The sequence below is a fragment of the Panthera onca genome, chromosome A2 (genome assembly GCF_046562875.1).
Source record: "Panthera onca isolate mPanOnc1 chromosome A2, mPanOnc1 haplotype 2, whole genome shotgun sequence".
NCBI classification, from domain to species: domain Eukaryota; kingdom Metazoa; phylum Chordata; class Mammalia; order Carnivora; family Felidae; genus Panthera; species Panthera onca.
In genome coordinates, this window is record NC_138340.1 from 135,734,184 (window position 1) to 136,022,541 (window position 288,358).

Sequence of the window (288,358 nt, forward strand, 5' to 3'; positions counted from 1 at the left end):
AAGATGTTCAGTGAACACCTTATTCTTAGAGCTCCACTTAAATGTTTTATTTTTATTTAACACTTTCTGACAAGAGTGGGCCTTTCTGTGAACAGCTACTGAAAAGCCAATGTGGAGAACACATTCGGTAAGTGAACACAAAGAGCTATATAGATAGAAACTCTACTGCAAAAGCATTTCACCAATTCAGTATTTTATTGGTGTCAAAGCATTTTAACTCTGAATTGTATATGTAATTTCATTAGTAATTTTCAAAGAAACACTTCCAGAAAATATTGTCAACTTTATCAGTTGTGCTACTAGAATTAAATAGAAGAGGGAGTTAACTCTAAATTAATTTATTGAAGCATTTGCAGTTATATCCACTTAGGTACAAAACTTTTGTAAGAAAGATAACACTTTTATTGCATTATATAATTTCATATTTTGCAGGAGTCATAATGCAAACTTATATGCATAAATATACATAATGCAACCAATCAGCAATTTACCATGAAAAGATTTAAAATGTAAAACTAGAATTTAACAGGCAAAATACTTAATATGGCTTTTAATGGAAATTAACTGTTTAGAAATGGTTTGTTATTGCCCCTTTCTAGTCAACATAAAATTATGATTGCTATTTAAAAGCCAATGTTGTACATTTTATAACGTGTATGCAATATGGTTCATGGACTTTTTAAAATATACATATATACATATATATAGATATACAGTACACTGACAGTTCTAATACCCCTGAACATGTTGATTAAAACTATTACAATATTTCTATTATAAAACTACTTGAAAAGTTGGCATCACTTCCTGGTATTGAAGTTCAATCCTACAGAATTGGAAAAAAAAAAAGTGACAAAATGTTGGTTATAAATACATTCTTTACAAAAGAATTGAATAGTGGTCCCGCACTCATACTTTATATTACAGTGAAAACATTTCCTCCGTTTAAAGGTATTTACATCTTGTTGTCCTTGGTTTCTGTGTGAAATATACAGAAGTTAAGAATGAGACAATTGTAGGCAGGCCTATTGGTTAGGTTTTTCTACTTGTTCATTTTGGTGGAAGTTCCAAATGTCTTCTTTTGTGTTGTTGTTTATTTCTATTTGCCTTGTATTACTGCTGCTGCTGCTTCTTTTGGTGTTCTGGGAACACTGGGTGACTTTACTTCGAGGAACAGGAAGGAAAGATTTAACTCTTGAAACACCCAACTCAATCTTTGATTGACTGTTGCTGCATTCTGTAGTTTCATGGCTGCTGAGAGGACTGACCTCCTGTAAGACAAGAGAAACAGAACAAGTTTGTCACATTTCTGACATGGTTACTAACTGCTAACAGTGGTCCTCACTCTTCCTCCTCCGTGTGTCTGTGCAAGTATGTAGGAGTTTCCCCCTAAATATGGTTCTCTTGAAAAACCAAATAGCAGACTGAGTGACTAACTTCCTAAAGACCCACCGCCTGATTTTCCTTCAGGCCCTTCGTGTGTCACAAGACTGTGAATCACGAGTCTGGGACCTCCTCACGAACGGGAGCTTCTTGAAGGCCTGGCCCCAAAGGAATCATCAAATTGGAGTGGTCAAAGCAACTGTTTGTAGGCAGCTCTACAAAAATCAACTATATCAACCTTGGGTAAGTCCCCTAACTTTTCTGCTTTCCTGTAAACTAAAAAGTAAATGCTCAAAAAACTGCATTGATTAACAGTTTAACTACAAAGCATAGGCACTATTCTAGGTGCTTGTCCTAAAGCAGAGAGCATAGTGGTTTAAGCCTAGTGGAAGAACGGGACAGGTAAAATGATTTGCCCCCAGTCTCAGTGATTAAGAACAAGATGTCAGGCTCCCAACTCTCACTCAAGGTGTTTTCCCCTAGAGCGTCTAAAATTCCACAACCAATGAACATGGAGCCCCCTAAGGGAGTTCCTAAAGCATTTCCAAATGCCTCTCAAGCAGTTGACATTACTTTCTCTCTTTTAATGCAGCCAAATAATAATGTAGCCATTAAAAGATTTAAAATGTAAAAACTGTGTGGCCTTAGCTGGCAGTTGAATTCTCTTGGGAATCTTTGTAAATCTGTAAAATGGGACTTAGCCATGGGCCTAGTAAAGACCAATCCCAATTTGTGATTTGATCTGAAGAAATGGCATGTTGTAATAAAAGTAACGGCCAGTTGGCAGATAGAGTCTCTGAGTGAGGGGAAGGAAACCTGTAAATAATTTTGCCTTGATTAGTGCCAGGTCCCAGAGAGAGGAAAGGTGATATGTGGTGTTCTTTGCTCCTCTGTGCAGTCATCTACATCATGGTGGCAAGGAGGATGGGGGGCAGGGGGAATGGTGTGTGTGCGTCTTTGTGGTCTGAGATGGGAAATGCTAATGTGAAATGAAGTAACAAGAAGCCTCCACCACAGCTAACCATGTGCTTGGAGTGTTAAGGTGTGAGGATGGAACAGGTGTGTTAGGACCACAGACCTTCAAGGCTGGGAGTGTGAGAACGGGCAAGTGACTGACTGGCACCCTGGCCACTAAACACAGGTTTTGAGGTGTTTTCCCTAAAGCTAAGAGGTACAAGAGCCTGGGACTGGGAGAGTTCAGGGTGTTTAGTGTTTTCTGGGCTAAAACTCCAAAGTTCTGTTAACCATATTAAGTTTACTGATGCTCAACATTGATACTAGGCTCAAAAAAAGACCCTGTGAGTTTGTACAGAAAGGTGTTGCATATAAAGTTTCAATTTTTTAAAAAAAATATTATAAATCAGAGCAATTCATATTGACTAGCTGCTGCCAGCTAGGAGAGTACTAGTAATCCCTGTTCCCTAGCTGGGGAAGCTGGGGAGGAGAAAGTAAAGGAAAACAGTGTTTTCCACTAGAGAGCCATCTTTTTTTTTTTTTTTTTTTTTTTTTAATATTTGGTGTATTTTTGAGAGAGAGGGAGACACAGATCCGAAGCAGGCTCTGAGCTGTCACCACAGAGAGCGATGTGGGGCTTGAATTCACAAACCATGAGATCATGACCTGAGCTGAAGTCAGACACTTAACTGACTGAGCCACCCAGGCACCCCTATTGGAGATGGATCTTTAAGGATGTATAGGGCTGTGAAAGGTGAAGAGGAGACATACAAAGGTGTAGAGTGTGGTACAGAAATGGTGGATTACATGTAAAAGTAAGTTACATAAAGATACATTTAGAAACAAGAAGTGGCGTGGACAAGAAAGAGGACCACAGACCAAAGCTGTCTTAGACCAGTGGGTCTAAGCACTGGCTGCAATTCAAAAACCCCAAAGTCCAGGTTGCACCTCAGACCGATTACATCAGGACCTCTGGGGAATGTGATCTGGGCGCTGGGGGGTTTAAAAAGAAATCATCAAGTGGATTTCACTCTGCAAAGATGAGAACTTTTGTTTGTGGGAGATTAATTTGATTTTCAGGAGAAGACAATATATTAGTGTCTGTTGTATCAGTGATTTAAATATATGTATTTGTTTTTATTAATCCCACTACATTCCCTTACTGTTGGAGCAGTAAGGAGTTCTGTTATGGCAAATGATGATTGTTGAAAGTGATTTCAACTAACCCAGAGAGCTCTTCCTTTAAGAATTACTTCCTGATAACAGAAGAAACTGGGCATCTAGCCAAGAAATGCTAGCTGAGTTCATCAGAAATCCAGAAAAGCAATGAGCCTGCCAAGCTTTCAGAAAGCTGTCAAATGTGTTACTTTGCCCTCTGCTGGCAGGTTCTGAGAAAAACACCTCCTAGCCATGGCAGACCAGGCCCTTCCCATGTGTTCATTAGGCAGTTGTCCTAATACCCACCTCAAATCACAGATTCAAACCACCCTATGGTTCTTTTATAACAGCCCAGAAGGCATAAAAGGAAACTTATTCTTTTATAAAAAATCTGCCCTGAGCATATCTTTCTTTCAGTACTAGTTTTTGTGGACAGTACCTTACTGTAGCAACCAGTCAGTCCTGTGACAGAGAAATAGGGGTACAAAACCTGGTCTCCAATCATTAAACCGTGGCAGCTGGTTACTACCAGCCAATATTTTTACAGAGGAAAGTGACTTCACCCTGTGGAGAAATAATGGTTCACTGTTCTTCCTCACAGACTTTCATGGCCTTTCCATGGACTGTTCCACAAGGAACCTTATAAAGAGTGGTCCCAAGAGATCCAAGAAATGTGCTTTGAACCAAAAGCTGAAGGACAGCTCCTGAACAAAATATCTTCCAGCCTAAATTCGCAACAGAGACTCCAAGTCACCTCCTTAGGGCAATGTCCCTTACATGCTCTCCAAATTATGCTTTTGCTGGGCTTTCAAAACTGTTCCCTATTGGGGAGGAGAGGCAGACATTATGATAGGAGTGAGACAGAAGGTCATGCTTTTCCTTTATAGATCATCATGTTATATATTTTTTACTTAGGACCTCAGCCTTGCCAATACCTCCCACCTTCTTCCCCCAAAACATACAGCTCCCATATAACTAATTGGGACTGAGACCTAATAGAACAGTGGGAGAGCAGGGGCTGTGGTGAGCAGATAAGGATTAATAATTCAATACTCTCAGCATGCTTACTTTATAATCCTGCACTGTGCAAACCCCCCACAAGTCTTGGTAAGCCACCCTGGGAACGGATGGGAACAGGATGTGAACCACACTCGACATGGCTTGGTGAACAAAACAACTATTACTCAATGCCTCTGTGAAACCTACATCCTCACAGAGTAACTACTGGGTAAGAAGCAGTTTTATTGTTTCTGTTCACCCACGAGTACCATGCTGGGCCATCTGGCATTTATTAACCAACCACAGAAGTTATTTTGAGAGGTTAATGAAATCTATTGGAATCCTGGCTCTTCTATTTACCATTCTGACGTGTTTTTTAAAGGAAAGTATCTCACGGAAACCACTGTGTGTCATGGCAAAACTAAAAAGGAGATTTTTTTTCCACATGTAATAGACATTTACATTATTTAGCCCTTTGGAATTCCAAAATACAGGAAATCTTAAAGGTTCTCGAATATATTTTAAAATGGAACCACCAAGACAGAAGTTACAGTATATTTAATTTTAGCATACATGAATGAAAATAAATGGAGACCTTCTCAAAAGACCTTCAAAATTTTGGAGTCTTCCACATTTCTTTCTAACATTTTGTTAGAACATTGCTTGTTCTTACCTTTGGTGACACTGGCATTCTTGGATTAACAGTTGAAAATGCAGGGTTGTTTCTTGAACCATCAAACCTCCTTAAATCATCCCTGGAATCAGCAATCTGGAAAATGCACAAGTTATCAAAGCACAACTTAAAGTCACTACAGGAAACCCACAGAAGTGTTACCATTCTTCTCTGACCCTTAGGAGCTCTATGAACACGCACTCAAGGACTGTACTGTTTACGACAAAAGACTTGAAGTCTTTAAGTGAAACTACCAGAAAATGCATGAGAAATAATCTCTATGGGAAGAGAGTCTGTTTTTGTTTTTAATAATCAAAAGAAGATGGGCAGATGAGCCCTATAGAAAAAAAAAATCTTTCTTGGCAAGAAAGGCTAAAATTGTAAGATTTCAGTCATTACCTTAATTTTCCAGTAGGTAAGTATTTCATCTCCTTTCCAGCAAGGTTAAATAAGACAGCCAATTCTACTCTGTCCTAGAGACTAGGACTGTGCAGATGTAAGAGCTGAGTCTTGCAGTGGAACCTGCACATTATAACCACCTGCTTATCCTCCCTTTCACGTAAAGGGCATTCATAATGGAAGTCTGGTTAGATTTGCTGCAGCTCGAAGAGTCCCAAAACAGGTTGAGCTTGATGCTGGTGAAATCACCTTTGTGAATCTGGGTCACTGATTTCTATATTTGGATCTCAATTTTCACAGCTTAAAGACTATGACTACATGGATTATACAGGCCCAATTTTCTTATTTGTAAGGAAAGTTGTGGCTGTTCCTGTGTCTATAACATGAGTCTGCTGTGATGTTCTCTTACGGACAGATGACTTATATGCCAACCTTAGGAAAAAGGGAAAAAAAAGCCTGGGTAACCTAATGCTGCCTGAATGCGCTGCAATTTTAACCTCAGGTATTTCAGAAGAGTTTGGAAAACAGGCTGTACTAAAGAGAACTCCATTATTTTAGAAAAGATATTTTGGAAGAAAAAGCTTTTTTGAAGCCAGGTAAGGATGGTTTGATTTGGAGCATTAACCATACTATTCAATAAGGAATTTCTTTCAGAGAATGAGTGTTGGTTCTAAGAATTCTCTTCTCTGGGGTGGCCTGGGTGGCTCAGTCGCTTAAGCGTCCAACTTTGGTTCAGGTCATGATCTCACTGCTTGTGAGTTCAAGCCCTGTGTCAGGTTGCGTGCTCAGAGCCTGGAGCCTGCTTCGCATTCTGTCTCGCTTCTCTGCCCCTCCCCCGCTAGCATTCTTTCTCTCTTTCTCTCAATAATAAACACTAAAAAAAAAAAAAAAAGCAATCTCTCTTCTGTTGGGCAAGCCATTCAATGTCCTCCCCCATTTGTACTGCTTACCTTGCTTATATCAGATTCAGATCTGCTGGAGCACATACTCTGAAGTTCCTTGACAAGGTCTGCTTCATCATCTGAACCCAGAGAGAGTCTCTGATCCAAATTCAATGTCAATGATAGATCATTCTCTAAAGACCTAATACAAAGTTCAGAAAAGAGTTTTTCAAAGTGGGAACCACAATCCAGTTTTGGGGGTTTGGTGTGGGGTAAGAAAAGAGTTTTTAAATATCCTTTTAAAAGGATTTTAAAATGTCATTTGATGGCACAACTCACTCTCCTACAATTTTGGTAACTCCCACTCAAAATACTTCTCAATAAGATAAAATTTTATTCACTGAGAAATCCACTTGGTTTACAATATTCCGGTCTCCTTACTGTTCCCTTTTCTTCCCTTTCTCCAAGCCTAAATGAAACTGAGACACTAAATACTGTGGAAGAAGGGGGCAGTGTGGTACACTCAAACAAATCTGAATTTCAAACTTGGCTCTACCACTTACTAGCAGCATGGCCATGGGTCACATTTTTTTTCTGCCTCCTGAACAGTTTAGTTTCTGGGTTCCCTTTGCTGTAATGGATTCCTTGTATCTGTATTATAGAGTTACTGGGGAACTCACATGGGCTGCTATATATAATGGAGTTAGCAGTGTGTCTGGCAGAAAGAAGCATCTGGTATGGTTTCCCTTATCAATCTTCTCTCTCTTTACACCCCATTTCTGTAATTCTGTGAACCAGTGTTCTAAATGTTACCTGTCAAGTGACAGGGCACACAATTTATTGGGTTACAACGGAGAGCTATTTACAGACTGCCCTAACATTTCTATTCTATGATTAACCAAGCGTTTGTACCTCAAAATCTGTAAGCTGAACCAATCAATTCCGTACAAGCAACCTAAGAAAATAAAATGATCACTTTAAACATTTAGCACCTAAAAGCAAGTTTCTATAAATCTAGTATTTAAAAAAAATCACTCCTCTAAAGCCTGTTTAAAAGTTCACAAATGTAGGGTTTTATCAGATCTTTATGTCAAATGCATTAATGATGATCAAATTAGATGAAAAATGAAGCCAATAATGATTCTGACCTTTTCAACAAACTAAAACCAAAAAAGGGTTTATGTTGAGCTTAAAGAACATGTTTTTTTAAATTTCATCTGAAGGGGAGAATATGCCATCCCAAAATGTGTCACTCTGGCATGTGGGTTATTTTGATGTGAAGTCAATCAAGACCCAGCTGACTCAAGAAAAACTTTTACCTCTCCCTTAAGTACCTAAAAGAATTTAGATCGGGGGCTGGTCCAGAAAGCTATTACCAGAGATAACTTTTATCTGAAATACCTATCTGTCTGGCAGGCAAGCATCTGCTCTTGGCGTCCTGTGAAGCACCCCAGGCCCCTATCCCATTCCTTAGCTCAGGATAGCATATAAGCCTCAACAGCCCGACTTGCTGAGTCTCCTATCTTTGGGGCTCCCCTACATAGGAAATTAATTTTTCTTCTGGTAATCTGTTTTATGTCAATTTGATTATTAGGCCAAAGAACTTACAAGGGAAAATTGTCCCACCATTACACATTCATTTAGATTTCAGTTTAATGAATGACCTCCATTTTTTAAAAAAATTATTTTAACGCTATTATAGCTGCACAAATAATGGGAACACGTATCATTTGCTCCAAGTTAAAGGGAAACTTACTTTTGTTTTGACAGGGAAGCATTCCTGTTACAATTCTGCTGAGACACAGCTTTAATTCTGATACCTGTTCAAAGAAAAATACAGTAAAATTACCAATAGAATGAACCATTGTCCCTGTGCATCTTGAATCTGTATTAAAAAGAAACAGACTATGGATTTTGCACTTTGGTATAGTTTTTGGATTAAATCCATCTCTTGAGGCATTTTTCCTCAGGGCAGTAGCTCTGGATGTAGCTTCCTGCCCAGGCACTGCTGTTACAAATGAACGGTCCCTCTTCCAAAATTGTACGAATGCTGCCAGCACAAATGATCTTTAAAGAATGATTTGAGAAGTTGAATTGAATATATCCTCATGAAGAGCAGATCATCAGAGATAATCTCCACACTAGTTTTTTCCCCATACTTTTGTTGTCATTGTCAGAGAGGTGGACTAGCGGCTTTCCCTTATTACCATATAGGCACCTGGGCTTGGCTCCTGCCTCCAGAAGCTGGTGACCTATTTTAGGTCTGGAGAAAAAAAGGTTGTGTCTTTATCAAACGTTATGATCATCCCTACTTATCTGTACAGAATGCAAAAGGGTTTCTATTTTGATAAACAACGGCATCAAAAAAACTATCAACCCAAAGACTGCAATAATCCTTTATCAAATGGAGTTACTGGGAAAAAACTTTACCATTATAAAAAATGAAATAACCAGAGAGGTATGTTTGGTACTTAACCAGTTAGTGGTTTATTCTCCTAACCACTGACCCATGAATTCTACTTTGCAGAATTAGTTCTTGGATTCTATAAATCTCTGTTGATGTCCGTGTATGCTGTGGTTGCACACAATTTTATTAATCTTTCAAATAAGGTTTCATGTTCCAAAGAGTATAATTATTGAATATAAACATCAAATCATTTATAATTTTTTTAACTTTTAAATATTTTATGTAACAGTTTTCTGAGTTTATTTCCATAATGTTGCTCTATATTCATATTCATTTTATTGATTTTGTCAGCTCTATAAAGTATATATTGACAATGCTTATTATTTAGATAATTATTTGGCTCAAGCAAGAAGCTGGTTTTAAACCCTATAGAAACTGTAACAAACTTGGAAATAATAGTGAAGAGCCTGGATGACTCCTATCTAGAGTGTTTATGAATTATTCCATGTACCATGGGATTAAAGTGACATGGATGGAGGAAAACAGCACTGGACTTGCAAGAAACAAAAACATGGACTGCAGATCCCCATGTTTCCAGAAGAGGTGATCTGGACACACAGCCAAGGGTTTCTGAACCTCAGTTTTGTTACCTGGAAATGGAGAGGATAATACTCATTTTAGAGCTCTTTTGCAATATACATAGGGATAAACAAGAGGGAGGTATAGTCCTTACTGCAGAAGGTGGCCTTGGGAGTCTCCAGGCCATATTAGGGGCTGGAGTCTAATGACTTTACTCCCTGAATCAAACACTGTAACTTTGGGAAATAATGGCAACATTTACCTTAAAAAAGTGTAAGTAGACTCTCAATTTATTCAGTGAGTTTCTATTCAATCATTAAAAAAAAAAAAATTCCTCATTTCCTCACGTTTACGGACACACAACTTGTTGTTTATAATTACCTCATGTATTAATATTAAAAATCAACAAAATACGAGCTTAAGTATGAAAATACATTAATGAACAAAAGCAATTTTTCTTGTTTCAAGATGTTAGGCATAATATTCTCTTTTGTAGCAACTCTACTGCTATAACATTGCCATTAAATTATACACAACAGGATATGTTGGGGGTAGGGGTGGGGCTCCTGAAGACCTACAGTTAATTACATATATCAGAAATCCACAGTGCATAGAGGTTGGAACATCTTTTCTATCTTACTCAAGTAAGGATTTCCTTTAGAGAAGACATTTATAATTTGTATAATTGTTGACTACCCTATTATCAAAGCCAAAATGAATAGGTCTAACACCAGAAGTAAATGCGTTATATCTTGTCAGAATGAGAACTGATATCTTTTTTTATAGATGATCTTCCATTATACTGAATCTCTTTGATGATTTATTAGAATGTAAACTCTAAGAGGGTAGGGATTTTTGTGTTTTCTCTGCTCTATTTCCAGTGTATAGAATAGAACCTGGCACATGGTACAATATATGAAAAAGAAATAGTTAAAACTGATTCACTCACAAAGGCCTTAAACTGGTATCAAATATGTCTATTCACATACTTCAAGAAATATATGTGGCTTTTAGACACATAAAAGAAGAAAACTATATAGATTTAGTTGTGGATGCCACAAAAAACAAACGAGTATTTCTCCCAAATAGTTTTGGAAATGTACCTACTACTCCCTGTTCGTTCTATGAAAATATGCATTGAAAAACTCAAAAGCACATTTGCAATCAGAAACCCGATCACTAGTGCCCACGCTCCTCCAGGCAGCACAGATGCCTCCCTCACCTTCCTCACTCAGGCCTGGCTTATTCCAGGAGGGTGGAGAGAAGCGGCCAGACTTCTTGCGAGGACTGGTGCTCACTTTTCTCCAGGCACCGCTCTCTCCTTTCTTCTTGCTGTAACTGTGGTAACTTGAAACTATAGAGAGAGGGAATCTTCCTCCTCTGAAATCAGCCGCATGCTGGTCCAGCTCTGAAACAACACAAATCACGTTTTGCCAAAAGGAAGGCAGTGATAATGCAGTTTCAGTCAAGCAAAACAGAACAATTGCAATTCTCCAAGAAATTACTCTTCAGAATCATGGCTGTGCTTAATACCCAAGCAGGGATGCTGTGAACCAACAAAATTCACTTGGAGATCTGGAATTTAAACATGAGCCAGTAATTTAGAGAGAGTGAGTTCTGAAACAATGGTATGAAATATACATTGAGTCGACATAATTTCTTTACTTACAAAGAAGGAAAAATCGCTCCCTAATAACAAATGCAAACCAGTATTATATAAGAGTCAGTTTCCTCCCCTTCCCTCCCCTCCCAGCACCAACCCTGTACCTGCTCTCGGGAGGGGACAGCCATGCAGCACGGCTTTATTGAGCAAGATGCTGAGAGCAGCTTTAACCACAGCCTGCTGTCCTTGGCTGGGGTGTTTTTTAGCAGTTGCCAGCCCCAAGCCAGGTTGTCTTTTCACAGAGGCTCTTGACAATATTGCTTCTTGAACTCTGGGTGCAATGATAGCATTCCACAGCTTAGCCATCCACCTTCCAAGAGAAGGGCGGTTCACAGTTAGGACCCGACCTCTCTCAAATCACACACCATACTACAAAGGACAAGTTTGAAGAGCATGGAGAAAACACTAAGTGTTTCTACAGATATGCTACCTTTCATAGGTAGTTTTGAAATAAGTGACATTTGAATAAGTGACATTTTACCTCAGAAATACAATGTGTATTGAAAAAAACTGTTTTATAAAATCACTGAGAGCAGTTATCAGTGCTTAAGTGTGGGTTGAATGAATGCATGAATAAAATACATGGAAAGGAAAGTAAATTTATAGGCAGAAGCTTACAAAAAATATTTCCTGGAAGTGTATGTCTAAATAGCTTAAGCTTACTTGCCATATTTTCTTAATAAGACACATATGTTCTAATATTTCTGAAACTGGGGTATATCTTATCATCAGTGGCAAATTAAAGCTGTCTACCCCAAGGCAAAGTCTCAGTGTCTGCATGTAGGTGGGCTTAGCCCTGCAGAGCAGGGATGGGGTCAACCAGCTGTCTCCTAAGATGGACCCTTCGCAGTAACAGCTGTAGTAGCAGGACTTTACCCAAGTTTCGGGCATCCAATAGCAATTAAAATTCCTTCAACAAAGATTACACTTTGTTGCAACATTAAAAATAAAAGACACTCGATTAAAGGCTGTAGAAACTAAACTACATCTCCTCGTACAGCAAAGTTTTCAAAACCATTAGGTATCAGCACACGCCTTTCAAGACTGTTAAAACTTTTACCCAGGTATCAAGCATCTCTCTATTTTAAGCTCTCTGTTAATGTCTAATGATATGTAATTCAAGAGGAAAAAAAACTGTAATAAGGGAATACAGACAAAAGTCTGGTGTTCTGTAGCATGAGTCAAACTTGCACAGGTACTCCTACAGGTGCTAACGGGGTAAAGATGGTAGGCTTTGATTTAAAAAAACAAAACAAAACACACTTCCTTAAGAGGGTTGTTGGGAGATAATCCTCCATGGCATTTTTGCACATTTAGTGTCCACTTTAGTTCTGGACTATCTTTTCAAGGACGTTAGTATGGCAAACAGCCTTGGAAGATAGAGATGGTGTCTCCATCTGGAGCAGGAGGCAGATTTATTTCCTTACTAGGATAAGAAAAGTGATGTTTCCTTCCAGGGCAAAGGGTGGGTGGATTTGCTAGCACCCCCCCCCCCACCTCAGGGGATGGGGGCATTCCTAAGCCCATTGTTGGGCAGTGGTGAGGCAAAGCCAGCATTCATGGGCCACCATGCATCATCCCCTGGGACCTCTGGACCTAGGAAAACCAATGCAAATATGGAGTGCTGGCTGGGGCCACACTGTGAGTAATGAAGTCCTTGGCCCCTGATCCAGCATTGTGCACTTGCGGCAGCCTGACCCGTTGGCCTGCAAGTAGGGTGAACATCTCAGAACCTCTACAGTTGTCGGCGAAGACTGTGCTTCAGATAGGAAAGGCCAAAATTAGCTCCTAAGAATCCTGAGACTCTGGATGTGAAAAATGCTTAAATTTAACACTGATGACAAAAGAGGCGATTATATGAATAAATTATCTGTTCTTTAGCAAGAAAATGCTGTATATATTTTAATATTGTAATTCTTCCTTTCCCCCAATTAGCTGTTTTAAAATTGACAGTTTGTTACAATAGAAAAGATAGATTGTCTGTATCCTCTGCTTTCCGAAATGGATTGCTGCCCGGGATGCCAGAAAGACAGACTCGATGCTAACAGCCAATCACAGAACCTTACTAAGCTGGACTGTGATTAATTTTTTCCTCCTGATTTTCTATTTCATTAACCTTATTATTAATATGTCTATTCTCGTGAGCTGTTACAAAGGAAAACATGGTGAGTATTTAAGTCTCCTTAATAGAGGAGGAAGCTTTTTAATTCATCAATAGAATGCACGCTTTTGTTCTTGGTTACAGGATCCTTGATGAATATCTCAGGTAGGACTTTACCAGGAGACACAGCACTACATGTTGAACAGGATTCCAAGGAGCCTTCTCTGACAGATGGAAACTGCTACTTACTAGGTCTTAGTAAAAACAGTTTCCTTAGGAACTACCCAACAGGTAAGTCTTGGTTATCCTCTGATATGAAGCACAGAGCTCTGCCACTCCATGTTGATGACGGGAGGTGATACAAGGTGGCCCTTCAGCATGCTGGCTCTCACAGGTCCCAAACATGACCATGGCTTTATTTTAATTTAATTTTAATTTAATATAGTTTATTTATCTGAGAGACAAGGGTGCAAGAGCGCACACGAGCGAGCAAGGGAAGGGCAGAGAGAAAGGGAAAGAAAGGATATGTGCTGACAGCATAGAGCCCGCTGCAGGGCTCGAACCCACAAACTGTAAGATCATGACCTGAGCCGAAACCAAGAGTCGGATGCTTAATGGACTGAGCCACCTAGGTGCCCCGCTAAGGCTCTATTTTAAATAGGTAAATAAGGGGGCGCCTGGGTGGCTCAGTCGGTTAAGCGTCCAACTTCAGCTCAGGTCATGATCACACGGTCCGTGAGTTGGAGCCCAGCGTCGGGCGCTGTGCTGACAGCTCAGAGCCTGGAGCCTGTTTCAGATTCTGTGTCTCCCTCTCTTTCTGATCCTCCCCCGTTCATGCTCTCTCTCTCTCTGTCTCAAAAATAAATAAACAAATAAACAAATAAATAAATAGGTAAATAAATACATAGGTAAATAAGGAGAAATGACACTTACTTCACTGTCGCTTGGGCATGTCCTGGGACTACGGGACAAGACAGGAAATACTTTGGCCCCAGAAGTGCTTCAGGTGTGCCCAAGCGGGCCAGGCAGGAGTTGAGCTGGCGCCAGACAGCCAGGGCCCAGTCAACAGTCTTGCACACAGGATCACAGGGAGAGGGCACCTGACCTCTGAACTACGGAGACAGAGAGGCCGAACATGGGGCTTGGCTTAGAACAGTGATTCCTTTCCTTCTGTTTTTAACAGTTCACAAATTAAAAATACAAACACTTAAAACTATAAAACAAAAATGAAGCTGGATCTGATCTGCCTGAGGGGCTGGGGGAGGGACAGCTAATCCACAATATCAAGTGTGTTAGCATGAGGTTCAGACCTGCAGCTGATGACGCAAAATGAAAGGGTTCAGACACAAAAGAGCAGTAAGACGACCAAGAAACCTTACACAAATTCTTAAATATCAATTTTGGAAGAAATTATTATTCATATGCATACAAAGTACCTCACAGGGACTTGCACATAGTGTTCAAAAGGATTTTGATTTCATAAAGCAAAAAATGACATTAGCTATTGCAATATTTGGGTAAGTGACAAGATGGTACATCTGGATCTGTGGCATGTTCGCCTCGTATTAATTTTAATTTCCCTAGAAAAAAGGTCTCAGATAAAATGCAAACTTCATCAAAATGTACACAGCTCTGCTGGCATAAAGAAATTTGTTTTCAAATTTTTTAAACATGCAGATTTTAAACACTAGTATAGAACATACAGGTTTGATGGTAGAGATTCTTTTTAGATTTATATTTTACAGAATCAAATCCCTTTTTTTGTAGTACAGAGGGTTCACAAAAGGACAAAGATTTCTTAGTAGTAGGCGAAATATTCTTCAATTATTTAAAAAGTCAGATATGGCTGTTAACTCAGTATTTTATAAGATTCATATAAATCTGTTTTATCAAGTAATTATGATATTAAGACAGGGGACAGTCTATGAATATGGGTAGGTCCTACTTGAAGGGATATAATTTGGCCAAAATGAAAGAGTGGTTCAGTGATCCCCACAGCTCTGTTAAAATGATATTAGTATGTTACATGAGGCTTTGGGATCTCATAATCTTCCTCCTGTTCAAAAGAAGAACAATCATATTTCTCTTTTTCTGATATTCTTCCAGCAAGAATGAGATCATGTACTACAATTAATGACAATTGAATATTTACTTATTAATAAAGGTATAATTATTGTTTATTAAATGCTAGTAGGATGCCTGGTATTGTCCTGAAAGGCCTCTTGACTTCTATTCCTCGAAGGAATTGTACGAAGAAACTGTGATCAAGTGCCAGCAGATGTGTAAGTGCCCCCAAAGCTTGGGTCCTGTTCTGTGGTTAGGAGATTTCTGATGTTGGCAGAAGCCTCTCATGCCCATCATACATGTACCCAAGGAATCTGTTTTATTAACCTGCTTGTAGTGATTCTTGGTAAGTGAAAGGCATTACCCTTCTGCCTTCCTGTTCTTCACGGCACACCCCTTGTTTCCATTCTCAAACACAGTGGAGAAAAAAGCACAGCTTAAAGCTTGGAACTTACTTTTCAAAATAACTAAAATAAATCCTTCACAAACTACGTGTATCAGAGAAGTGGGTGGGTGTGTGTGTGTGTGGGGGGGGGGGTACATTTTACCTGAAATAGTTCCACATCTATAGAATAAAACTGGTACTTTTCAGAGACCAGCATGACCCCTGGGCAAGGATGACGTGCAAATTCATGAAGCTTGCATGTTTTTCCCTGAGGTAATCTATTGACTTTGGGTGATCAGGATTCAATATAGGTTCGTTCTTGGTAGAAATGTACCATTCTGGTGAGTGATGTTGATGACGAGGGGAGACGATACATGTATGGGAGCAGGGAGTATTGGCAAATCTGGGTATCTTCCTCTCAATTTTATTGTAATCTAAAACTGCTCTTATAAAAAAATAAAGTCTTTAAAAAGAATATCTTTTGTGATTATTTATGTGAATTTTTTGGCAAAGAGATTTAAATATTAATGATAAAATTAATGGAAGCATCAATAATATGAAAAGCTACACAACTATGATGGCTGTTACCTCATCTTTCTTCCTACTGGTGGTCATCATACGATGGCCTGGCTTTGGTCAAAAGCATGTATTTATTACCAGCCAACAGTCTTCAACATAGCTGGGGTAGAAAATTTCTCTGATTAAATTAGAAATTTCAAATACTAACTCAAATCACTACTGGCAAGCAAGCACAGCTCACTGAATTACCAGAACCGCTCCCACTCTGTATTTCTCCTCACTCTCCTCCCAATCCTGCACCCACAAATGTGTGCACATTCACACACTCTAACACAGCAGACACAGAATTTTGTTCAGGTACTTGGTGGAGAAGGTAGAAGTCTCGCCATGGTCTGGGGTAAGGGGGTGGGCAAAAAACCAGTTCTGATTAATGACACATGTAGGGAAAGCCTTCTGTTTCTGGGGGTTTCAGAAAAAGATCCTTTGCTCCGTGAGAAAGAAACTGAGAAGGCCAAAGCTCTCTTATCTGAAGTAGCATCCAGATTCCTGCCTCTGATTTTGTGTGGTGCCTAACCTGGCTGACATCCTGCCATCTTGAAGGGAGGTCAAGAGACTCCCCCAGACCCAGGACCTGACATCACAGAGGTGAACAGAAGTCACCGATACCTGCCACAAGATACCTGGTTATATGAGGGGGAAAAAGCCTCTTTTTGTGAAGTAGACAGCAGCGGGTATTGTGTTATCTGCAGCTTAAAATATTGTGATAGAAGATACGTCTTCCAAATGTGGCCTGTTGGGCTAGATTAAGGGATAAAGTCTTAGTAATCAAGCTCCACCATCAAATCAAAGCTGACACTCATACTGGCTCGATTTAAGTATAGTAATTAAATAGTAATGTCCTAAATTTGGTCGGCACTAGGTTGATTTTGTTATTTGGGGGCTACAGAATATTTTATTCCAAAACAATCACTGAACTAGTTCTACTCACTCTTGAAAATGTGTCTAAAGCTAGAGAATTTTAATTTTTCATGTGACTTTTTTTATATTTCTTATAGCACGGTATAGCAGTAACATATTGAAACTGGCTTGAGTGGATGGATAATGTTGAAGACTCCAAGGAAGTGGCAGCTATTCTTAAAACCAGTGGTCAATTTTCTAATCTAGCCATCTATAGCATTTAGAACGTGGAGAGACTCCTTGAGAACAGTTAATAACAACAGTAAAACCTATTTGCTTTTTGTTTTCTTTCCTTCTTCTTCTTTTTTTTTTTTTTACTTAACACAGTCCAGAAACTGTTCTGTTTTATGTGTTATCTTATTTAATCTTTGAATATCCGAAACTTTTCCTTGACCAAGGCTGCACAGTCACTTAGTGGTAGAACTCCCGCCCAGGCCCCCAGACGCTAACACCCCTTCTCCAGGAGGCATGCTGCAGCTCAGGTTGTTACCTTATTCACTACTTTCCTCCGTAGGAACCTCTGCAGCAGCCCCTGCATGGGCTCACCGTCCCACCGCAGCTGAACCCAGCGGAAATGCTGCTGTACCAGTAAGTCGGAGCCCTGCAGACAGGCCTTGGCAATGGTTCCCATCAGAAAGCAGTTCTCATGAAAGTAGTAACATTCAGACGTTCCGTTTCCTAAAACAAACCAAAAGCAATGGCCCAACCTCGGTAAGCCATACGATGGGACCATGCAGAGTAAAGTAAGTCTAAGAAAGAACAAGAGGTGTAACTCGAACTCTGAACAAGAGAATGATTAGAATAATCTCACAGAAGCTTGCTTCTTTCTGGGCATGGTCTTGCCATTTATTACCTTTTTGAAATGTCCAGGGGCTTTCAGTGCTGCGATTTTCCAGAGGTGCCAGAAAGTCCCCCAGTAACTCAGACAATGAAGATTTTTCCAAATTCTCTAAGATGATGATGATTTTCTTGTTAACAGGAGACTGTTTCACTGGGATCAGACAAGCTGTGGTCAGAAACAAAATTTAGTGATTAAAGTTTTTACAAAAACCTGTATGAACTGTGTTAAAAATGAAAGTCTGGGGTGTCTGGGTGGCTCAGTAGGTTAAGCATCTGGCTTCAACTCAGATCATCATCTCACAGTTCTTGAGTTCGAGCCCCGCATCGGGCTCTGGGCTGACACTCAGAGACTCGATCCTGCTTGGGATTCTGTGTCTCCCTCTCTCTCTCTCTGCCCCTCCCCCACTCGGGCTCTGCCTCTCTCACTCACTCACTCACTCAAAAATAAATTTTAAGAAAAAAATTTTAAAAATGAAAGTCTGGGGGGCGCCTGGGGAGCTCAGTCTGTTAAACATCCAACTCTTGGTTTCGGCTCAGGTCATGATCTCACTGCCCTGAGACTAAGCCCCACATTAGGCTCAGCACTGAGCATGAAGCCTACTTGTGATTCCCTCTGTCTCCCTCTCTCTCTCTCTGTCCCTCCCCTGTTCATGCTCACTTTCTTTCTCTCTCTCTCTCAAAATAAATAAACTTAAAAAAATAAAGTCTGAAAAGATGGACTAGTGGTTACCTATAGAAGGAAAAACTTGTGAACAGGAATGGGGCACACAGTCACTTTCTGGAAGCTGGGAATAATCTATTTCTTGGCCTGGTCAGTGGCTAAACGGTTATTTTATTTAAAATTATTCATTAGGGGTGCTGGGGTGGCTCAGTCAGTTAAGTTTCTGACTCTTGGTTTCAGCGCAGGTCATGATCTCACGGCTCGTGGGTTCAAGCCCTGCATCAGGCTTTGCACTGACGACACGGATCCTGCTTGGGATTCTCTCTCTCCTTCTCTCTCTCTGCCCCTTCCCTACTTGTGCTGTCTCTGTCTCTCTCAAAATAAATAAACTTTAAAAAATATTCACTTATCTATAAATATAAATACATAAGTATGTATTTTATGGATGTATATTTCATAATACAGAAAGTCAGAAGCCCTTAAATGACCTTTTAAATTACACATATGAGGAATATTCATCAAATTATGGAGACAGGACCTCAAAGGTAAGCAGATGAATTCTCTCTCATTTTACAGACCTCAGAGAGGTTCAAGGGGTTTGACTGGGGTTTCAGCCAACAGTTGTAAAGAAGGACTAGGGCTCCTGAATCTAATCTCAGTGGACCTCCTACTAAGATGGGGGGACTAAACTGTATACTGACCCAAAATGAAAGCTGGAAAGTAAATGGAAGATTACAATTATATGTAGGAAACGAGTACGTCTGTAGACAGAATGTACTTGACATATGCCTAGAACCTAAGCACTCAAATGTTAATACTGTATTTACAATGTATACACTACTTCTGATACACCAGTGAATTAACTGAAATTAAGATCACTTTTTAATTTTTAAGATTCTAAGATGCCTCAGTCTTAGCCAAATTAACCTTGAGAAAAAGATCACTTTAAAATACTTGAGAGTAATTTTACCAAGTATCCCACTTTTCACAAATACTCATAATGGGTTATACTCGATTCCCCCTTGTTACTACAGACACAATGCATTTTCACTTTCAAGAGAACTCCTAGAACATTGTAAATGAATCTCTTCTGAGACTGAAATAGCTCTTCTGCATGCTATGAAGCTTTAAAACTAGAAAACCAGAAACAGTAACAGCCACCTCTCAATTTAGTTGCTTTGTGGGGGCTGTTAACACCAGTGTCTGATGTGTGTGTGTGTGTGTGTGATCCTCTTCAACACAGCTATTTAGTAAAAAAGTGCTAAAAATCTGTGCTTCCCAGCATTCAAATGTCCTTTAGAAATATATTCACTGTGCAAATGTGATCTATCTATAGTTCATTAAAACAACAGTGATAAATAAACCTCTTCTACCTAGTGATAAAGAACAAAGTTGAATGGTAGGTTTACCTCCTTTCCACCAAGGACTGAAGACCTCCAGCTTTTCCTTGATCTATACTGAATGTACAGCTACCTCCAGTGGCTCTGAAGCTGGCATCCAGTCAAAATCTATCTGTAGCAACATGTACCTGCATTTTAACAGATGCTCATCCACTGCCCCCACTGCCCCCACTGCTGTATCTCTCTTGCTAAGTGCTATGGCATACCAGAGGTGACTGATTCTAACCGGGGGATGTGGCACTTTAAAATGCAACCATTACAAGGAATAGCATCTTAATAGCTTAGGAGACGGGTAAGCTTACTAGTTGTAAGAAATGACACTGGCACAGAAGGAGGCAGGGCAGGGCTCAGTCCTAGAAGGGACTAAGGCATCAAGTCAACGTGAGAACAGCTGCAAGAGGGCATCATGGTGAACTCGAGGCTGATACGTACCTCCTACCATGATGGGCTGGGACTGGGGGGTGGAGTCATATCTATGGAATGGGATCAGGTAGCCGCAGCTGTGGACAGCAGCAGTGTGGCAGACTGGGCTGCCGGGAAACATCCCCTGGGACCCATCCCCAGATGTTCTGACTTATATGGTCTGGGCTGGGCCATCAGTATTTTGTGTGCGGCCTGGGGTGAGATTTGATGATATGAAGCCTCAGAACCCGGCCACAAATGACAAGTGGAAGACCTAGAATGTCGTGTTGGGAGGGAGAAGCCACCAGCTCTGGGAAGCCATGGAAGTGTCTAAGGAGGGGGATAAACAGGACTTGATTTGTGCTTTGAAATCTCACTCCGGTGCAAAGAACACCTGGAGAGGAAAGAAACAGAAAAACACACAGGCTCTGATTGATGAAGTAATGGGAGCCTCAACCAGGGCATTGGACTGAGCATTTGTTCAGGGCCAAGGCACTGAACAAAACGGTGTTTGAGATGGAGTCAGTAAGACCCAGGGGCTGACTGTCTTGAGAGAAGGGCAGGACCCCGCTGAAGTCCCAGCAGAGAAGAGGTTGTACAGATCATGGAGGCAGAGAGCACATGAGTCAAGAGCATACTTGGGGTGTGGGTGGGGGTGATGTTTCAGGCCTGACGTATCTGATGAGTTAGGCATCCTTTCAGAGATGTCTAGCAGGTGGTGGGACACGAGCATGAGAGCAACCAGGGAGAATTCAGGCTGGAGAAAAAAGCAAATGAGTTTATAGGAGTGCTGGAGGTCTTTGGAGAGAGGCTTAACATTCTAAGTGAGGGCTGTATTGCTTGTCAATTAATCACACATTAAATGGACAGCTTGTGCCCTAGACAAAAAGAGGGTAGGCTGCTGTTCACAGCAGTTCAGCTGGGTTGCACCTCATCTTTGTTTATCCTGGTGTCCCATGAGGTACTGACCAAGGGTCAAATAGACTGGGTTTCTTTGGTGGAAAGCTCTGTCTTCAACACTGCCAGTCTCATTACCTCATTTTTTCAGTAACACCTACTTCTCTAACTACTTAAGTTCAACATCCTTAAATAAGTTGGTCCAAAGGTAAATTTTATTTGCGAAATAGTACGTGTCTATTTCAGGTCATTTGACAGAGTTTCGGGCCTAATGTATTAACCAACCCCAGGGGCAGGAAGTTTCCAGTTTGAAGGATTAACCAGCCTCTGATCAGGGTCTACAGAGATGAAAGGAAGCCACCCACCCCATATCATAGCTGGAGATTTCTTTTAACCTGTTGCCGGAAAGCCAGCCATTCAGATTCCTTTGCCTTATGCTACTTCAAAGTTCTATTTCTGAAATGAATCTATTCCTTTTGTGCTTTTTTCCTTCCAACTTTACAGGCTGTGTCAGCCCTAATCCTCTCCTGCAGGTTGGCATCTCAGTCAGACACCCCCCATAGCCACAGGGCTCAGGGCTAAGTCCAGGTTTGTATGCCCTTGCATTAAAAGTTCTGGAGAGTTAGTTCTAGAGCAGTACTTGTTGGCTTAAAAACAATTAACCTATCACATTTATAGTTAAATCCAAGCTCTAAAGTGCATCTCAAGTGACCACAAGTCCATAATCTCCCCCTCGGGATGGAGAACAGCCCATCTTTCACAGTCCACTTAAGAGAAGGCTCTGCAGGAGTGACGCTCTGAGTCCAGATGAGAAGCAAGGGGCAAACCTTCGAAGGGCCTCAAGTAACACAGCGTCCAAGGACGTAAACTCAGTTATGTGGACTCCAGTGACCATATTCTCGCACTAGGACTACGGTAATTCTATCTTCATTACTTCTGAAAAGGAAAGTTCTCTCAAGAATTCTAAGTGTTACTTTAAAACACTAGTCTAGTGTTCAAAACATTTTTTTCTTACTTTTTAAAATCTTATGTGACAGGAAGTTGTATCTGTCTTACTGATCTAACTACATACCTTACACTGTGGCAAAATGACCCAATTCTAATACACATTCACACCCTTTTTACCAAATAACAGAGCTATGTGCCACGACTGTCTCCCGTGAAAGGCAATATGAAAAGGAAGAGGTTATTTTAAAATAAACACAATATAACCATTGGTGGCAACTGTGTGAGGTCTTTTTTTAAAATGTGTTCTTCTGTTCTACCTTCTTCTTTTCATGGGAACCATTTTAATCTCCATATAAGTTTTAGCTTCTTAAAGCTAATTATTTAACATACGTTTGCTACTCTTCCTTCTTGTATCTTTTGCTCATACATTTCTTTTATTCATTCTCTGTGACTCTCTTTGCTGGCTTGCTCCTGCAGTTGTAGAGGAGCAAATGAGGTAATATATGTGCTGTGTATAATGGAAGATTAAAGTTCAACGTGCTGGCCCAGCCTCATCCAAGTAGTTTAAATCTCTTCCTGTAGAGAAGATAAGGTTAAACGACAGGAATAAACATATTCTTTGCAAATCAGTATAGCCCTTACTTGCAGTCATATAATTTGATCAGTTTAATTTCTTGGTGAAAGAGAAAGAATAACTGACAGATAATTCCTATCCCCTCATTATTCTAAAAGCTACAGCTGAACAGCCTAGGAACCCCTTCTTCCCTCATCCAGACCTCTGCCTTCTCTACTCTCTGCCTTTTCCCATCACCTCTTGACCAAAAGGACATTCCCTGTTATGTGCTTTCTGCACTACAAAAGAGGTGACACCACACCCAGCCGACGGCTCCTTCCCTTTGGCTCCTGTTAGACTCCCTTGCCCTGCTCAAAAGCCCCGAACGTTTCCCCATCCACTCTACTCAAAGTGCACTTTCTCTGTGACCTCTCCATTGGTCACCAGTCAACAGCAGTGGTTCCTGGGGAGAAAACGATGGGCACAGTGGACTGAGTTCTTAGGAGATAAAGGTGGACAGCAGCAAGGAAGATCAGAGGCCACACCCCAATGTTTTTGACACACATTCAGAGAAGGGCAGTGTTTACCCTGCAGTCGATGGGGTCTAACAGCAGGGCGATGACAAGAGTAGCTTGGCCTGTGGAGTGAACCCTCTGGGAGCTGCAGAGGCTTGTGAGGGAGTGACCAGCAGAAATAAGAAGGGTTAGTGATGGGCCTCCACAGTCCCTTGAGCAAGAAATGACAGGTGGAGGGAAGAGAGCGGGAGGTGGAGATGAGACACAGAACCAGATTCAGCTGACTGGGCACGGAGGCATGTGTGATAATGCTCCGGTGCTTAACCTGGACAACTGCATTCAAGGTCTTAGCAGATGAACCTGTATTTGTGTCTTTGTTATTAAAAAGAGAAAAAAAAGATAGTTGATAATTACAAATTGCTAAGCCACATAAAGAATAAACTGTCCTATTTAAAGATGATACACCATTTCCTACACAAACGGATAGCTAAAATGGGTATTTTTTTTGCCTCAGTCAGCTGTCCAAAAACTTCATTTTGAAACTCCGGTTCACTCTATCTTTATGCCCTATCATCACCTGCTCCGTTATCAACTTCTGCACTCTTTCACCTAACTCTTTCTAAATCTACTGTAAGCAGCTTGCACTTGCTGGTACCTGAAGATGACATATGACTAGCATTCCCTTGGTCTTTGCCCATGCTATTTCCTCTATCAGATTCACCCACTCATCAGCAAGTATTCGTTAGCCATCAGTGTACAAGGTGGAATAGAAGAACTGGGTATAGTACTAGCCTTCACAATATGCGTGAATGGACCACGGCAAGAGTTCAAATAATATCCCCCAATGCTTTGACCTGTAGTTAGGTGGGACACAGGTATAAACCAAATCTAATGATGTTAATTAGAGAGAGAAGTATCTGGAGGGATCAGAGAAGCTTTCATTTGAAGTGTCCTTAGAGCATTTTAATAGGGGCTTTTTCTATGGTTTCTGGAAGGGCAAAAGCCATGTCTGTTTTAATCAGTACTGCACAATAACACTGTGCATAGCACCTGCAATGTGGTGGTCACAGTGTGCATTTTGGGCGGAGGCGGGGGGTTGTGTGTTTATCATTCAGATGAAAGCTACAGCATGAACTAAGACACGGAGAGTAGAAAAGCAAAGGACACTCTGTAAAAAAAGAAACAGCATATTCTATTGGAGCACTGACGCTATTTTAAAAGGGTCAGATATCCTAAAAGAGACATACAAATGGCCCACAAGTCCATGAAAAGATGTATTATATCACTAATGATCAGGGAAATGCAAAACCAAACCACGATGAGACATCACCTCACACCAGTCAAAATGGATGTCATCAGAAAGACAGTAGATAACAAGTTTTGGCAAGAATGTGGAGGAAAGGGAACCTCTGGAGCACTGGTAGTGGGGATGTAAACTGGTGCAGCCATTATGTTAAACACCATGGAGGTGCCTCAAAAAATGCAAAATACCACGCTGTCCAGCAATCCCACCTCTGGGTATATATACCCAGAGGAAATGAAATCAGGATCTCGGAGAGTTATCTGCACCCCCATGTTCATTGCATCATTATTCACAATAGCCAAGATATGAAAAGAACCTAAGTGCCAACAGATGAACAGATAAAGAAAATGTGGTATATCCATACGGCGGAATATTACTCAATGAGAAAGAAAATCTTGCCGTTTTGAACAACATGGTGACCTTGAGGGTATTATGCTAACAGAGTTAGAGAAAGACAAGTACTGTATGATATCACTTACGTGGGGAATCTAAAAAAGCCAAACTTATGCAGAGTAAAATGGTGGTTGGCAAGGGCCTGGGGTGAGGGTGAGGGAACTAGAGAGAGATCAAAGGATATAAAATTTCAGTTAGAAAATGAGTACTTCTGGAGATCTAATGTACTGCATGGTGACTATAATTAACAATATTGTATCACATACTTGAAAGCTATTAAGAAAGTCCTCTTACCACACACAAAAAAATTGTAATTATGTGAGGTAACAGAGGTATAGCTAACGTTACAGTAATTATTTCCCAATATCTAAGTGTATCAAGTCAACACCTTAAACTTACACAATGCTATATATCTCGATTATATCTCAATTTATAAAACAAAAAAGAAGGGTCAGATAAGCCAGTCAGGTGAATCAATGTCTATGAATGGAAGGCCTTGAATGCCATTACCTTAGTTCAGTGGGCGCTGGAGGGATGTGCGGGGCAGGGATCAAAGACAGCTTAACCAAAGGTATGACTGCCTGTGAAGGAAGTTCGAGGAGGAGAAGCTGTAGACAGAGCAGCCACTTACAGGAAAGTAGAGGAAATACAGGAAAAGGGGGCAAATGGTAGGATGGTGCCAAAGGGATGGGTGAAAAGTTATGCCAGGACCCCCCTGGCAGGACATGACCTGGGACAAGGATGAGGAGTCTATGAATGAGAGGACCTGGGAGTTCCACACGGTCCTCATGTTGCTTTGAAAATTGAAATAATCGACAACATTAAAAGAAGAAAATCCTACATTTTCACTAAAAATGGATCTCTTAAGAGTCACAAGACCACATGACACTGGATCTGCACTGCAGAAAGCAACTAGCTGCTGCAGCTGAGAGCCGCTGCCTTCCTGTAGATGGAGACATGCCTCCCCGCCCCCCCCCCGCCCCGCCCCCTGCAGCCCCAGCCAGCGTGCTTCACCCTTGAATGTGGCCTCTTGGCGCCTGTGGACATTCAGGTTGTCAAGCCAAGACCGGATTTCAAGTGGGAGGGGCGGAGAGACCGGGAATTAGGAAGAGGAGGTCCTAAGATGCTGCCCCACGCACATAGGTTTAGAAATGGTGTGCTCATCACCTCTGCCATCCTTTATGACCCGATTCACTGCTCTCCACTTTTTTTTTTTTTTTTTTTTTTTTTTTTTTTTTTTTTAGCTCTCTAAGCTTAGAGCAGAGAGAATTCAGTCTGTACTTGCTATCTGCCCTGACAGAGTGAGAACAAAATATTTTAGCTTCTTACTTTGAGATGAAACAAGACTGAAAATTGGAAAAAATGTAGTGGGCTTTTGTTAGAGGACTAAGTGGGGGAAATAGAAATTTTGGCACAGGAGAGTTTGTAAGGAGCAGTGGCTGGCAGTGATTAAGGGCAGGCTCAGTAACGGTTTCAGTCCTGCTTGCCTGTGTCCTAGCTGTGGCTTGTTCGGGCAAGGTACTCAAACCTCCTGTTTCAAATGTTTTCATGTTTTTAAATCAGGGTATTTAGAATAGGGCCGACCAGAGTCAGAGCTTAATAAAAGCTAGTGATTATTAGTAACAGCAGCAGAGAAAACAGCTTTCTGCAGCCAATTTTCACTAGTTTCTGATCAAAGACTGACCTCATGCGCTATAGTAACATTCAGATTCTAGTGGGATTTTCCTGTCCTTAAAATGCGCTTCTAGGTCTGTGGGATCTCAGTTCTTCCCCAAACCTGCCTCTTAACTTTATTTCTTGACTTAAAAGCTGCTGTTATTTCCTTCTTCCTAAGGTTGACCTAGTCCTTGATCACGGGCTCCAAAGGTGAGACAGACACACTTAAAAGATTTGAATTTGCATTTCAACTCATCCACCACTGATCTTGCAACTGTCTCCCCTCCCCCCCACCCCACCCCCACCAAGTCCCTGCACCCTCTCCCCAGGGGTCTCTGCGGCTTTGAGCCTTTGAAGACTAGAGTCTGGTCCATTTCAGTTTCATGTCAGAGTTGCTAGCCATGCTGTGCTCTGCAGGGTATGCTAACGCTACCTGTGATCAAGCTTTGTGTGTTACACTCTGGAGCCTGAGACAGAAAGTTCATGAAAAAGTTATATTAATAAACATGTTTAATCCTGGTTCTGCCACTCTGTACTTGTGGCAAGATACCAAACCTCTTCCGTGCCAGTTTCTTCATGTTTGAAACAGATTAAGTTACTTACTGGCACAGGGCTGTTGTAGAGACTAAATGAATTAATTACCGTGTGTAATATGTTTAGCAAAATGCCAGTCAATGACATGCCGAGGGTTAGGTGGAGAAAGCAGTTTACCTCAGGTGCTTCAATACGGGTGCTTTGGTTGTAGAGAACTTATGAATAATACTAAAAATCTATCTACTTTTTATCATCACCATACAATTCTAAACAGCATCAGTGGCACAATACTTAGTCCTGCTAGGATGGACGGCTCCCAACACCTCCTCCCTTAGTATACCTCTGGTGCCAGTTACATAGAATGCTCACAACGGATAATGATTTACAAACAAAAGATGGGGGGGGGGGGGCGGAGAAGAAAATGTGGGATAAGTAATCAATGCAATGCCAGATGCACAAAAATAAATTCTTTTGCAAGTGTTCCTTTTCATCCCATAGCTGTTGGATAATCGAGAAGTCAACTTAAATTTACCCCCAAGAAAGAAAGCTTATTTCCTTTTAACAGCATCACTGAAGATCATGCCCTTCGGTTACCACAACTCAGTCTGCTGGAAGGGTCTTACCACTATTGATGAACAGGTCTATTAGCTGTTCCTTGGAGAAACCAGCATCCACTTCGGCTCTCACTATCTCACAGGTGAATCCTGCAGCCATTTGTCTGTGCTGTGAGAAGAAACGAGCAATTAGTTCCTGCTTTCAAGGAAAAGGGGGGGGGATAGGTGTAATGGGTACTTACCTTCATGCAGAGTGCAAGCTGATGTGCTATGTAGTCTTGCAAACTTCCTTCGGGGCCGTGGAAGATGACATTATGGTACTGCTCGACCTATTAACAAACCAAGAAGAAATCTTCAGTGAAAATGCTAAGAAGAGAAAAAAAAAAAAAAAAAAGTGGTACCCAAGCAGGAAATTTTCTGATTGTCCTCAGCTTTTGAAAATATTAAAAATATTTTCAGGATTAACTGCATGCACTGGGCACTTGAAGTCTTTCACTTTAATTAAGTGAAATACTGGCAAATTTAGTATTTATTTACTACACTGAGTAAAAGAGCTGACACTTTATTAAAAAGCATACTCTTTTTTCCCTATAATTTTTATTGTTTAATGTTTACGTATTTTTGAGAGAGAGACAGAGTGTGAGCAGAGAAAGGGCACAGAAAGAGGGAGACACAGAATCTGAAGCAGGCTCCAGGCTCTGAGCTGTCATCAAAGAGCCTGACGTGGGGCTCAAACTCACGAACTGCGAGATCATAACCTGAGCCGAAGCCGGAAGCTTAACGGGCTGAGCCACCCAGGCTCCCCTCTTCCCTGTAATTTCTACAATGAGGTTCAGTAGGTAAGCTAGGAACACAGTGCCTAGTGTATTTTGTCCCTTGCAAATGTTTTGTAATGTTTCATTATTATCTCTTACACATGCTCCTTAGTTTGAATTTTCCCAGTGCTTATTTTACTTTTTAGGGGTATGTAAAACAGCAATGATTTCCACTAAAGAAATTCTGGAAAATACAAAGAAACATAAAGCAGCAGACTACAAACCACTGATAGTGTGAGCACTGAAAAGCAACCACTCTAAGTTATGTTTCTTTGCATAGTTGATATGTGTATGCATATTTGTGTATTTTTTAAGAGGAACGTAGAAGTGTAATCTTTTTATGGCTGTCATACTTAGGAGACTCTCTTTGTGCTGGCATCTTACATAAAAGACATCTTCATGACTCTAAGATTATTAGATCAACTCCTGATCTAGATTTTTCCATTCTGGAACTCGGGTGTTTCAAAGAAACCTGGGTAGAGATTGACCACTTTTACTCTGTAAAAAAGAAAATCTCCTGCCTGGATGCCTATAGGATTTTTTTAAACCTTTTTCCTCACATGTGAGGATACCTTGCCTGAGAACATGTGGGGATGTAGCACACACTGGGATGGAAAGCCAGTGGCCATTTACACGGGACAAGGGCAGTGACGTCTGGAGTGAGATGTGGAGAGGAGTCATCCCTTCCACCTCGGTCACCCCTAGGACTGAGCTCTCACTCCCCTAGTCTCCATTTGGGAGCAGCTTTCTTCCTGGAAAGATCTCACAGAAAAGGATCTGTATAGGTGAAGTGGCAAACCTAATGAATATGGTTGATGTAGCTCATGTGTCAAGACTGAGTCACCCAGACTTGGAGATATGTTAAACCTGAAACGGTCTGTTCATGGTTGCCTTATTGTGCTCTGATAAGTTTGTCCTTTTAAAGACACAGGGGAAGGCCATATCTTTGAGGGTGGCTAGGGTAGGCCTGGTAAAACAAAATATGCCACTGGTCCATCACTACAAGAAAGAGGCAGACTTGGGGATATGAAAGGAAGGCTTGAGGGAAAGCTGTTAGCATGGAAGGAAGAAGGACTCCTTCCTTGCCTGGGGCCTTTAGGATTTGCGCTTTTGGCCTCCAAAGAGACCAAACCATGCTTGGAGTAACTCTTGGAAAGTGGAGGAAAACGGGGCTTGACCACTGGGTGTCAGACCATGAGCTTAGAAAGGAATGTGGTCCTTTAAGGGGACCACTAATGAGGGACTAGGGACCGGGTTTTAGGCTCTGAAAGACAACATGTTTGGTAGCCACCAGTGATTTTCTCTGAATCCAGATATTATTCCTCTATTGCTAAGCCTTCAATAAAAAAAGGAAGCAGCTGGATGCACACTGGGGCTAGGGCAGCATCAGGGAGAATGATATACTTGAGAGAAACAGGACAATGGCTACAGTTGCCCAAGGAACACCAGCATCCGGAAGCCACAGCATGAACACAGCCGTAGCTGGCCAGGGCTGTTCTCTATGGTGCTGGGGGTCTGTGACACAAACAATAGTAGAAGGGCCAGCAAGGACCAAGACCGGGACAGGGACTCCCCCAGAGACATAAGAGAATATCCTAGAAAATTCAAATAAGATTCTGCTTCTAGGCAGTGAGGGTATGGATACTCATTAAGGAATTATTGTTAAAGAATAATCTGTTCTCATTTGTACCTAAGAGATGGGGAAGTGGGATGTACTTAAAATTTCAAAAAGTTACCCAGATTTGTCTGGTTGTGACCTCTTTTCCATCCATCTTAAATGGAACATGGTAAGTTCTTCCAATATACATAGTCAGACCTATTTTTGGCTTAGAAGATTTTTCTTCCATTATGTTTCTGGTAATTTCTCCTCTTCTAATTCTCTTTTATTTGGAAGGAAAACTAATAATGCTTAAGCTCCCTCTCTGTCCTCTGCAAGTGCATCTGTCCCCCTAGCTCATCATTATCCTAACTCTTGTCTTTTGCTTCTACTTTGGGGAGAGCTCCTCAAGTTAGTCTTCACGACACTGAAAAGAATGTTCACCGTCTCCCTCCCGCTCTGAACCGTCTCAGGTCCAAGTTTAATGATGCTACTGCACTTTTAGTTGCTCTCAGAGTTCCTTACCTCACCCAGGTCCTTGCCAACGCTTTTGCTTTTAATCTTAGCCTTCTCTCTACCCTGGCTTTCTTGCCCTGCTTTCAGTCGATCTTTTACTCTCCAGAGAATGATAATCTTCTCAATTTTTCATTTTTTCTCATAATTTCTAAGGTGTGTCATTTTGAGTTCTCACAATAACTCTGTTCTGTTCTGCAGGGTTCTTCCCCAGGTAAAATGTTAGCTTGTTATTAGTACTTTTTTTCGTTCTGTGAAACCACAGGAAGAATCTGCAGTAAAGCAGGATGTGTGGACCATCACTGGCTTCACTTGCTTTCGACTTAATTGTTCAGCTGACTCCCGTCTTAGGTCATCCGCTGGACGGTGGGCTGCTGCCTCTGCTTGTGGCTTTGGGATCCGGCAATAGCTGCAGAGGGCTGGACCTGGGCTGTCCACCAGGGCAGACAAATGTGTGAACTAAAGGAAGCAGGACGCTCCAACATCCATCCTGCTGAGGGTGCTTATATAATATGCTCCCCAGATAAAGCAGCCTCACCAACGCCCGCCCACCAACTTCCTGCTCAGGTATTTCTAGCTTTAATCTCTGAATGGATGTGGAAGGACGCATCTTGATAGGAGGTGGAGGAGGATGGCACTACCAAAAGCAGAGACTGCGGTAAGGACATACACCCAATTTCCTAACTGGTATCAAGTTTGCTTTTTTGAATTATTAGTAAGATGGTCATAGGAAATAATGAAGTGTTTTCCTACCTCATTTCAGGTAGGCCTCAAATCAGTGGGTTTAACACTCTCTTATCCCTAAAGGTACGGGAAAATTCTTCCAGATTCTTGCCCAAGGGAGACCTCAGTTCTATTTTCCTCTGTTTTTGTGAAGTTTTATCACTTTTCATAAGCACTTTAGTGGGAAATTGTGTTGGGTACCACAAGACAGGTCCAATTTTAAACCCGAAGTCTTGCACTCTCCAAATTAATCCCAAACTGCCATGCTACTTCTCGGGTAGAACTTCTTTCACAAGGAATGGATTGTTTCATACCAGTGAAACAGGATACAGATTTTCAAGATTTACTGAGTATTCTACCCCTGAGATTTTCAACAAGGATTGCTATTTAATCTTGTCTCACTTCTGAAAACAAGAGTGCTCTATTCATTACAGCCATCTGTCAAACTGCCTACACTGTCTTAAGATTGATTTCGAAATCACCTAACAGCAAGAAACCCGATTTCATAGATACGCTGTCTTCAATTTCAACAACTCATTTGTTCTCGGATTGTAGGTTCTTATAAAATACAGACAGGAAATATTCTGTTTAAAATTTTCATTGAAAAGGCCATTCACTAGCAGCAAGCATTCTGTCTTCACATAGTCTAATATGCTTTCTGGAATAAGGTAAAATAGAAATAAATAAATGCAAAAACAAATGTACAGACTTCCAGATCATTCATACATTCTTTTGTTTGTTTAAAGTTTATTAGATTTTATTTTGAGAGACAGAGCACAAGTAGGGGAGGAGCAGAGAGACGGGGGGGAGAGAGAATTCCAGGCAGGCTCTGCAGTGTCAGTGCAAAGCCTGACTTGGGGGCTTGGAATTATGAACTCTGATATCATGACCTGAGCTGAAGTCAGCCACTTACCCAACTGAGCCATCCAGGCGCCCCTCATTCATACGTTCTGTGCATGCATTCCACAGGTTTTTCCTCATTTCAGATATTACCAATTTTTTTGTTAATGGTATTTGTTCTATCTCATTAAAGGATGTGCTGGTTACCATTTCAGATCTGAACAACAAAAAATTACCAGGAGCCTGTTGCTGTACTGCAAACATGTGAAGCTATGCCAAGAAAACACATTTATCTGCTCTAGCTAAAAATGACATTTCTCCCAACAGCAGGATCTGAGGTGTTATCAATACACATGCTTCATGCCTCCAGCAGAGGGCTCTACAGATAGATAAGTAGACAGGCAGGCAGACAAGACAGTGGGGGGAGGAAGGTAAACATTTTAATTGTTTCGATAGGATATCTCTATCCTCTTTGAGAAAAATCAAACTTCTTAAAGGTGAATTAGAGTCCCCAGAATTACCCCTAAGTGTGTGTTGACAGTGGAATATTTTTGCTTATTAGTAAAGGGACACTGGCCTTTATCACAATTGGTACCAATCCCCTTTATTCTTGTGTCTTCACAGCTTATTCAGGAAGCTCTTATCACATGTCAATTAGTGCTTTGTGACGCAAATGAATTCTGGATTAAATGGAAACAATGACCTCAACAAAGGCCCATCCATCCATTGATTGTTTTCCCCTGCCCTCCAGGCTGTTTTTCTGCGGAATGGAGTTCACCAGAGGAGCTGCTGTCCAGAGGAACAGGGTCTATGTGGCACCTGTGATGTTTTCCGACTTGTGGCATTATTTTAAAGCAATAAACTCAGCCTTCATTTGGAGTTTCACTTGTCAGAGTCTAAGGGAAAGTTTCTACCATCTACAGATGGTTTTAGGCCAGGTTGGGCTGAGATGCTGAACTCAAAAAAGAATAAAAAAGGTTTTTACTGAGCCAATAAAGCTGAGATGGCTCTAGCCATGTCATGGCTTTGTAGCTAGGTGTTTCATTCTGACCTCTTCTGACACTGATTTTAAAGAATTTATGTAGGACTTTAAAGCCACAAACAACACAACTACTGTCAACCTATTCATACAAAATCCCCCCAAACAGTACTGGTGCATCCAGCATCCATCCGGGCTACAAAAAAGCTGGAGCCCATGATAGAGCAAAAGGGTTTTTAGCCATATGCTGAGGTCCCTCTTTATAGAATAGATATAAAAGAGAAATGAGAATTCAAGAGAAATTACAGTTCACGGAGAGAAATATACCATAGGTTTTTAAAAATTAGCTTACTGAAACTTTAAAAGCCAAGATCAGACTTGGTTATTAAATTCAAATAAAGCTAGGCCCCCATATAGGAACACAAACATAATACTTTGGGAATTGTAGCTATTAAAAAAAAAAAAAAAAAAACCACCCATAAGCTATAACTTTGGACCTAACTGCTCCCTTGTCACCCAGCCTCTAGCACTTATAAACTCTTCCTGCTCCAGACCTCCTCTGGGTCAACACTTGCCCTGCTGCCCAGGATCTTCTTCCACTTTTGCCGTGATGGCCAAAGGATTCGCGGGTGTTGGAGCCCCTCTTCCTCATACAGGGGAACTGCCTTCCTCCTTCTGCTAGGCCCTTACCCACATTTACTCCTCCATGCCCTGAAAGATATCAGGCTAGAAGTGGCCACCTGCTAACAGCGTTAATCAAGATTTGTGGCCTCAGATACATAACTGCCATTGCTCACAACATCATTTTTATGAGAACAGAGCAAATTTATTCTGGGAACATAGGAAGAGAAGGTAGAATTTCCTAGTTGTGATTCTTGATGGTTAGCATGGCACATATTGGAGTAGATGGCTAACAGGCAGTGGAATCTCAAGAATTATGTGCTAGGGGATTCAGAGTCCTGCCTTTTCTTAATGGTTATTTATTTGTTTTGAGAAACAGAAAGAGTGCGAGCAGGGGAGGGGCAGAGGGAAAGAGAGAGAATGAAGGAGAAAGAGAAACGCAAGCAGGCTCCACACTTGGCAACAGAGCCCTATGTGGGGCTTGATCCCAGGACCTGAGCCTAAATCAAGAGCCAGACACTTCACTGACTGAGCTACCCAGGCGCCCCCAGAATCCTATATTTTAAAGTCATGCTCAGATTAGGATGATCTATTTAAGTATTTTTCTAATATAATAATTATTTATAATCACTGAAGTATTATAATACAAGATTGCAAACAAGTTAATAAAAATTGCAACGGGCTAAGTAAAGTCTGTTAATATACAAAGTTCAACTATTATAATAAATTATTAGTGATTCAAAACTCAATCAAGTCAAATGTTTCCTTATTAACTCTTAGAATGGAGATTTAAGATCTGTATTATTTTAAATATTCAATGAAAGTATTTAAAAATAACACCATTTATTTTTTTATTTTTATTATTATTTTTTCAATGTTTATTTATTTTTGAGAGAGACAGAGACAGAGTGTGAACAGGGGAGGGGCAGAGAGAGGGAGACACAGAATGCAAAACAGGCTCCAGGCTCTGAGCTATCAGCCCAGAGCCTGATGCAGGGGTCTAACTCACAAGCCATGAGATCATGACCTGAGCCAAAGTTGGATGCCTAACTGACTGAGCCACCCAGGTGCCCCCCAAATAACACCATTTAAAAAACAAAAAGAAACGGGGCACCTGGGTAGCTCAGTCGGTTGAATGTCTGACTCTTGTTGATTTCCACTCAGATATCATGGTTGTGAGACTGGGCTCCACACTGGGCAAGGAGCCTGCCCGAGAATCTCTGTCCTCCACCCTGAGTGCACATGCTCTGACACTCTCTCAAGAAAAAAAAAACCCCAAACTAAAAAAAACGAAACACTCATAAATTGAGAATAGAACTAACAACTAGTTAGTCTCTGGTTTGTTGGGCATTGGTAGCTAAACCATGGCTTAGGCGTTCGGAGGCAAACATACAAATGTACTTGGGATGTTCTGTATATAATGTGCTAGCCGGCATTTCACTTGACAGACCTGCTCAGCCAAGGCTCCTGTGCAGCTGTAATCTGCTGTTATCACCCTTCTGTTCATTTTGTCATCTGGGTGAATGAAAAGCCCTGAGCAGAAAGTTGCCTGGTGCAGAGAAGCTGAGGAGGCAGAAGGGAGAGAAGCGGTTCTACACGCTCATTTTACTGGGCGCCCAGGCTCACATTCCTGAAAACCAACTGGTCACTCAACAACAGCTTTAACTCACACAAAGGAGGAAGGCAGCCCGCCCTCCCACTTGTGTGTCGCCCCCAGGCTTACTCTGAAGCGGCAGGGAGGAACACATAACAAAGAAAACAAGTTACAGTCTCATCGTTACAGGACACCATCTCTTCTAAACTAGAAAGCTTTTTAATGTTTTGGTGCTACTGTGGCTATTTTACAAAGGTCATTCCCAACTTTGGGTTTAGCCAGATCAACAGAATGGTTTGGAATTTGCACTTCTCTTCAGGGGGAACAAAGACATCAATTCATAGTTAATGGAAACAATTTTTGTAAAGGGCCCCTGGCAAACTCATTCATTTTTTAAAAAAGGTTTTCCAAATTAAGGCAGCAGGCAAAATGAACGTTTGTTTAAAGTTTTACACCTTCAATATTAGTTTTAGATGGATCTCACAGAGACCCAAGAGTGCACAAACTTAGCTTAATCACTCACTAGCCACGTGGCCTTGAGCACATTATTTCCCTTCTCTGCTTCAGTTTCCTTATCTATAAAGTGGATGATGCTATCTACCTCATAGCGATGCTCTGAGGAATAAGTAAGACATGTATGTGCCTTTGGCATATTGCCTGGCATGTAATAAGTACTGGACAAAGGTAAAACATTACATTTGTTCACCATTTGTCTAGAATTTGCTACTTTCTCTTGATAATCATATTCTTGTTCCCTTTAATAACAGAATTAGTTTTCCCTGGGTGCATGGTTGCCCAGAAAGCGACCACATATCCCAGCTAGGTGAACGTGTGTCCACATGCTGGTCAGTGGTTGTGGGTGGAAACAATGTGTGCGACGCCCCAGAAAGGAAGGGGCTTGCCCTCCAGGCTCTCCTCCCTCAGGCTAGAACCTGAGGGTGGGAGTGGTGACCCTCTTTGACCAAACCCACATCAACAATACCCCAGGTCACAGTGGCCTACTGAGAGAGAGAGCCAAGCTGCTGACACATCTGCAGGGGTCGGGTCACCCCGCCCCATTTCCCCCTACTGGCTCTCTCATCTGCTGGGATTTCTACATTTGAGAAAAATAAACTTCTATGCTGTTCAAGCTACAGTTTTTTTGTTTCTGTTAAAATGGCCAAATCAATACTTTTAACTGATTCTACCATATATAACTTAGTTCTAAATTATAAAGTTTACAGCAAAGAATCTTGATATTTATAGCCATTCTCTTTCATATTGATGATCAGTTACTTGATGTCAAGTCCAAGTTGGGGAAAGACAACCCTCTCCTGCTCCAGTCACAACACTTCACAGGTGACAGGTGGGAACAGGTGGATGACTGTGATAGAAATCCAGAACTAAGTGACCAGCAGGCTTCTAGGGAAGGGGCTGTTGGGGAAGATCATGGGGTTGGGGCACAGGGTGAGTGGGGCTCCCGCTCCTACAGACATGGAAATGGACCACCCAATACTCCAGGGTCAGGGATGGGAGCCTAAGACTCCCCTTGGCAGCATCCACCTACCAGCCTGAGGTAGTTCTGTAGCATCTGAAGAGGGATCATTGACGCATAAGTCACACTACTGAGGCAGCCTTCTTGGGGACCTGTAAGAAAGCGACACACAGAAGCAAAATTGGTTCTTCCTTATTAAATGTAAATGATCAAGACACAACAAAACTTCTCATAAAAGATACAGTAATGTTTGTTGACTTACGTAGCCAGAGCTAACATTTGACCAAGAGGTACCTTTTGTCTCACCATCGTGAAAATATTTCAACACCCTGAACTGGCCGGTAAACCACCGCTGCTCCCCAGACGTCTCCAGCTGCCCTTCCTTCCCCTGGGAAGCCCACCCATCTCTCCCTGTCCATCACAGCCAGGGCCTTCAGATTCCAGCTGGAATACTACCGCTAGTATCTGCTCCGATCCCTGGATTCAATTTTATTATTTATAAACAAGTGTTATCAGAGATAATCCCAACCCTCTGAAAGTTCTAGCCTGGGACAGCATTCGTGCACAGTTCTGGGGGTTACCCTTTATGTTCTTTCCCAAACTCTATCTCCCTCACTTGCCTCCCAAGTTCTGCTACTCTCTCAATACACTGCTTGAGCCTGAAGGAATTTTCTGGGATAACCTCATACTTTTTTTTTTTTTTCCTAACTTCAGTAAGTAGTTCAAACAATAGAATTCAACTTTTAAAGAATCCATTCCCAAATATGGGAAATACATGATAAAATCCCTTTTAGAGTTAAGGGCTGAGAAATGGAGTATTCCTGTAACACTTACTAGCTATGTAACCCTAGATAAGAAACTCAATCTTTCTAAGCCTTAATTTCCTTGTACGTAAAATGAGGGTAAACAGAAATACTTACCTCAATGGGTTGTTATATGGATTAAGTGAATTTATACTTGTAATGTGCTATAAATGATAGGGCCTTCCACATAGTAGGTGTTCACTAAACATTACCCGTACCATTATAATAATTGTATTCATCATACACTGGACTTGACAGTAACAGAAGGCATTTCTTTTAACATGGTCTCTTGTCACTCTCTCAGTACATTAAGTTTAGCTTCTGGTTTGTTCCTAATGAGAGAGGTGATCAGAATCGCAGCAATCAATGGTCAGGACGGATATCTCCACAGGTGTCAGAAACATGGCTTTTGATTTTTCCTCTTCTTAGTGAGACTTTTCAAAAAACATCTAATTACTTAATAGAGGGGGTCACACATGCATTGCTGGAGAACACAGGACAGAAACATGCAGATTTAAGACCCAGCACCACGACACATCATGAAGCCAACACTCTGTCAACAGCACCTCAGTGTGGACTACTCTTACCTGATAAAAGCACAGTGACTCGCTCTGCTTTATTCTTCTTCATAAAGTCCCACGGGGACTGGGTGAAGCTCTGACCTGCTGACCACGGCACATTTCCTAAGTTCAAGAAAACGAAATAAAATGTCAAAGAAGCTTCAAAGTAATTTTTCTTCTAAGGGACAATATACAATCTCCTGTGGAATCCAGGGTTTAGACTGTCAAAAGCACACACAGAACATGTAAAGCATCACATAGGGGTTAACTCCCTAATACAATGTCTGTTAAAGGTCAAAAGGCAAGCCTTCAAAGAAGAGGCTTCTCCAAAGCTGTTTTTAGGACTAAGAGAGAAATCTGGAGAGCAAAAATATACTAAATATTTCTAAGGTTAAGTTTTTAGGAACAAAGCTGATGATAACTTTCCATGGTTCTTCCAGTGCCTGCTTCACAAAGTCTAAGCACTTTGAATGAGGTGAAGTAACAGGTCCTTTATGATCTGCTCCCTTTCCAACAAATTTTTAGATTCCAGAAAATACAGGTTACTTCAGGGGCTCAGTATAAAGGAAGCCTTCTCACAGTCTGGGCCCTCTGCTCATGCCTGCTCAGAAAGGGTGCCACTTCCTTGGTGTCTACTCTAGGGACGGATTAGTAGGAAGTACTTGTTCCGTCCCTTCCCATCCACAGATCTTAAATATTCCCACCACACACACACACTCCCCACCTGTAACTCACTGCTTATCTGTTGGCCTGGGTCCCTTTAATCTAGTTAGGTGATATAGTAAAGTCACTTATATACATACAATAATAAATAATGTCCTGGTTGCCCGTTATCAAGTGGATACAATTAGGCACTAAACTAAGCCCTTTACCCACAGAAGCCAATGATCTTTACATCTGAAATGCTACTAGGTGCCCTACACAAATATGAACACTGGCACCATCAGGCCTTAGCATCCACTGCTCACAGAGGTAAATCTCTCTGATGGTGGTAAATATCCATTTGCATATGCTTGTTTCCAGATCAGCTGAAGGCTGATGATGCAGTGTCATTTTCTTCTGAACAAGTCTGTGCTGATTTCATTTATTAGACTCTTGGGCACAACCACACCTTGAATAACAGTTTGTTGTGTGGGCAAAATGTGTTCCTGAGAATCATTTATGACATATTATCTTAATGTAATTATTTAACTATACAATAATTCTTCTGTAAGAATTGTAATTATATTAATGATCTTGCCAAAGATCAATAAAATTAAATTGTCATGAATTATCAGCCTTAAAAACTAGTAAAATACATTTTTGGGAAGTGATTTAGCATCTATAAATTAACAGAATAAAACCCTTTCTGCTATAATAAGCTGATATTAAAAGCATGGTGAAACTCACCGTTTCCTCAACCCTGATTATTCTTATGCAACAAGTGCTGTTGAAAATATGCAGGCTTTCCTATCACACAGACTGGGATTTGAATCTTATCTGCTTTGGTCCTTTGCTGTGTGACCTCAGGCCTACGAGGTGACCTCACCTTGTAACTAGTTATTTGTAGAATGAGTCTGTTGTAAGGACTTGTTGAGGTGCTGTGTATAAAGGGTCCAGCACAGTTCTGAAATAATGGCAGGTTCCCCAAAGATGTTAGTTCTCCTGGTTCAAGAGGAAACAAACTAACCAGAGACATTTATAGAGCACTTACTATGCTCACCAGAAAGTAAATCTTACAAGTTCTTCGGAGTCTGTTTCATAGTGCCTATCAAACAGAAACAGGCAGCTATCACCCTCACTCATCCCATGTGGGAGCTCTGATCAGATCTTCAATGAATAGGGCTTCTTCCAACTCTAGACTTCACTAGGACTCCTGTCCTGGAAGTAAGGTGTTCATGTAGTACGAGCCCTGGCCCAGCCCAGGTACAAATCTGGAGCTGTGTTCAGAACCTGTGCACCAGCAAGCAGCTACAGAGTGGTTTGTTTCTTGCATTTATCAAAACAGCAAGTGGAATCACAAACCTCATCAAGGGCTTTCTTGTTCTTTACTCTCTGAGTATTATCTGAGGTATGAAAGCATTTTTTATACTAACAGGCAACATTATGTAATGGCCGCATTGTGAATAATCAAGTTTTTTAGCACCAGCAGCTGCCACAAGTGAGCTCTCATTGTATTTAATCAGTGAACCAAGTATCAGGTTATGGAGCTCATAAACATAAATAAACCCAGAAATTTAACTTTCTCTCCATCACAGGATTGCTGATACCTAGCATGATGGATCGTACACTGCTTGTCCCGAGGCCAATGCTGGAGTCAGTGGTGTTATTAAATGTCACATCTTCCAGACTCCACCATCCATCAGATGAGATTGCTTGGAAATGATTTGTCAGAGCTTGACTCACTGCTTTTGAAAAATCATCCCATGATGTCTGTTTGCGGATATTTAAAGCACATATTGTGTTTTCGCATTCAAAGTCATCGGAACCATAGCTGCCTGGTTCAATCTCACCCACTGAAATCCTTAAGGGTATTTTAAGAGCATCTGTTGGAAGAATAAAAGAATTAAGGGGAAAAATCTTGATAGGAAAAAGCAGCAAAACGTATATAAAACAAGCAGGTATGAACATTTTAAAAACAAAGCAAAGGGCAGCTCTCATGTTTCTTTAGATACTATCAACCGAATGTTCTCCTACTGGAGTAAACTTGTCTCCCAAACTCTTCACAGCTTCTTTGGAACCATGTTGCTTGAAATATTTGTCTTTCCTTGTATCTTTGGCCTTTTGTACTTCATTGACTCTTCCCTTCAGCAAGACTCTCAAGTTCTTAAAAAAAAAAGTCTGAGAAAATGAGAGCCCTCTCTTGACCCTAAATTCTCTATATTGCCCTTTCTCCTCACCTACATTGATAACATCATAAATAAGGCAGGTTCCAGTTGTAGAAGTCACTGTGCTTAGGATAGTGGCTTTGGACTCCTACAGACCTTGGTCTAAGCCTCAGGGTCAGCCTCCTACTAGCCCTGTGTACTTGGTAAACTGATCTCTCTATACCCTAATTCCTTCTACAAAATGTTAGGAATGTGCTATTAAATTATTATGAAGACTCAGTGAACACATGTTTGAAATGAATTTAACACACTAACGGTTATGTGGTAAATACTGGTGAGTATTTAGTAAATAGTAAACAGTAAACAGTGCAGTCGAAGCTTTTTAAGTGATCTTTCCAATCTCTGTGACACCAACTGACTGAGGCCCCACCGAGCTATGCAGCACCCCATGCACTCCACTTCTCACGAACTGAATTACGTGCTCACCAAGAGTCACTTGTGTTTATTCCCTAGTCTTTTATAAAGTGTCGAACTCATTACTGTAATTACTAAATTAAATATTCCATAAACTGATGAAATGACTTACTCTTCCTATAAAATTGAAGTTGAACACTTTACAGACACTGAACAAATGAGGTGCTAAAAAAAAAAGTTGGGGCACCTGGGTGGCTCAGTCGGTTAAGTGTCCGACTTCGGCTCAGGTCATGATCTCAAGGTTTGTGGGTTCGAGCCCTGCATCGGGCTCTGTGCTGACAGCTCAGAGCCTGGAGCCTGTTTCAGATTCTGTGTCTCCCTCTCTCTCTGCTCCTCCCCCATTCCTGCTCTGTCTCCCTCTGTCTCAAAAATAAGCAAACATTTAAAAAAATAAAATAAAAAAAAAAGTCACCTAAGGAGGTATGGATTAGACAACTACATAAAGCTAGAAAAGATTATCTTTGGGGTGCCTGGGTGGCTCTTGGTTTCACGTCAGGTCATGATCTCACAGTTCATGAGTTTGAGCCCCCATCGGGCTCTGAACAGTGCAGAGCCTGCCTGGGATTCTCTCTCTCTCCCTCGCTCTCTGCCCCTCTTACTCACTTTTGCTCTCTCAAACTAAATAAATAAACTAAAAAAAAAGAAATAAAAAAATTATCTTACTTAAATTTTTTTAAAAGTTTATTTATTTTGGGTAGAGATTGGGCAGGGGAGGAGCAGAGAGAGAGAGGAAGAGAGAGAGAATCCCAAGCAGGCTCTGCACTGTCAGTGCAGAGTCCCATGAGGGGCTCAAACTCATGAATCGCACGCAAGATCATAACCTGAGCAGAAAGGAAGAGTTGGACACTTAACCAACTGACCACCCAGGTGCCCTGAAAAAAAAGATCTTAAGTCCTCAAACACTAGAAATCACAGATGAAGCATAAATGTGTGGTTTGTTCAAATAAGAATATGGGCAATTTCTATTAGCAAAACCATAGTAAAGTAAAAACCTTTACCTAAAAATTGATGGAAGAAATCTCTGTATGTTAAAGTTAACACAAAATGTTTAAAATGTATATTTTTAGGATTCCCTTCTTCAACTGGCTTTTTCTATTAACCAACTACTAGATTAGTTTATTTTCCAATTATCAACAATTCTCGGGGCACCTATCAGTTGATTGAGCGTCCAGTTCTTGGTTTCGGCTCAGGTCACAGTTTGAGAGTTTGAGCCCTGCACTGGGCTCTGTGCTGACTGTAAGTATGGAGCCTGCTTGGGATTCTGTCTCCCTCTCTCTGCCCCTCCTCCACTTGCTCTCTACCTCTCTCCCAAAATAATGTTAATAAATTTAATACGTTAAAATAAATGTTAAAAAATTTAAGTATCAGTTCTCATCAATAGCATATGACACAACTGATCTCTCCCTGTTCTCTGATATGCTCCTGCAAGATTCCCTCATGCCTCCCTGGTCACTCTTTTATGTTGTTCCTTTGCTGGTCCCTTCACATTTTCCATTTTCTTAATGATAGAGTGTTGCAAGGCTCCTTTCTCTTACTTTTTCTGTCTGTGTTCACTTCCTTAGTGATCTCATCCAGTCCCATGACTTTAAATATCATCTATGAACTGCTGACTCTCAGATTTATGTATCCAGCTCATACTCATCTCTGGGATTCCTGCTGACTTGGCATCTCGACACAGATATCCTAACAGACATCTCCAATTCATAATTCCAAAACGGAACTCCTGATCTTCAATAGCAAAATCTGCTTCACCCACAGCTTTCCCGCCCCACCCCCCCTTTGACAGGTGATGGCCACTCCATCCTGCCAACTATTCAGGCTGAATACCTTGGGGTTACCCACAAATCCCTTCTCTCTCTCTCATACTGCAGGTTCAATCCATCAGGAAGTTCCACTGGCTCCGCCTTCAGCTGTATCCAGAACCCAACCACTTTCCACCACCTCATCTGCGACAATCCTGGATTGAGCCGTCACTGTCCTCTCTCACTGGAAGACGACGCCAAGGGCCTACCACGTCTCCCTGCCTCCGCCTGTGACTTCCTACGTCTACTCTCAACAAAGCAGCCACAGATACTATGGAAATGTACATCAGATCCCATCACTCCGAAGCTCGAGCACTGTGACGGTTACCTTACAATGACCTACAAATTTCAGCCAGATCAGACCTCCACCCCCATCCCTTCTTGTAACTTCTCTCTCCTCGCTCATTCAAAACCAGCACTCTGCCCTCCTCACAGTTCCTCAGACATAGCAGGTATGCTCCTGCTTGAGGACCTCTGTCCACATGATGATGTTCTCCCTGGAAATCTCTTACCTGAGGTATCGACATCGTTGCTCTGCTCACCCCCTTCAAGTGTTTGCTTCAATGTCTCAGAAGGGGGCTCTTCTGACCATTATTTTAAAAACTGAAACCCAGGGGCTCCTGAGTGGCTGACACTTAGTTTCAGCTCAGGTCATAATTTCATGGTTTCATGGGTTCAAGCCCCACATCAGGCTCTGTGCTGGTAGTGTGGAGCCTGCTTCGGATTTTCTCTCTCCCTGCCCCTCCCCAACTCACACACTCTCTCAAAATAAATAAATAAACTTAAAAAAAACAACAACACACAAAACCCAAGCTGAAACCCATCCTCATATGCCCAATCCTCCCTTAGTCTTTTCCGTAGCACATATCCCTGTCTCACATACCATACAATGAATTACTACTTATGTTTATTGTTCATTTTCTGTCTCAATGTCAGAATGTAAGGTAAAAACAAATTATTGATACAGTTAGCTGATTGGATGGATTGAGTGATAATCTCCATATAAGAAGTCATAATATTTTGTACAATCTGAAACTCCATATTCCATAAACCCACATGTGAACCTTTCAGAACATGTCCTGAGGAGTATACATTCTTAGAGCTGGAAGAGACCCAAAAGATCATCCATTACCTTCACAGACAGGTAGGCAACCAGGGGTTGAGAGATAACCAACTTGCCTACATTCATCTGATCAGCTGATGGCAAAGTACCCAGCCATGACTCTTCATACCCTATTAGTCTCATGTCTTAGAGACACAATCTAAGTCAGAAGAGCAATAATTATTTAAATACTGTCCAAGGTCATTAAAATACAATGAGGATCTAGCATTATTCTATTTAAGATTTTTTAAAATGTTTTTTATTAACTTTGAGAGACAGAGAGAGTGAGCGAGCAGGAGCAGGGGAGGGCCGGGGTGGGGGGGAGAGAGTGGGGAAGGGAGAGAGGGGGAGAAAGGGAGGGAGGGAGAGAGAGGGGGAGAGAGGGAGGGTGGGAGGGAGAGAGAGAGAATGAATTCCAAGCAGGTTCACACTGTTAGAGCAGAGCCCAATGTGGGGCTCAAACTCACAAACCATGAGATCATGACCTGAGCTGAAACCAAGAGCTGGAGGCTTAACTGACTGAACCACACAGGTGCCCCAAAGATCTAGCATTATTTTAATAGCAACTAATTCTGTAAAAAGCCATTCTACATGGAAAAAAATAATTACCACATTTATAACCAATAAAACGTTTTTGTAGTTACTAGGGTTCAAAGAAGGCTGAGCAGAGAGTAAAGAAAACTGTAGCTGGATTAATCTTTTCCCATCATGCCAGAGGTGCCAGCAGTGTGGGTGAAGAAGGCACCAAGCTGCAAATGGCACTCACTCAGATTCTCCAGCAGATGCTTGCAGTCATCAGTGGCGACATCGTGCGCGGTCCGATGGCACTTATCTTTTCTTTCTGGCTCAAGCCCTCCATGCATACACAAGATTTCCAGGCAGTTCTAGAAAGGCAAGAGCTCTATTACATCATGTCCAAATGAATAAACTCAAACGAAAAATCCAAGGGAAAAGTCATTTGCCTGTAACGAGCAAATCAGAAATTCTCTGCCAGACATCGTATTTCAATTCCAGCAATCCAAATACACACATTAATCTACACACTGGCTCAAAATGGAAAGCAAAGAGTGTGCTTCATTCAAATGTGAATCACAGGACCAAAACACTGCTCCACAGAACAGCCTCTTAGGTTTCAAGAGAAAAAGAACAGATTACTAATCATTCATGCTGCAGAATGAAATTAAGAAAGAAATTGGCTTCAGCAGACAGTATCCTTTTATGGTAATTTGGCAATATAAAGCCAAGACTTTGCTATAGGTGGGTGCTCCATGCTGTATTCTAGACAATGAACTGTTTCCCTAGTCATGTAAGTGCAGGGTTCCCATTGTAACAACTCTTGTCTCACGGTCCTCACAAGCACATTTATAACTGAGATCTTACGCTCTTATTTTTTTATATGAAAAATATGAACACCATGTTGATTGAGTTTTTAGAAAAACATTCCCAATATATTGAAGTTATGTGCTCTCTTTTTCAGCTCTTTCTTCTATGTTGCTTCAGGAAATCCCCATCAAAAAGTATCAGTAACCTATGAACTGAAAACTCTTAGTTCTCCAAAATTTTTCAAAACAAAGTAAAGACAATATATGTACAAACATTTTCAAGTAAGTAACTGCACGGCAAGAAATAACATCAGGATATTTATTAAGGACCTCTGCTATATCAACTTTTACTACTTGGTGATTTGTTTACTTATTTCCCACCAGAATAAGCACAGAACTGAATAGAACAGAAACCATAAAAGGAAACAAACAACCAAATAAGCAATATCCTTCTCATCTCTCCCCTGCAAACACGCGTTCGCGCGCGCGCACACACACACACACACACACACACACACACACACACGCTTTGGGCTGATTTCACTTCTGACAACAGTAAACCAGGTAGTCTGAAAGTCTACTGATTTTGCTGTAAAACATCATCTTTCTATTTTATAAAACACAAAACACAATTTTCCCTTCCTTTATGTAAATATTTTTATTGGCATACACTATCCTCATAGAAAAGTACACAAGCTTGAAGAAGTATCACAAAATGAACATAACTATGTAAGGAGCACTCTGGAAGCCTTCTGTATGTTTCATCTAAATCATTAGCCCCACCCTTCTCTCCCTCCGGTAACTCCTAGGATGATTTCTAATATCAGAGACTGGTTTATCCAGTTTATAAACTTAATATAATTGGAATCATACTGCAGTTTCACTTTTATATTTGGCTTTTCATTCAACATAATGTCTATAAAATTCATCCATATGCTGGGACTAAGCATAGTTTATCCTTCTTTTAAAAAATTACTGTGGGATATATGAACATACCACAATTTACTTGTTAATGGACATCTGGGCTCCACTATGGACATTCTAGTACACATCCTTTGATAGACATATGTACACATTTCTGTTGGATCTATGTACATAGTTAGACTGTTGGGGCACAGGATATGCATATGTTGCTCTAGGTCAGTATATACTGCAAAGAGCTTTTAATAAGTGGCTATACTAAACTCCACTCCCACCACGAGTATGTGTGAGTTCCCGGTGCTTCATATTGCCCCCCAAACACACTTTATATATGAATTCATAAAGAAGTACAGAAAATCCCCTAAAGGTCAAAAAGAGAGAGAGAGAGACAGAGAGAGAGAGAGAGAGAGAGAGAGAGAGAGAGGAAACTAAACCACAAATTAAGTGAAATTTGAATAGGAAGCCAGTGTTGGTCTGAGGGCAAAGCTAATGTGGGCAATCTTTTCAGATGCTGGGGAGATGGGAGAGTAGGTCTTTGGACCTCTAAAATGGAGGAGTTGAACCAGAGGTATGCCTGCAAAGGGAGTGGACAAGAACATTGGTTTCTCATTGCCCCTGCTTAGGTTGGAGGGATCTCGTCTAAAAATTGTAATCGAAGTCTGTTTTTCATAGGTGGGTCTGGGGTTCAAGTTCAAAAACTCCCTAAGACAAGAAATGAGCTCAAAACAAAGTCAAATATATAAACAACAGTTCTCATCAAACTGTTATGACTAATTTGTATAATACCAGCAATGCATCTGATAGTAAATGAGAAATTCAGAAATGTTGATTTAGAAATTAATTTTAATGAGAAATTAAGTAGGATGCAATCTGAGCACTAATCTTTGTGAATTCCCAGATAAGAGATAAAAATGATACATTTATTATGCAAGTTAGTACTTGCAACAAAAGCAGGTAAGAGTCAAAACAGACCTGGATCCTAATTCTGCCAATATAAATGATTTTATCTATGCTTTTGCTAAATCATTTAACATTTTTCTGTTTCAGTTTCCTTATCTTTATTTAAATGTCTAGATTTCATATAGCTGTTATGTGACTTAATGGAAAAGATGCATAAAAAGCTCACATTCTTGGCATGCACTAAGCTCTCAATATTTATTAGCTGCTGTTATTATAATCAATGTAATAATCACCAGTTAGAAATATTCAATTAAATGTGAGGAATTACAGCACATCAACAAATGTCACTGATATCAATATAATTCTAGGTGATGCTACTTCAAATTATAAAGGGAAATAATAAAGGATTCAACCAAAATTCCTTTTTTTGTTAGTTAATTTATTTTTTGAGAGAGAGAGGGAGCAGGGGAGGGGCAGAGAGAGAGGGAGAGAGAATCTCAATCAGGCTCCACACTGTCAGCACACAACCTGATGTGGGACTCAAACTCACGAACTATGAGATCATGACCTGAGCCTAAATCAAGAGTCAGATGTTAACCAGCTGAGCCACCCAGGCTCTCCTCAACCAAACTCTTGAAGATTCTTTTACCTCAGACCTTCAAAGTGGGTTGTATATAGTTTTTATTCTACTCAGGTAGGTCGGTGGGCAAGAATATAAGCAGTGACTTTCCCTATGAGGAAGATGTCGGTCCCCATGAGGATAGCAGGAGATGCATATCCAAACCCATTACAAGTGTGAATTCTATGCCATGCTGGCTCCATGGGGAACACGAAGAGGTTGAAAGCCTCCACCCAAATGACACTTTACAAGCACCACCACAGCAATTACTTGAGTGCATAGTAAGTTCCAGGCACAGTTCCAACACTTTGCAAGTATCTAGTGCTCACTAATCCCCACAACTTTAAGGAAGAGGAACTAAGCACTCTACCAGGTGCTCTGTTAGAATTGAGGGTGGGAACTATGAGTAAGGTAACAGTTCTGCTTCTCATGGAGGACCACAGAGTGTAATACAGTCATGGGGAGAATGGCACTGAGGTGATGTCCCAAGTTGTACTATGTGGAAAAGGAGGGAAAAGTGGAGAAAGGAATCTAAGCTCTCTCCGTGATGGACATCATTTGTGAAGAGGATAAATGCTATGATGCCAGTCACTGCTACTGGAAAGTAGCAGAGGGAGTCCCAGGGGCCTAAACCAGGCAAGAGGTTCTACCCAAGTGATGCTGAGCAAGAGATCTGGATGAATGGATTTAAGCTAAAGTTCTACTCATTATGATAGAGATACATCTGTTACAAAAGAGACTTTAAAAAGCAGTGGTTTAAGCTTAATCTTTCCACTCACATCCCACTTGCCAGAACATAGGTAGGTGGACTCATTACCTGCAATGGAGGCTGGAGAATGTGGTCTTTATTTTGGGTGGTCATGGGTCCAGAACTCTGCAGGATCATCATAGGGGAAGGGGAAAGGTGATGTTGAGGGTCAATGACCCATCTCTGTCATGATCCTTGAAGGAGAGTGGAGAAGCGAGGTAGAAGTGCCAGGGAGACTAAGTAGAAACCCCAAGTCCAAAGAGCTTGATATACTACCAAAGTCAAGGAAGGGAGCTGGGAGTCTGACATTGGGCAGAGGGAGGGAGAGCACAAGCAATCTGCAAATGCACAGGTGGGCCAGTGTGGGTGCTGGGAACACCCTTGGGCTGTGGGTGTGCCCACTGCCTTACCAGGCAGGGGAGTGGGAGGCTGTTAAAATGGGAAATAAGCAAGAAGGTAAATTTAGGGGAGAGTGCCCAAAGATGAAGACAATCAGAGTTAGCTGTGAAGGGCTGAGTTGGCATGAAGATATGTTTTCTGTAGGCATAAGGATATGCTCAGGTAGCAAAGTGCCATGACAAGCTTGATTCTGAAAAGCAATTGGTGCATTTGGAAGATATACTGGAAAGGAAGGTGATAGCAAGATCGGTAAGAAAGAACTGTAATAACAGTCCATTCACCCATCAATTCAGCAAATACTCAGTACTTGCAGGCCAGAGACTCTGCTGGACACAGTGCATACAAAGATGGAAAAGTGATTTTTTTGGGAGGAGGTGGAAAGAGAGACAGGCATGCAAATAATTAAAGTACAAGCACTCTAAGTGAAGTGTGGAAAGGTGCCCTGGGAACACCTAGCTTCTGGAAGCCTGGATTTAAGCTGAGAGGTTTTCCAGGCAGGGAAGGGTCAGGACAGGAGAAGAGGCCATTTGAGGTAAAGGGAACAGCAGACACAAAGACAGGGAGAGAAGAAAGAGCACACGATGTTTGCACAGCAGCCCAGCAGTGCCTGCTTAGAGCACAGAACACATTAGGGGAGGAGGAGACAGGAAGTGTCCCTGTGGAGTGAACTGAGTCCAGATCAGGAAAGGACTTGTCTGTCATCATAAAAACCTAGCACTTATCCTGGAAGTGACAGAGCCTTGGAAAGATGCTGAGCAGGGAAATTACATTAGCAAGTTCCCCTGTCTGAAAGGCCCCTCTCATGGCAGGCTAACAGAGTAGAGAGACGGCAGATGAGGAGACTGGCGGAGTCTGAAACCTCGGACAGTGGACGAGGAGGGCTCCCCCAGGGTAGTGCCCACAAGATATGGAGGAGGCGACATATTCAAAATTCACTTGTGAAGGAAAAAAATCTGGAGTTGCACCAATCATCTCAGTTCATTAAGTTAGTAAGACAGAGCAGGTAAACACAAATGCCAGGTGATGGTGCTGCATTAAGAAAGAAGGGATGTAGCAGACTGGAGGAGGACAAACATGGGAACCCAGTGACGCAGCCACGTGGAGCTGTGTGATGGAAGCAAACATGAATATGATGGTCAGCAGGGTTACCATACAACTGCCCAAACTGGTGCACCTGCAAGAGTAAAAAGGGGGCACTATTAATAATTACACTAGGATGACAGGCATAAATGGAGACTGTACTGGGCAAAGGACCTTTGCTGCTCTACTTATCAGCCCTGTAAACTGTGGCCCTCCTGAATAAGACCTTATTGGATAAAATCAGAAAATGAGTAGGCAGGGCTAAAGATAACATTTTGGAATCTCTATAGATTATAACTGGGATCATTCAAGGAAAAAGGTACAAAGTGCGAGGAACAAAAGGGTCAAAACCCAGATCCATGAAAGATGTTAGTGGAAAACACAGAAGAGTCCATGTCTCAGGTGAGGGGTGGAGCAGGACTCTGGCTGGCTAATTTAGATTAGAATCCTTTCGGGGCGCCTGGGTGGCTCAGTCGGTTAAGGGTCCAACTCTTGATCTCGGCTCAGGTAACGATCTCTCGGTTCATCAGATCCAGCTCCACATTAGGCTCTGTGCTGATAGGGCAGAGCCTGCTTAGGATTCTCTCTCTGCTCCTCCTTCACTCGTGCTCCCCCTATCTCTCTCTAAAAATAAACAAACTTAAAAAAATAAAAATAAAATAATTCTTTAGGATCCTATCAGTTAATCCGTCCTGCTCAAATTAAGCAAGGATGCAATACTCTGCACTGAACATTCTGGAATAAATGTCAAAAAATAACAGCGTTCCCTTTGTTTACCAACAGCTGAGTCAGTCCGGCTTTTCCAAAAAGGTTTTTATTAAAGTTAAGGGGAAAAGAGAAAATAATCATGGAGAATTAAAAACACAAAAACAGATTCCAAAGAACAGATTTCTACTTATCATGAACAACATCTAGTTCCAAAGAGTTGGTCCAACTTCATAGATATCTTATCTTTCTCCTTTCCTAGCCAGCTACTCAACCACATGTGACAAAGAAGAAATTAGTGACTCCTATCATCTTTTTCTCTGCAGCCATGACCCAAGGAGAGGGAATCTAAATCTTGGGGCCCCATGTGGGCCTCTATACTTGAGACACACACCTCATCCAGACCACCCAGACGGGATGGATATTACTGTGTGAGAGGAAATGCCTGATGCTCTCTGGCTAAATGTATCAGGCACAACAGAATCCTAATACAATATAAGAATGGCCTAAAGATGGTAACACAAGGTCCACTGCCTGACCAGAGGACAGCAGGCTTGTTCATCCTATAAGATGCCGGAAATAAATGTCTGGAAGACAGGCAAAAAAAAAAAAACAAAAAAACAAACAGGTGTGGAGATTCATGAGTTCAAGCCGTGCGATGGGCTCTTTGCTGACAGCTCGGAGCCTGGAGCCTGTTTCAGATTCTGTGTCTCCCTCTCTCTCTGCCCCTCCCCCACTCAGGCTCTGTCTCTGTCTCTCTCTCTCTCAAAAATAATTATTTAAAAAATTAAAAAAAATATATAGGACCAGCCAATTGTAAATGGAGTGTGGGAATTGCTTATGGTTAAACAAAAGAGAAAACCTGGTCATCGAGTTGGAGGGGAAGTGAGGAAGGGGCAGTGTTCTGGAAGCAGAGGAAGGAGTCTGCATTAATAGTAAACATGTTAACCCAGAGAGACTAAGAGCCTGAGTGACAGGAAGCCACCAGCTTTGGTAATACACATAAACTAGAATTATAATTGGGAGGACACATACAGTCCTCCCAAATAATCTCATTGTATGGGAACCTCAACAACAGAGATACCAATTCATAAAATGTTCCTAATAGGTTTTACTTGACATGTAAAGGGCTCATGACACCAGACAGTTTCACTAAGAACTCTTCTTTCTATTCGCCCTGAGATGAAAACAAAGGTTTGTGCTCAGTGATTAGTCACAGGCCAGCTTTAGAGAGAGGTACTCTTATTACCAAACACTAGATAGTGATTTGCGTAAATTGCTTAACCACTGGGAGAAAGACCAAGGACTAAAGTGGGAAAAGCACTGATTCGGGAATCTGATCTTCCGTGAACTGATCTTAGGAAATTAGGTATACTATCTTCCTCGAGACTTGATTTTTTCATCTGCAAAATGAAGGGGTTGGCCTGGGTGAGGTATGTCCCTTGGAGCTGTGAAATCCCACAGTTCTTTACGGAATGGCACAAGAAAACTGAAGTCATCTTCTTGGGTAATGACATACTATTACCTTACATAGCTCGGACCCATATATGCTGCCCTACAGAGGAAAAATATTCGTTTTTTAATCTACTGTGGTCATGATAGAATCTTTCACCTACATGATGATTAACTCAGAATTGTAATTAATTTTTTCAGAAAATTAGTCTTAGCAACTAGTTGTAAATGAATTACCTCTCTGGTGAACTATCTCAGTCAGGATATGAACACTGTATCAGGCCAACGATGCAAAAGTACTTTCTAATACCTTTGACTAGGAAGGAAGGCAGCATGGTACAGTGTGAAGATAATGAAATCAGGCAATCTGGGCTTCATTCCCAACTTCTCTCTACTACTCCCTCCAGGGTTTAAATGTCCTAATCATAAAATGAAGAGGCTAGACTGGAAGATGAAATATCCATTCCAGGGCTAAAAAAAAAAAAATCATTTTAATCTATGATTTTACTCAGCAGTGTGTGAATGTTGTCAGTCATGATCACTTTTAAAAACCTCTCTTTAAAAATTTATCTTAAGCCTCTTAAAGAGAATACAGGAGGAGTCTATGAGAGAAAGTGTCCTCTTCCCCTTTGCTCAACAATGACCAAGTATCTACATGCACCAGGGGCCTGGGGATCCATGAAGATACCATCCTGGATCACAAAAAGCAGCAGGACTAATAAGGAGTTCATAATAAAGGAGTTGAGCAGCAACACAAGTGCCCTACCCTGCAGGGTAACTCACCCTAGGGAGTGGTTTTTCTCTCTCTGCCTAGCTTGAGAGGTTCAGCAGCTGAACATTCTGGATCAGTGATGTTAAGGTTTTCTTTTGTTGGCTTTGTTTTTTTTTTTTTTTGCCTCCAGGTTGTGTGTGTGCACAACCCCACTATCAGTAGCACCTTGCATTATCTTCAGATTTCCTTGAGGGGGTGGAAAGAGGTTGAAAACAACTCCTTCAATACACCCTTCCACCATCAAATGAGATTCACGGTCTTAAATTAACGGTGCATTTTCAAATGTAAACTTTTCACATTTCACATCTTTGTCTCTTAAAAACTTTGATGTCATATGTACTGCATCCCATTCAAATCAAGACACGTCTATCAAGTTCACAAAATTTTTGTACTTTTTGTTAAAGCGTAAAATGGAACAAAACTACTAACAAGCAATACCTCCACAATGAACTAAATCATGCCTTTTTCTCACTTAAAAAAAAAAAAAAAAAAAAAAAAAAGAGGCCCAAAGTGAACAGCTTCTGTTCTAGATCTTAATAACAGGAAGTTACCCAACCAGGAGCTCCAAATGCAATTTCTAGCTATTCCCAGAGATCTCCATCTGGATGAACCTCTCACAGCACTTAAATCCAGCATGTCTAAACCCACGTTCTATCTTGTTAATCATAATGACGCCTCTTCTCTTTCCAGGAATGTCATTGTTCCCCTTCGTGTCAGCTCCCTCTTTTCCTGCATCTCATCTGTCTTCAATCCATGGACATTTCTGGTCTGTAATGTGTTTCATTATTTCTACCACTCTCTTCATCTTTCACCTAGTCTCTCTCCCTGCCGCCAATTGTTTCATAACATAATCTTCTTTAAGTTGTTGCTAAAGTAATCATTCAAACTATAGAGCTGATTGTTTTCCTCCTTCGTACAAGACCTTTCGATAAAGCCCCAACTCCTTAAAATGTCACTGAAGCCCATGCCATCCCAGGAAGCTCCCAGTCCCATCTTACTTCTCACTACCCCTCATCAGCTCAGCCAGTGTTCAGCCCACTTCCCTGCTCCCTGTCTCTGTTCCCGCTGCTCCCTGATCTCAACTACTCTCCAATCTCAGTGATGAGTGGCAAAGTTAACCCCCCCTTGCAAGGCCCAAATCACTTCCATTGCCTCCAGAAACAGCCATTTCTGAGCCTAACATCCCTGAAACTCTGCTTCTTGAAATACGTGCATTGTCTTTTTTCAAAAAATAAAATAAAATTTGCATTTTTATAGTGTTCCAACCACATGTCCATTACCCTTGTTTTAATTTTTTGTGTTCTCTTATCCTACACTTGTCTTGTATCCTATACTCTTGCCACTGAACTAGCAGTTAGCTAATGGTATAAATATCCCTGCAAATATTAGCTTACACAGTGCCTTGCACTCAGGAGTTTCCTAATAGCTTTCTATTGCTAAACTATATTATCGCTAAACTGATCAAAACTGAAAAAAAAGAAACATGAGTGAATGGCATACTATATTGTTTTCTTAATGATCAGTATCACTTTCTACTCTGATGAGTGAAATCTCGAGCTCCCTCTTACCTACCAGTAAAACAGCACTGGAAGGATGTAAATGAGGCAGTTCAGAGTCAAGGGCATGCATTTCAATCTTGGCCCTCACTCTAACTAGTACCAAGGCCTTGGCCTTTGAATCAAACAATCCAGTACACTAAATCAACACCCAACTCTTTCTCCTAATTTTACAAGACATAAAAAAAAATTAAATAAATGTCTGAAATTACTCCCACATTTGTTAAAAAACTCCAAGTACGATTTTTAGAAAAAGTCTCATATATGGTTGACTGTAAATACTACTGGACAGAAAAAAATTCAGTTCATATTGGTAGCTGATCATCTCTTGCAATGGTTTTCACTCAATTTCCAATCATTCCATTGAAATGCATTCAGTCAATAGCAGACAATGTTGTCACTTATCAAGTTACAACTATGCAATGAGGCCAGCGGCCATGAGACACACCTTAAAACCTTTTGAAGCAGCAATATGGGCAGCGGTCCAGCCTTCTCTGTCAGCGTGGTTAATAAGTTCTGCAGGAACAACAGGCTTGGATGTGCCTTCAGGACTCTCTTCTCCTTGATCCAAGTCAAAGACAACTGACTCAGACTCTTCCTCATGCAAAGAGTTTCTGCAAGCTGGTGCTCTATGGTACATAAGAAGCTTGAGGCTGTCCACATTACCAGTGTCTACAGCTGCGTGAACTGGTGTCCAGCCATCCTGAAGATAAAATGACCAGGAGGAAAGGATTGATTACAACGTTAATGTTGAGAACAGTGTTATTTAAAGTTCACCTCTAAATGTTCTTGGGCATGAACCACTGAGCTGGGAAAAGCAGGCATTCCAATCCTGAGTATCATTGATGAGCTGAGTCAAGTTCACTGACCTCTGTCAATTACCATATTTCTCAATGCTATGACTCATGTTTGCTGTTTTGTAAGACTTTCCACTTAGCAGTTAACTATTTGGAGTGAACAGGTACTGTCCAGGCTGGTAACTATGGACTACATGTGGCAAAACAAAATCTCTACATAGAATACAAAAGAGAATGAACTTTAGCATAAAAATTTTTAAACATTTATATCCAAGTAGGGTATTATTAGTAATGTACTAAATGAATGCTGCCATAATCCAGTTTTACTTATAGGGCAGAGTCCTAACTGGTGATCTTAAAGTTTTATGTCAATGATTCCTGAAGGAAAAATTCTAGATAATAAGGAAAAGGTAGACATATAGGAAAAACAAAGGCAAATAACTTCATGAGGTGTCTATGTGCCCCTATTGAGAGCTCTGGGATTGCAGCTAGAAACTGATAAATGCAAGCTTAGGAAATGTTCCAAGTAAAATTATTAGGCCCATTGTCTAGAATACATTACTGTGAAGCCTTTAGCATTGACTTAGCAGGTTGCTAGAGTTGTTAACTCAGAGCTCTTTCCTAAGGCAGTGGTTCTCAAGTGTAGTCACCAGACCAGCCAGCATCAGCATCATCTGGGAATTTGTTGGAAATGAAAGTTTTTAAGCCTCAACCCAGACCTAATGAATGAGAAACTCTGGAGGTAAGGCCCAGCAATCTGTGCTTTAACCAGCCCCCTGGGTGATTCAGACTCCCTGAAGCTTGACAAGCACTTTTCAAGTGAAAATCTTGGTCCTCTTTCAGTCTCTCATTTTTATATAGGGTCTTCCTTTCACTCAAGTACCTGTCTTCATTACATTTTTAAGACTTTCATAAAAGAAGATAATTATTTTGGTGATTTGTTGTTTGGGCTTTATTTTCCTTTTGGCCTTTTTTTTTTCATGTGGTATTTCATATTGCTATGTTAAAAATCTTTCAGTGAGCTAAAGCACACTTTTTTAAAATAATGGGGTAGAAGGCAGGAGAAAAACAGTAAGCGGTAACAGGGTATGTTTATAGTGAGTCATCTGATCATTTGCTAAAGCTTCCCTTGATAAAATAGATTTTTCTCTGGTTCTGTACTTCATACCCATGAAGTTGACTTGGCTAAGACAAGATCACGGCTGTGCAGTAAATGGAATACCTTATAGTCCTTAAGCATACACCAGAGCTAGGTAAAGCATTTCATGGCTTGTTCTTTGCTGGGCTACAGACACCTTTATTTGGTTTTCAGCCTTAATTAGGCACCAGAGTGTAAGCACTCTTGACCTTCCCTAGTCAAATCTCTTGACTTTTTCCTAATTTTTACATTACAAAGGCTATGTAATCATTTCTGAAAAACTTTCAATTTACCATTCTCTCCTTTGACTTCTTATTAAAAGTCATAAGAAATAATTATTCCCTTAAGATCCTCTATCATTACTGTTTATCTCTGTATTTTGGAGCCTCTATACTTCTAATGATCGTTAATTCAAAGGGATACATGCACCTCTATGTTTATAGCAGCATTATTTACAATAGCCAAGATATGGAAGCAGCCCAAGTGTCCATTGACTGATGAATGGATAAAGAAGTGAGATATATATATGGAATATTAGTTAGCCATAAAAAAACGAAATATTGCCATTTGCAATGACATGGATGGAGCTTGAGTATAATGCTAAGTGAAATAAGTCAGAGAAAGACAAATATCATATGATTTCACTCAAATGTGGAATTTAAGAAACAAAACAAATAAGCAAAGGGAAAAATAGAAGACAGAGACAAATCAAGAAACAGTCTTAACTACAGAGAGCAAACCAGAGGGAGGTGGGTGGGGGGTGGGTTAAACAGATGATGGAGATTAAGTAAGGAGTGCACTTGCCATTAAAACAAAAACAAACAAAACCCACAGGATTTAAGGGTGATCTATAAGTTAGATAATGCAGCTTTTTATTCTAGGAAATCTTAAGGATGTTTCCTATGAGAGGAATACACAACACAACCAATTCTCTATTAACAGAAGAAATCCAAGGTTCAGATAACCTTTGGAAATTGAATGTCTATACTTGTCTTTCATTAGGAACATATGGTAGGACGGTGATTATTATACCTTAAATATTCTAGGAAGCTGCAAAAACAAAACTAAAGTAATTCCTGAGCCCAATGAAGAATGGATCATGATGGAAGTTCCATAACTCCTAAAGCTCACAGAGGGTCCCATCAGAGAAATGGATGTCAGTGTGCACAGGGCAGATTCCTTGATCTTCAAGTGGTTCACAATGAGTTGATGAAGACAAATTTGGGAGGGCTGACTGAAAAGTTTGTTTCGAATGCATTTCTATGTGGCTGAGCCAAAAGTATCATCCAAGGACTCTTCCATGCATCAGACTCCAAAAGTCTGCAGTTTCTAAATCTCTTGGACTTTATCTGTGCACCTTGTATAGGAGATAACAGAACTGTGTGGGATGGAGTCAAGAGCGACTTGGGGTCTAGTGGATTTCTACACACAGTGCTTCTAGTTCTGAGCCAAATTAGACAATGACCCTGAACTCTGTGAGGTGCTGCATGATCTTAGCAATAACAAACATCAGTCAGAGGAAGAACAGTGAGCACAAATAACCCTCCTCTAAGTACTGACAATGGGCACTGTCTTGTGACAAAACTCCCTTTTGTTTATACGTGTTACAACTGACTCCTACATTGTAATTGATGGTGGTGGTGACCATGGGGACAGCTGACATTTGTTTACTGCTCACAATTCCCAGGGCACTTATACCAACTACCTTATGTAGATAAGCTAATTTCACTTTAATACGCTTAGACTCATTTTGTAGAGGGGTCACCCAAGGCACAGAGAAGTAACATACCTTGCCTAAGCTCACAAAGCTGTGTGTAGGCATGGTCCAAGCCCAAAAAGGTTTGATTTCACAGCCTGATCTCTCAGGCAATAGGCAGTAGTTTTATATCACCACCATTGTCACTAATGCAACGGTTGATACTTCTGTGGCTCTTGATACGATGCATCCTGAAAATATATCCAGAATTGGACCAATCCCCACTGTTTCTACCCCTCAACCTTGATCCAAACCACCATTACTTTTTCCCTGGAGTAAAACAAGATTCCTACGGCTCTCTCTTGGCAGCTGCTCTGCCACTCCTACAGTTTATTCTCAAACCTGCAGCCAGAGTGACTCATAAAAATGAGTCAGTTCACGTCCTTGCTCTCTTCAAAACCATCCATCTGACGCCCTTATTCCAAGTCCTTGCCAATGGCCCACAAGGCCCTTTGTGGTGGGCCTCTGGCCACAAAGATCTGCCTGCACTGCTCTCCTGCCTCAGTCCTGGTACCCTGCTCCCATCTCTTCATGGTGCACACCCTTGCTTCCTTCAGGTCTTGGCTCAACTGTCACATATTCAACAAAGACTTTTCCCACCAACTCCTCTGAAGTAGTCCCGACCCCAGGCATTTCCATCTTCTAAACATCCAGCTACTAACTATTTACTTACTTGTTTACTGTCACCCCTCCTGCCCCATGAGGATATAAGATCCATGAGGGCAGGACTGTTTCACTTCTTGCTGTCTCTTCTGTCCCTAGCATAGCTAGTGCTCAGGAAGTATTTGTTGAGTGAGTAAAAAGTACACCTCCATTATATCCCCTGATTCTGAAAACAGCCAGGATGCAGGTATTCAGTTTCCTATTTTACAGTGAATAATCTGAGGTTCAGAGGATAAAGGACCAGTTAAGCTAACAGACAAGGCTTTTCATTAGCAGATGCTCAAACAGAAGTCAGAGGTCAGACACTGTCCATATCTGATATCCTAAAAGCAACACCAAGCAGCCTCTATTTTAGTAAAACTTTGGTTTGCGAGCATAATTCATTCCGGAAACATGCTTGTTACCCAAAGCACTCTTATATCAAAGCAAATTTCAAGAACCATTGGCTCAGTTGTGATCATGTGATGTTTGGTATCGTGTAGTACTCTTATTGCAAGACACCGCTCGTTTGTCAAGTTAAAATTTATCAGAAATGTTTGCTCATCTTGCAGAACACTTACAGAACAAGTTACTCGCAATCCAAGGTTTTGTTGTATTTTGTTTTTCTAGCTATAGAGTTGGCCGACAGGGTAAATTATAGTACAAAACCCAAAGAACTGGTACTCACTCTGGTTTTTACACTCCGATCAGTTCCAGCTTCCAATAAGAGTTGAATACACTCCTTATTTCCATTTTTACAGGCCAAATATAGAGGTGTCTGTCCTTCATCAGCAGCATGATTAATGTTAGCATCATATGAAATTAATAATTCTACACACCTAAACACAAGATCATGATTAATTACACTAAAACTGGCTGGATTTCTGAAGCATCTGACCAAGATGTTAATTATAGAAAATAATGCTAAAGCAATTCTGTATCTTTCTACATCAATTGTTTGTATATATATATATATGTTTGATGGTTAGATAAAAAGTTGAAAACAGCTTTACATATATATGTTTATATATATATATATAATATATTATAGATAGATAGATGTGTATCAATTACTGTGGGTCTTATTTGATGGATACTGTTTTATAGCAAGGCTAGAAGCTATATTTTAGCCACAAATTTACCCCCGTGAAAATTTTAAATAGCAGCATTGGTCAAGTGCTAAAACTTGGTTTTGACACTTCTCTGTAAACAACTTGTAAAAAAAAAAGTGCTTGCAGTATGTTTAACTAATTTGGATGAATGGTGGAACTGTGGTTGACATATATATTATTTGTGGTTCAAAATCACTTAAACCTTGACTGCTGAGTCATTCTGAGATTTTCACTTGAGAAAATAATTATAAATAGCTCAGACAGCAGGGCACCATGTGCTTCCACTATAAAAGGCAGCAGGGAGGCAGAGAAAAGGGCTGCCTTGGGGAGAAGAGACAGCAGAGGCTATCCTGTCTCCTGAAAGGGGACTAGTTTACAAGGAAAAAGACATCTAAGCAGAAACTCACTGCTCTTGAGAATCAAGGAGGAAAGAAATGAGGTAAATTCAAGACTTCGTAGCACTCAGTAACTGGCTAAACACCCAGAGCTTGTGTTTGTAAAATCAGATGAGAATAAACGGAGTAAAGAGGGCTAAATCATAATCAAATTAAGAAGTAATTTACAAAAAAAAAGGCAATTTACACCATATTCATTTATTTACTTCAGATATATGCTTTTCTCCCTGGGCTTTTCTTGAAAATATTTGGTTTATTCATATATATTTAAAACTTAAGTTACATATTGACGTTTGTTTGTATCTCATACACATTTAAACTAATCAACCCCTAGGGGTCTTCCTTTTTGCAAAGCCAACCATGCCTGCCTTCCCATGACTCTATAATTTCCAAGTAAGCTGCACTACATATTGCCCAGTGACAGTAAACGTAAAAGTGTAGCCCTGAAGAAAAAATCCCTTCCGGAGGACTCAGGATACATGCAAAACGTAATGGCAAAACCAGTATCTATGGTCCTCAACAATAAACTCATGAGGTATGCATTAGACATACAGAAAAAATGTTATAATTTACGGATGCATTTTGAATATTTAAGAATTACATTTATAATAACAGTGTGAACCTTACAACCCATATTATAGGAATCAAGAAATATGTTAAAGAACATTTCTATCAGGATGGTTAGATAAAAAGTTGAAAACAGCTTTACATTCCCTACACAACAGTTCAGCACAGGAAGAGAAAGCAACTTAGTGACATTCTATTTGATTAAACTATGACTCTTAATTTTAAAAAGGCATGTCTATATTCAACTGACTTGGTAAGCTACTGAAGAAACCTGCTAAACTTAAATGTATTTCCATTGACAGGTTCTTTTAGGCTTCTGCTCTAATTACTTTTAGTATGAAAAGTTACTGCTTCAATTTTTTTTAAACGATAAGACAAGGTGAATATATTGAGATTTAACACTGAATCAACTGCCAATAGGAAGTTAAGGTTATTTTAATTAATATAATTCTAGGATTTTTTTTAAATGTTCATTTACTTTTCAGAGACAGAGAGACAGAGCATGAGTGGGGGAGGAGCAGAGAGAGGGAGACACAGGATCCAAGGCAGGCTCCAGGCTCTGAGCTGTCAGCACAGAGCCCAAAGCAGGGCTTGAACCCAGGAACCTTGAGATCATGACCTGAGCCAAAGTCGGTTGCTTCACCAACTGAGCCACTCAGGCGCCCCTAGGATTTGTTTTTAATGCCATCATAAGTAAAAAAAAAAAAAAAAAAAAAGTTTTTTTTTTTATGTTGGGGTAATGGAAAACAGTGAATAACAGTCTTTAAAACAGTGTATTTTATCACCACATATATGTTGACAGACTATAGATTATCTTCTTTAGAAGCAAGTTCATTCATGTGAGGTTGAAACGTAACTTATTTCTCTTCTTTACTGCCCTCATATACAGCTATTTACCTTTTAAGAAAAAGAGCAAATTTAGGATCCTACATTGCATTTAAATCCTCAAATATACTTAGTGAATTTATTTGCCAATGGATTTGAAGCACTAGTTTACACATGCAGCCAGAAATAAAATATGTGTGCAAACTATAAAAAGACTCTTTTCATGGGGGGGGTGGAATTAAGAGCATCACTTACTTGAAATGTCCCTGAGCAGCTGCGGCACACAAGGGTGTGAAGCCATTTGTATCAGCAGCATTGACTTGGGCTCCTGCATTCAGCAGCAATCTCACACAGTCTATGGATTTTAATAGAAAGCCATTTACATTCCCCATTTAGAGTTATGGTGAGCCAAATTCTAAACGAGCTCTATATAGATGCTAAACTCAAAGGACCTCTCCCATGCACAGTCCATCTGACAGCTCCATCGTGGTGGGTATGAGACTCCACAGACTATTTTACAGAGAAAGTAGACTCTTTTCCTCAGGATTTTAATGCCCAGACTCACCAACTAAGACATGATATTCGTGTGTGTATGTGTGTTGCTTTGGGAGGAGTTGCTGATGAGTTAAAGGACTGTTATGTGTCAGAAAATGTTTTACCACGTTTTTCTACCAGCCTATGCCAGGAAAGAATGTTATTGGATAGAATTAAATGTACTTACCAAACTAATACCATTCTTTGTATTTAAATAGTTAAATTCTCACTTTGTGATATTTAACCTTTAAAACGCTTCTGTGTGGTGGTCATCCTACACTTAATTTCATGGGTGAGGAGATCCCACACAAAGTTACCTGACTCTGGCATAAATATCATCTAGGCCTCATTTTCCTCATGGCATTTACTAGACTTAATTTCTCTACATTAAGGAAAATTCCCACAATGCTTCTGAAGTAAAGAAGAACTTCAAAGTACTTCTAAAACTTTTAGATTCTTCCATTTAGTGCACTTGAACACAGTGAAGCTCTGAAAACTTCTATGAATTACTCGACAATCATGCAGCTTATTTGATTTTGGATTTGCAGTCAAATCATCTTTTTCTGCACTACCATATGTTTTAGTAAATCAGACCACAAGAAACAAGAATAATTCCCAGACTTCATCAATATGTCATTTGTAGCTGTGGAACTTCTCAGTTCTCTTAAAAAATCCAAATAACTATAAATTGTTCCCACTACAGAACAGTTTCAGACCCATGACCTTCCCTAACTACTAAAATTTGCCCTCACTATAGTATGTGCGAAAGCCCTGTCACTTTGACGTTCACACACAAGTATTTCTAACAGACAAATTGGAGCTATTTTGTGCTGACTAAAGTGATCACAGATGGAAGGCTTTATTCTAAAATGTGCTTTATCATAGTAGACCCAAAATTTCCACATACACAATACATTTCATTGTGCATAATATCAAAGATTACTTTTTGCTAGCTGCAATAAAATCTTACATTTTTACAGAACTACAATTGGGATTTTTTTTTTCAATATTTACAAGATCTTTGAATCATGTTAAAAAGAAAAATTACCCACTACTACCTGTAAGAAAAAAATCAAAACCAAAAGAACATTTTGCTCCTAACAATGGTTACCAGTGCTTCTGGCTCTCCATCCTTTTGCAAGAGGGTGGTACAATGAGGTAAGATCTCTCCATCTTTACCTGTATGTCCATTCTTAGCAGCAGAATACAAGGCAGAATGGCCATCTTCACAGGAGTAATTAATGTCCAGTCCTTCTTCATTAAGCAGCATTGATAATAAAGTGACATTTCCCTGGGTAGCAGCTTGCTGAAGAAGGGTGGGCCTGCCAGCCAGGGGGGCAGGACCACCACTCATTAGCAAAGGGGTTAGGGAGGGTGACCAGCCTGTGGGTTAAAGTGACCCTAGTTAGAGAGTAGGAGCAAGGACAAGAGACAGGTATTACCCACTTGTTTCTGAATTACACACACACACACACACACACACACACACACACACACAGACATGAACACGTACCCTTAGAGGATTATGTGGTTTCTAACATTATCAATCTGTTAATATTTACTTAGCACAAATCTGTACTGTTATTTCAATCTTGCATCTGCTAATTAAATTAACATCCATGGTGACAAATTACTTTTAGTTGTCAGTCTTACACAGATAAATGTTAAAGTGGTGATTGGTTTTAGGAAACTTAGATGGCCGTCTCATTTGAAAGTTCAAATTCCTCTTCAGGGTTTCAAAACAATTTGAATTTTGAAATCATGTATGGATTTCCTCAATTTCAATATCAGTCTGAAAAACTGAATGGACATCTTTAGGTATAGGATAGAAATAACTGTAAGAAATACAGATTTTCCTTTTGCAATGTTTGCAAGGTACGTAACTAAAAATCATATACAGACGATTAAGATGGACCAAATAATGCCAGGAAATCTATGTTCCTTGAATTCCCTTATTTGGGAATAAAAATAATGGAGGGGGCCAAGTGCTATTTAGTATCCAGAGCTATAGAAGCACAACACATATAATTATATCTAGAATACTGTATCCAGGCACAAATATTCAATACACAATTCTGAAGACTTTATCTTTACAAATTGTGGCCATCTTTACAAATTGTGTACCAGAAACTTTTAGCCAGCCAACAAAACAGGACAGTCTACCATATAGTTTTAACAAGAATCATAAGAGTTATCATAGTTAGATATTTCTCATCAGTATTTAGCAGCTTTAGAAGAGAATCTGTTAAGTGTGTGAAGTCGGCTGCATATAGCATGGAAAATTTTCTGAATTCTTCCTTGGTCAAAAGGCTGTAAAAACAGTAAAGTAAAAATGTTTATTCAATGTGATATATAGGTATTTTGTGTGTTTTAGATACAATTAACTTTCAAAATAAGTTATTTACTTTCTTCCTTATGAAGCCCCAAATACCTCAGAGTAACGTCAGTGTAGATGCAGGGGCCTATGGGCACATATTCACTCCTCAGGGTACATTTTCTACATAAATCCAGTAACATTCTCTGTAGTAGGACACAGTAGATGGATGTTTTATGTCCCGTCCACCTTGGTTATCAGGATAATATTCTAAGTATATGGGTGTTACATTAGTAAGCAATAGGCTCAGATAATTGAGACTTAATTAACATTAAAGTAATAAATATTAAAATCAAAGGATTCCTTAGTATTTTAAAAATTCTTTGTGAAAAAAGCAAGTTATAAAAATAAAACTAGACAGCTTATTAAAAGCTGGATATTACATCTTCATAATTAATTCTTTGGGTCCATGAATAATTTGTTTTACCCTATTAGGCTGCAATGACATACAAAATTCAAATGCTCATAAAATTAAATATTTATCTAAACTTTATGATATTTTCCCATTGATATTCATTAGCTCTTCTTACAAAAGTAGTATTTTTACTTCATACTTACAAGAAGGCTCCTCTCTGGTACATTTTACCTTTTGTATTTTCTTAAAAACAAACAAAAAAACAAGCCCACAAAAATTAAATCAGTACTTATTAGAAATGGATGATAAACAGAGAAATTATAAACACCAAGGTATGATGCCTTGACTGCATAGCAAACACAAAGGTAACATGAAGGCATTGCACGGAGGTCCTCGGTGGAACAGGAGGGAATGTGGCTCACACACAGTGAGTTTCCTGGAGCTTGTGTGGCCCTCTCTCCCCACCCCTCTCCTTCCCTCTCTCTCCCTCTGAGTCCCTCTACCCCCACCTCCTCTATCTCATTCAAACCGTCTGGGTTATTGATACCCTGTAAAGAATATCAACAGGTATATATCTAGTGGTTTGTTATTCTTTTGGGTTTTCTCTTTCTTTCTTTCTTTCTTTCTTTCCAATGCAATTCTATGCTCTAGAGGAATAATTTAAATATAGATATATTTTTAACTGCCTTATGTGGAAACTTGGGATACAGTACCCTGGAAAGCCCTATTTTTAATGCCAGGCTATCTGAAAGAGAAAATATCTTATTTAAAAATTTTCTCAATCTTTAGACCACCCAAGAATCATAGTTTTCTGTCAGACAAAGCAACAGAGGAATATATATGAATTTTTATTTCCTTAGCTTAGAGGTGTGCAATATATTTTTAAAATATTCTACAAAATAAAAATGCTCTATAAATACCAAGTATTCTTAAAGTTTAAATAATTTTTTTTATCCCCACTGTCATTTCCAATTGCTTGTTTTAATGAATCCTGCTATAAATACTGGGAAAAAAAAAAACCTTCACCATGAGGCTTTATTGTTCATTTGAAACTCCCAACAAAGATAAGAAACGGTAATATTCATTAACTGGTTAAGTAATGGGAGAACAGACCTGCGTCATACGGCTACTTTAATGATGTTAGAAAAAGGTCATTCAGCTTTGCAGTCTGCAAACATTAGTAACATGCGGTGGACGAAGGGAACAGAGACCATGCAATGCAAGAGGGAAGAGGAATTGAGAACAGCTTCTGGCATCAGCTTCAGAGTGTAGAGAAGGTTAATGTCATGGCTCAGATCAATCTCATTTTTGGATTTAGACTTTAAGCCAATTATACATGGGTGATAATTTTTTAAGTGTATGTTTAACTAAGAAAAACTGTCTGAACCAAATTAAACAAAATGTACCAAACAAAAACAAAAACAAATTTCCAAGGGTATGAAAACTCAGTTGCCTGGGATGATTTCTGGTTTTAGGCCTCTGCTCATCTAACAGTTAAAACATGTTCATTGGACAAGTTCAGGAGGAACAAGACATTTTAATTCACTTATAGAATTCAAAATGCCATTTAAAAGTTTAACATTTGGCCATAAAAATTGCTAACAGAGTAATTAAAATGGTATCTTTCTGTCATTGCAATTCTCCCCAGTACTTTAGCTTAATCCTAACTGTTTGTCTGTCACAGATGTAAGCTGATACAGAAACTCAGAACTTTACAGTTTTAAAGATTGTGGGATCTAGTAGTTCTCCAAGAAAGGAGAGGTAGTGTACTGCTGTTTGAAAAATTCAACAGGCAAGTTTAGTAAGTCTTTCTGGTCTGGAACTATTATTCTTCTTTTGGGTCAATGTTTTCATTTTTAAAGGAGAAAGCTAATGACTCAGAGCGAATGTGCTCTTAGGGTGATACTAGAGAGAGGCAAAAATGGACTAACCCTCCTTCTTAGACTCAGCCCAGAGCCCTTTTTCTTACTGAATTTGGAACAGAGATCTATCTCCCAAGGATTTGGCAGAGGAGCTCTGTCCTCATGCCCTTCTCTTACCAACCACAATGGCATTAGTGGCTGTTAAGAAGATTAATCACCTTCAATGAGCTTATGATCTGGAGAGGCACAAGCTCACCCAGGCACAGATAGGTTAAGAAGCAGGATGGAGGGAGCTCTGGTGCTTCCTAGTTGCAATGGCATGGCAGCAAAAATAGGGGCAATCCAAAGGGAAAGCAGCTGAAATCCTAGATCTCATTTGGAAAATTTAGGCTGACCTACACCCATGGCTGATTTAATCACCCTTCTTATGTAACTGTAATAACTTTTCTATTCCCCAGACTACATGCTCCCAAAAGCTTGCTGAATGACTACAAAACTCCTTATAATCAAATAACACAGAAACTTATCCCACCAAGCATAATCCTGAAATTCTGAGATTTTGGCCAAATTGCAAAATCAGGGAATAGAAAATGAGGAATCGGTTTCACGTATCTTCAGTGGCAGCTACTTCTTTTGCTGCCACTGTTTCTTCTCTTTTGCTCTCTAGATATAAGCAAAGGGCATTCTTCAGAGGGATTATAGCTCCTTTATCCACAATTCCACTCTGTCCTAGTTAGGTCATTCTGGCCAATGTATAATAAACTTGGAATTCTTGGGTCTTTAAAGTTTAACTTAAGGTCCTGCTGACAAAATGTTCCTTGGTTATGGATCCCGATTTTAAAGCTTTTCTACTGAAACCCAAAGACATTGAAGCTGAACCTTGGAACACAGTAACCACTGAGGCAATAAATGGCAAGGCATCAAGGTACAAAGCAAAGATGGGTTTGTAGTTCTTAAAAACTGACAAAATTTATCTGTATCCCAGGAAGTGTTTTCTGTTTTACAGTTTGTGAGTTTATGTCAACAGCACCACCACTGCTGCAAACATTTTTGGAACCTGTGCTTTGTCACTGCCTTAAGACCTTACAGACCTTAAGAACCTTAAGACCTGATTCTCCTGAATGGTAGCAAAAATTCTTCCTTTGAGCATGGATTTAGCTATGGAAGAAGCTAACATCATTTTAGGCCATGAGAAGGGCTGTCCAGCTCGGGTATACCATTTTGAATAAAAAGTATGGAATGTTGAAAATTTATAAAGATATCACAAAGCAATAATAGTGACATCAATTCTAAAGCAAATTTTCAAAAATATTTTAAGCAACAGTATCAATGAAGCAATATCACTTCTATTTATTCATGACTCATGCTGCTAAAATACCAAGCTCTTTGCACGTTATGATAGTTAATCCTAATAGCCACCCTACCCCATATGAGTAGCATAAGCTCCATATTAAGAATGAGAAAACTTGCTCAGTCCAAGAAAATCACCTAAACACACAGCCATAAATTGCAGAGTCTAGATTCTAATGCAGATCTGACTGACATCAAAGGCCATGCTGTTTCCAATTCCCAATTATGTACCAAAATACAAACAGCCTCTCAAGCAGCATACTTTCAAGGAGACAGCTTATAATTGGATAAGTGAGTCCTGGTATATTGCTCTCATTACCTAACAATTAGTAAGAACAGTGGTACCTATTTTTCTCATTCCCACTCCTCCTACCCTGAGTTTTAAATGCAACACTACCCAAACCTTCCTTCAATGCTTAAAGTTCCCACTCATTAGAACCAGTGGTCTCTGGTAGCCACTAAGATCCCACTTGAGAGACTTCTCTCAAGTTTCAACAGAACTTTGACACTACAACGTTATTTTAGAGCCGAATTTACTCAGTGAAGAACTAATCCAGTCACGTCAATAAAAAGCAATGCTTCCTCTAGCACCATATAACAAAAGGGGAAAATCCAGTTTTTTATCAGCTTCTTTGTGTAGGAGTCCCTGATTTAGTGACTTCATAAACCACATCTGCAATGAAAACCTTTTCTAATATAGCCCACATGCTAAGTTATCCATCTGTGTTCAAGGTTGGAAGACAACAGCTTGGAACAGAGTAAACAGCTTTGAAATAAACTAAACTTAGAACAGAGACTTAAAACATATATATTCTACTTTTGATGTTAAAAAGAGTATCAAACCGATATTAAAACTTAGAACACACCAGTTACAGAGTGAATCTAATCAATTGGATAATCCCCAAGATAGACTGTAGTATTAATAACCACTTGAAAGGATTTTTAACGTTATCTCACAAGGGATAGAATGGAACACAGATTGTCTAGTGATGACCCTCTAATATTAAAGTCTTGTGAGATAAATATTTGAAAAGAAGCAACAGCGTGTCTTTCTTCCCATGGAAAATGCTTTAGTATCTCTAAATTAATGGTCTCCATGTGCTCCAAACCCTTACTTTCAGATTATTTTAAAAAAAGAAAGCACTTAGCATAAAGGAACTGTAATTCATATAGCAAGATGAATCACCATACCCTGGAGCCTTTAAAGAAAAATACAACAACAACAACAACAAAAAAGAAAAAAGAAAAAGAAAAGAAAAGAGAATAGAAAGCAATAGAAAAAACTATCAAAAAAAAAAAAAGTTTCAAGGCAATGTGAAAGAAATTAAAGCAAGTGAGAAGACAGGCCACATTCTTAAAAAAGGGTATAATATTGCAATCCCTTTACCTGATGCTGTTACCAGGAGGCTGTCTGAGGCACCTGTTCTACAGGATGAGGCACTAACAGTGTTTATGGAAGAGCAAAAGGCAATGGTGGTGGGAATGACAAGGGAACTTTCTGAACATGCAGGTTGGTTCAGTCCAGGGGTTTCAGCAGGCCAGGCACCCACCTGAGACGTGGCCAGGGCTGAAACGGCACAGCCTGCCGGTGCCACAGTTAAATCTATGGATGGTTTTGGTGGCAGCTGAGGGGAAGATGATTTAGGGAGATTCTCCTCATTTATTACCCTGTTCCCTTGTGGCAAACTGGAAGGAGGCGAAGCCATAGTTTTGTTATCAACTTTGGCCCCTGCATTGGAGGCCCTGCTGCTATCCATAATAACCTTGAGTTGGGGGTGTGGTGGAGAAGGAGTTTGGGAGAGCCCTGGCTTTTTTGGAGGGATAGGAGGAGGGTTTCCTCTGTCAACTCGTGCTACACCAGGAGTCTTTAAACTGGTCCGACCGACCGGAGGACAGGTGCCACCGTCCCCTGTGGGGGCTGCTCCAGGCCTTGGGGGTGCTCCTGCTTGAGGGCTTGTAAATCTCGACAGTGCTTGGGTCACAGTATTCCGAGCTAGCTGTTTGGCCACTAGGTTGTCACGACTTGTAGGAGAGACATCTCTTGATGGAGGACTTTGGGTAGTGTTTCCATTTTGGTCTGGGTCATTAGCATTGCCCTGAAATCGAAATCTAGCTGCTTGGATTCGTGGATTGAGACCTGGATGCAAAGACGCATTGGCACACGGTGAATGTAAACTGTGCACAGGCGGTGCTTGTGAGTAGCTCTGGGGAGCTATGCCTGGCGTTTGCACGGTGGGAGGGGCAGTGCTATTGGGAAGTGGGGGTGTGCTACTGGCTGAGCCAGCGCTGGGTCCGTTTTCCTCAATTCTGTTTGCACTTGGAGGTGGGACAGTAGGCGGAGAGGAGCCAATCAAGTCACCATGGGAAGCCTGCCTGTCAATACCTGGTCTGCCCAGAGCGGCACCGGTGCACACATTTCCTTTCGTGTTGGCAGGAACTAGGGGGCTACCTGCAGAAGGCTTTACGGGCACAGTCAAAGGCAACTTCTTCATGTGGTCAGTGCTTTCTATCACCAGGTCTGTCTGGCAAGCAACAGACCTTGTCACAGGTCCTTCTGTTCCCACAGATATGGAGACCACGCGCCTATCTTTTGTCTTACGGGGCAGAGAGAGGCTTGGCTTGCTGTCATTTCCCCTTTTCAGTTGCTCAATCATTTTTTTCATCTTGTCTATCTCCTCTTTGAGGTCAGTGGTGTGTGCTTCTTCTCGGTGCAGCTTAGCACGAAGCTGTTCCCGTTCCGTGTCAAACTCGGAGAGCTGTTTTTCCATCTGAGCTTCCATCTCTGTGCTTCTTCGTTTCTCAGCAGACAGTTCCTCTTCTAAAGCACTTGTCTTTGTCTTTTCCTCTTCCAGTTTGGCCATCACCTCTTCTAACTTCTGGGCCTCCTCTATTACTTTGCCTGAGAGCTGTTTGCACTCCTTGACCAGCATCAGGACCACGTGCTTGTTCTTGCCCCGTTCCTCCTCCAGGCGGGCCGCCAGCTTCTGGTGCTCTTGCTCAACGGCTTGTAGCTGAAGCTTTTCCATCTCCAGCTGAAAGACATTCATAGGACAGCCCCGATTAATATGCAGAGAATTCTTTCAGCCAAAGAAGTGCTTCGTGTGAGAGTTTTATTAATTGTGTAACAACCGTGTGGTTTGGGTTAGCTAAAATGCCACAGTTCTAAGATGTGTTGTGATATGAAAGATAATATTTTAGATACTCATTAAATGAGAAAATAGATGCAAATGACTTAATGAATACATCTAAGTCACAGCAATAGAGAAGTTTTAAAAATCTATTGAACTACAGAAAAAGAACAGTAATCTGATACTTCAAATCACAACAGAGCTCAGAAAGTTCTGTTTTTGTAAAAATAGAACTCTGTAAGGGAACTGGTGTTGCTTTTTTTTTAAAGTTTAAATGCCTTAAGATTACTAATGAACCTTTAAGGTGCAGTATAAAGAAAAGTGCTGAAAACAGAACTGTAGTTAAATTCTATGCTTCTGTATTTGCTAAGTGTATTACTTTTTTTAACTGCAAGCTTATGATGGGCTGCTCTAGAAATCATACAAAATCATATATGAAAGTTCTTTGAAAACCTGCAAGAACTAAAGAAATATCTTACTAAAATTATAATCACTATCAATAAACCCAAAGTCTGGGTCTCCTTCAATCCCTCTTGCTCCCTTAGCTTCCACTACATTGGCCTCCCTGGTTCTTAAACACCATCCTGCCTCAGGATCTTTGACCTTGTGGTTCTCCTACCCAGAATGCCACCACACACCTTCATGCAGGGCTCCTGGGCTAAGGAGTTTGTGCACCACACAACGATGACCAGCTGGAGAGGTGAGCCAGAGCCAAAAACCAGCCCTTGTCTACTCACCCAATATCTGCCCAGACATCTGCCTGGAAAGAAGGGGCATCTTTTCCTTCACAAAAAGACCCTGTCTGCCCACCAAGCCACAGGCCCCTAGGATTCATGCTTTCCCCCCCAAAAAAACATTCTTCTAGTTTCAATGTAGAGAAGGAGCTTTTAAAATACTTTTGTATCTCCAGGTGTGGTTTTTTAATATGCACAAAAGCATGCAAGAGCACAGAAGTCTGACTTCTTTATTTCCTCCAGGCCTCTGCTCAACTATCACCTTTACAGTGAGGCCTCCTTCTCACTGCCTCACAGAAAACAATGGTCTCTTCCACCCTTGTGCTCATCATTCTTTGTTTAGCATCTACCTGCCCCCACTAGAATGTGAATCCATGAAGGCGGGACTATGTCGTCTTTGCTGCTGTGTTCCCAAGACCTGGCACACAGTGGTGCTTAATAAATTGTTGATTGGATGCATGAAATTAACGTAGTTCACAGAAACAAGAAAAGTTCTGCACCCTGATGGCCTTTCTGGGTACACAGGCCTTACAACCTCAGAGGAGCACTACTGTAACATGTCTGCACAGGTTTCTCACTTCTTTCCAGAATAGCATCTGCCATGAGGTGCTCATGAAGGACAAATCCCCGAGCTGGGTTGCAGCAGTCAGGCAGGTCCACATGCCTCACCTTCCCAGCTAGAGAAGCATTCCATTGGTAGTCCATTAAAGGGCCCTCAGATTCATAAAAGTTACAGATCTAACTGATAAAGACACAGAAAGGACTCCCCCCACTGACTACCAACCCCAGATGTTAAATATAAATATACTTTCATGAGATCCAGTAATTGTTTAAGTCAGTTTTTAGTCATCAGTAACAGAAGGAGATGCTCACAAGATCCAGCAGTTGTGAGAATGTGCTCCTGTTTCTCACCCTGCTGAGAAAATAAATCCATTACTTTCACAGTCAGCCAGGGAACCAAAAGGACAGAATGGCTCATTAGAGTCAAAGATTATTCATTTACTTTAGGATGATTCCTGCCTTGAAGAAATTGAATAGCATTGCATGGGTCCTATAAGTAGGTGATCAGGAATACAGATAATTCCCCCAGAATAATAAATGACAATTGTCTATATGCATACACTCTATTCTACTACATGAAATTTAAGGGGTGATTTCCTAAATAGGTAAGGTAAGACGTGGGGAAAATAATGCTGTCATTTACTGTATTTATATACATAGTTTTATTCATCTAGGTGCCTCACAGAAAATGTGACTTATAGTCAAAGCATATTTAATCCTTCTAAATACATCAAATAGTAAGTTTCTGTGGAAGGCATACACAAAGTTAGAACTATTAAGAAGGTTTTAAATTTTATATTAACCACTGCCCTAAATTCTTATGGCAATGTTGAAAAAGCAAAACCTAGCGGTCAATTTTCAGCTTATTTTAAAAATAAGTTCCATCATTTATCTTGGAAGCTGGAAAAAAAAAAGATGTAGAACTTTAAGAGCTACCTTCATTTTGCACAACAACTAAGTGGAGGCTAAATTAGTGATTTCTCTGATGTCATCTAATCAATCAGTGTCAGGATCATGGCACTCAGAGCCACTGTTCCAAGCTTTTCTCACCACATCATACATCTTGCCCACACTATTTCTTCACTAGGGATCATCACATTTTATTTTTGAAATAACTTACATCTCACACTTGGGAATCAAATTCAAGAAAGACTTCTAACAGATCAACTCAGCAAATCTCACATATTTATACAGAAAACTATACTACTACAAAAGCGCCCATGGGGTGCTTGGCTAGCTTAGTCAGTGGAGTGTGCAACTCTTGATCTTGGGGTCATGAGTTCAATCCCCACATTGGGTGTAGAGATTACTTAAAAATAAAATCTTAAAAAAAAAAAAGCACCCATAATTTTTTGTATCTTTGTCCTTCCACCACTCAGACCTTGTAAATCCTATCTCAGATGAACACAAGTCTTTTTTAATGTCACCATAGACAGCAGAGGAAGCCACATAATCAATGCACCTGCAAACATAGGGCTCCAGACGAGTTCTGAGCTCCAATCAATCACTCTTCCTAACTGTTTAGCCTCCTCTACCATTTACTTCAGGGAATTATTTAAACTTCTGCCACTCTCCCTAAAACTTCACCCAACAGCCACTCAACAAACTCTCAGTCTACCCTAACAGACTCTCTTATCAAAAAAAATCACTCACTTTACATTCTGTCTCATCTCTTAAGCATGTTTTTGTTTGTTTTTTAAAACCACACCAATATATTTCCTTCCCTTCACTCTAAGGGAGGATTTCCATCTGTTCAAGGACAGACTTTCTTCAACAATTAACTTCATTCTCTCCTGTCATCTGAGCCTTGCTCTATCAGTTATCACACTCTATAAATATTAAACATCTTCCTCTCTACTGGCTCCAATTGGTTTATAAACCATACATAAAATGTATGTATATTCCATATATAAAAAAATTTTTTTTATATTACAAAAAAAGTTCCTTGGTCATTTTGGCCCAGAGACAAAGTCTTTGTGCTTGCAAGAGTAAGTGATGATGTACTAAGGTCTGATCCCAAACACCTTAGCTGTGTCACTTTGGTAAATTCTCTCACCAGATCATTTCTATTTGGTTCCTTTATCTGCACAACAGAGCAATAATACGAGTTACCTTATTGGATTAAATGAGGCAATGCATATAAAGCATATGCCATTGTGCCTGGCATTAAAAAATGTTATGTTTTCAATTAATAATATAATAATTATTTGAGCTATTTAAAAGTATGCCATTTTTGCAGTGTTTTTCCTCTGAAAACACATTTCCAGGCAAACAATGATCTAGAGAATAGACCATATTCAGCATATGGATGGATTTTTTAGTAAGTTAGATAGCAGTTACAATTCAACAATTACAAAGTACATCAGAGAAAGTTTCACTACCAATAATGGTGACATAGCTTTTATTAGACTATCTCTTTGGCAGATAACAATTAAAATATTTGGAAAAAATATTTTAAAAAAGTAACTATTTGAAAGCTTTGGAGCGTAGTAAGTGGTAAAAACAGAAGAGGAGTACATTCTCCCATTTGAAAGGAGCCAACAGAACTGGATGAGGTTTGCCCTTGCATAGCTTTGCAAGTGAGGGCAGTTCCCTGTCCTGACAGCACTCGCAGCAGGAGCTCAAGCACAAGTACTCCCTATAGTGGCTCAAGGAGTCAAAATTGGAACTAGGGCTGCCACAATTAGCCCCAGCCGAATCCTAGGTTGACTCTTGATTTATACATTCATGGGGGAGACTCCACACTGAATGACAGAGGTGGCTGCTTAATGGCTGAGAGAACTGAACAAATATTTCAGCTATTGCCAGCTGTAAGGGAACAGTTTGGAGTCTGAATATAACCAGGTTAAGTGCTTACTAGAACAAAATACACTCTTCAGAAGATAACAGAATCCTGAACGTCTGCATCATGTTAATCAGGATGTCTAATATATAAAAAAATTACTAGACATGCAAAGTAATTTTTTTTAAGTGATCCACTGTCAAGAGAAACATATTCGAAAAACTGGGCCAAAGATGATCCATATTGGAATTAGCAGACTGGGAACTTAAAGGAGCCATTTTCAAAGAAAATATCATCACAATGATTGAACAAAGGAGGATCCTGGCATAGAAATGGAAACTAGGGGGAAAAAAAAGAAAAGAAAAGAAAAGAAAAGAAAAGAAAAGAAAAGAAAAGGAAAAAAGAACCAAATGGAAACCCTAGAAAAGGTATTAATCTAAAATGAAAAATGTTCACTGAATAGGCTTAATAGCAGACTTGAGTAGAATAAAAAGGACAGTGAATTTGAAAACAGAAAAGGAAGTATCCAATTTAAGAAATACAGAAAAAAATTCGTTAAATGAACAGCACCTCAGGGACCTGTAGGACAATATAATGTGGTCTAAATTCTACATAACTGGAATCGAAAATGGAGAGAGAGAATGAGGAAAACTATAGTAAAAGAAATAATGGACAAAAAAATTCACAAGTTTCGGGTGGAGGGCAAGTATCTAGGAAGCTCAGCAATCATACCTAGGCACATCATAGTAAAATTGCTGAAAACAAGGATAAGAAATAATCTTGAAAGCAGCCAAAGAAAAAAAAGACACATTACAAACACAGAAACTATAATACAAATGATGGCTAAATTATCTCTAAAATATATGAGGCAAAACCCGACAGAAATAAAAGGAAAAATAGATAAATCTATAATAATGACAATCTTCTCTCATAAAAAAAAATCTAGATTAAGAAAAATCTGCAACACTACAGATCTGAGTAACACCACAAACACACCCTTGGCTGACTTGCATTTGGAACACAATACCCCAATACTACAGAAGATACAGTCTTTTCAGATTCACTTGCTGAGCTATTAAAAACCACCAACAATTTACAAAAGGCTAAAATCTTATAGAATATGTCCTCTGACAACAGAACTGTATATAAATCACAATAAGATTAAGAACACCCCAAAATTCAAAAATAAAACATACTTCTAAGCAGTATAAAGCTTTAAGAAGAAAACACAAAGGAAGTCAGATCAGACTTTGGGCTGAATGAAAATAAAAACACAACATATCAAAATCTATGGAATGCAGTGAAAGGAGAGAATTTAAAACATTTAAAGCAGAGGATATCGAAATTTTATCTTTAACTGCACATATTAGAAGGGTCATCTCAAATAATTCACCTACGTTTCACCTTAAGAAACTCAAAGAAGTTAAGCCAATATAAAGTAAAAGGAAAGGAATGACAAAGGTAATAAATCAATTAAACAGGACACAAATGATGGAGAAATTAACAAAGCCAAACATTTTTTATCTAAAAGATCAATAATATTGTGAAACATTAAAAAAAAACAGATTGGGCTACACAGAAAACACAAATTATAAACAATAGGAATAAAAGAAGAAATATCACTACAGAAAGAATATTAAAAATAATGAATAACTATGTGTCAATAAATTCAACAAATCAAATTCCTCTGAAACACACAACTTTCAGGACATAAAATGGCATAGAAAATTGTAATGGCTTTTTATCTTTTAAAGAAATTGAATCCACAAATTGGGGTGCCTGGGTGCTCTGTCAGTTAAATGTCTGATTCTAGAGTTCAGTTCAGGTCATGATCTCACGGTGGTGAGATCAAGCCCCAAGTCAGACTCAGCACTGAGCATGGAGCCTGCTTAAGACTGGCTTCCCCCCTCTCCCTTTGCCCCTCCTCCACTGGCATGCACATATATATGTATTCACACTCAAAAAAATAAAAACAATAATAAAATTAAAAAATGAAGAAAAGAAAATTAATCCACAAATAAAAGTTTCCCCTAAAGAAAAGTCCTAGCTCATACGGCTTTACTAGTGATGTCTACTAAATATTAAAGACAGAAATAGTGTCAAACTTATACATATCCTTTAGAGAAAGGAAAATATTCTAATTCATATTGATTCCAGAATTACCTTAAAATCAAAACCAGTCAAGCATTTTTTTCCCAATTTATAGAAAAATGATCATTCATGAATACAGATGCAAAACTCCCTAGCAAAATACAGGCAAATTGAATCTAGCAATATATAAATAAGATTAGTAAGAGGTGACTCTCTGAAGTTTACCTCAGGAATGCAAGTTGTTCCAGTATTTGAAAATTAGTGTAATTCATCACCTTAAAAAGATAAAGAGAAAAACCATGACCACACCAACAGGTGCAGATAAACCATTCTACAAAATGCAAAACCTATTCATGATAAAAACCTCTCTACATAGAATAAAACCTCAATGACATAAAGGGCATCTGTAAAGAAGCACATCTAACATCATACTTAATGGTGAAACACAGACTGTATCCTCCCTGAGAAACAGAGAAAGCACTGAAGTCTCTTCTCACTACTTCTATTCAACACTGTACCATGGGGGGTTCTAGTCAGTGCAGTGATGGGGGTGCGGGAAGAACAAGGAAGGCAGGCCGGAAGATAGGCAACTTAGAAAGGAAGTAGTAAAATGGGCTCTATTCGCAGATGATGCGGTTGTTTACCTATAAAATCAGATATAATACACATAGCAACTGTGAAAACTAATAAGCAAGTTTCATAAGATGACAGGATATACTGTCAACATACAAAAATCAGTCAATACCTGTATCCTAGTGATAAATATTTGGAAAAAAAAATGTTTTAAAAAGGGTGATTTACAATGGCATCAAAAACATAAAATACTTAGGAATAATCTCAGCAAAAGACATTTAAGACCACTACACTGAAAGCTAAACGCTGCTTAAAGAAATTATAAAAAAACTTTAAAAATGGAGAAATATGCTATGATAATGGGTTGGAACACTCAATCTTCTTCATGTCCACTCTCAATAAATTAGTCTGCGGATTCAATAAAATTCTGGGGTGCCTGGGTGGTTCAGTCAGTTAAGCATCCAATTCTTGATTTCAGTTCAGGTCATGGTATCATGGTTATGAGATCAAGCCCCATGTCGGGCTCTGCACTGTGTGTGGAGCCTGCTTAAGATTCTCTCCCTCCCCTGCTTGCGTGCTCTCTCTCTCTCAAGAAATAAATATAAATTTAAAAAATTTAAAAAAAATTCAATTCCTGCAAACTTTTGGAAAAACCAACAAACTGATTTTAAGTTTGTATGAAAATAACCAAAACAATTTTGATAAAGAAAAACAAAGTTGATATTTCTTTGCCTGACTTATTTCACTTAGCAGAATACCTTCTAGATCCTTCCATGTATGCCATATGGTTTCGCTTACATGTAGCATCTAAAAAAAACAAGTGAACAAACAAAAAACAGAAACAAATACATAAATACAAAGAACAAACTATGGTCACCTGGGAGGGGAAGAGAAGGGTGGTAAAGGGATGAGGTGAAGAGGATTAAGAAGTACAAACTTCCAGTTAAATAAGTGACAGGAATGAAAGTATAGCATAGGGAACACAGTCAATAAGACTGTAATAATATTGTATGGTGACAGATGGTAGCTACATTTCTCATGGTAAGCACTGCATGGTGTATAGAATTGCCCAATCACTATGTTGTATGCCTGAAACTAATATGACGTTGTACGTCAACTATACTTTAATATTAAAAATTAAAGAAGCACCTGGGTGGCTCAGTTGGTTGAGTGTCCGACTTCAGCTCAAGTCATGATCTCACGGTTTGTGAGTTCAAGCCCCACGTTGGGCTCACTGCTGTCAGCGTGGAGCATGCTTTGGATCCTCTGTCCCACCCTCTCTGTCCCTCCCACACTTGTGTACTCTCTCTCAAAAATAAAACATTTTTTAAAAATTAAAAAAAAAATTGAGATGCTTTGAGTTCTTGCATTTAAGGCTTAATATTTTACTACAGTCATCATTTACCTGAAGGTCTAGTAAACAGATAAGATTAGTTGATGATGAAAAAGATCAGAAGAATATTCAGTGGATGCTTGAATTGGGGAAGGAACTTAGGGGAAGGTACTCCAGGAAACTTTCTCTGGTGATGGGAATATTTTCTATCCTATAAGGGGTCAGATTCCACAAGTGTATGCATTTTTAAAACTCATTAATTTGTACACTTACGATGTTCATGTAAGTGTTTTACTTCATGTAAATGTTTCCTTAAAGAACTGTAAACAATAGTGAATTCCAGGTTTGTATGTTTGCTTTTTATTGTATTATGGTTTAGCAATTCTGATACTACTCTGTGTGTTCTAGGTTCAAGTAAACAAGTAAATAAATTGAAGCATAATGGGAGCCAGGTTTCCCACTGAAGAGAAGTTAGTTTTAGTTCTTTTAAGAGAGAGAAAGAGAGGGCATGTGAGCAGGGGAGAGGCGCAGAGGGAGAAAGAATCCCAAGAAGACTCCACGCTCAGCATGGAGCCTGACACGGGGCTTGATCCCATGACCCCGAGGATCATGACCTGAGCTGAAATCAAGAGTCTGATGCTCAATCGACTGAGCCCCCTAGGCGTCCCAAGAGAGTTAATTTTAAATAGAGAAAGGAAAAGAACATCTTTATGGTTTTGGATTAGAACCAGAGGTGTCAATATCACTGTGAATTCATGGTTTGATAATAATAGACATATAAATAAAATATAAATATGTTTATAAAAACATATATTATGATAAATATATATAATTTCCTAGCTCTAGATTTGTTTTGTAAACACCAAGGAAACTAGCGTTCCTGGGGCTAAGAGCTGATTCCAGGGGTTGGGAGAGGAAAAATATGAGCCTGGAATATCTTGCTGCAAGAAAGTAAGGAAGTACTCAAAGAATGAGGGAAACATATCAAAAGAAGCCAGCTTAAAAGGGCTCTCACTGGCTCAATGTGGGACAGTTCTGAGCAGTGATTGAGGGGCTGTGGACTTAATGAGTTGGGTAGTGGTCTCTACCCAACTCAACCATATACTACTATAATTGTAAAGGAACCAGAGCCTCCTATATACACATGTTATAGAGTTCTAGCTGATTTTGTCATATTATTGTCTGAGTTGAATCTACTCACAACCACTTTCAAGTAGTGGCCAACTTCTGCATGAGCACACCAACCCCTTTTGCAAAACGCAGTGGATTGTGTGGAAGAGCTTAGAAGAGCTAAGACAGCTTCACTGGTAGTGAGGAAGTGGGTGGTTGCTCCAGGAATAGCACCCAGACTGGAAGCCATGAATGAAGAAGCACCAAACAACTGTTTTTACAGAATGAAAGGGAAAACTATGTAGGTGGGAGCAGAGCAGTAATGTAAAGTCAATTTGTTCTAATTCCAAGTAGAAAACAGAGAGGAAAGCAATTATGGTCATTTGTAAAATAAGAAAGTAGAGTGCATGTTTGTTACAACCACAAAATACTCTTACGACATTTAACTATATTCCTCATTGGGCCCCCAAATCATTCAATGTTCACTGCATCCTTGTCCCCTTCTCCACCTGGTCACCTCCACCCATCTGCCCAATCCTGGTCAACAAATACGTAACAATAAGATACATTACAAGATTGTTTTTCTTCATAGGAGCTGTAGTTACCAGTCAGCAGTTTGGGCTCTGCAGTTCTCATCTGCCCATTCCTTTTGATCTAGAGTCTCAAGAGAGGGAGGGTAAGACATGGATCAAGTTAATTACCTTCTCTTCTAAATCTCTGCTCAGAACCACAGGCCTCAGTCTCCAGTTTCCCCCACTGCCCCACCCCTGCTTAATACTCACTCTGCAATGCTCCTGGGGAGTCAAAATCAATTATACAAAAAAAGATTCATGAGGCACCTGGGTGACTCAATTGATTAAGTGTCCAACTTTGGCTCAAGTCATGACCTCATGGTTCACGAGTTCAAGCTCCATGTCAGGCTCTGTGCTGACAGCACAGAACCGGGAGCCTGCTTCAGATTCTGTGTCTCCCTCTTTCGGCCCCTCCCATGCTCGAACTCTGTCTCTCACTCTCAAAAATAAATAAATATTAAAAAAAATTTTTCTTTAAAATAAAAAAAACTCATGAATGAACTAAAAATTCATGTACAAAACATGCTAAATATTCTTCCTAAAAAATATTATTTAGATGATTATCATGTTATTCTTGAAAGTCTAGAAAGCACCTTGAAATTAAATTGTATTTCCATTGTAAAAAGTGACGATTTTAGGGAAAAGATATTTGCAAATGACATATCAGACAAAGGGCTAGTATCCAAAATCTATAAAGAGCTCACCAAACTCCACACCCGAAAAACAAATAACCCAGTGAAGAAATGGGCAGAAGACATGAATAGACACTTCTCTAAAGAAGACATCCGGATGGCCAACAGGCACATGAAAAGATGTTCAACGTCACTCCTCATCAGGGAAATACAAATCAAAACCACACTCAGATATCACCTCACGCCAGTCAGAGTGGCCAAAATGAACAAATCAGGAGACTATAGATACTGGTGAGGATGTGGAGAAACGGGAACCCTCTTGCACTGTTGGTGGGAATGCAAATTGGTGCAGCCACTCTGGAAAACAGTGTGAAGGTTCCTCAAAAAATTAAAAATAGATCTACCCTATGACCCAGCAATAGCACTGCTAGGAATTTACCCAAGGGATACAGGAGTGCTGAGGCATAGGGGCACTTGTACCCCAATGTTTATAGCAGCACTCTCAACAATAGCCAAATTATGGAAAGAGCCTAAATGTCTATCAACTGATGAATGGATAAAGAAATTGTGGTTTATATACACAATGGAGTACTACGTGGCAATGAGAAAGAATGAAATATGGCCCTTTGTAGCAACGTGGTTGGAACTGGAGAGTGTTATGCTAAGTGAAATAAGCCATACAGAGAAAGACAGATACCATATGTTTTCACTCTTATGTGGATCCTGAGAAACTTAACAGAAACCCATGGGGGAGGGGAAGGAAAAAAAAAAAGAGGTTAGAGTGGGAGAGAGCCAAGGCATAAGAGACTCTTAAAAACTGAGAACTGGGGGCGCCTGGGTGGCGCAGTCGGTTAAGCGTCCGACTTCAGCCAGGTCACGATCTCGCGGTCCGTGAGTTCGAGCCCCGCGTCGGGCTCTGGGCTGATGGCCCAGAGCCTGGAGCCTGTTTCCGATTCTGTGTCTCCCTCTCTCTGCCCCTCCCCCGTTCATGCTCTGTCTGTCTCTCTCTGTCCCAAAGATAAATAAAAAACGTTGAAAAAAAAAAATTAAAAAAAAAAAAAAACTGAGAACTGAGGGTTGATGGGGGGTGGGAGGGAGGGGAGGATGGGTGATGGGTATCGAGGAGGGCACCTTTTGGGATGAGCACTGCGTGTTGTATGGAAACCAATTTGACAATAAATTTCATATATTGAAAAAAAAAGTGACCATTTTATAATGAAGTAGAGAGTACTGAATACAAGTGATAGAACCAAGTACAATTATCATTCAGAGGAAGAAAAAGGCATATGAAATAATTTAAAACAAATAAATTGATTGTTCTTTTCTGGCTCGTTTGTCATTTCCTTGGTCGTCTAGCACCTGCAACTCCTTCCTATGTCAGGAGAATTCTCCACCTTATGGTTCTCTGTAGAAGCTAAATATGCCCCATAGCTGCCTTCCCAGTCTTCCTCATCACCAGGGAGAGGGCGTGGGGCCTAAGCTTGGCCAATCAGATGCATCTGCTCTTAGGCTCTAACTTGGAGGTGAGTGATGTGAAGAAGCAGGGCCAGGGGAGGCAACACTCAAGACCTAGAGCATGATGGCAGTCATGCTGGCATCAGCAGGCTACAGTATTCACCTCTCACCAGCAGAAGCCTCACCCACTGCAGACGTGACTGACAGTGAGCAGTTGTCAGTGATGCTAGGTGATTAAGACCTGGTCCCCTAGCTTTCCCAGCTGCACTCTACCATGCTTAAGCCAACCTAAACACGTGCTTAACTCCGTGAATGCTGGCTTCACTTGCTCACAACTAAGAATCCTGCCTGGAACATTTAGTGCCTTGCAACCTACCTCATCATACTAAGCTGCGACCAAAACAATCTATAGCTGATACACAGAGCTACTATTAGTTTTTGCACTCATTAAAAACAAAAATTACTCCCTTCTGAATATTCCCAGGCTTCTGACTTTTAAAGGCTCTGCTCAAATTAAAAAGTCTTTCCTATTTCAGGCCTAGAAATATTTAAGTATGAACAAATGATTGAAAATAAATTAGGATAGAAATTCCATTAACAGGTGATGCACATGATAAGTAATAAAAACCAAAATATCATTGCACCCTAGGTTACTGGCTCTAAACAGAAAGTAGATTACTGGAGGCAAAGTTCCCCACGATGATCACTCATTAGCTTATTCAAAGTGGCTTTACGGGCTCAGTCCATTTGCCAAATTGACTCTTGCCCAAATTTTCCTGGCACGCAAATTGCCAAACAGTTAACCCTCCTATTAGTAGTCTCAGCAGGAATCAATGCATGAATGAGCACGGAGCCTCTTCTCCCGCCTCGAAAGGCCAACCAGAGCAGTGTTCAGGCCAAATGTCTTCGAATTACCAAAGAGCTATGTCCAGTGTCTGATAATAAATACTTGAATTGTAGATAATGGGACCTTTGCTTTCCCCAACCTCTGCTCTGGCAGTAGTTTAAAGAACTGGCTTCATTTAAAATAATGGATTTTTTGTCTTACTGCTTTTAGATTTCTAAAGCTGCAATTTATTCTATCTGCAAGAGAAGTGAAGATGTTTTGTTAAAATATTTACTTCCAGGGGTAAAGGTGACAGGTAATTTTGTTGTTAAAAAGATGACTTTGGTGTTTCTGCTCTTATCAGTTCATGTGACATTTTATTTTCTTTCTAAGTAAAGATTCAGGATAAGAGTACAAAATATAACTCTTCTCACATGCTACAGTCTACCAGAATAGAATATCCTTTATGGATAAAGAGTAGCACTGCCTATCAGAGCAACCCTTCACTGAGCCTACACAGGCCAATGAATTCGGCCATAAAGGACGCCTGTATCCCCGTTATACGTGGGAGACAGATCACTGGCTCATTTCGTATTAGCCTCGTAGGACCCATAGGACAGAAACAATTTCCTTTCACTCCCAGCCAGGTTGGAAATGACCCAGTCATTCAGAAACAAACAGGATGTAAGTTGATTAAAAAAAAAAAATCAGCTAGATAATAAAATCTTTGATTCAACTCAAAATGAGTTTCTTCCTTTTTCTCTTATAAGAGAAATGATAGATAAAATGCAAAACTGAAGTAAAATTTAGGAGAGCACCCATTTTTATACATTAAATGCAAATTATAGGCAAAACAAAATATTTTCTTGATTTTTGATAACGCAGCATAAAACCCAGCAGAAATACTTTATTATGAAATAGTTCATTTGACACGTTAAGAACATAATTGAAATGTGTCTCATCCAAGAAATACAAATGAGCTTCAGTGACGTCAGCTGAAATATACTGGCTCCTGCTTATGCGGTTCCTAGGGATTTCTGAAAAATCTCCAGAGACCTCAGTGGTTGTCTGCAGGGCTTTGTAGAGGGTTTGCAAAGTCCAGAGTAAAACTGATTTTGCCTCACATCCATGGAAAGCCTTCTTATTCTTCCGTACTATTTTACTCAGTACTTTAGTTTTCTACTATGTGACATCCTGAGGAAGAGGTTTGCTCTCATTCAACACTTCTACCAGAACATTAGCACACATATGTCAATGCAAAAATATAATTACCTGGAAAAAACCACACACATTAAATTACAGTATATCATAAATATTTACAGTATGCCACATTCAGTTTAATCACCAACCAGGTGTTACATGTGAACTACACCAGGTTCTCCGAAAAGGACAAATAGAAGAAACACTTAAATGCATGCTTTAATAATGGCTGGAAGAACAGATTACTTTAAATTCTAATCATACTAGACTTCGTTAGCTTCTCTGACTTCCTTACTCTCTCCTAATAAATGGTATCAGTAGTCTTGGCAGCCTATTAGAAGGGCAAAATTTCAATCTCTATTTCCTTATGGCTGATTGCAGTAAGTTTTTATCACTTAGAACTCTTTGAAGCATGCACTCAAGTACAATAAATACATGTGTATGTTGGTGGGGGAGGTGAGAAGGGAGGAGGAGGTTGGTTTAAATGAAACACATGTGAGCAGGAGCCTGGAGGTCTGCAGCGGACACAGCCATCAGACCCCAGGGGCAAGTTTGAGACTAACCAGGACTTCAAGATGATATGTTGTGAGATTGCATACACCACACAAATTTCATTCAATTCTCCTCATGCTAATTTCATTTTCCAAAATCATCATTTAAAAAAGTAATTTCTAGTTGCAAAGAAATATTTGAGACAGAAGCTGGATGAATAAGTTGGGGACACCGCCATTTGATGAGAGTTCTGGTTGCAATCCTGGATATCCCACCTAGCAGTTAAACGTATCTTATGGCACTAGAAAAGTCCAGGAAAAAAAAAAGCATATTTTAAAGAAAGCATCAAAGTAACCATTATGGGAAACATACGTTCTTTGTTATACTTATTTTATAGCTTAGTGTTATTTTTGAGTTATATTTGAAAAGGGCCACCAGAATCTGTCGGCATTTTGTATTTCTAAGCATTTATCCCAACCCTTCTTGAAAATAACATTTAAGAGCAAACAACAACTTTGGAGATGGTTTCTTTATTCTGCGCTGTATTGTAAGAAACATGACTGTTTGAAAGTCTCAATACCTTCTTTTGTCTGCTCTCAGCAGCAGCCAGCTGTGTGGACATCCTTTCTTGCATCTTTCTGCAGTGGGCCATGACTGCTTCAAGGATGGAGAGGGGGTTGGTGCAAACTGGCTTCTTCTCTTTATCGCCAGCACCTGCTTCATAGTCTCTCTGTAGTGCCAAGAATGGGTCATTTAAATTAAATCTCCCATACCGTTCCTGGATAAATACTTCTTTCCTGCGAGCCTAGAACAAAATCAGAGGGACATATTGAAGAAAGAAATAAAAATATACAGAAAGATATTTATAAGAAGGTTTTGTGATTACTTTTCCAAATGGTATTCAATAGAGCTGTTTTTGAGTAATGGCTTATGTAAGATGTCAGGCAGTGAGAGACAAGTGAGGAGAATGTGACCCCAATCCCTGACTAGCTTGGCATGCCATTCAGGCTACTTTCAAGCTTTCTTCCTTTAAGAATGTCTTTTAAATTACAAATGATGCAAATACAGCTTTTTCCCATGATGCTCACTCCTTCAGGGATCTGTATTTTAGGTGCAGTCTTTCCTAATTTAAAGTAAAATGAGAAATACCAACAATTAAAATAACTTTTAGCAGAAGTTCAAAAATAAAATCATCTCTATCCTGATAGAACTTGTTTCACATGATACTCATCAAGTTAACTCACAAAATATAAATCTCCTCCAAGTTTTGTATAGCCAGAAAGAATTTATAAGGATATTTGCTAGAGAAGAAAATACTTCATGAAATCTTTATGTCAAAAAGTCACAACATTCATATTTCGTGAAGTTTGACTAAATTACCACAAACCTCCAGAAGATTCAAGAAAATGCAAATATCTCTCATTGTTGAAAGGCATTAAAATATAGTTCACAGAGTCCCAGAAAAGAACACAACCTCATTTTACTCTCAATGTTAGTCCATCAGTGTCAAAGTTAATTTCGCATCCACATGGCACTAAATGCAATTTTCTATAATTAGCCTACAACAGTCTTTGCATAAAATGGAAAATAGCAGTGGAAATATATTAAAACTAGCAACATTTTCCTAACTCGGGTCATGGGGAATAGCCACTAGAAAACAATTATTCTATGTCACGGTCAGTGAGAAAACTAAATTACTTTCCAATAAATCAAGCTAATTATCCAAAATGTTAAATGTGTTTTCTAAAGAAATATTACATAAATTTCCTCACTTTAAAAGTAACTGCATTGAACAACTAGACTTTTCCATTTTTAGACCACTGTCAGCAAGCCAACAACTAGATAAACACCAGTGCAAATGACAAATGGGAAAATCTAACGTTTCTTTCCCTATTACCAAACTAGATTAAGAAATACAGTTTACAAAAAGCCCAATTTCACGGTTAAAATTAAGCTACCTTCAGAGGATCATTTTAAACTTAAAAGTCAACACGATTTAGGAGTCCAAAAGCATTTGATATTTCTAGATTCTTCAAATTCAATTATGTGATCAATACACTGAGTATCACTTCCAAGATGTAATTTCCAAAGCGATTTCATTCTGCCTTCACTTTTCTCTTAATTTTCATTCAACATAGTAATTCACCCCCCACCCCTGGATGAAAACTTGAGATGCCCCTATGGTTTTTCTCTTACTTTTTTTTTCCTTTTACTTTTCTCTAATACAAGTCCTATTGTCATTTTAAGACATAAACCAGTCTCAATTTGATTAGAATATCCAACCTGAGTGGTATGACCTCTTCCCTTCCCCAGCTAGGATCTGCTACAAGTTAACATGTACCACGTGGGAAAGGAGGGCTTATGAAAACCTCTCTCCCTTTACACACATCTGCTCCCCCTCTTTCTAATAAGTGGTTCTCCAATAAGTAGTTCTCTCTGTGTTGGAAGGGACAGGAGGTAGATGATAAAGATGGAGGTGAAGGGAGCAGGAACATTCTATGTGACTGGTTCAGTTGGAAGACTAGCCTTACCGAGTATGGTGAATAGTTAAAGCCTGCTTTTCCCTATGAAGTACTCAGTGACTTTAGAGGCCACCGTCTCCTCTCCCACTGCTGGGTCTCTTCAGTCATAGTTTCCCTCAATGCAGGTCATAAATTTAGGACTGACTACATAATCTGCAAGGCCCACTATACAATGAAACATAGAGCTCTTTGTTCAAAAATTACAAATTTCAAGATGGTAACAGCATACCATTTAAGCAAGCAGGAGGCCTTCCTAAGTGCATGGCCCTCTGCAACTGCACGAGTCGTACACTCAGGAAGCCAGCCTTGCATACACTCCTTATGTAGCATCTAGAATCTAGTTTTTGCCAACTGAGGTGCCGTGTTCTCCAGACTTGTCTACTGAACAGGACCTGAATCAATCTCATTCCCACTCTTTGGTGCTCATGGCCCAACCCAGTCTATAGGAAACACTCATACATTTTCATCTAAACAAAATGTGGGAGTACAAGATGACAGGACACCCAGTTGGTAATCTCTGTTATGGGAAGAGTCTAGTCACTCTGAGCCTAGTAGGGCTGTCTTCTCTTAAACCTCTTGCTTTGAGCTCCTTTCAAGTAGGGGCATTTTTATTCAGCTGACATGCTTTCAACCCACCATAGAACAGACAGTGGGTATGTAATGTATTCTTGCTGCGCAGATAAATGTAGCATCCAACAGACTTAGGAAAATATAATTTGCAACCCAGAGCCCTCTAAGGAAAGAGCTCATGCCATTTTCCCTGTTCAAGGGAGTCAAGTTTCTTCCCAAAGGGATAATCTTATCAGGAACCTGGGGAGTAAGTCAGGCCAATGTCAGACTCCTCTATGCAGAACTAATTCCTAAGAAAATGATGACCAAGTAGTAGTTTACCCAATGCCTGAGGCAGAATTAGGGGATCCCAGGAAGGACTCAATTAACTCTCCAATCTAAAACAAGGCAAGAGCAGTTTCAGGAAAACCACAGCGGGTAGCAGCTGGTTTTCTATGGTTCATGATTCTTTGTACTAACTACACCCCAAATCTGGATTGTATCTAATAGAGGCATTCTGCTTACCACAGAACTGTCAGAATACCTTTCTAAGGAAACCTCAGTCACTTTTCTGCTTACAGCCCTCAGTGCTTCCATATCCACTGTTAAGCAACACCCGCCCCCCCGCCACACACACACACACACACACACACACACACACCTATGCCTTTGTCCATGTGATGCTGGCAGGTTGGGACACCTTCCCCTCCTTAGCCCAGGTAACTTCCCACTAACCACTAACCCTCCCTGCTACCTCCTCCTCTTTTGCCCATCTCAAGTTTTAGAGTTTAGCTTAATTTGGATTTAGGCAGGCATCTATAACTGAACACATGCCCAAGCCAATTGAAATTGCCTAATTTTACCCATTTTTTCAACTATTAAATGCTTATTCCTTTAACATTCTTGAAAAAATGCTTACCTTTTTCAGGACATGTTAGTTTATAACACACTATTTAATTCTTAATGTACTAAGTTACTTTTGGTAAGGGCAGGTCAACAATACATACAAGTTTTAATATTTAAGGAGATTATGTAACAAAAAATGGCTTGATGTTTCTAATACTGGGTATGAAGAGGCCTTTCCCTAAAAAAAGGAAAAGCTGAATGTGCAGATAACTTCTTGGTTTATGCATCAGAATTACTTGAGAATGAAATGCATTTCAGGAAAATGAGTCATTATAAAGACACAGACTATAATTATGAAAACAGGCTTTTAAAGGAACCCTTAAACCTAGCTACCTTGATAAAAATATAATTTCAATCATAATCTGAGGTTTTATAAGATCTTGTCAAGAAATAAAGAAAAACATGGCCATTATTAGAAGAAGATTTGACAAAGTGTTCTTACTTTTGGCTTTCATTGTTCGACAAGACCAAATGAACTAAATTACACCTGATTAGTAATAATACAAGGAAAAAAACTTAAATATTCAACTTATCCCAGAGCATGTAACTTCCTTAGGAAAAAAATCTAAAACATGCATTGTGGGGCACAATTAAAACATACCACCAATTAATTTTAAAAAACATTTAAAAACATATGGCTGGGGAGGCACCTGGGTGGCTTAGTTGGCTGAGTGTCCAACTTCAGCTCAGGTCATGATCTCATGGTCCGTGAGTTTGAGCCCCACATCAGGCAGGCTCTGTGCTGATAGCTCAGGGCCTGGAGCCTGCTGCAGATTCTGTGTCTCCTGTTCTCTCTGCCCCTCCCCTGCTTGCACTCTGCCACCCTCTCTCAAAATAAATAAACACTAAAAAAATATATAGCTTATGAAAAGTCAAAATGATTTTGTAACATTTAAAAAATACTAATAAAAGATAACTTTTATTGAGACATTATTTATTGCTATGTGTTTTATATTCATTTTCTCTTAAAATTAAGTCCAATAGACAGCCACTATTTTAATTCACATTTTTAAAAATGTTTTAAAGCATTAATACAGATCTAACTGTAAGACTAAGAAATTCTGTCCTCAGCTTGAGCCTACTCAACACAGCTGCCACTATCTTGGGTGCCAATCGCATAAAACCACAAAGCATGGTTGAAATGATGAGCCCAATGTGACAAGATGGACTTTCTCAGGAATAAATAGGAGATCAGTTCTTGAGGTCAAACACAGAAGTATGAAAACCTTAGGGGTTGCGACCAACACTATCTCAAGGAGTGAACAATAAAATGGAAACTGTTGCTCCCCCACATGTCAAGCCAGCAACTCATTTCCAAGCTTCGTTAATTAATAGAAAAAAGAGATCAGAACTAGACAATTCCTGGACTACTGGGCTCACTTCTGGGTGAAATATTTAAATAACGATCAATACAAAAAGGACCTGAGAACAGAACTGAATTGTAAGAGTAGAAGGAAAACAGGAATGCTTAAAAGGATTTACAGAGGCATGACTGCATTCTTTCAGTATCTGAAGGCATCTCGGTTTAAAGAGGTATTTATTCCCAAACAATACAATGATAGCCACGATAATAAAAAAAATTTTCAAGGGCCAAAGCTGTTCTAGAGATACAATAAGCTGCATTGGACTGGAGTGAAATCTGTGTCTCTGGCTGTGTTTCAAATGTAGGCTGAAAAAACATGTGGTAGAAATGGGGTCCAGGGGTCTCAAAGATCAGGAAGATCACTGACTTCCACACTGTCACACTCCTCTCAAACCCCGAAATACTATTATTCCAATTCAAGAGGGATGGAAAATACATTGAGATTCTTCCAAACAGCCAACATAAAAATTTACCTATCTTACGCTAAATTTAACTTATTGGAAAAGATTTCAAGTACACCTAGACAAAAAAAAAAAAAAAAAAAGAAGCGCTCTTCTAAGAAAGGGAAAAAAAAAAAATCCCACTTGTAACTAAAAGGGAATGGGAAGCCAGAGATAAGCCATGTCCTCAGAGCTCACTCTCACTCTAAGAGGGGCAGAAAATGTAGGAGTTTGTTTATGCCTTCATATACAATGCACACGCACACACACAGAGCAGGTAGATGGATGGCAGAGGGTAAACCAGCAATGTTTTGCAACCCAGTCACTGCCCTTCACTGATTGCAAAGTCTTAGAAATTCACCAGCCAGGAACAAAATATAACCCCATGGATTATTTATTAAATGCCAAAAAGTCTGAAAAGTTCATTTCACTATATGTGGCAAGACACAAACAGCGCACAGAAATGAAGGCGTGCCAGGGTGTCACATGATCTGCCACACCACACTGGAGTAGCAAGTCAAAGAGGCCTATTTTTTTCCTGCTCTTTCTCTTCCGGCCCTCTTTCCTCAACCTTTCTGCCAACTAGTGTTGTACCTGCTCATAAACATAATAACCTGAATGTGTGGAAACTGTCATGCCAGGAATATACATAATGTGTATTATGAATCATATATCAAGACAGACTTAGATTTGATTCCTAAGGCTAAAATTTACAAGTGATACTTCAATAAACCACCAGTTTTCTCTCAGAAACGTAGACCAGTCTAACAGAATCCATGAAATGGCTTGGTTTCACACAAATCTCTCAGAAGTAACCTTCCAACTCTTTACTTTGATCACATATGCCACTTTCCATCTAGCACACATCCATCAGTGCTCATCTCGGCCAGATACGTGACCCATGCACACCCATAAAAATAAGATTACCTTTATTCCCTAACTGGCTCAAGAAAGGCACACAGTGCCACACTGTCCTGTTCTCCTGCTCAGAGTAGACATTATTAAGTTACCAATACACTGGAAGCTGAATCCAGGAAAAGACACAATTTGTTCTAATTCATACCTCCAGGCAGCCACCACCCATCAATCAGAAGTGGGACACAGATGAACCTACCTGCCAACTCTGCCATAGGCATTTAATTGCTACAGTTAGCTGTATCTTTAACTATACTAGACAGTTAAAACCACACCTTTTATGCCTCTGTAACTTAACCACGAGCAGAATACTCCACACATACCAGTTAGTTACTTAAGGTTAAAAGAAGTAATCGTTTCTGTAACTGGGGACTGTTAATTATAAATGAGCTTTTCATATAAGAAACCAGAATCATTTTATGTTTTAATTTAAAATTTTTTTAATGTTTATTTATTTTTGAGAGAGAGAGAGAGAGAAAGAGAGAGAGAGGGAGGGAGGGAGGGAGGGAGGGAGGATGTGAGTGGGGGCAGAGCAGAGACACAGAGGTAGACACAGAATCCGAAGCAGGCTCCAGAATCTGATGTGGTGCTCAAACTCACGGACTGTGAGATCATGAGCTGAGCTGAAGCTGGACGCTTAATCAACTAAGCCACCCCAGCACCGCAAAACAAAATAATTTTAAAGCCTTCATGAAAGAGGCACTATTTTTTTTTAATTTTTTTTTTTAATGTTTTATTTTATTTTTGAGACAGAGAGAGACAGAGCATGAATGGGGGAGGGGCAGAGAGAGAGGGAGACACAGGATCGGAAGCAGGCTCCGGGCTCTGAGCCATCAGCCCAGAGCCCGACACGGGGCTCGAACTCACGAGCCGTGAGATCGTGACCTGAGCTGAAGTCGGACGCTCAACCGACTGAGCCACCCAGGCACCCCAGAAAGAGGCACTATTAAATTTCATGAAAGACGCATTATTCAACAATAAAAAAACTATCCAAAAATGTATTAATATTTGAACTATTTTATATTTTTATATAAAATAATACATATTCACTATGCAATGTGGGAAAATACTATTAAGGGGGAAAAACTACCACCCATAATTCAATTGTCAGAAGACAGTCACTATTAAGTTTGCCTTACATTCTACAAATTATTTTAAGCATGTATTAAAAATAGTTATCAAGGACCTAAGCAAATATGTTTAAGTAGCCTTTCCCATTTAATTTGCTATTTCCCATTTCAATAATTTATATCAATATTTTTAATAGTATTGCATAAATCTAACATATTTAAGAAAATCTCACTGTTTATCACTTAGTTTTTGATTGTTCTAACATATGTGGAGGTAACCCCCTGGTAACACTTATTAGAGAAATCCATTGTGGTATTATATCCATTATTCTTTACTGAATTAAAGAATAAAAATATTTTGATGATTTCTGAAATTACCAAATTCCTCTTCAGAGAGTTTGCCAATTTATATTCTCACCACCAGCAGTGTTTTTTTTTTGCATCTGTAGTTATGAGAGATAATGGTCTATATTTTCTTCTTTATTTTTTATCTATCTTTGCCAGTTTGGGGAGTAGAGGACTGCTAACCCCATAAAATGAAATGGGCCATGATGGCCCTGCTTGTATTTTCTGAAAAGGTTTGTGCATATTAACAATATTTATTTTTTGAACGTTTGATAGCTTTTACCAGTGAAGTCATCCAGGCCTGGAGTCTTCCTTTGAAAAAGGTTTTTCCTAATGAATTTTTAAAACAGATATGATACTATTTAGATTTTTTATTTCTTTTAGCAATTTTGTAAGTCATAGTTTTCAAGATATTTGCGCATTTCATCTAGGATGTTCAAGTTGTTTATAGTATTCACGTATTATCTCTGTGAAATCTATAGGCTCTGTAGTGATAATCCCTTGTTTTCATGCCCAGTATCGGTGATTTGGGTTCTTTTGTGTTCTTGCTCATGTTAGGAAAATCTCAATTTTCTTTTTTCTTTCTTTCTTTCTTTCTTTCTTTCTTTCTTTCTTTCCTTTCTTTCTTTTTCTTTCTCTTTTCCTTCCTTCTTTCCTTCCTTCCTTCCTTTTAAGTAAGTTCTATGCCCAATGTGGGTCCTGTACTGACAATCCTGAGATCAAGACCATGCTCTACCAACTGAGCCAGCCAGGCACCCCAGAAATATGTCAATTTTGATAATTTATTTAATTATCCAGATTTGGGCTTCATTAATATTCTCTACTATCTATTTTGTATTTCACTGATTGCTGCTCTTTAACAATTTTTTTTTTCCTTCTACTTACTTTGGGTTTACTTTATTCCCCCCTCTTTATAGTTTCTTAAAACAGAACCTTAGGTCATTTTTAGATCTTCCTCCTTTTATTTTTATTTTAATTTTTTAATGTTTATTTATTTTTGAGAGAGAGACAGACAGACAGAGCATGAGTGGGCGAGGGGCAGAGAAAGAGGGAGACAGAAACTGAAGCAGGCTCCAGACTCCAAGCTGTCAGCATAGAGGCCAATGTGGGGCTCGAACCCATGAGCAGTGTGATCATGACCTGAGCTGAAGTCAGACACTCAACCAACTGAGCCACCCAGGCGCCCCAGATCTTTCTCCTTTTAAATGCAAGCATTTAGGGGCATCGGGGTGGCTCAGTCAGTTAAGCATTGACTCTTGGTTTCGGCTCAGGTAACGACCTTGGTTCGTGAGTTCAAACCCCACATCTGGCTCCATGCTGACAGCGCGGAGTCTGCTTAGGATTCTCTCTCCCTCTCTCTCTGCCCCACCCCTGCTTGCAATCTCTCTCGAAATAAATAAATGAACTTTCAAAAAAAATAATAAAAAAAAATGTAAGCATTTAAAGCAATAAGTTTTTCCCTAAGTACTGTTTGAGGTATATCTCAAATATTTTGATGCATTTTTGCTGTCATTCCGTTCAAATTATTTTCTAATTTTACTGTGATTTTACCTTTGACACATGAATTATAGAGGTGTTTTTCTCAGAAGTTTCCAGATATTTGGATGTCTTTTTTTAATGCCTTATCCTTACTGGTTTCTCATTTAACTCTGTTGAGGTTACTGAATACATTCTACAAATGTCAATTAATCAAGATGGTTGGTAGAGTGTGTTATTCATATTTTCTATGTTTTTACTGTTTTTCCCCGAATAACTACTTGTTGTTCTATCAACTACCAAAATAGGTATTAAAATCTGTAATTATGAAATTGTCTATTTTCCCTTTAAATTTACCAATTTTTGCTTCATGTATTTTGAGGCTCTATTACTCGTCACCTAAACATTTATGTCTTTGTGATAAACTGTCCCTTTTATCATTATGAACTGTATTATCTCTACAATACTGGCTCTGTTTTTGAACCTTCCACTGTTTCCTTTATCTTCCTATTCAGAATTTGCCAGTATAAATGTTTAATTTGTACTATTAAATCCTACCAACCAGTAGGACAAGCCTCTTTCACAATATCAGTTTCTAAAAATTCCTTTGTTATACTACCAGCTTATTCTTCTAGATGAAATTTAGAAGTTGATAAAATAAGTCTCAAAAAAAGCAATTATAATTTTGATTGGTATCATGTACAAATTAGACAAACATTTGAAGAAAGAGGCCTTTTTCATAAAACTAAGACTTGCCATTGGAAAATAATCTTGCTGTTGTATCTTCCAAAAGTTTTCTATTTTAAAATCAATTAGCATAAATCTGAAAACAAGAAAATTTTGGCAATATCCCCACTTTCCTAATTATCTCTGTACATATTTTATCTTGATTAAAACTGTTAAAGCAGTTCTCAATCGAGGCTGCTCATCAGAACCACGAGTAACTCTGCAAACAGTTTTCGCCCAACATTCAATGATGACTCTATGAAGATTCCCCTAAGTACTTCAATGCCCCCACCAAGGAGAAGAAGAACCAACTTCTTGCTTCTCTTTACACTGTTATACCATTATTTCCATGCTTAATATCTTAATGCTTATTTCAAACTAGGTAAATCTTTAGGGTATTTATTTTTCAAAGCAGCTTTTGGATGAGAATGTTCTGTTTCTCTGTCAATCTGAGTATGATTTCTATTTCCTTCTTCCACGACCACCACCTGGTCTGGGTGAAAACATTCTTAGGTGATAACTCTCAACACTAGATATTGTTTCTTTGCCTCCTGCATTCAATAGTGCACAGGAGCAAGTCCAAGGCCAGATAGATTTTTCTCCCTTTTTAGGTAAACCTTCTGCTTTTCTGCCCAATTAATTCCTTTTCGAACTTTAAAATTAGTAAGTAACATTTAAGATTATTCCCAGTGTTGGCTGGTATTTTCCTGCCCTACAGATTTTTTAACATAAAGATTCTGCTACATCTCACTTGCAGCAACCAATCGATTTGTTCTGGTGTTTTTCAGGAACATCCATTTTTCTCCTGGTGGATCTCCATTCGCCACCTTCTAAACATACGTATCTTTGTTTCTACTTTATCACTTTAATCCTTTCCTCTGGGTTCTGGGAGAACTTCTTAAATTTGTTATGGATTTCATTTTTTATAATGTTGATTTTTCACTATTAGTGCTAAAACATGCTTCAATTCTCCTAGTGCATTTTAGATTCTAACCACTGTCAGTACTGTCATCCTCACTTTACAGAGGAGAAACCTGAAAGGGCCTGAGACAGGTTGTAGAGCCAGGAGCTGTGGAGGCAGTACCCACTCCAGCGATCTGCCTCCGACGGCTACGCTCTCTGTTCCCCAACTCTGCAGCCAGTTCACTCTCCATCACAGTCTGGCTCATCCACCATTCAGTCTCACTCCAAAGTCTATGTTTCCTTGAATTTTAAGACACAAAGCAGATGGTGTCTAAAAATTACTTTCTAAAATTTACTTGCTTCTCATAATAATTTTGTCAAATGTAGGTCGTTTCTTTGCATTTTAAATGTTAGGTTATCTTCCCTCTTCTTTGCTACAAAATCTTTCATAAGCCTTAGGTTTTTTCTTTTTACTCCATCTTTGGACCAGTAGGAGTTAACCCAGATCTGGTGCTTATCTGTAAGCAGGGCAGGTAGAATCTCTGAGCACCTTTAGTCTCCAGCTGGTTGCCATTAAAATGCTCCTCTAATAGAGGGCAGTGGGCAGACTAGTGCTAACTTACATGGCAGTGCTCCTCTCAGCTCAGAGGGGAGAGGAGAAGTCAGAGCCACAGCCCTGTGAAACAGGTTCCTCTGTTGGGCTCCTCCCGGAGGCCTTGTGTGTCAAGGACAAGGAGTCTCTCTGGCTGCACCTGCCCAGGAGGGACGAGAGCATGTCTGTGCCAACGTCTCTGCTGGCAGAGTATCAGGGGGTGGCACTGATGTCCAAGACAGCTTTCCTGGCAATGCCGCTTTCTAGTGCTTCTCCTTCACACTTGTGGAAGAGATTTCTGGTGGCAACTCCCTAACCTATCGCATAGTCTGCCCTCGCCTCTCCAGATCCAGGTAGGTACCAGCTGGCCGGCTCTTACCAAGTTACAGGTCCGCCTCCCGAAGAGCATCACAGGGTCCAGGAAGTGAGTCAACGTTCATTTATGCCTCAGTCTGGTCATATGATCATTGCATATAGCAGGTATTCCTTTAGGACATGGGTAGTGCAGCAGTGGAGACAGTGGGCTCAGAGATCACACAAAATGGGTTTGATAGACTCTGCTACTTCTATGTAACCTTGGGCTGTTTATTTTACTCCCCTCAGTCTTTACCAGTAACGAGAGGATAACAGAGGACCAAATCCGGGGTTCTGGTTTTGTTATTTTGAAGGATTAATGAAATAATGCACGTAAGGCACTTAGCTGGGTACCCGAACAAGAGTAAACATATAATAATTAATAGCTATCATTTTAATGATGACCACTAGTTCTCTCTTGTTTTTGTCTGTTTTTACATCATTTAGGCTATCTCACTGGAGAAATGGGAAGTTGTGAGTCAGATGTCAAGTGCTGAAGTTTCCATTTTAGAGCTGGGGGATTGTCTTCAGGCATGTAGGCACGCATTTACAATTCTTCTGTCTCTTCTACTGCATCACACCCCTTAAGGAAAAAGCCCTGTGCCCCTAATTGTGCATTATGCTAGAGCCCCCTTCATGGATGTGGAAGGTCAAGCACTGAGGGTGCACTCATGAAATACAGTATATGAAGTAAAACAGAATCAACACGCTATGGATGGAAATGAAATCATCATCCAACATGTACAGAAACACACATAAATACAACACTCTGCTGGCAGAGAAAATAATAATGAATTCTTTTAAGAGATGTGTTTTAAAGGATTACAGAGCAGAAAGCAAAGACAGAACAAAATACATGGAATCCTATTTCAGCATCACCCTTTAACATAAAAAAATCAGTTCTAATGTAAGTCAAATGATGTGTTCTGAAGCACCACATTTAGAGAATGGAGATACTGTTATGCCATTAACTTTATAAGCTCTGCCCTTATTAATGGATGTGTTTTTCAACTTTCAGGGTAAATTTAGATACCACCATACAGCCTTAAAGTAAACAAATCTGCACAAGCCATTCATTTGCTGAAGTTCCAACTCATATTCTTTACGTTTTCTAAAGCTTCTAGATAATGAATAAATTGGCAAAATTTTCCAACAAAGTAAGTAATCCCACCAGAAAACGTATCAAAGTTTGTGATATTCTGGGGAACTAGCAAAATAGTCATCTGGTAAAGAGATGACTTAGAACACCCGTAAGAAAATATGCTCCCAATGATTAAAAAGAGTATAATTTTATTTGACCATTGAAAATAAGTGTTTGAAAAAATAAGGCTTCTGTAGTCTGATATTGTCAAGAGAAGCAACTAACCACTCATGGGGACTGAATATTGCTGTACCAAGGACACCAGCAGGAATTCTGCAGTTACCCGCCACCGCCCCCCCCCCCCAACCTCACTTCATGTATACTGGATCACATTCCTGTTTCTGAGAATTCCCCCCCAACCTCACTTCATGTATACTGGATCACATTCCTGTTTCTGAGAATTCCCAAACAGGTATTCCCCCCACTTTTGTATTATTCACATCATCATGACTGCACAGAAGCATTTTCTTATTAGGCTTTAATCATCTAGGACTTTTGACTCATAACAAGGGGAAAAAAAAAAAAAAACAGCATGAAACATCTTGCCTAAAATGAACCCATAAAGAATTATCCAAATAAACCAGCCAACCTCAGGGGGATGCAAGGTAACTTCCTTGAAATGTTTTAATTATTTCGGGAATAATGTAGTTTGCCAATATGATAATTCCGGAAAGGCCTATTTTTTTTGTGCCTAGAGAAATGAAATGTGGAAACAGCAGTGGGTGGGTGTGGGAACACTGTTAACATAACCAACCCCATCCAAAAATTTTTAAAGTGAAAAACAACGAAATAAAGGCAGTGTCTTATCTGCTGGGGAGAATATAACACATAATGTCTGTGGCAGAGGTTGTGATTAAAAATTTTAAACACAGTCCTTTTCATAACCTAAGAAACATTAGTTGGCTTGGTTATAAATACAATTCCCCAGGACATAGGGAGAGAATACGGGAGAGAGAGCTCTTAGCGTTGAGCCACCTCCCCAACTCCCAACGGAACCAGACTTGGTCACCGTGGAGTAACTCACCAAACGCAAGAACTGCTGAGCATCTGGAAAACTTAAACAGAAAGCTCTTAATATTCTCACCATCTACCAGCTGAAGATGACTCATTCCATATCAACAACAATCACGGGAAAAGGAATGTCAAGGGTTTGAAAGCAGTCTATTCAAACCCTGCCAGTAATTTTACCACCATTAAACGTTCCCCAGTCCTTGCAAGAATGTATACCTACTGCTACTTCCCACAGCAAACCAGAAATCCACTGCAGTTGCCAGAAAAGGACCACCACATAGATCTTGGGGCAGCCCTGGGAGGAAGCAGAGTCCCGGGAGGCAGACTTCCTCATACGCCTGCAATAAACGTGAGCCCATCGGACAGGTGGCAGATGCACAAACTGTAGGTCAGACACCTCTAGCTACTCTTAAGTCAGAGGACCAGGGACCTATGCAAAGGTGAGGGGAAGACATGATCTTGTTCAAGGAACAGATCTCAGCAGGACAAGTGTCATTTGCAGGAATGGGGTGAGAATCCATTTTAGATCACGCAACGTTGTCTTCAGTGCACTTGACACAAAAACAGCTGTGAAATGCTTTATAAACCATCAACTGTAATGCATAGGTTGGTTGGTATTAACATACAATCATCCATCACAGGCCTAACCATCTCAAATCACATTGGTGAAAATGCTCAACTATTTATGTTTCTGCTAGACCTTTTCTGTTTACATTACACCATTTATTCAATGAGAGCTCAAGTTATGTCTATGCAAGAGCCATTTTTCTCCAGCAACCAGCTTCCCTAGTCCTATTCCACAGGGCATTTGTGAGCTGAAAGGGAAGGGGTAGTATACCTTAAATAGTCTCTAATAGAGAATAAATTATAGAATAGTGTAAATATATGCGACACATTATGAAACAGTGAACTGTGGCATCTCTTCCAAAGGAGTTTAGACCAAGATGAATGGCAATCATTTCCTGAGTCTCCAACACAATTTATGACTGGCTATGATCAATTTCTGAAAAGAGTAGATATGAACTATATGTTTAAAGTCTATTCTTGTAAGAATCCATTTTCTCTTCTCTAAGCTATGCCACCCACTTTCTCACTGAAAGTGGAGCATGAGTCTGAAAGCCTCTGTGGCCTCAGAGCAGATGACACCACTCATCTGTGTAGGTGGCACATTACAGGGCTCACTGGAACTTGCTGCAGGAAGGAGATTGGGACCCTGCCATTCCCACCCCCTCTATCCTGGAACAGCTACTGAAGGCATCTGTTTCTGTCCTTTAATATCTTCAGTCTCCCATTAATATTCATGGAGAACACAAGGATAGTAAAAATAACAGTTAGGATGGGACTGAGGTCATCACTCTCTGCCAAAACATGTCAGTTCTTAAAACACTGATCAGTTACACAGAAACGTTGATCAGACAGAACTAAAGCCTGTGGTCACAGTCCCTCAGCCAGAGTAGACAACATTACCATTCACACTAAAGGCAATCATGACCTTTCATCCGAATGTCTGTGCTTTATATACAAGATGACGATGCCATTAAACTTCCCAGAAGACATACATCCCTACAAGCAACTGGACTAGGAATGGGGCATCCACACACACTCTTTTACCCATTCCTGGGAGTGCCTGTCTCCCCCCATCTGGCTGGCCAGAAGGAAAGGCCTCGGGTATAATTTAACTTCCTCTATGCTACGATAAATGTTCCAAATAGGAATCACAACCACAGACCTGGTTACAAGAGCTTCATGCTCAAACCAAGTGACCTTACTACACACCAATATTTATAAAAGAGAAGCTGTCAGATACATATGAGGCATCATGATAATGTCTGAGTGGATTTAGTATAGCCATGCATTTAGCAGATCACTCTAAAATCATATTGTACTTGCCTGTGAATGTACAGACTGTTTTGCCTGCGAAGTCTATTTTTAAATATTGGTACAAGGCACTTGCAGCTGTGTTTGAAAAGTAAAGGATAACATGTACTTGAGATTAAGCCTGTCATCCACAGAAACAATTTCTACTCTATCACATATAAATAACAGTATCAACAGAGTCCACCAAAATGACAAAAGCAAAATCAACCTTTGTAAGAAAAAATCTTAATAGCCCATTTCCAAAATAATACTTTTTGAAGCTGATTTAGTATGAACAGTCCTAATTTTATTATTTCCCTATGTTAAAATGACTTTAAAAGATTTCACACACAACACATATGATGTACACAACATGCAACCAAATTATTTTTCTTTCAAGGAAGATAATCAAATAAATGCGCCTGTAAAGGTGATCTAGGTTATAGCATTTTTGCCATGCTTATGTTGAGTCACAAAATCACGCTAGGAGGTCAAGAGCAAGTGCTCCATGGGTATCTTCTAAGGTCAGGAAATTCATCAGCACCATGACAGACTAACAATCTACCCTAGGATTCATAAGCCCATCAGCCCCTATCTGAGTGGAAGGCCCAAAAACATACTGGAACACACTATGCATAAAGTATTCCTATTCCTCTCCTCTCTTTGTCAAGAACTAGATTTGGAAATAAGAGCAAAGAATTAGAAATCAAACATACAGCCACTGGAAGAAATACTGTCCTCAGAGCTGATACATTATTTGGAGGGAGAAGAGACCCAGGAAGGCATTAGAGCCACTAAACAGCTAAGAGTTTTGCAAAGCATTGGACTGTTCTTCCTTCATCACAAAAGCTTGTCATAGAACAAACACCACTCTTCTTTGGCTTTATGGCCTAGAAGGCTGCCTGTTCCTCACAAGAAATAAACACTTCTCAGTCTGAATTAATTGAAAAATGTTTTTGTTTCACAAAGTAGTAATAAGAACTTACATTTGAACTACTCTTTGGGGATAAAGAGTCTGGATTACTAAATGGTCAAAGAATCCTACTGTTTAGAAAAAGGCTAATGATGTTTCCACATGTAAGTTTTTTGGGTTTTTTGGTAAGATATAATTCTAGCCATGGATGAAATATTTATTGGTTATTACACTTTCACTTTTAATTCAAACACTTAGAAAAAGAGAAAACATAAAAGTGGCTTATTTAAGACTTTAGTCCCCTGTATTCAATCAGAACATTGCCAGTATCCCAGAGCACCTGAATCATGTGGATAAGCAATGGGATCAGAACTCACCATTTCTTGGGGCTCTGGGTGGCTCAGTCAGTTAAGCATCCAACTTCAGCTCAGGTCATGATCTCACAGTTCGTGAGTCTGAGCCCCACATCAGGGTCTCCACTGACAGTAAGGAGCCTGTTTGGGATTGTCTCTTTCCCTCTCTCTCTGCCCCTCCCCCTGTCTCTCTCTCTACAAAAATAAATAAGCTTTAAAAAAAAAAAAAAAAAAAAAAAAAAGCAAGCAAGAAAGAAAAGAGCTCACAATTTCTTAATATCCTTGGCTCGAACAGCCATTACCAGAACGCTCCCTCAACATCCTCATGTCCTCGGACTTTATCACGACTACAAAGAGACCGCATTCTCCCCTAGTTCATCTTCCACTCCCCAAGCACTGTTTCTCTCAATCCAGTGGAAAGCTCATGTTTCTTCAGATGCTTCTTCAGTTACTTCTCTACACAGTAAGCTTGGGTCCATTCAGCATCTGCCATCTGTGCTCTCTCGGAATGCTGAGCAATGCTAAAGCACATTAATAGCTCACTCTGAAGCCAGTACACATTTCAAGCCTCCAAGCTCACCTGGGTCCAAGGAGCCAAGATCACTATGGGTTCAGTGAATCACAGTGGTAAGAAGGAGGCCCTGGTTTCATGGTGGACATGCCAAACCTTCTCTAGGATCCTAACTCACTGTTCTCCGCCTTGTGACATTCACCTTTGCTTTCCTCTTCGTATTGTGATCTCTTCCCAGTAATCTCAAAGTTCTCCATTTTTACCTTTCTCAAAGGAAACTGTTTCTTTGCCCCTCTAAGGTTGTTAATCCCATCTATGCCTCACCTTCCCTTACTACTTCCCTTTTATCTCCAAGCACTACAAATGATCCTCCCTGACCAAAACTACCTCTTCCAGAACCTTACATCCAACTGCCTGCCAAATAGGTTACCCTGGGTGTTCCAGTAAGGCCAGAAAATTCATCAAGTACCAAACTGAACTCTTCATCTTCTCCCCTGGACACCTTTACCTTACATATTCCCTGTCTGGGCTGTGGTACCACCACACTACAAACTCACCTGAGTGTCAACAGAGAAACCACTTTCACTCCTCTCGTACCCACAGCCAATCAGTCCAGGCTCATCATTGCTGCCTTGCAAGAATTCCTCATATGTGTCCCCTCCCAACTATCCCAGCCATCACTGCCTTCCTCTGGCCCCTTGTCACCTTCATACTAACACTTGCAACAATCTCCTGCTTGGTCTCCACACCTCTGTCTCTCCAATCAATCTTACTCTTTGCTCCTAAGAAGGATTACTCCAAAATGCAGGTGTAAGGAACTGATCAAAATCTGTCCAGAGTTCTTATTACTTAACAATAAGGCCCAAACTTTCATGAAGGTCCTCCATGATCTGACCTCTTATTCTATCTCTACTCTTATTTTTTCAATGTTTATTTATTTTGAGAAGGAAAGAGAGAGAGAGAGAAAGCAAGCAGAGGAGGGACAGAGAGAGAGGGAGAGACTCCCAAACAGGCTCCGCACCACCAATGCAGAGCCCAATGCAGGACTCAGTCCCATGAATTGCGAGTTCAGGACCTGATCCAAAACCAAGAGTCAGATGCTTAACTGACTAAGCCAACCAGGCAACCCTCTACTCTCCTTTTTTACATACCAGCACCCACCCTCCTCCTCTTTACCTCCTAAGATTTCTAATAACTGCATTTTCTTATTTTCTGTATTCTTCATATTCTGGCATCTAGGGAGAGAGATTCCTCCCAGAGCTAGCCAGTTGTTAAAGACAGCCCATGACTCTCCTGTGACTGTGACCTCTAGATGCAAACCAACCAATGCAGGGCCCATGGCCCCTCTGTCTGCCTCCTTTAGCAGACTCTCACACATGCAGCCACTCTCCCCTGCCCTAACCATCACCCCCCGGCCAGGTACAGCCCCAGGTACTCAACAAAGAGGGGCAGTCTCTCCACCCTGGAGCCTCCTGAAAGTATTCATAAGTCTGCTTACCTTGCCTTGCCCATTCCTTCCCATGGAAACCACAATGAAGACTTCTTGTCCATGCTTTCCTTCACTCCTTCTGCCTCCAGACTGATCCCGGTGCTTCCCCATGTGGCCCTGTCTGGCAATGCTGGGCCTACTTCTAGGGACCAGAGTATAAAAATTTCTCCCCCTATGACAGTCATTTCCATGTTTGTGTCTTACCATATGTGATTAAAACAAATCCTGGGTTAATTTTTAAAACAAGTTTCAACTACAAAACTATTTACAAGGCCCTGACTTCGCTGTGCTGTTGCAGGTCTCTGTGCATATAGCTGGTAAGTTGTATTCTTCCTATGAGAGCCAGTTTCTAGTGTGTCTTTCTACGTGAAGCCTTTTCTGACCCCCCCCCCCCAGTGTCGAACCCCCCTCTTTGTGCCCCCACTGCACAATGTGTGTGGCTCCTACCCAAACATTTCTGCATCACCACAACTGAGTTATTTGCTTCAAACTCTCCTCCTTCCCTCTCCCCTCCAAAGCCAGGAAGTCAACTACAAGGAGACTGGGCCATACTTATGCTTATCATGAGCACTGACCTTGCATACAAAAAACAATCAATTCTTTATGAATTTAAATGTACATCAGTAGTGTCAGTACTGAATAGACCAGCTTTGCTGCTTTGAAATCGAGCACTCCAATTAAGAATTTCCAGCTAGAAGGAAAAAAGTTAATCAGTAATATCTTTAGACACAATTTATTCTCATTTAAACTATACCCTGTCCAAAAAAAAAAAAAAAAATACAAATAACATCTTAATGATGGCCCAACCAAACGGACTGACTTTGGAATTTATTTTCCTAAATATATTTGGCTAGGGGTGTGTGATATAAGCTTAGAATAAACAATACGGTACCTTTAAAAAAAAAATGAGAAGGCAGTCTGATTCTGAACCAGGAAATTATGCTAATTTCCTTTTTATCTTCCTCCTTAAGATTCTTTTATAATTCACTCCAGTTAGGAAATGATACAAAGCACAGATCTAAACAAACTGATTTCTCTTCTCTTCCTTATGAAAGACAATTTAAAATTGGTTGAATTGGTTGCTTAGAATTCAAGGTAAGTACCTAGTCTGAGGCAGAGTATTTATGTCAATTTATAAAAGAACTATAAAATTAACATTTAAAAATGAACAAACATTACTTTTTCAAGTGTTGATCATAAATATCTTGACATCTGGAGAAATCTCACTCAGACCATTCGACTCTACTGCCTTCAGCAAGTGATGAGTTGCCATAACTTGTTCTATTTTATTTTGAGCACAAATACACAGACTAATTCCTTGGTCCACAGGGAAGGTGCTAGGTTGGGTTTACTTATGTCCTCAAAATAAAATAATTCTGGCCCTTCAAAAGCTACACAAGCAAAAAAGGTTGAGGCTTTGTTTATTTAGAGGTGCCTCTTGGAAATGCCTCAAGTTATGTAACAGCGTTCCAATTTTCCTACTCTCCTCAGATAATTGCCAGCATCAATAAAAGGAAAAACGGCTTACCGTCCTTACTTCTTTAGGTGGAACAGCGAACCTAAGCAGGCCAGCTGTCATGCGTGGATGGACGCTCTAACCAACAAGCCTCCCCACAGAGGGGCAGCTAAAGTGGCGTCAAAAAGTAGCTGCAAGAGCCACCTTCCCTCTCAGCCCCAAGGTCAGCACAGTAAGTTATCAGTGTGTCTTGTCCACATGAAACTGAAACACAGGTACACCAACTCACAAGGCTCACCTTGCTTAAGGCTAAAGGGTCTGCTCTTGCTTCTGGAAAGAAATTGGAGATTCTAGAGATGCGAAGCCACCTAATTCAGTCCCGAATGGACACTCTGGTTTCCAACTGCCTGGATTTGAATTTTGGCGGTAGAATTTCCTAGCTCGATGGCCTCTGCGAAGTTGCTAAACACCCTAAGCCTCAGTCTCTCATGTGTAAAATAGAGATTATAATACCTAGGTCATAGCCTTGTTGAAAAGCTTAAGGAGATACTTAATGTACAGTGCATAGCATGTTGACTGACACAATGACCAGTGTTCAGTTCCTACACACTCAGTAAGAGAGGATAAATTATATACCACTTATAAATTACCCAGGCTAAGTCTAGGCTGCAGCATTGGTTAAAGGAGGCTTCATTACTAAGACTGATGTTCCTACTTCTTCCTGTTACTTCAAGTTTTAAGCTCAGGTCACATCCTTGAATTAGCAAGCTAAGAACTACTGCTAAAAACTTTTTAAAGACTATTTTTTAAAGCACTCTTTAAAGATTCGCAGCAAAATTGAGAGGATGGTACAGAGATTTCCCACCCACCTCTGCCCCTACACATGCATAGCCTCTCCCATTACCAACACCTCCCCCCCACCAGAGTGGTACATCTGTTACAACTGATGAACCTACACCGACACATCATCACCCAAAGTCCATAGTTTACCTCAGAGTTCTCTTGGTCTTGTACATTCTATGGGTTTGGACAATTGTATAACATACATCCATCATTATAGGGTCATACAGAGCAGTTTTGCTGCTCCAAAAGTCCTCTGGGCTCCACCTAATCATCCCTCTTCCCCTCCTCACTCCTGCCACATCACTGGTCTTTTGACTCTGTTGCCTTTTCCATAACGTCATATACTTCGAATTGTGCAGCATGTAGCCTTTTCACATTAGCTCTGTTCACTTAGTAAAATGCATTTAAGGTTTCTCCACATCTTCTCATAGCTTGGTAGCTGATTTCTTTTTAGCACTAAATAATACGCCATTGTCTGCATGTACCACAGCCTATCCATTCACTACTGAAGGACGTCTTGGTTGTGTCCATGTTTTGGCAGTTATGAATAAAGCTCCTATAAATCCCTGTGCATGTTTTTGCGTGGACATAAGTTTTCAACCCTTTTGGCTAACTACCAAGAAATGGATTGCTGGATTGTATGGTAAGAGTATGTTTAGTTTTATAAGAAACCTCCAAACTGTCTTCCCAATTGGCTGCACCATTTTGCATTCTCACCAGCAGGGAAAGACAGCTCCCGCTGTTGCTTCACATCTTCACCAGCATTTAGTGTTCTCATTGTTTGGACTTTGGTCATTCCAATCGCTATGTAGAGCTGAAATTTTTATCATTTCATGGGGTTTTTTTCCTTCACATATTTCTCTTTATAAAACTGAGTGATCTTTAAGAATACTGAGAGGGTTAATAAATGTAATTCTTGTAGAAGGTACCTTAATCCTCCAGTTCTACCAGCGCTGTACTTTTCAGAGAAACCAGGGCCAGTCTTTTGCCTGAGAAGAGTTAACCTGAAGAAATCAGAGTTGAGAAATGGAGAGAGTGAGACTAAGTGCTGACCGACATCATTTGAGTCCTTGAGTCTAGCTAGCCGTTCCTAAAAGCTAGACTTACTCCTGTAACTTTTCAATTACATGAGCCAATATATTCTTGGGAGCTATTTGGTTTCTGTTCCTTGCAACCCCCAAATTAGTCAGTAACAAAGCACTAAACTCCACACTTTTGTAATGACAATACCACCAATTACAACAAAACGGTCACTTTTTAACATCTGTGAGCCTAATAAACTTTAATGTCACAACCACTAACCCTCACTGACAGATCTTTCCAGATTCTTTCTGATTTCTGCTTCTCCTCTCGTGGTACACCCTGGCTACCTTCTTTGCTCTTATAGTCTTCCTGTCATTTTCCCTGACCAATCTCTCTACCAACTACCTCTATACAAAGGATGGTCTAGAGGCACCAGAAAGGTGGCCATCCACCTAAGGCTGTGGCCAACAAGGTCCCCTTTCATCTGACCTTTGCCTTCTCAGCCCCACCCTACCACTTTATACCCTAGTTGAGGCCAGCCAACCTATGAAGACGATGACAGGAACAAATCATTATTTAAAATCAGGAAATTTGGGTATAGTTTGTGATGTGGCAATAGATAACTGGAATATTGGCCTAAGAGATACAATTTCCTGAGGGGAGATACACAGATTCAACCTAGAGGTAAGTACCACATTAACAAGTTGCTCAGTAGCAAAGTGTAATGCTTTCTACAAATCCTCCAAGCATCACAGTCCATTCTTGGTGTTAGCAACAATCATGGTGAAATGGGAAAAGACTAGACTCTGAGCCTAAAGACCAGAGTTCAGCCACTAAGACAACTGGAGAGTTAACAGTGGCTCCAGTTTCCCATTTAGTAAAACGGAGCATGTTATGAAGAATACATAGCACAAAACATGAGTATGGTGTGTAATGTTAACATTATTATTAAAATAGCTGTATGTGATATCTGATGTCTTGTTTGAGGGCATACCTTGGACCACAGGCAATCCTTTTCCTTATACACTATTCAATCATTACCGAAGGAACAGGAAGAATTTTAAAAATTCATTAACATATGTTAATTCTGCATTAATCACAGGCCCAATCTTTGAAAACTGTCCTACTTATTAAAAGGATTTATAGATCTGAATTCAATCTTTTTTTTCCCCCTCAAAAAATGATCAGCTATTTAACATGTGATCTAGCTTGAAAAATGTACTATTTCATTCATTTCAGGGGTTCAACTATTATATATCGCCTTTGATTTTGCCCTTACAAAAATATTAATGAAAACAGTGGCATATAAGATACTGAGAGAAACCTGAATTAGGATAAAGATTTCAGGACTTACTTCTCTAGACTTGTTCTTATAAGTCTTTTTAATAATACGCATTTATGTAGCAGCTGGGAAGCACTGTATCATTTTATTCAGAATTTCTTCACTTCTTTAAAGAGTTTTCTACATTTTTGCTTAATAATGTATGTGAACATTCCAAATGGGAGCTTTAAAAAAAATCCTCCAAAATGCAATTTCCACAGGTTCATGGTCATTTCCCAGAGAAACATTAAAATTCATTTTAAGGCCTTCTCTAAACACCTACCTAAACTAAGAACCTACCTATTATTCTCTTGGTACAAAATCTCATCACGATTAGTAATTTTTTCCCACAATATGTTCCCCCAACCCCTCACCCTGTCTACATCATGAGAGCCAGGTAACCATTAGCTATTACTATTAGAATTTACATATGTAACCTCATTAAATCCTGGCAACCATATTAAGATGGTTATTTATACCCCATTTGTCAAAGTGGTAAATAGATTTAAGGAATAGGAAGACATTTCCTAAAGTCTCACAGCTAATAAAGGCAAAGTCTGGACTTAGTTCCAAAGCTCTGTATTAATATCACAGAACTGCCTTAATAGAGCATCTTGTAGGTTAGTAAAATCCTCTAATAACAGCTAAAGGGATCACAATAAATGAAATACTTCAACACACTTATAACGTGACAAATCACTATGTTTAATGTGCTAGTAGGTTATTCGTTTTAAGGGGATCCAAACACTTTAGTCTTGTTTTTATTTTTTTTAATGTTTATTCACTTTTGAGAGGGTGAGAAAGAGAGGGAGAGGGAGGGAGAGGGAGGGAGAGAAAGAGAAGGGGAGGGAGAGGAAGGGAGGAGGAAAGAGAGAGAGCGTAAGCAGGGGAGGAGCAGACAGAGAGAGGGAGACACAGAATCTGAAGTAGGCTCCAGGCTCTGAGACTGACGTGGGGCTTGAACCCACAAACCACGAGATCATGACCTGAGCTGAACTAAGATGCTTAACCAACTGAGGTACGTAGGTCCCCCCACTTTACTCTTACTAAAGTGCTCTTATGAGCATTCTAGCCACACAGTTAGTGTAATAAAAATGCTACTTCTATCTCGAGAAGAACTAAGGTCAAACCTCCGACTTCAGGAGTCACATGGCAAAGCAGAGCCTGGTCCTAGTTCTACCTTCCACTCCAGTCCTGTTAGTGACTGGACCCCAGCCACACAGCCCACTCTACCATACCTCAGTTTGTCATCCACAGCACAATACCTCAGGTCCCACCGAGTGACACATATTTACTTCTACGAAATCACCCGAAGATGGTTTTAAAAACAGCCTTTACCCATCAAATATTTTTATGATAATTAACTCCAATAACAAATTACATTGACCAAATCATCAAATCTAATTAATCTCAACTTCTAAAGTTACAACTCAACCTATTCTCCTGATTCCGAAAGTTTCACTCTAAGTTATGTAGAGTATAAAAATTAACACACACATTATACATGTGTATGTGTATATATGTACACACAAATATATACACATACATACAGGAACACCTGTTCATACATTTCATAAACAGGGCATATTTTAAAGGTTTTGAAGACTGAAAAGCACAATACCATAACTAAGCAACACAAGTTTATTGAACCCATAGGCTTTTGAAACATTTCTAGTTCCAGAAATAGCCTCGATGGAAAAAACTATCTTTTGTGAAGAGTAGAACCCTGGGTCACAACCAACTCCTGTGTCAACGAATCAAGGGAGAAGGGCTATTCCTGATTCCCATCAGGATCCTCCAGCATCACAGTGGGGTCAGGCACACCACAAGATCAAAAATGAATAAATAAGTCCTTTCCACCCCCCCAACAATGACCTCCTCACACATGTAAACTATAATCACACAGGTGCATAATCTATAAGCACATCCCTGGGACGGTGCAGGGTCATCTTACATGGTTATCGCTTGCTTCGGTGGCAGAGTATGGTTCTAGCTCTTTGGAAAGCAGTCTGGAATTCTCCTGTGGGCAATTATTTCCATTGCCACTGGGGAAAGCTGTGTTTTCCAGCAGGAAATGTGAATTATGAGGATGAATGCTAAGTAATTGAGACTGCTCAGTGTGGGGTCCAGAGGAACAATGGGTGTAGGCAGGACACAGCTGAACATGAGCAAGCTATTTTTCAAAAGCCAATTATCTAACCAGCAGTTCTCCAACTTTTTGGTCTCAGGATTACTCTTAAAAATTATTAAAGAGCCAAATAACTTGTTTATGTGGATTATAGCTGTTGCCATTTATCTTATTAGAAATTAAAACCGAGAGGGGTGCCTGGGTGGCTCAGTCAGTTAAGCATCCGATCTTGCAGTTCATGAGTTTGAGCCTTGCATCAGGTTCTATGCTGACAGCATGGAGCTTGGAGCCTGCTTCGGATTCTCTCTCTCTCTCTCTCTCTCTCTCTCTCTCTGTTCTCCTGTCTTTCTCTCTCTCTCTCAAAAATAAAGACTAAAAAAATTTTTTTTAATTAAAACTGAGAAAATTTAAATCTACTAACTTATTTCAAAACAGTAAATCCACTGCATGTTAACATAAACATGTCTTATGGAAAAAATCACTACAGTTTCCAAACCAAAGTGAGAAAATGGCATTATATTTCTGCAAATTGCTCTAATATCCTTCTTAATAGAAAATAGCCAGATTATCCTATCTGCTTCTTCATTTCATCTATTGCAATATCATATGTCACATCAGCTCTGGAATACTCCCATCTATACTCAGGACAGGATGAGAGTGGAAAAAGATAATAATGTCTACTGTTATTACAAAAATTGTTTTGATCTCTTGGACTTAGAAGGTCTTCAGTTTCCTTTCATCTTCACTCTTTCCTTAAGTCTTCCAGAACATTTCCGCCTTGTACCAGTTTTGCTACAGAGAATGAAGAGCCCTCTACACCCACTTGTGCCAGAAAGTTAATGAGAGAATAGCAACCCTCAAATATCAAATGTCACAGTAGTGGTAGCCTCAGGACCCTAAAAGGATCGACATGTCTCCAAGGATAAAGTAAATCTCAAATACAAAGCTAAGGCATTTTGGTAGAACTTCTTCCCCACCAGAACTCACATGCATCTGACTTGGGCTCAGGTCATCATCTCATGGTTCATGGATTCACCCCGCAATGGGCTCTCTATCAGCGCAGAGCCCACTTCGGATCCTCTGTCTCTCTCACTCTCTCTCTCAAAAAGAATTAAGCACTTAAAAAAATGCATCTGTATTTCACAGGGGACAATTTGGAGTCAATCTAAATCCATTCATTCAATAACAGTGAACAAAACAAAATCCCTGCCCTCAGAGTTTATATCCTCGTGGGAAAACAAAAACAAACATGAAAATATGTTAAGCATATAAAAATACATAGCATATGAAATGGTAATAAATGCAATGGAACTAAAGAAAGCAAGAAAGGAGGACAGGGCTGCATGTGATATGGACAGTGGTGAGAATTTAAAATAGGACAGTCAGGGAAAGCCTCATGAAGATGACATTGCAGCAAAGACCTAAAAAGGGGAGGGAGAGAGCCACAGGTCCATTCAGAAGAGCTTTCCAGGCAGGGAAAACAAATGCAAGAGCCCCAAAACTGGAACAGGCAAGGGGGCCAGCAGGGCTACAGAGTAACAAGCAGAGGGGGACTAGGAGAGAACAGTAGAGATAGGAGTCAGGGGTACCATGTAGCCCTCATGTCACTGAAAGGCCACTGCCTCAGAGATGACATACCCTGTTGTAACAGGAGCACTCTAGCTGCTCTGGAGAATACAGACTATGGTGTGGCCACTGCAGAAGTGAGGGACCAGTTAGGAAGCTGATGAAACAACCCAGGCAAGAGGGTTTCAGCCGATAGAATAATTATGCCCAAGGAGGTCCTAATCTCTGGAAACTGTGATTACCCTACCTGGAAAAAGGGACTTTGGAGATAGGGTTAAGTTAAGGATATTGAGATAGGAAGCTTATCCAAGATCATGTGGGTGAGCTGAATATAGTCATGTGGGTCCTTGAAAGAGAGAAGCAGAAGTGTCAGAAGCAGATGTGATTATGGAAGGAGAGGAGGGAGGAGAAACTACTTACTATGCAGTTGGCTTTGAAGACAGAGGAAGGGACCACAAGCCAAGGAACATAGGCAGCCTCTGGAAGCTAGAGAGGACAAGGAACATTCTCTCCAACAAACCCTCTAGAAGGAACTGAGCCCTGACGACCCGTTTAACACTCCGACCTCCAGAAGTGTAAGCTAATAAATCTGTGTTGCTTTTAAGCCACTAAGTTTGTGATAATTTTGTTAGAGTAGTGCTATTAACTGTGTCCCCCTAAAATTCATATGTTGAAACCTAATCCCCAAGGTGATGACATCTGGAGGCAGAGCCTTTGGGAGGTGACTGGGTGAAGATGGTGGAATCGTCATGAATGGGAGGGCTCCCTAGCCCCCTTCTACCATGTAGGGTCATAAACCAAGAAGTGGGCTCTCACCCAACATCTTGATCTTCGACTTCCCAGCCTTCACAAACGTGAGAAATGTTTGTTGTTAAAGTCCCCCAACCTATGGCATTTTTGTGATAGCTGCCCAAATGGACCTAGACAAACAACAGGAACCAAAACAGATTACTGTCAGTGGAGATGGACAGAAGCAGTCAGACTCCATCTTACAGAGCCAACCAGATTTGCAGAGAGGTTGGATGTAGGTATAGGAAAAAAAGAGGAACTAAGTCTTACTCCAAGTTGTTTTGTTTTCTTCTCCTGGCAACTACAAGAATGGATTGACTTTTAGTTGGGATAGTGTTAGAAAAAAAGCTGATGAGATTAATACCAAGGGAGAAAGGAAGAACAAGGGATGGCATCAGCTAGTAGACAACTATTTCAAGGAGGTTTGCTGTAATGGGGGGGGGGGGGGGGAGGGAGGTGACACAGAAGGGGGATAATTGCTGAAGAGGTCCCTGAATATTCGAGAAGGTACAGAATCAGGTGTACAGTGGCCAGGGGAGCCTGAGCCCAGAAGTCTGCCCTCAGTGAGAGGAGATATGAGTATGTGGTACAGATACCAGTGAACGGAGATGACCGTGACAGAACTGGAAGTTTGGATTGCTTCTGGCTCTCAGTGAAATTGAAAGCAGCTGAGAATGAAGCAAAGGGAGGAGGTGAAGGAAGGTCTCATAAAACAGAAGAAACGTGGGGCGCCTGGGTGGCTCAGTCGGTTAAGTGGCCAACTTCGGCTCAGGTCATGATCTCGCGGTCCGTGAGTTCGAGCCCCGCATCGGGCTCTGTGCTGACAGCTCAGAGCCTGGAGCCTGTTTCAGATTCTGTGTCTCCCTCTCTCTGACACTCCCCCGTTTATGCTCTGTCTCTCTCTGTCTCAAAAATACATAAACGTTAAAAAAAAAAAATTAAAAAAAAAAAACAGAAGAAACAATCTAGGGGAACAGGTGAGTCAAGTGTTAAGAAATGTGATATAACTGCCACCCAGCACAAAGGGCCCATAAGAGGATACACCTGTGAATTTAAAGTGAGACCCAGCCAGCCAGGTTGAGCCTCTCCAGCCTGTAGAGCCCTACTTGTGTGGGCATGAAATAGGCAGAGAGTTGAATTTAACATGTATCCGGTTTTTGCCTAGTGAACTGGGCAAACTGAGAGACCCAGGGAATTGGGGGCGGGGGGGGGGGGGGGGGGGGCGCGGAATCTTCAAAGAAGGAACTGCAACGGTACCTCATGAGGTCTAAGATGGTGGCATTTCCGACCACTGACATTTCATGTTAAATCCATAATGTGCGGTGATTAAAAACCACAATGTTTAAGAGCATCTGGCAATATGTTTACAATGTATTATGAAAACAGGTTGCCCAAATTACTATGTAGAGCATGAACCTCTTTTGAGAGATTCCCTTTTATGCAGAGAAAAAGGGTGACTTCTGAATGATGGGAATATCTTTTTGTGCCTTTTTAAGATACTCTACAAAGAACATTTATTGCTTTAATAATTAGGGGAAATTATACATGTTAAATAACATAACTGTTAAAATTCTTCGCAAATTATGTCGTTTAAAACCATTCCCACTTAAATTACAGGTTTCATGCTATATGAATAGGTCAGCCTAAAATCATTAGCAGGTGTTCTCAATATGCATTAACATGACATAGATTCTTACAAGCAAATGCATTTGAATGTGCTGTGCATCTCCTTAGAAGGCTTTCTAAGCTAAAACATTTCTAAAAGATACCCAAAGGAAAAACTCTTGGTCAGACAGTATGCATCAAGGTGGTGTAACGGATGTCATCTATCCCGGTTAGTTAGGCATCCTTTTTGATTCACTGGTACCTCTGTGATTTCTGCTGTTAAGTATTTTGAAAACCGTCCCTTTACATAGCTAACAGAAAAACAGCAGATGAGAGAATATAGAAAAGTAATTAGGTTATAGTTCTTCAACCATATGAAATACAGCCAGTCAACAAGGCTACAATTTATGAACACTCAAAACACTAAAAATACTTAAAATGCTTGATTAAAAAATGGAGAATAGAAAATGGTATTGAAATAACCTAGTTACAACTCTGTTATGGTGGTAATATTATGGGTCAACTTTTAAGTCAAAATTTTACAATACAGTAATACATGTATCCATTAGGAAAAAGTAGTATAATTTTCTGGTACAGGAAGGATTAGAACTCAGTTATTAGTAAGGAAAACAGCCACAGAGAAATAGTAATCCCCATGGGTCTTATAAATCATGTAAAAAATTTCTAAAAAGCTGTGACTTTAAAGCATCACACAATGCTATCTGCAAAGTTAAGGCAAAGACTAATGAGACATTTGAATAGCCCATAGAGGAAAATTGTTACATTTCACAAAGTTTAAATTTTCAATTGTCATAAACAATTTTTTTTACTAATAAAACTTAAAAAGCTTCTCCATTATTATTGCTATCTGATAATGTTCACTCCTTGGTTAAATGTATCAAGATATAAAAGCTAGTTTCTTGTATAGTGACATTTTTTTTCTTGAACAGATACCTATATAATTTAATATTGTCTCAGGATTAAGAATACTCTCATTGTAAAAGGGTAGCGTAACCTGCAATGAAGTAAAAATGGCAGTGAGTGTTTATCATAAGTTATACTTGGTTAGATACATTTTAAAAACACACTATCCACTTAGAGACACCACAGAAAGTAGCAACAAGGCCATATAAAAAATCAACATACAATTCACTGGCAGGAAGAAACAAATGAATAACAACATTTTGTATTACAGGGCTATCAAAACGCTTGTAACATTTTAAACCATTTGAGGTGCACCAGAAAAAATGTGGCATAAACTGGTTTGCAAAGCACGAGGAGTAGGACAATAAAATGAGCTGGAAAGTACCAAAGTCAAGCATGTGGAAAACTGTTAAGCTTTCAAACTGATGAACTTCCAAACTGAAGCATCTTGATTGGACGAGATGTTTCGCAGAACTATTACAGGGCTATAGGAAAATGTTTAATGTCAACTAACAGTACTTAAACTGCAGAGTATATTCACAAATTCATAAAAAATGTTTGTCACAGGCAGCCATTGTACATTCTTAGAAAAAGTGTTAAAAGCCAAAATTATTTAACACCAACTCTCATTTTGTACACAAGTGTGTTTTGGTGTCATGTTCAAGTTTTTATAGCTACTGCTTGGCCTAACCATATCTGGATATAAGTGATATACTTGTTCAGTCTAAAAAAACGAGCACATAAACTAATTAAACAAGGAACACAGGAAATGATAGGAGATCACACTGGCAAATGGTTTGAAGGTCACACAGCCCATCTGTTTATTTAGAGGACCTGATGATTGCCTAGTTCACAGCAGAGCATCAGAAAGCTGTGCATTTAAAACCACGCTGTCCTGCCCACCCCTCACCACCACCCTACACACTTCGCCTTCACCCCAGCTACTCTGTTCTGCCTCCCACTTATGTCCTTGGATAATACACACCCAGCTATCACACTGTGTGTGGATATTGTTTAAAAAAAAAAAAACCCCAACACATTCTGCAACACCTCCAGTTTGAAGGAGCACAACAAAAATTTTAGACCTCGGTACCAGGAGTTTGCCTTCCCTGAGGAAGTAACTGCCATGCTGTTTCCCTTAACAACACAAATCTGGTATCTCGCATCTGGTCCTGTTTTATTTTCCCTATCAGGAAGCCTACAGCCCCAAATTTTGCTTCAACTCAGTGGGTCAGTCTCAGTTTTATGTACTGGGCCTCAAGATTTCATTAGAAGAAAGGATCTTATGACTACAAGGTTTGTAAACCACTGTTCTCGTTCCTAAATCTTGATTTTCACACACTCCTATTTTTCCATTTTGCTGTTTTTATCCTTGTAAGCCACCTCAAATCCTCTGTGGAACAATTAGGGGTGTAAGAAGTAAATAAAAATTACATCAACTGTAACAGAATATTGCACACGGTTTTAAATGTCTTAATAATTGACATTTTATTTTAATCCAAAAATTCAAGCAAGCTCCTTTATGGCACTATTTCCACAGGCTTCTTTGAGAGCATGTCTGGACTGAGTCACTTTGAGGCACTTAATGATGGCTTCTGGAGAAGCTGTTCTGAGATCAGCCATTGGCTGCCTTTTCCTCATCAAAATCTCTTTACAACTAGAACCACCATCAGCCACCCATTTGCTGGCCATTCTGCTTACTGAGCAGAAAGCCTTTCCAGCTTTCAGGGATTTTCATCAGCAATAGGGATTTTAAGAGTAACCTGATGCTGTTACATAAACACACCTGCTTTTTTACAAGTGACCATCCCTCAGATCAGTGGTTCTTAAACTGAGGCACGTATCAGAATCACCTGGAGGGTGTGTGAAACCACAGACTACTCTGCCCTACCCTCGGAGTTTCTGAGTCAGTTTGTCGGGGGGGGGGGGTGGTCTAAGAATTTACATTTCTAGCAAGTTCCTAGGTGATGCTGATACACCTTGTCTGGAAAACACTTTAAGAACCAATGCCTCAGGTTAGTCCATTCTCCTGTTTAAAAATCTTGAAGGACTCTGCCCCATCATACTAGGTACACAGATGTTTCAGCCTGGCGTTCAAAAACCCCCTGACGAAGCCTGGCCTATCTCCTGCTCCATCACCCTGTGCTCCAGGCCCTCTTACTTTCTCACTGTGCCCAGAGCACACACGGATCCTGTGCTCACGCTGCCCGTCGGACGCATATCCACTTCTCACCGTCCGGTTATTAATGCACTCATTCTTTAAAAGACTCCTGGAATGCCACCTCTTCCCAGAAGGCATCCATAATTCATCTTCACTACAACCCTTTCATCTGTGATTTACCCTTACACACAAACCTGTCTTGCATTAGACTTGGTAGCAATTACATAGCTCTCTTCCACGAGATTATATAGCAGAGTGGTTAAGAAGATGCATTTGGAGTCAGCAAGGCCTGGGTCCAAGTTCTGGCTCCCCACTTGTCAGCTGGGTGACACAGAACACGTTACTTAGCCATGAGTCTGAAAGTGAGAGAACAATACTATCTCCTTCAAGGGAGGCTGGTGGGGATTAAATGAGATCATGTCCAGTGCTAAATAGCACTCCTGGCAGATAAGCCTCCGTAAATGACAAGTAGCAGTTTTCTGGAGTTGTAAAAACATTATCACCACATTCTCTGACACTCCTTCCACGTGGTCAAGTCTCTATCTCTTCCCCTTGAATCTTCGCCCTGTGACTGCTTGATAGATTGAATACAATGCCAAGTAACTTTGTGATCCAGATTTAAGGGATGGGCAGATTCTATTTCCTGTCTCTGAGGATGCTCACTGCTGGATCCCAGCCACTTTGTGACAAGGAAGCCCGAGTGGAAGAAGTGGAGAGGAACTCAAGGCCCCAGGCCACAGTCCCCGCAGACCTCCTTGCAGACAGCCAGCATGAGACAGCCATCTTGGAAGTAGAACCCCCAGTGCCACATGAAGTGCACACAGTGAGCTGTCCCCACCAAGCCCAGCCTAAATCGCAGATCTGTGAGCAAAATAAATGATGTTGTTTAAAGTCATTAAGCCTTGGACTGGGTTAGTAGCATAGCAACAGATGACAAAGCAGGAGCATGCCATTACCTTTGCATCCTTTTTCTCCTCTCTAGAAGAGAGGACCACAGGTTAGAACCTTAGAGTATTCATCACAAGACTCAAATATTCCTAGAGGGAAAATACTCCCAGGGGCTCTCTTTTTGTGAGTAAACACAGAACTCCCTGGGAAAGAATTCATTTTAAAGAAAAACACAACCTTTGTTTTCAACTTGCCTAACCCCCATCAAGGTTGTGGCAGAACACTACAGAGTTGGTAATTAATAAATAAAATATATATAAGTAATAAACGGGGCTTTAAAAAACTCTATAAAGTCAGTTGTACACATAGCACTGCTTTGTAATCTCGAATAAACCAATAATGGTAAATAGTGGAGACTAACAATCTGAAAAGCAAGAAATGCATGAGGCCACCTTCTGTATGGAAGGAAAGAGCAGGAGACAAAGCATAGCAGCAGATACACAAAAAGAAACAACTTTTGGAGGGGTAGCTGCACAAAATCTAGGGACACACCGCAGGTAAGGAGTAAACCAGAGAAACACAGTTATTGTCCTTTTATTAAACACATTAAAAATGTTAATATTTGCTAACTTATTAGTATTCCTACTTTGGTCCTATTTTTACATGGCCCTCCCTGGTGGGTCTTAGAAAAATATTGGTTATGGTACATATTCTTAGTGTCCTTTGCTACACTTATCACGAATGGGACTTACTAGTCATGGCTAGCCCCTTTCCTACAGAATAAGTCCCATGAGTGCAGGGACTGTCTAGCTTACAGTCTCTTCCCGGTGACCAGCACCCGGCATGATAGAATGTACTCAATAAATATCTGTTGGGTGAATGTTGAAGGACTAGCACTAAAAAGCTATTGGGAGAACTGCAGCTGATGCTGAATTATTTAACTATGAATTCACATGGGGCCTAAACACAGTATCCTTTCAAAATAAAAAGAGTTTATACGCTGACACTGAAATTGCTTTAGAAATTACCGGTTGCTGTCACGAGTTAGAAAATAATGTGCTCTTACCCTGGAGGAGTTATTTTTGTTCACAATCTCCTCTCCATCTATTCAAGTCCTTATAATACTCCCCAATAGCAGATCACCTCCATTCAGAGCCATCACCCAGAATTCAGACTTTTACAGAACCTGTACTTTAATAAATGTCATCTATAATTGCCTCCTCAGATCCCTTCTCTCCCTTTTCCTGTCAATCTACTTTCAAAAGTGGTTAACATAATCTCCCTTAAACACTGTTTTTGTCACATCCTTTCCTACCTCAGAGCCTACGGTGAATTTCAATCCTCAACTGTTTGAAATTTAAACTCATTAAGAATTTAACCTATTAACAATTCCCATTAAGGGTTTCTAAAGTTCTTTGGTTAACTGTGCTACCTATCAGCTCTCCACACCAAACACATCTTATTACCATCCCCCAAACAGGCACAAAAATGCGTGCAACCTCTGATACAGCCAATCAGAGATGATGGAAAGTTTCTTCTGAATACACCAGTGTGGTCTTATTCTGTCAAGACACTACAGGAGGAAGTCTAATGCACCTTCCAGAGGGTCTTTGAAAGATTTATCTCCAGTCACTCATGGAAAGAGTCTCATCCATAGAAAATCATTGTCAACTCCAAATTAATTTTTAGGGATTATTTAGAGGTCTACTTAAAATAATCTTTTTAAAGGGCAGCGTGAATGGCTCAGTTGGTTAAGCATCTGACTTTAGTTCAGGTCATGATCTCACAGTCTGTAAGTTTGAGCCCTGTGTTGGGCTCTGTGCTGACAGCTCAGAGCTTGAAGCCTGCTTCAGATTCTGTGTCCATCTCTCTCTGCCCCTCCTCCACTCACACCCTGTCCCTCTCTCTCTCAAAAATAAATAAACGCTTAAAAAAATTTTTTTTTAATTTTTAAAATAATCTTTTTAGGGGTGCCTTGCTGGCTCAGTGCGTAGAGCATGCAACTCTTGCTGAAAATAAAATAAAATAAAATAAAATAAATAAATAAAATAACTCAAGGAAATCAGTACAACAGCCTTTCATGAAAACCAAACTAAATTTCTCTGACTCATTTTACCACTTGCCATATTCAGATGCAAATGAAAACAAAACAAAAAAAAGATCAAATATCAAAAAAAGTCAAAAAAATTTAACAAGAGACAGATTTAATAATGAATAAAATGTGGGAAAATAAAGACAGAAAGTGCAGTTCCTTGACTATTGCATCTTCGTCCATTTTATAAATCTTCACCTTTTTTTTCTTTTTTTTTTTTTTGAGAGAGTGAGAGAGAAAGCAGGGGAGAGGGGTAGAGGAACAGAGAGAGAAAGAGAAAGCAAGTGGGGGAGGGAGGGAGAGAGAATCCCAAGCAGGCTCCACTCTCAGCACGGAGCCCAACATGGGGATCGATCCCACAACCCTGGGATGATGACCTGAGCTGAAATCAAGAGTTGGACACTCAACAAACTGAGCCACCCAGACACCCCAAAATCTTCATTTCCTTAAATTTGGGGCATTCAGCATTCAAATGTCCCAGTGTGTCCTCTTCCAGAAGATAAGAATATCCTAATTACAGAGAAGTACAAATTTTTCTGTACTTGGTATGACAACTAGCAAGAGGAAAACATTAAAAAATCAATGATGCTCTTCTGCATTATCGTAATTGCCATTCAATATGATCTGAGAAGTCTTGCAGGATTTCCTTCTGTTTGTAATTACCTTCAGTCAATAGGGAGGGAACAGCAAATGAATGATTAAACATTGAAGACTGTCTAACAATTTCTCTGCAGCTTCAATTTCTGTGCAGCTTTTAATATTTGCAATTGATTACAGGTGTGTGGGGAATGTTCTGGGAATTCACAGCATTTAAAGTAAAGAATCCATGAATGTCGACCAGCTCTAGTTACATTAATGTTGCCTTTGAAGCAGAGGAATGGTGAGTCAAGGTTAGGAGTCAGACAGAAAATGGCTTATTCTGAGTCTGTCTGTCCATTCGTAAAGTGGGGTACGATCACGGATCTCGGGATTTCACGGAGATGAGAGGAGATAGAACATGTGAAGTGGCACACAATAAAAACCTCACAATGTTACGCCTCATTTCATCTCCATGTGTCCCACTCCAACTTCAGCCTACTGGAAACAGCAGCAAACCTCACCAGTCCTGAGCAACATACACCAAATGAAACTGTCCCTTTTCGTGATTTCAGTTTGTCTACTGCCTAACCCTCTACAAGGTGGAGGAAGGCGGTCGTAGAAAAGAAACTGTTTTACTTTATGAAGATGGAACCACCTCCCTCTTTTCACTTTTATGTGGCTGTGAACAGAGGTGGTTGCAAACAGAATTATTCCTGCAAAATTAATAACGCCACTAAAAATCAAAGATTTAACATAATCAAGAATATGACGCCTAAATAAGATGGGGGAACAGACCAGCAAGCCAAAGAGTAAGGATTTATAATTCATAGGTCTAATATGTTTATCATGCCATTCCTACACACTTAAAAAGTCACTTTAAAAAATAATACTTATTATCCAATTCCCAATACATTTTAGAAGCTTTCCAAATTCCTAAGCCCTCCTGGGGGGTGGGAGTAGTTCTGCTTTGGAAAACATTCTCTTGCCAAACCTGACAAATCACTTCTCTGTCTCCAAGTTGCTCTCACAAGCACTCAGGACTCACAGCACCCACTTACTTTCCTACCTGCTTTAGACTTGCTCTCCAGAGAAAGTAACAGAGAGATCTGCCTTAGTTTCCATCAGGTACCCTCCCGCTTGAGGAGAGCTCCATCCTGGGGAATAAGAGGCACCGCCCATTTTATGAGACACAAAGCAGGTGACCAAGATCTGTCCTATAACCAACTTAAAAACCAACTTAAAAACCAACTTACAGGAAGAATGGCTGTAATGCCCAGATGTCAGCACATGCATGGTCCTTTCCCCCTAACTCCTGGAATCTGAACTTCTCTACTGTACATAAAAATTACTGCTCAGGCTTCAATATACACAATCATGTTTTGTGACCTTTATGAATAAGTTCAGAGCTTCCCCAGGGTTTACTCTCTGCAATATTAAAACCCGTTAAAACCAAATGACCGTAGGAGCTGCAACTCCACTTTGCTAAGAGTGAGGTGCACAGTACAGTGTTTGATACTAAGAGAGAACTGGATCCATGGTTTGCTTTCCTTAGAAGAGTTTCACGAGAAGTATTAGGGGCTGTTGAAGAGCTTGTCATATCTAGTATTTTATTTTTGTAGGAGGCAATCATGTGAACATAGGCCCTGCAATGGTCCACTTAAGACAGGCAAAATGGGGGCATTTGGCTGGCTCAGTTGGTTAAGTGGCCAACTTCTCCTCAGGTCATGATCTCGCAGTTAGTGAGTTCAAGTCCCACGTCAGGCCCTGTGCTGACAGCTTAGAGCCTGAAGCCTGCTTTGGATTCAGTGTCTCCCTCTCTCTCTGTCCCTCCCCAGCTTGCACTCTGTCTCTGTCTCAAAAATAAACGTTTAAAAAAAAAAAATTAAAGACAAGCCAAAATGGACGCATTCGAGAACAAATTCAGACACTGTTGAAACATTTTCTATTGTTGCTAGGTCACTTTTAGCACTATGTGAAGCAATCTTCTGCTTCTCCACCCAATCCTATTTGAAAAAGTTAAAAAGGAATTTGATTTTATAACAGAATGTTTTTAGAAATATATAGAAATCTTAAGGTCTCCCAGAAGAGGGCTTTTAACTATAAAATTCGTTTTACGTGCAAATCTAAACTGAACTGGGATGAACTGGATTGGAAAAAGTAAAACTGAAGGTAGAATTTTGCCTTTCAAAAAGTTTCACATGCAAAACTTACCTTATCAATTGAGGTGCCCAACACCTTAATTAAAAACCATAATCAGCTTATCTTAACAGTTTGAAAAAAAAAAAACACTGTTCACTGCTAAGTGACAAAAGTGATGAGCAAGCACATTTTCCATGCCTTCTTAAAGGGCAATAATTATAAGCATCTGAAATACATTTCTTAGACAACCACTATGATAGTCTGCCTTGACTCTGGCTCTCCTGCAAACATTCACCTGCCTAGCAGCTCGGGTGACCTTTGAAATTCTTTCCCTTGACAATGGTGATAAATTTTAAATACTTACAGTAAATATTTACATTTAATAAATTAAAATTTTTAATACAAAAAATAAAATGCAATATAATTGTGCTATTAGAATGATCTTTTAGAAAATCCTATCAAATCACTGGCATTCTCAAGCTTAAACATTTCAGTGGCTACCCTGATGTTAAGATTCAATGGCCTTATCATGGCCTTCACCCTTCAGCATGGTCTGGCCCCAGCCTAGCTCTATATCTGATCTTGTGCAATTCTCTCTCTTGCTCTCTGACTTCGCAGCTCCTATGAATTGCCAAGCTCCTTCCTCTCTTGGGGTCTTTGTGCTGCTCCCTTTGTAAGAAGAGTCTTCTTCCAGCTAGATTTGTAATACCCCTCCAAGACTCAGGGAGGTGTCACTTCCTCAGAGAGAACTTTCCTGACTCAATCTAGTGCAATCTCTCTTCTCATGGCATTCTTTTCTTCAGTAATCATAATTTGTACTTAGATGTTTTGGTTTATTGTTTTAATGTCACTCTCTGCCACTGGACTCTAAGAGAAAGAATTCGTGCCCCTTGTTCACCACACTTGAAACCCAGGACGTGTCTAAAGACATAAACATCTTTTGAATGAATGGATTCAGGGATCCCCTTTGCCTTCTTCTCAAAGATCCCCACTCTGCTCAAATTATCATTTCAATTATACAATACAGATTTTCCTTTCTTATTCCATTTGTTAAATACCTATTTACATTTTGACTCCAAAAACTGAAAGATGAAAGCTGAAACTTATCTTTCTTCCCCCAAAAAATCACAACCATAGAGAAGGTAGAATTTTGAGTCCTGCTTTACATCCTTGCTCCCTCTTCTAATCAAGACGTGGAGTTAATCAAACACAGCAAATGAAATTATAAGAACACATGACCTGTACCTTCGCCACTGAGTATTAAGAGGAGGGGGTTAAAATATTATCAGAATGCCTCAAAGGAACACCCTGTATTCTCAGATAACAAGGAAGTAATTCTTAAGAGGAATTGTTAATTGAACAGTCCCCCAAATTATGATCTTTGAAGTGTATAAATATATATTCCTGTTTTCATCCCATTTATAACTCTGAATCTATCCCAAACCCAGCATAAAACAAATGGTACATCGCTGAGCTGGACAAGCTTTATCTTTAGTTTGTTCTCATAGATGTCCTAATGATTTATTAATAGCAACAGCAAGAAAATGTTGCTTGAGTGATTTCAGTAACTTATTAAACGACAGTGATAAACACTTTGCTTTCATGGCACCATCAACCTTCATTTCTTAATATGTAAAAAAGCACTATTTTGCCTAGCATTCTTTTTTTTTTCTTCACTAATAGTAAATTCATCAGGGAAAATAAAATTTCTTGAAAGAATCAAAATTGATGCCTCCTATGTCTGTCCTACTGGACAAAATACAATGCTGTTCAACAATCATCAGCTATTTGTATTTTACGAAAACCGATTTGCATGCAGAAACAACACAACATCTGGTCAACTCCTCTTCCTTTACTCTAGATATGGAACAAAGGCCTCATCTCAGCAGACAGAAAGGGAAACAATTTATGTTTTCATGAATTCAGCTCTGCTCAGCAAATTAATTCATTCATTAATTAAAATGAACAGCACAAAAAGGGTATGTTTTGGTCAATCAATTGCCTGCAATCATAGGAGAATTTTGAAATACAAAAGGCCGCATGTTTTACTTAGCTGAAACCAGAATGTTACTCTTTTATCACAATTTAGCAGACATGTCATATGAGGAAAAGCCTCACAGTACCCTGTAGCACACCAGCAGCTGCTTTCAAAACTAGACAGGTAGCATTATTCTAATGATTTTATTTTATTTAAAGCGATTGCCTTTGTTCTATGTGAAGATTCCATCACTGAGCCATACAACTACTTAGGTTTTTTCGTTTAAGAAGTAAAGCAGTTAATTTCTGCATATAAAACTAATAATGGAATTTTAAATAAAATGTGATGTGTTTTCAGACTCATGAAATTTTTTAAATGGGCATTTCAAATTTTTAGTTTTGAAGGAGAATAGTTCAGAGAAAAATCATTGTATCATAATGACATGTATTTGTATGTTTTTTTTAATTCCAGTATAGCTAACATATAGTGTTACATTAGTTGCAGATGTACAATATAGTGATTCAATACTTCCATACATCGCCCAGTCCTCATCAGGACAAGTGCACTCCTTAATCCCCATAACCTATTTCACTCATCCCTCCCACCCACCTCTCCTCTGGTAACCGTCAGTTTGGTCCCTATAGTTAAGTTTGTTTTTTGTCTTTTTTTTTTTTAATTCCACATCTGAGTGAAATCATGTGGTTTCACTTAGCATTATACCCTCTAGATTCATTCATGTTGTTGCAAATGGCAAGATTTCATTTTTTATGACTAATATTCCATTGTATACATATATGTATACACACACACACACCATTCATCTACCAATAGACACTTAGGCTGCTTCTATAATTTGCCTATTGTAAATTATACTGCAATAAACATATATGTATATATATTTTCAAATAAATGTTTTTGTATTCTTTGGGTAAATACCCAGTAGAATTAATGGATAACATAGTTCTTTTCTGTACTTTTCGAGGAACCTATATACTGTTTTCCATAGTGGGTGCACTAGTCTGCATTCCCTCAACAGTGAACAAGGGCTTTTTTTTTTTTTCCATATCCTCACCAAACCTGTGTCTTTGATTTTAGTCATTCTCACAGGTATTAGGTGATACCTCACTGTGGTTTTGATTTGCATTTCCCTGATGAGTGATGTTGAACATCTTTTCATGAGTCTGTTAGCCATCTGTGTATCTTCATTGGAGAAATGTCTGTTCACATCTTCTATCCATTTTTCATTAGTTTTTTTTTTTTTTTTTTTTGGTGTTGTGTTGTATAAGTTCTTTCTATTTTTTGGATATGTAATTTGTAAATATCTTCCACAGGTTGTCTTTCAGGGTTTTTAAAATTTTTTTTAATGTTTATTTTTGGGAGAAAGAGACAGACAGACAGACAGCAAGTGGGGGAGGAACAGAGAGACAGAGACACAGAATCCAAAGCAGGCTCCAGGCTCCGAGCCTGACACAGGGCTTGAACTCACAAACCATGAGATCATGACCTGAGCCAAAGTCGGACACTTAACCGACAGAACCACCCAGGCGTTCCAGTTGTCTTTCAGTTTTGTGGATGGTTTCATTTGCTGTGCAGAAGTTTTTTATTTTGATGTAGTCCTAATAGTTTATTTTTGCTTTTATCTCCCTTGCCTCAGGAGACCTATAGAGAAAAATGCTGCTATGGCCTATGTCAGAGGAATTACTGCCTATACTCTCTTCTCGGAATTTTTTTTTTTCTTTTTTGGTTTCAGGGCTCACATGGCTTTAATCCATTTTGAGTTTATTTTTATGTATGGTGTGAGGAAGTGGTCCAGTTTTCCCAATACCTCTTCTTGAAGAGACTTTTTTACCATTGTATATTCTTGCCTCTTTTGTTGAAGATTAATTGACCATATAATTGTGAGTTTATTTCTGGGTTTTCTATTCTGTTCCATTGATCTATGTTTCTATTTTTATGCCAGTACCTTTTTTTTTTTTTTTTTTTTTTTAACAATCTCTAGAGTCAACATGGGGCTCAAACTCACAACCTGGAGATCAAGAGTCACATGCTCTTCTGACTGAGCCAGCCAGGTGCCCCAGTACCATTCTGTTTTGATTACTACAGCTTTGTGCTATCTTGAAATATGGGATTGTGATACCATCAGTTTTGTTCTTCCTTTTCAAGATTGCTGGGGCTATTCAGGATCTTTTGAGGTTCCACAAAAATTTTAGGATTATTTTTTCTAGTTCTGTGAAAACTGCTGTTGGTATTTTGATAGGTATTGCATTAAATCTGTAGATCGCTTGGGTAGTATGAACATTTTAACAATATTTGTTCTTCCAACCTATGAGCATGAAACATCTTGCCATTTCTTTGTGTTGCCTTCAATTTTTTTTCATCAATGTTTTATAGTTTTCAGAGCACAGGTATTTCACCTCCTTAGTTAAGTGTATTCCTGGGCATTTTATTATTTTTAGTGCAATTATAAATGGGATTGTTTTCTTAATTTCTCTTTCTGCCATTTCATTATTAGTGAATAGAAATCCAACAGATTTCTGTACACTGATTTTATATCCTGTGACCTTACTGAATTCACTGATCAGTTCTAATAGTTTTTTGGTGGAATCTTAGGGTTTTCTGTATGTAGTAACATGTCATCTGCAAATAGTGAAAGTTTTACTTCTTCCTTACCAATTTGGATACATTTTCTTTTTCTTATCTGATTGCTGTGGCCAGGACTTCTAGTACTATATTGAATGAAAGTGGTGGGAGTGGTCATCCTCGTCTTATTGCAAATCTTAGGGGGAAAGTTCTCAATTTTTTTCATAATTGAATAAGATTTTAGCTGTGGGTTTTTCATAGAAGGTATTTTGAGGTATGTTCCTTCTAAGTCTACTTTGTTGAGAGTTTTTATCATGAACGGATGTTGTACTTATAATGAAATGTATTTGAATTGCACTTCCTTGACCAGTATTACTTTACAACAGTGTTTCCCAAATGGGGGTGGTTGTGTACCCCAAGGGGAAGACCTTTTTGGCTGTCACCCTGAGGAGGTGCTACTGGCATCTAGTGAGTAGACAGACCAGAGCTGCTGCAAGCAAAGCACACTACAATGTACAAGATAGTCTCTCTCTATAACAACCACAACAAACACCCAGTTCCAAATGTCATTAATGCTCAGGTGAGATAAACTGCTTGAAAGCAAAACCATTCAAAACGTTTTTCTTTTTTTTTTTTTTTTTTTTTTTCATTGAGCTTTGAATGTAATGAACAGGTCAGGTTTTTAAAAGGAGGATCATTCTAGACAAAATCTGAACATGTGTAGTCATAGTCTGGACAAACTAAAACATGGCCCCAAATGACACTACTCATAACAATTAATGTTAAGTATATAAAAGTATATACAATTTTCTAAATGGACACAGCTTTGGCATAATAATAGATCTCCACTTATATTCACTTCAAACTTTCATTTTTCTGTCTGGTACACAATAGGTAGTCAACAAATATTTGAAGTGAGGAGGAAGGGAAGGATCTATCTTCTTGCACCACACTTCAGGGTATTTTATAACATTAAGCCAAGACAATGGACTACATTAGGTTATTAATATGTCTTCCAAAGTTCTCCCTTCCTCCATATTACTAGAAGGGAGCCAGCCAGCCAGAGCCATTCCCTAGTCTCCCACTCTGCTAGCTGTGTCCACAAAAGTTCTCACCAATGCACATGATGCTGTTTTTCCTTAATTTCCTCTCCTGCCCCTTTGGGATGTGCACATGGCACTGACAGTTTCAACCATGCCAATGAGGCTAATTCCCTAACGGGAGCAGTAGGATAGATATGATCCAGGCTGTTGAATAATCACTTGGCTTAGAACTACCTCTCCTGCACAGATTACTCACCTCCAGAATGGCATTAAATAGTATTTAATCTACCATACTTTGTTACAGCCACTGATACATGGCAATTCTACAATTTGATATCCCCTATGATACAACCACTATAAATACATTTTATCTGAAGAAATGTTAAGATGGTAATTTTTTAAAGTTTCAGTGCAAATAATACTCAAAAATCTGTATTATATAGTCACTTTATAGTGATTATAGCTTACCAGGAAGAAATGCCATGTCTATAATACTGTTAATTCTCATTTATCCAATCTAAAAGGAAAAAGAAGGCACACAAGAAACCTAGATCTGATTGCCCAGGGAAATCATTGTTTCAGTGAGGTACTGTTCATGTAAACTCATGCTAATGGCAGCAAGCTGGACTCTGTAAAATGTAGGCTAAAAGACAATTTTGACTCCAAAAACATTAAAATTATAGCATTTTCATCTTCTCACCTTTGTTCCCCTTTGATTAAGGTACTGATAAAAATTCTAGTAGTGAGAGGGAAAATAAGTGAAGGCCAGAAGATTCCACAAACTAAACAATTAGCATCAAATAGATGATTTCTTAATAGGTTATATATTCAAATTGTTAATATTCAATTAAATTTAATTCAAAAGCCTCTGTATCTATTGTGGTTTCAGAAAATATGTACCTGCTTCTCCTTGAGTACATTCTCAAACCTCACAGTATTTTCCTCTAGACTTCATTTGGCATATGTATTTAGTCAATGATTTATTCCTACTTTGTGTGGATGAGGGGGAATCATTGATAAAATATTTCTTATGCAACTGCAACATATATATATGTTAAGCAGTTCATATTTTCCATCAATATTTCACTTTTTAAAATATAACCCCCATAATAAAAATTAATGTCTTGAATATCACATCTGCTATAAAGCCATGGACTTTTACTGGGAAATATTTTTACCTTAAAGAGGAAATCAGTAAAAATATCAAGATATATATTGTAATTTTTTAACAACTTCTCCCCAAAATCATATTTGTGCATTGTTCTGAGAAGTCTATGGCCATTAATCCGATGATCTATGCAATTTTTTATGATAACTTGAAAATCAAAAACATGAGGAGAGCATGATTAAAAAAGTAAAAAATCTGGGTCTGAAATATCTTTTGAAAGATTCTAAAATTCTAAAGAATTTGAATGCCTCAAAACAGAATCATTTCTAAATTTTTTCATGGTACAAATTTCATGGTATGAATCTTTATATCTGAAAAACATCACAATTTACATATTAAGTTAAAAATATTTCCTACTTTCAGAGAATTATTACTTTTGACATTAAAAAAAAATTTTTTTAATCTTTGAGAGAGAGACAGACAGAGTGTGAGTGGGGGAAGGGCAAAGAGAGAGGGAGACACAGAATCTGAGGCAGGCTCCAGGCTCTGAGCTGTAAGCACAGAGCCTGACGCGGGGTTTGAACTCACGAACTGCGAGATCATGACCTGAGCTGAAGTTGGATGTTTAACTGACTGAGCCACCCAGGTGCCCCTATTACTTTTGACATTTTTTAAAAGAAGGTTTACTTCTCTCCCAATTGAATAGGAACATACTGATTACTGATAGAGTAGATTTTTGAATTTTAATTCAGGAATAAGTTTACCTCATAATACGAAATTTAAAAGTTTCACAATCTCTCTCCTTCCCAATTTCTCAGTGAGTTGCTAATTTATAATTTACTAAAAGCAAAAGACAACTAAATGACACATCTGGACCCAAGTAAATATTTCCCCAGTTTCACTAGTGCCTGTGAATGTGCCCAAGGGAACAATCAGTATATGACCACAGTGAGTCTATGACAGCTATGACAGTTATATGAAAATGGGATCATCTACTCTTAAATTTTTTTTTTTAACATTTATTTGTTTTTGAGACAGAGAGAGACAGAGCATGAACGGGGGAGGGTCAGAGAGAGAGAGGGAGACACAGAATCTGAAACAGGCTCCAGGCTCTGAGCTGTCAGCACAGAGCCCGACGCGGGGCTCGAACTCACGGGCTGTGAGATCATGACCTGAGCCGAAGTTGGCCGCTTAACCGACTGAGCCACCCAGGTGCCCTGGGATCATCTACTCTTAAAAACATAATTATTTAAAATCAATCACAATTCTCAAATTTAAAAAAATGACAAAAAGCTTTCCGAATCTCCAAACACACCAAGTTCACGGATGCCACCTTTTCTACCTGAGGTAAATCGCAATCTCTCTGCGCTTCCTTTTTGTTTGATCTATGACCAAAGGAGACCTGTGTCAGTTAGGGCTTCTCCACGGGGGCAGCACCCTAGGAGATGATTTGGAAATAGGCAGAACATTTTGTTTTCACAGGGACAGGCACTTAGGGGGCAGGGCTAGGGGTCCGCCACACATCCCACAACTGTCTCCAGGGTCCCCTTGAACTTTCATGGGTCGCTCTAACCATTCCTTTCATTAGAACCTTCAGTTCAGTAGGACGACCTGAGCTAAACAGTAACTCCTTTTTACATATAAACAAGTTGTTTTAATTTCATTTTAACAAACACTGAATTTTCCAGGGACTCAACTCCCATTTAAATGTGCACTTCTGTTTGGAACTTTACCAAGTCGTTCACCATTTCAGAAAAACATCGCCTCATGCATGGCACATCCACTCACTGTATCCGATCCCAATGCAGCGTACCTGGGCCAGGATTCTTTTGCAGTGATTGCAATGCTGTGAGTAGGTACAAACCTGCCACTCATGTGCCTCAGTATTTATAGACTGAAATTTGTAATTTGTTATAAATTACGTCCCTGTTACTTTATATCACAATTAGAGGAGTGTATTGGCTATTTTTAACATAACCTACTTACATATGCATTTATCCATGTATTTCATTGCAGGATAGTGAAAGAGTAATACAAAACATTTTATTTAAAAAAGGGGGGGTGGTGCCTGGATGGCTCAGTCAGTTAAGCGTCCAACCTTGGCTAAAGTCATGATCTCTCGGTCACTAAGTTTGAGCCCCGCGCTGGGCTCTGGGCTGACAGTTGGGAGCCTGGAGTCTCCTTCTATTCTGTGTCTCCCTCTCTCTCTGCTCCTCCCCTGCTCACACTCTGTCTCTTAAAAATAAATAAACATTTAAAAAAACTAAAACAAAACAAAACAAAAAAACGTCTCTAGGTTTGGAGGGATGCAAACCACTAACCTAGAATATGTAATAAAAGGCTCCTTGCAACTCCAACATTCCTTGATTCTATGAGAAACTTTGTTTGGCAAGCCCTGATCATTAGCAAGCCTTTACTTCTACTCTTATGTTTAAAAGTATTGCAATTAAGTTAAAAAGAGAAATAAATATGGTTGCTAAGGTGATACATAAAAACACAGACTCTGCTGAACTCTCAACATTTGTGCGAGCAGTGAGAAATACCACGGTAGCTGATGTCTTTCACAGGTTAATAGAGAGCGACAGAAAAATACCTAAGGTAGAACTGGAGCCTTCCTATGTATTTGGTCCAAGAGACTACACTAGTGGCCTCACAGGTAACCTTTGTTCTCTCCTTGGGCTGAATGTAATACATGTTAGCGATGTGCTGCCTTAGCATTTCTCCCACGAAGTTCATTTATAAAGAAAATATACATTGGCAAGCAATGCAAATGTTTCCAACGTGGAACAGGATGAATACCTCTCACAGCCAAGCTGCACACAAGTCTACTTAGCAAAGCTTGTCATTCAAAAAGCAACACCTTCAACTCATTACTGGCTTGAAGATGATAGAAGTATACTCCCATTTTTTCTGGGGCAATCATTCTCTGTCATCAGACTGAGGGATAATGATGATCCTTACTGTACTGGTTTCCAGTTTGTGAAAATAAACTGTAGTCACCCCTTCCCCACACAACTGGATCCTTAACACTCCCACCTTCACTATATCTGACCATCCACCATTATTACTTCTTTACCCCACTATATTAATGCCCATAGGGGGGCAACAATTCAACTTTCCATAGACTTCCATATGTTAAAATAACCCCTAAGACAAAGTTGGAGGACATACTCCTTGGTGAAAAAAAAAACCAACCCATACTTCATGTATAATAAATATAGCCATCCTGGCCAAATGACCAAGAGCCAGGAAATACCTGATTACATACTTAGTATTCAATATGAAAGAAAAAAGAATAAAAATTAGGTTTGACTAACATACCAAAACAAGTATAAGATAAAGAACAACCAATTATAAAATTGTCCATCAAGAAAGTTTAACATTATTTATAAAGCAACAAAATGTTATTGAGGCATTTAAGTAACATATCAGAAGATAACTCTTCATGAGTTTTGAAAATTTCAAAATTACTAGATCAGATGAACAAGTAATAAAACTATTTGAAGGTATATGTAGTTTTTAAGGGACATATATTAGTTTTAACTCATGAGTTTCTGAAAATAAATCACTTATAATTTACAAAGAAAGGAAAATCTCAATTAACAGCAGTATCTTTTGTGAATGACTCTCACAATTTTTCCTCCTCACCTCACATACACGTAAGATATCAAATTTCCAATTTTCTGAAAACTTACCACCAAATAACCACAGGAAACAATACAGCTTAGGTCTCAACTTCCCCATACTAAACAGTATAGTTTCAGTCCCCACCATTAGAATGACTATCCGACTTCATTGTTTGGATTTATAAAGATTATGGGGTTGGCATTTAGGTTGAGGGGCATGTTTAACCAGATGAAACATTTTAAATCTACAGGATTCAAAACCTGGAAGAAGCAGCTTTGCCACTGGCCCTTTGAAAAAAGAAAAGGATAGAACAACGGGACTCGGCCCTAGGAGCTTCTTACCCGCAGGGCCTCGATGACCAGGTCTCTGGCCTCCAGCTCCCCCTCCATCACACTGAGAAGCATCCGAAGCTCTGATTTACTGAGGGTGTCCACATCAAACTCTTTTTTCTGTAACACAAATATTTAAAAAGCAATGAAAAAACTATTAGTAGGACAATACACACATCTTAAAGGTTTGCAATGGACTGTTTTTATCGCAGAGGCTCAGCAAATCCCAGAAGCACAAGGGGCCCTGTTCAGTAGCAGATCATCTATGCTCGGGCCTTTTAGGAGGAAAGGTAAAAACTGTAAGGCCACTGGCCCAAATCTCTTCATGAAGGAAATCCATTTTCCCAGCCTGCCTGCACACCTGGATTCAAAATCTCTTCAAACTGTAACACCAACTGAAAGTCTCTGGAGTTTCTATTAAAACAGGCCTGGTGTATGTCCAGGAGAAGTTGCAGGGGTAGCAAAGAAAGCACGAGAATGTATTCCTAGAAGGGCCCCAATGTAAAGGCTCCTGGGAGGTTATTATAAATTCCGGGACATCCAATAATAACAGGTCATGTTTATAGAACACTCCGCAGCAGAGGTAACCAGCTGGCAGCCTACAGCCAAATCTGGCCTACAGATGTGTGTAACTTGGGCCACAAAGGGTTTTGTTTTTAACTCAGCCAGCACTAAAAAAACAAACAAACAAACAAACAAACAAACAAAAACCTGAGGATGTCACCAAAAAATCCAGATCTCTGGCTTCTCTTCAAAATTCAGATGATCAGTTAACCCTGGACCCACATTCCCACAGAGCAATAATCTGCAGCAGCCCCTTTAGAAGGAATATGCTCTTGGCTTTGCTACCCCACTCTCCCCACCAAACACCTACAGACACACACAGGGCAGGCATATGTACTTTGAAGAGGCCTGGTCTACCACCCACATTTAGTCAACTGGGTCTGTGGTCAGATGAGTCTGGAACCTGCTGTATGAATACCAAACGCTTTGTTAAGCAATACCTTGTAGCTTTTTGCCATTCCAAAGCAGGCTGGGGCTGGAGTACGTGAGCCTTCCACAGATTCAGCTACACCACAAGGTAACAGCACCACGGCCCAGGGGACACATCCTCACCCATCACCCTTTCAGCTCCACAGTCTCTTCTCCATTCCTTCCCTGGTAACTGCATCCAATCTCACCTCTTAAAATCCCATTACTATACCACAGATGCCCAATGCTTTTGTCTCCAACTCTGCCCCCTTTCCTCACAACAAGTTTCATGGGCAGGTCTTAGGGCAGCCGCCTTAGGATCAACTAGCGTGCTCACAGCCCAGCCTGGGCAAATCCACAGCCTGAGCTCCTCTACACACAGTCCACTGCGCCCTTCTGTGCAGGGACTCATTTGATAAACCCACTCACCATCAGAGGGAGGGGAACATATGTTCATCCCCAAATGCCTCAGAATACCCAACCTCAGAAGCCATTCTTCAGAACATTCCAGAACATTATTTCACATTTGCACAGAACCCAAAGGTTTCCAAAGTATTCTCAAAAAACCAAATCTAATCTGTAAGATAGCATCTCTATTTTTCAGTTAAGAAAACCACAAGTCAGAGAAGTTAGATCATTCAATCAGGAAATGACAAAACTACAACTAAGTGCCCGTCTGCACACTTTACCAGCACCGTGACAACACTCTAAAGATGAAAAATAGTGCCATTCTATCAATCAACTAATAGGAACCAGTTTAACACGCTCATTATCCTTGTGATGACACAGAAGCAAACATGGCAAGCCCATAAATGATTCCACGGGCTTTCGAACAGGCATAACCAGAACTGGCTACTTCTCAGTTTCAAAGAAACCTTCTAGAAGAAGATAATAATAGTATAAATGTTAAAGAGACCAGAGGTAGCTGGTTGTCCAAAGAAAGATTTTAAAAGGGCCTTTCTCTTAAAATGGTTTCTTTTTGCACATATATTAGAGCAGTTATTTGGAAAGCCAGGGGCTCAGGATGGAAGAAGAGAAAAGAAGACTACAGTAAGCCTAAAGGATGTGTTATTTCTAGGATGCCCTTGCTTAGGAAGTTAGCTTAAGAGACATTCCCTGTCAACGGTAAAATCTAATATACTAGGGCTCAATTTCTGCTCCCACTACATGTGGCATCACATAGGTCTTAAAACACAGTTGTTCTCAAAGGCAAGCGTGCCTAAGAATCACCTGGAGACCTTGTTAACAGACTGATACAGGTCTGCAGCAGGGCCTTGAATGTGCCTTTGTAACAAGTTCCCATTGCTGCCGGTCCATGGACCACACTTGGTGAGGCATTTCTGTATCTTACCTGATCTCTTTTCTCATCTACGGAATAGAAATCCTAACATCTACCCTATGACGTTCTTGTGAGCATGAAACAAGAACACATAAACAGAGTAAGTGCTAAATAAAAGTGGTAATTGTTACTATCCAGGCTGAGGGCACCCAGATATTTTATGTAGAGAGGAGTAGGCTGTTGGCAACAACCCCATTGCTTTGAAAATCAACCAGCCTAAGTCCGATAAACTCAGTTTATTGACTATGATGAAAGACTCTTTTCCCACTGAGATGGAAGGGTGAGCTGCAATTCTTATGTGCTTTAGAGGGTAATGTTTTATTAATGCTTCTGCTGGTTGTTCTAAAGGTTTTAATTAATTGTATATTTTATTGTCCTTGTTTCCCCGAAGCTTCACAAGCAAAGCACTCCACTTTAAATACTAATAAATTATGAAAGACATTGCCAAGATTCTGATTCATATTAGAGTCAGGAGAGCTTGCTCTGGTTCCATCATCATCAACATTACATGTGACCTGCAACCAACACTTCTGTTTTTTTAATATGTCACCATCAATTAAAAGGGAAATTTGTTAAGGTAAAAAATCACTGCTATGAGGGTTCTTGCTAAACCATTGATTAGGTTACACAGAATGTTAAAAAAAAAAAAAATCTGTTTCCCATCACAATGTATTAAGTGATGCACTATTTTAAATACATAGTTTGTCTGCCTGCCTGCTACTCTCTCCCCATACCTCTCACCCTTGGGTCCTCACTAAAGATGCTATTACTTCCTGGCCTTCAAGAATATTCTAATAATATTTTCAAATCGTCATTCTCCAGGGCTTAACATTTTCATCCACTATTCTGGTATAACAGCATAATAAAAAAAAAGTATATGAAATCATATTAGAAGTCCTTTATTTTACAAATAAATTCAAAGCACCTTAGTACTGTTAGAAATTTAAGAAGCCCCAAAGCAAAAATCCTAAGAAAGAAGTCTGTTAAGTTACACATGAAGTAGCATCTACCGGACTTGATGCATGTGTGGTACCATAGTAATTAGATATAGAAAAATTGTTAATGTTTTTTGGCTTAAGAACAAAATAATTATTCTGAATCTTTTATTTCTTAAACCACTTTGAGCCATGATTGACATACAAAATGCTGTACATATATAGGTACAACTGGATAAGTTTGGAGATACAGGAACACCTCCAAGCTTCCCATTTTTTTGATAGATTTTATATTTTAAAAGACAAACTGGGGCGCCTGGGTGGCGCAGTCGGTTAAGCCTCCGACTTCAGCCAGGTCACGATCTCGCGGTCCGTGAGTTCGAGCCCCGCGTCGGGCTCTGGGCTGATGGCTCAGAGCCTGGAGCCTGTTTCCGATTCTGTGTCTCCCTCTCTCTCTGCCCCTCCCCCTTTCATGCTCTGTCTCTCTCTGTCCCAAAAATAAATAAAAAACATTGAAAAAAAAATTTAAAAAAAAAAAAAAAAAAAAAAAAAAAAAAAAAAAAAGACAAACTAACTTGATAACCTAATTTTCCAAAAAAAGATAGAAGACAGAGTAGACATAAATGCCACCACTTACATAAAAAAATTAGAATCTCTATCAGGGAATCCATGAAAACATGACAGCCCCACTCTCCCACCAAAAAAAAAAAAAAAAAAAAAAAAAAAAAAAAATCACAGCAGACATGTTCACACTAAGCTTTTTTATTACTGTACTTGCTTTCCTAATTAAAGAAAAATCCAGATCTCATTTTTAAGTGATAGCAAGGCATTCAAAAGAAAGAAAGAAGAAAAAAAAAAAAAACAGCTAGATTTCAATTCTACAGGCCACCCCTGTCTGTCATGTTTGATGTTTGCCAGGAAAAGGACTCCAGGAAAAGTGCTTCTTAACACCTAGTTTTAAAAATCTGGCATAGGCAGCTTCAACTAATCCAAAGTCTGGTCATCGAACAAAGAGAGGGCCTTCTTTGGGACATAAATACATAAGCTGAAAGAGAAGACAAAACCCCAAACTCTTACTGTTCAACACAGCAGTATTCAACAAGGTCTGGGGTGGGCGTGGGGAGGGCGTTCTTCCAGATTTTCTTATACAGGCTGAGAGAGAGTGGGAGGGAGTAGACAAAATAGAACCTGGCTGAGTAAAGTCTTCTTCAATTGCCAGAACTGAACATAGGCCAATACCAGTTTCCCTCAGTACCACTCCACACCCTCACCTCTAAAATACTGGGGTTTATGTAGGGAATTTCAACAGTCACAGCCAATTAGGGCCAGGAGATCCTTATCCATATCCTTTCAGAATTAATGGAGTCAGAACATTGATGGCTGCCAAAAAGCATTTAAAAGAGACTTTAGGCAACAGTGGCTTAATGTGCCCTTCAGATCTTTGCCCAAACTTACCAGTTATGGTGACTATCTAGTTACCAAACACAAAACCAGCCATGTTCTCTGGCACTTCCCACAAACATCAAGAGCATCTTCTCCAGTTTCAAATCTAGTGGGCCACCTACCCTACATGTGGATCAATGAATTTACCACATGGGAAGGAGGTGAGATATCTCAGAAAGCCAATGGGTTAGAAGGACTTAATTTCATCTGTTTGGATCTGTTTTCTCAGTGGTAAAATAAGAATGTTGTACTAAGTGATCTCTAGAGTCTCCCCCAGGTTCCAAATGTCCTGATTTGACAGACCATCAGGGTAACTGGATTACTACACTGAGGAAATTTTTAGGTCATTCCACGAAGACTTTGAGAAAAATTTGAGGTCAACTGATTTTTCCACTTTGCTCTGAAGTTACAATGTAATTGTAATTTCCTTCCCAGTCTAATACAGAATGCTAATTAATTAATAAGGTGCATTTAGAACTTTTTATGTAAGCAAGATTTATGGGTTGGGGATGAATAAGAGGCATAAATAAGGGGAAAACAATGAAATTCATATTGAAATTTCAAGGAGAAAATAAAAATCTGAAGACTAGATCAGTTACATGAAAAAAATCCAACTTTTTCCAGGTACACAGAACATTTACAATATTAAATGTGAATTCAGCTAATTATATGGATTTTCATGATGAGAAGTACATTTTCCTGCTCTAAAATTATTTCAAGTCTCTGACATTACATCTTGCTTTGAGATTATTTCTCCTGGTTTCCCTCTATAGGGAGGAAAGAATGTTACTAATAAAGTTTGCATACCTTTAATTTTGTTTTTCCCAATCCTTTGTCTTCTAATTCATCGGAATCCTATCTTTCTTGAGGACCTAGCTCAAATCCCACTTCCATAGGTCTTTACAGACTCTACAGACTCCAGAAATCTCTCTTTCCCTACAGTCTTACAGTCTGCACTATAACTTCACCAGTCAAGTAATCGCATCCTGCCTTGTGCATTTCCTCATATTAAACTTACTCATCTATCCTGATGCTCTATTTTCTCATCCCCACTAGAAATCTCAAAACAGCAAGAATATATTGCATCCTCACATGACGTTACCTAACGTGTATGCCCACCCACTTTTGGTAGAAAATGCCTATTTCACTCAGTATACAAACACAAAGCAGGTAAATCACGTGTAAATAATAAGATACAATGTTATGGCCTACTCTAAGGCCAACTAACTGGTCAATCGTTTTCATTCATTGTTTCAAAAATCAATTAGAATAATCTAAACTAGGGCAACTTGGCTATGTGGCTTTAAAGCAACTTGGGGCCAGCTCTCCATGGCCTTGCACCTCAAATCAACCACACTGCCTGAGGTCTTTCCTGCAAGACAAACATCTGAGTATACTGGAAGGAGGTAAAACTGACAAGTAAATAGAATGACAGGAAGGAAACCTGGCAATGGATATAACCAATTTTAAGTAGAAGAAAACTGGAATGAAAAGCAGAAAAGTGGCTCGGTCAGGGGTGACAACCTCTAATAATTAAGCATAGCCACCTCCCTTTCCCTCCTTTCAGATCTCTCAGTCTCCATTTCCTCTTTGGGGGGAAGGAAGGAAGGAAGGAACCAACCACATCTCAGATAAAACAAGTGTCTATTTCCATTCTAACTCAGCTTTTCAATGTTCCATCAGCCCTACATAGCACTTCTCCACATGCGAACTAGCATCCAGATCCAATAACTGTCCCTTAAGAAGCTGATAATGCATTGAAGAATATCATCTTGATTATCTGTAGGTGGCAAATGGCAGCATGCTGATTTTCAAATGAAGAGGCTGAGACACAGACTGCTAAATGACATTCTTACAGTTACAGAGCCCTTCTGTGGAAGAACACAGGCCTTTGGAATCATCTTTTTGCCTCTTCAATGAAATACAAAAATGTCAAAACCAAATCATGTATATTCTACATTGCATATTGCATCATATTGTACACAGCATTAATATGATTTATTTTTGTACAAGTTACTTAAAAAAGATTAACAATTTTTAAAAAATTCTTTGACTTTAATGTCATTATCACCTTTCTTGTACTTGTTCTCCATTTTTTTTTTCTTTACCTGACATCTAAGAAAAAAGACAAGCTTCCTTTTTTATGTTATAACAAATCTGGCAAAGGAGTGCCAATAGAGAACAATACAATTGAATACATTCAAATAAAGTCCTATCTAGGGGAACCTGGGTGGTTTATTAGTCAATTAGCATCCCACTCTTGATTGCAGCTCAGATCATGATCTCAGGGTTCAGTTCATGAGATTGAACCTCGCCTTGGGCTCTGTGCTGACAGTGTGGAGACTGCTTGGGATTCTCTCACTCCCCCTCTCTCTCCCTCTCCCCTGCTCTCGCTCTCATTCTCTCTCTCTCAAAATAAACTTTAAAAAATAAATAGGGGCACTTGGGTGGCTCAGTCCATTAAGCATCCAACTTCGGCTCAGATCATGATCTCGAAGTCTGTGGGTCCCAGCCCACATCAAGCTCTGTGCTGACAGCTCAGAGCCTGGAGCCTGCTTCACATTTTGTGTCTCCCTCTCTCTCTGCTCCTCCCCCACTTGCATGCACGCACTCTCTCTCTCTCAAAAATAAACAAACATTAAAAAAATTGTTTTTTTTTAATAAACAAATAGGGGTGTCTGGGTGGCTCTGTCAGTTAAGCATCCTATTTTGTATCACGTCATGATCTTGCATGAGTTCGAGACCCACATCGGGCTCTGTGTTGACAGCTCAGATTCTGTGTCTCCCTTTCTCTCTCTTCCCCCCCCCCCCCACTCCTCTCTCTCTCTCTCTCAAAAATAAACATTAAAAAAATAAATAAAGTCTTTTCTAAAGCAACATGCAGATGTGCTTAGGTGGCAAAGTATATGGGGGCAGAAAGAAGAGAAACTATTCCATCTTTCCCAGGCACATTTACAGTTGAATTCTAGTCCCAGATTTCTGGGCATTTGCAGACTATTCCAAAGCCTTGCCTAACTGTCTTCCTGCCCAATCTTCCCTTTATTCCCCTTTTCCTGTTTCCAAACTTCCTTCCATTTCTGCCTTGACCCCCCTCAATCATCAGTTCCCTCCAAAACCCCAGTGGGTGATTTGACCTTGACTCTATTATAGAAAGAATTCAGGATGGGAGGGATGCAGTTACCATCTCAACCATTATTCTGAAGACAGAATCTAAAGGGAAAACTAACAGTGTTGGATATTAAATTAAAAAAAATATATACCTGTGAAATATCTGAAATGTCACTGAGAAAAGCAGTTTGGAAAGAGACAATATACAAATAAAAATCGGAAAGAACAACAACAAAAAAAAACTCAGAGAATCAGGGTCATCTTTCAGAAACAAGAAAAGCTCTGTAACATCTATAATGTTAATTACTACAAATCTCAGACCAATAGTTTCATGACATCCAGTAACACACAAAGTAAATTTCCTAATTAGCCAATCAAAATTAAGTATTATAACACAGCTTCCTGTTGAGTGTTCATTTTCTTTCTTCAGTAAAGATTAGTGAACACCTACCAAGTATGTGCCCGGCACAGTGCTTAACCTTTGCTTTCTTTTAGAAACAAAATCCATACAGCTTTTCTTGAAGGAGGCTGCTTGTCCTAGCCACAGCCTTGCTGTCCATAAGATCAACAGCAGATATTTGTAAATGGCTGAGTAAGTACTCAGTCTGTGAAACATTTTCTCACCTCATAAAGTTACATGAAACACAAGAGAATAGAACCAACTGGCAATCAGGCTGAGGCATGGATTCAATCACAGAGAAGACAAATGCTTCGCTCTAAACAAAACTGCTCCTGCGAGAAATGTAACAACAATACCAACAATGATAAAGTCAAAAAACAGGCACAAACAGAAATACACATTTACAAAGAAAAAAAGTGAAAAAGTGAAAAGCAGCATGTTGAAAGCATCAGTTATATTCTAATCATGGGGGAATATTTTAATCTATTTCCTCAACTTCTAACCTATCTTTCTAAAGCACACTGTTGAGACTTAAGTTGAGCCCTGTAGGCTCGCGTTGGAAAGCCCCTCACATGTGCCCCAAGCCACCTTTCAAAGAATCCTAAGAACCAGCCACATGGCATACAGCTTCCTGCAGTTTCCACTTCCAAGTCCTCCTTCCATCTCAAGACCCAGCTCAAATGCCATCCTTCTGTGGAATGTTTCCAGGTCCTTCCACTAGGGATCATCTCCATGACTCTTCTTCCCCAGACTCCTAATATAAATTATTCGTGCCTTTCATGACACCATCATGTCTGATTTGATTCCTTGGTATTTATCAGTTTCCACCATGGGAATGTGTTACTTCAAGGCAGCAAAGATGTTACTCATGATGCCACCATCTTGGTGAGTGGTCGGTAATGTGTTAAATCTGAATTATTCCCTACTTAAAAATTATGCTATGAAACTTTCAATTTCTATAGCTGCCATATAACTATAGATTTTTTCAAAAGAAAGGTTAGCAAAATTGGCTAAGAAAGTGCTTTCTTTGCGTTTACATTCAATACTATCACCTGGAAAACAAAAATTTCCATGGTACCAGCTGTTAATATGTTTAACATTACTATTTTGCATTTAATAAAACCACTGTCCAAGTTTTTTTCTTGTTACTATCACCATGACAACAAAAATTTATATCTACTTTTTGCATATTAGCTGCTCCAGAAAAGTCCAGAATGACAAGAATGTTGGTCAGTTTTCCAAACATAGCATTAAAAAGACCTCCATTTTCCTTTCACTCTTAAATTCTTTGGTGACAATAAAAAAGCAGGAAGATTTCTGTTTTCCATACTGCCTTATCCATTAGGAGTTATTTTCAGAGTAGAAATAGCAATATAGCCTATAAAAGTCATCACATTTGGCTAAAGCACTGAAAATAACCCAGGTCTCTCGCATGGTTCACAGCAAAGACTATTAATATGATCCTATTGAATAATGTAGCTGTTACCCAGCTTTACACTTGGGATGCTTTCAGGATTTAAACAGCTAAGAACAAGGATCACAAACTAAATTTAAAACACTCCACTGAAAATCACATTAAGCTGAAAACTATAAATTAAACTTGTCTCTAAGCAACAATCTAAATAGTCAAAACTTAGTGAAAACACTCACTTTCAAAAATAGCCTACTGCTTTGGAGTCTCCATTGGCTCATGACTGCCAAATGTACATATAAAAATGCATAATATGTAAACTAATTTGAAATGAAATAAATCTCTAAAATGAAAAAAAAAGTTCCCCAAAATGAAAAAAAGAAAATTTAAGTTCTCAGTTGCCATGAACCCTAAATGCATAAATATGCCTTTGATTTTTAACCATTAGATAAGAAGCAGTTAAAATGACAATTATCATTCCTCAACCTAGCTTTAATTTAAAAATCAGTCTAAGTCAAGTGGCTGCTTTGGGAGGACCACACCTCATTAAATTAAAAGTAAAATGCCCAGTTTACAATAAGCCATCATCAGAATTTTACTACTAAGTCTTAAGTTATTAAAAAAAAAACAACAAACCACTATTAGATTAAGCATCCTTATTGCATTTCTAAAGGATTCTATAAAAATAACAAGTTTTACTTTCACAGATTTTTCATGGCTATTACCATTAAACATGGTGAAATTATAAAATCCCCACCTATCCACAATGAAAAATCAGACTCCTGAAAATTTTAAACAGCAGAAAGGGAACACTGACCTTAACACAAAAATCTGTCTGGTGTCCAAGATTCTGTTTGCAATCTAACCCAATAAAACTACAGAACAGCTACAGACCATAAATCAGATGTTTGTGTTTGGTTTAATCGTCAGGTGAATAAATACTGAGGGTTAACAGAAAGAAGCCTGTTCTAAGTCGATTAAACAAATTCAACCTTCCTGGGAAACAAACACACACACCCCTACCTCTTTCTTTTCCCTCCTACTCCTCTCCCCATAGCATCTCCTGGGGTAGAAGGTACCCAATCATTTCAACTTCCCAGAGAGGCTGGTGTTGTCTTAAGAGCTGGCTTCCTTATTGTATTTCACAAAGGGTAACTGATACACTGCATCACAAGAGAGCAGGTTTCGTTTGAAATCTTAAATTCACGTTTTCCAAGCAAATAATGAAAAACCAATTTTCCTAAAAGTTTCAAATTAAAACTTGCAAGTTTCACAAGTGGAAATCAGGAGCCCTCCTCCTCCGTTTTTCCTCCTCTCCCTGTTTCTCTTTTCCTCCCCAGTCTCAGCTCAAGTAGCTTCTTCCACCTCTCTCTCCCTCCAGAAAACCCCACGTCCAAACAGGGAAGAAGTTAAAGCAACCCAGATTTTTCACACCTGGCCCTGCCCTCTGCTGCTCGTGCACCGACTCTGCTTAGGAAAGAACTGAGGGGCCTCCATGCTCTCCTCTCGCTCTATCCCACCCGAAATCTCCGGCTAGGGCAGCGGGATCGCGCCAAGGGTGGGAGGCGCTCCCAAGGGCTGCCTTTCTTTGCAGCTCCCTGCAGCTCCTGCAGCTGCTTCTCAACGCCCAAAACGTTTCCACCCAGGAAACGTGGGTCCAGCCCTCCCCCAAGGTACGGGCTGGAAACCACCATTCAGTCTGTGCACGGGGATATTCCGGGGCCGAAAGTGGGGCCGGCGATGGATGGAAGCTCATTCGGCTTCCAGAGCCCAGCGAAGAACAATGTGTTGCCACTTAGGTGCTAAATCTGCACCTTGCCCTCCACCTTGCACATCTTCTTGGGAAGAACGAGGACACCTTCCCACCCCTCACCAAGTGGCGGGGCAGCAGGCAGCTAGAACCCAAAGCTCCGACGCGCAGCGGGGGGCAGCAGCGCCCACAGCCGGGCACCGAACCTCTCTCAAGGGGCCTCAGGCACAGGAACACACACACACAATGGGCATCCCCACACCTGCCTGGCGATGACCCGTCTCCCCCTAGCCGCCTTCCGGGGTCCGCTGAGAGATGCCAGGCAGCCCCGAGACACGAGCCCTCAATCACGCGCACAGAGGGAGGCGAACAATGGGGGTCAAGTTCGCTTACAAACACACCCCAGCCCCCGCCCCTGGCCAAACCCCGCCGCAGCCGAGGGAGTGGGCGTAGGGGTCGCTCAGGACGCACGCAGGGAGCCCCGAGAACCGAGCGGACTGGGACTGCTTCCCGCAGGGCAGGAAAAGGACAAGAAGGGATCCTGAGCCCAGGCAGCCGCCTCACCCGTCTCGACCCGGGCTCCGGCCGTGAAGCACCGTGGGGAGGGGGCACCCCGGGGAGCCGGGGCTTGCGGAGCGCCCCAGGGGGGCAAGCCCGGTGCAGCCGGAGCCCTGGCCCGCGTCTACACCCTCCCCGCGCCCACCCGGGGACCTCGGTTACCGCCGCCTCCGCCGTGGCCCCCGCCGCGTCCTCCGGGGCGCGGGAAAAATCGGGCTCGCAGCTCGCGCCGTCCGTCGCCATCTTCCTGCTCTAGCGGATCCGAATGCGAGCTCGGAGCGGCGGCTGCGGGTTCAGCCCTCTCCGCACGGGCGGCGCTTAACCCGCTGCGGTCCGAGGACGCGGGCGCTCGCAGCCGGGCCGCCGCCGCCGGCGCGCTCCCTCCTCCCCTCGCCACCGCCCCCGCCGCCTTAACCCGCTGCGCGCCGGAGCGCCGCCCGCCGCCGCCTGGTCCCCGCCCCGCGGCCCCGCGCCCGGCTGCCCGCAGTCAGCTCGTGGAGGTACGGAGAATGGGCACGCGCGCCCAGCCCGGGGTAGGACCCGAGGCGCAGAAAGGGGACCCAAGGCGCAGAAGGGGCAACCAAAGCCCCGACGAGGTGAAATCAAAAGCCCGGTAGGTGATTCTCCCGGCACGGTCCCCACCGAGCCGGCGGTGAACAGACCGGATAAATGTCAGGCCTCTCGATTTTGAATTCTCTATACAGTCAAGAAAAGCCTTCACCTCAACCCCCTCTATGCCACCGCTAGGAATCACAGAAGGCACCCTTTTCTTCTTTCTTGGATTTATATGTTTGTTGTTGTTGTTTTGATTTTGGTTTTTTTGCAAGACTGCCATCAGGGCGTTTTTACCCTCCTGGTGTACATATCTGGCTTTGTTTTATTCTATCACTGCCTTTCGTCGTTCTCCAAAAACCGTCAATTCCCAGATCAAAATGTGTCCTGCCACCTTTTATTCGGTTGCATCCAGCCCCTTGGCCTATTCCTTTCTAATACAATCTCTTTTTCAAGAAAGGTGTAGCAGGGCCTGTTTTTGTTGTTTTTGTCCCCAACTCTGGGGTATTTCTGAAAGACTAATCAAGAAATGTTAAGTGCCATTCTTGTAAAAGGAAGCTCTCTACTTTTAAGAGAATTTGAGACCCCCATGAGATAGGACAACACACACAGAGACACACAACACATGACTTTTTCCTAAAAGTTGATTTTTATGGGAATTATACATCTCAGAAGATATATCATGAGATGAGTTAGGCCCAAACTCTTAATTTTCTCTTCCCACATCTGATTCAGTTCCTACCCTTTCCTGCCAATCCCCAGGATGTGAAAATCTATCACCTTATCAAGACCATATGGTACAGGCCTTCCCAAATCACCAGATCTCAAAAAAATGTGTTGAAAGCACAAAATCAAATGGAGGCATTCAAGCTGTGTCTGAAAAAAAAGTAAATTCAAACCACAACCAAATCCTGGACTTAAAGTTTTGGAAGATGAATGACTGGAATGTTCAGTCCAAGGGTTAACAGATCAAAGCCCGTTTTTTAAAATGGCTGACTCCTAATGAAAGGTTTTGGCACTTTAATTGCTTCACTTTCCACATTAGATCTAAATATGATCCAAAACAGGGCAGAGAATATCATCTGCAAAGGACCTGAAAAGGATGGATCAATATAATTGTTAAAAGTTCCAGGGGCTCCTGGGTGGCTCAGCTAAGCATCTGACTTCAGCTCAGGTCATGATCTCATGGTTGGTGAGTTCAAGCCCCACGTCGGGCTCACTGCTGGCAGCACAGAGCCCTCTTCAGATCCTCTGTCCTCTTCTCTCACTGCCCCTCCTCCACTCACTCATGCTCTCTCTATCTCTCTCTCAAAAATAAATAAACATTTAAAAAAAAAGTTCCATCCCAGAAGGGGTCTACATCAAGAAAGAACTTTCACCTGGAACCCTGGGGTTAAGGGTCACAGTCTTAGAAATCACCTCAAGGTTATCTTGTAAGCAGAGGTGATCATTTATTTATTGTCTTTGACTTTACTCTGATAGCTACTCCCTCTCTGAGTCCCCTGATTTCCATCCCTGTTTGTTATACCACTATCTTTTATCAAATATTCTCCCTGAAATTGTTCAATATTAGAATAAATAGACTCCCTATACGATGAAAGGAAAGCATTTGACAGTAAAACTTCAATGCTGAACTGATAGTTGAAACTTGAAGTTTGAACCTAAAACATTCCTTCTTTTCAAAATGCATTTTCACACATCAAAAGACAATGAATCTTCTTGACACTGACACTTGGTAGTGATGTTCAATTACTACCAGAGAAATTAACTGGCTCCCTTATAGGGGGAAAAAAATAAAATAATAAACTTCACTTAGGTGTTAAGAACTAGGAATGTGACATGACAATATCTCTGAGAAGCAACTCTCATTTATTTTATACATGCAGCTCAATTAAAAAAAATCATTATTGGGAAGAAATAGCTTCTATGAGTCTAAATACAACTGAAGCAGAATCATCACAAAAGATTCAAACCCTAATTTCTTCCCTCTCACCTACCCCCTCTTTTTTTTTTTTTTTTTTTTTTTTGTAAAATAAGAAATAAACAGTTGGAAAAAAAAAAAAAAAATCACACAACAGCACATTTTCTAAGGACCAAAATCCAAGACCTAGGAAGAAAAATAAAGTGTTTTGTCCCTACCTTAAAGCTGCCACTGCCTACTGCCAAGGATTGACAGAATATCCCACCCTACTGCACAGAGGTAACTAGCACATTAGGAGTTAATTCCCTCACCAGTGGCCTGGCCCAGGGCTGCTTCTCTACCAGGAAGACACTTGCTGGTTTAAATTCTCTCCTGAGAATTAACCTCTATTGAGACTGCAAATTAACTCTTTCTGAAAGACTTTCTTTGCACAAAGACAGGCTCTACTAGAGTCAGATCGAATAGATCTGAAAGAGTAGTGACCTGATGGCTCCAGAAATTAAATCTTTTCAAGCTTCATTAAATAGCTTAAAAAAAAAAAAAAAAAAAAGACATCCCGGGGCTAGAGTGAAAATTTCTGAAAGGCAAGGGAAAGGAAAAGATACAGAAGTATAAGCAGGAAGAAAAGAAATCCCTAAACAAAAACAAATCATGATTTTTTAATTGGTAAATTTCTTTCAGCATTAAAACGGAAGGAGATATACTGAATACACTGCAAACAGAACACTATTAGTTTCATTGTCTTCTCCTTTGAACATAATGATGTGCCTGAACTTAAAATTTTATGAACTTAAAATTTGACCCACTGACAAATGAATTTATTGTCAAATTAAAACAAATTATTTTCTGAACCCTGGAACGAAGGTGCTTGTGCTGAGCCATACTCCGAGATTCTGTTTTAAGACCAATGAAATGGGTCCTCCAGCTAGGAGTGCAGACTGGGGGGGGGGGGGGGGGTGCGGGGGAGCCAAGTGGTGTTCTGATTAAACCATGGCCTTGCCTCACCAACCACATCCTCCAACCCACTAAACCAAAAACTCAGAGAGTTATATATAATGATGCAAAGGGATTCTTCCTTCCATGTGAAAAGATAAAGGAACATACACATATCCTAAAACAGTTGCCTTGATAGAGCAAGAGAATTCTTTATTTCAGCTAAATGACAACATTTATGTGAACTCCAAAGAGCAAACCATATGTTACCATGTCTTAGTATTGCCAAATGACAAAATTACTGAGTAGCAAACCATTGCTGACTGTATCCACAAGGCTATCATTATACAATTTAAATATTCTAGACCATGTTTATGTTTATCCCTGTCTACACCTTGGTGACCCACCTACAAAGCCCCAGGCCTTGACACTCTGAACTCTAACAAAAGAGGGCAAGATGAGCTTGAGGGTCCTGTATCTATCACATGGTTTTGAAACTAAGGCATTGCCAGAAATGCATTTTCACATGACCTGACTACATTCCCTCATAGTCAACTTGTCATTATCTACATGTGCTTAGGCTGTTTGTGGATTTTACTCAGTAAATTTAATCCTAATCTAGTTAGCCACTCTTGTCAACAACCTATGGTTTTGGAAGGCCTCCTTCACCAACTGCAGTCGGTGTGTGCCAAGGGAATGCAAGCTAATTTTACCTAAGCTAAAGCGAAACGTAATTAGGAAATTAAATCTGCTAGGTAGGATACAAGCCAAAGCCAACCTAAATATATCATTATAATCATTTCCAGCCCCTTTTAACACCACCTCTAGCTGGAAATTGCATTTGGTCATTCAGCGCTAAAGTGATGTCCAAAAAGATTTTATTAAAGAGTTAAAGGTAAAGTAAGAACAGTATTCCCCCATCCTGTCACTCAGAACAGAAACTGGGGCTCCCGGAGAACAATGAATCAATGTTGATTCAGTTCCATTGAATGTTTTTAAAATCTTAAGCCATTACTTGTTGGTTTGATCTCTTATCTGCAGAAGTCATTAACTAGAGTAAGTTCTAGGGCAAAAGGTGTTTTAGTGCAAAACCGTTATGGAAAAACAATTTTAACAAAGAAATCTGGACCACTGCTGCCCCTCATCCACCTGAATTGGAAATGGATCTGAATATTTCCGCTTATTCAGCCTCATTAGCAACCCCACAAGCCTGCAGTATGTAGTTACTAGGCAACCATAACGCATGGGGTGTTTATACCATTAGGCATCAATTATAACAAGCTTTATTTTTCTTAGAAAGTTTAAAAACTATATAAATAAGTTGTGAGATCAGACCCTTTTCTCATCTGATTAGGAGTATAGAGCTAGACATTTTCTTTTCATGGGGTATATATTGTTCAATTCAAAAGGAAATGCAGTGTTTGAAGAATTACTAAGAACTAAAGATTAATGCCCTTAAATTTTAATAAATATGTAGATGATATTTATGATTGATTCAGTGATATTTACTTATGATAAAAAATATAGAAAAGCCATGAATATGTTATATAGTTCTCCCATGTAAAAATGTGAAATAGCCCAAAATACATCAACATTTTCCAGGAAATCATAATTAATTAGCTGTACAATAAGTTAATGGAGTTTCAAATACCTTTGGAATTTTTGAGACATAAATTCCATCTTACATTGCCCAAAATCTCACTTGATGACAACAGTTTGTCCACCAAGACATTTTTTTGATTAAAATCAATTTAGCTCATTTAAAATTGCCTGAAAATGTGATGCCATTGTTTGAAAAGAAATAATAATAATAACATAAATATAAATACCAGAAGTTCTTCAACTAACCAATGAATATAAAATAAAATTTAATTCATAATATTTATAGAACAATGTCATGGCTAGACTTGGAGGCTTAATTATATATATGATTCAAGAACTGAAAGAAAAAAAGCATTAGTGTTACTATTTTCTTCATAGGGAACGTGAAGTCACTTACAGAATAAAGAAAAATACTTCTGACATATCAACATGTAAGTAGTCTAGAATGTTTTATTCTGGCAGTAAAAGAAATATTCAACCACTGAAGTACTTTTATGCTAGCAATATAGTATTCTTTCCTTATGGAGAAACAGAAATAACCACATACTGACCATTACTCAGAATCAACATCCCTTTATCATTACACCATCTTTTAATGTTCATGATTTAGCCCTTTCAGCATTAACATCTTTGTTAAGAATAAATTCAGTTGGAAAATGTCTTACTGCTACTTTTTGCTTCCTTCAGATCTGCTAAGGACCTTACTTTGTCAGTTTCAGTCTCCACCTCCTGACTATTGACCATCCAAAAGGGATGATGCCATTTGGTCATGAGACAACTTTGCTTGACATACTCTGCTTGGATCAGCCCTCAACCCCACCCTATGTGGCCACAGATACCAACTGGAATGGTGGTGGTGAACTCCCATTCCCAGAATTTAAGATTTGAGGAAGGAGCAAGGGAGAATTTGACTGGAAGCTTCTCCTGACCCTCTGAGCTTGAGTAGTGGATAAAGGCACCCTGCTTACAAATACCACATTATATAGCTCTATTTCCTATAAAAAATCATTTTGAGAGCTAGAGAAACACACAAAAATGGAGTCACAGATTCAAATGTGAAAGGCAAAAGCAATAAAACCTCTAACAGGAGAGTATTTTCATGAGCTTGTATATCAGCACATAAGTTCTGACTTTTTTATTTAATCCAATTGATCGATCTTTTTCTAGTGTGGTTAGTGTTTTGTGTCCTGTTTATGAAATCTTTGCTCAGCTCCTTGGCCTCCCACATGCTGTTTTGTGTTGGCTCTCTTGGAACCTCATCCTGTACATGCTCAGCTTAGAATTTATCCTAAAATTTGAGAGGAAATCATGTACAGATTTTTTGGACTCTTTCTCTTAAGTTTCTTCCTCTCTGGGACTTTTTCCTTCAAGTCCCACATACTTTGGCAACCTTCAAATACTGACCTTTGTCTCCTTAGCCCAGTAAAACTCATTTTTCCCCAACTGGCCCCTACCCCCATCCCAGCCCTCCTCTCAAAAGTCATAGCCCCTCAAGTCCTGCCTGCATGTGTGACCTGCCAACACCTTCTACCAGTCATTTCATATATATGGTGTTTCACTTCTTTTTGTTGTTTTTAATAGGAGGGTTGACCTAATACTAAGCACTCTGTCATGACTGGAACTGAAAACCACATGTACTTACTTTTAGAAGGAGTGTTTATAACTAACAAAACTTCCTAATGTTCCCTTGCCTAATTGGATTGTATCCAGGACCGTGTTATTTATTTTCTTATCCTGGGGTTGGGGGGAACCCAGCTGAGACTCTCCAGTTGCCATTGACAAACAGAATCCAGGCACCGATCTGCTAAGTCATCCAGAAACAGACATGAAAAACCATGTTGGCAATAAAGGATGACATTGCAGCAGTAGAATATAATACCATGATGTATAAATTCTATTATCAGTCTTAAAAATGTAGCAATGTGCCTTCTATTCTAGGGAGTAGTGTGCCTGATGGCTTTCAGAAAATAAAAGAAAAATGAGAGATTGAAAAGAGGAAAAGAGGAAGAAGAGAGTGAGGATGGCCCTAGGTTTTCCTTAGTTAAGGGACTGGTGGTTAAATGGATGTCTTTCAAAGAACAAACACATCTCAAATGTGATTCTGGTACATTCTGGGAAACTTTGGCAGATTTTCTGGACTTCAAGGTCAAATGAAGATTGGTGGGCATAGAAGAACATTAACTCCAAGGCTGCAGTGTTAACACTGAACCCAGTACATGACAAGCAGTCAATAAATATTTAGTCAAATTAATTCCGTGTAACTGATGAGTGGGTAGATAGGTGAATAGACGGATGGAGTAAATACTACTGATTAGCTACATTGGCCCCTTTGGCATTATGGTGAAACTTACAGATTTCTTCTCAGAAAAAAATGTAAGTGCATAAAACAAAACATGGCATCATAAAGAAAATGAGTTATATTCAAACCCAGTGATCAAAATTCTGCATATAAAAAAAGAAAAATTTATAACGGAGGAATAGACATGCTTCTCTCTTCCATAAGGAAATAAGATGATATAGTAGTGGGCCCATAATTAAGGTAATTTTGAAGTTTCCATGAATGTAAATGATATTTTGAGATCTCGGTAACAATTGTATTGAGACTTAAAAATATCTGTAATGGCTACTGTGACAAAGTCATAGGTACTGCCAGATCTACTATGGTCCGTTGCCTAGATTCATAATTGAAGTAAATGTTAACTATCAGTGAGAAGTGAACAAACATGAAAATATAATTTTTTAAAAATTTTTCATGTACTTCCCATGGAATTCTACTCGTGAACCCCATCATTTAAGAAGTTCACTCTATAGATTTTAAGGAGAGTTTATACTTGTTAAAATAAAAATTTCTGCCCAATTGAGACATTTAGTAAGTAATATATATAAATATATAAGATATATTTATATAAAATGTGCATATAAAAATATATATTTATGTGCATATAAAATATATATGTGCATATATATTTTATATATATTATTATATATTATATATATTATACATATTTTTATATATGTGCATAAATATATAAATGTGCATATAAATAAATATATATATATATATATATGTATATAGGAGGTGGAGAAGGATGGAAATATAGATGTATTAGGCTAAGTAGGGTATGCTGAGGACCGAGGTTAAAGATCTCAAATGGTACTCCCTCCTATCTGCCAAATAAAATAAAACAACTCAGAACACATACTGTAGTGCAGTTGTTAAGTGCAGGGTTCCATAATTAAGAGCCTCTTTCTAGCTGTGTGACCTTGGGCAAGTGCTGTTCTCGGTGACTTCATCAGTTAAGAGCCATCATAATGACTCCTGCCTCTACAGGGTTGTTGGGAGTATGAAATTGATTGATTCATTTAAAGCACTTGGAACAGTGGCCCCCACTAAACTCCTAGCAAATTTTGACTGATTACTATTTTCATGCTCCGCATACACTTATTAAAGAATAAACAGTCACCCATATATACATGACATTGCAGAAATATTTTATGAATTTAAAAAATGATCCTACAGCTATGCAACAGTCCTAACCAGGCTATTTTGTATAATGTTGAAAATTTTAAACCAAGCATTCCAAGATTTTAGATTAAATAGTAAAAACTCTCTGTAAGTGCTTGCAAAAGTCATAAGAGAAAAATGTGGGATGGATCCTACAAGACGGTTCTGGCCAAATTGATTATTGCTACATTTGAAGCATACCTCTTTTTACTCAATAAGGACATGTTTTAATTAAATACTACATAGTGTTGGTCCAAAACTATCACTAGGGATTAGGTAGAACTTGTCCAGGCCATTAGATCTAAATTCAGCCTAATCCAAGCCAATGGGCTAATTCCAATGAGCAGACACATTTTGTTTGACTCATACAATGTTATTTTTTTTAAGGGAATAATTGCCCACATTTTAAAATTGAGGAATTTCATATAAAAATTCAGCCTTTCAACTTCTCAAAAATTCAGAGTATCTGAAACCACTTGTGCTCACACTGAGTCCCTTTGAGACTAGGGCTTGTGCTCTCCAGCTGTCTAAAATCTCCACTGCCCTGTTTTATTTTACTTTACTTCCTTGTTTCCCATAATTACATTACTTTCTTGTTTTCCATAGAGTTTTAACTTCATGATCCCTAAGGCAAAACAATGTAGTTTATGTGATTCCAGTAAGATTTTATGTATTTATTTATTTTAATCAAAACAGTGGAGGAAACTTAGACTTAAAAATATGCCTAAGACCTAGTGGTGCAAGTATCTTGCCATCCACCATCAACATGCATACTAACAATTCATAAATCCTTTGAAAAAGGTTGACATAAGCATCTGTTATGAGCTAAATTATATCCCCCTCAAAATTCACATGTTGAAGTCCTAACCTCTAGTACTTCAGAATGTGACTGTATTTGGAGATAGAATCTTTACAGAAGTAATTAAGGTAAAATGAGGTTATTGGGGCGGAAGGGGGGGTGTCTAATCCAATGTGCCTGGTTTCCTTATAAAAGAGATTAGGACACAGACACACGGGGAAAACCATCTGTAAGAGAAGATGGACATCTGCAAACCAAGGAGAGAGGCCTCAGGAGAAACCAGCACTGCTGCCAACTTGGTCTTGAACTTCCAGCCTCCAAAACAGTAAGAAGATATGGGCACCTGGGTGGCTCAATCGGTTAAGCGTCCAGCATTGGACTTCAGCTCAAGTCACGATCTCACAGCTCATGAGTTCAATCCCTGCGTTGGGCTCTATGCTGCCAGCTCAGAGCCTTGGAGCCTGCTTCAGATTCTGTGTTTCCCTTTCTCTCTGCCCCTCCCCTGCTCATGCTCTGTCTCTCTGTCTCTCAAAAATAAATAAACATTAAAAATTTTTTTAAATAAATAAATAAAGCCACCCAGTCTATGGTACTTTGTTCTGGTAGCCCTAGAAAACTAATATAGCATCTATTCTGAATGAACTCATTCTTCCCGTGCTCTCCCACAAGTGACTTTATTTCAGCCAGGTCATCTCTGGAGTTAGCTCACATCTCTAGTGTACGAAGTCATGGACAGACTTGAACCAGTGCAGTGTGCCTTGGTGCTTTTCAGTGCAAATGTTCCAATAAAAAAAAAAAATTTTTTTTCTTTTTCTTTCTTTTTTTTTTTTAAGGGAGGGGCAGGATACTGAGAATGAGATCAGATTCAAGGTCATTATATCATCTCATTCACTTGATTCTGAATGTGCTTTAATGAGTTTGACAAAAAGAGGATTTATAGCCAGCCCACCAGGAATTGCACAAAGCTTGTCTTATTTATGCCTGCAGTGTACCCCGTATGCAAACCTTTTCTGTCAATGTGCCAGAGCTCAGAACTGCCCATACCACAAAACTCCAGGGGGCTCCACTTCTCCAGTGGTCTAGGTAAATGGCAAAAGCTGTGAAGGCTGAATAAGAATTTAAAACACTGGTTGTAATTTAAAATGAAGGACATTGGTACTAGAAGACTTGTTAGAGCTGAAGCAAGTGACGGATCTTCAGTGACTGTTTCTCATCACTATAAACTGGGAATGAGCATTTCAATAGTTACTTCACAGGATTGTTGTGAGGACTGAATGAGATTAACATGCACAAGTACCAGGATGCTGAAAAGAGCTACACCAGGAGTGTTATGGCTTAGAGGTATCTTCCAGCCTTCAGGTTCAAGGCTCTTTCAGCTGGACATCTGCTGCATTATCATTAAGAAATTCCACCTACCCTTGGCTGGGTCAGACCATGGTGGAACTCCTGGCCTGTATATACACATTTCTGAGCTCTTCTTTAAGGAAGTGTCTCTGGGGCTAAAGCATGGAAGGAGTTTCTCTTTCCCTTATTACCACATTTTTTAATAAGTGAAATTTCCCCTGTCAGAATACATCAAGATACCATGGTGACAATTGCTATAGAAATGCTAGATTTAGAAAGAAACAAGGTGACTTTAATTCTATTTCCTGCAACCTATGTTCAACAGCCTAAACTAAACCTGTGCTGGCCAGATGACAAAGGGGACACCTGTCCCAAATATCTTGCCCACTCTCTTGCTCTAGAACCTAAAACTCCCGCTTCCTAAGGCCTTTCAGAAGGTATGCATAGAATTAAGCTCCAGCCTAACATTACCTGGAACACATATATACTGGGCTAACATTAACAAAAAAACCACTTTTTTTGAGTATGTAATTATCCATTGGAATCCAGATCACAGGCCATTAAATCAAATGATTACAAAGAGCCAGGTATGAAGGATATCTGAATAAGGGTGGACATGGGTTTCAGACAATGGAGAATGATGGGGACTTGAGCCAACAGGAAGGCACAGGCTCTGTCCAACTAAAGGGGAATTTCTCCTTGAACTGAGTCAAGAAACACAAACCCAGCAATGTCAGAGCTTCTCATTTTTCAGGAGATGGAAAAACCAAATGTTTATGTGAAATTTTCCAATTTTAAAAACATATCTGCAAGGCAAAACTGGCTATGGCTGCAGGGTTCTGGTTGATCGATGCCCTGAATCCAAGAATCGTCTCCTTCTGGCCTTAAAGTACAGAAAAATGGAAGCAAGCTAAAAATATGCATGCTGAGTGGCCTCCACAGGTGTCTCTACTGAATAAGCCCTTTTTGAGGCTAAACAGCTGCATATTTTAATCAGCAGCCCAGGAGATTCATCTGGAGATCACTCAGGGACCACCTTTTGGCACACATTGCTGAAGACAGCAAACTACTCAAAAGCAAATATCCATCTTTGTGTCCTGTGAGCCTAGCACATTACCAAGGAAGTTTTAGGAGTGAATGAATTCTTCATTATCCTAGTGCTGTATCATAACACCAGCAGATGTTTACTAAAAGCCGTATTAACTCATTTTCATCTAATTGTCTTTAAGTAGCTAGTAAGACCCCCCCCAAGATACAAGATACTAAGAAAATAATTTCAAATTGGGGGAGAAGATAAGAGCAAGGAAGAATGTGGAACATGAGGCATTTTCTGGGAAAAGCAGATCTGAGTGAGAGTATGACCCCACAACATCCAAAGGACTCAGAGGCACTGAGAAAGGTGTGAAGGGGTCAAAATAATTCAATACAATGGAAAATAATTAGGTCCTGAGTATGTATCAATTACCATTTATCTTCAGGTATTTTCATTTGTCAAAATGGCAGCGGTTAATAAAATACATCTATGAATTAAGGACAGGTGGTAATAGAAATCTCTCAATCAAAATACAATAAATATTGATGTTTTATTTCGACATTTTCTTGTGGAAATTTCCCTTGAAATTCATTTATGTACTCCTCTATCTTTAGAGTGAATCACAAATTTTCATTTATTAAAAGCATCTATGCAGGGGGGCATCTGGGTGGTTCAGTCGGTCAGTGTGGGACTCAATTTCTGCTCTGGTCATGATCTCCTAATTTGTCAATTCAATCCCCACGTTGGGCTCCACCGTGTCAGTGCAGAGTCTGCTTGGGATTCTCTCTCTCTGCCCAATCCCCTGCTCTCTCTCTCTCTCCCACTCTAAAAATAAATAAATAAGGTAAATAAATAAATAAATAAATAAATGTATCTATGCAGCAATATTTCCTGCTTCTCAAGAGAGGGTAGTGAATTTTTAATCAGTGTTGATTTTATAATAACACTGAAGAACATTTAAAAGGATTCGATTTTCCCCAAATTAATTATTTTGAGGGTCAGCATAGAAGAAATGTTAAGAAAAAATATAATAAAAACAGTATGCAGTTACATTTAGCATTTTCTTACTAATCATAAGCATCCTTCATTCTTCACCTTTTTTCTGTGGAAACTGGAGTTTCCTTGCCCTCCTCTTTGTCTCAATAAATTGGGCTGCTGGGACCCCTTGAAGTCCCAGTCTGGGCTTCTTAAGTCCAGTAGCTCTGTCCTCTCTGTTATCTGCTTGGAATCTATCCCATTTTGCAACGTGACATTTTTTATTATTCTAATACAAGTGTTGGCAAACTTTTTCTATAAAGTGCAGGGTGGCAAATATTTTAGGTTTGTGGGCATGCATTGTAGCAATCACTCAACTCTGTCCTATGCAGTGTGAGAATTGCTATAGATGTTGGGCCAGATTTGTCCCACAAGAAGCCAATATTTTGCTTATCCTTGTTCTAATAGAAAATTATGTACTTTTTGCATTATTTACAATTATATCTTGTTTTCCCAAATAGACTGTAAGTTCCTTGCAGACAGGAAAACTTATATCCTGTTTTGCAACACCTATAGGACTTTGGCTTGTAATGTTTTGATCGTTATATGGGATTGATAAATATTTGGTCATTGACTGTTGGCTAATTGTCTGATTTTATGCGTGAGTGTTTGCAGGGGAAAATCTCAGAAAATGACAGAATTTTTGAAGAGAAGAAACCAAAGTCCATATGGGCTTGTGATTTTAGCCATGCAAAGGTCACATGTTACGCTTCAAACAAATCTAGTGATCACAACTTTATCCATCTTCCTTTAATATCCAAATTAAATAATGCGAGCTCTCATCCCATACTACCAGGTGTATCCAGGACCCTTTTTTATATTCCTAAGGATTTCCTAGAGATATTTTCAGTCTCCTAATGTCATTCCTTTACCCACTGCTCTGAGTTCTTACCTTTTGACCTGCTTGCTCTCAGATCTCCTAATCATGCCGTTGGTTTCTTTTTTCTGCACAGTGGAGGATCTATTTTTAGCTTTTCCCATCATAAAAAAATTCTCCACATTTAAACCCAATGTGCTTTTTAATAAAAATCCAATTGTAAAAATCCAATTCCCTGCTGATTCAGAAATGTATCCTCCCAATCCTGCATATTCCCAGCAGCCAAGAAGGTGGTTGAATTTTACTTGTAGGAGCTTCAATCATTAAAACAGTTATTTTTCAACATGTAAAATTGCATTGTTATGCTAAATATGTTTTTTCTTACTGCACACACTGCCCATATCTTCAGAGATTCTAATTCCCACCTACAAACCCAGAAATCCAGGCTTCCCTGGTGAGAATCATGTGCCTAAAGGAACGAAATATACCTTCAACCTTGGGAGCAAACCCAGGGTAAATTTACAGAGTGCCAAAGCTCAGATTTTAGAGACCAGACAGATGATGGTAACATTCTGTTACTTCTGGAGTCATATACAAAGCAGGCAGCCAACTTTACACAGTTCATATGTAAATAGCAAATAGCAATATAAAGCCTCTCATTTAAAGAAAAAGCACCACGATGCTAACTGTGTAGTAATGGTGGGAGACTCTCGACCAGATTAATGGAATTGAGGGATAAAACAAAAGATGACCCAGAACAAAGGGTATTCTCTTAACTATGCCTGGCTAAGGATAATATTTAAATCCTTATAGGGAATGAACTAGAATATATATCATTTTGTGGTGGTCCAGTGACATAACATCTGAATAGAATTCTCATTCTACACTGCAGGTTCTCTAATTCTCAACCAACCCTTTTGGTGATTCTTCAAGATATTGTACAGTAGCTACCTAAACTGAGGAACAAAACTGGGCAATAACCTTGACCTTTCATAGGGCTTATATTATGTCTCTATGTGTCACTATATGTTATGTTGGATATTTAGCCTAGATAAATTTTATTTTTTTTTTTATTTAAAAAAAAATTTTTTTTTAACGTTTATTTATTTTTGAGACAGAGAGACAGAGCATGAATGGGGGAGGGTCAGAGAAAGGGAGACACAGAATCCGAAACAGGCTCCAGGCTCTGAGCTGTCAGCACAGAGCCCGACACGGGGCTCGAACTCACGGACCGCGAGATCATGACCTGAGCCGAAGTCAGCTGCTTAACCGACTGAGCCACCCAGGCGCCCCTAGCCTAGATAAATTTTAAACCTCAACCAAGTTACTACAAACTGGTTCTGTTATGACCTTTTACACAACAGAATAAATGTGTGTCAGAGGCAATGCTATGTGCTAAGTCCCATTTGATCACACAGAAAGATGGTATTTTTCAACCTGCCAGGTAGTTTGGGGTCAAGTGACTACTAGTTCTGATAACTTGGCTATAAATAAAATTGACAACACAACATCCAGGTCATAGTATAGAGAACAGCTGTGATCTCTTTTCCCTTGTCCAAGGATCTAGAAGTCAACAACTCCACATGGCATAGCCACAAGGTATATCCTTGAGTCTCCACCTAAAAGTGAGGTGCCTCAGAGAGCTGCTGGGAGCAGTGAAATGTGGCCAGTAATTTATTACCACAGCATCCCTTAACCTATGCTGACAAAAAAAAAAAAAAAAAAAAAAAAAAAAGAAAAAAATGAAGAGGGAAAGAAAAGAAAGAGAAAGAACAAATTTGATATTTAAATTACCCGGGAAAATCACAAAAACAAAATACAATTAAAAATTTGAATTAGAAAATAATCTTTTGCTATTTTTTAAAAGTTTATTTATTTATTGGGGGGGGGGGGGAGAGAATCCCAAGCAGGCTCCCCATTGTCAGTGCAGAGCCCTTCGCCCCAGGCTTGATCTCACAAACCCTGACATCATGACCTGAGCCGAGATCAAGAGTTGGACGCTTAGCCAACTGAGCCATCCAGGCACCCAGAATTAGAAAATATTTTAAAAGGAATGCAGTTTTGTGACATTGTGTGATATTCATTACCTGGGGGTAAGGAACTATGTTAATGAGGAAAATCACAATCTTGGATTGCATAAAAAAATTACACAATGATTTTGAGAAGTGAAAGGTGAATTCAGTGATTCTTTAAGATTTAAGACCTTTTGGTACTGGGTGCCTGCATCTGACTTCAGTGCAGATCATGATCTCATGGTTCCTGAGTTCCATCAGGTGAGCACAAGCCCCACTTCAGGTGAGCCCTCCTCCTCTTTCTCTCTCTCTCTCTCTCTCTCTCTCTCTGCCCCTCATGGGATTCTCCCTCTCTCTCCACCCTTGCTCACTTGCACTATCTCTCTCTCTCTCAATAAAAAAAAAAAGAAAGACCTTTTGTTAATTATCCTAGATAGAACTATTTTATTCATCAGTAAGACCCTAACCATTATAGCAAATCCGTAAAACTATTTACATTATAAACAGTACAGTTTATTTTCATGTATATCTATGTTATACAAATTAAACTATATGGACTCCACCCTTAATTTACATTCTGGCCCTTCTCCAGGTTGCAGCCTAAATCCAACCTACTACCTGTTTTTGTAAATAGACTTTTCCTGAAGCATAGATAGTCATGATCTCTAATTTGTGTACTGTCTACAGCTGCTTTTGCTCTCAACAGCTGAATTGAGTAGCTGCAGTGGAGACAGTACAGTCTGTAAAGGTTAAAACCTTTGCTCTCTGGCCCTTCATAGGAAAAGATTTCTGAGCACTACACTAAGGAATGGAAGACCACAGTAAAAATGTAAAAATAAACACAAAAAGTTTTAACCTTTGAATCCTAGGTTTCTCCATGGTGTTTTTAATTATATGCAACTTTTACCTTAGTGCACTGACTTCACCTACACCATGCTGTGATGGACTGAATATTCTGCTTCGCCCTTCCCCACTCCCATCCATGTGTTAAAACCCTTATCCCACTGTGAAGCTATGAGGAGGTGGGGCCTTGGGGAAGTAACTAGGTCATGAGGGTGGAGCCCTCACGAATGGTATTAGTGCTCTTAAAAGAAAAGACCAAAGAGTTAGCTAACTCACTTTGCTCTCTTTCTGTCCCATGAAGACACAGAGCAAAGACAGCCATCTGTAAATGAGGAAAAGGCCACTCACCAAGAACCTGATCATCCTGGCTCCCTGAGCTCAGATTTCCAGGCTCTTGACCTGTGAGAAATAAACTTCTGTTATTGCTAAGTCACCCAGTCTATGGTACTTTGCACCTGAACTAACACACACGCATAGCCTGTGAAATCACAACACCTTGTCTAATTATCCCAAATTCTGAATGAGAGGAGTGAAAAGTACTTTAAATTTTCACCATATCTGGGATTCATCTTCAACACATGGCTCTGTTGCTTCTAATGCTTCTTTTTAAATTATCTTGCACATTATTATCAGAATAATCTTTCAATATTTGTGAAATCTCCAATTAGTAGCTGTTCTACATTTTCTCTGCCTTGATAATATTTAATAGCTTCTCAATGCCCACAGTATCAGTCTCTCTTGCTCTCCATAATCTAACCAGACCCTCCAAGAAAATATTTTCTATCATTCCATAACATTCTTTGTGTCAATCACATAAAAAATTTCACTTTTTCATCATATATGGTATCAGAGAGAATTGCTTTTGTCTATAAGTGACCGAAAACTTGACCACAATGGCTTAAGCAAATAAAGATTAATTTTCTCCTCCCAAACAATAAGAAATTGGCTACTGGTGTAGACTTAGCAATCCAACAATTTGGGGCTTATATTTCTTGAACTCTCTAGACTTTTCCCTCATAGTCACAAGATGCTACTGCAGCACCAGCCATCATATTTAATATTCAAGGCAGAAAGAAAACAGAAAGGGGAGAGGTTAGTGTAAACCATAGTTGTCCCTTTTATCAAGAAAACAAAAACTTTGCCTGGAACCCCAAGCAGAGTTCTATTCATGTGACTTACTATCCAGAACTGTCTCATGGCCACATGACTTCCCTTAGCCACAAAAGAGGCTAGTATTTTGTTTTTTTGAAACCTAAGTAGAGGCAGACAGGGAAAAAGTGCCAAGAAAAGCATGTTGGGGTCTACCATATACACATTAAGCTCCTGCCTGTCTCTGTGTTCTCACACATGTTCTTCCCCTGTGTAAAATGCTCCCGCCATCTCTGCTTATGCCAAACCCTACTTCTTATTTTTCCAGTGCCCAACGTTATATTCCATCTCTTTCACTAAGCATACCCGGTAGCTTCCAGCCACCATGATCCCTCCTTTCTCTGAAAACATTGTTATGCACACATGAATATATAAAAATCTCTCAGTTTTTCAAAGACCAAATTATGTTCTACTTAGGTCAAATGCATTCATTGTTGTCCTCCCGATGGAACACTTAGTTCTTGATGGCAAGCCTGTCTGCAGGATCTTCTCTTCATTATCTTCTCCAAAAGACAGTCTCTTTTAGGTAAAAGTGTCTTCAAAAGATAACACTTTCTATTTAACTCCTTATGTATCAAAGGACCTAATAGGATTTATTAATACTTATTTTTAAATACTATTACATGAGTTGTGACTTTACAATAATGCAACTGGGCCCTTCAATCAAACACAAGTATAACTTTAAGCTTATATCTTATACATATTGGTACATTTCACATTATTAATAAAATGAAAGAGAGTGACTTTTAAATGCAATGTGTTTTTACAACATAAAAATTATTTTTTTTTTACTATTTCAAGGTTGATTACTTTGCTTACTGGACTGTAAGAACTCTAATTCATGTATATTGCACAGGTAGTCACCTTATGATTGTTTCTACAAATGTGCATTAGCCAAGAATTTAAGCAGGGGTTTGGGTTCTTAAGTAACTCATGAGGTTGGAACTTTTTTTTTTAACTCTTCTCCAGGCCCCCTAACCGACCTTTAAAAAGCTCTAGTCTGCATTTTTAGCCCTTAATTCTTCACAAAGTAAATCTTATTTTTCTCCCCACTCTCCTATAGGGCTTTGTATTTTCCTTTCTGAACTAAATACTTTCAGATATGCTTTCTCAGGTGAAATACAGGCCTTTCTCTCACATCAGAATAAATTCTTCTCCACACAGGCTACCAAATAACATGAAAATTGTTTTAATGTCCTAGGTGGAGATTTGAATGCATATAATTTATAATAACTCATGGCATCGCAATTGTAGGGACACTTTTGAAAGAAAGGTGAGATAGGAATTACTGAAAGAAATTCCTAGATGATTTGAAGTGAGTCTTAAGTGTTGGGTACTGATGTCAGCTGAGAACACGCTGTCCCGCCAACATGGACAAGTTCTTGAGAAGATACTGAGAATCTAAAGCAGGAGAAGCTTTTGGCCTGCTTCTTAGGGAGTAGGCTTTTGCATGGAGAAGTAAACCAAGTACCTTTTGAAGTTATGCCACATCAATCACAGGTCTTTATATACTGATTAACTGCCTCTCTCAGCAAGAAGGATGAACCAGCTAGCTTTCTCAGCACAAAAGAAACCAGTTTTGCAGCTCATGAATTAACCCTTCTATTGCCAGGTAAATTATTTTTCAGGATAATGAAAACAAAGAAATAACATGTTTCAAATGATTGGTTGGCAGAAATAAACACTGACTATCTTCTGCCTACGCTTACGCTGAAAACTCGAAGATCACTACCTACTAACATAGCATGGCTGCCAAAAACCCAGAGGTGGCAAGGAAAAGAGAAGTGACAGATGGAGAGTGTCCCTATGCATGCAGTTGGCAGCAGTCTGAATCCATATGAGATGCAAGAAACCCAGATAGACATGGGTTCACAGAGGACTATTGTATGCCTGATGTTTGGGAGAACTGAGTTGTCTAATTTCCCACGTAGGATTTTCTAGAGTAATGCTTTTGTAATCTTAATGTGCCTACAAATCACCCAGGAGCTATTAAAAATTGATGTTGATATAAGACATCTAGATGGGTCCTGAGATTCTGCATGTCTAACCATCACCCAGTTGATGTGGCTGCTGCTGGTCTATGCACTGCACTTGGAAGTAACATGATACGAGAGAGCCTTAACTCATTAGCCTTAACTCATCAGTCTTAAACCACGCTTCAAAGCAATGTAAGCTTCATTCCCCTTAAACATGTGGGGTCTCTGTATTATTTTCAAACATCATAGGAATTGCTTTATTAACACCTTATATGAATTCAAACATATCAAATATGACAAGTAAAGAATAAAGGGGACTTTATTATATTAAAAAAATTCATCTAAGCATATGAGTTTTCCAACTCTTTGCATATGTAGAACATTTTAGGCAAAAAGGCAAGCATGGATTTGCATGCAAGAATGTTTGTGGCATTAAGCAAGTAAATTACCCAATTCTGCCACTTGGACTGATGCCCAAACAGGGAACAATAATGATACCTTACTTTTGTAGATTTAGTTACAGGGCACTGTCGCATGCATTATCTCTTTAATCCCTATAATAACCCTCTGATGTAGGTGTTATTCTTATTTTACAGATGAAGAAACAGAAACTGGGAGGTGCCATGCCTAATTTCCCAGCTAATGGGTGATAAACTTTGGGCTTAAAACCAGGTTTTTGAGTCCACTCCTCTTTCTGGCATCCTATAAGCTCTCAATGGTTCTCAGCCTTGGTTGCATATGGAGAGCTGAAAAAATGCTAATGCTTGGCTCCCACCCTGAGACATTCAGTAACTGGTCTAGGGGAGTGGCCTGGGCAACAGGATTTTTTTTTTCCCCAAAGCTTTTAAGTGAGTTTAATGCCGGGTTCCTCAACCTCAACACAATTGATATTTGAGAACAGATCATTATTTGTTGAGCAGGGTTTTGCCATGCTTTGTCGGATGGTTAGCAGCATCCCTGTCCTCTCCTCTAGATGCTAGAAGTAACAATCCAGCTGTGGCAAGCAAATACCTCCAGGCATGCGCAAATATTCCCAGGGGGGCAAGATCATTTGAGAAGCACTGCTTAATTATGAAGTTGTGAATAAATGACTGATCAATAGCTTCCTTACCAGCAGCAACTTTCAATTTATTTGTTCATCATTTACTACACTCATGTCTAAGGAGTCGGAACGATCCGTGGTATTCGCCTTTCCCAATTTCATCAAAATTAGGAACCAAATGACAAATCATTTTGGAATACTGTATTTATGTAACGATTATCTGATCTAAAGGAGAGAGAAAGTTCTGTTCATTGGTAGTTATTTAATTCACTCAATTATATTTTCCTAGTGTTAACTACATGCTAGGCCAGTATTTCTCAGTCTTGCCTGATGATAAGAATCACCTGGAATGCTTGCTAGAACAACAGATTCCTAGGCCCTAACCCAGAATTACTGGATCAGAATTTCCAGAGAGAGACCAGATGATCCAGATAATTTACCAAGTGCCTCTTATCATTAGAGAACTTTGGGAAAAACTGGGTAGGGCATGGTAGATACAGAGAAGACACAGTCTTCCTCTCAAGGAGATATAAATCAAATAATTATGATCACAAGAGCAAAAATACAGTATTTAGAAGCCTAGAATGGAACAAGGGGGGAGTAATGAATCTTATTTTGGTGGGGGAGGCATTGCTCTGACAAGGGCATATGTAAGATGATATCTGTCTTGGATTTTGAAGCATAAATAGAACTGGGCATAAAAGTACGTTCCAGGTGGAGAAGAGCAATAAGAACAAAGGCCTTCTGGCTCCAGTTTCTAGTTTTATAACCTACAGCCATTCACATAGTAGATGCTCACTAAATATATATTCTTTGGCCAACCTTAAACCTACTGCTCATTCATCATAGTGCTCTCTTGCCAATGACTCCACACACTGAGTCTTATCCTCAAATGGGCATGAGAAAAATTTGCCTAGGCTAGAAGGTTGCCAATAAATCAACACTTTGCATTTCGTTTAAGCCTGTGATATATACAGATTTAATTCTTTTTACCCTCAGAATTAGCTTTCCTGTCAGCGATATGGTAACTGTTGATTTTTGAAAATTTCTCCTATAGCTCTTTGTAGAAGATGAATTACTGTTTATTATATATTACTGTGTGGGCGGAAAAGGACTCAACAAGCTCCTAGAAAGTATTAAGGGAAACAGTAGTCTTTCCAGGTTGCACAGAAGACCTATCCTAAACCGGCATTGCAAGCCTAGCTGAAGATCTGGGGACATCTCTTAATGTCCCTCCTGCTCCAAAGGCTACTTTCCAGGAAGGCTGATAAGGTTAGCTCATTACATAAGTAGGAAGCAAACTTCAATGTAATCTCAGACTGGCTTTCAAGTACTACCCACTCACCATTTCCTTCATCGTAGTATTTATCCATAGTATTTATCATTCCATAGTATTTATCATTCACTGACATTATATTATTTTTTTATTTGTTGTTTCTCTTTCTTCTCCGAGATTGTACATCCCACCAGATCAGGCACTCTGGTAATGTTATTCACTGTTGAATCCTCAGTACCTAAAAAACGTTCTTCATACATAGTAGCCACTCATTAAACAACTGTGGAATACTGAGTAGGTTCTAAGTTCATCTGGAATCTTGGTTTTCTCCTATGTAGACGTAACATGTTTGTCATTCCTTGTCAATGTCTAACACTTTCTCTGGGCTATTACATTAATTATGGCAGGGATAGTGTCTATTCTGTTTTCTATTTATCTCCTGGTCCAACACATAGGAGATTCTCAATAACTATTGATTGAATGGATCAATGAATGAATAAGCAAATCAAAATAGAAGGCACTAAATGGCACCAAATGGCTTTCATCCCATGAGCCCCATTTCTCCAATAGCACACTCACCCTCAGCATAGACATTTGGCTCAGCAAATTCCAGGAATGAAGAGCTCTGATTATTAGAGCAGTCAGCTCTTCCTGTGACAGTGGCAAGACTGGAACAAATGAAATGGCTAATGAGCAATAATCCTGCAACACTTGAGGTAATAAGAAAAAAGTCAAAGAGGAAAAATCCATACATTGGTGACAGGGAATCTGTTTGAAAGAGCTGGTCAATATACATGAAACAGAGAGCCTTGCAAGCCAAGAAATATGGGCATCTCCAATGAGGAAATATCAGAGGTAGGAGAGCCTAGTCTAAAGGTATAGCATTCCCAAAAAACCCGATGGAAGCCATAGTTGAAGTTTTATCCCTTGAGTTCATATTTACTGTTAGCAGTAGGCATTCACTCTAAGAAGTCACTCCCAACCTAAAAATGGATTTCACATTAAAAGAGGGCTATCTGTTGACATTGACTTTAAAACCTGCTTCATGCTCAGTATACAACTGTGTTCTGGAATTCTTGGCTCTCAGAAAAAGAGCCCTGAATTTTGCAGGGTAGTCATTGTCAGTGCCCTCAAATATGCCCTACAACATCCCTTTCCATAATGCCACACAAAGAACATGGTAATATTTGCATGGCATACTTGAATAAGTAGGCATGGCTACTCCAACTGCCAGCTCAAGGGCCCAGGAAAGCAGTATGTCAGACACACTGGAACTGTTTTGAGAGGTAGCAATGAGGCTGCAACTCACTGTTTAGAAGTTCTGCACTGGCAGATGTTATCAATTTCCAAAAGTTGTGGAGGCGTTATTTCATGCTAGTTTTTTTTTTTTTCATCCAAGAACTATTTATTGAGCACCCACTATGTGCCAGGCACTTTTCAAATCTAGGGAGAAAAAGTGAATAAAACACAGACCCCTCTCTCAAGAAGGTCCCACTCTAGTAAGGTGAGATAGAAAGAAGACAACTAAACCTGTATCAGGTGGTGCACAGGTTGTGAAAATAAATCCAGCAGGGTAAGCAGAACAAGGGACGGGAGTGGGAGCAGAGCCATGAGCAATTTAATGCAGAGAGTGAGAGAATGTCTGTTTCCTACTGCTGCTGTAGCAAGTTACCACAAACTTCGTGTTTCCAATGCCAAGAACCCTCATCCCTGATACCTGTGTGGTTCTCCTTTAGGGTCTGAACGTCCTTTAGGGTCTGTCACTCCATACAACACACACATTTATTATCTTACAGTTCTGGAGGTCGGAGTCAAAAATAGATTGGCAGTGCTGCATTCCTTCTAGATGCTTTAGGTGAGAATCTAGTTCCTTGCTGTTTTCAGCTTCTAGAGGCTATATCATTCCTTGGCCCTTAGTCCCTTCCTCCATCTTCAAAGGCAGCAACACAGCATCTTCAAATCCCCCTCCTCTCCCTCTCACTCCTCCTTCTTATAAGGGCCCTGTGATTACAGTGGGCCCACTTAGACAGTCCAGGATAATCGCCATATCCCAACATTCTTAACTTAATCACAGCTGCAAAGTCTATTTTGCCACATAAGGTAACACATTTGCAGGTTCCAAGGATTGGGACATCATCATCTTGAGGGGCGTTATTCTACCTACCACAGTAGGATTCTCTGGTAAGATGGCATTTGAGGAACAGACCCCAAAGGAGGTTCAGGAGAACCATGCAGGTATCGGGGATGAGGCTTCTTGGCACTGGGAACAGCAAATGCATATGCCCTGAGAAGGGAGTGGACTTAGCTTACCTAAGGAAGGGGAAGGAGCCTAGTGTGCCCGGAGCAGAGTGACAGAGGGAAAGTATGGTAGGAGAAAAGATCAGAGGGGTAGCAGCAGTTCAGATCAGGTGAATAGAGCCTAGTGGACCACATCAAGACCACATGAACAACCTCATTCAATCCTCATAACAGTCTCATAAATCTGCCTCATTTTCAAGGTTAAGAAACCAAAGCTTAGAAAAGTTAAGTACAACCAGCTGGAGGTTCTACAGTTTCGTGCTGGACCACCCGATTCCAGGGCTCTCGTGTGTGACCCCTCCGCCGCAGTGCCCTATCAACGTTCTGCACTCTGAAGAGCAGAGCCAGCGTTGAACTGGAGCTGGTTAGGGGAGTGAGAAGATCCACCAATGTGGAGAAAATACCTTGTCCTTGGCTTTACTGTTTCAATTACAACTCAGAAGCCATGTGGAGGGGCAAGGCCCAAATGGCTGCCCTCTTACAAATTCCCCAAGTGAGGACACAATTAGGGACTGTGGCAGCAAGTATGCAACTAAAATAAAGCCAGTTAACCTCGTTGTCCCTCAGCTTTACCATCTGTAAGTGGGGATACAGAGTTGTGACTGTATCTTGCTGCTGAAAAACAAAAGAGAAATTCAGACTAATGTGAATTTTCAAAACAAACCAAAAAAATGGGGCTTTGTGCCATAAAAGACCCTCTGTACTAACAAAAGATCATCCAGAGCTTTCTCCATAATAACAAGTCTTCTGGTACACACCCAATTTCTGATATTTAATTGACAACTTTTTCCAGAAAAGCACTGATTACCAGAAGTGCGTTTATTTTGTGTAGCACACATTAGTTTCTTCCCTCTAGCTCAGAGATCTTGTCGTACTTCCTGGCAAAACATAGGTGTCTTGGAAGGATTTTGCAGGTTGTGTCCCCAGGGGGCTCCTGGAAAGGATTAAAGATTTCTGGAGATTTCTTAGTTACAGAGAAGTCTTTTTCCCTTCTTCCCTAAGTCGCCTGCTCAGCGAGTGCAGTGCATTTAGAGGGAAGCATCGGGCCCCGTGTGGTTGGCATTGTTGCTAGAACAGTCCAGCCATGTGGACTATTAATACAATTATATGTTTATAGAAAATTGGGCAATTTAAAAGCAGAGCTGTGCGTCCCTTTCCAAACACCTTCTTGGTTGTTTAGAATAGAATTGTTAAGCATGTGAGTTGATTCTGTAGTCTCCAGTATTCACAGCTCCCACTCATGTCTTTTAAAATTGCTTTATGGCATCTACTTACACTAGTCAAACTACAAAAGTTAAATAATATGTACTCGGAGAGAAAGCCCCCCATGGCTGTTTGTGCTTTTGTCATCATGTCGGAGTCAGGAGTCCTAGGGGACCTGCATTGTTCCTGTAGCCCTGAGCTTGCAGAAACAATACATGGTACATAGGGTTAGAAATCATAAAGCATCCCCCGTAGCTCTATCCATCCCACAGCCGCCTGCCTGGCCGTGCAGCACTTCCCACACACTCCTGCCACCCCTGCCTCCCCGGATTCCTTTACACAGGTGTAGCTCTCTGTAGAAGGAGGCCCACATCACCACGTCGTGATGTTCAACCTCTCGTGTCTCTCTAACCCGACCCCACACTGTCCTGGGTGAATGTTTTCTGAACCACAGAGCTGCCAATGAAGACCAATAGACGTGAACAAGCAGAACAAATCCAGGTGAGGTCTGAGAAGCGTCCCTTAGGGGAAGCTGTGCCTTGCTGCCTCCATGGTAAACTTGCACAACGGAGTAGGAAAACACCACAGTGAGAGACCCAGAAGCAAATGGCCTTTTGTGACAGTGGAACGATATCCCGGTGTAGACTTTCCACGTTTAAAGATGTTCAATGACGCAGTTATTTTAAGTACAATGTCTCAATTTTTATTTTTTTAATTTTTATTTTTTTTAATGTTTATTTATTTTTGAGAGGGAGGGGGCGAGAGAGAAAGTGAGTGCACGAGTGGGGAAAGGGCAGAGAGAGAGGGGGAGACACAGAATCCGAAGCAGGCTCCAGGCTCTGAGCTGTCAGCACAGAGTGTGACGCGGGGCTCCAACTCACGAACCGCAAGATCATGACCTGGGCTGAAGTCAGACGCTCAACCGACTGAGTCACCCAGGTGCCCTAATGTCTCAATTTTTAGACTGTAAGGGTCCTGAAGTGAACAGAACATGCTCCTGTGACTTCAAGGACTCATGTGACCCATGTCAAGCCTCATCTAGTTATCTGGCTTCAGCATTTGGTGCAGCTAGCTCTGCTGGGAGGGAGGGGGGACTGGGAATAAAATTGGGAAGCCATAGGTCTGAACTTTGGATGTCTTGCCTATCCTGCTGAACCTCAATGTCCACATGAGGAAAATGGGCTTAATAATGTTTCTCTTACTGGGCTGCTGTGAGATGCAAATGAGATCATAGATGGGGAATTCCTTGATAAGTTATAAAATGCTTCAAAAATGTTATCAAATCAATTACCAAATAAATGTTATTTATCAATCAGAAACTGCAATTAATACATTGGCCTTATACTCGGCTGATTATTTTGTTCTGTTTAAATGTGATAACCTCTTTTCAAAGGAGGTTTTGATATCTTGTCAGTAATTGGTATCATCAGAAACCAACTCATTCTTAATATTGTTTTCAGCTGGCCAGTAATAGTGTAATACTGCAGAATTGCATTAGTTATAATGAAAAAAAAAACTATTTGTGAAGTAGTTGCAGGATTTCAAAACTACATGGCTATTTTTGACAGCTGACCAAGGAGAGGGTTGGCTGACGTTGAGATGGGGTGTTCCAATCGCAATCAGCATTAGGCAGTTTTGTCTGTAAAAGGGCTGATTTCTTTATGTAGAAGCTAAATTCTCTGAGACCAAGTCAACTGCCTAATTCTCCACAAGTGACAATTTAAATGTGGCACAAAATATGGCACATGGCATAAGTAAAATGGTAACTCAAAATGTTTTATGCCGTGTAATGATACCTATTCCATTGCAATAGTTTTAGACTGCTGCTCTGTGAAAATGGTCTTCCTCTGTCTTGATTCATTTTTTCTCTCATTCTTTTATTTTCTTTCTTCTGATTGCTATTCTTCCCTCTCCACCCCCCCCCCCCTTTATTTTTATTTGGCTCTTTGCCTCTATAAGACCAAGAAAAACTTGCCATTGGTCACACTCGGTCAGAGAGACTGTCTTGGTTGGTGCATCAGATAAAACTAATACACTTCAGTTGAACCCCTTGCTGTTGAAAACCTTTGATCTCCACTAAGGACCATCTCCGACAAGGAACCTGCAATATACTATTTAGCCACGTGCTGTAGAGGGAGAGGCACATACCGGCATGTTTGGGAGAAGAGCAAATATCTACATTAGGAAAACGTGAGGCAAGTGCGGTTATCCACTCAACACACTTGGAGTCGAACAAGAAAGGACAGGAAGGGCATTTGACACACTAGAAACATGCCCAGGTAATCTAGCAAACAAGACGTGCTGGCATTGTAAATTGCTTGAGTGACCTTTGATGAGAATGAAAATGCCACACATATCTCTAATTGAATATTTTTCATTTTGTCTTCTGAGTCTGATAAATCTGTGAGAACACAGAGGCATATGTAACCTACATCTTTACCCTTAATATTATTGTGATTTTCTGAGTTGTCCCATTAATTAGAGTGATTTTCTCCACATGCTTAAATTGTCAGAATATGAATAAAGGAAATGTCTTAGTGATATGATTTATTGCAGCAGCACAGAATGTTCAGAAAGTAGAGAGCAAAGACCTTTTATTTTATTTTTTTTTTCTGTTTTCATGGCTAGGCTTCAAAAAAATAGATGTGAACAATTCAAATTATTTTTCCTAGGAGTAGGAAACCTCAGTTGCCATTTTAGTTGTTTCTGCATTTCCTTTTATTTTTTTATTAAAGATTTAAAAAAAAATTTTTTTAATGTTTATTTATTTTTGAGACAGAGACAGAGCATTAAGTGGAGGAGGGGTAGAGAGAGAGGGAGACACAGAATCCGAAGCAGGCTCCAGGCTCTGAGCTGTCAGCACAGAGCCTGACATGGAGCTCGAACTCACGGACCATGAGATCATGACCTAAGCTGAAGTCCGACGCTTAACCGACTGAGCCACCCAGGGGCCCTTGTTTCTGCATTTCTAGCCCTGAAATAATATATGCCATCTGCCCTCCATAAATACAGAAATAAAGTATAAATTTGATTGTTGTATTACTTGGAACCCAGTCTTAAATCTAAAGATTTTTCATATTCTCCTCATATCCTTGAATGCAATTAAAAAAAAATTGAATTTAATCACCCTTAAAAAGAAACAAAGTAGAACTTCACTTGGGTTGATATTTTCCTTTTTCGTTCCTACAGTATATATATATATATATATATATATATATATATATATGCCATGAATTATAATATCAAATAGGTTGCAACTTGAGGACTCTTTTTAATCTTAACTGAATTTCCCATAAATAACATACAAATAAAAGGGGTTTTACTAGAAAATATTTATTTATTCACCCTGATTTAAAATAAAAGCAGATTCCATTACTTATGATGAATTATTTTTGAAATGACTAATAAAAGTCATCAGATACTGTAGACAAGAATTAATAGAAACATTAAGTTCATAAAGAATATTTAAAAATACGTATAGTCCTTTATTTAATATGAAAATCTGTTTTTGTTAGCTTGGTCATAGAATTTTATCATATACTAAGCAAATAAATGGATTGATACTTAACTTTTTTTTTTTTTTTTTCAACGTTTTTTTATTTATTTTTGGGACAGAGAGAGACAGAGCATGAACGGGGGAGGGGCAGAGAGAGAGGGAGACACAGAATCGGAAACAGGCTCCAGGCTCCGAGCCATCGGCCCAGAGCCTGACGCGGGGCTCGAACTCACGGACCGCGAGATCGTGACCTGGCTGAAGTCGGAGGCTTAACCGACTGCGCCACCCAGGCGCCCCGATACTTAACTTTTTTTTTAAAGTTTATTTATTTTTGACAGAGAGAGAGTGCGAGCATGAGCAAGGCAGGGGCAGAGAGAGAGGGAGACACAGATTCCAAAGCAGGCTCCAGGCTCAGAGCTGTCAGCACAGAACCTGATGCAGGGCTAGAACTCACGAACTGTGAGATCATGACCTGAGCTGGAGTCCGATGCTCAACTGACTGAGCCACCCAGATGCCCCTGATACTTAACATTTTAAATACACTTTCCTAATGTAAATTGTTTATGTCCTCTAGGCTAGGACCTGTGTCTTAGGTGTTTGTATTTGTTTGGTAGGAGGCAAAATAGCTAGCTTAATTGGTTTCTGGTAAGTGCTGAATGGCCAAACGGGCTCTGCTTGATCTTTCACCCTCCCTTATCTTTTGCAACAGCTCTGTCCTCTTCCTCATCTCTAGAAATCATACACTCACTCCTCTGTATTGTCCTCCTGGTCTTCTAGCACCTACCACAACTCATTCAGGGCTGGCTCAAACTTCCCTCAAGAACATGAAACTGGGGAGGCCCTAGCCATGGTCCTCTGTCTGGCTCTGAGTCATCAGCACCTCTGCATTGGCAGTGAGGTCAAGCACTGAGCTGGCGGGAGGAGCAGCAGCAGCAGCATACCTGAGAAACCAGGTTCCCCAGAGTCTTTTCTTGTAGAAGTACTGTGGCCTGTAGAGCTGCTCATCGAAGACCTCGCCTCCGGCGTCAGCTGAGCAACCCCACATACAGAGAGCAACACATTTCATTAAAGAGCAACCCATTACTCAAAAGCAAGTTCTTCATACACTGACAAGGTTATGATGAACCTTGTGTTACATAAAAAGTGTTTATGAGATCCAGAAAGAACACATCTGCTTCCTTCTTAGCTCAGACTCTACCTTCAAATGTTCCTTGTGTTTGGCAAATCAACTCTCTCATTTTCATCACACCAAAATTAACTTTTAAAGGGCACTTAGAAGAGGCAAAACTTCCAGTTAAAAGTGAGAATGTACTCAGTATGATCACTTAACATCAAGTATAAGGTAGAGAACCAGGAACGACAGCAGTGTCATTCAGTCTGCGTCTGAAGGCCTGAGAACAGGGGACCCAATGGCGTAAGTCCCAGCCTGAACCAGGAGTGCCTGATGTCCAAAGGGAGAAAAAGAAGGATGTGTCAGCACAATAGAGAGTGAATTCACCCCTCTTCTGCATCTTTCTTCTCTATAGGCCCTCAACCAGTTGGATGATACCCACCCACATTGGTGAAGATGTTCTTCCTCATGCAGTCTACCAATTCAAATGCTAATCTCTTACAGGGACACCCTTGCAGACACACCCAGAAGTAATGTTTAGCCAGCTACTTGATGTCCCTTAGCCTAGTCAGGGTGACACAAGATTAATTATCACAACTTCAAATATCACTTAAAAGTCCCTGAGTCACAGATGAATAGTTCTGGTTCACACCTCTTTCCTGAGCTCCGTATTTTCATTTCTATTTGCCTACCAGGCACCTCTGTTTAGATATTTCATAGTGATGGTCTCCCAGACAGAATTCATCATCTCCTACAGTGATCCTACACTCTGCCTCCATGCACCTTTTCTGAATTTCTTATCTTATAAATGATACTTTCCTAACTCAGCTGCCCAAGTCAGAGATGAAGGTATCACCCCAGATTACTGTTTCTCCTTCAAAGCTCACATTTTGTCAATCCCTATATTCCATTGATCCTGTCTCCTAAATCATTCTCATTTTAGGCCCCCATGGTCATCTTTGTAGTTCATGACTTTGGCATCACTTGCTCATTTGTCATAAGAGGCCACTTTCTGATTGTGTCACTTTTAGGCTTATCTCACTATCCCTCACAAAGCTGCTAACATGACATTTCTAGTGTGAAAATCTGATCCCTTACTCCACAGCTTAAAATTCTGCAGTGGCTTGATTGCCTCCAGATAAAACTGGGAGTGTTTTGGTTGACAAAGTCTTCTATGATCAGGACCCTGTCGCACCTCCACTCTCACCTGTCTTACACCTTCATCCCCTCTCCCAACTGAACACTTGACATACTGGGAAGGTTAAGCCATTTTTAGTTTCCTCAAACACTCATGGTCTGCACAGTGCTTGACTTGCATGCTGTTTCTTGCATGGCTTACCCTCCACATTTGTCTGCCCATTTTTAAAGACTCAGTTAGGTACTACCGTCATGTGAAGAAACTTTTTCTGCCTGGAATCACATGCTTCCAATGTATGTAGGCCTTATTTCATCATTGCTGGAAGACTCCTTTCTCTTTGCCTCTGTCTTTTAGATTGTAACCTTCTTGGAGGCAATGTTTTGTTTTTCCATCTATGTATCTGTATCACATACAGGTGTCTAACACATAGTAGGAACCGAATAAATATTCATTAAAGCAATGAATAAGTGAATGAATACATGAATGAAATTACTAAAACAATCAAGGGTTTGAAACTATGTGATGCCAAATTTTTTCCATTTCATCTTTTTATCTTGATTCTGTGCAGACACATCATTAATTAAATTCTGGGTGCATGGCAAGCCTTATGGAGCATGATTATATTTCTATCTAAAATGAAGATAAAAATATTTGCATGTAAATGAGATAATACTCAGCCTCAGAGAAGCACTATCTCTCAATACTCCAAATAAACTCTATTACCTGTTGGGAAATAAATGAAAATGAATCCACTGCAGTAATGGGTTTTCAGGCCAATTTTCCAAGCAAGAGCTCATTTCTTGCTGAAAGTAAATATGCTTCCTGAGCTCCTGAAATCAGCTATTGCTTATGTGTACACATGCACTGAGGATGAATTCGCATCTCATTCAGATCTGTGAGGTTTGAAATGAGCCCTGAGTGTAAGACATCTGTAGGTTCCACAAATTTCATTTGCACAAATTAACAAGCAAACCCTTAAGTTTTGCAATAATTTGAGTTACGAAGGCACCTCATATTTGAAACATTTGCTCTTGTCTCTAAATAGGAAAATATTTCTTAACTCTAGAAATTGAAGTGCAAGGCGATAAAGCAGGTAAGTGTCCCTATTCTTTTGGTGGTTTTAACTCAGTCTTTCTGCCCTTCTTTGTTCATTCCCTTCTTAAATCTCTTCCGTTCCCTTAGGTTGCTGATGGCAGGATGTGATGACTTAGTATGTGCCAACACTGGATTAAGCCATCATTTTAATGAAATGTAATCCTCGTATAACAACCCCATGAAGTGGATACTATTGTTATCACCTCCACGTAAGAGGAGGAGCCTGCATGCGGGCAGAGGACAAGTCATACAGCTCTTAATTGGTAAATCCAGAGCTTGAGCCCAGGTCTGACTCCAAAACCTTGCTTGTAACCCTTTGTGGCCCATCTCATCCAAAGCATGTTAAAATTTGTGAGATTAAAAATTATTCCAGTCTGTTTGAACCCCCTTATGCTTTCCTTAGCAAGAATTGCACATAGCCCATAATTATTACGTTACTCTTTACATGGTACTTTATAAAGTAGGCAGGTTTACAGCTAGAGGTGCTGATTATAGCTTGTGAGCTATAATAGCTTGTTCAGGTGGGCTAAGCGCTCCAAAAACAAGAGAAGGGAGTAGGGAGGGAAAGTTTCCTACTTCCTAATCATGTTATTGAGAAATAACAAAATAAAACAACCCCCCCCTCCAAATATATTACGGGCTAATCAGCACTGCCAAACTCATTTTTAAAGGAAGAGATGGTAAATATTTCAGATGTTGCTCTTTCTGTTGCAAACCATTCAGCTCTGCTGTGGTAATGTGAAAGCAACCGTAGGTAACACATAAATTAATGTGTGTGGCTGTGTTCAAATAAAACTTTATTTGCAAAAACAGGCAGTGGGCCAGATTTAGCCCATGGGCCATAGTTTGTGGACCCTTGCTCTAAAGTGTCCAGGTATATTCCTTACACTATGTCAGCAACCCAGATGTTTGGAAATACCTAGATGATCAGTAGAATGTAGGTGACTAATAGGAGACTGGTAGTATTTTAGTCCTATCAAGATTGTTCTTGTGCTCCATAGCTATTGCAACACCGTTTAACTGGATGTTATAAGAATTCAAAGGGAGGTAATCTATTTAAACTCTAGAAGCAGGCTGTCTGGCAATTTGTGGCATCAAACTGTGAGGGCTTAGAAAAGCTTTGACAGTGATGGAACTGTGTTCATACAATTTAGAATTGCAATCTTAGCTGGGAGGATTTAGATTCAGACTCAAATACAGATAATGCAAACAAGGGTGCTATAAATCTTTGCAGTGAAACCAACAAGCGAAGCTGGGCACAGCAGATTTATCGTGCAAAGTGATAAATGGCAACTTTTTTTTCCTCCAAAAACATTACAAAGAAGGAAAACCAGAGCCTTACACACAAATTTCAATTCCATGGCTCTCTTTAAAGTTCTGCTTTATTTAAAAAATGGCAGGCCTCATTTAAGGTCATTGTTATTGTTATTTTCAGATGGATGTAGAATGGTAGAGAGGTCTATGGAGACAGGGTATTTAAGCTGGGAGCTCTACTCTGGCCCTTCCTAGCTGTGTGCACAAGTTCCCAAGCCTCTCAAGCCTGCACACAAAGTACACAGCATAGGCCTGGCACACACTAACTTCTCAACAAGTGTTCACAAAAATGATGATGTGCCTCTTCTTGATTTCTTCAGTCTCAAGGTATGGGTCTGTTTTAGTGGAAATGAAAAGGAAAACTAAATCTGAATGTTGGATTCTAACAATAACTCAAATACTGAGGTGAAAGGCTTATAGCTATTCCAAGTACTTGATCCCATAGTCTCCAAATAGCTTTCTCACCTCTAGGATAATTATTACCAGTTAATCATTTCCCCAGCCTTTCAGTGATAGAAAAGAAAATGAAATTCTCTTCTTATGGCTTTTTGGTACCAATAAAAAATAATTTGTAAGGGTGCCTGGATGGCTTAGTTGGTTGAGCATCTGACTTTTGATTTTAGTTCAGGTCATGATCCCAGGGTCGCTGGATTGAGCCCCACATTGGGATCCACACTGAGCATGGAGCCTGCTTAAGATTCTCTCTCTCCTTCTGCCCCTCTCCCTCGCTAACACTTTCTCTAAAATAATAATAATTAATAATAATAGTAATAAATTTGTATGTAAACCCATTGTATGCATTTGATACTTTGTTTAAAAGGAAACACTTTGCCCTTTAGTGTATTTGTGTGTGTGTGTGTGTGTGTGTGTGTGTGTGTGTGTGTGTTTCTGTGAAAGAGAGAGAGAGAGAGAGAAACAGAGAGACAGAGAGACAGAGAGACAGAGAGGCAGAGACAGAGACAGAGGAAGAGGGAGAGGGCTAATGTGTTTCCTCTGGGTAACATACACAACGCAGATGCACAGAGGAGAATGAAGCTGAATTTCCTTCTATTTGCCTACTTTACTGATATTTCAGGAAATATCCATGTACAGCAGAAACCAGTGCACGTATCATTCACTTCATCTCCACCCCACAACTGGGGGCAGAAGTTTCTAGACCCTTATATCCCAACTCTAAATTCCATGTGATTGAGGGAGACACAAATAATACCTAAATAGACAACTAGATTAAAAGAGCAATTACAGGTAATGAAAAGTAGGGTAATGTTATAGGAAGTATTTTATTTTATATGTACTTTCTATCAGTGATTTTTAAGGAAACTGGTAAAAATTCAAAGTGCATTTTAGGCATAGCATAGGAGAGCCTAAATTTTCTGGTACTTGATCAATTGAGTACAAGTTTGAGGCAGAGTGTGTTTTATTAAAGTTGGAAATGAGAAGAAAGTTTTTGAGAGTTCAGTCTTTGAAACAGTCTAAATTAAAATAAATATAGAAATAAAACAAAGATCCATACCATTTAATGTTAATCTATCAGTCTACCTAGATGTAATTTTTCTTTATGCAATATTCCAAGCTCATGCTGGGTTACTAGCCTCATTAACTTTGGGGCTTTCATAGAACTGCATTACACCATCTTTTTATATCTTAGTCATTGAATAATAAGTCATCCACATCCACTCAGTTTCTTTGTTTTCTTAGTATTACGGAAACATTTTGGAAAATGTATAGTCACCACAGTATTTTAATTCTCTATGAATTATTAACTATTGTCAATATATTATATACTAGTAACTATGTACAAATTAACTATTTAGTAATGTTAGTATTTATTGAGCATCTATTATGTTCCAGGCATTTTGTATTAGCTCACCAATCTTCCAACAATCCTGTTTGTGTTTGTGAGTATGTGTGTATGTATGTGAGTCTGTACATAAAGGAGTTTATTATTAACCTCACAAGGAAGTGAGGCTAAGAGGGTTCATTTATTGTCTATTATCAAACAATAGCTAGAGCAGGGAAAGAATTTAAACCCATGTGGATCTGGTCCCAAAGCTCATGTTAATTTAATTTTCAAATTTGATTATTTGAATTTTTACTATAAAATACATTCTTCATAAAAGCATATTCTTTATAAAAAATGTAATGACTAATAATATAACAAGTGCTGCCACTCTGCACAGAAACTAGATGACCAGAACTTAGAAGCCCCCATGTGTCCCTACCTGATTACATTCCCCTCCTTCCCTGCAGATTGAACCACTATTCTGAAATCTGCTTTAATCTTTCCTCTTGTTCTGCTTTTAATTTAAAAATCTATGTGGATATCTCTAAAACCCATATGGTCCACTAGAAATATAATGAGAGCCACATAGGCAATTTTAAAATTTCTAATAGCTACATTTTAAAAATTAAAAAAAGAAAGAGATATAATTGGGATATTTGGGTAACCCAATATACCCAAAATATTATTTCAACATATAATCAACATAAACATTATCAAAATATTTTCTTTTTTTGTACTTCAAAATCTCAAAATCTGGTGTGTATTTTACACTTAGAGTACCTCTCAATTTGGACTAGGCAGACTTCAAGTTCTCAGTAGGTACCTAGGATTACTAGCATGTTGCCAGCACAACTCAGAACAACATATTATTTAGTTCTCCTGGTGTTTGAACTTTATATAAATGATATCAATCATTAGGGAATTGCTACTTTTGCTCACTATTATGTTTCTGAGATTGATCTGTATTGATGCATGCAGATGTTTCCATTTTCACTGTTGTATAATATTTTCATGGTGAATATACCACAGATTATGTATTCTTCCTAATTCTGATAAGCCTCTGTGTTGTTTCTTTTAATATGAACAATGTTGTATTTATGTATTTCAAGTACACATTTATAACAGTAAAGATACTTGGAAGTAGAATTGTGGTATATAGGACTGGAACACAAATTTACTAATGAGTTGTATCATTTTACTATTAGCAGTTAGTGAGAATATTCTTGGCTCTACAACCTTACTGACATTTGAGATTGTTAAACTTTAAACAATTTTTTCAATCTAGTAGGTTTGAAATGGGTTCTCATTAAAATTTTAATTTACATTTTCCCAATTTCCTAACAAAGTGTGTATGTCTTGTGTATTATATACAAATATAATAAAATGTCTTAGGTATTACATAATATAAAGATTCTAGATATTGTAAGCTGTTTGTATTCCTTCTGTTGAGGTATGATGAAGTCTTTTGCTCATTTTTTTCCAGTTGATTGCTTGTCTTTTACTTATTATTCTGTAAGATTTAAAAAAACCATATTCTAGATCACAATCCTCAGATTATAGGTATTGCAAATATCTTTTATAGTTTGTCATTTGTCTATTTATTCTTTTTTCTATTCTTTGGTGACATGAGTTCTTAATTATGAGGCAGTCTAATTTGTCACTCTTTTCCTGTTGATTTGCACTTTTTTTGGTCTTATGTAAGAAATCTTTCTCTACCTTAAGGTCATAATTTTTTTTTAATAGTCTTCTAAAAGTCTTACCATTTTTATTTGTATTTAAGTTTTTAATATGCCCCGAAATAATTTGGGGGTATAGCATGAGATATGGATCCAATTTCATTCTTTCCATTTGGATAATCTCTTATTCTAGCACTATCATATTAAACAATCAATTCTTCCTACCGATATGCAAAGCCTGATCTCTCACAAATCAAGGGTTTATGTATTTCTGGTCTGATTCTGGCCTCTCTACTCTTTGCAAACCATGTTGCAATGTCACATTAAGAGATACTAAAGCTTTATGCCAAGTCTTTGTATCTTATAGAGTAAATCTTCTACCTTGTTCCAATTTTCTTCTTTAGAAGTATTTGGCTATTCTTCATTCTTTGGCCTTTCAACTCCATGTTAAAATAAGTTTATCAATTTCCATAAAAAGCTTGATCCTATTGAGATTTGGATTGGAACTGCACTGAATCTAAATTTGGAAACAATTGACATCTTTATTATGTTGAGTTTTCCTTTTAAAATGAATAGTATCTATTTCTCCATCTATTTCGATATTTTATATTTTTCAATAAAGTTTGACTCATTTTTCCCAAAATAAGTGTTCTCCTTCTCTTACAATTCTTATTACATCTTTTCTCCTAGGTACTTCACGTTTTGTTCCTTTTGTAAAAGATGTGGTTTTTATTTTTATTTTTTTAAGTTTATTTATTTATTTTGAGAGAGAGACCTAAGTGAGTACACAAGCAGGGGAGGGGCAGAGAGAGAGAGGGAAAGACAGAGAATCCCAAGAAGGTTCCCTGCTGTCAGCACAGAGCCCAATATGGGGCTCCATCTCAAGAACCCTGAGATTGTGACCTGAAGTGAAACCAAGAGTCAGACACTTAACTGACTGAACCGTCCAGGTGCCCCAGGATGTCATTTTTAAAATGCACTTTCTTACCGATTGCTGCTAATGTATAAGAAATGCGTTTGAATTTTATACACTCATTTTTATTTCTGTAGCAAATCTTGTTCAACTTTATTAATTTTAATACTAGAGCTACGGTTCCCTTCGGATTTTCTTTATTGTCACCTTTCATTTCCTATACATTTATTTTTATTTTTTTAAACTTTTAAAAAAAGTTTATTTATTTATTTATTTTGAGAGAGAGAGAGAGAGAGAGAGAGAGCACAAGCAGGTACAGGGCAGAGAGAAGGAGAGACAGAATCCTAAGCAGGCTCCACACCATCAACACAGAGCCCAACATGGAGCTTGAACTCATGAAATGTGAGATCATGACCTGACCCAAAACAGAGTCGGACACCCAACCGACTGAGCGACCCAGGTGCCCCTCTTATACATTTTAATTATTTTTTACTTTGCCTATTCTGGCCATGGCCTCAACTACAATTTTGACAAGTGAGTTGCTAGTGAGCATCTTCGTATTTTTCTTGATCTTAAAAGGAACTATTTTGACTTCATCACTAAGTATAATTCTTGTGATACACTTTTGCAGATGTCCTTTCTTAGATTAATGAGATCCTATTTTATTTTCAGTTGCAAAAACAGAAAAATTATCAAAGTTTCCAGCATTTTAATAATTTTTTTCTGCATCCATTTAGATGACCCTATGGTTTGTCTTCTGTAACTATAAACATGGTGAAATACAGTGAGTGACGTTTTAAAATTTTTCATTTACATGTACTTTCTTTTCTTTCTCTTTCCCTTTCTTTCTTTCTTTCTTTCTCTCTTTCTTTCTTTCTTTCTTTCTCTTTCTTTCTTTCTTTCTTTCTTGCTTTCTCTTTCTTTCTTTCTTTCTTTCTATTTTAATGAGACAGCACAAGTCGGGGAGAGGAGCAGAGAGAGAGCGAGAGAGAATCCAAAGCAGGCTCCATGCTCAGTGCAGAGCCTGATGTGGGCTCAATCCCCTAATTCTGGGGTCATGATCTGAGCAAAATCAAGAGTCAGACGCTCAACCAACTAAGCCACCCAGGTGCCCCTACATGCACTTTAAATTTACCATAGTAAACTTCACACTTTTTAGTGTGAATTATCCAGCTTACATATAGTAAGATTCATATTTTTTTCAGCATAGAGTTGTATGAGTTTTGACAAATGCATAGAATTGTGTAACCATCATCATGATCAAGACACAGAACAATTATATATCTCACCCAACCCTCATTCCCCATTTCTTTTGTGATGACCCTGTATGGTTATATCCAATCTCACCCTTATCCACTGGAAACCACTGACTGTACTATGTCCCTATAGTTTTACCTTTGCCAAAATATTATATAAATGAAATCACACAGTATCTAGTCATTGAGTCTGCTGTTTTTTTTGCTTTGTAGAATGCATTTGAGATTCCTCCACATTCTTACATGTATCTATACTTCTTTTCTTCTTATTGCTGAATAGAATTCCACTGTGTGAATATATCAGTTTGTTTATCCATTCTCTAGTTGAGGTAGATTTGTGTTGTCTCCAATTTCTGATTATTACAAATGTAGCAACATTTGTAAACATTCGTGTACACTCTTTTAAATGAACCTTGGTTTTCATTTCACTTGAAATGAAATATCCAGGAATGGGATTGCTGGGTTGTAGTGAACTCAAGGAAATGAATTGGGAATTATTTCTTCCTTTTCTGTTTTCTGGAAGAAATTACATTGAGTTAGTGATTTTTCTTCTTTAAATTTAGTGGAATTCGTAAAGAAAATAATCTGTGTCTGGATTTTTCCTTCTTGGAAGGTTATTAGCTGTGAATTAAATTTATTTAATATACATAGGGTTATTTGAGCTATCTATTTCTTCTTAAATAAGCTTTGGTAATTTATGTCTTTCAAGGAAATGATGTTTTATGTAAGTCATCAAATTATAGGCACAGAATTATTCTTGTATTCCATTATTAGTTTTTCATAATGGCTTCAGGGTTTATAGTGAGATTTTTTCATTTATTCCTGTTATTCATAATTTGTTTCTCTTTTTTCTTGGTCAGTTTGGCTAGAAAGTTATCAAATTTATCTCATCAAAGCAGCTTTTGGTTTAAGTGATATTTATTGTTTCTCCTTTTTACATTTCATTGATTTCTGCTTTTAGCTTTATTATTTTCTTCCTTTTGTTTACTTTGTGTTTAGTTGCCTCTTCTGTTACTAGTTTCTTAAGATGAAAACTTAGATTATTGATTTGAGCCTTTCCTTTTTTTTAAATGTATGATTTGCCACAAAATTTCCTTTAAGTGTCTGTAGCCCACAGAGTTTGATGTGTTGTATTTTTATTTTCATTCTGTTCAAAATATTTTTTAACTTGCCCTGAGGCTTCCTTTTTGACCCATGGCTTATTTAGAAGTATACAGTTTAGTTTCTGAATATTTTAGGATTTTCCAGGTATCTTTTTGTGATTTTTAAAAATTCTCCTTTTTAAATTTAATTTTTAAAGTTATCTCTGTGCTCAATATAGGGCTTGAACTCACAACCCTAAGATTGAGAGTCATACGCTCTATGGTCTGTGCTAGCAAGTGCCCCTGTGTTGTTTCTTTTTTAAACTTTATCCAGAATTTTATGATTCCAACTGGGATGGCTGTGCAGGGTACCTAGTCTATCAAACTGCTATAAACAGAGCTCATGTTTTTTATTTCATGTTATACTGCTTCTTATTTTTATGTGCCTTCTGTTTATTGTTTCTACTAGTAAAATATCTCTAGAAGTTTCTTTATATAATAAAAAGATTTTATATTTGTATAGCAACCTGCAGTTTATATAAGTAACTTTCATGTTCATCCTACTAACTTTATGAGGAATACAGGTTAAAATGATTGTCTCTGTATTAGAGAGGAATAAATGAGCTCACAAAGATTTACTTAATTTATTGAAATGTAGAATCGGGATGATTGTTCAGTCCTTTTTCTTCTCTACCATGTTGCATCAAGGATAGTCAAAAAGAAACTGCACCCTGTAGCAGAATCTGGGGAAGTCAAATTGAGGGGCCGGAGAATGGGGCAACAATTGGCACTGCACTGACATGGACTTTACAGTTCTGCACTGGCTTCCTTGTTCTACTGTAAATTGAATGTTAATTTAGTAAGGGGTCTTGGAAATGCTTGATCACAAAAGTACTATCCTTTTCATTTAGTTACTCTTAAAAACAGAAGTTTCTTGGTTCAGCAGTCCTAATAATTATATTCAAGACTTTAAAAACCTTAGAAAAGTAGAATGAGTTATGTAGAGACTGCCTTTGATCCTGAAATACCAATCAAGGAATGGTGCTGACTTGACTTCAAGCATAGGAAAGTCTCGCTTTTGTTGAAACTCAAATTAAAAATATGAAGTGTAAGTCTTTGGTCAAATAATTTTTCATAGTATGGATGTTTTCTTTTTTTTTTTTTTTTTTTTTTTTAATTTTTTTTTTTCAACGTTTTTTATTTATTTTTGGGACAGAGAGAGACAGAGCATGAACGGGGGAGGGGCAGAGAGAGAGGGAGACACAGAATCGGAAACAGGCTCCAGGCTCCGAGCCATCAGCCCAGAGCCTGACGCGGGGCTCGAACTCACGGACCGCGAGATCGTGACCTGGCTGAAGTCGGACGCTTAACCGACTGCGCCACCCAGGCGCCCCTGGATGTTTTCTTTTAATATCTCTGATGACATTTCTACTACAATAAACTTTTAAAATTGAAACAATATACATCTCTCCTTTTTAAAAAGATCAATGTAATATCCAGGCACAAGGCAGTGTTATTGAACAAACAAAGGTTGATGCCTCCTATGATCCCTTGGCAGTTTAATGATAGTGTGATTTTCCTCATTATATGTATCAAATATGTCTTAATACCTTGAAGAAACTATCTTGAGAGGAACAGTGTAGATCCACCTTTTGTTTTATTTGGTATAAGTTATCAAATGCTATGACATTTGGGGTAAAGCTGGATGAATGCCATTGGTACGTTGTACTCCAGTCATTAAAAAAGGACATTTAGTTAAAATATTCATCTTCAATGTCAATTACCATTTTCATGGTTTCCCTAAACCTAGTTTCTTGATGATGCTTAAAAATTTTCATGTAGATCTTGACCCAAACTCTACTATTTGGACTCTGTATAGTTTAGTGTCTAAAATAGAAATACACTCTTCTACAGTTAAAAATAATTTTCTAAATTTTCTCTTCTAACCTACTGCAATGATTTCATCAACAATTCCACATATATTCACCTTCTCCACAGTGGGACACAACCCACGTTTCTTCCAGTTATTGCACCCAACTCTGAGTCTAATGTCTGTATAATGTCGGTCTATTATTCTCAATCAAGTCTGGATATGGCTCCTTGTGATCCCTGCTACTATGTTCCAAATGAGAAACACATCCAATATACAAGTAGAAGAAATGTTGATTAAAAAAAACAAAAACCAAAAAACTTCCACTTAAAAAAGATTATTGCATAAGGATGAGGAGTAGGCAGGGAAGTAGCACAGAATGGCACTATCCTTGCCTTGTTGGGTAAGGCAGCAGGTTAATTCTGCTGGGGCACTCTTCTTTACAACATTGGATGATCTACTGGATTAGTCAGTTGGGCTAGTCTGTTATCTACCAGAACGATTTAATGTAGTTGGTGTTTTGTATGGTTTTGATCATCAGGGACATTTGGGAGGAATTTTCCGTTGGGAGATAGATTAACCTGTGATAACAAATAGAACGAAACATGGAAAGGCTCAACAAGGTAGAAGTTTATATCTTGCTTATATAATAGTCCAGGAAAGCTCCAGTTTTGCCATCTTCAATATGCAGTTTCCAAAGTTGTTCTGGTGGTCTTCTCCACCTCTATCAGCTAGAAGGGGAAAGAACATGCAGATGCATGTGTAGTAGGTTTTCACAAGCCAAGACTAGAAAGGAAGATATCATGCCCTCTCGTGTGTCATTGAGAATACTTAGTCAAAGGACTACAATGCACTGGAAGGGAGTCTGGATGTGTGCTTGAAGAAGGGAAAACAATTCTTGGTGGACAGTGAGATTATCTTTGTCCTGGGGTTTCTTTAGCTGTGCATTTCCTGCTTTTGGTGATACAGAGCAGGAAGAATTGCCTTAGGCAGTTGGGTAGTCCAGGATTCCTTTAAACCAGGCTTGTTTTTGTGTTTTCTTTTTTTGTTTTGGGGAGTTGGTGACAAAAGAACCATCTTGAAACCCTAGGAGGTTGCCTATTTAGGAACTCCAGTTGGCTAGTAACTAAGGCCAGTAATCTTGCCATGTCAAGGCATCTGAATCTGGATCCCCTTCCCCTCCACAGTCAGTCTCTTGGTTAACTTCTCAGGGGGCACCACCCACCCTTCTAGATCACATTTTAGCACAACTCACTTTGGTCTCTGTGTCTGTATGATGGGCTGCTGTGTTGGGGCATGGCCAAATGTCTCCCTGCACCAGGTGCTTTTAATATCTTTTGTAATCTAGGGAAAGGAGAATGACCTTTGCCAGGTAGCAGAGTTTTGTGACCATTTAGGGAAACAGGTTTCTTTATTCTGCCTGTGCATTGGCTGAATTTTGGTGAAGTGGGATGTCTTTTGAAATCCAGAGCATGCCCCGTGGCAGAACAGCATCTCTATACACCTGTGCCAGGACACTACTCCTGCTCCACTTTCAGATGACTCTGCTTAGACCATTTTTTTTTCTTGCAGCACCTGATCAAAGGTTGCAAGAAATAGCCAACACCTCCAAAATCCCATTTTGTTTTCTACCAAGTTCAGCAAAGCCCTAAGCTCAGTAAGGATAGACACATGATCTAATAACAACAAATAACCTGTAATGATTAACTGCTTTGCTCTTGAGTTTCCTAATTCATGATGAAGAAAATCTCCTTGCCCCCTCTGCACTTAAACATAGCCACTTCCACATTTTGGATCTGTTCCTCTCAATGCCTCTGTTCCAGTTACAAAATTTGGCATTAATTAGGGCTCTCTTGGTTGCCAATGGCACAAACTCCACCCAAAGTAGCTAAACAAGAAACAAACCAAAAACATAGACTCATTAGTAAGCAGTGCTATTTCAAGAGAAATATAATTTGAGACCCATTATGTAATATAAACATTTCTAGAAGCAACATTGAAAAAATAGGTGAAATTAATCTTAAAATCTAGTTTATTTACACTAATACATCCAACATATTATAATTTCAAATTATTCATTATAAGAAATTATTAATGATGTATTTTGTATTCTTTATTTTAACACCAAGTCTTAGAAATCCAGTGTTATTTTAAACCATATAGAACAATTCAGTTTGGACTGGCCATATTTCAAGTGCTCACTAGCCACAAGTGGCCATTGGCTACCATATTAGATAACATAGCATTGAAGCACATTAGTGTGGCTCTTAGAATCAAGGAGTCACTTAAAACCACCTCTACCTTTGAGATTATTTGATTTTTTTTAAAGTAATCTCTACACCCAATATGGGGGCTTGAGCTCATGACCCCAATATCAAGAGTCACATGCTATTCCAACTGAGCCAGCCAGGTGCCCCACCACCTCTGCTTTTGTATGATGGCTTCATTTTTGTTTGCTTTTGATTTGCTTTCTTAGTATGGCTAGCCACATGACTACCAGTCTCTCTGGACTCACACACCCATAGCTTCATTATCAGAGAGGAGAGAACTCTTTTTCATCTTCTTATCACTATTTTGCTAACTACTCCAGCTCCAGTTCCAGAAATCTTTGGGAAGAACTCTGACTGCACCTATTTCTAGGCCTATCAGGTAGCCCCTTGATGAGGTGAGGTAATGTGAGTGGTCTGCTTGGAGTAGGAATGGAGTTCTGTGATTGACAGCTCCCAATAAAACTTTATGACTAGAGTAGGTAAGGGAGGGGTCTTAGATAGGAGAGTGGCTGCTGTTAGGAAGCAAAAACAATAAATAGATACTACCATACCTATGAAAGAATAAAAATGGCTCTTAGTGACAGTACTAAGAGTTTTGATTCTTGGATGAAATGAACACTTGAGTATAGATAGTAGCATATGTGCTTACTATGTAAATATCCCATGAACAGGTTTGGAATGTCAGAAAAATGAAAATGATAGCTTCATTTAACAACTAACTTCTCAATCAACCTATTACACTTATTTTTGTTCCTTTGTTAAAAAATAATCAGGAAGCATAGTACATTGATTTGATAGTTTAATATTAACCATACAATGTTGTGTTCCTAACTAGGAATGAATGTGTGGAATGTCTGAATCAAAAAACAAAATTTCAGGCGGCAATAGCATTTTTGAGAACACAGTCATGGTGATTGTTTTACAAAAAGGAAAAAAAAAAAGCAGAATCCCATAAAACTCTGATAAGCAACAGACCCTACTGATTCCAGAACCTTACCGATTACTGTCATTTTGCAAAATCCTTCTTAGAATATATAACTGAAATCTTGGATGTTTTCAGATCAAGACATAGAACAGAAACTACTCTGGCTACTGAAGCGGGTGATCATTTTAAGGTTAAGGTTAAGGATGACTGTTTATCTTAATCCATTGGGACCCATCAGTAGCTTTCAACACTATGAGTGTATGATGCTAATATTACTCTTAAATGTTCTGGCTAGTGTAAAGGAGCCAGCTTTCTCCAGGGTAAATGCCATCCTGTCTAACACACTGTAACCGAAGATGTTCCTATGCTTAGTTTAAATTGGTCCTGATTGCAGAGAACGTCTTGAGAATTGGCAGAGTTGAGAAAAGTATCTTTTATGTTTTTCTTATGTTCTTTTTATCTCTTCTATCCTTTGCTGGGAAGTCAAAAGCAAAGAATGTCCACCACTATACCCTCTTCATCACAGAATTAGCAGTTCCCTAAGTGGACATCACAATTAGCTAGGTGCTGGTTAAAACTGTGTCTCATGGCCCCACAACACTCTGAGTATATCTGGGTGGGACTTAGGAATAAGGATGTTTTATAGGCCCTGCAGGTAATTCTAATACAGATCACACTTTAAGAAAAACCTACTTTAGTTCATAAGTCGTATTAATCTAATTCTCCATTCTTATCATGTATGGAGGAATGAACTAAAATAAAATGAAATAACCCCCCTCGTGTAAGGCTCCTCCTCAAACCTTCTTTAATCCAGGGATTCCCAGGAAAGGAAGGCCCTGGAGGAGCTCTACATGTCTGTGAAACTCCTGAGATGGTATGTGGCATTTTGTACACATGTGCACTTTTCTGGGGAAAGGCATCCATAACTTTTACCAGATTCTCAAAATTCTCAAGCATTGCATTAATGGCCGGCTCCCCACTGACCACTGAATTAAATACAAATCCCTCAACTTGGCATTTAAGGCACGCAGAGAACTATCCTAAATTCCCTTTCTAGTTTTTCTCTTACTCCTCTGCATGTGCCCTAATTTTACTCAGAGACTATTGATTGTTCCCTGAGTTTATTTCTATTTCTGCACTTACTCAGTCCAGGCTGCTATAGCAAATTACCATCGACTGGGTGGCCTAAACAATAAACATTTATTTCTCACAGTTCTGGAGCTGGGAAGTCCTCCTCCTCTTTTTATAAGGGCAATAATTCTATTCATGAGGGTTCTACCCTTATGACCTAATTATCTTCCAAAGGCCCCATCTCCAAATGCCATCATAACAGAGGGGTAGGCTTCAACATATGAATGGGGGACAGGAGGGGGGAGGCACACAGACATTTAGTCTAGAGTGTGCACCTTTGTCCGGGCAGTTTCACATGGGATTCCCTTTTTGTTGAAATCCACAATCATCCATTTCTGTTTTCAATCACATCTCATCTATCTGAAAGAGATCCTCCCACTTGGGTATGACTGCTTCCTCTTCTAAGACCCCAAAGCATTTGGTTTGGATCAGTTTTGTATTAGAGTTCCTTGCTTCTTATCTTATGCTTTTTTCTAACTAAAGGAGAATTGTTTCTCAGTCATCTCTGTAACCACTCCTAGTTCCAGCCCTGCACTAAGCATAGGGTCCTCCACATAAAAAAAAAAAAAAAAAAAAAAAAAAAAAAATTGTCAAGTTAGCTAAACAAAGCAGTCACTTTGTGATGTTATACACTTATTTCAATAAGCAAAACACTTTTTCAACTCTTCTTTAGGAACTAAGGGCAGAATTTGTAGTGTCTTTGTTTGTTTTTGTGTATATTCAATGGTGGAAAAATCATCATCCTTTGGGAATGAATATATATCAGAAAACAATAAAAAATTATGTAAAACCAAGTCAGCTGCAGCTGTCACTAAATATCACTGTGAAACTGATATTCACATGGTTCCAAAATATTTGTTCCACACATTTTTTGACATTTAAATACAAGTTAGTTAATATATAGTATAATAATGCTTTCAGGAGAATTTAGTGATCCATCATTCACATATAACACCGAGTGCTCATCCCAACAGGTGTCCTCCTTAATGCCCATCCCCCATTTAGCCCATCCCCCCCACTCAACACCCCTCCAGAAACCCTCCATTTGTTCTCTGCATTTAAGAGTCTCTTATGGTTTGCCTCCCTCTGTGTTTTTATCTTATTTTTCCTTCCCTTCCCCTATGTTCATCTGTTTTCCTTCTTCAATTCCACATATGTTGCTTCACACATTTTAAACTAAGAGGCGCATAAACCTATAGAACTTTTTTAAAGAAGTGTTATTGAGGTATAATTTATATTCAGTACTAGCTTTTTTAGGTGTATGTATAGTTTAGGTTTTCACCAACTTATACAATTGTGTAATTATCACGGTAATCAAGACATGGCTTATGTCCATTGACTATATCCTCAATAGTTCCCTTGTGCCCCACTGGAGAATACTCTCTCCAACCCCCTTCTCCCAAGCCCCTGACAACTACTGATCTGTTTTCTGGCATTACAGTTAGCCAGCTTTCTCCAGGGTAAATGCATGTTATATGAGTGAAATTATATAATATATCATGGATGAGTCTGGCTTCTTTTATTCAGCATAATGTTTTTGAGACCTGAGGTGACTTTTAAAAAGAGGACATCATTCTTTTGTGCATACTTTGGCACATTCTTGAAAAATTGCATCAGGGAACCCCATACACATTTTCTATAGCTTGGTGACTATATGAATTTCCTGAGGCTGGCAGTAGCAAATTACCACAGACTTGGTGGCTTAAGACAACAAAAATGTCTTCTCTCATAGTTGTAGAGGTGAGAATTTTAAAACCAAAGTGTTAGCAAGGCTGTGATCCCTCCAGAGGCTTTAGGGAAGATTCCATTCTTTGCCTCTTCATGGTACTGGTGGCTGCTGGCATTTCTAGGGTTGTGACTGTGTCATTCAACTCTGTCCCCATCTTCACACGCCCTTTTCCTCTTTTCTGTGTCCCTCATTTGTGTGTCTAAAAGACACACAAGGATGTGTGTCAAGCATAAGGATGCTTGTCAATGAATTTAGGACCCATATGGATAATCCAGAATGATCTCATCTCAGAATCCTCAGTTATGTCTGCAAAGACCCTTTTTCCAAATAATGTCATGCTCAGTTTCCAGGTATGTAAGCATATCTCTTGGGGTGGGGGAGTCACCATTCAACCCACTATAATCTACTCTCTGGTCCTCCAAAACTCACATCTGTCCCATGTGCAAAATATATTCACCCCATCCCAATGCTGCCAAATGTCTCAATGAATCATGGCGTCAAGTCTAAGTTCAAAACCTCACCTAATCATCACCAGGTCAAAAAGTTCCAAATCTCATCATCTACATCAACCAAATCAGGCAGATTCTTGGTATTATTGATCCTGAGGCAAAATTCCTCTCCATTTATAAGATCTATGAAACTAGAACGAAGGCATCTGCTTCCAAAATACAAGTGTGGGAGGAGCATAGAACAGACATTTTCATTCCAAAAGGGAGCAAAGTGGAGGAATAAAGGAGCAACCAGCCCAAAGCAACTTCCAAATGGGCAGAGCTAATTCCTTTTGTTTCTAAGGCTCAAGGTTCTGCCCTCTGGGGCCACCACAGCTCTGTAGCCTGTGTGCCTGCAGCTCCTGCTTCAGGCCCTTGCGCTTACTGTCCTTAGAGTCATTTTTTCCATTTTCCTGAAGGGTAGCACATGTTTGCAGCTGAGTAGCTCTGTCAGCTCATTCCCTAAGTAGAACTTTGGAAGTCCAACTGCCTTCTTTCACTCTGTTGTATCTCTGTCTGCTTCGGTGCATGTTGGCAGCGGTCCTGCTTACACAATGGCTTCAAAAACTTTGTGGGTTTTTGTCAGTGTGATTAACATATATAATCAGTTGACTTTAAATAAAGGAGATTGTCCTCAATAATTCTCACTGAACCTGACTCAATCCGTTGCCTTAAGAGCAGAACCGAAATCCTGCCTGTAGAAGCACGGCAGTCCCTGCTCAAGTCTTTCCAATCTGCCTGCCTTTTGGACTCTGGCTTATGTTCCTTCCCTGCCATCATAGTAGCTGCTGCTGCTTCCCCTCTCTCATAGCTGCCACCACTTGCTCTCTCTTAAAGCCCTCCATCTTTTCTTATGCCTCCTCCCTAGTTTTAACAGTTTCAGAATAAACAAACAGGGGATAACAAATGTAACCAACACAGAGATTTGTTTATTAAAATTTACCTATTTATTTTGAGAGAGACGCACACAGGAGCAGGGGAGGGGCAGAGAGAGACAGAGAGAACCCCAAGCAGGCTCCCCATTGTCAGCGCAAAGCCCAATGTGGGGCTCGAACTTACCAACCATGAAATCATGACCTGGGCTGAAATCAAGAGTCAGATGCTCAACTGACTTAGTCACTCAGGCACCCCACGAACACAGAGATTTTACAAATATTCCCACTGGACTGCAAAATGTTAACAACCATGTTAAAAAATAGGATTCTCCAGAGCTTTTATTTATTTGAGGGAGGGGCTCACTAAACACCCCTTCTATTAATCTTTCCTTTCGCTAGGGCCTTATGTATGAATCGAGGTGACCAGAAGTAGAGTGATGGCTGCCTCTTTGTCTTGGGCAGCCAGTCCTCTTCCTTGCTGAGAGATGGCAGAGGCCCTGACTATTATCTCTCATTCTTTAGCCGACCTGCAAAATTATATGGGTTTTAATTCTAACTTGTTTAATACTGCCATTAAGTAACACTTTTTTCTAGCTAATGTGATTTTTTTTTAAATATCAAGACTCAAAGCATAACTGTTTATAATACCCCAGCTCATCATCACTGATTGTATTTCTAATGGTTCATTTATTTAGGATGACTGAAAGGAACTTTTCAAAATGAATCCTGTTGGTATTGTGAATGCTAAGGCAGTAGACTGATTAAAATGACCCTAGAGAGAATGGTCAAAATTTTCTTTAGTTCCTATCTCTATATCAAGAAAGATAATTTTAATGCAAAGAAATGAATACCAGGAAAACTTTGCTAAACATAAATGTGGCAGTGTTCTACCTTTTCATGTTATCTTCACTATATGAGACTCAAAGCACTTATAGACAAATTTAGCATCATAGCACTTCAGACCAATAGGAATGACATGTTCACATTTTGTCTTTCCTCATTCAAGCTCGACAAGCAGAAGAATGCACAAGAAGCTGGTGAATCCTGAGATTTTATAATACAGACAATTGAATCTGTTATCAACATGTGAATGTTTTTGATCCAATTTTTCTGTGTTAACTGCGAAAATGAGCTACTGTGTCCATGATGATTTTCCAAGATCCGATGAGTGTCAGTTATGTGGTCACAGACATGGTATAAAGTGCTATGGAAGGAAAGGAGACACTGCATGATAAAAAAAAATGCAATTTTCTATTTTTAAGTCTCATGACTGCCCCTAAATCCCTTGCCTCATTTCCTTCTAACAGCTGTCTTTGAAATTGGAGAAAATATGTGTCCAAGATTAAATAAAGGCCAAGGCTTTCAAATGTTCCTCTGGGGATTGTATGTATCAAATTTCCTTCATGTAGATCATTTATTCTTTAGTTTTGAAACCATATACATCATTCAAGTCCATGAAACTTGATATGTAACTGGATTTTGCGGCTATGATGATAATGATCACTATCTCTCAATTTTTTAAAAAAGTTATGAACAGATGCTTATGCCTTATGAATATCTAATTTTAAGGATGAGTCCATATCACAAAGTTTTTGATATAATAAAATAAAAAGCAATTTATTTATTCATTCATCAGATATTTATCCTTTACTAGCTTTCTGACTTTGGATAAATCATGTAAACTCTGGAGGTTTCAGTTTTCTCATTTCTAAAATAGAGATAATAATAAAATACATAACTCAAAGGGCTGTTTGGAAATAACTCACTTAGCAGAGTGCCTGGCACATTGTTGGCATGTTATTATATCATTTTTATCATTGTGGATGATAATGTTTTTTAATATTTATTTATTTTGAGACAGAGAAAGAACACGAGCAGGGCAGGGGCAGAGAGAGGGGGAGAGAGAGAATCCCAAACAGGCTCTGTGCTGTCAGCACACACCCCAACAAGGGGCTTGATCTCATGAACTGTGAGATCATGACCTGAGCCAAAATCAAGAGTCAGACACTCAACTGACTGAGCCACCTAGGTGCCCATATCACTGTGGTTGATAATATTATTTATAGTTCAGTACCATGCACAGATGATCTCCTAGGCATATGGCATGAAAGGAATAAATCAGCTACAGTCCCTTCTTTTGAGAAACTCCTTGTCTATAGGGAGAAAAGGCATATAAACATTTAATTGTACTTCATTGTTACACCTGCAGAAATTGAGGCCCACTGTATAAAGCATTATGGTAAATCAGAGAAGAGAATGTTAACATGTCCTGGGATTAGCAAGAGAGGCTTAGAGGGAGAGCTGACTTTTGACCTGAGCCTTGAAAGATGGGAGGGCACTTTCTAAATCAGACCAGAAATGGAGGAAATTTTTGTAAGTAAGGAAACAACATACAAGGATATGAATGAAAACGACTCGTCTATAGAATAGCTGGGAGCTCAAGAGGGATACAACATGGAGAACATATGAGGGTTGGTTGAGAAATGAGGTATAGTATGACGTTACTCCATTATTTGTGCATTTATTGTCTCTCTCTCCCACTAAAATTTAAATTTCATCAAGGCAAGGACTTAGCTTGTTTTGTTTTCTGTATTTCCAGCAACTACAAAGTGTTTGAAACATGGAATAAATATATATTGGTTGAATAAACAACCATTTATCTATTAATTGCACAAAGTACTTGCCTCTAATATCTTTTTCAGCCACTTCCTCTGTGCCGCTTGCCACTTTGTTAGTAACTTAGAAGCTATACTTTTCTATGTATGTCTCTGTGAAACATGATAAGTATTATGGTGGCTGCATATAGTCAATATGTATAAATGTTTGCTGAATTTAAATATCAAGTGTAAGATACTTCTATCAGGTTATTTCCTATTTCATTATAGGATATGGGTATAGTAGATTCTGGAAATAGAGTAGAAAAAAAGTTGCAGAAGGCAAGCTAGCCCTCCCTCGCAATTATGCATCTGGAGGCTGTTTGCTCTCACCTGCTTACAGAGAAATAAAAGCTGCACAGAACACGCAGGTGTTTTATACCATGTACAGTTTCAGTGCAGCACACAGCTATCTTTAGGTAGTAGTTGTCAGATATCTCTATCTTTGCCTACATAGGATGACTAACTCAAATATTTTGTTCAGGCAATTTTAATAGACCCAAACACATTTGGAATGCTCTACTCACCCCCTACATTTTTGTGGGCAAACCTTTTTACACAAATAAAACATATGACTCTAGTGAGGCCAGGCAGAGTGATTTAGGGAGGTCAAAACTAACAGTACAGCCAATGGCCATCAACTCCCTTTACAGAGAGCTATCCCTGGAATTTTTCACACATTGACCTCCCTTATCCTCCCTTGGATTGTGACATGGTGGTTATAAAAATGTGTGTTCTTTTCCCTGTAGGATTTATAACCAGTTAGAGAAGAGACTTTTAATAAGAAAATTACAGCATAAGGCAGAATGTAATGGGTGGAACATTTAGCTCCAACTGTAAACAATCATGGGCCTAAACCTTAGCTGTTAAAATGATCAATGTTCTCATTTTCCTAGGCCGAGAGCCTATCAACCTATGTATTGTTGCATCCCAGTCCCTAATCCAGTGCTAGCACAGCAGGTGTTCAATACATATTTGTGGGATAAAGGTTGAATCCTTTCCTATCTAGTAGAAGAGTTTTATTGTGTTACCAGCCCATGATGATGCTTCTGTAGCTCTTATGAGCATATTCTTTGTACAAGGGCTAATTCAGTGTTTATCAACCTCTTATAGCACATACATGTGTCCTCTGGGGAAGTTGCATGACGAGGAGTGGTATGTGGTAGAAAGAGCGCTAGATTTATTTATTTTGAATCCCTTTTCTAGCATTTCTAGATGTATCACCTGAGTAAGTCCCTTAACTCTGAGACCCAAATGCCAGTAGGAATAGTTCCTCTCCTGCTGTCTTCCCAAAGCTGCTGTATATAAAAGTGTTTGTAAATTATCAGGAAATATAACAAATATAAATAGCTGTTAGACCCGTTTACAGTCAGGATGGGTAACATGGCTGTGCTCCTGAAGCTGTTTGGTGAGCCTTCTTGACCACTAAGTGTTCCTCTGACCTCATCAATGATAGCTCTCAGACCACTCATGGGGGCAAATGCTCTTTGCAGTATGTTCAGTTCCCACAGGAGGCAGATAGCATCACAGTGATGGTACATCCCTGCTGTATGTAAGAATGGCATAGTCATAATCCCAAATGTACCTCCCCAAACATTCCAGCACTTTCTCATTCCTCAAAGTGCGAATTTTCAGAATTCTGACTCTCCAGACTTATATGTAGTCAAATGGTGAATAAAATGCATAGGCATTCTAATGACTTCTCAGACTTGCTTTTATATTTTTATTTTTTAAGTCTTTGCTACTTCTTGAATATATTGCTTAGCAAGAAGTTCTCAGAGATTGGCTATCAGCCTTTCTCTACTGAGGAATATCTCCAAATGTACATGTAGCCCTGAGGTAAATTCAGGCAGGGCCAATCTATATTACTGCCTTAGATACTGGCTATGAATGGTGTTGGCAGCTTCACAAGGGATATAAATCTAGATGTGACAACAAAGCCAGAAGCAGACTCTCCTATCAATCCATTCTTAGGCCTAAAGTTGAAATGCAAACACCCATCAGAGTGTTAGTTGTTAGGCATTATCAATCACACTTGCTCCTCTCCTAATGTGGGACTAAGGTAGTAATGGACAGAAGGTGCACAGAGTGTCAGAAAGGGAGGGGGTGTGTGTGGAGCAAGGGAGCCCCTGGAGAGGAGAAGGAACACAGAAAGACCATCATGGGGGCACTAGGAGATAAAGTCTGTTAAAGGCTGAAATTATGTTAATTTCAAGTATTGTGCCAACTATATATATTAATTCATAATCAATTACAAACTTAGTTTAAACATTCTGGGGAAAACCTGTACATTTAAGACATTTTGTTCATTTTTAAAAATAGAAGAGTTATTTAAGTGGTATCAGACACTTCTTTTTCAGGCAATGAGAACTCCAAGTTTTTATTTATTTATAAATTATTTATATTAATAATTTATTTATTTACAAATTATTCTCTTCTTTCTGTGTACATTATAGAAGTGACAGTGGCTGTTGAGATGACCAAAACATTCAATGTTCTTCCGGGTGATTTTGGCAGTCTTCATGTCGGAGCATGGTGGTTTTGACCATGCATCCTGAGTGTACACAGAATGATGTAATTACTACCAGAGTTCTTTCTGTTAAGGAGAGGAAACAGTACTATCTAATTTTTAAGACTGTGCCTTTTATTCAACACTCCTCTGGTGCTCCTTGAAAAATATTCAATCTTTGCTAAGATAAGGTCTTGTGGGATTTACAAGGCTCTTTAAAGCTTTGTCAGAAATACACTAGGAAAAAGCATTTTATCCACCATTTGACTATATGTAAGTCTGGAGAGTCAGAATTCTGAAAATTCAGCACTTAGAGGAATGAGAGAGTACTGGAGTGTTTGGGGAGGTACATTTGGGATTATGACCATGAAAATCAGGATACAATAGAGAACATATCAGCTGGAGTTCTTAGGTGAAAACAACAGAACCCTATCATGTTAGTTTACACAGAAAAAGAATGTATTAAGGGATATTAGGCAGCTCCTAAACTCTCTGGGAGGTCAGAGAATGGGCCAGAATGGAACCAAGAACAATGCCCGAACCATACACTGAGGTTAATCCAGCAGAGACCCTATCCTATTGCTACTTAGTGCAGACACACAACTTGCCGCACTGCTGCTTGGTACTTGATTCTAGGACTTCTGTCACTGCTTCTCTGCAAGTCAGTTATCCTTTCTATTGGAGTTCCTTTGGTATTTTCTTCCTCGTGTTGATTTCTTTCTATATAGAAATCTCAGGTAATACATCTGACTATTTTTACCCTAGCTTCAACAAAGGCTGGGAAAGAGTTCTCTATCCTAGGGATATGGGACACAATATGGGAAATACTTCAAATAATAGAAAGAGAATTAAAAAGATACTGGTCACATTCACGACAAAGGTTCATAACAAATAAAATGTTTTACTTGCCGGGCACCTGGGTGGCTCAGTTGGTTGAGCATCTGACTTTAGCTCAAGTCATGATCTCACGGTTTATGAGTTTGAGCCCCGCCTCAGACTTGCTGCTGTCAGAGCAGAGCCCGCTTCAGATCTTCCGTCCTCTTCTCTCTCTGCCCCTTCCCTGCTCATGCTCTTTTTCTCAAAAATGAATAAACATTTATTTAAACAATTGTTTTCACTTGTCTTTCCCCTTTAGCTAATGTGGGATTTCAGCCACTAGCAGAGATGCCTTTAATATATGGTAGGACTTCCAGATAAATCTCATCCATGCTCATAAACAAATCTAGATCATTATCACATGGAGGTAAATCTGGACATAATGTCTCTCAACATTTGTGATGCTATAGTCTACTAGAGTGTCAACATGGTCTTGATTACTCCTCAAAGTCTCATAGAACTTTGAAGAAAACATATCTTTCAGTTTTTAATTACAGCCAGGGTTGCGTTTTCATCACCGGCTTCATTATGAATTCCATGGGCACTTGGCCCTGTGCAAAATCTGTGACAGTACACTGCACTTACAATAGTACTGTTCCTGCACCCTTATCACTGAACCTTATTTCTGGGTCAATCTGCTTCCTGTTTTTCTTAAGATGCCTCTTCTACCAAAAGATGTCTCAGTCCCTCATGCAAATAGACTTCTGGATGACTTGCCCCTAAAATTTCCAAACTCACCAGAATATTTATGAATTCTCCTTAGACACTAGGAATGCTTTCTCAGCTCTTATATATCTGAAAAGTCTTTATTTCACTTTTTGAAAGAAATTTTTGCTAAGTATAGAATTCTGGATTGATAATGTACTTTTCTCAATAATTTAAAGATGTCACTTCATTTTCTTCTGAGTTGCAATGCTTCTGATGAGAAGTCTGCTGTCGTTCTCATATTTGCTCCTCTTTACATGAAGTCTTTTTTTCCCTTTGGGAACTCTTAAGATTTTCTTTTATCATTAGTTTTCAGTAACCTGAATATGATGCAGAGTGATGTTATTTCCTTTTGGTGCTCATGAGTTTTGGACAATTAAGATGAAATAAAAACATTTTCAGGAATATTAGAGCTAACAGAGTTTACTGCCAATCAGGTCTGCTCTAAGTTGTGTGATGGCATATGTTTAACAAACAGCTTTCCAGTAAAACAAGCCTATGTTTGTTGCATATTCTGATTTCCATGTTGTAAATAATCCTATAATGGCCGATTTTAAGCTATCAACCAGTCATCTCTGAATACAGAGTAGGGAAGAGATACACATAATTTGTTCTTGCAAGTGTTATGTGAGTTGGCTCCAGCACACCACAGCCTGCACTATAGAAATATTAAAGGAAGTCCTTCAGGTAGAAGGAAAATGATGCCAGATGGAAATTTGTTTCTACATAAGGAAATGAAAAACACTAGAAATTAAAAATATATGGTTAAATATAAAATACTTTTTTCTAAATGTTTTGCTTTAAAAGATAACTGACTGCCTAAAGTAAAAATAAACCCTAGTGTAATTACTAAAAAGCAATGACAACAACAGCAAAGAGACACAAGTAATGAAACAATGGAGAAAAATAAAATTATACATAAATTATTTCATTAATCTCCTTGTCCTCCCACCAAAAAAAGGCAAAAAGAGATAAAAAAAAGAGAAATAGTTCAAATAGAATGCCTAAGCCCAACCATACTGATTATTACATGTAATTTAAATAGTCTAACCACTCCAATTACAAGGTCAAGACTATCAGATTGCACTAAACAGAAGCCAAACTGTATGTTCTTTTTAAGAAACCCACTCACACATCCATAACCCTCTCACAACAGGTCAAAAGAGATAGTTGTATCAATCTCACTAAGGGAAGCCATTGGTGATTTATGCATAATATAAAATCTTAAGAAATGAAGAACCTTTATAATCTATGCTTTCAAATTAATAGACATACCACGTGTAAGGTGTTCAGCTAGGCCCTGAGGGGAGAGATTACAAAAGATTATAGCATGCCATTTCTAAATTTAACAACAGATTGATCATATTCTAACAAGAATAAAGTAAATTTATAGTGTTATGACTTTGGATCAGAATATCTGGGTAGGTAGTCCCAGATGTACATTTTATTAGCTATGTGGTTTTTGCTAAAGCATACCTATCTAAGACTCAATTTCTTTTTCTGGAAAACAGTGGGTTCTCTATGGAAGTGGGAGTCATTTATCAGAATTTTAAAATATATGTGAAAACACCTCACAATCCTCCCAGTCTTTAATATACTCCCAGCTTGAGTCATGATGTTCTACACAATCTGTGTACATATTTTGAAAAATCTCCCCTGTAATTCTGTCCACCCGCAGCCCTGCAGCCTACCCACCAGTTGAAGATCACCAAAGTAGATCATTTCTATGGACGCTTCCATCTATGACACTTTATGATTCTCTATTTTTCAGAGAATTAATATTTGGGTGTTCTTCAAAGTACCTCAAATCTGCAGACAACTTTAGGCTAGCACTGACAAGACCCAGTATGGCTTCTTGATGTCTTGCCATTTCCTTTCAGTTGATGTATTAGAAATGGCCCATTGTAACTTTTTTTGATTTACCTAAAATATTTTATTTCAGAGTGAATGCATATATCCAATAAAGAATACACTGTAGATGCACATATTTAGTTGTCTATGCAATTCAGTTCACCACAGCAGAATTGCTTAGGGATGTTTAGTGCTGTCTTGGTCTAGGGTGGCTGGCATTGATCTGTTGAAAAATCAGTGAAGTCTGTGCTTTGGAAAAGAGAGCACTAAATTAGTTTTACTGGTTCACAAAACTGGAAAGTAGGTCATTGCCCAAGATTCCAGTAATTGCTGCTAGTTCTGGGGCAGGCTCAGTGGCAGATACTGAGGGACAGGACAGTCACCCAAAGCCCTGGGGGTAGAATCATGGGAATAAGGTCCCATGATTCCAAGAGGGCTAGTCAAAGCATTGTCTTCAAAAAGAGAGAGGAGAATGAACCTCCCCACTCAGTCTTCATCTAGGGCTACAGGAAATAATATTCTGCTACAGCATATGGTTTGTTTTAGTTTTAGTATGTCAGAGATGTTTCCTTTAATTATTTTCTCATTATTTTCTGCTTTTTAGAAAAGACTTTTACCCATCCCTCCCCTGAGAGTGCTTGAGAATTCTGTGTTATTTCATTTCTAACATGTTGCATTTCAAAAGACTTGCAGAATTAAGTCTTGGCCAAAAAAAAAGAGGGGGCTAATTAAGTAAGAGTGGGTCATGTTCTAATTTCCCATTTTTAGTCAGAATGAAAGCCTTTTTAATTGTAAGGCTTAAGTTAAGGGACTAAAAATTTTATTTTAATAATTGTGAACATCACACTCTCATACACTGGTCAAAAGAGAAACTTGCACAAATCCCACTGGGGAAGCCATTGATGATTTCAGAGGGAAGGAGATGGGAGGCAAAGTAGAATAGCAAGGGATCATAGGCAAGAGTGATACAACTCTGGTATTAGCTATCCTATGATATATAGTATTATTCTTGTGATCCTTGTTTGAGATGTAAACTATAGCTTTAACAAGGGCTAGCCCTTATTGGAATCAAGAAATATGAGAAGTCTTTTCCCCCTCACTTCACATTTCAGTTCCCCTTTTCATTAGCCTAACTCTCAATGTCTCCCCTTCCGTTCTTCTCTTTTTCCCACAGAGAAGGTGCCTCTCTTGCCCTCAGGTACTTATCAACAAGGCCATGACACAGCTTAACCCCAGGAGGCACCATTTAGAGATGGTGCCTGGTGTTAGGTAATACTATGACTCTTTTGCTTTCACTGAAAGATTAAAAAGTCTTTGAGGCAGAAGAACCTCACTCTCTAGTAGTGGAGCATCAGGAAATTTGGCAGGGACAAGAGAGACGGTTGGACTGATAGCTTCCTAGTGTTCTAGTGTCACTACATTTGTAAGGAACTGTGCATCATATGGCTCTAGCAATGATTCTTGAAGGATAGCATCACTGTTGCATTGTTCAGTACATTTTCTAGGGAATATGATAGAGAAGGATAAGAATTTGTTACTAGAGATCTTGTGATATCTGCAGTGCTCCAACATACATTATATTCTTTCAGACTTTTGACATCATTATGGGGCTAGGAATATCAGACATTATTATGTTCACTATATAAAATTAGAAACTAAATCTGAGAGACCAAACTACATTCCTAATATTCACAAGTAAACAGTTGAGCTCCATTAGAAGTCAAGTGGCTTGCCTCTTTTTTTTTAAAGAAAAAAATTTTAATGTTTTTATTTATTTTTGAGACAGAGAGAGACAGAGCATGAGCAGGGGAGGGGCAGAGAGAGAGGGAGACACAGAATCTGAAGCAGGCTCCAGGCTCTGAGCTGTCAGCACAGAGACTGACATGGGGCTCGAACTCATGGATTGTGAGATCATGACCTGAGCTGAAGTCGGACGCTTAACCAACTGAGCCACCCAGGTGCCCCAAGTGGCCTGCCTCTTAATCCATCTTATTCTAAGTGTGTGTGTGCGTGTGTGTGCACGTGTGTGTGTGTGTGTGTGTGTGTGTGTGGTATTAATTCTACACACTCCTTTTACAGTAGAGAGTTCCATTTTGGAGCAGGTCCATGTAGGGCTATGAAATAGAAGCCAAAACAAATATATATAGCTTTTTGGTCTTTTAGTCCAAGTTCTGTTTTCTAAACAGAGCCTGAGGCAAAGGCTTGCATGCTAATACTTTATTAGGGGTGTATCCCAGGAAATTAAGAGTAACAGAAAGAAGGAAATGAGGGAGGGAAGGAAGAAAAGTTCAGTGGATGCTGGGATACAGCACCCAGATCTCACTTCAGGTATGATAGGATTATTCCCCTGGCTGCTGGAACTGCTGCTAGGGGACAATCCTTAGTTGTCAGCCCTCTTCAGGAATTGCCTCAGTTGAAGAGAGATGTCTCTTCCTAGCAACACCCTCTTCCCAATGACTGGTCAATGCAGCAGCATAAAGGTCTGGCCCTCTTGTCTCAATCTGAGACAACTTTGAAGGCTCATCTCAGTTCCAGAGTTCTCCCGTGGAATCAGATGACGCCTTTGTTGGGACTCATCACAGCCCAGCTTTTCCCTTTGCCTACTTCTGTTTCCATCCCTTCCCAAGATCATTCTCTAGTAAACTTCTTGCATGTTAATCCCTTAGTCTGCTTCCTCAGGAGCCCAACTTGTAAAATTACACATTAACATTTTGCAGTAGGCCAACGTTAATTCTCTTGCCCTCTGTCGTAAGATTGTCCAAAGAGATCTGGATCATCTGAACATCCTAAAGAATATTATACTGTTCATTATAATTAGGACATCATGACAATTGGACCATAAGAGTGAGAAGTGGCAAATATTTTGGAGGCTTTGGTAAGACACAAGTGCCCTAGCAAGTGGAAGATAACCCTTACAAAGACTCAAGGGCCTATCACATCAGTGCCATTTTGGGTGTCCAGTGATCTAAGACATCTCCAAATAAAAACGAAATTATTGTACCTTTTACCTCCCACTACAAAAAAAGAATCATTATGGCTAATAGACAGATTCTGAGATTCTGAGGTAGCATATTCCATAGTTGGGAATTCTTCTCAGACCTGAATACCAGGTGACATGAGAGGCTCCCAGCTCTAAGTGGGGCCTAGAGTAGGAAAGAGCTCTTCAGCTAGTACAGGTAACAGGCCTGCTATTTGGGCCACCCAAATTAGCTGACCCTATAATGTTAAAAGCATCAATGGTGGGAAAGTCACCATATGGAGTTTATGGTAAGCCCCAGTGGGAATGATAATACAGATGGCTAAGGTCATGCCACGTGCAGAGAAAATGCCATGCAGTTTCTATTATACTACTAGGTAGGGATGGAATACCTGATTAATGGGACATTAAATGACCTTGTGGCCAGAACTGCCATCATGAGTGGGGCTTTGTCAAACACACTAAGCCATAGGTTCAGGAGGGTCCAGCAGTAGTCCATCTCAAGATGGAAAAGGTATTCCCCAAACTGAGCCCAAGCAAGACCAGAGTCTACAAGTAAGCTGCATAACAGGTGGCCCAGATCCCTTGTGTCATCTGTCACTGTTGTTCCAGGGCCTCTCATTGATTTCACTCTTATAACTGCAGAGGGAAATCTCATGTCCAGCTGATAGAGGAAAATCCTTAGGTGTGGTTCATAGATGGTTTAGCTTGGTATGTAGGTATAACTCAAAAGTGAATGGTGACTGTTTTACAGCCTAACTTGAGTGTATTCAGTGTGCAGCACTTTGGTTGGTGCACCTGGTTAACTGAATTTATGAGCAAAGGGAACCTGCCTAAGGCTATAATATATCCAAATACATGCACAATGGAAAACATCTTGGTCAGCTGATAAAGAGTCCTGAAGGAAAAAGATTGTAAGAATGAACATGTAGGAGTGGGCACAACATATGAAGATTTTCATATTACATATATGCAACATCCACTAGAGCACATCTATCACAGAAGAAGCACTAAACAATCATGTAGACAAAACAACTCAACCATTGTCAGTGCAAAGCCCAACGCAGGGCTCAAACACATGAACCGCAAGATCATGACCTGAGCCAAAATCAAGAGTTGTATGCTTTACCAATTGGGCCACCTAGGCTCCCCTGGTTTCTCAATTTTTATAGGGCATATAGAGAGACTGTATGAAGGAACTGCATCTCAGAACTGTCTGTGGGGATGGAGAGAGGGGAAGACGACAGAGCACTTTATCTCCTGGCTCCTCCCTTTCTCCCATGGGTCAAAGTCTGCTCCACTGAGTGACAATACCTCCATACTTCTATGTTGGGTCCTTCTGCCACTCCGAGTGACCATTGGGGAAGCCAGATTCTTCTCTTGTGCAATCCATCCAGTGTCTCAGTACAAGTTCTCCTTCTCAGTCAGAAGTTCACAAGGAGCTCCCGAACCTACAATGGTGGTAGCAACAGCAGCCAGAATTTCTGCCCACAGGCTTGGCATGAGCCATCAATAGTGCCACTCTGGTCAGAATTGAGAGAAAGTGACTGAGGATACAGGGCTGAGAAGAGGTGTGATGGAAAATAAACTATGATCAGTATAATTAGTAGGGATGTATATACAGATGTCTAATTTTTGAAGGACCTAGCTATATGTTTATCCTACTATGAAGTATTTACTCTCTCATCTGATTGTGGGAGAGGGAGGAAGCAGAATAGTAAGGGTGGCAAAACTATAGCAGGAAGAAGAAGAAGAAGAAGAAGAAGAAGAAGAAGAAGAAGAAGAAGAAAAAGAAGAATTATGATTGTATAGTTCTTCACAGCTAACAAAAATGGAAAAATATGCTTTTGTAGAGGAGAAATTGTGAGACATTTTTCCTCTACTCTCCCACAACATTCCAACTTCCTCTCTCTTTTAGCAAAGGAGAGAATTTGATGGCTGGGCTAAATTGGATTTTCCCCTGCAAAGGAAAGCGAGGAAGAAGCCATAGAAGCCCAGATATTGAAGGACACTGGAGGTGAAATATAATCCAACCACCTCACTATACAAATTAGCAAACAGATCTAGAGAGGAAAAATGAGTTCTATGTCAGCTTTTGATTTAGGAGGAAATGATTAAGAAAGAAGTGATTGTATTCCTGTTAAAATTAAATGGTGTCCTCATTAAAACTTCCAGTCTAAGGAAAGAACAGGCATGGGTGGAGACTTGCATTTACTGAATTTCTGTTATGTTCTATGGATTTCATATTCATTATTTCCTCTAATTAACTGATTAATCTTCACAAAATCCTAAGAGGTAGACATCATTACACCTATTAATTAAGAAGTTTAGTAGCCTGTACAAGGCCAGATTAATAATTAATTAGTAGCTCCTGGAATCAAACCCTGATTTCTGACCCTGAATATTATATCCATACAATAGCACTGTAGTGACTCCAGAAGTGAAGCAGTTAAAGATCATTGAAGCCAAAAACAATGAAATCATATTTTCATTTTAATATGCTGTTTCCACTTCCTTTTCACTATGGGAGCTAAAAACATCAAAGATGATAGAACAATGGCTTGTCCCAAGTTAATAAGAGCTTAACTTTCCGTTTGACTCAATAAAACACTGACATAAATATGAGCAAAAACATTCAGGAAAGACACATTTCCAAAGCTCTACACCACCACCTGGGGCAGAAGCACCAAAGTCTTTCCACCCCTGTATCTCCCTGTGTAAAATGAGGGCAATCTACTCCTGGGCTTTCTAGCTCTAAAACAAAACAGAACAGAACAGAACAAAACAAAGCACAACCAATACCTGCATAGTTCTTTTCTTTCTTTTCCTTTAATTTTTTTCAGGCAAACCTTTAAAACTTCCAAGAATAGGAACACCAATGGGGAAGGGGCAGACTCACTGAAATGCCGACCCAGTGCCAACACAGGAAGTGCAGTTGCATCAGGAGACTGGAGCGGGTTACCCTGAGCACTCTGAGCTTTTCCTGTGGTGGTTCAGATTAGCTGGCTTATGCTGGCTGCTTGCACAGTTCATGGAGCCTGGGTGCTATTGCTATAGCATGGTCATATCTTAGGTTTTACTTGGGAAAAGAATAAGTGATCCCTTTAGACCCATCTATCTGATCACTCACAGAAATATTAATTTTTTTCTTTTTAAATTTTAAAATTTTATTTATTTTTAAAGTAGGCTTTATATCCAGTGTGAAGCACAATAAAGCACTTGAACTCACGACCCTGAGATCAAGACCTGAGCCGAGATCAAGAGTCAGAAGCTTAACCAACTGAGCCACCCAGGCACCCCCCACACCCCAATTTTTTTCTTTTTTTTTTTTTTTTTTTTTTTTTAAATTTTTTTTTTCAACGTTTTTTATTTATTTTTGGGACAGAGAGAGACAGAGCATGAACGGGGGAGGGGCAGAGAGAGAGGGAGACACAGAATTGGAAACAGGCTCCAGGCTCCGAGCCATCAGCCCAGAGCCTGATGCGGGGCTCGAACTCACGGACCGCGAGATCGTGACCTGGCTGAAGTCGGACGCTTAACCGACTGCGCCACCCAGGCGCCCCCCAATTTTTTTCTTAAGTCATTGCCTTTTCCCCTTCCCCTTTCCCTCCTCCCACTTTTCTCCTTCTCTCATGCTTACTATGTACCAGGTACAGTTCTCAGTACATGTTTTAACCCTGAGGAAGGTAAATTTGCTATTCTCATTTTACAGATGAACCCACTGATATACAAAATGTTAAGAAAACAACTTTGGTCCCACAGTAGGGGGCCAGAGCTTGAACCCAAGCAGCCTGGCTCAGGAGTTTATAACCCATAATCACAGTACTATTCAGTTATCAGTGAAGTCATAGGCTGCACATGCTTCTTACTTCCCAGATTTGATTAACCATGTGCTTCTTTGTTTATGAAGATCACTAGAGATGCTTGGCTCCACCCAAAGCATCTTTTTATTTTTTTAATGTTTATTTATTTATTTGGCGAGAGAGAAGGACAGAGAGAGAGAGAGAGAGAGAACTAGCAGGGGAGGGGCAGAGAGAGGGAGAAGGAGAATCCTAAACAGGCTCCATGCTGTCAACACAGAGCCCAATGTGGGGCTCTCAAACTCCCACAAACAGTGAGATCATGACCTGAGCTGAAATCAAGAGTCAGAAGCTTAACTGATTGAACCACCCAGGCACCCCTCAACCCAAAGCATCTTAGTCAGTTTTTAGCTCATTTACAAATATGAAAGACAGACACAGTGAAATTGCTAGTTTCTAACAGCACTGCTCTGGACTGCTTAGGGCTACACGGTGTACCTGTTTAGTTGATTCATTTATTCTTCATCTTCAGCTTCAAGTGTTATCTGCAGCCTTCCAGCCTCCATGTTGCAGCCACACCTGATGTCCTACTGTACTGTCATGCCTCTGTGTTTTGCCTATGCTCTTCCTACTTCCCATAATGCCCTTCCTTCCTTTCTATACTTTAGGGACAAATTCTATCCTCCTAGCCTACCATTCTAGCCTGTAAGTAGAAATATTATAATGTATTATTATATGCCCTTTGCCCTCTAGATTGAACTTCCCCTGAGGGACATAACAATGTTTTGTTCTTCTATGTGTCATTTCCTATAAGAGTTAATACTAAAAAGACACTAAATAAACTTATACATGTTTTATCAAGAAAAATTTAAATGTGAGGAAAACCCTTTTAAATGTATCTGGTATTTAAAACATTAACAATTCATTTTAGGGAAGAGTCGTTCCAAGCTGAGTTCATAATCCTCTTACTCTAAGACCTTCAACCAGCAAGGCAAAAGTATATATAAAGATAATACAATGAAAAAAGTTCACAATAAAAATAAGCTTGTGTTATCATGTGTAACTCAATGTGATTTGTCACAAACTGTCAAGTACCTAGTGGTCTTTCCCTTTTAGCACACTGCCTGGCTGGAAGAGATGCACTTTCTCTGCTACAAGGGTTTTAGAATTTAAGGATTGCACAATGCAAGGTAGTTAAAGTTTATTTAGGTCTTAAGAGAGTGCCACAAAGATTACTCAAAACTTACCCAGTGAGAAGGACTCACTTGACTTTATGCTCTTCTTGGAGAGAAAAGCTTGGGCTATGGGAGATCCTCCCACTGCAGGTAGGACTGGGTTGGGGATAGTCTGGCTGGGGTACTCGCACTACATTACAAACTAAGAGCCACGAACAAACAAACAAAACAGCACACATTTTGTTTTATTTTATTCATTAGAAAACAGTAAGAAGAGAACTAATATGATTCATGGCTAGACAATAACAATAATAATAAAGTAGACAAAAAATAGCATCATTAAACTATTGGTTGACTTTCTTTCACTAAAGCCTACCTAGAATACACTGAGGGACTATTTTAGGATAAGAAGGGAATTGATATTCTATGTCAGGAAGGTCAGTGACTAATTTTGCTCAAACTGAAAAATGTGCGAACTCTCTTCACCCCCAACTCCAGTTCCCTAAAGGTAATATAGGTTCACAATTCTTTATCAACAATTTTGAAAACCAAAAGTTTTTTGAACTCGTTTGGTGGCAGTATCCAATCTGAGCTCTCTTGGCAGCAAAATCAGATCTGAATAGACACAAAGCCGTTTACAGTCTTTATTTATCCCACTCAGTGTGAATTACTTACACATTTCTTAGCAGAAAAATGAATGTGTTTAATCTGAGGGTGCTACACCAGATCTGGAAGGAGGTGTCTGCTATATGCCCATTTTACCTTCTTAATAATGACAAATTCTGCATTCTAAAACACTTCTAGTTTCAAAGGCTTCAGGTATTTGACCATGTACTTGTAAATACATAACAATCCTTCCTGGATACCAGTCTCCTTTGTCATCCCACAGAGTCTAAAATGCATTTTGAATGGCAACCAACAATCAGCTTAATGCTTTATCTCCTATTGCCTGCACATGAAGAAATGTTCAATTTCTTGGTGGATTTCAAAATAAACCAGAGGAAGTTATCATAATGTTTTTTGTTTTCATTTTTTAACTGCTAAAATCACCCTGGGTTTATAAAAAAAAATCATATTCTTTCATACCTGGAATGGTGCCCCTTCTATTCAATGAAGTATTTATTTTGCATTTTTCACTCCAACCAACCAATTCTAGGGATAGAGCATGTAATATCAAAGTTAGGAGGGTCTCAAAGATAGACAGTTCTAGACTCTTGTCAGTCATAGCTCTCTTTTATGGGTAATAAATCCAAGACAAAGAATGATTGCTCCTTCTTAGAAGTTAGTGATAATCAAGTCATGCTGCAGAGGGCCACAGTTGTATTTCTTTTTATTATTTTCCTTTCTTCCTCCTACTCAATTATTTAGTCCAATGCTCTACACATAGCAGGTAAGCTTTGGAATTTCAGTAATAAATTACAAAGTGGTTAAACTGCTTTATGTGGGGGTAGGGGTGTCTTTTTCACATTTTCATCTCCTTCCCCTCCTATTCCAGGTGTTTCCTTCTGTTCTCTTTTTACTGACCACTTTTATTTTTCTACATCTAGTTTACTCTTTGTTTCATGTATTAAGATCCTTTTTACTTCCAGTAACCATGTTTTCATTTCTATTATTTACTGTTGGTCTGTTTTCATATATTCCTACTCTTGTTTGATAACTTTGTGTTCTTGTTTCGAGGATGCTCTTCACTTCTATATTTTTGAGAAATTTGAAAATACTTATTTTAATTTTTTAAAAATGTTTTATTTATTTTTGAGAGAGAGAGAGAGTGAGAGAGACAGAGCACAAGCAGGGGAGAGGCAGAGAGAGAAGGAGACACAGAATCCAAAGCAGGCTCCAGTCTCTGAGCTGTCAGCACAGACCCAATGCAGGGTTTAAACTCATGAGCTGTGAGATCATGACCTGAGCTGAAGTTGGATGCTTAACTGACTGAGCCACCCCAGCACCCCAATGAACATACTTACTTTAAATGCAGAATGCTGTCTTATTTATATTTTATGATTTGTGAATTCTTCTTATGTATGAATGTTTTGATTATCTCACATGGAAGAGATTTCCTTGTGTGCTTTATAATGTTCACTTATCAATTCAATTATCAAAAGTTTCTCAATTGCAAAGGACCTTATTTTTATTGACATCTCTCCTGATCTACTTGTTTCATAGTTGGCTTAATTAGGCTATTGGTTAGGATAGGTTCTTAATCTTTTTTGTTCTTAGTGCTGTTTTTGTTAAATGACTTCATTGAAAACTTAACAACATCCTTGTTTCCTTTCCCCAAGAAATATTTATATAGATACTCACGTAACCATTTTATTGATGACTTTAAGAAGTTTATAGGTCCCTCAAAAACCAGTCAATTATCCTGTAGGAGGATTTAGATCTCAGGTGAAGGACTCTGGGTTCAAGATTTTTCTTTTGTCTCCTATGAGTAGAAAAATTCTAGATGTTTAGCTTTCTTGTAGTACACTATAATCATCTTGAAGGGGTTTGCTTGGGCCACAGATGTGTGATGCATTTTAATTTTAGGCATCATTATAGGTGTGTAGAGGTAATTTGTTGTTACTAGTGATATTCAGCATTTTTTCATATGCTTGTTTGCATTCTATATACTTTTTGGGGTTTGGTAAAGGGCTTGAATCTTTTGCCCATTATTTAAAAATTAGGTTGTTTTGGGGCGCCTGGGTGGCTCAGTCGGTTAAGCGTCTGACTTTGGCTCAGGTCATGATTTCACAGTTTGTGAGTTCGAGCCCCGCGACAGGCTCTGGGCTGATGGCTCAGAGCCTGGAGCCTGCTTCCGATTCTGTGTCTCCCTCTCTCTCTGCCCCTCCCCCGTTCATGCTCTGTCTCTCTCTGTCTCAAAAATAAATAAATGTTAAAAAAAAATTTTGTTAAATAAAAAAAAATTAGGTTGTTTTCTTAATTTTGGGATTTTAGAGTTCTTTATATATTCTAGATGATAGTCCATTATCAACTACAGAATTTGCAAATATTTTCTCCCACTCGATGGCTTATCTTTTAATTCTCTTAATGTCTTTTAAAGACTGGAATTTGAAATTTTGACCAAGTCCAATTTTTCAACTTTTTCTTTTGTGGATTGTGCTTTTGGTGTTGTATCTATGAAATTTTTGATTTTCTCTCTCTCTCTCTCTCTCTTTTTAAGTTTTGTAATTTTAGGCCTATGATCTATTTTAATTTTTAGATATGATATAAGGTTACTGCATTTTAAAACTATATTTAAAAAAATACCTTATTTCTCCTTTTTAATTTGGAGTTGTGGGGGGCTGGTTATGAACTTGTTTACTCCAGCAGATTGACCTTTAATTAGTTCTACATTATATACTCTTTTCATTCAATAGTTCATCTGCTTGATATGCAAACTAATTATACATAGGCTAATTGGCTAGTTTCCAATTAAGATAAGGAAATGACTGGCCATGCATGAAATACTGGGTAATGTAGAACAGTATGTAAATCATTTTTCCTGACTCTCATCAGCCAGTCAGACTTCCTAAACAACTACACTAGGGAAGTTATTTGCATAATGGGATCAAACCCATACATTATCAAATGCATATTTTTAATTAGGTAGTATATATCAAGGGGGTGTAAAAAAAATCAGCACAAAGGTGATTAGTAAATAGAAAATACAGTGTCAGTTCATGAAAGCATCTCTTCAAAATATAGTATTTATGAAATATATTTAATGAATATACATGTTATGATGGGAACTGATGGGCTAAGGGTTTTTCTAATATTGTTTTGAACTTTAATATATTTTCTCACCAAGTTTCTAATATGGAAAAATGCAGAAATTCATTCACACTTTTCTTGAGAAAATAAATAAGTTTATAAAATAAAAAAGTCGCAGAGAGGAAAAGTACAGCATAAGGAATATAGCCAATAATATTGTAATAATGTTGTATGATAACAGATGGTAACTATACTTATTGTGGTGAGCATTAAATAATGTATAAAATTGTCAAATCACTACGTTTTATACCTAAAATTAATATAACATTGTATGCCAACTACACTTCAATAATAAAAACAAAAATAAATTTAAAAAATATTAATGTTTCTCTGTGACCCAGAAAAAAAAAGAGATTCTTCAATAATAAACAAATATTTTTAGAAGAGAAAAAAATCAAAAGAAAGCAAAGGACCTCAGAATAAGATAGTAATATCTGGAATACATATTCATGACCAGTTTGAAAAATATAGGTCATTGTGATGCCACTTTATCTTTTGTATAAAAATTCCAAAAACCATAAAATGTAAATCATCAGGAAAAAGTCTCTGCAATTGTACCTTTCTGGGAAAAACACTGCTAAACGATTGTAAGAAGTTTTTAACCAGTGTTTGTTTTAGGATGGGAACTATGTTTATTTTTATTTTATTTATTTATTTATTTATTTTCAATATATGAAGTTTATTGTCAAATTGGTTTCCATACAACACCCAGTGCTCATCCCAAAAGGTGCCCTCCTCAATACCCATCACCCACCCTCCCCTCCTACCCCCCCATCAACCCTCAGTTTGTTCTCAGTATTTAAGAGTCTCTTATGTTTTGGCTCCCTCCCTCTCTAACCTTTTTTTTTTCTCCTTCCCCTCCCCCATGGTCTTCTGTTAAGTTTCTCAGGATCCACATAAGAGTGAAAACATATGGTATTTGTCTTTCTCTGTATGGCTTATTTCACTTAGCATAACACTCAGGATGGGAACTGTGTTTAACTGAGAAAGTGCTTCAGGTAAAATGTAAGACCTTAACAGGGTCTTGATACTGATGAAAGTTTTATGTAAAACAAGAGTAAAGTTTTGCTTGTTACTTTGGAGAAAGAGAGATGAGAGAGAGAACGGCATCAGCTGGGTTGCAGACAACTGCCATACCCTGTCATGAACTTCTGCCCTCAATCCCAGTCTCCTCAAATCTTCAGTAAAATGCACACACAAATCATAAAATGTACATTGCTGGTCATCTTGTGGAACTGATGAAGAAGCCAGCCCCTCCATCCTGGACTAATACAGCACAAAGATATAATATGCAGATGAGAATCCTAAAGAGTTAAGTGCAGGAACTAGCAAAAAACATGGGATTTCTCTGACAGGACTGTGGAATTGGTATTTGGACCACGTTGAACCATATCTCTAGTTGTCAGGGAACTCCCAATGAGGGGGCTATCATCTGGGCTACATACAGATTTTACTGGTATAAAAAAGAACAGGGCATGCATACTTACCGATATAAAAATGTCCTCAGGGAGCCTGGGTGGCTCAGTCGGTTGAGCATCCGACTTCAACTCAGCTCATGGTCTCATGGTTCGTGGGGTCGAGCCCCACATCGGGGTCTGTGCTGACAGCTCAGAGCCTGGAGCCTGCTTCAGATTCTGTATGTGTCTCTCTCTGTCTCTCTGCCCCTCCCCCACTCACACTGTGTCTCTGTCTCTCAAAAATGAGTAAATGTTAAAAAAAAAAAGGTCCTCAAAATATTATTAAACAGAAAAAGCAAATTATATAAAAGCAAGTTGTGCTCTGTTGCTCCAAATTCAACCGGAAGTTGATTTTCAGAGGGAAAATTTGTTATGCAAACCAGATCTACATTAAGGATGCATTTTTTAAAAAATTTTTTTAAATGTTTTATTTATTTTTGAGACAGAGAGAGACAGAGCATGAGCAGGGGAGGGGCAGAGAGGGAGGGAGACACAGAATCCGAAGCAGGCTCCAGGCTCTGAGCTGTCAGCACAGAGCCCTACACGGGGCTCAAACTCACAAACTGTGAAATCATGACCTGAGCCAAAGTCAGACGCTTAACCAACTGAGCCACCCAGGCACCCCTAAGGATGCATCCTTAACAGGTGGAGTCTATGTGGAAAGAGATGGGGAGAGGGTGAAGAAGCAAAGTTGTAAAGGATGGAGGCAAAACAGACCCTGCAAAGGAAAGTGGGACCACAGAAGATTGCATCATTTACCTGGCCCAGTGAAAAGTGAAAATCTGGGATCTCCTGATGAGAAATTTTGAAGATTTCCAAGATGGTGTCTGAAGAGCTATTAAACTGCATGCAGGGACCCCACCATATGCTGGTCCTCTGCAACTGCACAGGCCACATGTCTATGACGCCAGCCCTAAGAGGACACAATCCATAATTGTTGTGCCTCATTGCATACTTTTCTCTCTTTTCCTTAATTGCACACTTTTTGGGAAAAATGTATCTTTCCTTCCAAAGAAAATACATGGTGAGAAAATAAAGGTTTACTAGGCCCAGATGTCCTTGCTTGCCATCTATCTTTGCTTCATTTCAGTGTGGCAGCTTGGAAGGTCCTGTAAATTCTCTTCCTGGGAATCACCCAAATCACTCACATTGACCAAGACCTGAAGTCTCTCATACGCTACACTCAATTATGCCATTTTCTTATTATTTCATATCTTCAGTAAAACTATCTTCCTACCTGATTGTTGTAGGAACAGTGTGGTGTAAAGAGCACAAATTCCTGCATGCAGTAGGTTGTTAATACCGCTTCAGGAATCAGTGAATTCATAAATATTTCATTCTAGTTCCAGTTCTGAGTGTTACCGAGGAAGCCACTGAGAGGCCTCAGCTTCTCTTCTAAAAAATAATGAGTTTGAGACAAATATAAAGTCTAACACTGTATAGGTGGTTGAGTGTCTAGAAATAGAACATTTAAAAAGAGAAACTGAGAGGATGGTAAGGCTTACTTCTAGCAGGTGTTCTATCTGCTTTGGAAAATATGCAAGCTTTTAGAACAGGAAAAATCATAAACACAATTTCTCTATTTCCAACATATAGTTAATTAATGGATATACTTATATACTTATAATTTCCACATTAATACATTCACAGCTGCATCAGTTATTTATTCTACATGTTCAAATCTGCTATTATGTTATTTCCTACATAAAAGATATAGCTCAGGAGGTTAGGGTGTAATAACTATATCTAGTTGTTTATCCAGGCTATTAATTGGATAAGAATTAAAGTCAAGGTTTGTAACCCTGTGTCTTGGTCTTTGGGCAGACTAAAATTGGTTGTCCTCATGAACCACTTCTTTAAGTACAATGTGCATTCCCAAAGCATACAAACAGCTGTTATTTCCAAAAGAAATAGCCATAGAAGCAAGCAAATGACCAGAAAAACAAACAGCATTGTATAAGATCCAGTATAAAGCTTAAACACAAAATTTCCCTTGAAATGAGCCTTCATGTATCAACAGACAGGAATCAAGATGTTGGGGTGCCTGGGTGGCTTGGTTGAGCGTCCAGTTCTTGATTTCAGCTCAGGTCATGATCCCAGAGTCATGGGATTGGCTCCATGCTGAGGGTAGAGCCTGCTTAGGATTCTCTCTCTCTTTTTCTTTCTCTCTCTCTCTCTGCTCCCTTCCCTACCCCACTTTGACTAGCTCTCTCTTTCTTTCAAAAATTAAAAAAAAAAAAGCAAACATGTTAATCACTATTACTAGTATTAAACTGATCCAGATTCTCTTGGAAATTTTAAAATTCATTTTGGGCCAGAGCCAATGAGGGGAAATAATGACCTCCTTATTTGCAGGTAAATATCTAATTTACCTTCTCTCTCTTCAGAAGTGGAGACAGAACTAATAAAACTTCTTCATAACAAAGTTTAACATATTTAAGGTAGCCTAATAGCAAATTTGGAATACTAATGTGTGAGTGAGTCCGACTAAATCTAATGAACTGATTTTTCACATCAAACATAATACCATTTTGCTCCCAACCCCTGACCTTTTGTAATTTGGAATTATCAGCAAAATGGCTGATTTTAAGAAGAGAATTTTGTCTGGGAAAATTAAACATAGTGAAAAAAAATTGCAAAATTCTGTGAAGTTGAAAAAAGTTTATATACTTCAACAGGAAAGTAAAATAAACACAGAGCCAATTATGAGGCAATAGAAAGACAACCGGACTCTGAGTTTTAAAGATTTGAATTGTAGCTTTATCACTTACTAGCTTTGAGGCTTTAGACAAGTTTTTTTTTAATATATTTTTTAGCCATTTATTTTGAGAGAGAGAGAGAGAGAGAGAGAGAGAGAGAGCACGTGAGTGGGGAGAAACAGAGAGACAGAGAGAGGGAGAGAGAGAATCCCAAGTAGGCTCCCCGCTGTCAGTGCTGAGCCTTATGCAGGGCTCGATCCCACAAACCAGGGCCTAAGTCAAGAGTCAGATGCTCAACTGAATGAGCCACCCAGGCACCTCTAGACAAGTTTTAAAATTAGTCCAAGTCTCACTTTCCTCTCTAAAGGGATACAATAATCTGTAGCTCACAAAGGATGTTGTGAAACCCATACAGTAGAGCAGCACCATGGTTGTGTTTGTTATGCAAATAATGTGCATTCTCCCACAAAATTAAAATATATTACTATGTGCCCTCTTTTATGTAATGAATACTTTGAGAAATGAATTTTGTATACTATTGTGTATTATATATTTTATACTAAAAATTACCTACATATGTATATTTTAAATATATAAAACCAAGCATACCATTCTTTATGGGCTGAGAGACTCTCATGGGTAATTTTATCCATATGTGATTTTCACCTCATAAAAATGACTTCAGAACACAACCCCCACATAAGATGTAATTCCACTGCATATGGAAATGTTTTGCAATCCATAAAGACCATGCAGGTATAAGATGTTATTAATGTTTTGTTTCCACCGAGGGGGACAACACAAACACAACAACAACAACAACAGCAACAATAGAATGAAAGAAAGAAAGAAAGAAAGAAAGAAAGAAAGAAAGAGAAGAAAAACACACACCTTACATGAAAGTTTTCTCATAGGATTTTTCTTAACTGTCCCAGTTTTATATCTAGATGAAATAATATTGCAATTTAGAACATGCTGTCTTTAATCCTGAAAAAGTATACTTGTATTCAGTTAAATATCTATGGACTTAACAAAACTGAGTTAAAATTTTTTAAAATTTTATATCCATCAACTAATCTTAATATAAATTTATTGCAGATAAAAACATTACAGCTTTCACAGATGAGAAAAATAATTACAAAGAATCCCAAACAGAGGACAGAGAAACTAATTCAGCATAGCTTTGCAGTGTCAAATAAAAATTGTATCATAAAAAGGTATATGGGAGTTTGAAACTCCTGTTTCCAAACTTTGATCCGACTGGTCAAAAAACTTGTCCTCACTTGGGGCACCTGGGTGGCTCAGTCAGTTGAACATCTCACTCTTGATTTTGGCTCTGGTCATGATCCCAAGGTTGTGAGATAGAGCCCCTTGTCAGGCTCTGCGCTGAGTATGGAACTTACTTGGGATTCTCTCTCTCTGTCCCTCTTGCCTGCTCACACTGTCTCTCCCTCTCTCCATGATGTGGTTTTGGAGTGGTGGGGGTCTGGAGCTGGCCAAGAACAAATTCTTGACAAGTCTTTAGTGCAAAATAGTGATTTTATTAAAGAATGGGGACAGGACTCATGGGCACAAAGAGCTGCCAAAAGTGAGTTAAATTTAACACAATATTTAATAGTTATTGCAATTTAGCTTTTAAACAGTTTAAATTCTTTTTTTATTTATATTTTTATTTTTTGGTTTATTTTTGAGAAAGACAGAGTGTCGGGTGGGGGGGTGGGGTGCAGAGAGAGGAGACACAGAATCTGAAGCAGACTCCAGGCTCTAAGCTGGCAGCACAGAGCCGGAAATGGGGCTTCAACCCATGAGCCCTGAGATCATGATCTGAGCTGAAGTTGGATGCTTAACTGACTGAGCCACCCAGGCACCCCTAAACAGTTTAAATTCTTGAATAACCACCTTTTTATATTAGATGAATAACCAATTTGAGAATCCTCATATTTGTTCTGTGATCTCTGGAACTTCACTAATAATTTTCAAAGTAACTGGTTATTCAACCAAAATTAATATATACATGTCTGTCTCACAAAAAATAAAAAAGGACTTTAAGTTATAGTTTACCCAATGTTAGAGTCAACAGAAATTTTAAAAATGAGTTTCACTCTCTTTTACAATTTAGAAACAAATGGAAAAGGTTAAGTTATTTGTTGAAAGTCAAGCATGTATCACAGAGAAAATGGAACAGGAGGCAGGAAAGTGGAAAGCCAGTGAGAACAGGTCAGCGTGGCAAGGACAGCTGAAGCAGTCTTATGAATTCTAGCTTCGTGAGACTCCTCAGAGCCTTCATAAACATCTGAGCTTTTTGGCTGGTCCTGGAAGGGCTCCAGAATACACGCATCAGGCCACAGAATACATGCATAACCCTAAATGCTGAACTTCAACATTTTCAACAGCATTTAGAAAAATGCTGTATGACATATTAATAAGCATCAAAATATAATTGTATGCTAGCAAGCAATTCTCATGGTTTTATTTCCACTTTTTGTAGACTGGATGATTTTTTTTTTGATTCTTTGATTTGTGCTCTTCTATGATCACATCTTACTCCCAAGTATTTACAGGTAGGCATTACCCTGAAGGGTTTCTGTGGCACATGGCCTACAGGAACATGTACAAACGTCACATGAGACCATCCTGGGTGTGAATCCTGACTCTAGCACTTACTAGTCAGATACCCTGGATCAAGAAACTCGTTCCCTGAGCCTCTATTTCCTCCCAGTAAAACGAGGATAATATTGCATAGTAGATGTAAAGATTAAGTGAAATATATAAAATGTTTAGTTTAAAGTAGGCACACAATACATAGTGGCTCTTTATCTCCAAGATATCAGAAGTTTCTCATTTTTTTCAAAGAGAAGGAAGAGCAACTTTAGAAATGACTCTTTCATGGGAAAAATATCTTGCTTGAATAGTTATAGTAATTGGTCTTGTTTCATGATTTTCTCTTTCTGGCATTTTTACAGCATTTTTCAGATCATATAGTAAACACTTTTTTCAGCATTATTGAGGTATGATTGGAAAATAAGAATAGTATGTATTACATTATACAATGCTTTTTAAAAAAGTGTACCATATGATGACTTAATGGGCATATACATTGTGAAACGATTACCACAATAAAGTTAATTAACATATTCATCACCTCACATGGTTACCCTGTGTGTGTGTGGTTGGGGGGTGGGGAACACCTAAGAGCTACTCTCAACAAATTTCAAGTTAACAATATAGTATTATTAACTACAGTTATCAGGTTGCACATTAGAGCATTCATTATTTATCTTGTAACTAAGTTTATAAGTTTGAACTCTGACTCATTTCTCCCCATTTCTATGACCCCCAATCCTGGTTCTATGATTTCGACTTTTTTACATTCTACATATAAGTGAGATCATGCAGTATCATCTTTTTCTGTCTGGCTTATTTCACATAGTATAATGCCCTCCAGATTCATCCATGTTGTCACAAACGGCAGGATTTCCTTCTTTCTTATGGCTGGATTATATTCCATTGTATACACATACTACATTTTCTTTATCCATTCATCCGATAGACATCCATGTCTTGGCTATTGTAAATAACCCTACAATGAACATGGAAGCATAAATATCCCCACAAGATAGTGATTTCATTTCTTCCCGATATACAACCAGAAGTGGGATTTCTGGATAATATGGTAGCCCTACTTTTAATTTTTTGAGGCATTTCCATACTGTTTTCCACAGTGGCTACACCAATTTACATTCCTGCCAACAGAATGTAACGTGTCCATTTTCTCCACATCCTCATCAACATTTGTTACCTCTATTAATAGCCATCTTAACAGATTTGAGGTGATATCTCATTGTGATTTAGATTTACATTTCCTTGATGACTAGTGATGTTGAGTACCTTTTTGTATATCTATTGGCCATTTGTTTATCTTCTTTGGAAAAATATCTCTTCAGGTACTTAGCCCATTTTTTCTTTGTGTTTTTGTTTTTTTGCTGTTGAGCTGTTTGAGCTCCTTATATGTTTTAGATGTTAGCCTCTTATCAGATACATGCAAATATGCAAATATTTTCTCCCATTCCACAGGTTGCCTTTTCATGTAGTTGGTTGTTTCCGTTGCTATACAGATGCCTTTTCATTTGATGTAGCCCTACTTGTTTACTTTTTGCTTTTGCTGCCTGTGCTTTTGGTGTTATATCCAAAATATCATTGCCAAGACCAATGTCAAGAAGCTTTTTCCTTATGGTTTCTTCTAAGGGTTTTATTGTTTCACATCTTACACATGAGGTTTAATCCATTTTGAGCTAACTTTTGTGAATGGTGCAAAATAAGGGTTCAATTTCATTCTTTTGGATGTGGATACCCAGTTTTTCCAGCACCATTTATTGAAGAAACTATCCTTCTCCATTGCCTGTTGGCACCCTTGTCAAAGATGAGTATATGTGTGGTTTGACTATATATGTGTGGGCTTATTTCTGGGCACATTGTGTGTGTGTGTGCATGTGTATATATACATTAGAAGAGTCTTTGTTTCTCAGTTTATTGGCATGAGTGTTCAGTGAGGACATGAACAAGGTCCAAAGAAAACATGTTATTCTTATTCTGGAAAGATTACTGTACTGGATTATTTATCTTGCCATTTCTTCCTGTAAAAAGGAGTAAGAAAGATTTTTTTTAAGAGAAAAAAATTATAATCACTAGATACATGTTATGTAATCTGAGCCACCATCCTTTGGGAGTCTTCGTTTTATCAAGTCCTACCCTCACCCAGGTGCTTAGTGGCTAAATAATCTCCTTTGCCTCTCACACCGTCTCAGGGCAAAATCTGACTTGGTATTTAGCAACACAACTCTGAATACTAATAAATGCAGATGTTAAGTAACGTTAACCTTTTATACTAATTCCCAAACAAGATTCAGCAGGAAGCAAGAAGTCATTAAAACAACCAGGTCTCAATGGCTAGCAAACTTAACCCAGTGTGCCAGAAGCGACACTTGTTTACGAGGCTATATCTAGGGGATCTGAAGGGTAACTTCACAAAATAGAGACCAGCCAAGAGGACAGAATGCTTTTGCTGTTTGGAAAAAGTAGAGATAATCTGAGAGTTGGTGTTGTTATACCTATTTATCTTAATTTCGGCATTACTCAATTTATCCGTATAAGAAGTAATGAGTTTTTACATACTGATAGGAAATAGCATGAGATGAATGAAAACAACCCTCTTCAAAAGGCTTTCCTAATCACACTAGCTGGAAATGGATCCTTCTGTTTTCCCTGCTCTCTTGTATTAGTTTTTATCATACTTCCTCAAATAGAAGTGATTTATGTCTGTGTCTTATCTTTCCTACTGAGACATATATTCGTTGAGAACAGGTAACTGTCATACGTATTTTTCTATCACCACACACTTAGCAGGGTTCTTTATGTATAGAAGATAATAAAAACATATGAAATGAGCATGTAAATGGATAAGTAGAAGGAGTGCTTTGGGCCCATTCAAAGGAGTAATCATGAAATGAGAGTAACCAAGAGAAAACTAGCTTAGAATTTAACTTTACATCAAGCATGGAATCATTATAAGCCTGCAAATATTGTTACCAGATCGGTCTCAATTCTCCACTTTACCTGCCAAAAATTTTATTTCTTTGACTTTTCCTCATGTATACACGAGAAAATTTTTACTCCTTTATTATTTACTTCTCATTTTTGTTTCTTTATAAATTATCTCTATGAAGTTAAAAATTTCAGTGAAATTGAGCAATTGTTACTTTCTTTAAATTAAATCACAAGACTATTAGAGTTGATGAGGTGTTTTTTTTTTTTTTCCCCCTGAATTCTGCATAGATGTTTGGCTTCCTGTCAATCCTCAGTCATCATTAACATTGATAATGCTAATTGTATTTCCTGTGGAGTCCTGGTTGACAATACATAATACAATTAATCAAAAGCAAAATGAAAGCAAATTGTGGACAGGGTAATTCTTTTTATAATGAGTAATATACATTGATAGATGATTTTTATTAATGAGAAGTTCACATTACTTTATAAATTTGACATTCCCTTCCTTGTAAGCATCTGGTAAGGATTAGTTTCCCTGTCTTTGGAAAATGTGAGGCTCAAGACTGCACAGGGATAGTCTGGACAAGGCCCATTGCAGACTTCTAAATTAATATAATCTATCTCCCAGATCATTTGTCTTCCTATAGAAACCTATTAAGTGCCTCTGGTATAAAGACAGGCACTCATCAATCACATGACAAATGTGATAACAAGCTTGCAGTGAGGTTATGGGAAAACAGAGGGACTAAATGAACACACAGCTCTGCTCTCTGGCTGTAAGGTGGACTCCTCCACCCTCTAGAAGGACCCAGAGGCTACCTCTCCTTCTTTCCCTTACATTTCAGCAGGACGTACCACTTACAAAGAGGACTGTTACCAAGTTGTTCTAAGTGGCTTCAAATGCCACGGAAGACTGGAACTCATTGGGGGCTACAAAGACCACTGACTGTTTCAATAACCTTCTGCTCAAAATATAGACAGAATGATGTGTCTTGTTAAGGGCATAATAGGCAATTAGGGAGACTGTCATTTTTAAAAGGACATTATATCTTTTCTTTTGTTCTTGGGACAGGAGTTTGAGCAGTGCCACAGGGGAGTTATACACAAGATGAATAGTAACTGAACAATGGACTTTCAAAACAGAATACTGTTTCCCATAAATATCCCCAAAGTAAAAATAAATAAATAAATAAACAAACAAACAAACAAAATTTCAAACGTATCTGAAACAGCATTATGTTATTGGAGAGGAGCCTTCACAGTTTTCATTTGGTTGTTATGGTTCTCATTTTTTGTTTGTTTTAAAATCAAGATGCTTTTCAACAGAAATTGGAAACCACACTGTTTCCAATTGGAGAAGAATGCCTAATGCCTGATGCTTTCATTTATTGCATACATGTATTTGTAAAAATGGTTGAAGCAGTGATCTAATAATTCCTGTTTTTCTAGGAAACAATTTAATCTTAAGCCATGTTTATCTAGCCTCCCTCAAGACTGAAATGCATCATTACCCTTCTTAGTCTTTGTGGACCCAGTGAAGATCCTGCAAGAAAATTTATAGTGCCCTACAGCTACCACCACCAGATAAAAGAATTGCCCTTTATTTTGAAAGCTGACTACAGAATGATCTCTATTGATCTCTGAAGTAATATTTGGGTTTTAACATTGGGTTATTTTTCCTTAAGTCAATAAATGAAAAATGAAGTAACCCTCAGCCAATTCTGTGTTCTTGTAATAACAGGATCTCTGTGTCTTCCACTGGCACTGCATAGGCAGTTTGCTAAGGAGGCTAACTCCCCAAGTTCTGCTGTCAGAAGAGGAGGTTATACAAGCACAGAAACAAAGCTGTTCTGTCAGCCAAAATACCAGTTAAGCTGTGTTTGCTATGGCATAAATAAATGTTCCCTTCAGATCCAGTCAATGTGAGAAAAACAAGGAAATTACAAAGGGTGGCTTAATGTTAAGAAGATAGGAAGTTAGGAGACATGGAGAAACTTTTAATTGTTTTACAAACACTTCCAGTAAACCATTCTAAACAGCTGGGCCTACAAAATCACACCACGATGTTTCAGAGAAAAGTATCTGAGACTTGGATTAAGAGAAGCCAGCAGGCTGCATGGTCCTCCAAGAATGCATGTAGAGAAGTTACCAGAATAATGCAGATTCTAGCAAAGCACACAAGCTTTCCTTCCTTTACCCAGCAGGTCAATTTACGCAAACAAGATACCATTCTCAAAACAAGCCATTTCTTTTTAAAATGACCTTTTAACTAAACACAGAGCCCTAAGTAAGTCTTCAATACAAAGGGTGACATAATCTTCTATGACTCTGGATGCAGTATCTGTAGAAGCAGAAAATCCATAAATCCTGCAAATTTTTAACCTTGCTCTAAAAACTATATCAGTATATCACTGAATTAAGAAAAGTACTTTTTTACTATTTCCTTGAATAATACAATTGTTTTATGTAATAGCTCTTTGGTTAGTCTTTTCCAGTAGAGAGTTTGATACTGGCATGAAGGTCTCAGATTCAGCCATTTTCTCCATTTGGTCTATAAATTAAATTCACACATATATTCATAGTTATGCATCTATCTACATGCGGTATATGTTTATTACTTATGTATCTATATATGTGTTTATATCCCAGCTTATCCCATGAAAACTTTAGGTGCTAACAGTAAATACATGCAACAAATTTGCAAGATAAAAAATTAAGACTATAAGACAGGGAAAATCTAAATTAGCATAAGAGATGTAAATTGGCTAGAGGAAAGTGTTAGGGAGAACTTTTATGCTTAAACATGCTACAAATTTCTATTTAGTTGCTACAGCAGAGCTATGACCTTAGTTCTGAGCTTTAGGAATGACAATATAATAATGTAAACAGAGACAATTAAATTGTTTTCATTATATATAAAGATCAAAAACAAGGCACAGAAGGTTTTCAGGAGGATCACAGCTTCTGCTTAACAGTTAACTCCTAAGGCATTCTGTCATGAGTCTTTGCTTTGGGCACACTTGTGGAAGTCATAAACAATACCCTCAAGAACAAACAAAAAAGTCATGCATGGTAGTGTGTCCTGAGAAAAGACAACAGCATAATGTCTCATTTCAATTTAGGGAAAACAGTTCTCCCTGACATGTTCATGGGGAGGGAAGGTAATATAGTCGATACACAAAGAGTTTTAATAGGTGGTTTGGTCCAAGGATAAAACATACTGTGCCTCTAGTTAAATAGATGGACTGCATGAACATACCTGTAGGTAATTCTAGTGTTGAAAGTGACCCTATAGAAACTAATAGTTATGACCTATTGAGCAGTTACTATAAACCAGGTGCTTTGTTTATGTGCATTTTTCACTTATTTGTCCTAAGATTCTTTACAATAATTATCATTTCCACTTCTGTATTTTATAAAATGAAGACATGGAAGCTGGAGAGAGTTTAATATACCTACCAAAGGAGCATGTGTGTGTGTCTACGTGTGTGTGTGTGTGTGTGTGTGTGTGTGTGTCTAACATATATATTTAAAATTGACAAAATTAAAAGAAAAAATAAAAATCCACCAGTATAGTGGAATATTTGAACACAACTCTCTCAATAAGTGATAGATCAAATGGAGATAAATCAGTACAAATAAGGAAGATTTGAAGGGAACAACAGCACTGTTTTGCCACAGGATTTCTCAAATTTCCCTGATAGCTTAGTACCAGACCTAGTGAATGAAAATCTCCAGAAGAGAGACTGAGAAAGCTGTATTTTAAAAAATTGCCTCAGGGGCACCTGGGTGGCTCAGTCCGTTGAGCATCTGAGTCTTGATTTTTGGCTTAGGTCTTGATCCCAGGGTTGTGAGATTAAGCCCCACATCAGGCTCTGAGCTGAACATGGAGCCTGCCTAGGATTCTCTCTCTCTCTCTCTCTCTCTCTGTCTCTGTCTCTCTCTCATCCTCTGCCTCTCTCCCCTGCTTTCTCTAAAACCTAAAAAAATAAAATGAAAAAAAAAAACTTGCCTTAGATGGTTCTTATCTTACAGGAAGTTTGATAGATACTGATCTAATGAATACATAGAAACTCCCGAACCCAGTTATTTTCAAGTTACAAGGAATATTTATCAAAGTATGAAACATTTGCCATGACAATGCTTTGGCCATATAGCAAGTTAGAGTAAATTCCAGAGAATGGATTTCACATGGAATTCCATCTCTGACCACAATTAAACAAAAATGAAATATAAAATAAAAATTAAATGTTACATTTATGCATACACATGAGGAACAAAACAAAAGTAATTTTGGAATTTAAAAATATGTTTTTAATAACTCATGGCTTAAAGAAAAGAAAAAATTGGAAATTCAAAAATATTCAGAATTGCACAATAAAGAAAACACTAACTCAAGATTTTGGAAATGTTGGTGAGTGGTATGTAGTGGGGAATTTTTAGGTTGAAAGGCTGTCTTAGAAAAGAAAAAGAGAATCTAAAAATTAATGAGCTAAGCATCAGTCTTAAAAATCTGGTAAAGAACAGTAGAATAAACTCAAAGAGAGTCAAAGAAGAAAGAAATAAAGGCAGAGTGAACTAGAAAACAAAAATGAGAGGATCATCAGAGCTAAAAATTGGTTTTGAAGAGACCCAAAAATTGACGACTCTCTGAAAGTTTCATCAAGAAAATAAGACATGGGTTTCAAAGAAACACTTCAAAATGAAAAATTACAGATACTAGAGAGATTTAAAAAAATGGGGCTCTGATGCCAAAAGGTTTGGAAACTTTGAAGAAACAGAAATTTTCCTAGAATAATACAGTTCATCAAAATTGACCCAAGACAAAATAGAAAATGTGAGTAGCTTTGTAACTATTAGTCATGAAACAAATACATATATTTTTTAATTCCCAGAAGGAAGATGCCAGGCAAAGATGGTTTTAGAGATGAATTTTATCAAATATTCAAGGGAGATAACTCCAACTGTGGCACAGAAACAGAGAGAACATTCCACAATTCATTTTATGAGGCTAACTAACATTGATGACCAAAGAAGATAAGGATAATCTGAGAAAAGACATTTACATGCCAGTCTTACTTATGAAGATGGATCCACTGATTTTTTTTCAAGTAACAAGTTATTTTTTATCATTTTATTTTCTTAGTGGTATAATGTAATTATTTTATTAACCACATACTATAATTCCGGTTATTATTAGTGCCTATAAGCTGGGCACTGTTACATCTTTCTGGTGAACTGAAAGTTTGATCATTAGGTAGTGAACTTCTTTATTTCTACTAATGCCTTTTGTCTTAAATTACATTTATGTATTATAAATTAGCTTTATCAGCTTTCTTTCAATTAGCATTTTTAAGGTACATCTTTTTCTATCCTTTCCAACTTTTCTGTGCCTTTATGTGACTTTTAGGTATGGTTCTTATACACAGCATCTACTTAGATTTTTTTTTTTAATCCAGTTAGAAAAGGTATGTATTTTAACAGGAGAGGAATCAGTCTATTTACACATATCTTGGCTAATCTCTGTCAACAGTTTGGGCTTTCGCTTTGTCCTACTTTTTCTTTTTTCCTTTTTCTCCTTTCTTGTCTTCTTTTAAAGTTAAAAGACTTTTATTATCATTTGAGTGTTTTCCCCTCTACTGGTATGGATGTTCCTGACTCTATTTTTATTCTTAATAAAAACCTTGAAATTTTACCATGCTTCCATAACAAGACTTAACTTAAACATATATTTACTCTTCTCCTGAATAGCCCCAGCTCCCATAAATGTTTAATTCCATCCACCACATACACTACCTTTTAGGTTTCATGATATTTTGTTCTTTATAGTTCTTTGCCACTTGCGATGATTTTTATTCTCCAAATTGAACATAGTTATTTTTGCTTTGTTCAATGTTTTCTTAGATATATTCTCATCTTTAGCATTTTCTTGATTCACCAGTCCTTGCATCTGAGCTTACTTCTGGGAAATACTGGATTTTTAAAATCCATCCTTTAGATTTTTCTTGGCTGAGAATCTATTGGTAGTAAGCTCTCAGTTTTTGTTTTTCTAAAAATGTCTTTCTTTCACTCTCCTTTTTGAGTGTTTGTTTTAAATGTTTTGTTTTGCTACTAATTCCCCTGTCTCCCACCTTCCATTTTTGCTCTTGAGAAGAAAAGCCATTAGATTAATGATTTCTCCCTTTTAGCCAGCCTATCTTTTCTTGCTGGCTGCTTTTACGATCTTTAATTTTCTCTTTGGATTTCCCTGGGTAGGTTTTGATATGGGATTTCTTTTTATTTGTCCCATTTTGAATTCATTAGGTTTGCTGAATCTGAAGATAGATGTGTTTTCAATTCTGGAAAATGCTCCAATACTTACCTTTTAAAATACTTTCTCTTCTTCTTCCTTTTTTATTCTCTCCTTTTGGAGTTCCAGTAGGATATATTTTAGGCATTTATCCACCATGTTTCAATTTCTTCATACTTTCTGTCTCTTTGTCTCTGTGCTGTATTTGGGAATATTTTTAGGCTCTGTCATCTAGTCTGTGATTTTTCTTTTCAGCTAAGTCTGATTTACTGTAATCATCCATCAAGTGTTATAATTTCAATGATTTTATATTTCATCTTGAAAAGTTTTATTTGATTTTCTTAAATATGACTATTTTTAAAAATAATCTCTTGCTCCTGATGGTTTTAATTCTCTAGTATATGTCTTACGCATATTAAATATGCTGCTTTTATGTGTTTTGCCCAATAATTTAAATATGTGAAGTCTAAGAATATCTGGTTCTTTTTAATTTTTTTAATGTTTATTTTTGAGAGAGAGACAGAGACAGAGTGTGAGTGGGGGAGGGGCAGAGAGAAAGGAGACACAGAATCCAAAGCAGGTTCCAGGGTCTGAGCTGTCAGCACAGAGCCCCACGCCGTGCTTGAACCCTTGAACTGTGAGATCATGACCTGAGCCAAAGTCAGGCACATAACTGACTGAGCCACCCAGGCACCCCCCTGGGTGGCTTTAACAACAGAAATTTATCCAGGAGTCCTTAAAAATATCAAGTACTGATGGGGTTTTGTTGTTCTTTTGTTTGTTCTGTGGTTCTTTTTTTTTTTTTTTTTTAATTTTTTAATGTTTATCATTTATTTTTGAGAGAGAGAGTCAGTAGGGGAAGGGCAGAAAGGGAGCGAGACACAGAATTGAAGCAGACTCCAGGCTCTGAGCTGTCAGCACAGAACCCGATGCGGGGCTCGAGTGAGATCATGTCCTGAGCTGAAGTCGGATGCTTAACTGACTGAGCCACCCAGGTGCCCCTTGTTTTGCGACCTGGTATGTTTTAGAACTTTGTTTTACACTATTGTTATAGTTACTGGAATATTATATATGGAATACTCTGAGGTCTGGATCAAGGAGGCATTTTTCCAGAAAGGATTTACTTCTGCTTCTACTAGGCATACAGAGACACTGCATACACTGGTACACTTTGTAATGATTATTAAATTCAGGTTGTAGAGGACAAAAAGTGTGGTATCAGGCCTCAATCTCCATCAAGTGCTGGCCCTTGGCTATGGATTGTCAGGGGAGATAGTTGTGCCTTTCTCCAGAGCCAAGACTGACAAGTCCTTATGGGCGGGTTTTATTTGTGGTTTTTCCTTCCTACCTCACTCTTTCCTGGAGGATATAGTCTTTCTGGGTCTCTGCTCTGTACTGTGGACCTCCAACTTGACCCCAGCATGCATGCATAGAAGGCCTTGCCCTGGTTGCCTGTGTGACCATTAATCTGAAGATCCAGCGGTCCTCTGCTCCTCCTCAGGGCTGCATGGCCTCAAGGTTTTATTACCTCTCTCATCTTACGGTCTTTCTTCACATTCCTGCCTCAGAGGATTGTTCTTACTTTCTTGCAAATTCATCTAAGACTTGTGAAGGATGTTTACACAATATTTTATGCAGCATGTTAGTGTTTGGCAGGTGTTCAAGACCTCTAGTCCATCCTAATGTTGAAAATAGAAGCTCAGGTACATTTCCTTAATGGTACCTAAAGGAGGTCTTTCAAGTCTGGACTTGATAAATATAAGATTGGTTAAGAACTATAAAGAGTTTTCTAAATGTTTAGCTTAAACATAGGTATATGTACAAATAATTTTTAAAATGTGCAGATAAAGCTAGAGAGTAATCCCACAGTGCTGTGGTAGTGGCTAATCCTTACCCACAAGAAGCTGGAAGAGTCTGCCGTTGTCATGATGATGCCGTAGCACCTACTTAATTCTCCTTTTTAGTAATGCCGATCCACACTAGTGGATAGTTTATTCTGAGGACTTGCAGTCTTTCTGTGTCTGTAATGGGTCTGATTTCAGTCCCCAGTGATTAGAGGCCAAAGCTCTAGCTAGTCTGTTCCTTGTGTTACTTCACACATCGTGCATGTGTTTGAAGTGAACTAATTTGCAGCTGCCTTGCACCCATGGTTCACTTAATTTGAATACTTTCCATGTATTTTATAGTGAGAAGACATCTAAGGGCTTCATGAGTTTTGACATGAAAGAAACAAAACCATGATCTGACCCCAGGATAACGTAATAAGGATGCTATAGGTAAGTTTGGGTTAAAAGCCCAGCGACTTTTGCTCTAAGTTCACTTTTTTCTCAGTCTGAAAAATGTAGCATCTGTATTAGTTAGAATACAGGTTAGGTGCTATGATTGGAAGACCGCTGGGTAGTGTCAGCTAGAACCATGTGCCAGCCAGAACTCGAGGTTCTATTACTAAGGGAGGAGGGAGAATGGCTATTGGGAGCAACTAAGTCTCTGTGGAGGGCAACAACATGAGTCCATGTTAGATGTGTAGGTTGTGGACAGACCATGAAGAATCTGAACTTAAATATTTTAGCCTTAGTCTGCCATGTAAGGGGAAACCATGGAGGGGTTTAAGTAATACAACAGAATCTTCACATCATGTGAAAATATATAACCACCTTTCAGGGAAGCCAGAGATAAGAGCAATACCAAAACAATTTGAAACTATGAGAACTACATTCCAGTTAGTGTTTACTACTCACATATTTAGGCTTTCTATGATGTATGTGTCATTTCTACATCAAAACAGGCTTGTTTTGGAGGCACCTAGGTGGCTCAGTCAGTTGAGCGTCCAACTTCAGCTCAGGTCATGATCTCACAGTTAACGAGTTTGAGCTCCACATAAGCCTCTGTGCTGACAGCTCAAAGCCTAGAGCCTGCTTCAGATTCTGTATCTCCCTCTCTCTCTCTGCTTTTCTCCTTCTCGCACTCTGTCTCTCTCAAACATAAACATTAAAAAACATTTTTTAATTAAAAAAAGCTTGTTTTTAATATAAACATATAAATCACCAAAACATGTCATGTGGGAAATATGTATTTTTAGAGCACATATTGAGTGGGACAAAAAAGCCTTTGGTGACATACTTTGGCTTCAATTATCTATCTGCTGAAATCCCTTAAAAGGGAATACCTCACATTTACCACAAAATGATAGCTTACATTCAATTTAATACTCATCTTTATTCTTAATATTCCCGTGGGTCATTTCTCAAACAATAAATTTAGTTAATTGGGTTGACACAGGAAATTAGGAGTAATTTCAAATGCACATTCCTCTTTGCGAATAGGCAAATTGTTATTCATTAGTTCTTCAATTCCCTAGAAGAAAACTTTGACCTAAGTACAAAGTGTTGTTATTGAGAACTTTAAAAGAAAGTCAAAATTGTGAGTTTCTCCTAACAAAAAGTTTTGGTACTTTTACACAGGCTTTTTACAAAAAGATTTTAAAGGACTTCACTGGTGTTTTGACAAAGTGTCACTTCACTTATTTAATGACAAGGAAATTAAGATGTAGGTTGGATGTATATAACATTCAACATGACTGAGTTAGCTATTTTCCTGTCTGATTTGATTTTGTTTTTAATAAATATTAGCCCATTAGTGACAGAGCAGTCACTAGATTTTGTCATCGATTAACTGAAATAATAAGATCAAATTACAAGGCTTGATTTCCATGTGGACCAAACTGGCTGGGCACAATTCCATTTGCTGGAAAGGGAATGATCATCTGGTCATGTCCTTCTGTAATAATTGGCATAACTTTGTGAAGGATTCATACCCAACCAATTTTATTTCTTGCTACAACTGAGTGATGAGCCATTGAGCCTGCAAATAATTTAATTCCATTCCTTTGACATTCAGATCTAGCCAACTGTTTCTCAAACTGTGAGGCTGTGAGCACTCAGCATTCTTCTCTAACATCTGATTTCTTTCCACTCTATTTCCATGTCAGCACTTTATTCTTTATCTTTTATTTCCAGACATTGTGCTCTTGCCCTCTTCCGGACAGAATTCAGTTTTTGAAAGTGAAAAAAACAAACAAGCCATAATTTGGCTTGAGAACCTGTATATTAGGAAAGAAGGATCCATTGTACTGTTAACAATAAGAAAATCTAAACTGTTTGTGTTTTGTTGTTTAGTGATATGAAGCAATGCACTAAGAATGTTAGAAGATCCATTTAAGGACTGGAACATTTTAAAAAATTGAATCAAAGTAGATGCAAAGCTAACTAAAGGGTTTACACTGAAGCTGATAAGTTCCTTTAAAAGACTGTGAATGGAGGCTTTATGAGGATGAATGATTGCTCTTATTCTGTGAAAGGATGATGAATTTGGCTCCCCATGAATTCATGCTTCTCGTGCCACCTAGGCTGTCTCTGGTACCTGGCCATCCTTTCAGGCCTGTCTTGGAGACCATTTGTGCTTACTAGCGGTAAGAGTTTTTCCACATCTTCTCTCATCTCAAATCTGGGTCCCACCTTCTTCTCCAGGTTTTGGCAACTGGCATCCCCTCTGGCTTTTCTGACCAGATGAAAGCCATCAGCTCTGAACTCTTCCCATCCTGTTTCTTCTGACTGCATCTGTCTTGCCTTCTTTGCTCTTGAAGGGTTGCAGGATCCCAGCAGGGCCCTACGTGAGGCTCTGGAATAATCTCTGCTCTAAGTCACAGGCTGTAGCTCCAGCAACAGTGCACCAAGGAAAATGGGCTGTTCATCCCACTCTGACTTTATGGACAGTTTTATTGAGCTTCTGCTCTGTTCTTTTGATCCACAATGGACATTGTCTTAGCGATATTTCTCCTCCCTACTGGCCTCAATTACTAAAGTTCTAAGTCACCGTCCCATTGCTAAAACTTTGTCATTCGCTTATAGATGCCCCAGTGCTACAAGAAGGTTGCCATTTAGCACCTTCCTCAGACTCTCCACTAGTGTTCTCTAGATACCTGAACACTCCCTACCTTACTATGTCCCTGCTAGTGGCCATGTGTTAGACCATCACCTTTTTCTTGTCACCATAAGCTGGGTACTATGCTCTACTGTCCTCTGTAGACTTCCTCCCTCGACCTATACTTGATTCTGACCCCACAGTCCTGCCATATCCTGATCATTATGTCCAATCTCCAATATCTTGATTAGGCCAAGTATCACCAAGGTGCTAAGCTCTGTTCTGAAACATTACATTTTAGAAGCTTATTCTTTTTCCTGTCATCATGCATCAGAGGAAAAGGTAGTTTCACATCTTTCCAAGGACAACTCTTAGAATCCTTAAAACCTGTGCTTTTAATCCTCTCCAGTTCTGCCTTTTTTAGCTGATCCATGGTTTTGATCTCTCAGTTATTCACTCTCTCACTCATACTTTTTCTATACAATCTCTCAACTGTGCCTTCAAATATGTATGGTTTCCCAGGCTTGAGAGAAAATAATGTCTCTTGATCCTCCCACTAGCACTTGACTATTGCCTGTTTTCCCCTTCCTTACCTAAATAAACTTTTAGAAAAAAAATGGTCTACAGTAGCTATCAATCAATTCTTTTTTTTTTTAATTTTTTAATGTTTTTATTTATTTTTGAGAGAGAGAGAGAGATCATGAGCAGGGGAGGGACAGATAGAGACAGGGAGACCCAGAATCCGAAGCAGGCTCCAGGCTCTGAGCTGTCAGCACAGGACAAAGTGTGGGGCTCTAACTCACCAACCATGAGACCATGACCTAAGCCGAAGTTGGATGCTTAAATGACCGAGCCACCCAGGTGCCCCTACCAATTGATTCTTTAAACCTTAGATTGTGGTCCTCTTTCCGATCCATATTGCTGAAGTGTTTGGTGTCCTAATCAATAAGTTTGGTGATATATTATCAGTCCTCATTACTCCTAATCTCTCTGCAATAGTAACTGCCAACAGTTGTTGAGTAGCTATTGTGTGCTAAACAACATCCGAGTTTAATGAACATTTGCAGAATATTTTTCTCCTAAGGTGTCAACTTTCACCATCTTAGGAGTAAATTAATATTTTTAATGTGAGATTCTTCATGAAAATAGGTCCAATAAGTTATTAAAATTTGGCTTTAGTTTCTGCTCTGTGTCTTTCCCTGTATGCTACTCTGTACATTGGGAATCCAGTTCTGTGGCACTTAGGGAGGGTTTCCTGCTTGACATCACACACTCATTTGCAAATGTTGTTTTTCTAATAATCAGTTTAGAGCAGTTAAAGGCACCATTATAAACCACATCAAGATATGAACAGACCTTTGTACGTCCTAATTACAGAGGCCCCTGTTATATGTGAAGCCTGGAGTCTCACTTATGATAGGCTCTTCTTCTTTCTAGTGTAAAATGGAAATGTACTTAGCCAGAAGGTTTTCTTTTCAGAACTTCATGTATTATTGATGTTTAATGAAAACGGAATAAAAAATAATCTTATCAACAAAGGCATCCTTATATCGAACTGCTCCTATCTCCCTAGAATTTCATATTTCTCTTGCTTTACCACCAACACCCTCCCCTCGACACACATGCACACGCACAGATGCAGAGAAATGAAACGTTCTAAACATTTTGTATAGAAGCAGATAGAGGATAAAAGATCTAAAGATATACTTCCAAATGGGGAAAAAAAAAAACTGCATATCCTAAACCTAATACCTACCAAAGCTCCCTTTATGCAAAGTAGCATTACCTTCAAGGTCACTGTGCTTTACCTGTAAATGACTACACTTCTGGGGTTTTTTTCCACTTATAATTTTAAGGTATACCATATGAAAAGTAGGGGGAAATGTGATACCATATGAAAGTAGGGGGAAATGTTAGTTGATGATTCTGCTTCACATCTTTGGAGGAATAAGAGATAAAGTAAATAACCAAGTAAGTTATGAATTAAGAGAGGATCTACATGAGAAGCCCTGTATGTCTGTCCAAGGCCTCATTTGTGCTCAGATCAAACCCTGTGCTGCTCAGCGCTGTGTCACAGAAATGGAGACCGCTAAGGCTCCTGTGTCTGCTGGCTTACAGGTGTGCTGGGCAGTGGGAGGCACTGGCAGGAGGCTGGAGGGCAAGAGGAAGGAAGAAGTTGTATACTTTCTCCACCCTCCCCACTCTGCTGAGTACAGATTGGATGGATAACACTTTCATTTCATGGCTCCAGTTCCCACTGGACAGGCCCCCACGGTCCCAGAGTCCTCTGGACAGCCCGGCCCCTGGGCTCTGCTAACACTGTGGCTTCCCTTTGTCGCTTCAGCCCTGGGATGAGAGTGGCTTCCTGAGATTAACTCCTAGCTTGCCTCATGCTCCATTTTGGTCTTATCTTCTTTGTAACCAATTCCCTGTATTTAATTTTAAATACTCAAGTTGGTTTCTGTCTTCCTGGTTGGATCACAACAGAAATATCCTGGTTATTTAGAAAAACCCAAATAATGCAAGGACTCCTTGTTTTTTCCAGATGTATTTTTTTTTTATGGACAGAGTGGAGAAAAATCTAAGTGTACCACCTAAAAAAATGCGAACAACATTTGTTTAATCTCCAAACATTTCCACTTTTTCATTCACGGTTTAGTGTTTCTGTACTGCTGTCTCTTATCACCAACTCCATAACACAGATATTTTATACCAGCTTTTTTATTATTCTTCAGGAGGTACAAAAGTTGACATTGCATTTTTCCAGTGTTTCAACTCACTGTCATGCTTTCACTCATGGACATTTCACCTTTGGTTAGAGCTTCCCCTTCTCATTTTGCCAACGTGTCCTCTTTTCCTAAGTCAGCCTCAAAGCAAAACTGTTTGGACTACGTTAGGCTTTGTTTAACTCATTCAAGCCAGGGCACACTTTTGATTCAATAAATGAGCCATTGTTCTTAGGTGCTCAACAATATTTATTTGGGGCCCACAGTCTACAACCTTATAATACCTATTATAGGCAGATAAACATGAAGGAGCAAATGCAGTCCCTACCTGGTGGCTGGGGAGAGAAATGCCATTTGGCCTTCAAGGGAAAAGGATACAGAAAGACATGAGAATAACTATTGAAGAAAATGCAGTCACATGGAAAGATTTACACTTATATGCTGTATGGGGACATTCCATTCTGAGATGAGTATGTAAACAGACTAGTATTATAACCAGGTAACAATGATGAAGAAATACTTTATGCAAAATGTAAGCTACGAGCAGAACAAAAGGGACCAGGCAGCTTTAGTGGAGATGGAGGGGTAAAGTGGCATTTCTGGGTACGGAAGAAGCATACAGAGTCTTAAAGTTACATGAAGGAAAAAGTAAATGGACTCACTAGCGAGGAGCAAGGAGGAGAGAATCAATTATGAAGCAGAGCAGGGAGACAGGGAGAAACAGATAATTGGTGCAGAGTCCTGAACAAAAAGCAAGGAAGAAATTTGATTTGGAAGACAAGAGGATTCTGAAGGTGAATATAAATAACTTTCTTCTAGCCTTATCTCATTTGTACATTTAGACCAGGAAACATTAATGTGTTTAGGGCTTTGGGGAAATGTCCCTAATATTTGAGAATAGAATAGAAACCTGTGTATAGAAGCCTGTTTATGTTGAGGCTGCATAGATGCTTGGAGGTTAAGTGATTTGTACAAGTTCAAATGGCCTCCATAAAGGCTGAAAGCTTGGTCTCCAGATTGGAGACCCGTGTTTCTCTTGCCATGTCATTTTTTTTTTTTTTTTTTGGTTTGTTTTTTTACAAAGCATTGCTTGGTGATGCTAGCAGACAAAATACTGGACTTTATAGATAACTGGTTCAATCTAAAATGTCATATTTTCAAACAGAGGGTTACCAGAGGGGAGGTAGGTGGGGATAGGTGAAATAGGTGATGGGGATTAAGGAGTGCACTTGTTGTGATGAGCACTTGGTGATTAAAATAAAAACTTAAAAAAATGGCATACTTTTTGGTTTGTCTTTGTGACAAAGTCCTTCATTTTCTTTCCTCCTTTCCCAAGACCCTCCACTTTAATGTTGGTCTCATACATCCACCCTCTACCCTGGTGATAGAAAATCTTCATATAACACAGATTTGATAATGATAGACCTGTGTTTAAAATTCATGAATGTTTCTCCACTACCTGCAGGATAGGTCCATTCCTGTAGTATGGCATACAGGTAGGGTTGCCAGATTCAGCAAATGAAACCCCACGACTACCAGTTACATTTGAATTTTAAGCAACAGAATTTTTTAAAAAATATAAGTATGTTCTATCCAATATTTGGGACATACTTATACTTCAAAATTATTTGTTCTTTCTCCAAAATTTAAATTTAACTGGGATTCCTGTATTTTATATATTGATCCTATAAATGGGACCTGACCCCATCTTCCTTTCTAGGCTCTTTTTGCACTATGCCCTTCCCCACCCCAGTGCCCAACATTCCAGTCCTCTCCAGAACCCCCAGACGTTATCTGCCACCTCACATTCTGCTCTTTGCCTGAACTAGAGTTCCTGTACTTAAATTCAGACCTTGAGGACTGTGGAACTCCAGGTGGGAGAAATCTAATCAAGTCTAACCCGCCACTGCTCTTGGAAACCTTGACTCCTGCCAGTGGGGCAAAGGGTCCTGGCTGTAGAATGCAGCTATGCTTTTGGGGGCAGCAGGGAGTGTTCCAGGGCTGATCCTTTCAGTCTGAAGGAGTTCTTTTTGTTTCTAAGTAACCAAGTCTTGCTTGTTCCTAAAATAACCTCCCTTACAGCTTTATGAGTCCATGACTTGGGGACTCCCTCGAAAAGTCCGGTCCTTCCTGAGGCTGCTCATCCCTCTTTCCAGACTGGCAGTCCCCACCGTGATTCCTTCCTGGTTCATATGACTCATCCCTAGGTACTTCTAGCCACGTGTTTACAGGTGTTCAGCTTCTCTCCACACCAGACAGAGCTCTCCAACAAAGCTGCTTCCATAAATTATGCTTCAAATGATGTTTGCACCAAACTGATTCCTTCACTGTATAATAGTGTCTATGTTGTAACCCCAGGAAACCTGACCCTTGGATAAACTACTTTTGAGCTAAAAATCTGCATATTGTGTTGAAATTCTTTGAACTTAGACATGTAAACTCTAAACCAAGAATCAAGTATATTTTCTATCATGGTATGAGGAATATGAATAATGAGCTTAATCAAATTACTATCTGTGAGAATATGCTGATCTAGAATTTAAAATAATCCCGTCATCCAAGGAAGAGCTCATTCTTGACATCAAAGGAGTGTTTCTCTACTCTTAGAGACAGCTTATAAAAGATGATGAGAGTGTGAGTCTCTAGCAGGATTTCTCTGGCTAAATAAAATGTTACTGAGTTTTTACGAGTGTACCACTGGAAGTGTTGGGAATTGCAAAAAAAAAAAAATCTGTATGTGTGCTTAGATCCTTCCTTCCTTGGGCAAGGAACTGCACAGTAAATATGATAACCCTTTTTCCCTCTACATAGAAGTATCCACAGAAAATCATCATAAAAGCCTTCCTTTTTGACTTTAGTAAGTATTTCGACATCAAAATAATTATCAAGAGGCTGAGGAATTTGCGGCCCTGGTCAAGCTGTTCTCTCCTGAAGCAGAGGCATGGAGGAGAATGTGAACAGGAGCTGATTACAGCAAGTAGGCCAGGCTGGGGGCGGAAGAGAAGGTAGCACACTGCATGCAATACAAGGTGAATTATCTTCAGCCATGTTTGGGTACCAGCACTGAGTAGCTTTGTAAAGAACTACATTCTTTAGAAGTACTTTGGAGTTCTCATGATGAAATATAGCTGCCTATTGATTCACATCCTTGAGATTTAAATTTTATAGGTTTATAAGTGAAATAATAACAATATAAAACAAATATGTGTAAGGACAACCACAGCAGTCAGACTAATTGGCACTGGTATTATATAAAACTCCTTAGAGAAATCTAGATTTGCTGTTAAAATAAAAGGAAAACCTCATTTTGGGAAAAGGAGGACAACGGACTCATGAAAATGTTCCTCATATCCTTTTAGCATTTTCTTCCTCATTCTGTACATGAAGTAACTGAATACATTTCCTGGAGTCTATCAAACTGCTTTCCACAACTTGCAAAAATTAAGGGATATTATTGGATTAAAAACAAGCAAACATGTACTCATTCTGTCAAACAGCCATGATGTGCCATGTTCAGAAAATAGGCTGTGCTCATTTTCATTGATTTCAAAACTTCTCCTAGTCAAAGGGTCCTTGGAGGTTTAATAACTTCCTGCTATACGGTAGTAGATCTATTAGGCAGAATTGGTGAATAGAGCCATTAACATATAAACCCAATGTCTTACCGAGAATATATATATATATATATTTTTAACGTTTATTTATCTTTGAGACAGAGAGAGACAGAGCATGAACGGGGGAGGGTCAGAGAGAGGGAGACACAGAATCTGAAGCAGGCTCCAGGCTCTGAGCTGTCAGCACAGAGCTCGATGCGGGGCTCGAGCTCACGGACCGCAAGATCATGACCTGAGCCGAAGTTGGCCGCTTAACCGACTGAGCCACCCAGGCGTCCCAGCCGAGAATATATTTTAAAGTTGGTGACAGGACCTAAAAATCATCATTTAATACCATTATTTTCAACAGCTTTTTCATTTGACATGGATGCTTTAGTGATTTAGTGCCATGACTATAAAATGTCAGGAAGATTTATTGACATGAAGCAGATCAATTCGTATTAGAAAACAGGAACAAGAACTAGAACATCCCTTTTCTGACTGAAAATATTCATCTATTCTAAGCAGAGGGGGCTGAAGTAATATCTAATCAGCTTCCTCAATATTAACATTAGAATTTTTTTTTCTTAATATAATCTAAAGTAAAGAGCAATTGTGTCTACAAGTCATAGGAGAGAACAAAAGCTATTGTATCCATGGACAGCAATAGTTTTCAGTTTCATCAAGGTCAAGTAATAGTTCTATCAATTATTATGTGAGGAGGAGATTTCTCAGTGAATCCTGAATCTTTTTAGATAAATACCAGTGTATTGAACTATATCAAATACAGTCACAATGAGTCCTTCCTGCCATGTTAACGGTTGCTTCCATGGAAATAAAGCTTACAAAAGTAGCTAATATTCTGTTGTGCCTCAGAAATTTAGCTTATGTGTTTGCTCCAGCACAATGACTGTAATTGGCTATGGGAGTTATGAGTGAGTTTAATATTACTCCTAAGCAAGTGTGGTGAGTGTGGTGGTAGAGGTATGCTCATAGAGCACAGAGAGCATAGAGGGAGTCACCTAGCTCAGGCAATCCAGGAAGGTTTCATGAGGTGTCTTGGAGAACAAGTAGGAGTTAACTGAAGAATGAAAGAAGAGCCTGTATCCAGGCAGAGGAAACAAAGAGGGATAAGAAAATGGTAGGGAACGAAGAACCAGATTTTGGGTGTCATTGATTGCCCTACTGAGAATCTTCACCTGGAAGGCAGTGAGGGTCTGTAGAGTACATTAGTTACTTTTACATTCCTGGCATCTATTTTCTATGAAGTAATTGCACCTCAACTTTCTTTGGAGAACCATACCACTACTTATAGTATCTGAGCATTTAATTTTAGACCAAGAACATATTGAAGACACTTGCCAGGCAGTATGTACGTAAAGAATGAACAATCCATAGTACCTGCTTTCAAAGAGCACATAGTCTAGTAGCAGATATGAGGAATACAATTTCAGTGAAATTATATTACAGTGAAAAAAATGCTATCATAGACATATGTACAAGATATAGAAATATTAAGGAGAATCTGAAAATGAAACCGTCTAACTGGAAGCGGCTTAAGAGGACAAGGAAAGGTTTCCAGGAAAATCTGAGCCATGAGCCATGTTCAAAGGATAAATTAGAGGGATGGTGGAAGGTGGTGGGGGCAGGGTGGAGTTAGGAAGAAATCCCTGTGAGTTCCCTTTCCCTTTAATGTTTAGGAAACAGCCTGTGTTTGAGTATGGATGGAACAAGGGGCTGGTGTGAGGATGTCGATAAAGCTATGTGAGTACTAGAGGCGTTAGTGGAGCTTTATTCCTTGGGGATCAAGCAACTGAATACAATAAACAGCTGGCATCAAATGTAGGTCTTGACTCCAAATCTTAAGGGAATATTTATCATACCAGTAGAGTAATGTAGGACAAAGCTCAGAGGGGGTAAAATTGTGGAGAGTTCACTGCAGTAGAAAATTCTAGGCACTGTGTTGTCACCACAGGGCAAGCAATTATTGAAATAATTTCCCTTTCCTACTCCCTGCATCCACAAAGTGATCCACTGTCTCGAAGAAACTGAAAAAGGCAAAGTACTCAGATGTTGAATAATTCCTTTGCTCTATTTTGCTTAGGATATTTATGTGTTGGTTTTGCTTGGTGGATTGGACCCATCCACACCATTGATTTGGGTGTGACTTTTTGGTGGCTGACAGTCTGAGTTCCCTTGTTTTTCTTCTTTTAAGTCTCCCATCCTAACAACTATTATTTCTATGCTCTGAGACTTTCCAACAAATCTAATATGAGAGGTTCAGAATCCCACAAAAATGGAATGCAGTTTTTCAGGCAATAATGCTTCTTTCAGAATGTGGCAGAAATCTTCCAGGCATTAAAGGTGAAGGTATAAGAGTGGATTTGCAGGTTCAGAAGTAGGAGAGAAAATTGAAGGCACCCCCAGGGCCATGTGTGGGAGATGCACTTTACTTCCTTAATCCAAGATATGACTTTGACTCATGTTTTATTCTTGCATCTTTGGTTTGAAATGCAAATGTCATCTTGATATCAAGAGAGAGAGATCTAGAAAAGGTTGTTTAAAACCCTGTATGCCTAGAGATGTTTAAATTCTCCCCACAATTTATGTTTATCTCTGGGGGCTCATACTTTTAAGGAATTGGCTGCCTCAGTCTCATCTGTCTCCAGGAGAAGCCCACACACATGAAGGATTTTGTGAGCTCAACAGACTCTATTAAGCATTTAAGGTAGGGGGGTAAAAATCACAGGAACAGTTTAGATAGCACAGAGAACAGGCATTTGCCCTTCCCTTGGCTTTATTCTCTCTCCATTTCTCCCTTCTCTCTCTTCCTTCTTTGGATCACAAAGAAAATTGTTCCTTTGTCTAATGTATAGCACTCTAGCACTCAATTTTTGAAGACTTCACTCTCTTCCACAAGCATTTTCTACTGAATGCAGTGTTCCAAGAGGAATTTGGTGATAATGTTTTCCTCCTTAAGATAGGAGTTGTATTTACCCTCCAGGTGACTTTCTTTCCCACACGCAGGGTTTATTATTTCATATCTTTCCTAACCCCCCACTTTTCTCATATTTATTTCCATTGGGAAAAACAGAAGCCAACACCAGAAAGGCTCCCTTATCTTTCAGTGACGAGTTTCACAGGTTTAGCTGTGTTGGCATTGATCTTTGCCTTCTTTCTTCTTGTTATGATTAGGAAGTTTCTCTTTGCTCACAAAAGCTAAAAATTTATCATGTTTTCTGCATGCCTCCTCCTTTGCTTTCTTAAGATTTTTTTATGTTTATTCTTTTCTCCAGCATTGCTGATTTTTCTTGGTCAATTAGATCTTTCCCATCACTTATATACATTTTCTTGTGGCTCCCATTTTATTTTTATTTTTTTAACTTCATTTGTTTATTTTGAGAGAGAGACAGAGCACACGGGCAGGAGAGGGGTAGAGGGGGAGGGAGAGGGAGAGGGAGGGAGAGAGACAGAGAGACAGAGAGAGAGAGAATCCCAAGCAGACTCCACACCATTAGCACAAAGCCCAGTGTGGGGCTCAAGTCCACGAATAATGAGATCATGACCTGAGCTGAAGTCAAGAACTGAATGCTCAACCAACTGAGCCACCCAGGTGTCCCTGGTATCTCCCATTAAAAAAAATTTTTTTTCTAATGTTTATTCATTTTTGAGAGAGACAGAGTGCGAGTGGGGGAGGGGCAGAGAAACATGGAGACAGAATCTGAAGCAGGCTCCAGGCTCTGACCATCAGCACAGAGCCCAACTCGGGGCTGGAACCCACAAACCGTGAGATCATGACCTGAGCCAAAGTCGGACGCTTAACTGATTGAGCCACCCAGGTGCCCCTACTATCTCCGATTTTAAACAAAATTGTAAGCTAACTTATGTCCTTCTCCAGCTGCCACCCCAGTTCATTATTCCTTTTTACAGACAAAAATTTGTAAAAGCCTTATTTATGCTGTCTCCATTTCTCATTTTCAAGTAACTCTTCCACTCATTACAACCCACCTTTCCCCTTTATTCTACCACTGAAAAAATGTGTCAAAGACATCAATGATTTCCATGTTGTAAAATCCAGTGGACGCTTTTCTCTCCTCCTCTTCTTTGACTGACTTTGCAGCATCTCACAAGTTGACCACTCCTTCTTTCTGGACATATGTCTTATCTTGGTCTGACTCCATGTTTGCCTGATTTACTTCTTAGCACTCAACTTTCTCTTTTTTAATCTCCTTGACTGACTCCTTCTCCTCTGTCCATTCTCTTAAAAAAAAAAAAAAAAAAAAAGATTCCCCAGGGCTTAGTCTAAGCCCCCTTTTCTACTCTCTTCCCATATAGTATCACCCAATTCTGTGGCTATAAACACTAAGGATTCCCAAATTCTTTCTTCCATCTCCAAATTCCCCACTCTGCTCCAGGCTCAAATAGTAAAATGCTTATTTAATACTGTCAGTTGGGTATCTTTCAGGAAGCCTGGTTAATATGTCTAAAAAGAGAAGTTTTGATTTTCACCCTAAAATCGATCCCGTCTCCATACAAATTAAATGGTATCACCTTCTTCTCAGCTACCTGAAGACACAGACTTGTGATTTATTTCCGATTAGTCTGTCTCTCATTCTCCAGAAAATGTCTCTTAGCATGTTTTATTAATTCGACCCCTAACACAAATGAAAATCTACCCATTATCCATCTCTACTGCCACTCCATCCAAGCCAGCATCACCTTGCGCCTGGCGAAATCTCACAAAGTCCTAATCAGTCTCTTTCTTCTCATCATTTTTCAATTTATTTTTAGTAACCCCTGTGATCTTTTAAATGCAAATTTGATTAGGCAATGGCTCCCTATTTATTCTCAAAGCTTGGTCTTGGCCTGTAAGTCTACATTACTACTTCTTTTACAACTACAACTTATTAACTGCCATTCACTCAGTATGACCCAGCCCCATGCTAGCCCTTTCTTACCTTCTTAAGTACACTAATTTTCTCCAGTCTTAGGGCCTTTGCACATGCTGGTTCTTCCGCTTGAAATATTCATCCCATGGCTCATTGCATTTTGTTTTCATTTCCTTGAGGTCATCTGAATGCTGTCTCCTAGTCATCTTAGGCTCCTGTTCCCATTCGCTACCACTGCCTCCTGTTCGATTTCTCTACAACTTCTAGCTGGTTTTCTGATTTGTCTTTCCCATGAGACTATTGGTTTGTAGAGCCTTTAAAATTGAATGCCTAGGAGCACCTGGCATCCTGAGCACCTGGCTCAATCAGTTAAGCATCCGACTTCAGCTCAGGTCATGATCTCGCAATTTGTGAGTTCGAGCCCCGCGCTGGGCTCTGTGCTGACAGCTCAGAGCCTGGAGCTTGCTTCAGATTCCATGTCTCCCTCTCTCTCTGCCCCTCCCCTGCTCACACTCTATCTCACTCTCTCAAAAATGAATAAGCATTAAAATAAAATAAAATAAAAATTGGATGCCTAGATCTCATTCATGATATTTTGGTTTGTGTAATCTGAGGTGAAATCTGTAGTCAAGATTTTTAATAACTCCCTTGGTGATTTTAATGGGCAACCAAGATTGAGAACCACTGTTCTGGACCCTAGTCAACAGCATCAGTATCACCTGTGAACTTGTTAGAAATGCAAATCCATAGGCCGTAGCATGAATTTACCAAATTAGAATCTGTCCAGATGATTCTGATGCATGCTAAAGTTTAAGAACTGCTACTCTAGAATAACGTCCACAGTGTTATTCCTTGGTGCCGTGTCTTTGGCCCAGGAGGCATAATACATATTTGAGTCACCAAATGAATAATCATCATAATCAGTAAATGAATAAATTACATAATAAATGATATAAGGTCTGAAAGGCTTTCTCTTGCAGAGTTGAATGCAGGTGATTTGACGCCAACATACTTTCCTTTACTAGGACCTACAGATAAATTTATTCTACTCGCCCTCACTTAGAAAGTATGTTATATTAGAGACAGAAGAGCAGCCAATAGTGTGATTTTCTGAACTGCTGCCCAGCAATTTCCTTTCTCAGCCTCATCTATGTTGTTCCAGACATCATAGCACGGAGTGTTTTGACAAGTGTGCTGTTTTCACTTCTCTGACTTCCACCTCTAATTCAGAGGTGGTAAAGTGGAGAGGCTATTTATTAGATTTCATTGGTAACAGATTAGCACACACACTTATTTTCCTCTCACTGCCCAGTGAGTGGGTCACTAATGGCCTGCCGGATCAAATTAGGAGATGCCTGCCTTTTCCTGGACGAGGCTTCCCTGTACTTTATGTGAACAGTCTTCCGTTAGAAGCCCAGTGTTGCTGTCACCTGTATCTCCTCCCTGGCACCATCTGGAAACCTCACCATTCTCAGAATGCAAGGTGCATCCGCTTCATTCTTAGACATTTTATCATGCTGAGAATGAGCAGGCACTGGGAGGACTGTCATGATTGTCTTGCTAGAGAAAGAAGGAAAAAAAGATTATCTACTCTAATTCAAGTATGAAGTTGAAACATAAGCTGGAGAAAAACAATGATATTAGTTCAAGCTGCTCAGAAGTGAATTATATCTCCCCTTGGATTGTGTCTCTAACAAATAAACCAAAAGCTGCTACTGAAGGTGGATGCTAATTCTGTAGCTCAGGCTTATTTCTGGCATTATTCTCTATAATGCATCACTCTCCCAGACCCTAGGGAGAAATAATACTAGGGCTCTATATTGGCCAAGAGGGCTGTGCCAGCAACCTCCTCCACTGCCAGGGGTGCCCTGGAGAGCTCTCCTCCAACTCACAGGGGCCTCATTGGTACATGTTTCAGTGACTTTCCTATAGGGGCAGCAGTGGCAGCAGCTTTGAAGGACACTTCAAGGACTTGCTCAACAAAGATGCCATCCCTTCCCACCCCCCACCCCCCACTAGTCTTTGGTGGCTGAAATTCTTAGCTGTTATTACTCTTTAAAAGGCAAGAGTATGGTACTGTTTGGGGAAATTTATCCCTATCTCCTTCTCTGCTTTCTTAGTTTCCATTTTTTTTAATTCTAATTTTTTTTGGCAGATATTTTTTGTTTTTTAATGTTTTATTTATTTGGGGGGCGTAAAGAGAGAGGGGGACAGAGGATCAAAAGCAGGCATCTGTCCTGACAGCAGAGAGCCTGATGTGGGGCTCAAATTCAGGAACCTTCAGATCATGACCTCAGCTGAAGTCAGATGCTCAACTGACTGAGCCACCCAGGTGCCCCAGTTTCCATCTTTTTTTTTAAGGTTACTGAGGATTAGCTTAACATAGATAAATCAATGCAAAATACTGAGGGAAAGAAAAAGATCCAGACATGGGCTCTGCTCACCCTACTCTGTGAATCAGGCAAAACAGATACCTTGTGCTGCATAAAATGGAATTTGTACATGTTCTGAAATGCACCACTCCCTCTCTGATAGGGAGAAAAGAATGGGTAGCCAGCTGCTACAGTGAGAATATACTATGGAAACTGATCCTGCTGCTAGAAACTTATAGAAATAATAAAGAAGCATATTCAAAACTTAAGGAATACATCCCCTATAGAGATTTTCTCCCACTCCCCTACCACCAACACACACATGCACACACACAAATACACTCAACCCCAAGTAAAATTGGCCACACCCTCTTTGTTGGTGCCATAAGGGTAGGAATTTGCTTTATTAATCTTCATATCTCTAGTGTCAAGAACAGTAGTACTCCCAGGGTAGGTGTTTAATATTTTTTTTTAAAAAATGAATGGACCTCAATTTATTAAAATGATCCAGCAGTACAGTGATCTGATTTTTCAGGGAACATAGAGTGTGTGCTGTATCTCTATAAGAATAAGCTTTATTTATATCCTCTATTTATGGATGGGAAAGTGGAATTTTGTAGAGATTAAGTAGTTACTTGCTCAGGATCCTCAGCTAGATGATAGCTGATGTGGGATCCAATCCCATATTTGTCTCCTCCTGATAATCACAGTCGTTATGGCATATTGCCCTATTATTGAAGCCACTTTTCTAACATGCATTGCTTTTCAGATCTAACCCAAGTAAAGCCCAGTAGATGTAAAATAATCTTCCTAAAGACAGAAAGATTGTTCCTTTGATGATTAAGCTTTCATTACTGGCTACAGTATCAGGATGGAAATGAAAAGATTTAAGATATAGGGTCAGGTGAATCTCTTTTGAACTTGGTGAACTGGGGTAAATCATTGGATCTTTCTGAGCCTTCATTTCCTTATCTTTAATTAGACAAAATACTATCTATCCTGTTTTACTCACAGGGTAGGTAGGATCATATAATAATATGTGCAAATATTCTGTGAAATATAAAATGGCATAAAATGTTTTTTTTAAAAAAGGACATATCAGGAATTTAGACAAATATTTGAATCACTTAAATATTTTGAGTCTATATATGTATTGTATATACTACATATATTCTTATAAATCTTTTTTATTTTTTAAATATGTTTATTTGCTTATTTATTTATTTATGAGACAGAGAGAAAGAGTGCATGTGCACGAGCCAAGGAGGGGCTGAGGCGGAGGGAGAGAGAGAATCCCAAGGAGCCTCCACGCCCAGCACAGAGGCCGACCCTGGGATCATGACCTGAGCCAAAATCAAGCTCAGCATACTGAGCCACCCAGGTGCTCCTTTTAAATCTTTTTTTTAATGAAGATAACTTTGGGATAATTTATGGGGTCTTTTTAGTTGAGGTTTTTCTATTAAGTCCAACCAAGGAGACCCAGTGGATTCATTTGCCAGCCATCCTGCAATGAGAGGCCTTGTGACCATGTGGCCTGCTCATTTAGCAGATGGAATAACACATTCAGTGCTAATTAAAATCTTCAAAGGGTCTTCAAAGGGTAGCAGTAAATACTATGTATTTCCCTTATTTAAAACACTAGCAGATGAAAAGTTTTTTTCTTCTCCTTAATGAATATAGGTTTCCCATCTGTTATCTTTACAAAAATGTACCATGTAATGCAGAAGAAAAAATAGATTTGAAAAGATTGTGTCATTTTTTCTTTTACAGTAGGCCATTATTTTCTAGAACCAGATGATGCCTTTTTTTTTTTTTTTGGTCTTTTTCTTTTCCTTTCTTTTCTCCCCCTGCCCCCTCTCCTATCTCCCTTCAAAGCCATGGGAAACTATTAGTCCTGATAAAACATAACCAAGCAGAACTCCTGGCTGCCCCTATTTCGAAAACACAGTGATGATACCAGAGGTTGGCTCACACAGTACCCACCCCAACCCCCAGCTAGTTTGTCTTCTCACGTAGAATGGCTGGAAAGCTTAGGTCTGCGTTTGCCAAATGCTCAGCAGCTAGGACACAGCCCGGCAACCAAGTAGACCTCCACGCAGTCGTGTGTACAGGAACCTTGGATGTGGAAGTGAGCAATGTCAGGAGAGAGTGGCTCACAGAGCAGGCAGGTACCAGGGTACCTGGTTCTTCAGTGGCAGCTTCACTAGAGCTTTTGGCGTCTGATCCTAGCATGTGAAGTGGCAAGTAGTGGACGATGGGAACAGCAGTGGCTTTGCAGCAATACAGCTTCTGTGAGGAGATTGGGCATTTTTTATATTTGTGTCTGTGGCTGATGACAAACAAGGGCGTTTTTCTGGCCCTCCCAGAGAAGTCTGTGAGCTACCTAACGTCCATTTATAAACCCTCCCCTGTTCAAACTATCCAGAGACAAATCGGTTGCCTGTAAGAGTCCTGACATTTATAATTAACACCATACGGAGTTTAAACCAGTTTTATCATAAATCTATTGATATGCTTTGGCAAACACTGCTAGTTGCCTAACCAACAGCCATTTCCCCCTCTTTTTTATTAACAGAACCCTGTTTTGTAATGGGTAGCAATGTCCCCAGCAAAAAAATGACATTTCCTAGCTTCTTTTGCAATTAAACATGGCTGTGGATGTAATTCAAGCCAAAAGGATGTCAGCTGGGGCTTCTGTGTAAGCTTTGCTTCCCTGGTATAATCACCACCCCCTTTCTGCTTCTTTTCTGCCTGAAAAATAGATGAAGCAGCCGTAGCTTCAGCATGCATCTTGGGACCTTCATGGAAAGGCCAAGAGAGTGGCAGAGAACCCGCCCCGACATCCATGACCCTCAGGACCAATGCCAGCAACAAATACCTGCGCTACCTCCAGACTTCTTGCATGAGAGAAATCCATCTCCCATATTCATTTTCAAACACTGTCACACTGGGGATTAAAGCTTCAACATTTGAGTGGGGGTGGGGGTGCGGGGGTGGCATACAAACATTGGTGGCAGCAGCAGTTTTAATAATGTACCTACCGTAATAGGTCCTATATAAGAAGTCTGGTCTAGAGATTACCAAAGAACCCCTCATTCCTTTCCTCACTAGTTGTTCTTTCTTTCTTCATTCTTTCCTAAAGAAGTTTTAAATTAGTAGGGAGAGGGATCCTGCCCCTCCTCTAGGATACCACACTCGTCTCTCAAAGAATAAAAAATAGAAGCCACAGGGAGACAGACTTTCGCTTTCTCTATAAAAGACTATTCTACCAGAACTCCCAAAATGTCACAGAAGCTTAATTAAAGGTAATAAGTTCCCATCACTTAGGGTGTTTAAGATTAGGCTAAGTGACCTTTGGGAGGAGATGGTAAAAAATTAATGTTCGAATATTAGACCATGATCAAAAAAACCCTCAAGTCCCTTCAGTTTTACAGTTCTTAGATCCTATGTCAATATCTCTTTCACAAATACACCTGACCATGAAGAACTGGTTTGTTCTGTTCCTCCCTGACATCCTTGTGATGAACATCACACCCTTTAAAGGCCATGCATGTGGCGTGTACTCTTTTTGTTATTGGGTACGAAGGACGGCTTTGGGAAGGCAGTGAAGCTCCAAAGGTCTTCAAAGGCCAGAGGTGAAACAGATTGGAGACAAGAGCAAAGATGGAAGGAGACTGGTGAGTGCAGAAAGAAGGGTACAGCGTTTATTAAAATGAATGGATGGAAGGAGATTAGGAAGTTGAGTTGGGTTAAGTTCCTAGAAAGGAACCTGTATCTAGAGACTTGTGGACATGGGGACCAGGAGACTTGCGAGCACGGAGAACAATTCTAGCCTGTCACCAGAGTGAACGTGCTAGGCACAAAATTTACTTTCCTCATACCCTTCAAGCTAAAAATGCTTACTCAAGGGCAGAGGAGCACAATGGGGTAAAAACAAACCATGCTCATGTCTAACAATGCCCAACAAGAACCTGTAATATGCTGACCTATTTGTAGCTGATAACCTGGGATTGGTCACCTGTACGATGTAGTTTTTTTGCAACTCTACCTGGTTTGGTCAAGGGTGATATTCCCAACAACTCATTACAAAGACAGGGTCCTGAGGGGGCTTAGGGACTGTGCTGTGTTCCCAGGCCCTCTGGTCAGACAGGAAAGGTCAGTGAGTAACACAGGGAGCCTCCTAGGTTGAAGGACCCTGACTGTCTAACATACGTTCTTCTCTCTTTGATCAACTCTTCTGTCTCCGGCAACAGTCACCATTGGTCTGGAGACCCGCCACATTTTGCCTGCTCAGCCCAAGTGTTATTTAAGGTAAAAGGTGCCTTGAGTTCATCTCATGCTCCTTAGACTCTGGGAAGCTCTTGGGGTTTGCTGACTCATGTTGCAGGCAGTTGAAAAGAGGCATAATTCCTCAGCAGTGCTAATGATACTTCCTTACTAAGTAAGTCACAAATCCCCAGAACCAGGTCCCCAGCCCAGTTTTCTTTCAACAAAGCAGGGGATTACTAGGAAACAGAAAATACACACCCTGGTTTGACTTTGCTTCCTCTTAGCTGGCTTTGAGGCTTGGCATGGACTGTTTCCCACCTCCACATACCTCCCTATCACGGCTCAAGCTGCTGAGGAAGTGACTGGCAGAGGCTCAACCCTCCCTCCGCATTCTACGCCTATGGTGAGGCATCCTTCCTTTCATGGCAGATGCTTCAGGAAATGCTCTCCTGAAGTTCCGCATAAGACATTGTCAGATGCAACATGCCCCCTGGTTTCCTTTCTCCTGTATTCTCTTACCTTCCAACTCTACTGGCAGCTAACATCAACCCAGAAAAAAGAGCGTGGCCACATATCAAATTGGTCCTCAGAAAGGTCAAATGTCACTTCCCAGGACTCTTAGGAATATTCAGTTGTTTTCTACAGGTGGCAGAATTCTTGTAAAAATTACTTTGGTCCTTGTCTTCCAAATAACATAGGGTTCTCCCCCTCGATTGAACTGGTATTTGTAGTGGGAAAGACAAAAAAGACAAAGGGCCTTTTTGATTTGTATTGGCAGTCCAGCTTTCTTCAAGTTGAAAACTGGAGACTTGCCAGCCTGATCCTTCTGCTGGATCCTCCAGGCCTCTTCCATCCCACTTGGCCTCCCTGACTCCCTGAAGCGCCACCCTCCCCCAACATTTCTCTTTTATCCTGTTTGCCAGGGAGTGTTCCTTGCTCCATTCAGGTGTGGCTTAAGGTCTCACTTCATCTTAGAATTCCTCATAGAATATAAAAAAGAGAAGTGATATCACCAAATGTTTAAATAAGACAAATTCCATGAATCTCTGCAACTCAGGGCTGTGAAAACACGCTCTGTGCTAAATTTATAATGGTAATGTTGATATTATTCATGTTGTATTAGCTGCATTCAATTTCCTTAATTTATAGTAGGTCTTTAGAAGGCAGCGATGGATAGGGCAGAGTAACAAGACCTAATTCAGTTTAATAAGTATTTGTTGAGGGCTATACACATGGTAAAATCTTTGCATACAATTATGCAGTAATAATAGTTAATAAGTGCTTTTTATGAGAACCCTATTTTATATATGCTGTGAGGACTTTAATTTTTGTACATGAGTTTTTGAAAAGAAAGGAGAAAGTAATAGCTATTTTCCCAGGACAAATCAGGATTTTATTGAGATTTCAAACTATTATATTTCAGACAACTTCTGGACACCCTTTAAGTAAAGTTTGACATGTTTTGAATTGGAAAAAAATAGTGGAAAAAAGTATTACTTATGGAATGGCATATTTCATGCTAACATTCCTTTCTAAAGTTTCAAGAAATTAAAGAGAGTGACCAAATAAAATCCATGCAAATGATTATTCCAAGTCCTATTCATACTATAAATGATGGTTCTAAAGACAGAAATATGGGATGATTAGAAACATGCTCAATTTGTTCTTAATCAGTCAATCTCAGTCCTAACTGTGATTATTTAGCATAGCATGATAGAGGGTTATTTTCTAATAAAATGGGCCAACATGAAGAACATACTGGCTGAAATTATGTATCTTCAAGTTCCAAAGAAGCATAAGAAAACTCTGTCTCCCTAAGGCACTGTCTCCCTAAGAGAGGAAAAGCTGTGGCTTTTTTTTTTTTTTTTTTGCTTCTTCAAAGCAAAACTTGACCTTGAGACAAACTTCAAAAATAGCATGACGCCATTGCTAACAACCTTCTCTTAAAATGTCACAATTAACTGCCCTTGTAGTGAGTCAAGGCACCCATGATAAGGGCAGCAGGAGTAAGAGTATAACCCTGTCCTCCTATTGCTCAGAGGCAGACAGGTTGTTGCCTCCGTGGGTGATATGATCCATGCTGAGAAAGGTTACCTGCTACTAAGTAATTCTCCTTCCCCTATCAGAGTGCCTGAGGTAGCACAGACTTTAGATTTGGGTTCTGCTTCTTAGTAACTACATGACTTTGGTGATTACAATGTGACAACAGCACTAACAGCAGTCAGAACTGAATCAGGCACATTATTATTATTATTTTAAATGTTTATTTATTTTTGAGAGACAGAGAGAGACAGAGCATGAGTGGGAGAGGGGAAGAGAGACAAGGAGACACAGAATCTGAAGCAGTCTCCAGGCTCAGAGCCGTCAGCATAGACCCTGATGTGGGCCTCGAACCCATGAACCGCGAGATCATGACCTGAGCCAAAGTCTGATGCTTAACCGACTGAACCACCCAGGTGCCCCTGAATCAGGCACTTTAATTATAAGCAGGCACTTAGGTTAACCAAGCATTTTACATTTATTCACCTTTTAAGCCTCATACTCAGAGGGCTACACAGAAGAAGTGTCTCCATTCTATACGTGAAAGAGGGGAGGGGCAGGAACATTAAGAGACATGTCTAATATTATGAAGGCAGTAAGTAGCATAGTCTCTGAGTATTTGTTTCTTCTTCTATAAAATGGAGATAATTTACTTACATTGCCAGGCTACTGTGAGAATTAAAGAAGCAATAAAAGTAAAGAATTGGGCACATAATAGATCCTCATTATGTGGAGATATTAATAATTCCTTTAGATGAAAAACACTTCTCCTGACACCCTCCTAATACAATCCCATAATGACTCCTCATTTTATTTGGAAGTTGCTTATCTACTGAACCCTCAAGCCAACTAAGAACTAGCAAAGAAACACAAAGCAATCAAAATAGTCTAATCAAAATAAGCAATCAAACAATACTCTTGCCCATTATCCTAGCTGAGCCCCTGGGAGCCTTGCTGAGAGCCTATTTACTTCAAGGGAGGCCTGGTTCTGAGGAGCTTGGTTATAAGGCTTCCCAACTCATAGATGATTAGAAATGCAAATTGGAAGGGGAAGAGTCTGCTGGGAGCAAGATGTGACAGCTGAGGGTCTGCCTGGGTGGAGGAAACGGAAACAATGTAACAGCTAGACCAGTCTGGACTCTCTGAGGACAGCAGGGTCCCTAACGACAGATCACCAGCCCTCCGAGAGCCTATCCCCACACCTCATACCCTATTTTGGCAGAATTACCATTCCTCCTCTGGGTCTTTCAATGCCCCACCCATGCACTGTTCACAGCCCTAGTGCAGCCCTTACTGCCCTGGACTGTGGTAATTTGTTGTGAGCATCATTTCAATTTGATGTTAGCCCCTTTGAATGGCAAAGGCATCATCTTTGTATCTCTGAGCCTCTCACATAATGGATGCTCAATATGTTTGTTGAATGAATGGTTATTGATTCAACAACACATTACAAGAGAAACAGACAGGAATTTGAATTCATGTTTTCACAGGTAGGAACCAGTGCAAAGGATGTGGAGAAACTTTCTGTTCCAAGCCATTGCAACTTTTAAAACTTTTCAATTAAACAGGTAAGCTTCAATAGCCTGGAAAATTAGTGTCAGTGTGGAGCACATCATTACCCGAAGGCTCTGATAAAGTAGGCATTACTCTACTCTGTCCACCAACCCACTGATATGAACAGAGGAAAGGAATCAATGTCTTGATGAGCACCTGGGAATTCAGGTAGAGACTAAGAGGGCCCAGAGACAGATTATGAATACTAAAGACGAATGTGATTGATGTCACAAATGAACCGAGCCCCTGCCCTTGTTCTGCCCTTTTCTCTGAAAATGGATGACATTTTAGAGGAAACATGGAAGTCTGATTTGAGTTACTTTGGAAGGTGGCATCAAACTTATCCATTGGAAGAATGAGCACAAGGCAAGATAATAAAGCAAGACAATAACTCATCAGCTAAATAGTGAGGCAACTATGTTTCATGGAAGGGTATTCCTACAAAATATAGAGAAAAGCCTTGACTGACCCAGGGTCAGACCCTTGAAAGACTTAGAGAATAGATAATCCATTAGCATCAAGACTGGGTTGTTTTCTAGAGTTGAGGGGAAAGAGAATTGGAGAGAAAGCAAATATTGAGTCAACATCATGAGTTACCAGGTATGAGAGTTAGGAGTAGGCTTAGGAACTGCAAGTCTGGAGATGGGGCAGAGAGGGGAGACCTATCAGATTGGTTTAGGGGATCTGAATTCAGAAGAGATTCATGCCTATCTTCCAATGTAGAATCAGAATCAGCACCAACTCCCTCGAGTAGAAATCCCTTGATGATGTGCCTTGGCCTATAGGCCTGAGCAGCCCATGGGGCCCTCTCCCCAACCCAGGAGGAGGGGAGTAACTCCTGTGTGCCTAAGCGTAGCACGGAAGTGATGAAGGGCTATGAAGGGCACCAAGCTTTGTATGGCCCCATGCTTTGCAGGCATAGCAGCATGATCTATGCCCTAATAGGGTTGTGAGAGTGAGTTCAGGGAACCCCAGACCATGAGCAGCCTGGAACAGGTTCCTTAGTGGGCCTACTGAAAATCAGATGGGAAAGATAAACTTGAACTCTCATAAACACAGAGGGCCATCTATATCAGATCAAATCCTTCAGATTATGCCTTAGTACTAAATAAGGCCCCAGAATCAGATACAACCTCAGTGGAAAGGATTGTTTCATCCTTGTGGTATGATGGGAGGTTCATTGATGGACTAAGTTTCATACCTGAAACAAATCCACCTTTGTCACACATCATGATTGACCCTAACCTAAAACCCACTATTAGGAACACCTTCCTGGCTAGAAGCCAAAGGTCTCTTGCTTTGCTTTGCAGGGATAGAAATAGCACACTCTTGACCCTGTACTCCATCAAACTGTGTGTGCTGAAGTGAACTGAAATAAGCTAGAGGTCAGAAGGAGCAAAGCATCCAGCCTGGGCAACCTCAGGGCTGAATGTTGCCCCAGAGCCCGCCCCTCCTCTTCAGCATGGGCTCCTGTGTGAAGTCACCTCTGATGGCTCTGGGACAGTGCATAGCAGGAGAAAAGGTCACTTAAACCTGTGACCACTCCTCAGTGAAAGCACACGGAAGGGCATGCTCTCCACTTGGTTCTCCCCATTTCCATAACCGTGAACTTCACTCTGTTGTTTCAGGCAGATGCCTGGGAAGGTAATAAGGAAATTTTAGATAAGATGGAGGCTTCTGGTTCAGCCCATTTTGTTTTTCTTTTGTAAATTTGGGTTCTGCTGCTGTTCATTCACATTTCATACCCTTCATAGACTATATTTAGTTTCCATATTTTATAGTTTTTAGAGGCATGAATTCAGTTTCACATGCACAATGAAACCTGTGAAATTTCTCCTCTCCCTGGATGACAGAATTCACCTGACACCTGCAGCAATTTTACCAGTCGTGCCAGAGACAAGGATCAGATTTCACCAGTGAATACAGCCGAGAAATTGTACTGTAAATAACAGTCTAGAGGTCAGTTGAAATGTAGCTTCTTGCCTTTGTAAGACAATCTGAAATACAACCAAACCAGACGAAATTATCATCCCATCATCCATGCTCTCAACTGAGAGGACTTGTTACTTGTATATATCACAGCCAATGAAAATAAGAGGAAACGGTGAGGGTCAGAAGTAATCCTGTTTGACACTGGGTTGGCAGCAGAGGCCGCCATAACAAAATATCACCGACAAGATGGTGGCTTAAACGATAGACATCTATTTCTCATCAGAGTGCCAGCACAGTTGGGCTCTAGGGAAGACACACTTCCTGGCTTGCAGATAGCCACCTTCTTGCTGTGTCCTCACATGGCAGAGAGTGACAGAGACAGAAAGAGTTCTTTCTTCCTCTTTTTATAAAGCCACCAATCCATTTAGATTAGGACCACATCCTTCTGACCTCATTTAGCCTTAAATACTTCCTGAAGACTATCTCCAGATACAGTCCCTTAGGGGTCCAACATATAAATTGGTGGTGTCCTCATCAGCTTTGAAACTTTCAACACATGCTGGAGAAGTGGGGAACCAGTATAGTTGAAGGACCACTGGGACTGGCAGTCTGGTAGCAAACATTCTCTCATTTGGTCAATAACAAGAGCATTTCAAGGCTAGTGAGTCTAATAAACAAACACTAAATCATTCTCATCACACCAGGGACATTCCCTTCAATACAGGGTTTCCCCTTAAATGAACTGCTTATGAGTCAGCCAGAGACACTATCTGACAGTACCAAAGACGAGAAGAACTAATTCCTTTATGCACTTCATGAAGATACCTTTCAATAAAGCGAATTCTTCCCCCAGCATTGTACATCCTGCATTCTATCTCTTGACTCCCTTGTGTAAATCTACATGTAAATCTACATCTATGAAATCCATAGAGGAAAGAGTAAAATTTCTGTTTAAGTAAGACCTCTTCTTCCATTACCTACATATCTGCCTCCACAACCATAACTAAATGTATCTTCCACCACTGTAACAGCTAGATTCCAAGGTTTTGTCTCTTCCATAAGCCTACCTCACTCAACATCTGAACACAAACTGACTTTCCTCTCTGAGTTTCTATAGCACTTTTATTTACTATTTGTAAAATTCATCTGGCAATTAACTGTTTGTTAAAGTCTTTCTCAACCTCAGTCCTATTCTCCAGGACCACTAGTTCTCTATGAGAACTTGTAGGTAACCATATATGTCTGTTTCATATCAGTGGTAATCTAAAAACTACAGGCATGCTCTGGATCATCTGATAAATACCTCATAACTGAGAATTGCCTTATATTTTCAGTGCCCATTTGAGTTTCTGACTGTTTGGTTTCAAGCAATACCACTTTAATCATAACAAGCTAATAAACACATAGGCGGACTTAATACGCAAATGATACTCTTGCCTTAAGTGAAAGCAAGGTATTCTACATGCAGACAAAAATTACCATTAGTTTCAAAAGAAAAAGTACTTGGAGAGCTATGTCGTCACTCAGCATACCATCATAGAAGCATGATGAATCTATGGCAATTTAGTTTCAGTAAAACAGTGTTACCTACCTCACTCAATTGATGACTGTTAATTGGGATATGTGACTTTTGCTACTTTTTCGTATTTAGTTTATAGATTTGTTCTGGTTTTATAGCTATGTAAGAGCTATAAACATATGGAGTATACATAGTTTATATTTGTAGATAGTTGAGTTACATTACAATATAAATAATTTAGGTCAACACTGGAATTACACAGGGTTTTTAAAAGCTATGACTGTGAAAAATTTTTTTAATAAAGTTATGACTATAAAAATACATTTCAGTTATTTATTTTAATATAGTACTATATTGTGACATTTCTTTTACTGTGGCCTTAAATATTTGTTTCAGTCTTTTACTATTTAATTATTTCCATTTGTCATTGCCTTGTTGCCGCCAAGTAAGATGTCAATTTTTGCAGGACAAAAGTGAGATTTCAGGCCACGTGCATCCTCCTTACCATCACCCACAGTGCTGAAGACAGAACGAATGCTCATTCATTTGTGGACTGAAGCTCTGTGATCAACCATTCTAGACTTAACTTCCCACTCCAGAATATTGTCTATTTGTTTTTAGAATCCACTTCTAATGAAGGTATTTTTAAAAATCTATTTACTCTTATGTTTCTGGTGTCTACTATGTTTACAGGCAAATAATAGCCTGCTTCACTGAGTATATCCAGGTGCTAAGAACTGCTCTGAGGATTTTATATAGACCATCCCACTTCATCATAAAAACTGTAGAAAGGCAGGTGGGATAATATACAGATTACTTATGCTTCTTAATGAGGAAGAGAGGACATACTGGGCTTAAGTACATTGCTCAAGGGTCATACTACTAGTAAGTGGTGAAAATACAGTTCTAACCAAGACATACCGAGCACGTGGTCTGGTACGTACTGCCTGCATGTTAAGTTTGCAATGTGGGGGGGGGGGGGGGGTCCTGGGTGGCTCAGTCAGTTAAGTGTCCAACTTTGGCCTAGGTCATGATCTCATGGATCACGAGTTTGAGCCCCCTATCAGGCTCTGTGCCTGCAGCCTGCTTTGGATTCTGTGTCTCTCTCTTTGCCCCTCCCCCACATGCATGCACATGCTCTCTCTCTCTCTCTCTCTCTCTCTCTCAAATATATATAAAAAAATGTTTTTTTAAAAAAAGTTTAGGGGCACCTGGCTGGCTCAGTGGGTTGGGTGTCTGACTTTGGCTCAGGTCATGATCTTGTCGTTTAGAGTTTGAGCCCCACGTTGGGCTCTGTGCTGATAGCTCAGAGCCTGGAGCCTGCTTCAGATTCTGTGTCTCCCTTTCTTTCTCTGCCTCTCTTTCTGTCTCTCTCTCTCTCTCTCTGTCAAAAATAAATAAACTTTTTTTTTAAGTTTAAAAAGTAAGTTTGCAATAGGAATGTGAAAATTAATGCTTTATTATTGCATTGATGTTTTGTATCTCACACCAGGAAAGTGCAGACTGGAGAGAGAAAATGTTCCTCTTTATAGGTATGTGGCTACCGTGTCATTTATTAAACACCTACCATATAATGTCTATTATAAAGGTGCAAATGACAAAGTATATGTTGTTCAAACTTAAAATTTCTTAAATGGATACCTTATTGAAAAGCAAATATTTTGATATTTATTTGGCCTATTACTCATTTTATTTTGCTCATTTATATTTGTTGAATGGATGAAATACTTTCCTCTTTCAACCTTAGAAACAGTCACCTGTCTCATAGTTTAGGTTCATCTTCCATGTGCAAAATTCACTTCATTTTCATTGTCAATTCATTCTTTACCAGTTTAAAAAAAATCCACAGATTCTCAAACCACGTCCGGGTGCCTGATAAAAATGGGATGTGGCAAAGCAGGTCTAATATTTTTATGACCTTAATGATGCAATGTATTTGGGCCCAATGAGTTACTGGAATAATGACACATGTGTTGACTGTAGGAAATCAATTCAGTTGTGGTCAGTACACAGAGCCTTTGAAACACATTATTTTCACTTTATTATTTTTCTGCCCTTTTGTCTTAGCTGTCAGAAGAATGGATGATCTCACAGGGTCTCTCCCAGTAAGTTTACTGTACATACACTTTTTCAATGTAACAAATCTAATTCCCTCAGTTATTGCACAGAGATTTGATTTCCCAGGAGACACTTCTTGTTCCTGCCCTGGTTATAAGATTTGTCCTCTTGTAACTCTATGGTCTATTATCTCATGGAAATGATCAGTTCCATCCCAGACTAAACATGAAGGTAACCCCATGGTCATTATCAATCAGCCATGTGTGAGTGTATGGACTGTGATCTGCCTTGGACAGTTCCCGAGACTTATTCCTGCATTTATGTATTCACCCATTCCTTCAACACACGTTATTAAATAGTCTGTGACAGGAGCTAAAAGCTAGGGATATAGAAATGATTAAGGAGAAAAAAGTCTGCTCTCAGGAGAAATGATTAAGGAGAAAAAAGCCTACTAACACTTTGGGGAGACATGCAAATAATCGCTACATGGTGAGATAAACACAGTAAATTCATGGGTGCTCAGATTCTATGAAGAGGGTATGTTAGGGATGAGGTGGTGAACACGGAAAGAAGCATGACTTTGGGCTGTTAGATACCTTTTTCCCCCAGTTGTAATCAGATATAATTGATATATAATATTAAATAAGTTTCAGGTATGTAACACAATGATTTGGTAAATGTATATACTGTGAAATTATTACAATAAGTTTAGTTAACATCTATTACCTCATATAGTCACAGATTACTTTTTCCTTGCAATGAGAACTTTTAAGATCCACTCTCTCAGTAACTTTCAAAAATATAATACAGTATTTTAACTATAGTCATCATGGTATACATTACACCCCCAAAACTTACTTATCTTGAAACTAGAAGTTTATGCCTTCTGACTACCTCCCTTCCCTGCCACTGGCAACCACAAATCTGATCTCTGTTTCTATGAGTTTGGTTTTTTTAGATTCCACTTATAAGTGAGCATTTTTCCTTCTTATTTCACTTAGTATAATATCCTCTCAGTCCATCTATGTTGTTGCAAATGTCAGGATTTCCTTCTTTTTTAAGGTTGAATAATATTTCATTGAATGTATATGCTACATTTTCTTTATTCATTTATTGATGGACACTTAGGTTGTTTACGTGTCATGGCTATCGTAACTAATGCTGCAACGAACATTGGAGTGCAGATATCTCTTCAGGATAGTGACTTCTTTTCTTTTGAATATACCCAGAAGTGGAATACCTGGATCATATGATAATTCTTTTTTTTTTTTTTCTGAGGACCTTCCCTTCCATAGTGTCTGTACTACTTTACATTCCCCACCAACAGTTCACAAGGGTTCTTACCTGCATATTCTCCCTGGTACTTGTTACCTCTTGTCTTTTAGGGGATAGCCATTCTAACAGGTGTGAGGTGATATCTCATTGTGGTTTTGATTTGCATTTCCCTAACGATTAATGATGTTAATAAGCACCTTTCTATGTGTTTGGGAAAATGTCTGTTTAGGTCTTTTGCTCATTTTTAATCAGATTATTTATGTTTCTGCTATTGAGTTCTTTGAGATTCTTATATACTTTGGATATTAACTTAATAGATGTGTCATCTGCAAATATTTTCTCCTATTCCATAGGATGCCTTTTCATTTTTTGGATTGTTTCTTTTGCTATGCAGAAGCTTTTTAGTTCGATGTATCTTACTTATTTGTTTTTTATTTTGTTTTCGGTGCTTTAGGTGTCATATCCCCCCCATCCACCCAAATCAATGCCAAGACCCATGTCAAGGTTTTCCCTATGTTTTCTTTTAGTTTTATGGTTTTAGGTGTTACATGTAAGTGTTTAACCCATTTTGAGTTGATTTTTGTAAGAGGGGATCTAAGATAGTTTTTTGGTGTTTTTCTTTTCTTTTTTTTTTTTTTTTGCATGTAAATATCTAATTTTCCCAGCACCATTTATTGAAGAGACTGTCTTTTCTCCATTGAGTATTCTTAGCTCCCTTGTCAAATATTAGCTGACTGTAAATGCATGGGTTTATTTCTGGGCTCTTGATTCTATTATGACATCTTGAAGTCTGTTTAGAACAGCACCCCAGAGTGATGGGTATAATGCCCCATCTGCAAGGCCATCTTTAGAAAGTATGAAACCTCACTCAGAGATGGAGTGAGAAGCTGAAAATCCTGGCAGCCAGCTTAAAAGTTATTTGAAGTTTTGTGTGCTGTTCTTTTTTTAATATGTATAAATTCACGTGAATTTTTATTCTAGCGTAATATAGCATATTTATTTTAATATAAAAATGTGTTAAATTAATTAGCCTCCCCCATTTTGCAACTGACAAGTTCCTCAAGTAAAATGTATACTCTAGGAAAAAAAATGCCAAATTCTTCCTAGGACTTTTCATACTCTTTGGCACAGGAATGAGTACTCCTATTTTAAGCTGAGGGGAAAAAAAACACTAAAAAGAAAAGAAATAGAATAACAGAATATCTCATTCAGTATGGGGAGAGTATGATAAGCCCCAAATATATTTGACTAAGCCAATTAACAGAACAGAATAAAATCCAATTCAAATCCTTGGGCCATAATAATTTTGGCAAAAAATTTAACAGAAAGTTTACAAAGCTGTTGATGCAACTAATTTTGAAAATGCAAAGCACTGGCCTAACAACTAGCCTTTTTCAAAGATAGATAAGAGAGAAGATTTGCGTATATTTATATTCTAGTTACCACAAAATATATCTTAAAGTTATACTTACTCTATAACTTGTCATTATAAAATTTGGTTTTGATCTAAGACTATTCTTATCTTCTTATATTGAACATTTTGTGTAGGTTGTTCCAAGTTCTGTTGATTTATAGCCTTGAGACTGAATGTTTATTGTAGGAGGCTACATAGAAAATGCTTGTTAAAGAAAAAAAAAATTTTACTTTAATGTTGAAACAATTTGCTCTAGGAGGCTGATCTTACTCACCAGTGTGTAGATGCTTAACCCACTGACTCAGACCTCCTTGACCTGATTTTAATTAACTAAACTGGTATAAAAAGTTTTGAACAGACTCTCTTAGAACTAGGAACACAGTTAAGGTGATCTTGCTTATAAAAAGCTACATTTAGCAGTAAAATAAAATGGTTCTCTTAGATTAACTTTAAAACACAATGCAAAGTCTTGCTTTCCCTCTAAGTTCCCCGACTGGAAGTCAACAAAATCTATTTATTATCTGCCACCTGTTCCTGTCTCCCCCTGTACATTCTGATGGCAGCTTTAGCAAGCGGCTGCTCTTCCCCCTTTCATCCCTAACCTGTTAATGCACCAACACTCACCACCTTACCCAAACCAAAGTCTTTCTTGATTTCTCCCCCTTCTCTCTACCCACCCACCTACCTTTCACCACCCTTAACAGCAAGCTGCATCTGGGAAAATTCATGGTGGCTGCTTGCTGCTCAGCACTGGGAATTCTTTCAGGTCTTCACTTCCTGATCTTCTATTCTTGGCCTCCTATGCCTTCACTCCATGTTCTAGAACCCAGTAACCTAGATTCCAATGCCGGCTTGGTGATGAACTTAGAAATCCCACAGGATGTTACTATTCAGAATCTGTCCCCTTCCGGCTCCCAAGCCTATAACCAGGTTGCAGGTTGGTGCACTCTAATATCTATCCATGCATCTGTTCCACTCAGGGAGGGAGATCCAGGACACATCTCCCAGTCAGTCACTCCCCATTTCAGTCCACACCCCACCTGCCACTAAAGGTACCACATCATTCCTCCATTCAAAGCAGTCACTGAACCCCTGCTGCCTGGTATGTAACATCTCTAACCTCATTTAGAAGCACACTTAAGGCCCACTGCAACCTGGCTCAGACTATCATGTCCCCTACATTCATGTTGCATTAGGTTATCCCAAATGTTTATTATTTTATTTAATATTCTATGAGTGGCTGCTATGTGCCAGGCATTGATTGGGCTAGGGATTCCACAATGAGTAGTTTTGACACTCTTAGGGAAGTACTATCTAGAAGGGGTATGGAAAAACAAATAATTAAAACAGTGATGAGAGCACTGAGTGATGGTGAAGAGACATCCTAGGAGTGTACTAAATCCAGCTTGGAAGCCTCTGGTAACAATGAATTTCTAGAAGACAATGGGAAAGGCAAGATCTGATGGATGAATATATACTACGTAAAGGATTTATCAATTGGTTTCTGTCTTTTGAAACAGCTTTTCTCATTCCTGAGAGAATTCATACTTGACCTTCAAGGCCACATCCTGAGGTTTTCCTTGACCTTCCCAGGCAGACTTAAATGTTCTCCCACCTATGGTCCCATAACATGTCTTCCTTACCCATATTACTGCTGTTACTCTATTGCATCACAGTGACTGAATAAGGTGACTGGACTCACTCTCACTTAGGAGATCCAGCTTTGTGCCCAATGACATCTGACACATTGTATGTGTTCAAGAGAGTTTGATGAATAATAGAATTTAACAAGGAACAAATATATCAACTTTGACATTTCAGAGCCAGTTTTAACATAGCTAAAACATCTGTAGGGACATACATTAGGGAGTGTCCTTTATTCCACAAAAATCTTTTTATATTTTAGAATACAATACATGAGAAAATCAGAAAAGAATTATTCCCTATGGAAATGAACAAGGGAACAAACGCTTTTATATATTTGGGCACATTTTCTAAAACTGGACTAATTCAAGGAATTTTTAATAGCTTCTGGGGCCCCAGCATGGCTCAGTCGGTTGGGCGTCTGACTCTTGATTTTGGCTCAGGTCATGATCTCACAGTCATAGGAATAAACCCCCATGTAGGGCTCCATGCTGGGCATGGAGACTGGTTAGGATTCTTTCTCTCCTTCTCTCCCTCACTTGCTGGCTTTCTATCTCTCTCTCTTTCTCAGAAAAGAAGTTTATAAAACAGCTCCTAAATTGTGGGTTGTTAGACACTGCCTTTTATAGGCTTCAACTGTGAGCGGGATCAGTAAGGACAGCTCAAGGAAGCATCCTGAAGGTGCTTGACATGCCAGCCCATAGCAAAGCCACCCACAGGCTTCTGGACCACTGGAATGGCACTAATCTTCACCCAGGCCACTGGGGTCACTGTGTATGACATTTGCACATGGCAAGAAAGACAACAGAATTTGATAAGCACATGCAAACACATGCATGCACACGTACACACACACACACACACACACACACACACACACACACGCAGTTCCCAGATAATAAACCAACAACAATTATATGAAAAGCTTGGTATCTGTTATTTGTAAAGGTCACTCCCAATTAAATTGCTGGTGGACTTCTCTACAATTTCTGACTTCATATCCTGTAGTGGTATAATACATAAGCTATTTTGGTCACTAGCAAGCTCAGGATAACTGAAGATATATTACCCATACACCTTACTACCACATGTTGTTTTAAAATTTCTTCTAAAAGGTTCAGAAGACATTTCTTGTGGAGACTGGCATGCTATTATTTGTTTTCCTTTTCCATCTGGTGTTCAATTAATATACTAATAGCCACTCTAATTTCTCTTGCTATTATACTGATCTTATTTTTCCTGCGGCATGTTTATTTTTAAACATGCCCTCAATTGGGGATTTAGAAGTATGCAGATTGGAGACAAATTTCATTTATAGCTACTGCATGTGACGCAGCCCAAGTGTTGTTAATGTTCTGTAATGGGGGCATGGCTAAATCTACTCTGATCTCTCCACGTGCTTAGCATTTGCTTGGATGTTAGGGTTCATGAAATTTATACTATAATTTTGTTTATAAATATTATGTTAATAAATACAACCAATATTGTAAAGCACAGGTTGAATATTAAAAATCAGAGAGAGATGGATTATAAAACACTTGTAGATAAATGTATGCGCTGAGTGGTCTCTTTTCTTCTATTCGCACTTTTCATTTTTCCTGTTCTGTTCTTCCCTATGGAAGTCACTGAATTTTGCTCTGAAGTCTCAGGGGCATTTTGCAGGTGCAAAGTTAGGAATGTGAGGACAACTGAGTGAGAGGATAGGAATGTTTAAAGAAGAGTTATTGCCATTCAGGCGAGTGGACTAGAGATATACTTGATGAAAAGCCTGTTCGTGAGGAGAAAGTGTAATTCCCCGAGAGAGAGAGGAAGATAAAGGCAAAAAACTTTTATATTGCCAAAGACGATGGCCAAGAGTTATACTTGTTTTCTGTCTCTCCTAGGGTCTTGAACAGTGCTGGGCAATTAGGAGGTGCTCAATTAATCTTTGTGGGTTGATAGAAAGAGGTTAGCTTGATGCATGGTTCAAGTGAAGCCAACTTGGTGAGTTCATTTCTCTTTTAAACCAGTCTGTACAATATCACAAACTTCTCACATTGCCAGCCTACCTCAGATCTGACCCATTGTCACAGGAAACTGAGGTTCATCACCACTCTTGGATGCATCCCTAGAGGGTAGGCTCTGCAGAAGTTAGGTCAGCAAAATGGCTCCTTTGTTCCAGTTTCCTTTGCTACCCCATCAAAATTTCTAAGTAACTGCTGGGGCTTTCTCATTCTGTCTGAATAGAAAAATATCTTTAAGACAAGTTCTTACATTTTCTCTTCATTATCCCTAAATGCTGGGGATGAAATGCTGAAAAAGACCTGGACCCCTCCTTCCAGGAGTTTTGCACACTGCTGTAGGAGATTGGAGTCCTGGCCAAAGCACAGATGCTCAGTGAATGCCTTCAAGATTGAAGGAGCTGAAGGAGACATCTACTTCCTGCCTCCCGAATATCACATTTCTTTCTTAAAGATACTTAGACTAGAAGAGTAAACTTGAGTCATTCCTCAAAACACATTTGGCTTCACACTTTGTTTTGTTTCTTCACATTTTGTTTAATGTAAGGAAATAATTGCCATCAAGAGTAAATTTGCTTTTCAAATATAGTCAAAAGTCGCTGAGATGCAAGTTTCATAAATATAGTGGCTGATAAGTCCAGGGAATAGTATTGTAAGATCAAAATAAAATATGGCTATGAAGTAATGAGGTCACTGATAAACTGATCTGGAATGATGTCATAATAATAGAAACTAACATTTTGAACACTTAATTAGCACCCAGCACTTTGATTGTATTATTTTATTTAAAACTCATAACCACCAAATAATTTGCATACCATTTTTATTTCCATTTATTTCTATTTATTTTATTTCCATTTAAAAAATGAAGAGAGAAGCTAAGAAAATTGCCCAAAATGACATAAGAGAAAGGTTGAGATTTGAAGCCAGGTGTCCTTAGGACCAGACCTGTGTGCTAAACCACCAAACTAACTTCCACAAAATGAGGTCTAGAGGTGTTCTGAGTGAGTACACAATATTACGAAGGCATTTCAGGAATGACTCAGACTCTACAGATCCAGATACAGTGGCTGCAGTATGTTGGCTAAAAATTAGTCCAAATTTACACAGCTGCTTAAAGTCAAGGTGACTATCTGTAGCTATAAATTTTGAGTATGCATTTAATAAATAAGTATGGAAGCTTTAATGCATTATCTGAAAGACAGTGAGGAAAGCAGCTTAATGTTACCTCTTATTTTATCAAAGAAATCTATATTAATGCAAGAAAGGACAGGGAGAAAAGAATAGAGAATATCAAGATTAGAGAATTAATTATCATGTTTTTCAGTTTTCTCTTATTTTTCATAGAACCTGATAAAGTAAAGCAAGAATACAAAAGTCAATATTCAGAAGTTTTGAGTTTTAGCTTTTGTTTTTGTTTGGTTTATGATTACCCAGAGGATTGCCAGAATTCATGAGTTCCTGTACTGTCAATGGTCTGTTGTAGACCACTTGTATCATGCTCATCTTTAAAAGAATCAAATTTGAAGACCAATGTAAGGCTTGTAAACAAATAACAACAACAAACAAGCTCAATAAATTTTGGAATATATATGGGATCAGGCAAATGTTAAGTTGCTTTTCCCTTTCACTATATGAAATAAACACATCTAATTCTTTGAAAGGTACTTGTGAATGTAAGCTTGGAAAATGTTCCAGGAATGACTTTGAAATGCAGTGTGTGTGTGTGTGTGTGTGTGTGTGTGTGTGTGAGAGAGAGAGAGAGAGAGAGAGAGAGAGCAAGCTAGCAAGAGAGAATCAGTATTCATGAGACCTGCATTATACATGTTACTATCCTGTCAGTTACAGAAATGCTTCTTTGAATATAGATTTATCATCTGCAGTTATAGAATTAAAGTATGGTCGCTAAATTCATAATGCATTCAGGTACTTTTTAAACATATTTTTAAATGAACAGATTTTTACTGGCAAACAGAAAAATTAGTGCTGGAATAAATAATTATATATTGCTTAATCTTTCAAGATGAAAAGCTTAAAAGGGAAGGAAAGGGCATTTAGTTATTTAATGTGTAACTCCAGACACATCAAACAAAAAATCGAGGGGAATCAAAATACTCCTGGGTTTTTTCTTACCCTTTCAGGCTCAGAAACTTTAACTTCAACAGCTTCAGGATGTTGTTTTGCATGTTTTTGCAACTCATTAAAGAAGATAAAAATCTTTTCTTCTGAATGGACCCTTTATTTTAAAATCAAAACCTTTAGACTTTACCAAAAGATGTTAAAAGATCCAAAATAGCCCAGTATTTATTAAAACAGTATAGAGCTTTAAATTCTAAGCCCTGGCTCCAGTCACCCATCACCAGCATGCCAATTGGTTGTTGGGTTTAATTTACTATTAGTAGACAGTAAACAAATCACCCATTCTTTGGCCTACATAACTCCAAGTAGACTGATCACGCCAGTTTCCTTCCTCCCAAATCGACCACTTTTGATAGAATTGTACAGCTGTGTCAGTGCTTGCCTTTAGATGTCATTGCTTCTGGATTAGCCTGTCAAGTTGGAAATTGCTGTTGATGAAAATTTAAAAGAAAAACAGTAAGTTATAAAACCTACTTATAAAAATGTAAGTATCTTTAACATGCTTATAAGATTGTATTTTCTTTTATTTTAATTTTTTAATGTTTATTTATTTTTGAGAGACAGAGTATGAGTGGGGGAAGGGCAAAGAGAGAGAGGGAGACACAGAATCTGAAGCAGACTCCAGGCTCTGAGCTGGCAGCCCAGAGCCCAACAAAGAGCTTGAACTCATGAGCCATGAGATCATGACCTGAGCCTAAGTTGGACACTCAACCAAATGAGCCACCCAGGTGCCCCTGGAAGATTGTATTTAAATGTTATGTGTGTATGTTCATAGAAAAAAATACAGAAATATTAAACTGTATGTTAAGTGTACTTATTTTTAGTAGGTGGGATTGTAGGAAGTGTTTATTTTTTCTTTGTGGTATTAAAATTATTTTCTAACTTCCCTACAAGAACAAGTGCTACTTTTGCAAACAGGGGGAAAAAAGCCAAGCACTAAATATTATTTCAAACATTTGGCATCAAATATAAAGGCTGAAATTAAATATGGTCAAAATGACTATTGAACTCTCCTGACTGAACTCTTCCTTCTATCATAGACCTAAAGGATCTGCTTATATAATTTATACACTTATGAGGAAGATATGATCTTCAATACAAAGTATCTGGTTTTGTGGTTTTGAATGTAAGCTGTTAACAGTGGGATGACAAGGATTTTTAAAAATGGCATTTACCACATCAAACTTTAAGCATGAGGGCACCAAGTCAGTGCAGCTGACGTAATATGGTTAAGAGGTGAAAGACAAGGGTAATGACAGCCTGGGCTAAGCACATTCTACTTACCTCCCACCAATGGTCAGGCACCACCAGGCCCTTCCCTGAAGCTGAACTGTTTCTCCCTACCAAGTGACTCCTCCATTCTGCTTTCAAGGGTCTGGCTTCAAAAAGGTGAAACATCAAAAAGATTTATTTTGCCTAGTTCCAAGGGGGAAAACTGGAATCATGGAGCCAGATCTAAGTACAGCTTAAGGAAGAATGCTGTGAGAGGCAAGATCAAAATCTCTCTCCCCTGGGGGAGGAAGTAAGGTGTCAGTGAGGGTCTGGTCCAGCTGGGGCAGACTGAGGGAATCTCTCCACTAAAATCAGGTAACAGTGAAATCAGGAGACCATGAAGAACAGAGAGTCATGCAGGAACCAAATCTGGTAAGAAAGAGAGTGGAGTTGCCCCAGTGGAATGGTGAGAAGCAGGAATGAAGGTGGGGAATTAACTCAGGAATAGATAATGATGGTGATGACTTAGGATCAAGATCAGCTGCATAATTTGTGAAGCCTGGTGCAAAATGAAAAGTGCAAAGTGAAAATACGGAGTCATTTGTTAAAAATTTTTAAGAATTTCAAGATGGCACCAGCAGAGTATTAGGTCAAGTTTAGGGCCCTTGTAGGCACACGGCCCTAGGAAGCTGGCCCTGCACAGCAATGTTTCATCACCAGGAAAGGAGGTTAGTGTTCCTGGGTTTATCATCTTTTGATGGTTTTTACTTGCTACCTCACCCATAAGTAGTGTGGAAACATGTGATGGGTTAAAATGATGAGGACAAGGAAGAGATAGCCATTCAAAATGGATTTGAAAAGTATAGTAATAGGAAATGTTCAAATAGAGGCTGCATGTTACAGAGAGAGTTCAAGAACTGAGTGGGTATTAAGACTTGAGGAACTTTAAGATCCCTTTCAACTTAGCATCAAAAGTTCTAGGTTTGGGGGGCTTAAAATCATTTAAAAGTATCCTTCAGACTATGGGTTTTATAAATCCTGAGTTTTCAACATATTCCCAATTCGCAAATAGATATTTTTGTTCTCATAAATATTATACTTACTTGTCAGCCAGTTCTATCTCTGAAGCATAGATGCTCCAACACAGCATTCCTTGTTGATCTGCTTAGCTCTGTAGGTAGATTCGTGATGGCCCTAGAGACCTTTCATACCTGTTCCCTCAGCTCTGTATATAAGAATTAGGAATAGAACATTAGATTCTATTTCTCTGCTCAATTAAGGTCAAGCCTTCTTCCTGTTTCTTTCTCTATATGAAAATTTACAAAATACAGAGGACTCATTTTCTTAACTGCTTATCTCCTCATGGTAGAGTGTAAAAATCCTTCATTCCCCCTTCCTCCCTGTCTCTCTGTGTTCATGCTGTTTGCCATGTAGAATTGCAGTCCTTCGCATTAAAAGTGAATTATATCTCTCTCATCTCACTGATGGTGAGCTGTATATGTGGCTTGTTTTGCCCATGACACATGAGTGGGAATAGTGTGCCAAGTCCAAGTCTGCACCTTAAGAGTCCAGACTTGCCTCTTCATTACTCCTGTTAATGAGAACATGCTCCAGGTATCCCAGTGGTAGGAGGAGACATGACAAAAGACTTGTGGAGCAGACCTGGGCCCACGCTGCAGCATGGGACTTATCCCAGGTAAGCCAAGCTTCAATCAGCTAAGTTTAAAGCAAGTCATAGGTATATGAGAAAGAATAAATAATTATGGTTTTAAGCCACTGGTTTGTTATGCAGCATTATTGTAATAAAAACTGATATGTTAATAAGTATGGAAACATAATTTTAACCAATTAAGGGATGGTGAACGTTTAGCTCATTCATCAGCTGTGAAGAATTTTGGAGTAAGTTTTGGAGTAGGTGGGCCTGGATTGACACAGCAGTCCACTTGCCCTCTTAAACTCACTTCGAGAAGAATGCTGGTGCAACTTTGATTGGGATTGCATTGAGTGTGTAGATAGTTTTGGGTAGTATTGACATTTTGACAATATTTATTCTTCCAACACATGAGCACGGAATGGTTTTCCATTTCTTTATATCTTCTTCAATTTCCTTCATAAACTTTCTATAGTTTTCAGCCTACAGATCTTTTACATCTTTGGTTAGGTTTATTCCTAGGTATTTTATGATTCTTCGTGCAGTTGTGAATGGGATCAGTTTATTTGTCTTTCTGTTGTTTCATTATTAGTATATAAGAATGCAACTGATTTCTGTACATTGATTTTGTATCCTGCAACTTTGCTGAATTCATGTATCAGTTCTAGCAGACTTTTGGTGGAGTCTATCGGGTTTTCCATGTATAATATCATGTCATCTGCAAAAAGTGAAAGCTTAACTTCATCTTTGCCAATTTTGATGCCTTTGATTTCCTTTTGTTGTCTGATTGCTGATGCTAGAACTTCCAACACTACGTTCAACAACAGCGGTGAGAGTGGACATCCCTGTCGTGTTCCTGATCTCAGGGAAAAAGCTCTCAGTTTTTCCCCACTCAGGATGATGTTAGCTGTGGGCTTTTCATAAATGGCTTTGATGATGTTTAAGTATGTTCCTTCTATCCCGACTTTCTCAAGGGTTTTTATTTAGAAACATGCTGAATTTTGTCAAATGCCTTTTCTGCATCGATTGACAGGATCATATGGTTCTTATCTTTTCTTTTATTAATGTGATGTATCACGTTGATTGATTTGCGAATGTTGAACCAGCCATGCAGCCCAGGAATGAATCCCACTTGATCATGGTGAATAATTCTTTTTATATGCTGTTGAATTTGATTTGCTAGTATCTTATTGAGAATTTTTGCATGCATATTCATCAGGAATATTGGCCTGTAGTTCTCTTTTTTTATTGGGTCTCTGTCTGGTTTAGGAATCAAAGTCATACTGGCTTCATAGAATGAGTCTGGAAGTTTTCCTTCCCTTTCTATTTTTTGGAACAGCTTGAGAAAGATAAGTATTATCTCTGCTTTAAATGTCTGGTAGAAATCCCCTGGGAAGCCATCTTGTCCTGGACTCTTATTTGTTGGGAGATTTTTGATAACTGATTCAATTTCTTCGCTGGTTATGGGTCTGTTCAAGCTTTCTATTTCCTCCTGTTTGAGTTTTGGAAGTGTGTGGGTGTTTAGGAATTTGTCCATTTCTTCCAGGTTGTCCAGTTTGTTGGCATATAATTTTTCATAGTATTCCCTGATAATTGCTTGTATTTCTGAGGGATTGGTTATAATCATTCCATTTTCATTCATGATTTTATCTATTTGGGTCATCTCCCTTTTCTTTTTGAGAAGCCTGGCTAGCTGTAATCATCAAGACAGCATGGTATTGGCACAAAAACAGACACATAGACCAATGGAAGAGAATAGAAACCCCAGAACTAGACCCACAAAAGTATGGCCATCTCATCTTTGACAAAGCAGGAAAGAATATCCAATGGAAAAAAGACAGTCTCTTTAACAAATGGTGCTGGGAGAACTGGACAGCAACATGCAGAAGATTGAAACTAGACCACTTTCTCACACCATTCACAAAAATAAACTCAAAATGGATAAAGGACCTGAATGTGAGACAGCAAACCATCAAAACACTAGAGGAGAAAGCAGGAAAAGACCTCTCTGACCTCAGCTGCAGCAATTTCTTACTTGACACATCCCCAAAGGCAAGGGAATTAAAAGCAAAAATGAACTACTGGGACCTTATGAAGATAAAAAGCTTCTGCACAGCAAAGGAAACAACCAACAAAACTAAAAGGCAACCAACAGAATGGGAAAAGATATTTGCAAATGACATATCTGACAAAGGGCTAGTATCCAAAATCTATAAAGAGCTCACCAAATTCCACACCTGAAAAACAAATAACCCAGTGAAGAAATGGGCAGAAAACATGAAAAGACACTTCTCTAAAGAAGACATCCAGATGGCCAACAGGCACATGAAAAGATGCTCAACGTCACTCCTCATCAGGGAAATACAAATCAAAACCATACTCAGATATCACCTCATGCCAGTCAGCATGGCCAAAATGAACAAATCAGGAGACTATAGATGTCGGCGAGGATGTGGAGAAACGGGAACCCTCTTGCACTGTTGGTGGGAATGCAAACTGGTGCAGCCACTCTGGAAAACAGTGTGAAGGTTCCTCAAAAAATTAAAAATAGATCTACCCTAGGACTCAGCAATAGCACTGCTAGGAATTTACCCAAGGGATATAGGAGTACTGATGCATAGGGGCACTTGTACCCCAGTGTTTATAGCAGCACTCTCAACAATAGCCAAATTATGGAAAGAGCCTAAATGTCCATCAACTGATGAATGGATAAAGAAATTGTGGTTTATATACACAATGGAGTACTATGTGGCAATGAGAAAGAATGAAATATGGCCCTTTGTAGCAACATGGATGGAACTGGAGAGTGTTATGCTAAGTGAAATAAGCCGTACAGAGAAAGACAGATACCATATGTTTTCACTCTTATGTGGATCCTGAGAAACTTAACAGAAACCCATGGGGGAAGGGAAGGAAAAAAAAAAAAAAAAAAGGTTAGAGTGGGAGAGAGCCAAAGCATAAGAGACTCTTAAAAACTAAGAACAAACTGAGGGTTGATGGGGGGTGGGAGGGAGGGGAGGTGGGTGATGTGTATTGAAGAAGGCATCTTTTGGGATGAGCACTGGGTGTTGTATGGAAACCAATTTGACAATAAGTTTCATATATTAAAAAAATAAAAATAAATAAATAAAAATAAAAAATAAAATAAATAAACTCAAAGCCTTCTCTATCAGATGGGGATAATAAGATGTACAACTTCTTGTGGTTATTATGGAGATTGAATGAGATAATACACTTTGAGTTCTCAGCACAGTATCTGATATACAGTAAGAGCACAATAATTACCAACTGTCATTGAGGTTAGCCTTGAGTCTACACAGAATGGCCAAGCAAGTACGTCTGGAGGGGTGTGGATATTTGAAATAGGAATCACCTCTAGAGGCTCAAAGAATACCTGCTATCACATCAAACACAGCCAAAAGGGATCAATAATGGGAAAAGATAGTGTCAGGTGAGGAGGATTGGGGAGAATACACCTCATATTTTCTGAAACCAGTACTGTGGTATAGCTGCTACAGCAGCAGCTAGATCCTATCAATCTATGGGATTCACCAGAAGTGAAAGGTAAAAGGCAAACTTGTTCTAGGACCCATTACTATTTATCATGGCACAGTGAGGAAAAGGAACAGATGGCCAGTTATTTCTGCAACTGCAATAAATGAAGTGTTTTTATTGGGGCAGGGTGAGTCGAGATCAGCTGTCCTGCTTATACACTGGTGGGAAAGGCCAATGAAAACTTTGACGTGATAGAGGTTAGACACACCAATATCCACAATCTGTTCTTGGTTCACATAAATATCATAATTTTTCTTTTGCAACAATTTCTGTTACTGATTTATCAAGGACATCTGTGCCTTAAACAATGGTTTGCTTCTCTCTGTCAATCATTTTATCTTAATTGATTTTTTTCTGACAGTTAAATAAGATAATACATGTGAAAAAGAGCTTTGCGAAGTGTAAAGGGATGTACTTACTGGCTGATTTTATTTAAATTGAATTGTACAAGGAATTAAACATGGATATCTTTTCCATTACAGCAAATTGTGAGCTGTCAAACATGGGATTAGAACTTGGTGACAAAACCAAGAAAAATGAGCTGCTGGATGGGGGGGTGGGGTGGGAGAAGGGAATAGCCTTTCCTTCCAGAACCACTCCCTGAGGGGATAGAGCTGAGAACCGGAGAACAGATAAAGGACTAGTAAGTTTTGCAAGTGCTTGTTTTTCTCTCCCAAGTGCGTATCTGCCTGAAAGAGTGACCAACTGCCACTTTATTTTAATTGAATGAAAACAAAGTATAACTTGCTATGGACACCAAATGGTTCCTATTGTTTCTTCTCAGTTTCCATTCCTCTTTGCAGAGCTCTAAGTCTTAAAACTGTCTTAGAGATTCAGTCACTCACAAGTGACCTAAGCTCAGGACACAGTCTCTCCTCATTTTCTCTGGCCCCTCATAAGAGGGCGTGCAGTCCCCAGAGAAGTGGCCTTGAGGAGGACAATCACTTTGGAAACTTGGTCCCCTCCTGTGGTGCCCCAAGAAGATTGGGAAGAGTCAAAGGTAGGGCTACTGGCTCCTTTTCACATTAGCTCTATGGTCGTAAACAATTCAGGTTCTGGTCCACTAAAACTGGGACAACAATAGTATCTACATCATGGAGATGTTTTGAGCATTAAGTAAGATAGTTCCTGAGAGACTTTAACCCAGTGCTTGACTGTGTTCACTTAACATTAGCACTGTTAGAGTCACTCCATGGTGAGGAAGAGAGCAGAGTGTCTGGGGGGAATTGGGAGAGTAGGAGAGATGGCAGAAATCATTGTGAGCTGATACAAAGAAACGACAAAGAACTCATTAATTTAAACTAACTCAAGTTTTGTGAAAATTGAATATCTGACAGGTCTAAGTTCTTTTGCATTATAAAGGCAGCAAATGCTAAATAAACTAGTAGTATACAGAAGTTACAGGACGAATAATTCAGCGGGGTAAGGGTGGGGGGATACTATTTGTAAGGACATGAGAAGAATGCACCTAGTCTTATCTATTTGGTAATGTATTACAGTAGTCCTATCTATTTGATAATGCAACTGAAACAGTCAAGTTAACTTCACTGCATAGATTTAAAAGACACAAAACCTCCTTTTTAATATGCCAGCCCAGGGTACCTTTTTACCAATTCACAGATTTTAGCGATATTTTCCTGTAAATGTGCCATCTTGTACAAGTAAACTATGGAAAACAGCATTTTCAAGTCCTTTCTATACAAAAACTTGGCACAGATCCAAATAAATCATTCTAAAACAATATTGCCAGTGACTACACTGTATGAACCTTTATGAAGTAATTTTGACAAACTATGGCCTAGCATGTCTGCACAACTGATTTTTAGATATATATTTTCGGCTACAGATATTAGCTGGGCCCACAAAGCAAATCAACTCCATCCCTACTCTTTATAAGAAAATGTGCCCCGCCACCTTTGGTGTCAGATTACTCATGTCACATGCCAGAAAAAATATAATCAGATCTGGCTTGGCTTCCAGTTTATCTTCTGCCCATGTGGACAAAGCCTTTAGGAATCATGGAGAGGTGCCACACTGAAATGTGTTCATTAGCCTGCCCCCCTGGGGTGAATTCTCTGAATTGGTGACCTGTATTGCTGCTGCATGGATTTCTAAGACAATCGTGACACACAGTGAAATCAGCTCCAGGCCAACAGCTTCCAGTTGCCCCAAGCAGGGCATGAAGATTACTCAGGCTTTGGTCACAGCCTTGATCACTCTCTGCTTCCTCACTGAGTCAGAGGCAAAAGGCCAGCAATGGCATCATTTCTTAGCCATGGCTCCAGAGTCTTTGGGACATAATTGTATAGTACTCTATTTGGGAAATCACTTCACTCCTGCTGCGAAAATATGCCTCCATTTTCTGCCAAAAGTACATGTTCAAGCCTTTCTAAAGTAGAGTTGAGGATTACAAAGTTTCTTTCATAAGCACCTTTTATCCTTTAGACCACTCTTTTGAGCTAGAGGATAAATTTGAAACAGGATAAAGAAGGAGGCAGATAAAATAGAAACAGGAAAGATATCAGGAATTTGGCAGCCAAATAGCCAGTGTTCAAATATAATTTTAAACATCTTGATCTTAGATGTTAAGTGCAAAATACATTATCTAGCTTTTTTCATTCCTTTTTTTTTTTTTTTTTTTTTTTTTTTTAAATGTAGCTCTCCCTTGTAGGATATAATCTTTGCCTGGGTTATTTCATGGGGGAAAAAATCTCCTTAGAGCCAGCTTAGAAATAGAATGTGTGGGCAGGAGGGAAGAAAACCAGAAATAAGGCCCTAAGGATGAATCTTTGGGTCTTCTGACCTGCCTGACTCATGAAACATATATTGTGTTATATGTAGTTACTTTACTATTTACATAGAAATGTAGGTCCTCAAGAGATTTGTATGGAACCTTTAATGATTTTACACATTTAGATATAATATCCTTAGATTATACTTAAAATTAAATATAACAAAAGACAACCAGCTGTGGCTTAATTGTAACAAAAGTCTTAGGGGAAGTTATTCCCAGAACGATCCCGAGCATTTCAGAAAGTTTGATTTGGAAAATACCTACTAAGTTGTCAAAGTACACGGTATTTTGTTTGTTTGTTTGTTTGTTTTTGGAGTCAGAGCCCTGCATATTTGGTGAGATACATCAATTCATTTCCAAACTTGGAAATTATAATGAGTATGTTTATATTTGAGTAGACAAGAAGCCTTGGTAACAACCAAGAGGTTGAATTCAGCCTACAAATGTATTTTGTTCTGCCTGTACGCTGTTAGACACTTTCGGGGGGGAGGTGGGGGGAGAAGCATTTAATAATTAGGAGAGTTCATACAAAAATCCCTATTTATGGTTTCTCCTGAATATTGCCCAATCTTGGAGCTACAGTCCTACATCGAAAAATCTTTAAGAAACTTTAGAAAGAATATATTCTTTTGGTATGTCATGGCCTCCACTATTTTCTATTCAACCACTCGTAGCCCAAAGCATTCATTATTGTCACCAGTGGGGTCCCAGCAGCATTTAAATTTAGGACTTCGAATACAAATGATCCATAAATAGACTAAATACTAACTTCTCAGTAAGTTATTATACAAATAGTGTGAATTTTCTGCATTTCTTAGCCTGGTTTAATGGCCATACAAAATGTGAGTGCACATATGTACACACACACACACACAACATAGTTAAAAGGGCACTAAAATGAGAACTAAAAGATATGGGGTTTTTTGTTTGTTTTTTGTTTGTTTGTTTGTGTGTTTGTTTGTTTGTTTGTTTTCAGTCCTGGCTCTGTCAGTAAACAGTTGCATGACTTGGATAATGTTCTGTGTTATTTCTAGGCCTAAAAGACTCTCCTGTAAAATGAACTTAGAGAGCGTCCTAGCTTCCCTCCTAATCTAATACTCTGGGTTTTTCCCCCCATAACATTATTTAGGAAAATTTATTTGGGCATTTGGTGATCCAGTTTGATTTCTTTTGCAATTAAAATTCATGGGATAATTGGGGCACCTGGGTGTCTCAGTCAGTTAAGTGTCCAACTTCGGCTCAGGTCATGATCTTTTGGCTCGCAAGTTCGAGCCCCATATCAGGCTCTCTGTTGTCAATGCAGAGCCCACTTCAAATCCTTTGTCCCCCTCTCTCACTGCCCCTCCCCTCCAAAATAAATAAACGTTAAAAAAATAAGTAAAAAAAATACAGACTTGGAGGTCATAACCTCAGAGATTCTGATATAATGTATCTGGGCTTGTGGTCTCTATGTATGTTTTAAGTTCTCTGATTCCAATCATTACTAGGACTTGGGAAATATGTAAGCACGATATAAATGAAGAGTATAACTGCTGATTATGTACTTCATTTTGAGTCTGTGATCTAAATTTCAGGATCTTAGCTACTTCCTAATCTCCTACAGCCAACCATAAATTATTTAGTGTCTATGCAGCTTAGAATAAATAAGTAAAAAACATAAGAAAATTAAATTACATGATATGTTAACTGTCATCTATCTCTATAGCTAGCAATAAACTACCATTTTTTTCTTTATCAAGATAATTCAGGAATATTAGTAGTAGCAATTGAAGCTACTTCCTTTCTTCCTTATCTCTTGACAAAAATACTCAATTACCATGGTAACCACTGAGATGGGACAAGATTTCTCCTTAGACGCAGAGAATAGCACCAAGCATCAGTTGGGGGAGAGGAGTCCTAACGACCCACAAGTGATACTTTTAACTATATTTGCATAAACTCAAGTCATTTTAGTTAAGACTTCTAAATTAAGCAATTTCGAACACTTGTCATAGTAGCTTCCCACATCAACTACCCATATGTGGGTTTTGTGTATTCATATTAGCAGATTTGAATATTTTTATTAAATCACCTAGTCAAGAAAATCAAACCAGTTTTAGCATGTAAAACAAAAAAAGGAATGAAAGCTGATGAAATATTCTTTCTTTATAATAATGATAATCATAAGGACAACTTCCATTTGATGAGGACTCAGTATACCAAATACTTCCTATATATTATGTCATTCTGTCCTTACAGCAGCACCACCAAGTAGGTATTATTTTCACATCTTATAGAAGGGGAAATTCTAGAGTGTTAAATAATTTATCCATAATCACATAGCTAGCAAATAGTAGAGTTAAGATGAAATCATTCTGACTCCAGAATCTTGTCCTCCAAAATAAAAATATAATATATACCGCATAAAGATAAACTGTGGTCTTCCCAGCCCCCTATTCTCTTTCAAAGGACATGAGAATTTCTTTGTGGAACAAGATGCACAGCACTGCTTTGCTCTCTAAAGTTAGCAATATACAATCTTCTCAGCCCCTGAACTTATTCTCTAATTTCTTTTACTGATCTTTTTTCAGCTATGCAGTCATGCAACAAACATTATTATATAATTACTGAGAGCTGGGCACTATATTTGTTATTGGAGATATAAAGGCATAAGGCAGCCTCTATACTAAAGAAGCTCATACTCTAGTGATAGAGAAATAAATAAGTAATCCCAATATAATATGTAGGAGTTGCACAAAAGAAAGGTGTTTGCAAAGGCGGGGGTGGTCAGGGAAGCCATCACATCAATGTTTTGAACTGGATCAAGTAGCGAGTAGGATTGGCAGGGAAATAGGGGAATGAACCTTTAAACTGTGGGAACCACACTTATGCAAGAATGCAGTCATGAAATGGCTTGATGTTGGGAGTCTCTTGGGTTGGAGTTTAGCTGGTGATGAGAGGAGAGGGAAGAACGAGACTAGAGAAGTAGATAGCAGTTAGGGGCTAATACACTACTATTATTACACTCATTTTTTACTTAGTTAGCACTACATTCCCAGCAATGTCCCAGGTACTTTACATACATTATTTCATGAGGAAGTTTACAGTTGAAGAAATTGCAACTCAGATAGATGACTAATTTGCCTAGATCATGTAGCTTGGATAGAGGTAGAATTTGAGCTCAGATTTGATTTGTCTCTAAGCATGCATTTCTCTTCCATCTATCACATGTAGGTGTTTGGAGATTATTGCCCAATAAGCAATGAGAAGGTGCTTGGGAATTTCTAACTACCATGTAATATGCAATGCAATACATTTTGAATTTTAGAAGGATCTCTCTGGCAGCAATGTAGAGAATTAACTGAGAGTGATATAAGACTAGAAGATCAATTAAGAAGTTACTACCAGGGTCCAAGTGAGAAAAAATGAGATCCTAGGTCAGTGGCTCTCATAATTGCGTGTCTAGTGGGAAGCTTTTAAAAATATATAATGCCTTGGTCCCATACTCAGAGATTCTATTTTAATTGATACCAGATGTGACCTGAGAATTTGACATTTTTAAGGTTCCCCAGATGATTCTATTATGAAGCCAGAGTTGAGAGCCATTGGCCTTGGCCAAGTCAAAGACGGAGGAAAGAAATTGAAGAGATGGGCTTGAGTATTATTTAGGAATTAGGGTCAACAGGACTTAGTGGTTGATTGGATGCGTGTACAGTGGTGATGGAGTGAAGGTGGGATGGAGGAAAGACTCTAAGATGACTCCTAGGTTTCTGATTTAGGAGACTGGGAGATTGTGGCCCCATTAACCAGGCTCTACTGTCTAACAACAATAATAGAAAGTTTACGATTTATTTATTTATTTATTTATTTATTTATTTATTTAACGCTTATTTATTTTTGAGACAGAGAGAGACAGAGCATGAATGGGGGAGGGTCAGAGAGAGGGAGACACAGAATCTGAAACAGGCTCCGGGCTCTGAGCTGTCAGCACAGGGGCCCGATGCGGGGCTCGAACTCACGGACCGCGAGATCGTGACCTGAGCCGAAGTCGGCACTCAACCGACTGAGCCACCCAGGCGCCCCGTTTACGATCTCTTAAAGTAATGGTATATAGAACAGAATTATATTATAAAACATAATGAATTTTTAACACATTTGTGATAGATTCTAGCACAAAACAGTAAAAATAAGTACCTTTTGTGTCAAAGTGAGAAAATAAAACTTTTAAGACTTTTAAAATAATCCTACTCTGCTATCTCCTATCCCTGGTGTTGACAACCTTACTTTACCTTCTCTCCAGGCAGACTCACCATACCTGGAAGCTGTAAGGATCAGAGAGAGCAGGTTGATGATGGCAGTGGGCTACACATCCCAACAACTACAATCCCAACAACTTCGATTCTGCTCACAAGCACTATGAAGGCATGGGCTCCACTGGTCTCCTAAGCTCAGAACCAGTCCTAGAGGTAATGCTGACAGCAGATGAGAAGAGGAAGCAACTTCCCAAATTAGCTGATACTGACTGATTTACACCAACCAGCAACTGAGTTAAAGGGAGAAACAACAGGTGGTTTTCACTCTGGCTGCACATTGAAATCACCTAGGAAGCTTTAAAAGATACTGATACTTATCCACTGCCAGGGACTCTCATTTTAGTCTGGGTTGCAACCTCAAAACTGGGATTGTCTTAATGCTCTTGGGTTATGCTAATGGGAAGCCTAGGTTAAGAATCATCGCTTTAGTACCTTTATGAACCTTTAAACAAATAGACTGCATTCAAGTTAGAAAGTAGATTTTTCTGGGTTATTTAGAATGGCCAGAGAATGCCTTTCTTTCATCGGAGGAGAAGCAACAACTATTGCACATGTTAACACTTTTGCAAGCAATGTGTTCTTAGCGGTCAAAATTTCATAAACTTCTAGATATTAGTGCCAGATGCCAAGGTTTTTGACTTTACAGACAGAAATGAACTGTCTGCACTGTAGCTCATGGTGACAGAGTCTGCTCAGAGAAACAGACCTATGCCTGGTAATATAACAAAAGGAAATTCAGTGTGGATGCTAGTTTAAAAGTGTTGGAAGAGCTAAAAGGGAAAATGGGCTGGACAGGCAACCCAGAGATGGGACAAAAAGCTACACAACACCTAAGGAAGTGGAGAGACAAAAGTAGGGAACATTTTTACTGCCACACATTCTTACTGCCTGGACTGCCTTTGAGAGCTGGGACCTCAAAGGAAGTAGCTGACTGACAGGAGCTGGAACCACAGAGATGTAGCCACTACTGGAGATACTTTTTAAAGCTGAGAGAAAGGGAGGAGAGCCTGGCTCTTCCCTTCCACTTGCTCTCCAATCTCACACCT

General features: G+C 39.2%; 1 protein-coding gene and 1 pseudogene across 5 annotated transcripts; one reads left to right on the top strand and one right to left on the bottom strand.

The window, feature by feature from the left end:
* Window positions 1–322: 322 nt before the first annotated feature.
* CTTNBP2 (cortactin binding protein 2) lies at window positions 323–148,071 on the bottom strand. Of its 5 annotated transcripts, none has more exons than XM_078440131.2 (23): window positions 147,846–148,069; window positions 135,780–135,887; window positions 86,733–86,957; window positions 70,051–71,695; window positions 63,902–64,105; window positions 62,444–62,543; window positions 59,978–60,128; window positions 55,405–55,659; window positions 45,249–45,366; window positions 40,547–40,822; window positions 38,325–38,420; window positions 37,007–37,086; window positions 28,021–28,107; window positions 27,848–27,947; window positions 17,976–18,128; window positions 17,613–17,800; window positions 14,131–14,309; window positions 11,201–11,406; window positions 10,656–10,841; window positions 8,204–8,267; window positions 6,517–6,649; window positions 5,168–5,263; window positions 323–1,271 (listed from the first exon to the last, which is right to left on the bottom strand). In XM_078440131.2, the coding sequence occupies exons 1-23, from the start codon at window positions 147,924–147,926 to the stop codon at window positions 1,026–1,028; spliced, it is 4,977 nt and encodes a 1,658-aa protein (XP_078296257.2). In that variant the 5' UTR covers window positions 147,927–148,069; the 3' UTR covers window positions 323–1,025. The 5 variants fall into 5 exon arrangements, with proteins under 5 accessions (XP_078296257.2, XP_078296268.2, XP_078296271.2 ...); XM_078440142.2 differs by lacking the exon at window positions 147,846–148,069 and adding an exon at window positions 147,388–147,466; XM_078440145.2 differs by lacking the exon at window positions 147,846–148,069 and adding an exon at window positions 108,817–108,891 and having other exon boundaries at window positions 135,780–135,888.
* On the top strand, window positions 15,813–15,913 carry LOC132679962 (U6 spliceosomal RNA; annotated as a pseudogene).
* Window positions 148,072–288,358: the final 140,287 nt, after the last annotated feature.

Coding starts and splice junctions, on each gene's coding strand:
- CTTNBP2 (XM_078440131.2), bottom strand. CDS start 147,926: ATGGCGACGGACGGCGCGAGCTGCGAGCCCGATTTTTCCCGCGCCCCG. Junction 135,888..147,845: donor GGGCCACGGCGGAGGCGGCG/GTAACCGAGGTC, acceptor TTTGTGTTACAG/AAAAAAGAGTTTGATGTGGA. Junction 38,421..40,546: donor TGTACGATCCATCATGCTAG/GTATCAGCAATC, acceptor TCTTGAACTTAG/GAAATGTGCCGTGGTCAGCA.